The 233368-nt window shown below is 46.2% G+C and overlaps 5 protein-coding genes across 7 annotated transcripts; 4 read left to right on the top strand and 1 right to left on the bottom strand.

Annotated features, from left to right (window-relative positions):
• Window positions 1–7768: 7768 nt before the first annotated feature.
• On the top strand, window positions 7769–101985 carry ZSWIM5 (zinc finger SWIM-type containing 5). The gene is made up of 14 exons (XM_079314412.1): window positions 7769–8464; window positions 72854–73210; window positions 80956–81104; window positions 81736–81886; window positions 87181–87360; window positions 89531–89707; window positions 91961–92107; window positions 93265–93402; window positions 93866–94126; window positions 94492–94627; window positions 96362–96519; window positions 98621–98784; window positions 99047–99128; window positions 99539–101985. The coding sequence occupies exons 1-14, from the start codon at window positions 7786–7788 to the stop codon at window positions 100399–100401; spliced, it is 3642 nt and encodes a 1213-aa protein (XP_079170538.1). The 5' UTR covers window positions 7769–7785; the 3' UTR covers window positions 100402–101985.
• On the bottom strand, window positions 101008–106661 carry UROD (uroporphyrinogen decarboxylase). Of its 3 annotated transcripts, none has more exons than XM_079314415.1 (10): window positions 106537–106661; window positions 105448–105560; window positions 105290–105369; window positions 105034–105096; window positions 104736–104933; window positions 104339–104500; window positions 103917–104054; window positions 103701–103801; window positions 103385–103451; window positions 101008–103199 (listed from the first exon to the last, which is right to left on the bottom strand). In XM_079314415.1, the coding sequence occupies exons 1-10, from the start codon at window positions 106587–106589 to the stop codon at window positions 103035–103037; spliced, it is 1140 nt and encodes a 379-aa protein (XP_079170541.1). In that variant the 5' UTR covers window positions 106590–106661; the 3' UTR covers window positions 101008–103034. The 3 variants fall into 3 exon arrangements, with proteins under 3 accessions (XP_079170541.1, XP_079170542.1, XP_079170543.1); XM_079314416.1 differs by lacking the exon at window positions 106537–106661 and adding an exon at window positions 106348–106432; XM_079314417.1 differs by having other exon boundaries at window positions 102689–103199; window positions 104736–104801.
• Window positions 106662–106688: 27 nt separating this feature from the next.
• On the top strand, window positions 106689–116162 carry LOC306806033 (E3 ubiquitin-protein ligase HECTD3-like; the record flags this gene model as incomplete). The annotated part of the gene is made up of 21 exons (XM_079314414.1): window positions 106689–107015; window positions 107084–107244; window positions 107598–107690; window positions 107880–108015; window positions 108454–108569; window positions 108833–108946; window positions 109315–109397; window positions 109777–109942; window positions 110411–110492; window positions 111197–111379; window positions 111906–111958; window positions 112254–112318; window positions 112748–112851; window positions 113173–113292; window positions 113626–113715; window positions 114053–114259; window positions 114648–114777; window positions 115170–115244; window positions 115447–115528; window positions 115645–115716; window positions 115968–116162. The coding sequence occupies 21 exons, from the start codon at window positions 106689–106691 to the stop codon at window positions 116050–116052; spliced, it is 2544 nt and encodes an 847-aa protein (XP_079170540.1). The 3' UTR covers window positions 116053–116162.
• Window positions 116163–119962: 3800 nt separating this feature from the next.
• LOC306806032 (E3 ubiquitin-protein ligase HECTD3-like) lies at window positions 119963–128885 on the top strand. Its single transcript, XM_079314413.1, has 21 exons — window positions 119963–120404; window positions 120483–120643; window positions 121104–121196; window positions 121622–121757; window positions 122117–122232; window positions 122497–122610; window positions 124315–124397; window positions 124630–124795; window positions 125135–125216; window positions 125474–125656; window positions 125749–125798; window positions 125919–125983; window positions 126214–126317; window positions 126565–126684; window positions 126813–126902; window positions 126994–127200; window positions 127473–127602; window positions 127992–128066; window positions 128291–128372; window positions 128477–128548; window positions 128717–128885. Exons 1-21 carry the CDS (start codon window positions 120078–120080, stop codon window positions 128799–128801), a joined length of 2541 nt encoding a protein of 846 aa, XP_079170539.1. The 5' UTR covers window positions 119963–120077; the 3' UTR covers window positions 128802–128885.
• Window positions 128886–129268: 383 nt separating this feature from the next.
• On the top strand, window positions 129269–228411 carry EIF2B3 (eukaryotic translation initiation factor 2B subunit gamma). The gene is made up of 11 exons (XM_079313309.1): window positions 129269–129610; window positions 133536–133675; window positions 149736–149895; window positions 155384–155495; window positions 179394–179483; window positions 198280–198410; window positions 199072–199265; window positions 203216–203293; window positions 203988–204136; window positions 217696–217799; window positions 228195–228411. The coding sequence occupies exons 1-11, from the start codon at window positions 129463–129465 to the stop codon at window positions 228245–228247; spliced, it is 1359 nt and encodes a 452-aa protein (XP_079169435.1). The 5' UTR covers window positions 129269–129462; the 3' UTR covers window positions 228248–228411.
• The last annotated feature ends 4957 nt before the right edge of the window (window positions 228412–233368 follow it).

Raw genomic sequence — 233368 nt, 5'->3', positions numbered from 1 at the left:
AGACCAGTCCCCATTGTAAGCACATCGTGGGGCTCCCCAGTTCCCAGGCAAGTAGGTGCTGTGCCCCTGGCACTCAGTCACTGCTGCCTGCAGCTTAGGGTGCCCCAGTCCTGTCTCTGCCTTTTACTCCAGCTCCATCCATCATCCCACACAGCCCAATACCTGCCCAGCCCCACAGCCTGAGTGGGGAGCAAAGAGGTGTTTTTCTGCTCAGTGTTTTCACGGTGCTGTGTCCTGGTCCTGTGTCCTGTCTCTGATGGAGATGCTCCGCACAGTGATGGGGACAAGAACCAGGGTGAAGAGGAGCTCACAGGGATGAGAGCAGTGGGATCAGATATGTCTTTCAAACCAGCCAGGCTCTCCCACGGGGTGCTGGCTGAGACCCTGCTCCCCCTCCTCCATCTCTCCTCCCCCTTCCTCCTCTACCTGTTCCCAGTAGCCTGCAAGGGCACCTCTGTCTGCTGCTCCTGCCATCAATATTGAGGTTATCTTTTTCCTCTGGCAGCTGCTGTAATTGAAACAAAGCAGGCCGGGCCTCACGGGCTCGGCTCCTCTCGCTCATTTTGCCGGTGCTGCTGAGACAACTAATTCATCTTATCGATGCATGCTTGGCCTCTTTTCCACCAGATCCAGGCAGAGCAGTCTCCCTGCCACAGCTGGTAGGAGCAGACTGTGTTCCTGTAGCGTCTGCTGGGTGCTGCTCTTATCCAGCCTCTGGTCCTTGGCTTGCCTCAGCTGGGTGCTGGCCACCAGCAGAAGATGCCAGAGGACCCAGTCAGGGGAAGAGGTGCAGATTGGAAGGATGGTGATGACTTTTGTCTCTTTCTTTTGCCTTCTGATGCATTATCAGCACTTGTATTAAATTCCACATCCCTTCCTTGTGCAGCTCCTGAAGGTGTCCCTGCCGAGTAAGTGACAGATGATGAGTGGGGCATACATGGGTTTGCATTCCCTCACTGATGACCAGTGCTGCAATTAGCCATGGCAGAGAGAGGGATCTCATCTGATGCTGGGTGTGTAGTCCAGTGCAACAGCTACCATTTGGTTACCTCCCAGGAGACTAATTTCTGGCCCTAAAGCTTGGGTGGGCATTTTGCTTTGTGTAGAGACATTGAGGTGTGGGAAAGAGCTGTGACATTGTTTGGGTCCTACATGACTGAACAGGGGCAAGGCTTCAGAGTGAAACTGCCCTTATGACAGGATTTACCCCTGAAAGATGCCAGGAACCTGGAGCTCTACAAATCCTGTGCCAGTGTCTACTCCTGCGATGCTGAGGGAGAGCTTTGCTCTGGGTGGGGTGGAGAGGTGTTTTGGGGGAGGAAGCAGGCTCTCTACATCACCAATGTCTTGGAGACTGATGGTGTAAATAGAGTCAGAGAGCTCCAAGGAATGCTCAGCTCTTGGGGGGCTGGCTCAGCTGAAGGGTCAAGGGCCAAAAAACAAGGGATGACTTCAGGTTCTGGCAGTGCTGCTCCTGTTATCTGTGGCACCCTGTGGTACCCTGTATCTCCAGGGCACCACCATGGGGGAGGGGGCACCATGGTACCTTGGTACCCATATCTGTGCTACCACCCTGGAGGAGGACAAATGTCAGCTTCACATCACATGAAGACTTGGCCCTGTGTGCTGCTCCTGCCGAGGGCCAGGCAGATCCTCTCAGGAAAGGAGGAACAGCCAGTCCTAATGTCAACAGAGGCCTCTTGTGCAGCGATGCTGTGTCAAGAAGAGGAATGGGTCCCTCCTCCTCCGCCCATTCATCTGGCAGCCGGGGTTGGCGTGCTGCCAAGCCAGGCTGCTTTGGAAACATTTCATTGAGGAGGCAGCTGAGCCTAGGAAAACAGAATGAAAATATACAGAGGGATCACTGTTGTTAGGCAAAATAAATGCAGGCGGCTGCATTTCTGTCCCCCAAATCCAGCCCTGCCGGGCCCCTCTGGCTTCTATGGGGTCAGGGTGGCTGCTGCTGCCTGGGGATGGCATCTCCATTGTGGGTTAGGAGCTGGGGAATGAGGCCTGGAGAGATCATCTGTGGCTTTGGCCAACTTGCTGATGGCCCTGGTGAAGAGGCCCAGATTCATTTTGGCGTAGTGCTGGCCAAGAAGATGAGGCAGAGCAGAGAAACAGCAGCAGGGAAGAGCCAGCAGCAGTGACTTGTGGTCCCTGCATGGCCACCAGAGCAGGGGGATTGATGGGAGTGATACAGAGGCTGCAGAAGTCAGATTTTGGCCACGTTCACTCCCATCTCCCTCTTCAGCATCAACCATGGGACCAGGCTGGGCAGGAGGCCCCCAGCAGGACAGAGTCCAATCCCGGGGTTTTCAAAGCCCAGTTGCTTGGCATGCCCCATCTTCTGTTCTGGCAGAGGGAGAGCAGAGTCATCCCCAGGCAGTCCTCAGAGACAGAGGGTGGAGGTGCCTCTGACTTCTGGGCAGAGCTGCTTACAACAGGTTTGCCTTTTCTGTTGTTTCCTCCTATAAACCTCTCTCCTTCCTCCAAAGGCCTTCAAACCATTCCATGGCCACTTGATGACCTATGAAAGATGCATCCCAAATCTTTCCTTCCCTCCTGGGGGTCTGGAGTGATTTGAGGGAGGCAGAGCTGGAGCCAGCCCCATGGAATACCAAGGCTCTCACCCCTGCATAGCTTTCTGTGGCTTCACCTCCCCTCTTTGTCCACCCAGCACAGTCTGGTTCTGTTATTTACAGCTTAGATCAGGGGGGTGAAAGAGCCCAGTGTGAGCAGAAAAAGCCCAACCCACTCTGGGAGAGATAGATTTCACCAGCCCAGCTCATGCATGGATTTGCAGCACAGGGCAGGTGCCCAGGGCCGAGACTAGATCTTGCCCTGGTCCTTGTGTTTGTAGGAGCTTTGCTAAGATTCAGGCTCCCCTCCTGCCCTCCTGCCAGGAAAACAGATAGCAAGATATTCCTTTTCTGCCATGGAGTGATTTGCCTTGTGTCTCTCTACCCAACTCTCCTGGAGACAGGTGGGTGTGATGCTGGGTTCCCAAATCCCACTGCTGGGAGCAGCCTGGGATGATGGCAGATGTGACAGTGATGGCCCTCATGGCATCTGGGGAGCCACAGTTTGGTAGAGCTACCAAAATGCCTGACTCCAACTTTCCATCCAGCTGGACCCTGTGATCTACTCATGTTCCAAAGCCAGGCAAGACCTCATACTAAAGGCTAACAGAAGCATTGCTTACCCTTTGCTTTGCCATAATTTTTTCATACTCCTGTAGCCTGAAAAAAAAAGATTCCATGTTTATTTTAGCATCCCTAATTAAGGGGAAGGAACTTCAGTGGCTGAAAGGGGGAGGTGGTGGCCCAAGAGGGTCGGTTTCTGCTGAGCTCAACCCTGGTACAGTCAGCCTGGTCAGCATGGACATCTCTCCAGTGGAGGACTGAGTAACTTTCTGGAGCACTCTGCGCTTTTAGACTCTGTTCTGGAGAGGTGGCTGTTCCTCCTGGAAGCCAAGGGTCTTCACCCAGTGGCTGGTCTGTGCTTAATTGCTGCCTGCACAGCAAATGCATTTGCTGGAAGGGTGCTGCAATATCTGTGGCAAGACAGAGGCTCAGCACTTTGCTAATCTAACAGGGGCTGGGGGTAGGCAGCCCTGGCAAGCCAGAGATGTAATGTCATGTGTGGGGGAAAGAGGGAATAACAGCTTCTGACAGCCAGAACTCTGTGCCTGGGTACAAGGGGGTGTCTGGGTCTGCATCATCCCAGCCTGAGCAACCACAGGGACACAAAGGCAAGTAGAGCTGTTCCTGGATCGACATGAGGGTGAGAACAGCCATTCACACTTGATCTTGGAATTCAGCCTGAGCTTGGAGAGAGGAGATGGTACTTTCAGTCCTTGCATTTCTCTTTTGAGTACACAGACAATTGCAGTCACACCTGAAGGAGGTCTTTGAGCTTGTCAGTTCTGGAAAGTTTAATAAAATAACTGGCTGGCTAGCAAAAAGCCACTTTATTAGAGTCCCTGCTGGAAGAGGAGAACAGCAATAACTCAGCGCTAATGAATCAGTGGAGAATCCACAGGGGATTTGAACAGTTTGACAGCAAAAAGTTCCAACTCCAGTCTGTGCTTTGTTGGAGACCTTACTAGGCACTGGAAAATCTAAAAATGGTCCTAAACTCCACAGGCAACCAAATCAAGGTGTTCCCCTCTTGCTTGCAAGGCCAAATATTTCATAAGTCAATGCTCTCTATCTCTTCCTGGACACTGGATCTATGGGGGTACTAAGGAATAATTATCCTGGCCAATAGATTCCTCTGCTCCCAAATTAAGGCAGGGGAGCTACAGTTACTCCCTGTGTGCTTGCCCTTCTGCCTCTGCTCTGACCAGCATCAGCAACACAGAGAAGGCAGAAACAGCCACAGTTCCAATGAGTACTGTACAATGGAGGCTGTAGCAGGGAGCTTGGCTGCTGATAAGCCTGTCTTTGACTGCTTTGGAGAAGCAAATCCTCTGGATGGCTGGAGCAGGAGCTTGGTGTCTGCCTGAACTCTACTACCCTGTTCCTTTCCCATCATTAATTGGCCATAAAGCTTCTTCTGCCCTTGTGTATCCTCATCTGCCACCACAGGACTTCCCTGGTGCTCCCTGGGCCTTGCAAAGCTCTGCTGTCATCTCTAAAGGCTCTAAAGGCAGTGTCACTTGTGTTACATGGCCACAGCATTGACTGTTGGGAGTCAAAGCAATGTCAAAGCAGCATGGGAGCATCCAAGAGAGGGGAAGATGCCCAGAGAATGGCAGTCTTTCTGCTGAGGATAGGGTTTGGGCATGGTGGGGAGAGAGGAGAGCAGCTACATGGTGTGCAGCTGGGAGCAGCCAAGGAGGTGACATCCCTTTGGGTTGAGATGTGGCACCAGCCATCACTTACCTTGGCTGCCATAAAACAAAGCACAGGTGTCAGGAAGCCCACAGAGGTGTCTTATCAGCAGCCTTGTCCTTTCTTCTTTTTATAGTCCTTGAATTTAATTTCTAGAAGGATGAAAGCAGTTTTCTTACTCCACAGCACCTGCACCTTAAAGCTGGATTTCTGTTTGAGCTGGCACCCAAAGAATTTTTGAGGATATTGCATTGCATTGCTGCCTGACTGTGGTCTAGAGCCCCTGAGACTCCAGCCTCTTTGGTCACTCAATTTTCTAGACAGGGATTCAAAATAAAATATTTCCTGGAGCTAGTAGGACAAATCAGCATTTGGTAGATAACACCAGTGATCAGGCCAGAAGAACTGGAATTGGTGGGTTGCAGCACAGGCAGACCCTGACCAAACAGTATTGAAAGCAGGAGGGGAACCAGGGCTGCCAGTGGTAGAGGCTCAGCAAATGGCTGGGCTCAGGAAAGCGTGCAGTGAATTATTGATGTACCTGGTTCCAGGCTCTGAATGAGCAGCATCAGGGCTGGGCAGGAGGCTGACATTTTGCATCTTTCCCTGGGGAGAAGAGATCTGCCCACGTTCCCTGGGAGGAGAAGAGCTCTCCCCTTGCAAAATTCATGGCAGTGATGAAAGGCAGAGGGAAAGATGGGGAAGAATGGCGAGCAACAAATGCTCCGAATGAAGAGAGAGAGGAAAAATAAATTGGTTTGTCTTTGAAATAACATGCTAACCCCCCAGAGACAGGTTGGCCAGCCACTGCACCAACCTTGCTTTGATTTGAGTCTGGATTATATGTTTTATGCAATGAAAAGTCAGCTCATTGGGAATGAATAACATCCCTGCTTGGTCTGAAGTCTAAAATCCTCTTTATTGGCACTGTCTGGGGACGACGTAAGTAAGGACACTCAAGGTTGTCACTAGGTGAGCTCTGCAGTCACTGGTGACAGAGAGACCAGTCGAGCTGGGGTGCTGTGTCCCAGCTCTCTTCCTGAGCAGCCCTGGCAGCTGCAGGGAGACATGGGTGCCAGCAGAAATTCTGTGACACCAGAGCCCATGGCTTCCATCATCAGAAGAGCCTGAGATTGCTGGACTGCTCTGCCAGGAAGGTGTGCTCCACCTTGGGGCAGGAGAATGCTTTGGGATGGCCCTGTGAGCTCCCTCAGTGCAGCCAGGGAGGGGCAGAGGCAGACAAAGCCCTTTGTCACCCCAGGACCTGTCACCACAACAGCAAGCAGAAGTGATGGGCAAAAATGCCCGGCTCCCGTGGCAAGTGCTTCCTGTTGCAACAAACTCTCAAAGAGAGCAAAATGGCCTTCAGGATCAAAGAACTGGGGATGTGATTCCTGGAGAAAATCTGTGCATAAACAAATCTGTGTGCAGCTGCTGCCCCAGGCCAGTCCCTGCCACTGCTAGTACTCATTACTTTGAACAAGACCAACGGCAGCAAGGAACACCTCAGCCTTCAAGGAAAACCTCTTCCTGACCTTCATTGATTAGCTTGTGGCTTACTGTCTAAAATGGAGATCTCTCATTGCAGTAGCTCTGTCTGCTCTCACCACCTGCCTGATTCCTGATTCCTTCCCTCCATGTCCTGCAGAGGAGACCTTGGGCTTGGAGGTATCTTGTGGCAGAGCAAAGGCACATAATTATTTCCTGTTCCCTAATTGCATCGCCCTGTTATTCCAGGAAATGTACTCTTGCTCTGTCAGTAAGAATAAATAGGAGATCTCTGCAACAAGGGAGTAACCGGTAATGGTTTAGATGTGACTGAACTGCAGATAGGAAGGAATCAGTCTTGGATTCTCAAAGCACTGAGAATAATAGCAAGAAAAGTGAACTCAGAGACCTGTGAGCTCTGCTTTTCCTCAGAGGTTTGTCACTTAAATTTAGACAGGACACAAAACCAGGAATGTATTTCCAGGGAAAATCTTGGAACGGTGTCCTGCTGGACACAGCAGCAAAGCAATGGCAGGATGCAGGGGCCCAGAAAAGTGGACTTCAGTTGCCACAGCCCTCCCTCCATCAGCCCCACTCTGTGCTGGTCTCAGGGGTGCTGCCATCACCCTCGGCTGAAAGCAGAGGCTGGTGAGAAGTCGGCTCCCTGGATTTTGGGGTGCCAACTCAGGCAGTATGTGCTGAATATATTCATATGTCCCTTTAATGTAATTCCACCTGAGAGCACAAGAGAGCTCCTGGAAGCCAGCAGTACCTGTGTTTTTCATCTCCTCCCGAAAAAGCCGTGTGTACTAAAGGACTTGGCGGTTCCTGTACACGAAGGCCCTGCTATGACGCCTGCGATGAGCACCTTCGCTGCAGGGCTTTAAAAGAAAAAGCAAACCCCGATGCCCATAGAAGGGCAGGGCACTGCTGTCTGCTCTGCTGCTCGATGTAAAGACGTAGATGAATTATGGGTGAGGCTGGGTGTTGATTTGGGTCAGAGTGGCCGCCTGGACCGGGCACCGCCGGGCACGCACAGGATCAGCGCCGGTCCCGCCGGTACCCGGGGGCAGCGCTGTCCCTCCAGCGCCGCCGTGCCCCTTTGTCCCGCTGGCTCCTGGCGCTCGGACGGCCTCGCCAGCCCCCCTCCCACCAGCGCCGTGAGTCTTTCCTCTGCGGCACGGGGGACACGGCGTCCCTCGCGTGTCCCCTCCCGCCTGGGGGCACGGCCAGGAGGACACCGGTCGGTGCCAGGGCCGTGCTCTCCCCACGGCGGCGGCCGGGCAGGTGCCACAGGCGGCGGTGCCCCGACGGGCGGCGGGGGCGGGCGGGGGGCTGCGGAGCGTCCCGCCCCGGCGGGGCCGGCTCCCGGCCGGCGGGACCAGCCCCCCGGTCCCCGCCCTCTCCTCCTCCTCCTCGGCGTCTCTCCTCCCCTCGCCCGGCTCAGTCGGTCGCAGCCATGGCGGAGGGAGGAGAGGGAGAGGAGCTGCTCCGCCCGCCGCTGCCCGCCGGCGCCCCGGGCCCCAAGCGCTTGTGCTCCCGGGCCTGCCCGGCGGGGGGCACCGGGACCGTGCACCCCCGTCCCGGGGCGGCGGGGGCCGGCTCGGCGGGGCCGGGCGCGGGGGCCAGCGGGGCCCCTCCGGCGCTGCCCGGCTGCTGCCCCGCGGCGGCGGCGGGGCCGGCGGGGGCGGCGGGGCCGGCGGCGGCGGCGGCGGGGCCGGGGGGCGGCGGCGGGGGCGGCGGGACCGGCAGCCTGCTGCAGCCCGAGTCGCTGCTGGACGCGGCGGCCAAGCGGGTGGCGGGGAGCTGGGCCTTCGAGCGGGTGGAGGGCCGCTTCCAGCGCATCCCCGAACCCGTCCAGCGCCGCATCGTCTACTGGAGCTTCCCCCGCAGCGAGCGGCAGATCTGCATGTACTCCAGCTTCCAGCCCGGCCGCGCCGCCGCCGCCGCCTCCCCCGCCAGCGCCGCCGCGGGGGGACCCTCGGCCGCCGCCGCCCCCGCCCCGGCCGGCGAGGAGAGCCCCGCCGCCGGCCCCCCACCGCCCGCCGCCCCCGCTACGCCGCAGGGCGAGGGGCTGCCCTTCCGCCGCGGCATCCGCCTGCTGGAGACCGGCGCGGTGGACAACGTGCTGCAAGTCGGTGAGTGCCGGGACGGGGCCCCCGGGGGCTCGTCTGTGTCCGTCCGACCCCCCCCCCATCCCCTCCTGCACTTAAGCCTTTTGTCTGGCGCGGTTGTGGTTTGACAGGAAAATCCTGCCCCGGGGGCAGGGACTGCCGTGCGCTCCTCCGGGGAGATGCCGGCTTGGGTTTTGGGCAGGGAGGGCGAGGGTGACCTCCCCCCGCCTCGGGGGGCGCGTCTGCCCGGGGGTCACTGGCAGCTGCCCGCAGCTTGGACGCCGTCCGTCCATTCCGAGGGGGGAAATAAAGACCACCCCTCTTTACCGCCGCCGCCCCCCCCAAAGCGCCCGTCGGTGGTTCTATGGAGGGCACACAGCCCTGCCGCCCTCCCCGACCCCTCCGCTGCGGTCCCTCTCACCCCTGAGCACCCCCACCCGCGCTCCTACGGGGGTCCTGTTCTTTCCACCGGGAGCTGGGCTTATAAACATAATGCATCTCTCCAACAGCTCCGAGCGTTCCTCTTTGTCCTCTCCATCAGGGGCTTTCCCTGCTTGGAACATCTCTAGGGGTGGCATCCAGCCCCCGCTTTCCTCTTCCCAGCCGCTGCACGGTCACGTCCAGCGGGGCCGGCTCGGGGGGAGCGCTGGAGCGGCGGGGGTGACAAGTTGGGTGGACCCGCGGGTCCCACCGGTGACCTGGCGTGATGCGCGTGTCGGGGACGGATGCGCACCGCCTTCTCACGCTCGTTCGGTGTCGAAGGGGCCGTGGGAATGATGGTGGGAATAATGGCATCGTGTTTTCTCTCCATGGGCAGGTGGCTTTTGTGTGCGCTGGCGGAGGGGGATTGCCGGAGAGGAAATGTTCCTCTTCCCCTGTCCTTCTAGTCGTTGTCCCCATCTGAAATCCGCATATATTTAAAGAGAAACAAATTGGGGTGTTTTACATAGAATAAGCCGCTCCTCCGTTGTTATTGGAAGGGATTGAAATGCGCGTTCCCATTAAAATGACATTAGGCGAGAATTTGTTTTGCAAATGCGAAATGTAAATTCATTTTGTGCCAGGGTATGGCGTGAATGAGTGAAGGGAGGGTGGTTTTTGTTGTAAGGAACGGCTAGTTCGCTCTGTTTATTTAAAGAGCGATTCTTCCTTTTGGGGGAAAAAAAAGCTGCTTAAAAAAATAATAAAAATCCCATTCGGTACAGTTTACATTCAGAAGAGCATTATCAAAACATTTTCCATTTGAGATGTGAGAATAGGAGGCAGCAGAAGAATTCTCCTCCCACCTCTGAGGACATGCAGTGAAAATTCCTGAAGCACAAAAGGTTTTTCTCTGAGGATATGATTATAGCCTCTTTTTTTGGCGTGAATTAATATTTTGTAAGGGCTGTGTTAAGATGATTAATTATTCTGTTTAAAATGCTGTGCAACTCAAAACTAAATTATTTTTTTAGAAAGAGAGGAGTAGTTCTTCAGGAACTTTAAGATTAGGGGGGAAGGAAGATAATGGCTTGCTGAGGGTAATGCTTTAATGACCTGCCCACCAAGGTGGATGCAGTTAGCTGGTGTGGGAGTGGGATACAGAGGTGACGGTTTCCTAACCCCAGGACTGGTTCAGTACAAAGGAATTTTCTTTTAATATGAGTTTTAATTTTTTTTTGTCTTTGAAACATAGCTTTGGTGAGCCTTTATCTAATTCTGTGAAGGATCTGGGTGGGTGCTGGGCTCAGGTGCATGCAGGACAGGAAGCAGAACAGTCCCATCCCAAAGCAATGTCCAGTGCTGGTATCCAGCATCCCATCTGCCCCATCTCTCTGCACTTCCTGCTGCTGCTCTGGCCGAGCCAGAAAGCAGAGAGGATGGTCCTGGCTCTGGTGTTTCATGTCCCCCCCCCCCAAGTCTAACCATCTCCCCAGCTTTGAAACCAGAGCTCACTCTCATTGTCCTCCGAGCCGTCGGCTTTTTAGATGAAGCAGCACGTTCTGGAAGCGCTCGCCGCAAAGTCGGTGGGTGATTTATCTCCCGTGTTCACAGCCCGAGAGGGGCGCAGGATGCTCGTTGTGGGAGTCTGCCTTTGGAGCTGGGGGTGGCAGGGGGAGGTTTGGCTCTTGGCTGTAGTGTGGCTGCTCTTCACACGGCAGTGGGTGGGTGATGTGGGGTCAGACACCTTTGTTTTTGTCCCAGGAGCAGCCACGTCACAGCAGTGCCTTGCAGCCCTGAGCTGGAGGAGGAAAATTTACATCAAACAAAAGGCTGTGAAGGGCTGTGTGTTTATAGACAGGAGGCAAAGCTGAGATGTCCTCTGCCAACTTTCCACATCCATCCTGTGGATGCCTCTGGAAGGTGAGGTGGAAGAGCTCCAGCCGCTAGAGACACAAACACTTTGTGGCTGCGTGTGTGTGTTTGCAATTAAGATAGAACTTGGGAACCATTATGTCTTGGGAAAAAATAAAACTCCAACCCTGGCTTCCTTGATGCTCTCCAGCACTAAATCAAAACTACTGTTCCCCTCTAAGGATCCCTTTAACGGACACCACTGGCTCCCAGCGCCATGACCTGAGGTTTGCACAGTTGAGATTTGCTGTTAATAAAGATCAGATGTTTATACAGTTGTGTTTCTGACTCAGACCTGTGAAAAAATAGGGGTAGTACAGATGTGAAATTCCTTCTCTGTGTGGTTGGAAAAAATCCTTTTGAAAAATTGAAAGACAAAATCCAGGAGGAATGACCTTCTGGCAGTGGAGGATGGTGCGGAGGGGTGAGGGTTGTGCTCATGGGCACAAAGTGCTTCAGGCTCTGGCTCCCTCGAGCTTACAAAGCTGGCAGGTCTGAAAAAAACATATATGCCACATTATCAACCAATAATTCCTTCATGCTTAGTAAAACTTAAACGAGGCTTAAACCCTGATCTCACTGGAGTCATTAAATTGATTTTTTTTTTTTCCCTGCTCAAAGAAAGATCTTGGATGTTGAACACAGGCATCTTTGTCTTCTTAAAAACTGCTTTATTATTATGTGTACAGATCCCGTCTTTGTGTGTGTGTGGTGTGTGGGTTTTTTTCTTTTAATTTTTAGACAAATGACAAAAGCATGCAGGAAAGGAATGCAGAAATGCCAGGCTTAATATAAAGCATGCAACTGCACTGCATGCCGGGAATCCTAAAGGATACAAAACCTTTAACGACAGCGGTTAATTTTTAACAAGTTCACTTGCATAAATATTTATGAACAAAAGTTTTTACACTATTATCTCTTGGGTTTTTGGAGAGAGAAAAGACCTTTGGTGGATTTTGACAGTAAGCTGTGATCTGGCAGAACAAATTCATGTTTCTCGCCTGCACTTCCCAGTGTGGTGTAATATGGTTTGCCCTCGAGTCATCTCGGATGCTGATGGGTGGGCAAGTGTCCTGGGTAATTTTAGGGGGGAATTCTCCTTTTTCATTGGTTTTACAACTACTTAGGAGAGGAAGCATCGAGCTTTGTGTTGTTCTTTGGATTGTAACCAGCCGCTTAGGAACCTACACGGTATGTGCTCCTTACCCACAGATAAGCCTTGGTGCCCCAATGGGAAGGTATGCGGTCCAGCCATAAGTACATAGGCAGAATTTACTTTTGCTGTTAGAATAACAATGAAGCAGGGCTTTAAAATGCCCTGGCTTTGTAAACACTTGGAGGGAGCCTGTTTCTTTCAAACCTGCAATTAATTCTGGATATTTTATCTGATGCTTTGCAGGTCAGTCATGAGTTTCTTAGTCTGGTATCTGTGCTGGACATGTAGGTGCCTGGGGATTTTTCTAACCTTGCTTCAATAGCCTTCTGACTGGGCAGAGGTTAAGCAAGACCTGATACCTGTAAATGATATCTGTAAATGCATTTTAATTGGAGGAGTTCAGATTTGGAAGCTTTTTATTACACTTCTGTTTTCAGCTTGTGTTGCTCTATGTTTGTAATGATGCCTGTTGAAATGTAGCTTCAGAGGTAAAAATACCGATGAGTTCCAGTGTGGTTGAAACCACTTCTAGCTTTTTTTCAAAGCTATTTTTAGGTTTTAAGCTTCTTTTTTTCTTCTCCCCTAAAAATGCTCACTTTTAGGCAAGTGTTTGGTTTCCTGCCCCTGTGACGTGCTATGGAGCAGAGTCTAAATTTATATCCAGTGGTGTATTGCTTTATAGGGCTGTTTATTTTGGGGAAAACACTTTGATGGGGCTCTCTAGGGTGAATTGTGGTTGCTTTTGTTTTGTGTAAAGATTGGTCTCCTCCTGGGTCTGGTTTTAAAGCTGTATCCGGCAGGAGCAGGTTTGGAAGGAAAGCCATAGGATGTGAAAGGTTTTTTCAGGTTAATTCCCGGTGTCCTGTGTCTGAGTGCTGCTAAGGGAGTTTAATTTTTCTGTATCCTTTTAGTTTTTGTGTGGGATGCTTGTTGTACAACATGTATCCAATTTGCTAATTAATTTTTACTTTGTTTTTCTGTATGGGTAGATTACTGGATCCTACCCTATGTATTAAAATGCTTTAAACCACATAAAAGGAGCTGGCAGAGGTTCATTAGCCCTATCATGATGGAAACTCTTGTACATTTTAAATATACATTAAGTTCTTTAGGTTTCTAATTATCTTTTTCTTAACATATATAATTAAAACATTACTAGACATTGGAACTTATGATCTGTTTATTGCTGCTCTCTCATAGGTAAGATATTTTTTGAGCCTATTCTGGACTGTATTACAGAAACTGAAAAAGAAGATGATGAAAACCACCAGAGTTTGTTGCTGGTAGTGCAGGGAGAGCTAGGATGACAACTGGAATTTTAACCTTTTATTTTAAGCAGATTTATTTATTGGCTTTTTGAGTCTTTTTCAAAGAGTATAAACAGATCCTCTGAGGCTGGGATGTCTTTTGAACTAGGTAGTTAATTAAATGATACTAACTTAGAGGCCAGAGACCTGAAAAATAAAGCACAAGAAATAAAATATTTAGTATTAGCTTAAGAATAAGTAGGTTTGAAACGTTTTTCAGAGTATGAGTCCTAGTTTCTGGCTTGACCTGGCAAATAGGAGTTTGTTCTCAGCTCACCTGTGCTTTATAAAGCTTAATCTTTAGCTTCCAAGTTGCGTGTCATTCACAGCAGATTTTAATTTTGCTCACATCTAGAGAGAATATTTTAGGAAATATTTAACTGTGCTAAAACTGCAATAACATAAACCACATGTGCCTGCTTGCTTTGTTTTTGAAGCTTTGTGTGAGGGAATGTGCTTTGCTGTTATTTGACGCTCGCTTTGATGTTAGATGTTTTATGATTAGTCCCTCAAACCTCAGATAGGACTTTTGGAAAACTTAAATGAGCTTGTCTATCTGATAGCTCTGTAAAGTCACATTCGGCTGTGAATTGTCTTGTGGTGTGTCAGCTTTAAATTTTCTTTGAAAATAAAAAAGTTTTTAAAAGATAGTCATGATAATATTAGGATGGAGGAATTTGTGGGCTTATGTATTTCCTTGGCATATATTGGAACCTCACCCAGGAGGAGGACCTGGTCCATGGGGGAGATGGAGTCCTTGGTGGTTCTGGGGTTATGTTCTGCTCCCCTTTCCCCATGAGAGACCTGCTCCTCTCTGGGATTAGCTCAGATGAACGGCATGGCCAACCTCGTGCTTGCATTGATTTTTCAGGGGTTTTGCATTTAGGTGACATGGACAGCTTTGTGTCTAGTAGTGATGTTGGTTTTCCCCTGCTGCTCTTGAGGCTGGAGTAGCTCATGTGGGTGAGGAACTGGGCATGGTTTTTGGGGGAGCAGCAGCATCTCTTCAACCTCTCAAGGTGGCCAGGCCTGGGAATTTTCAGTGTGAGGCCAAGGCTTCTTGCTGCATGATGCTACTTTGTGATTGAAATTAGTGAATTTTCTTCTGGGGCTGAGGGGGTTGTGCTGTTTCTCCCAGGGGTGTGAGGCTTTGACTTTGTTCCTCTGGCTGCTCTCTGAGGCACTGAACTCGTGTAGTATCCTGAGTGAGGTGGTGGGGAAGGAGCCTCTTCTCTTCAGGGTTTGTTTCTGCTGGTGGGGCAGTGGAGCACACCTGGACAGGTGGGCTCTGGGATGGCCTCCTGGCATTGCTCAGCAGGAGTCAGGTGATGGTTGAACCTGTGCTTCTCCATCAATCTCTCCATCTGTGATTGGTGCCAGTGACTTTATTTTGCAAGGAGGTGGAAGTGTGAAATATCTTGAGGGTGTTAAAAATGAGCTTGTGGTATGTCCTACTGTATGTTTGATCTGTCTTGAATAGGTTGTGTCATGGAATTGTTATAGTCCTGGTCATTTGGGAATGAGAGGTGGGGTGGCAAATGACTTCTCTGGGTGCTGGTTCCTGCCTCTGCTGAGCCTTCACTTTCTCTGGCATCAGCATCAATAGAAATTGATCTGTTTTCCAATGAAAAGAAAAACTCAAAGACACTAAACCTTGGCTGTGCTAATACGTGCAATAGGACAAATCTAGATTCTGGAGCCAGGATGTGGGATGGTGGTGGGGAGCTCTTACTGTCTGCCCACAGAGCTGCTACAGCCCTGGAGATGTTCTCCATGCTCAGCAGAGAAGTGCTGAGCCCATTTCATTTTTCACCTGTATTCACAAGGGTTTGATATATGGGCTTGACCCCCAAGTTCTTTTGTGCCTTTGCAACAGGAGTTGGGAAAGGTCCTGATAACATCTCACAGGTCCTTCAAAACCCCTTTGTGGGGGATGTGGGGAGGAAAGCATCTTCACGGTTTTACAAGAAAATGTCCCAGAAATTAAATTTGATTTTTCAAAGGCTTTTTTCTTTTAATCCTGATGTTTAAATATGAATAGATTCCACTTGGTTGGTGTGGTGGGTGTTGTTTTATTAAAAGCTGAGGATTCACCTGTGCATGACACCACCACATTTCTCTCAAAATGGATTTTCTAGCGCTGCGTTTTAAGAGCATTTCCTTTTTTGTCTCAAGCTTATGGCTTAGGATTTTGTGCAGGATTGGGGTTAGTCCTTGTAAAATGGTGCATTTAAAGTAATGCAAAATTAATAAAACCCTGGGCTTTTACTTGTCGCATTGTAGGTGCGTGTTGCCAGGGATTTTTCTCTTCTTTTTTTTTTTTTTTTTTTTCTCATTAAAAACAAAGACATGAATGTGCTTAGGAAGCAGATCTGCTGGGATGCCAGCTTGGAAGGGTTGCATGTGGATATATTGGTCCAGCTTGTTGTCTGCTGATGTCCTGCTGCTGTTGCCCTGGGTTAAAATGGGACAGGGGGGTCTGTCTCCCCTTGGCCATGCCCTGCTTGTCGCTGATGCCCATAATGAGCTGCCTGCACCTTCACCACCCAGCTCGTTTGACCGAGGCTGCTAATCATTATTGAGCTTGGCTCAGCAGGATGCAGCGTGGTATCTGCCTGGCTGCTGTCCTTGCACCTGGAGACAGTGCCCGTGTCCCGCAGCTGCTGGAGCGGGGCCATTCCCCGTGGGAACGCCAGGGGCTTGGTGTCTGGGACCTTGGCAAGGTCAGGGCAGGCTGTGCCCCTGTTCTGGATGCTGACAAGTAGCCCTGGCCTCTGTCCTTTGGCTGATACCAGCATGTGAGTGACTGCTTTGGGACACCAGTGGCAGGCATTCCTTGTTACTGGTGCTGTGTAGTGTTTAAAGGCTGGGTGGCAGGAGATACTTCATGCTGTGCCTTGTGTGGTTGCCTTGATGAAGATGAGTGCCCTGTCAAAGGAGTGGCAAAGCAACAAATGGTTCCTGAGATAAATAAAATTTCCATTAATGAACTACAATGGCTTTGGATGCCAAATTAAAAGAAGTCTATCTGGAGGATGAAAAATACATGTATTTTCTGTCTCACTCACTAATTCTCATCTCTTTTGATTTTCTTTATCATCAGAAAGACATTTTTAATTTTTTTTTTACAGCCAGTTGTGTTTATTTTGGTAACAGTTCATTGGCTGCTCTGTGTACAGAAGCTTTCTCTTGAAAGTACTGAAACTATATTAAAAGTGCTTTTGGCTGTCATCTTTTATTTTGCTTCTCCTTCGTTCTTTTCCCAAAGCTGGGTCGTTGCTATATCAAATGCTCTGAAACTGTCTGGTAGCGTTTTCCCTGCGGTGCTCCGTATAAACTGGAAATAAAAAGGGAAGAAATTGCAGGATTTGGATTTCTGCAGCTTTTTCCCCCCTCTGTGTATGTATGTGTGTGTGTGTGTGTGTGTCCCATTGAAGTCTGAGCAGCTGTCCCCATCCGCACAGCCCGCTGATGGCATGCACAGATCTGTTTCTTGTGATTAAAAGGAGAAGTAATACCCCAGTGTTCAGAGAGGGGCTGGGGGGTGAGTGAGCACCCAGGGAGCAGCGAGTCTTTCCTCCTGCTTGGGCCAGTGACAAGGGAGCTGGAACCCCTGTGCTGTCCCTGCAGCTATATCCCAGTGAAAGAATCATCCTGGTGTCCTACTGCAGCATCTCCACTCTGGGGTGGGCTCCTGCATCCTGCACTGGGGACCTTCAGAGGCCCCGTGGTTTTTATTCTATTGGGAGGGTGTTGAAGCATTTCAGCAGTGCTGCAGCCGCTCACTACCAGCGTGCTTTGAAAAATACCCAGCAAGTGTCAAGCATCTGTCTGTGAAGGGGGAGGAAATCCCCCCCCGTTATTATTTTCTCCCGATTGTCCTCGCTTGGTGTGGCTTTGGCTATTATGGGTTTGTAAAATAGAACTATATATGACCTTTTATCTTACAAGAAATAGGTTAAGCCATTTTTAAAGAAAGTGTTGGAGTCAGCAGTGCTGCTAAGGAGCTGCTTTCGCATGGTTGATAGGCTGTGAAGCCGCTCAATGGACTTTGGTTTCAGAGACAATATCTGTTTAAATTAATCTTTGTCAGATACATGCCACTGCAGACAATTCAAATTCCATTTGCTTTCTGATCTCATAACAAAAAAGCACCTTACACTGGTTCTTTTATCGGAAAATTAACTTTTGTCTGTGTGTCCTGGAAACAGGGGTGGCATAAAATCTAGTTAAAAGGCTCTGTTATAGGAGGATTCTGTTTCTTTGTACAAGGCAGACTTTTTTTCCCCCTTCTTTCCCCTGTGTGCATTTAAAAAGAAGACGAGTGTTTGAGATAGATTAAGGAGAATGCCAGCAGATGGACCGATTCTGTTGTTGCTGCTGGCAACCATCTAAGCAGCCATTTTGAACAATGCTGATACCGGGGTACTGATAACACAAAGATGAGGATGGGATAAATATCCAGCTAGTCCCTTTCTCCCCGCCTGCTCCTCCTCCCTCCCTTTCACGCCGCCGCTGCAGCCCTGTTATTAGAGAACCCGATTGTTTCCAGAGAAATGCTTCATCCTCTTAGCTCGGCTGGTGCATGTCTGGCATTGCTTATCTCTTTGATTTTCCTCATGGTTGGTGGAGATGCTGGCAGATCACCTTCTCCCAGGAGTGCCCACAGCATTGGTCCTAAGTGGAATGGGATGTATATTTGGGTATTTTGCAGTAGCAATGCTTTTTTCCCTGCTCCAGTAAAGCATGAGGTGGTGGGTCCTTCCCTTACAAGTGGAGACAGTTTCCTGCCATCCTTGTGCACATTTTATGTGCTTAATTACAAAGTGGGGACCATGAGGTTGAGATGTCCTTCATGCCAAAGCAATTAGCATGGGCAATGGTTGCAAATTGAGAGCATCCCCACTGCCTTGTCTCCCTATCCCTTTCTCCCACTCATGGTGTTGTCTGGTTCTTGGGTATCTGGCTCATATTATTTTCCTGGACCTGCTGCTCTTGGCATTTCTTAAGGTCAGTACCAGTGTCTCTTTGGCCTGCTGTATTTTTGACACTGGAATTGGTGGCCTTTTATCTCTCTGTCTGGTTTCCCAGCTCCAAGGAAATAACACTTTAACTGACAAAGAAAACCCAACCAAGCTTCATTTTTTTCCTAGTAAAACAGCAGAAAGGCTGATCTGTGTTTTGCAGTTGGGCCAGGATGAGCACAGGGCTGTTTCAGGAAACCTACTGGGCTTTGCCCTGAGCTTAGTGTGGTGTAACATGGTCTGAATGTGGCATCTGGAGAGTAGTCAGGGGATGCTGTGTAGCCTTTAAATGTTCTGGAGCTTAAGGTAGACAGCAATAAACTGGTGTGTTCCTCTTGACTTGCACAAGTCTGCAGACCATGTGCTGAAACTTTGATCTGTTGTTGTCACCAATACCTCTGAGAACCTTGAGTGAGGTAATGGCCTAACTGCAGCTTTTGGTCCAGTTAAAACTTCTTTGGGGTTAAAAAATGTACAGATAAGTCTCAAGTCTGTATAGAATAGAATCATGGAACATGTATCTAATTATACACAGTAGATGGAACTTCACTGTAAAGCAGCAGATGTAAGGATTAAAAAAAGGAGCTGGGCAAGCATTTTATGGTTTCCCTTTTTAATTTGTCCCTTGTGTCTGGTATGTTTGAGGCAAAAGTTACTTCATTTTTCCTGTTGGAAAGTATCTTTTCTGTATTGAGTCTCCCCTCTTTTAAGCATGCCTTATTTGATCCATAAGATGTGGACTTAGCATATTTGAGGTACTTGATAAAACAAGGGGCATCTAACCAAAAAGTAGAAAAATCAGGCTGTAAATTCCACTTGGAAATGTCATGGTGTGTTGGGAAGTTGTTGAGGTCAGCTGAGCTCACTAAAGACTTGGACTGAGAAACTGAGGGTCTCACTAGTTACCTGTCTTTGAGGCTAACTGGCACTGCTGACAGATAATTTTAGTGCACTCACAAGGGTCCAGCCCCTGTGTTGTTCCCAGCCACCTCCCTTTGTGGCTTCTGCCATGTTCCTTCACCTTGATTACATTAGGAGATGACTTCTGGAGACTGGAAAATGGGTGAGGAAAGAAGTGCAGACACCTTCTAGGAAAGGTGTTGAGTGGGACAATGGAGTGTGCTCTTCTGTCCCTTTGGCTCGTGATGAGGTCAGACCTCATAAGCTCTGGCAGTTTTGGTGGAGAGGAGCTGCAACCAGTGTGTGACAAAGCATGATGGTGGACTTGGTGGCTTGTGATATGCTGCTCATGCTCACTTGCTGCCTCTGTGGAAAATACTAACTCACCAACAACAGGCACAAAGCAAGTGCTTGTGAGGATGACCAAGAATGAGTAGTGGGGTTTAGAGTATTTTTAAGCTATGCCTTCTGAAATGGAGCAGAGTGGAGCTTAGCCCTGTTCTTTCCCTGAACCCCTGGATGACATGGAAAAGAATATTGCCTCCCCTTTGTAGAGCTCTCCTCATCTCCTAGTTCTCTTGAGTTTGACTCAGCCTGTTTTAGCTTCAAGGGACCCATCCCACTATATAACATTCAGGAGTGCTCGATAGCAGCCAGCTTTTTTGAGATTCAGGAGTATGTTCAGTGGTTTATGAGGCTGCTGGTTTTGTTCTGACCACGCTGGGGGCATTTGGAAAGAGTGAATATCTTCAGCTGCATCACTGTTCACTTTGAGTCACAGTTCTCATACAGCTCAAGCTTCCATTATCTCTAAAATTCATTGCAGTGACATGGTTTGAAGGGTTCCCATGTGCTGTGCTGGAAGTTATTTGCCAGTGGCTCACAGTGGACTTGCTTCCCTGTGGGGTATCTCAGAGGCAGAAGGAGATGTTTTACAACTGGTGCTGTACTTGCTAGGAAAGGGTGCAGAGTGAAATTTTGCTCTGTTACCTTTCTGTTTGTGTTGTGATAAAAATTTGATATGACTTAGGCTCTTAAAAAACATAAAAACTTAGTAAAACTAGACAGGATAAAGATGAATGGTTAGCTGCTTCTAGTCATAGCTCATTTTCTCAACTTTCCCTATAGAAAGGAGGGATGTAGAAGGATGACTTAATGGGGATTGATGCTTTCCATAAATGATGCATTCCCTGTATCTGAAGGAGGCACAGGGCACTGGTGATGTTTTCCCTTGCCTGCCTGGTTTTTGGCTTGTTTCTGGTGGCTCCCAGCTCAGCCCAGAGCCTGTGGTGCAAACACTGTGGGAAGGCCTAGTGCCCAAGAGGGTTTTTTCCCCTACATGTTCCCACAGCCATACAGAGGTAGGCCACACCAAGGTTTCCTGAACTGTGAGGTTTGATGAACCATTAACCTAAAAATGCCCTGAGTAGGAAGAAAATGTTTCCAAGGCCTGAAAATCTTGCAATGCTTCTGAAGTGGGAATGGGAGCTGTGGTTTGCCTAAGCAAATTTTTATGCTCCTGGCTCTGCTGTGAGCTGGCTCTGCTTTGTGGGTGCAAGGGTATGTTTGGGATCTTGCTGAGATGGGAAGGCAGCCCTCCAGGGCTGGGTCAGCCAGAGGGGCTGCCTTCCAAGCAGATGTCGTTTTGGCGTGAGGCTCAGCAGGTTTGAGACAGGATGTCCCTATACTCCAGAGAGCTGAAAGTATTGAAATAAGTAACAGGCTGGGAATGTCTGAACCCAGTTTATGAATTCCTGGGGAAGAGGATTTGGCAATGGCAGGATGTCTTGTGGACTGGCTCTGCATTGTGCATTGGGGGACACACCTCGCAGTCCCCTGGGCTCTGCTGGGAGCCAGGCTTGGCTGCACGAGCCCCTTCCTCTTCAGTACACTGCCAGGTCCAGCTGCCATGCTGGAGGAGACCCCTGCCCTCCTTGTCCATTGCTTCTTCTGTTGTTGAGTGGGGAGAGAAGCACCTCGCTGTAAAGGTGGGGCTGTGGTGTCATCCAGACGTGGCTGTGTGGGGCTGGGGCTGTTCAGCCGTGGCTGTGGTGGGGTGGCACAGTGAAGGAGGGGTGGGGAGGCCCTGGGGTGGCCCACAGGATGACCTGGTGGCTGTGGTGTGTGTGAAACTGGAAGATGGGGCTGCCCAGAGAGGTGAGCACAGGCACAGCCAGGTGGGAGAAGGTTGCTTTTACTCCAGAGCTGTGTCAGTGGCTGGGACACGGAGCCTGTCTGTCACTGAGTCCCGGTGGTCACATTCCTGAGGGCTTTCCTAGAGCTGCCTCAACAGCACGGGTGACGCTGCAGCTCAGGAGGAGCTGTGACAGCAGGATCCTGACCCTGTTTTCAGAAATAGTAACAGCATCTCTAAAGGCTTCGAGGGCTTGGTTGGGAGCAGAACGGCTGGGTTCCCCTGTGTCTGGCAGTGGTCAGCAGCAGATGCTTGGGGAGGAGATTAAGAAGCAGGGCTGGAGCAGAGGGATACTTCCCTGGTATGAGCAGTCTCTCCAGCCAGAGGGCTGCCCTGGCCCTTGGCTGTGATGTGGATGCAGAAGAAGATGGTTTGTGACAGCAGCCCTGGCCCCACATCTCCTGAAGCACTGGGATTATCCCTGAGTCTCCTCAGGGTGTAGCATCCCTGCTGGGGGTGTCAGGATGGCCGTGCCTGGCAGGGACTCTGGCACTGCTCTGGGAGGCAGCAGTGATGCAACACTGGTGGGGCTAAAGAGGCTTTTGGAGAGACCAGCACTTCTTCACCCCACTTCAATGCCATCCCAGATCTGCAGGCTGAGATTTGGGAGAGAAAGCAAAGCGTTTAATAAGAGCTGTGCATTTAACAGGGTGTGAGGAATGTGCAGTAAAAAAAGAGCTGTGCAGTAGCACCAGTCTCTATTCTTTTCCTTTCTCATCTTACAATCTTTTTGCTTGACTTTGCTAAATATTTTAGTGCTTCTCTAATTGTAGGACAAGTTAAATTCCCTGTGCTAATATTTGAACAGGGTTAGTTGGTCTGGAGGCAGCTGCAGCTCTCTGAAGGGCTGTCTCATCTCCAGGTGTCTGTTGTGTGTCTGGCCCTCTCTGAGACACCCAAGGTTATCCATTGAGGAATAGCCCCTAGTGTAGGCATATTTGCTGGAAAGAAACAGAACCTTTCAGTCTTCTGATTGCAACTTTTTAAGGTGTGGCTTGTTTGCTGTGGGCTGCAGTGGAATTTGTAGCCTACTGTGGAAGATGCATCCAAAGGATGTCCCATGGACCACTTTGGGTGGAAGAGCTGCTGCTCAGTAGCTGCTGATGCCAAGTCTGTGAGATCTCTTTGTCTCGTGGGTTTTGGGCAGCATTACTGTATTTGGAACATGCAGCTGCTGTCAGGAGGTTGGGTGAAAGGTTTTCCTTGGAGCTCAGGAGAAAGTGTTTATTCTTTAAAAGGGTAACTTGGGGTGAGACAGAAAGAAAGAGAAGCAGCCTAATCTTGCAATTTAAATATATTTAAAGATTCCTTCTGTTTAAGTTTGCTTCCTAGCCTTGATCAGAAGGAAATGCTGTTAGCTACAGAGTGGAATAAATCGAGGGCACCCTTATCTGTGCAAGATAAATTACTATTGTTTAGGAAAGACACTCCAGGGATTGAAGAATTTAATTAAATACACAGGGATTATGAATATGCATGTAAATTAGACAATCTAGATATGACATGGCTACAACTGCAGGGAATTGTTCGAACTTAAAAGTGTAATCATTCTTTTTATCGGGATGTGGGGATGGGTAACAAATGAGAAGATTCCCTCTCCCATTTGCCTGTGCCTGGGCTGGTCTCAGGTCATTAAGCAGTGGGAATTACCCGTCTCAGATCAGCCCTCCACCAGCCCGCAGAGAGGATGCACTGGAGCCTTTCTCCACCCTAATGAGCCTCTGCAGGAGCTGACGGAGAAATGGGGGTTGTGGTGAGGGGCTGCCACTGCCATGACCCAGATGAGGGGTTTGGAGGGTGGGGGATGTGGTTTGCTTTCTGCTGAGACAGGGGAGGAATGCTGTGGGCAGGATGCTGCTGGCTGTCCTGGTACCTTCCCTGGTAGGAAGGATCCTCTCTAAAGGCATGGGAATATATGTACTGTGATTTCAGTGTCTTGCTAAAAATCATGGGGCTAGGGAGTGCAAATATTCATTGGTCAGCTTTTCTGCCTTTTTCTGGTGGTTTTACAGGGATGCCCCCCTCAGCATGATCACTGCTGTCTAGAAAGCAGTATGGAAATCACAAAATTGTTTTTCAGAGACTAAGATCGGTGTGAACAGTAGAGGCAAGATTGAAATATTTCTTGAAAGTCAAGACACCTGAAGAATTTACAATGAAATGTGGGAATGTGCTTCTGCTGTCCTCCCTGCCAGGCCTGGGCTCTTTGTAGCATCCTGCTGATGTGCTGAGCCAAGGCAGGTTCTTCAAAGGACATTAACTGCAGTATATAGTGCTGCCTTGAATGTGTTTAATTTGCAACTCTTAGAGGTGACATCTAATAACAATGCAGGGAAATATTTTTCTTTTTTTCCCCTGTGTCTCCTTTGTTTGACTTTACCTCCATCCATTCGGTTTCATTGTTCTGCTAAAATCAGATTTTTCTCTAGTTTGAGTCCAGGACCTGCAGGTGAAGAAATAAATTACTACAAGACCCCCAACCTGTGAATTATTTGTTATTTTTAAAATAGGCAGCAAAACGTGGTCATGATCTGACTTTGAACTTGACTTGTCTTTAAAAAGAAATAATAAAGGAGAGGCTGTATCTTTACTAGCTGCTTTCCCTCACCTTTCAGATTTTTGCTTTTCAGTTGGGCAGAGCTGGATGAGATGGATCTGTTCTGATGGCAGGTCCCCATTGGGACCCCCACGAGCCAAGGGCAGGACAGAGCTGAGCCCCTGGATGGCTTCCCTGGGGAGCTGGGGGAGATCTGTAGGGCCAGACCCAGGTCTGCTCTGGGTCACCCCTCGGGTGGAGCATCAGTTTCTCTCACCTCCTCCACCCCCATGGAATCGAGGGCTTATGGTAATCAGGAGCTCAGTCCTGTCCTGTTTGAGCCACGTGGGAACAATTCCTATTTATCACTTTGAAAAGTGGTTGATTTTCCTACCCTTGGCTCATGGGTTCTGATTAAAAAACAACAAGGAAAGAAACCCCCCGCATCTGACAATGTGAAATATTTAAAGCCTCCACACTGCACATTTTTTCAAAAACCTTAGAAGACCTGCTTTTTATTTTTGTCAAGGAAAAATATAATAGGAGAATATTTGTATGAGTGCACAAGTGCACAGAGAGAGATTTGAACCTTTGTAGTAAAGTATTTCTAATAAAAATTTAATGTCCTCAAGACAGTGTTATGGCAGCTCATTACTACTAAAGGTCATTTGAAGAGTATTGATCCTAAATGTTACAGCCGAATGTAAACTTTGACTGTTACAGTTATTAATGTGTATTTATGATCTATGGGATATGTGTAAAGGGAAAATGAGAATCTAAATGGTATGGTGAGCTCATTTGCTTCAGGATTGCCAAAGGCTGAGTTCATGCAATTCACCTCGGTTTTAAGCATGTCTGTCATCTTTGTGTTACATGGATTCAACCTTATTTATTTCTATTTTTTTTTAGCTGGAAAAATCCTTTAGTCCTGCCCTAGAAAAGGAATGTGTTCTTGAATTTTTGGTCATGCCCATGACACAGCCTGAGCTTTCTGTCTGTGCCTAAATGTATATTGGGGAGCAGTGTTTTGCATTCAGCTTCCATTCTGACACAGAAATACCAGGGGCTGAACTTTGTGTGTGACTGAATTGCAAGCGTAAGTAGGAGCTCCGAGGAGCATGAATCTACTCTGAGTGTAATTAGAAGGCTATGCCACTGAAAAGCAATAATGGTTTTTAAAAATTGAATTAATTAAAAATGTTAATCTTTACTGAGAGAACAGGTGGTACTATATTTATATTTTTGCTATACTGTAATGTACCTATGTTTGCATTGGAGGCAGAAAGGGTGTATTCACAGGGAATTTTAAGGCTCTTTGTATTAAAAAAGAGAGAAAAATAGACAAGAAACCTGTGGTGGTAGGAGGAAGATAAACGGTGCTTGTGATATTTCAAAGTCACATTAATCTTTTTTTCTTCCCTTTTTTTTTTCTTTCTTCTTTTAATGTATGACTTTCTCCAGGGAAATTGTCTCCTCATGACTGCAGCGGATTAATGTGCACAGATCAGCTCCTGCATTATTTTTCTGTTTTGACAGAGAGGTGATTTTTATACGCACGTCCCTCTCTGCCGAGATTCCAGCTCATGTTCTTGGAGTTTGGAAGAGTTCCCTGCCAAGAAGTGACAAGGAGCAGGGAGCAGCTGTTTGGATGCACAGTGTTAGAGAGGAGCTCTCCGTGGATGTGGGGGCTGTGGCGAGCATGGGAGCCTGGTGGAGGCTGGTGGGGGTGAGTGCCCACAGCCAGATCCTGCTCTGCATGCTGGAATTTGTGCCACAGGGAGCTCTGCCTGCTGCCCTGAGGATGCTGGTGTGGTTTGATGCAAGGTGTGGGCATCCAGTAGTAAGAGGAGCCACTTTTAGATGGGTTTGTGTCTGCCCTGGGAGTCCTTCAGAAGATCCTACTGCTCTCCAGGCTTGTTGATGCCAGCTTATTTATTTTAAACTGCAGTTAAATATATGTTTTTCTGGTTATCTCCGAAGTTTTGCTTAAACCAAAAAGTGACAGCTGAGCCAACTTTGGCAAAGCTATGGGAATGGGACAGGTTTGGCCTTTCTTCTCTCCCTGTGGCTCCCACACAATCTCTGGGCACAAACTTGACATTGCATTTCTGATGATCATTGCATCCTGTTTTTAATGGTTTGTCTAGACAGTGCTGACATAACTATGAAAATACTTTGGTGACCTAGTCTAGAATTAGTGCACATGAAGAAATCAACCCTCGTTTCTGATGTTTGCAATCAGTTTGAATGACTATACTGTAGCACAACTTAAGAGGGAGGCAGATTTGGAGTTGTTCCAAAGAGCAAGTCGTGAGCAAAACACAGCCAAACCAGCCCGTGTGGTAAATATGCATTGTGCAGAGAGAATGCCAAAATACAGGTTAGCCACAGCTTGCCTTGGAGCTGTGTGACAGGTTTATGGAGTCTGGTGTAAGGCTGGAGTTCCCCCTTGGTTGGCCCAGAGTTTTTCTGGGAAGCTCATAACCCGAACTCTGAACTTGGTCTATGTGATGTTGTGCCCTGTATTTGGAAAAACTTCGTCAGCATAAAAACAATGTGTTCCTTCCAAACATCAGCTGTATTGTTGACAATGCCTTGGATTAGGAGTTTGTAAACCTTGGGACCAGCTGTGTGTCCAGTCAGTTAGCTCAGAAATACCTGGCACATCAGTGCTGGTGACTCTCAGCAGTTTAATGGCACTGAACCACTGGGTGTGGATTTGAGGCCAGTTTGTGTAGCACTACCCCCTCCAGACCGTGTGACCTGCCTTTAGATTACTAATCCGAGGTGTTTTAAGGTAACATAAGCTTCCTGAGCTGCAGGGACTGTGTAGATATTTCTACATGTCTGGTCATTTGCTGATGTGGTGAAGATTTGGACACCCTGGAATAAGGGTGTAACTGGAGATGAGGTCCTTGGTTGTAACATAGCAACAAAGATGTGGGAAAAACTTGGTTTTGGTGGAGATATGTAGTGCCATCTTCACTGGGTTTGGTAGCCTTTGAAAGCTGGATTGCTGCCTCAGAGGGGACAACAGCACATTCCCCATTCCTGTAGTGTAATCAGGAAAAATGGGGGCAAAATATGAAATGTTGAGTTCATTTGCAGGGAGATAAATGACATGTGAGAGGGAGACTGGCAGAACAGTACAATGGTTCTGTTCTTCATGCACAGCTAGGTAGCTCATGGAGGCACTTCCCAGATGTTGGAACACTAGCCAGACCTCCCTCTCTTTGTGGGAACGGGAAGAGGTTTCCGGGCAGCATGAACAGAGAAGGAAGAAGAGGACAGGCAGGGTGTGAACAGGGGCTTTGCTTTCTTTAGGGTTGAAGGAGAGGAATGGCAGTGCAGGTGGAGCCAGGAGCAGCACCTTGTGCCAAGGTTCTTTGGGGCCCTACTGCTTTGTGGGCATTTAGGACAGAGAAGTCCCTTTGGGTGGCAATGGAGTCCATCCTGTCAGCATGGAGTGTTGCTTTGTTTGCCCAGCAGCTGTTTTTGTTCTTGGATTGTCTTGTGGGAAACGTTGGAGCTGCAAGTGTCTTGGAGAGGGGCAAGAGCAGGAGCCCATGAGCTGAGCAATGGGCATAGGGTGAGGGCTGGGGTATCTATCTGGTGTGCACTGGAAGGTGTCCCCTCTGGTGTGCTGTAGGATTTATTGGTGTAAATGCCTAAAAATTCTCCTTTTACTCTTCTTCTGTCTGGAGAAACCCTAGGGCAAGCAAGAATGAAGAAGGATGGCCAGTGAAATTTGTGGATATGACTCAGTCTGGTGCTGAGGAAAGCTGGAAACATCTCTCAGGTTGATACCTGTAGGAAAGAAGTGTGTGGACTTTACTGAGGAGGGCAATTAGGGAGTTGAACAGCTTCCTGAAAGTGCGAGACCCTCCTGCTGTGTATGGTTGGGGGTTGTGTGCATGGGGCAGCACCGACCCTGCACTGTGGAATGTGGTGGACCCAGGTCCATCACCCTGCTGCCCTCCCTGTCTGCACTGGCATCTCCCTGTGTGGGGATAGCAGCAGGATAGAGGTGATGTGCAGACAGTGCAATACCCAGTGTGCAGTGATGCCTGATGATGGTGCAGTGACTTTCTGTGCCCTTGAGCCTTTGCAGAAGCACCATTGCAATAACCCAAGGCAGCCGGTCATGACATTTCAAGGCTGGTGGGGAGCCCAGCCCGCCTGCCTGCTGCTGTTGGAGGAGGTGTTTCATGACTACCATTAGTTACGTGCTTGAAGAGGGAGGAAACAAGCCATTACTGAATTGGAAACCTTGTGAAAAGGTCACACTTCTGAAAAGCTGTGCATTTTAAGACTGCTCAGCTCTGCAAAGCTGCCTTTGAACTGGAAGAGTGGGAGTTTGACACCCTTTCGACAGCTCTGGGTGCATTAAACCCACAAAGCAGGAACTGGAACCAGCCCTGGAGTTTAACTCTTACCAGGTGCATGGCCTCAGGAGGGGAAGGAAGCCTGGCCCTGGTAGGTCTCCAAGGGGAAGCAGCATCACTGTGAACCCAGACCTTCTACCACACCTCAGAGCATCCACTCTGGAGGGAAATGGTGCAATTGGGGAAAACTGTTGTTACTCAAGATTAGTGGACATGTGAGGATATGGCTCCCCAAGAAGTGTGCTTCTCTGGTACCAGTGGAAATACTCAGGCTTTTGAATTAGAAGGTAGAGTAAATGGGTTAGGGTTGCTATATTGTGTTTGGCCCCTTTTGTCTTGGAGACTCCCATGTCAGTAATTTACTTATATGTAATAAAAATGCCTTTTTCCTTGCTCTTCTTCTTGGTCTCTTTGGGTACGTGTTTCTTTCTTGTTCCTCTAAATAGCCAGCTTTCAAGAGTGCCACCACCACCTCTTTCTGTATCTTCTTTTCTGTGGCAAGAAGGTTTGCTCACTCTGATGAACAATCAGAGAGATTGAAAGAGAGAGATAGAGAAATCAGTGTTTATCATTCACCCAGCTATTAACATAGGTAAAATGTTCATTACTGGCTATTAGTTTGAGACTGTAGGTGCTAATGGCCTCATTCCAGAGAGCAGCAGACACTTGCAGAATCCTGTGAGCAGAAATTGATTGCTATTGATCGATCAGTCTGGGAGTACCAGCCGGATGTTTTGAAGAGGATTTAATAGTGCTTATAGGGTAGCTGGTCTCTCCTTATCTTTTGGACTCTCAGAGCTTACAGATAAGGAGCCCAGGTCGTGTCCCTGCCAAGTCAGGGCCTGGTCAGCTGTGCTGGGCATGGGTGCCCTTGCCCTCTCAGCTGGAAGTTGCCCTCCATGCCTGCACTGTGAAGCACAGAAGGTACCTTAGCCCATGGTCAGGGTCTCCTCACCTCATACAGGGGTGTGAGCATGTCAGCAGATGCATTCTGCATCCTAGTGAAGTGAGTGGAACCTTCCTTAGCCACTGAATTCCTCGAATTGCTGTTCTTTGCATCCCTAGTGCAAAGTGAACTGGAGAACAGCAAGGAGAACATTTGCTGCTGTGGATCTGGGCCATGGTGTTTCTGGAGAACTTGTTCTTTTGTGGTTGTGCTCTAGCTGAAGCTGGTCACCTACTCTTCACTGCTCTGCATAGATGCTTTGAGAATGTGATGTGTTCTCCTGACAGATGTTTTTGTGCAGCTACAATTCCATAACTGAGCTAAGGCAGCAGTGAGCCTGCAGATGGTACAGGTTTTCATAGCAGTGTCTGTAGGCAGCAGGAGAACCTGCAAATGCTCACCTGGCCATCTGAAAAAACAGTGTCCTTTTGTCTGTGGTCTGCTCAGGCTCAGAGGCTGAGTGATCTTGCAAATGCACCTCCACTCTGTAGTTTTTTCCTATGGCTGTTCCAGGGAAGACTTTGTTGACATTCCCAGTGGGTGTAAAGTATCCCCTGCTGCTTAGCCCTCTCCATTCCTTCTCAGCTGAGACATACCTCACAGTCCTGAAAGAGTAGGACAGGATTGAGAGGAACAGGAGATGATGCAAACAGAATATGCTGCTCACAGTGTAGCCTGGTGGCTTATGGTCTTGGTGAGAACTGAGGGCATTGGGAAGAGTACAAGGAAGGGTGTCTAAAGTGAAGACCTGCTTAAAACCAAGAGAACAGTATGAATGGATGCAGTCCAAGCAAGTTTGACCTCTGCTTGTCTCTGCTCAATATCTGAACCACTGGGCACCATGTCCAGCAGGACCTCTGACTCCTGTGTGTGAGCTGACGTCATTTTAATTAAATTGTGCCTACCTGGCTTGGATCCTGCTGGCATAAAGGATTATTTTGAAGAGTTATCTGTGCTGCATAGGCTCTGGTCTCACTGCTGCTTGTATCCAAGGTTTTCCCTTGCTACATTTTCAGTTCCCCCCACCATTGGCAGTTGCCCTATCTTTTCCTACATCCCAGCAAATGAGGCGGGAAGCAGTTCTGGGAACAGGTAGGGTGAAATGCCTGGCTTTGGGTACCCCAATAAATACTGCATGTGTCTGTGTGAAGCTGGGACTGTTGCTCGAGGGTCAAGCCACGGCAGGTGAACACTTCTTGCAAGTTAATAAATCAGTGGTGTGCCTTTCCAGGCTGCGTGGCGCGGGCCAGGGAAGAATTCTTCACGGCAGTGAGTCACCTGTTTGTGGCCCTCTGGCAGAGGGACTGCTGTGCTGCCTCCAGTCTGCAGCCCTCCCTGTTCAGACACCATCGGCTGGAGAAAGTGCTGATGCAGCCTGCAGTGTCTGAAACACGCCGTTGCCATCTGCCTCCCTGATGGAGTTGGAGCGGCTTCTTTTTTTAACCTGAGTTTGCTGAGTCTTGACTAATTAGCTGCCTTTGGAATTTGTAACATAGAAAAATGCCTGCTAAGTTTGGGATGGAGTGGGGGTGCTAGGGCACTGTACAGTCACAGGTTTGTTTTTTTTAAAGGAAAGAAGTCTAATTTGAGCAAAACTAGATATGCAGTAGTCTGATTGGCTTGATTTCTAAATTTGAACTCCAATGGCTTTGCTGTTTCCAAACTCAGTGAAAGTGGTCATTTCTCTAAACCATGGCCTTACCTGGTCCAACAGTTCATTGTGTTTCCCTAGGGGAGGGAGGTCGTGTCCTCTTGCTGGTTTGTGGGGTGGTGATGAACTGGAGGAGTCCCCTCAGTGTGCCAGTTTGGATGTCAGTATGATGGGAATGGGTGCGAGATGTATGGGAATGTCCATGGCAGGCTCAGGCTGTTCCAGCTGAGGCCTGGTTGGAGACTGTGTGTGATGGGTTCCCTTTGCTGAGGATAAAGACAGGCACTTTAGGGGTGATCTAACTGGAGAGGAAGGTCCATGAGCAGTTAGGACAGAGGGTTTTGTTGCTTTAGTCCAGGTGGGACAAGACCTCCTGACTGAGGTGGCTCAGGGTGGTTGATCTTTCAAGACTTCTTTTGTCTGTATGACCCACAAGGGTTCAAAGACCCATCTCTGCTCCATCTTGTGATCCCTCAGCAGGAGTGATTTGGAGAGTGGTAGGGATGTTTCTAGGTAGGAGAGGAAGTCCACTTGATGTGGGAAGGAAACACCATTCACCCTGGTGTTGGCCCCAGACTCACATAAACAGTGTGCTGAAGCATCCTTTACTGCTTTGGGAGGAGATCAGCGTGTGAGGTCCATTTGGCACTTTAAACAAGTATGTTTATTTCAAAGTGAGCAGGCTTTTTTGATATTTGGGCTTGAATTGCCTGTTTGAACCCTTAACAATACTCACTGCTCTATCCTCTTTCTCTAGATCTGCTGTTGGCAGTGGGCAGAAGGGCACTTCAGACCAGGGAAGGTGATGGAATTAATTTTCCTTCATTCTGGGCCTCCTGTCTGCTTCAGACATGCTGCCAAAAATTCATCCAGTCTTATCTTAACACAGATCTTCAGCTCATAAAGTGGAGTGGCAATTAGATGATGCCTGGGCAGCAAACCTAATAAGAGGCCAAGCAGAGCTGATGTTTCACCCTTGCCAGCAGAATAGCAGACTAGCTAGCTGAGACATCCCTTCTCTAAACAGCTTTGGCATCCAGGCATTTCACAGCAGCTAAAATAGATAAGCTCTTCTCCATTTTGACCATTGTGAGATGTTTTTGCTGTGCTGGGGGAAGCATCCTGCAGCTTGCTTCCCTGGCTGTGAGCTGCTGTTAGGGGCTGATACAGATTGCAGCTCCTTTTCTTGCTGCTGCAGCCTGTGGGCAGAGGGAAGGTGCTCTGCCTCACTGAAGGCTTGAGAAGAAGAGGAACACTCAGTCTTCAGAGAACTGCCCTTCTCTGCCTTTCCTAAGACTTCTCTTTCTCATCTTTTAGATATCCTCCTGGATTTCTATGAGAAACTCATTATTTTTTGGGAACGGACTCTTAATATTTATCCTTGTATCTTTGTCTGTAGGTGTTGGGCTCCCAGCAGAGCTTCCCTCTTTCAATCATGACCCCATGTTGCAGAAGGATCTGTTTTGATAGCCCTGCTTGCCTGGCATCTCAGGAGACTTGAGGAGTGGGAGATCCTGGCCAATTGCTTAGCACTTGCCTGTTTGCTGTGAATCTCTTGCAAGCATCATGATGAAGGATAGATTGGTGGCATCAGTGAAGCTCTGTGCACATCTATGGGGATGTCCCACTTAGTAATGGGGGATACTGCAGCTCAGGGTGCTGTAGAAACTATGCTTTCTGATCTAATGCTTACTTGATGTTCATTATTAGTTGCAGTTGCCCAAGAGTTGAGGGGGTGGATTTGCCCTTCAAATGTTTGTGCTGTGGGATTAGTTTGTGTCCCAGCTGTTTTCTTCCCCACAGATGACTAGGCAGGTTGGAGGACACAGTCCGTTCCCTACAATCTTTAGTGGTGAATTTTGCTCTGGACTTCCACTCTGTGCCATTGGACAAAGAAAGGGAGCCTGTACAAATGCAAAGTGAAAACCTTGTCTCCTGTTATTTTTGAGAACTTTCCTGTAATTATGCATCCCTGCTGTGGCACATTAGCTTAAACAAAACCTACACCTGGCAGGAATATTAGAAGATGAGAAGTTGCAAATGTCTCCAGCATCAACTTTCTGCAGTACCTTTTAGCTTGACCTGTCAGCTGTTGATTGGCAGGAAGTGTCAGAGGAACACAAACATGTTTTGCTGATGCTCTTGTGGCAGGGATTTAGTATTCTTCCTTTATTTGTTTCTATTTTTGTAGTTTAGCTTCTTTTTTCAAATATGTATGTCTTCTCCCCACCTCCTTCCTTTTCCACCTTTGCCATCTCTCAGTTGTCTGTCCTGTCCCAGTGGCTGTAGTCTGAGGGCCTAAAGATTAGAGGATTACCCAAAAGAATCTGCAGAAGTAGTCAGGCTAAGTAATCCCAGCCTGTTTCCAGGTGGCTGATGTCCATGCTGTGGGAGTGCATCTCCACGGGGAAGATCTGCAAACATGAAAGGGTTGAAGATGTTGTGCTCCTGTCTCTTTAGCTTCCTATGGTGACCAATCCAGCTGGGCAGTGCAGGGAATAGCCCTGTTGAGTGATGGGAAGGACATGGGCTCCCTGAAGGAGCACCATGGTTGAGAAGTGCCCATTACATCAAAAATGTAGCAAGGATTTTTTTTTTATTTTCACTGAAATATTTGTGCTTTAACCAAGTACTGGACCAATATGTTCTTTAAGATGGAGAAGCTCAGAAGATGACTAATACTCCAGGACAGTGTGTGGTGGGCCTCTGTGGGTCAGATTGAGGTTCATGATGACAAAGCTGGTGGCAAACCCTGTTAACAGGAACAAAGTGGAAGATACCAGCTCCTCCTTTCCAAGCATACCAGTTCCAGGTGCTTCCAGTTCTCCTCAGGGTGCCATGAGCTTTGCTTTCTGCTTGTGATTGTTAATCCTGCTGTAAAAATCACATTCTTGGTTGCTTGGGAATTGTGATGCAGTGTTGTCTCCAAAATAATAAATGGCTTTGAAACTCAGAATGAAGGAGTGTTACAGATTACACTTCTTCCCCACTTTCTTCTTTTTGTCTAAACCAAATTCATATTGCAGAACTTTAAAAATATACAGTCTAATCTCCCTGAAACCTAAAACCATTGATCTTTCCTGTAGGGCTTCATGAATGTGTTTTATTTTTGCAACATAGCTGTCATCTTGAAGATCAGTGATAAAAGTAAGGCTTTTTTTCCCTAAAACCCCATTTTCATCTGCTGGTGAAGTTGTGGTGAAGTGTTGAATGGGTGCAAGATTCATAGCAATCCTGGAATCAGGAAGCAGAAATTAGTTGTGTTTGTTTGCCACCACATACCTACCTCACCATGAGTGCCCTTGGTAATGTTTATGTTACATGACAGTAATGTTCTGGGAGTGGGGAGAAAGAAAGGCACTTTGGGTTGAAAAAAGACTTAGTTGCATATAATTTTTTTTTGTTTTGTTTTGTTTGAAGCCCATCCAAACAAAACCACTTTTTAAGCTATTTTGGGCTGTGAGAAAGTATGCTCTTCTCCTGTGGAGATGCAGATTGAGTGTTAAAATACTCAGCTGATGTCCTCACAAAGACCAGATCACTGGGAAAGAAGACAAACCAATTAAATGCTGGAATGGAAAACCCTTGGCGGAGAACCTTTGCCTGTGTGTGATGTGAAACTGCTATAAAATACATAGAGGTATATTGGCAAAGAGAGGAGAATGCCAGTTGAGGGTTGAAGAGTGGATCCATGCCATTTTGCACTGCTAGGATGTCATCACACATGCACAAATGTGCTCATGTCATAAATTGGCCTGTTTGATCCTTTTTCTTTCCAGAAAACTAAACAGAAGCGTGTATCCCAGCTGGGAGTGGAGGAAGTGGGTTTTTACAGAGTTCTTGTTCCAAGCAGGAGAAGAGCTTATGTACAATGGACTGCATCTTAAGTTTGCACATTTGACACTAAGCATCTGTCCAGCATGCAGCATGGTTGTGTAAGTGTTCTGATTAATAACCAGGGGAAAATACACAGTGCTAAGACTCATCTTCCCTGTCTCTTGGGGGGGACGTGGGACACTTACCCCAATAACGGGCAAACTCATGTCTGGTGGCTTCAGGGGCTTTCTTCTTGTTGGAGCCTTTGCTTTTAAGAAGAATTTTAATTGATTGTGCCTTCCATTTGTTCCTTAAGCAGATGCCTGAATTCTCTGGGTCTATGAGGATTTTCAGCACAGGGACTAGAGATATGCTAGGCAGGACAGGTAGGACAGTGGTTAAATTGATCGCAGTGATCCGTAAATATCACCTTGCCTTCCAGGTATTTACATAAATAGAAATCAGGGTAAATATTTGTGCTAGGATAGACCCTACCATTATGCCAGCTGATGTTTCTGATGTCTCAGAAAGAGACATGTCGCCTGCCAGTGTCATCTTAGCAACGTTAAGTGGGTGCAAATGTTCCTATTTACCCTCAAGGTCTTAGGGTAGATTACTTTTTTAAACGTTGTTGAATCAGTTGAATGTGGGGTGGTTTATTTTTTTTCCCTTTCAATTCTGAGATCAGAGTTATTTGCCCTCCAGATTAAAACCCAGCTTTGGAAATGAGAGTGAATTTATGGAGTGTGGTGCATTTTAATTAGAACATTTAATTAGGAGAGAATTCATGAGAGTGGGTCTTGTTTTAAAACGATCAAAGATGTTAAATGAAAACAAAAGGGAAAAAATTATAGAGAAGCATAAAAGATTTATTTTGGGTGTCTTCTCTACTCATCAAAGGAGATCACCTTCTGTCCTGTGCTTTTTGTTCCAAAAATAGCTGAGGTGCTGCCTGATTTCTGCAGGTCGATGTTGGTCTCTCTTTGTAATTAACTATGCAAACAAATTGCAGTTGGGAGGGGAGGGAAGTGAGTGTCAGCAGGCTGCTGGAAATCGCTCAGGTGTGTGAAATGGCTCCACTGTCTCACCAGGACTGCCCAGGAAATAACACCGTGCATTTCTGGCTGGTGTTTAAAGTCTGTCTCATCTCCTCAGCTTCGTGCTGACAGTTCCTTTCCAGGTGTGGCAGATTAATCTCCTGAGACTTCGGCCCATCTCCTCTCTGAGCTGCATTAGCATCCCCTTGCTTTTGGTAGCAAACCATGAGCAGCCAGTGTGGGCATCATATTTTTCTGATGGGCAATGAAGAAGGAAGCAAGGAGATGGTTTTCCTCACAAACTGCTTTGATCTTGATGTCTCCCAAGTGGCAAATCATGTTAGGTACTGATGCCAGGGTGAAAGACTGACCTGCAGCTCCATCACAGGGTTTGCTCTCCTGATTCCTGCTCAGGTACGTGCCTTCACGGAGATTTCCAAGGAAGCTTAAAAATCAGCATCCTTTCACAAACCTAAAATACAAATCTCTATTTTTAGCATAGAGCAAGATCTGATGTCCTCAGGAAATGAAGTCACTGACTTCACTGCATCACCCGTTTCTGCCATGGAAACAGTTGGTGAATTAATGCAAGTTTTGCACAGGTTTAACAGCCATCCTCCTCTTCAGAGAGAGGGGTGGGAGGAACATTTTCTATTAAACTCAGAATTGTTGTCTTAAGTTATTAATTCTTTGCATCCTAATATATTTATCTCTGGCTGCAGTGAGGAGTGGAGAGCTTTGAAATATTCTTAGCTCAAAGGATGCTTCCTGCACCTGGGAACAAAGAAGAAGCATCACTTCAGTAGGAACTACATGGATGTAAAGACTACATAGAGTGTGTGATTGTGTAGAAGACTCCATACACACAGCATGGCCAGAACCTTGCTGTGGTTTTGAGGATATGCAGGTCCCTGTGTCCCTCAGCACCATGAGGAGGGTTCTGTGTAAATAGAGCATCCAGCATCCTGAGCTTCATCCAGGTGAGGTCAAGACCACCACTGGCTGTCACCAAGCTGACCTTGCTGCTTGGGACCAAAACAGAAGGATGAGTAGGATGGTGGTAGTGGAGGCTGTAGACCCTCCACATCAACATGCGCTCCTCCTCTCTTTTTCCCAGGTGTTATAGCAGGAAGAACGTTTTGTACTAAAAATCCAGACTTCAGGACCTGCTTTTACAAGGAACAGGATTAGATTTGGGATATTTTTGACTCCTAAGTGGTTTTTGCATTTGGTTTGATTCTCTGCCAGCTCTGCTGTGTATCTCCCTTGATACCCCTTGGCTGATAGGAGCACATTGCAGGGTGCAGCATCTCAGCACAAAGGGAGATGCTCACACCTGTCCAGGAGACATGTGGGTGACCTGCAGTGATGGGGTGTTAGTTTGGCCACGTGGCTGTGAGCAAGGTCCTCTTTGGGACTTTTCAAGGCTGTGTTATGCAGTTGGCCACACTTTCTGAAGTTGTTTCCATCTCCAGTTGCTTGGGTTCACTCTTGGCCAAGAAAACATCAAGTTGCTGAAATTATAAGCCAGGATCATACTATTTATGTTGGAGGAACGGCACAGTTTACATAGACGGGCTCTTTGCAAAATCAGCTTACACTGGTTTTGAGCAGTTGAAGTGAACAGCTGTATCAAGTTAGAGATGCTGACAGGGAGTCCAGCTCGAGAGCAGAGTCCTTGTCCAGCATGACAGCGGGCTCTTGGGCAGGGGGGTTGTTTTTAACTGAGTTTTACTGAGGTTCAAAGCAGGAGTGGTTTGGGATGGGGGTCTGAGTGCCACGTTCCCCAGGAGGAGCCAGGATCCTGGGGGCCTGCTGTTTTGGTGCCTCCATCCCAATGGTGAATAACAGGCAGGGCCCCCCTGTCTCCACTGAGATTGTATTGAACAACATTGTGGTGCTGGCTTGATGTTTCTGGTCTTGCTGGAGAGCAAATGTCCTTGGCATGGGTTTCTGAGCTTTGCTTTTCTACTCTCCTTCATTGTATGTGAGCCTTGGACTCCCTGAATCCCCTGAACTGGGAGCAAAAATGAGTTAAAACTCAAAAAATCTCTGGGAGTGAGTGGCTACTGGGAAGCCAGTTTGGACACGGTGGGAGAGCAGGAGGAGATCAGGCTCCCCTCTGATCTTGATTCTGATGTGAGCAGGTTTTGATACGCTGGTTTTATGGCAGGATCTGGAGGGTGTTTGGGACATCTCAGTCTGTGTGTGGCGTATGGCAATGTGTGGGAAGGTGATGGGGATTTTGGACCATGGGACAGCTGGTAAAAAGGCAACTGTTGGGCAGATGTGTCCTTTTTGAAGTGGTTTGAAGGGTCTGTTGTCCCTTAAAGCAGGGAAGCTCTGTCTAAATGCAGCTGCCTCTGGACATGAATGGTCCCAAAATCTCTGAGTTCTTGCAGTGTGAGCTCAGGTCTCCAGGACCAGGTCTCCAAAGGAGCACTGGCATTTCCAGAGAAGCCAGCTCCCTCCCATGGATGCTTCCCATGGCCCAAGGGTTGGAGAAGGCTCTTGCACTGCTTTCCCTTCCAACCTTGGAGCTACTTTGGACAGGACTGACCCTCTATGTCCTCCTGGTTTCCTGCTGGCACCTTTGCCCAGCATCAGTGGATATGTTGAATAAGGGAATACTTTCTCACACCTGGTGGCATGTTTTTGCCACAGAAGCTGTTTCTCTGATGGGCACCACACTTGTGTTTGTAGGGAGCAGAGTCAGGAAATAAGCATTTTTAAGGCAGTGAAGGAAGGAAGATATTACAAATATGATTAATGGCAGTGGGTGTGCATCTTAAAACTTTTTTTTAGTTGTTATTTGATCTTTCTGCTGCAAACTCAGCAGCTGACTTCTGCAGAAGATAAACACATGGGAGGAGAATGAAGAGGGGCTCTTTGGTCTTCAAAAGCAATTAAGTGTTGAATGTCTGACTAGAGACATCTTGAAGAGGCCCAGACTTCAGCAGGAGGGTGTTCATCCTTTTCTGTAAAGCAGATCTCATTTAAGGGCTCTCAGATGGACAGCAGCAGTTGCAGTCATTTGGGTAAACTGTGATTCCTTATGGTGGGGGGTGCATGGAGCTGTGCTGGTCAAAGGCAGCTCACACCAGGGCTACATTCTGTCATATAATCTATATTTAGGTGGTGTTTTACGTTCACCGCTATTGCTTCAAAATAGTTTAAAATACAGCTGATGTTGATAGAATTTGATGAGTGTGATTGGAAGTTTGGTTCCTGGTGACCCTGAGCAGGTGTTCATGGTGCCACAAGGTCACTGAGAAGGTGGAAGCAGTGACATGTGTCAATGGGTCGTGTAGTTCTGACACGCAGGAAAGCAGATGAGTCTGGCCACCAGCGTTTCTGCAGCACTGAACTGGCAATGTGAGCTCCCAAAGGGCAGGGGCTGCTGCTAGTCAGCTGGAAGTGTTCCTGGAGATGCCCCAGGGTGAAATTTGGCATCCCTTTGAAACATGAGGTGGCTACTACATGCTGAAGTAGCTGACAGGAGGTGAGGGCAGAGCACAGGTCATTAGATCTCTTTTCTTCTTGCATCCAGTTTTCAGTAGCAGGTTTTGGCTGGAGATGTCAACTTGTATGGGCTGCTTGTCCTTTCTGAATCACAGACTCATAGAATGGTTTGGGTTGGAAAGGACCTTAAAGATCATCTTGTTCCAACCTCCCTGCCATGGGCAGGGACACCTTCCACTAGACCAGGCTGCTCAAAGTCCCATCTAGCACTGCCAGGGATGGAGGATCCTCCCATGTCCCATACTGCCTAGCTTTGTGCTGGACCCCTATGGTTTAGCCTGGTTTGAAAAAGGACCTGAAAGGACTTATTAAAGCACTGACTGACTCCTTCAGCTGCATCTCTCTGTGGCTGAAAAATCATGTTAAAGGACATGGAAATAGTTCTTGGAAATAGTCTTCTTCTGGACTGCTTCCCTGTGCAAGGAAGGTGAATGAGGCTGGGTTTCTGTATTCCCAGAGACTTTCTGCCCAGCTGCTCATGCAGCAGAAAAAGTCCTGAATTCAGTCAAAGCTGAGGAGCTGGGCGAAGTTTTGGAAGAGGTTTGGTGCAGACTCTTGCTCCTAATCCAAGGAATATGGTATCTGCTTCTAAAACAGCCAGGGGCAAGTTGTCTAGGCTCCAAGTCGGCAGCAGAGCAGCAGGGCCTCTCACTGGTGCCAGTGAACTTTTGATGTGCTTGCTGGCTGAATCCCACATTTGGAAGGCAAATCCAGGGGGGAAATTGCATCTATTAGCCAGGCATGTGCTGTTTGAGAGGGAGCCCTGCCTGCTGTCTGCTGTCTAAAGGTTGTGTGTCTTTTTCACTCCAGTCTTCCAAGATCTCCAGTAGTCACTGGAGGCACCGGTGCTGCCTGGAGATGATGCCATCCCAGTCCCTTGGGGTGTGTAAATGATTTTCCTGCAGTTGGTGTTAGAGAAGCCTTGTCTGCTGGCTCATGCCCTCAGTGACAGTGCATGAATTCCACCACAACCTGTATGGGAGGGATACCAACTGTCCATTTTGTAATGGTTTTAGCTCAGTTGGCACAACATTCTCATGGATATGAGTCCTTCCTGAGACCAGGGGAGGGTAGGAATGTGCAGGCCAGTTGAATCCATGGGTCCTGACTGAGTGCTGGTCATTCACTCTGTAACACACATGAGGATTAATGTGGGCAAATCTTGAGAGCATAGTCTTCTGTATGAAGAAGCAGATGTATGTGCTGGGAAATCTGGAGGAAGAAATGGGTCATTTGTTCTGCAGGAATATTTTTCATCTCTTCACATCTGTTACTCTTTCTTCTGTCTTTTCTCCTCACCAACCTCCAAATTTGCACTTTGTCATTAAAACCAGGAAAGAAAAATCCCAATATGCATATGACATTTTACAAAAGTGCTCTCTGTGCTCTTAAAATCCAACAGTTTTGCTGTACAGCATTCATCTGTAATCAATTAGAAGGTTTTTTTGATCAACAGAAGCTGGAGGTTCAGTTCCCTGGAGCTTAGCACTCTGCACGAGGAGGTGGGATTGCCTTGGCACTTTGTCTCCTTTCACCTGAAGAAGGAAATTGGAGCTGCAATGAATGAAACTCAGTGAGGCAGAATGAGATGAAAAAGCTCCAAAGATGCTTGTTAACCTTATTCTAGTCCCACTTTTGTGGTGTTAAGCCAGATGGTCCAGATGCAGCTTCCAGCTCAGGAGGTTCTGAATCTGCTCCTTGCTAGAAGCAAGGGAGAAGCTCTCTCTGGGGCTTGTCAGCCCCTGTCAGAGACAAGACAGAGGTGTAAGCTGTGATCCAGTGCACATTGGCTTGTCATTTTGAGGTCCTCTGTGATGTGCTGCCAGTGGTAGGACTGAGACCTCAGGTACCTAATTCCCCACTCCCCCTGACCCATGACCTGCTCACCTCTCTCTCCAGAAACTAGCCCAATATTGTATTGATGTCTGATTATAACCCCACAGGAGCAAAACTTTCTGGGGACAAACCTGTGCTTTCACACTGCTTGGAGCCTGGTCTGGTTCCTTTGCTATACAGGGACTTCATTTCCAGTTGTCCCATGGTGTTTGGAGGAGGCAGTGGTAGGGAGAGGGGGAGGAAGGAAAAGAAAACTTAAGCTTTAAGTTCTAGGAGGAAACTGAATGTCCCCATGTGGGGATAAACAGCCTGAGTATTTGATTTCTTAAAAAGAGGGAGTGAAATCTGAGATGTCAAAAATTAGGTTGGGCCAAAACTGAGACGTAATCAAGGAGAGATTGGTTCTGGATGTTCTTGGCCACCAGAACAGGTCTCTTCCCTCCATCCTCTTAAGAGAGCTGACTCTGTAGGAAGCCTGTCCAAGGCTGGCTTCTTTGGCTTCACACCAATTGAGAGCAGCATCATCCTGTCTGATAGAGCATCAGGATGTTTCTCCCTGTGGATGGAGCAGGGGCATAAAAATTACAAATAAAAGGCAGAAGGGCTTTTGAGAGGGTAATAGAGTGCAAGATGGGGAGTATTAAGCCCATCTCCAGCCATAATTAAACCTGCAGTTGGAGGGTCTGTCACATTGCTTCAGACCCTTGGAAAAAAAAAATTCAGTTGCTAGCTTCATTAGTAATTAAATGTCCAATTACTCTATGTAATGTTTCTGCTTTGCTGAACTCCACAACTGCATTCATAAACAGCCCTAAGGAAGGCCTCTAATCTGTGCCATTGTTCTTCAAGTGGTTTGCACATGCAGAAAAAGAAAAGAAAAATCAGGCAGACATTTATAATATGGAAAGGAAAGGGGGAAGGGGTGGGAAGAGGAGGAAATCAAATCAGCATCTTCCACCTCCCTCCCCCTCCCCGAGGTAGGATCTCTGCCAAGCCCACAGAGAAGCCCTCAGGCCCCTCGAGCATGCAAATGTAATTTTCTATCCAGACAACACAGTATTTTTTTTTTTTTTTTTATAAAATGAAGTCCACCCCCACTCCCCCTGAAAACCTCCTCAAATCCCTGAATGCACAACAGAAGCAAGAAGAAAATTACAATGAAAGGGGAGAGAGAGACATGGGAGGGGGGAGGAAAAATAAAAGCAGCAGCAACCCACAAACAGAAGGAGAGATGGAGGGAGAATTGAGATGAATATAGAGTGTCCAGAGTTTAAATAGACATAAAAGATAATGAAGGTGGGGAGGGGGGGAGGAGGGAGGAGAGATTGTAATCAAACAAAATGATTTTGGTCCTCTTCAATCATCCCTGGTTTGCAGGCTGTCATTTTATACAAATTAGAGCTGGGGTAATTGTATGAATATTCACTGGGATTGAAACCACGTTTATTAGAGGGAAGGCACCTTCTGAGGGCCCACGGCACCGCTCGGCTTTTGTTCGCCCGCAACAACAGGAAAGTCACTGGCACGATGGATGAGCAGGGGATCCACGCCCCTCCCTCCCGCTCAGGGGCTGGCACCTGGGGGGTCCTGGGGGATGCTGGGGGTGGCAGGGCCCTCTTAGGGACGGGTGGCTCTTCCCTTTGCACTGGGAAGCAGAGGACTGTATGGAAGTGCCCATCTTGGGAATAACAGCCATAGCCTGGGAATTGGCTCTTCACCCTGCCTGCAGAGGGGGAATGACAATTGAACCAATAATACCTTGAAACCGTTTGGGATAAAGTAATTGACATATTTGTCAATAATAAGTCTGAATTTGTGTTAATAATGTGATATCATTATTTATTATTATTATTATTATTATTATTATTATTATTATTATTATTATTATTATTATTATTATTATTATTATTTCTCTCCCTTTAAGTGTTGCTGCTGAACAGAATTCTTCTTCCTGCTCAGGAGTCCGACCCAGGTCTGTGTCTCTCATGTCTGGCACCACACTGGGGACGGCTCCTCTCATACATAACCAATCAAAGATGTATTCAGGGCCGTTGTGAGGAAGCCAGGGATGGTTAGAAGTCGAGCTATCCAAGCCTTTTGCTGACTGCTCACCCTCGCATATTATGAAATTTCTCTTAGAAGGGCAGACAAAGCCTTTTGAGCCCGTGTACGGTGATGGCCTCGCTTGGGTGTCTGCCTTTAACCGCCTCACAATGTCAGCCTCTCCTTTCTGAGAAAAGGCAAACGTATCCCATTGTGGCATGTCAAGTACCCAGCGCTGCCATTCAGCAGCCCGGGCAGGGCTGTAACCCATCCTCGGGTTGTCACGGCGATGCAAGGAGATCTCTGCCCGCAGCAGGAGGAAGGCGAGGCTGACCTAAAGCAAAAACCTTCATTTAAATATTTGATTGTGCCTCAGCCTGCTGATGGGATGGGTTGTCCCCTCTCCAGGACAGCTGGGCTGCAAGTGAACTCGAGGTGACTGGGTGTCGTGTTTGGTTATTGTTGGTGAAGCCATCTGTAATAACTTGCAGTGTTGCAGGGGGATAGCCCAGGGAAGGAGATGTGCTGGACTCTGGGGCTTGGAACCATTTTTCTGCTGCTGGTTCTGAACAGGTTCTCCCATCAGGTGCTGTGCATCTGTGTGCCAGACCAGGTGAGAGTAAGAAATCACCTGATGGGAGACCAAAAGAATGTTTTTCTTTTTTTGGACTCTGGTTTTTTTTTCCCTTTCCTTTCTTTGGATCTAAAAAAGATGAACTCATCTGAGGCAGCCAGCCCTCTTAATGCAATGGGTACATGGCTAATCAGTCTAACTTGAACCTTACAGTAAAAACAGCTAACTTAACCTAATTAAGGGGAGTGTTTGAGGTTTGGTGTTTTTTATTTTTTTCCCTCAATGTGGGAACATCACTGGGGCAGGCTGCAGAAAAATGGTTGCACATGTAGCATCAGAAGATTTCTTCTGAAATTGCAGTGACTGTGGCATCTGCCTGCACTGTGGAGGGTCCTGCCTTCTCCAGATGATAAACCAAGCTAAAGGGACAGCAGATTGAACTGGGAGGTGCTGATGGCTGTGCTCAGGGAGCTGGTTGGGATCAGAGGCTCCCTGTGGTATTGAGGACAGAGAGGAGGAGTGGGATGCTGGTTTGAAGACATGGAATGAAGTGATTCCCTATCTGTTGATGGCATCCTTGTTGCTTGAAGTGGTGTATGTGTGCTGGCCAAACCCTGCAGACCCCAACATCCCGATAAACTGAGCCAGTGCTCTCTCCTGGGGGTCCCCAGAGATTGTGGGTGGGTGTGAAGCTGAGGTTATGTTAAGGGGGAAGGATGCAAAGGTCAATCCCATGGGCTGCCAGGCAGCAGCAGCAAGCATCTCAGCATCCAGGCCTTGTTCTCTCTGGGTTGTGTGTTGCCCAGCTCCTCTTCAGTTTTTCCAGCACAGAGTGGACTGATCTTATTTGCATACAGGGACTTAAAATTTCTGAAGTGTATTTGAGCTTGTAGAAAGTGTGGTAAACCTTTTCTGACTGCTGGGATTTATCACTTTATGGTAGATGCATAGGATCTATATTGCTTTAGGGTCATCTAAGTAGCAAGGACTTCTTGAATTGGCATAGAGAAGAGGCTGTTCCTAAAGTCTGTGCTGGGAAGCCTTTTTATGCCTTCACATAGGGAAACAATTTTTTTTCTTTTTTTTTCCCCCCTCTGAGTTCAGTTGTTATTGTCCTAGTTTTTGAGCAAAACTAAGAAGAAAAGCCCTCAAATGGTTCACTATTTTGTTATGATACCAGGAACAAGGAGTCTTTCCAACAGAAAAGATAATCCCTTGTCTCATTAAGTTTATGACTTCAAAAAAAAAAATCTCCTGCTGGCCGTTTTCTGTGGGGACTATTTTCTGAGGCAGCTTCTTCGGTTTTGAATGGTTTCATTCCTCAGCGCTTCTTTTGAGTGGAAAGTTTAAAGATGCGTCATCTTGCTCGAGCAGGGCGATAAACTGTGAAGCAAATGTGAAGAGCCTTAGAAAAGGGCTGCACAAAATGCAGATGTAGGGGATTAGAAAACAGAACTGCTCTACATCCAGTGATAAGTAAGGTTGGACTCAGCAATTTCTGAGCAGTTGCGCCAGGGAGGAGCAGGGAATGATGAATTATTTGCTTTTTGGCTCCTAGCAAGTAAAGCAGAGGCGGGGAAACCTCTGGGGTAGGTTTGTGCCTTGGGTGCTGCAGTAGTGCTGGTCAGCAGTGTTCTCTGGACAGGGCTGGGCTGGCAGGGAAGTGAATTGCACTGCAGTGTCTGTTAGGGCTGTAGTCTCATCACCTGTCAGCCTGACAGGGCACAGGGATAAAAACATCCCACTGCATTTCATGTTTATCAAGTGTAACACGCTCCAGAATGGTTGGTATTTCCATGGATGAAAACCAGCTGCTGGCAACTATTTCTTGCTGCTGTTTGGAAGATGCAAAGTGAGAGGAAGGACTTCCAAGCAATAAAGATGCTTTCAGGTAAAGGAAAACCCAACATGTAGCTGTTGGGGAGTGTATCCCAGCTGTCAGTTTTGGAGTTTGGAGTGCCCCAAACCAGCACTCAGAAGTATGGCTTTGGTGGCTGAGAGAAAATCAACTCCTGCCTGGAGCAGGGGAAACAGGGAGAGAAGCCCTGGACCTTGGTTCTCATCATACTCCTGTTTATCTTATCACATCTCTATTTGCCTAAAAGTTTTTGCAGTTTCCCCAGGGCTCAAGTTGCTCTCATGGCTTGGGGCATCACACACCTTGAGTCTGTTCCTGGGGAGCCTGCCTTGGTTTTGCAGTGCTAATCATCACCTGTATGAGCAGCTTTGCCAGGGGTTTTTGGATTTGCTCAGGAAGTAAGCATGCAAAAGTTCTGATTGAATATTGAGGTCCCACCTCTAGCTCTGGGTTTCCTACACAGCCCTCTCCCTATGAGAGTACTTTTGTGCCTTTTCCTTTGGCTTGTTCATCTTACTGGTGGAGCATAACTGCTGTCAGTCCCTTGGTGCTCTGGGGTAAGATCTGTTGATGTATCTTGAGGCCAGAGTCTCTTTCTGTTTACAAGTAGTTTCCAGGCCACAGATTGCAAGTGCTATGATAAAAATTTTGAGTTGGATATCTTTTTTTCTCCTCTGATCAGGTCTTTCATCACTTGTCTCTTGCTAACCAGAGAAGCTCTGAGACTTGGGCGGATTTCAGAATTACCATCTACCCCAAAAACTGCAGATTTAGTCACTGTTGGCCCAGCCTTACAAGGCTCTGAGCTCTCCAGCTCTCTCAGGGAGAGCTATGCAAGCTCACTTCCTTGGCAGATCTTTTTGATAGACCAGACCCACCTCTTCCTTGTGCTGAGCCTGTATATACTCTGCCTTCATGGACCTCTTCCTTGGGATACCTGTGGTACAAAGACCCCTAAACCTATCCCTGCCAGGTGCATCCCATCAAGATGGGAACCCATGGATGTAGGTCTCTTTTCTATTTCAAGCTTTTTATAGAAAGGCATAGGGGATCCTATAAGTCTGTTCTGCTGGATCCCTTTTGCCATTTCTTTCTCCTATTTCCATTTCTTTCCCTTCTGAAGACTATCCAAAGACATGAATATTATGCGATGGACTGTGAAGGACTTGAGAGAGAAAGCTGTAAAACGCACATCAGCCACTCTATAAATGTCAGGGATGCTGTTCAGAAGCATGGCTACTCGAGTTTAGCCAGTTCTGTATCTCAAGTGATCCCTGCAGATTTATTAGATGTTTCAAAATGGATTTGAAATAACGGGATTTAGTGTTTCTGGCGATTCCTTGAACCATCTTGTTTTTCAGCCAACTTGCATAAATGTGCCAGTCATGGGCTGCGATGTATCAGCCAACTTAGCAAATGGTTTTATTTATAGCTGAAAGAGTGAAGCCAAGGAGTATAAATCCTGAAAAAAGTATAAACTGTATTGTGGAATTAATAAACTTCAAATTCATGGAATTTCTAATGTTCCACTGATGGCTGAAAAATCTGTTTAATGGCCGCTGAGTGATACTTGGCTGCAAAGCAGAAACCCCAAAGTTGTCTTAACTCAACAGCGATATTTTGTAGCTTTTGTGTGCTGGCGCTGGATGTCTCTGCTGAACGATGGAAAGCTGACCCTCTGCGCCGTGTTTCTGCAGTGACCAGATAAGATTTCAGATCACAGCTCGGTGTTTTGTGCTGATGGCCCGTGGCTGTAGCCCAAGAAGCGCTGGGAGATGTCGGGCTGTTTATCGGGAGGATCGCTTGCGTGTCTGGCTCACTCTGGGGGTGTGAGCCGTGGTCAGTGCTGAAAGCAGTGCAGGGGAAGGAGCTGAGGAGCAGAGAGTGGATCCTGTGCTTTCAGAGCGTGGCTGGCCAGCCGGCGAGATCCGGCCACATCTTCAGAAATACCAGTATGTGCTGGACCTTAGAGGTAAGTGGATCTGGGCTGTTGTAGAGGCATCTTTCTCCATCTTTCATCTCCATTGAAACTGCTTGATTTTGGTGTATTTTTAAGCTGGTGACTGTAACATTCTTTTTTCACAGTGATTCATTAAAGTTTCAGGACCTTATTGCACATCCTTTCCTCGTAGGTCAGTGTCAGGGCAAGTGTGTTGCAGAGATCTCCTTGCTACATGGATTATTTATGTGGGAATGTGTAGGACCTGTGTGGGTATTTAACAGCTGCTGATTGGCAAATCTGTGTGTAGGAGCATTGTCCTGGGTGGTGCTGGTCAAGGAATGCTGACAGCCTGGGCTTGGGGTCCCCTTCCTGGTGGGGGCTGTGGAAGGAATGGTGACAGCAGAAACCACTGAGCCTTCATGGTCCCCAAGGCAGGGGGTTACAGAGTGATGGCTTGAGCGTGTGGGTGCTGTTCAGTGACTGCAGTGACCTTGGGGTGCTTGTGGGGCCATTCCTACAGCCTGGCTGAGTGGCACTGATGTGATCCATGGCAGCCACAGTGTGTGTGTGTCTGCTCTGTCTGCAGGTGATGGCCAGGTCTCCTCCCTGATTGTTGTGTCCCTGGTTGGGTGTCCCTGACTCCCAGTGTGTCCAGGGTCATTACTCTCAGTCTCTCATCTGTTACTGTGTCATCTTGGACCAGCCTGGCCTTTTATGCGTGTGACTGCTGCTTCCCATTTGAGAGATGGGCTCTGAAAGCTTAGTTCTATTTTTATTTATTTAATTTATTTTAGGACTGAGTTCAGCTAAGCAAGTTTGCACTTTTCTAGGTTCTAGTGATTGACGTTGTGTTTGAACACCACGTTCAAAGCTAATATTTCTTGCAGATGCTGAGATAAGTATCTGTAAATCTTTGCATTTACCATTATCCCCAATTTTCTTGTGCAGTGCCTGCTGTCACCGTATAAGGGTATTTATCCTGCACATAATCTGATTGGAAAATAAGGCTTTGAAACAGAAAGGAAAATACACATTTCAGGTGGTGTTAGAAATGTCAGTTGTGGATGCTTAAACAGTCCTGATTGTCTGCAGGCTTTGGGGCATTCGGGTTTTCAGCCCCCTATTGTTACATCTAAAGCTGCTTATTGGAGTCAGAATGGGTTAGAAAGACACCTTGTTCTTGAGACCCACAGAAATCTGCCTCTCCCCCACCGTGGAGGATGGCTTCTCACAGCCCAGCCAGTCAAGCCTTAACCCCTGGCTTAGGCAGCGTGGGGCCGAACAAAGAGCTGCAGCTTTCAGATGGAGCAGAATAAAAAGCTATTATTTCATAATAATACTCTACTCTTTCCTTCCAAGGATTTCCTAAGGACTTTACAAATATTAAGGCCTGGGCAATCACCCCCATGACTGAGAGCTGGAGAAGTGGCTGTGTGTGGGCATCTGAAGAGCTGAACATGAGGCATAATCTCTGTCCTGGGGTGGGTTCAAGCCTCAAGTTCCTTGTGCAGTTCATACCTATAAGAGGTCAATGTGTGGGACCATGGGGATGTTTGGGGCCAGGAGAGCCTCCTGATATGCATTGTTCTGTACTAATTTCTTAGCCTTGTTCCAGCTCCTTGACCCTTGCCAGTCCTTGTTGAGTCTTACATAGGCTGGTGGCTGTGAGATCAAGGATGCTCTCTGCACAGTCCAGCTGGACTTCTTCATGCCATTCCCCAAGCAGGGAAGATGGAAAGATTTCAGTGCTCACTTAGACACCACTGTGGGGGTGGTGGAAATCCAGCTGTTTCCTGGACTGGTTATACCCAATCCTCTGCCTGTGCCACCATTACAGCATCAGGTAGGATTAAGGTGCCGTTGTGCAGAGGGATGTGCTTGCAGCCCCTTGTCCCATGGTGGGAGAAGAGATGGGGTATAGGATGTCTTCCCTGTAATATCTAGTCCTGTCATTGAGCACATCAGACCCCTCCTCAAATTAAAGATGGGGGCTTCTTTTACCAGTGAGGCTGAGAATCCTTGCTCTTTCATCCATCTTCTTCTGTCTTTGTGGTCCTCTGGGGCACAAACAGGAGCTGTTTTAGGTTGTGAGGTTTTTTTCTCCCACCTCTTCAATTGCACCTTAAAATTGGTACCTCCAGGAATGTTGTGGACTCTCAGCTTGGCATCTGGAGCTTCTGCCCAGCCTGGGGCCAGCTGTGTCTGTGAGCAGCAGTGAGTGAGCAGTGCTGAGGATCTCCTGTTCCCACGGATGTGGGTATTTCTGTGGAGGGAGCACATGGCACTGCCCTCTTTGTCCTCACATCATCCCTCAAAGACCTCCCTCTGGCCAGCATTGCAGACGGGTGGATAGATCAGCTGCCATTTTCCCTTTCAAGCAGTGACAATAAGTCTTTTTCCTTTGCAGGGACAATTAGTTTCTTTCCTTTGCGAGGTGTTTGGTTGGAATGGGCTGACCCCTCTTCGTGGAAGGAGGGCCTTTGTCCCTTGTGTCCCTGGGAGAAGCCACAGCATGGACCGTTTATGGTTTTTCCTTTTAACACAGTGACGGCGGCTTTGTTTTCTACATTTAGTTTGCATCTAAGACCAGGACATGGCTCATGCTGTGTCCCTGATCCAGTGTTTAAAGCTTTGCTGTGATATAAGTTTGGCCTGGGCCCTGCAGGGTTTAGCTTAATTTTTAAAGCTCTCAATGTGAATAATTCCTTGCTGAATGCAGATCGCAAGAGGGGATATTGATTTAAAGCTTTAAAGCTGGTGGTTATGGATTAAAAAAAAAAAAAAAAAAAAGAGAGGAAAGAAGGAGATTTACTGTAGTCAGAGCTGGTTGCCTAAATGTTAGTCCCTTACAGACAGGCTTTTGCTGAGCTGGGTGTGGGAATGGCAAGGAAGTCTGGTGAATTTTAGCTTTAAATTGTTGGCTGCTGAGAACCAGCCCTGGGATACACTTGGTAGCTGTTTGCTGTGCCAGGGGAGCATTTGCTGCTGCCTGGGCTCTGCCTGGCTACAGACATGGTGTGGGGCTGCAGCAGCTAACCTGGACCCTTCCCTAGGGTAGGGGATCAGGGGAGGATGTGTTGGGCTGGGCTGATGCTGCTGTGCAGCCACTCACAGGACTGCAACTGGGGTGGCAGGTGGGGAGCACCCAGCAGAGCAAGGGTGTAGCAGCTCAGAAAGAACATTGTGGGAAGGGAAGTTTTGGTAGGGAAGATGCAGCGGGAAATAGAATTAAAAGCAGGCTGTACGTCCAGTTAGCAGACAGGGCTCTGAGGTCACTAATGCTGGTTATTTGGATTTCAAAGAGGATCCTATTAGCTTCTGTGGCAGAGAACCATTAATCAGTGGGGCGGGAGCTCGGGCTGGCTGGAGAAATCAGTTTTCAGTGTCCTTGATGTGCTGCCGGGCTGGCGCTGCAGAGCATCCTGCACAATGGTGGGTTTGTCTGGGATGAGGCACTTCCAGCCTGGCACTGTGCAGGATGGGGAACGCCAGGCCCCTCTGCCTGGGATCACTGCAGGGAGGGATGGGTGTTGTGTCTGTGCAGACCCCATGGCAAACTCCCATCTTGATGCTGCTGTCCCAGGGAGTATTGCTGAGCTGCTCTAAAAAAACTGCAAAAACTGAGTTGCATACCTTTGGCAAGCAGCCAGTTAAGTTTTCTAAATGGGATTTGGGGGAAAAACAGTGTTTCCAGGTGTGACTGTTTGTGATCCTTTGGAAATATAATCTCTGGCCTGCCTTTTTGTTCCAATTGGGAACATGTGCCCAGGAGCCATTTCCAAAGGAGCTTTAAGCACAGGACTCAGCATTGGAAATTTGAGTTGGACTTGCACAGCAGCCTTGCCCTCCAAGCCTGGTGCTTTAAAAACCTATGAGAGAAGCCTCTTACTATTTGGAGGAGTAATTTGCTGAAGAAAGATGCCATAAATAATGCAAAAGGAGACCAGAGATGGGGTCAGAGAAGGGTTGCTTAGGAAAAAATCAAGATGTGGATGTGGTGGTAGAATCTGGAACAAAATTTTTTGGTAGTTTTTCCCAAGAAAAGTGTCTGAGACCTTCTTGCTGGAAACATTTAAATTTTTGCCAAAACTTGTTTATCTGGGATTTGATCTAACACTTCATTGGTATTTAAATCCTCCAGATGTCATCAGAGGAAGATATTTATCAACAGTTACTAGATCCAGCATCCATAAAGCTCAGTAATTTCTTCTTTTGCATTTAGATTTAAACCCCCGGTCTGATCCATTGAAACTTTGTAGGGACTGATAAGCAAAGCTTTAAAAAAAAAAGGACAATAAAAATGGTTTTGTGTAGAAATTATGGCCATTGCTTTGAGAAACTTGATTAAGATCAGCAAGTCTCTGGCTGGACTGAGTATATTTAAAATCCCTAATTGTCTGGCTTTTTGTCTGCAGAATGAATTTATAAGAAAAAGGAGAACCCAAGCCTACTATTTCAACATGCCTGGAATTCACGAGTAGAGCTGGGTTTCAGAGACTCCTGCCTTGTTTTGGCTAAGTTCTTAAAATGGAGATCTGGAGATCAGCATGGTGGGCCTGGGGTCATCTCTTTGCAGAATGTGTAGTCTCAGACACACAAGATCTTTTTCTTCAGACGTCCCTTCTGGTTGTGGTGTTTGAGCCTTTGCTTTGCTCCCTGGCTAAGAGCAGCAGTTAATCATAGCACTGGAATTTGTGACTTAACCAAAGAGGCGTTTTAATGCTTTTCCTGTCATCGATCAGTGGCTGAAGCCACTGTCTCAGTAGCGTGTCCACATTGACCTCTGTGCTGGTGCTTGATGGGTTCCCGTCCTGGGGGCCTCCCAGCCCAGGAATGCCTTCCAGCCTGCCTGCCTTTCTCCTTTGGAAAGGGATGCTCTGAACTTGGACCCCTTAGAGACAGAAAAGAGGCTTTTTGTGCACGCTGCAAAGGGCTCTTGTGTCTGCAGCAGGGCACGACAGAGACCTTCCTTCTGAATCTGTACTTGGAGAACAAAAAAAAAAGCCCTTGCATCAGAACTTGCTATTTATATTTCTAGCTCTGAGACTCCTCAGCTGCATTATTAATGAAGCGTTTACCAATTAAGATAGATGAGTCTGCTCTTGAGGGTGTTTGTTAAGGTAAGGAACCTTATTAGCATATCTGATAGATACAGTGCCAGGTGCTGATTAAAACCTTGTTGACTCCCCAGGGGCAGAAGTCTTGAGGAAATAAGGTGGAGAAAGTTGTCCTCTTTCCTGGCTTTGGCCGTGCAGGGAGCAGGAAGAGAAATTCAGCATCCCTCCCCAAAGGCAGAGCCCTGAGTTTGTGAGCAGCTTGAAACGGGCATGGGGAGGAAATTAATCAGCCTGGATCAGAAATTCCAATAGCTGGAGTGATGCAAGTGTGATTAATGCCTCCTGAATGTGAGAGGTGGCAAGATGCTAGTTTTGCTGCTCTTGCAAGGCTAGCAGCCTGTCAGGCAGGGAATTAGTTTCCAGTGTTGACCCTTTGGGTTTCGGAGGTCTGGAATCGATGCTTGCCTATGTAACAGTGTTTCAGCAGCTCACTAAATTAGGTTTGCAGGCAAAATGGTGCTGTGAGGTACAGTCAACCCACATATGAAACCAATTTCCCTTTGAAGCAGCACTAAAGAGGGCGACCAGAAGAGAAACGAGATCATCTTTAGGTCTCTCGTGACCTGCAAGAGTTGAGAAGTGTGTATTCATTTTCCATATTTATTATATTATGGCAAAGAAACTGTATTGTAGGCTTTAATGATCTGCATGTGAAGAGTATCTTAAAATAGACTTCAGATCTCCTTGGAACATACATATGTGTTTATAATTTTACAGCTATAAAAATATATATTTACTGAATACATGTACTTTGTTTCACCATCTGCTAAATATAGTCACGTACGAAAATTATATAGAAAATGTAATTTTCCCCCAAATTATCCTGCTGTCAGTCTGTTTCCATTCCAGCGCCGGCAGAGACGAGGCGGGAGTGGAGATGGGCACTGTTGTGCTGCCAAGCAGGTGGCTGGGAGCAGTTTGCCTCAGGATGGGGATTACTGGGGCTGGGCTTGGTAGTAACAGTTATTATGAAGCTTTGTCCAACAGTTCATGAGATAAGATCCTGTTCTCCAATTTGCTTGTAATTTTCTCAGGGTTTTAAACATCCATGAATTTTCATGCTGGATGTTGACCTCAAATGGTTTGATTTTAAGAGAGAGGGAAAAAAAAGAAAAACTATTATAAAGCAGTCCTGCCATTTTGGACAGTAAGCTTGGAGAAAAATGTCAAAATGTTGTGTTGACCCTATTGAAGAAGTCCACAGAGCATTTCTTAGAGATTGCTGTGAGGCTCAGTGACGGGGATGGGGAGGAGGTGCCCATTTTGTGAGACGTCTTTGCTGTCCCTCTGCAAACGTGGTCAAATCCTAGAAAAGTTGGAATTTGCATGATCTCAGCAGAGACTTTTTTGATTCTGGCAGCTGGTAATTACCCAAAATGCCTTTACAATGGAGAAGGCTCCTTCCCACATGGCTCCCCAGGGAGGCAGGGCTGGATGCTGGCCATCCCCAGCCAGTGGCTCCTGTCACCGGAGTGTCTTGTCCTCTAATAGCTGCTTTGGGCAGCAGGCACGGAGTGGGGAGCGTGTCCCTGATCACAGCAGGGCAGGCAGGAGGGGCTGGGCCTGGCAGGGGACATGGGAATACAGAGGTGTTCTGGGCAAAGGTAGGAAATGGCACAGGGTCTGGAGGAGGGAGACTTCCCAGGGCCAGGGGGAAGCATGGGGATGCCATTGTGCAAGCAGGACAAACCAGGTCAGTTTGTCCGTGGTATTTCCCAGGTGTGCAGCTGGAGTCACAGCCCTTCACTGGGTGCTGTGTCCCCTGTGCACTCCCCTTGCAGAGGGCTGCAGGAATGCTTGCACCACGTTTGGGAGATCAGCAGATGGTTTCTCTAAAGAGAGCCTGAAATGTGACTGTTGCTAAAATCGGTTTCTACAAAAACCACAAGTTCTTTAAAAAAAGGATAATTTCTCTCACAAACTCCAGCTCAAATAGTCTTTAAAATAAATACACTTCTGTGGCGTCTGCAGTTGGGCCTGGCTGGAGAGCCTGGAGTCTGCCTTGTGAGAAGTGTCATGACTCTTGAGTTTGTTTTGGTTCATTTTTGGAATGCTCTGCTGAGAAGGAAGGAGCCAGGCAGTCATCAGAACAGTCCCTGGGTAGGATCTGGAATGGGTGACTCCACCATTCCTGTTTCCAGTCCTCTGAGCTTGGAGCAGGAATTTGAAGAGCCCTGAGAAACCAGAATTCACCAGCAATATGTCTCCAGACAAGAGGCTGCTGAGGAAGATGCTATCTCTTTGTGGTTTATTGCTGTCTGCTCTTTCGGGACCCCATCCCTGATGGGATGTGAGTGTTTCTGGTTGGTTTCTGCAGCAGAGCAAGAAGGTTAACAGAGCTCTTGGGCCTTCAGCTTCCCAAGTTGCTGGTGTGCTGTGATGGCAGCATGGCAAGTCTTGCTGCTGTCTGCTGATGTGCTGGAGCTCCAAAAATGACCACAGGCCTCTGGCACACAAAGGGAGGTTTCAGCTTTGCACCCCTACATGCCCAGGATTGACCTGCTTCTTCCATTTGAGTCAATGTGTGTCCAGCTGCCGGGGTGGGAGTCTGTAGCCCTGAGGAGTGCAAAAGTAGCAATGTATTAAGTTCAAATGGTGTTCCTGGGTTTTTCTTTCAAAGCTACAGTTTGCTCTCAAAGGAGCATCCCAGTAAAGGCAGCCTGCCCATTCCTTTCCATGCCACGTGTGTGCAGTGGTAGAGTTGGATGCTTGTGGGAGTGGGTGGGTCCTGTGTCTGAGAAGTTTCTTTCCTCAAGGATGTGATTTACTGAGAGACAACAGGGAGGATAGTTAGTGGGGTAAAGCCTGAATGAAATGGGACCACATTGTGGTCTTCCAGGCTCTGCCTGTGGGGAGCTGGGTGGTGGCATGTTTGCTGGTGTTTTCAGGGATTCCTTGTAAGCATTTGAGGAACATTTGCTCAAAACTCACAACCAATGTCTTTCTTCCGTTGTACAAAAATGCTACCAATGAAAATAGACAAGCTCTCTGGGTCATTTCCAGATGCCCTTAGTAAGACAGAAGTGTTTATTTTTTATGGGCCAATTTTTGTAGTCTACCAGAACGTCTTGTACTGTTAATGCCGCATGGAGCAATAGCTCTGCAGAGTGTGTTTAATAAGAGCAATGTGCTCTCGGGGATATTCAAATTGGAGGTAGTTTCCTCACATATACGCACTCAATAGCGTGTTATGAAACATCTGGGTCCAGAATTGCACTAAAGAAATCAAATGGCCAAGTCAACCTGAAAGTTGTACCAGGGTTGTACCTGGAGAATCACCATATGCAGCCCTCTTCTCTGCTGCAAGGGCCTTGAGCAGATGGCCTGGCTTTTTTTTTATCCCTTTTCCTCCTCCTCCTCAGGATTTGCAAGTCAGGAGTAAAACTCAGCTTTGAATTTTCTGTCAGCAGAAGGAACTGTGAGTCCAAAAGGCTTTCTGGCTGCAGTTACATGGCTGCGTGGGAGGCGAAGAGCCCTTGGTTCTCCTGTCTCCGTGTCTGCCCTTCTCCTGCTGTGCTTCTTGGCTTTACCTCCGGGTCTGGTCTGCCTGTTGCTGCAGGTGCTGGAGCAGGGTGTGGCTGGTGTAGGAGGATGTTGGTGGCAGCAGCTCTGCCACAGCATCCTGACTGCCTTGGTGCCTCTAGGTTCCTGCATCTCGGAGATGTGCAGCATGATGCAGGTGACTCTGCCTTGTTTTGGGGCTTCTTGTGCCTTCCACCTGCTCTGTGACCTGAGTGTCTCCAAGGGGAGTGGTAGGGGAGAGCACACATGTAAAACGAAAAGCTTACAGAGATGCTGCCCTAGAACCCTCAGTGTGAGCTCTTGCCATTGGACATAATCCTGGCAGGGCTTTTCCATCAGCTTCATGAGGAACGGGGTTGCTTTTCCTCAGAAAGAGCCTTACCTGCTTTTCCTGGGTTCTCTGTGCTTTTACTGTGGGAATGGAGAGGGGTGGAGCAGCGAGTGGCTGGAGGGTTGTGCAGCTCTGTTGGATGCCGTGTCAGTCATGGCACCACAGGCTGGGACGTGGTTGTTTGGCTGAATTTCCTTTTATTGTTTGGCTATAAAACCTATCTTTCCCTTTGGGATGAGTTTCAGGGAGCGATCTTCAAGGTTTAACCTTTCTGATAGGAAATCTGCTCGAGACTGGCTTTTATCATGGCTGCTGTCCTTCAGAAATGTCCCTGGCATCTCCATGTCCCTGTCTGGTGTGACTTGTTTAGAAGATTTTGCTGCAGAGATGGAGGAGGTCTGTATGTCTATCTTGCTGAAGGAGCTGTCAGAAAAAGCAGGAGTTGGGGAGTTGTGATGTTTTTTCTGCCTTTGCTTCATGAGGGAAAGCAAGACCAAGAGCTTGGTTTTAAGGGTGTCTGGAGCTGCTATCTGCAGACTGGGAGAACATCTCCCCCTTGGCTTGGAAAGGCAGTGGGCTGTGTTTTACATGAGGCCTGTTCAGTGTGGCTGGCATTGCACCATGTTCAACAGGGAAACCAGCTAGCTCTCCTTTAGATGAGGATGGGAGATGCAGTGGAATGGGCCCTGGAGCAGACTGCCTGTTCTGGGCGTGGGCAGCCTGCCTGTGAAGTGTGTCAGCGTGGGTGAGGGAGCCAGCAGGGACTGAGATGCTCGTGTCCTGTGCTCATAGAGGGTCCTTCCTCTGGTGCTGCACCAGTAATTGGAATGACATCTGAGTTACCTGCTGGAACCTGCTTACAGATGTTGTAAAGACATGCTAAGCCCTTCCTGATGTGGCTTCCTGAAGGCACCAAGTTCCAAGGATCTGGGACCCTTCTCCCCTTCACGTTCACTCTCCACGTTCTCAGACTGTGCATGTGGGATGAGCTGTGTCTGCAAAGAGCTGGGCTTAAGCCTGAGCTATTCCAGTCAGTGCTGGTGGGCTGGGGCCCCTGAGGGGTGTCTTATGCTCTTGTACATGCTGTGTGTGCTTCTTGAGGGTGCTGAGAGGAGCAAATGGAAAACGATGGGCTGACCAGGAAAAGCATTTCTCCAGGAATGCAACACCTGGTTTCCCCACCTCCGCAGCTGACATTCTGGAAACCAAGAGTCTTTCTGTGTGCTTGTATATCCCAGCTGCACTCTCAGCTGTCAGCAGGAGGAGGAGATAAATCAGGGTCTTGCTGGGGGAAGCCCAGAACAGTACAGTTTTGGTTGAAATAATATATAGGTGTTGTGATGGACCATACAGCTCTGCTCAGCAGCATCGTTGGGTGTGCAGGGTGGAAGTGGGTCTTTTCTTGTCTGTGCAGCTGATAGAGAGGAGTCCTGCTGACTCCTCCAACAATGCAGGTGTAATGGCTGTGCTTGGGAGAGGTGGTTTTTTGTGCAGCTCAGGTGGTGTGCTGAACCTGAACTTAGCAATGTGGACAAAAATCCTATGGGTTGTGGTGAGCCCATTCTTTAACTTACAGTGTAGGTAAAGGGCCTTCAGTCAAGGGCTGTCTTCAAGATCTGGATGGTTGAATAACACTTGAAGGAGAAGGTACTTGTGCTGAGATGGTGCTAGATCTGAACAAGCCTCACAGTTGTCTTTATCTTTTGTATGTCTGTCTGCAGAGCAAAAGCAATAACTGATGCACAGTGGCTCTCCTGGGTGCTGCCAAAGCCAATACTGGCTTTCCAAGCTCTGAAGTACTGAAAGTGCAGTTTTAGGCAGGGCTGTGGTCAGACATTTCTCCATTTGGTTCTTGCTGCTTTGATTGGCAAGCATCACTTGAAGTTGTTCAGTCAGAATTAAAGTGAGAGCATCAGTCTTAAACCCAGGCAGTCCTGGACATCAAAAGATTACATATTACAAAAAATTACCTTAGCTTGACCTTGAACGAGGGGAATGGTCAGCATCACATTTATATACTTTTAATGCAGCTTTTAATTTTTAACTTCTTTCAAACAGTCTTTTTTCCTTCATTGATCTTTTCTTCCACAGCAAATGCACCAGTCATTTCCTAAGCAGCCAAACTTCAGCCTGCTCCTTAAAATACCCCTGTGAGTCCCAGCTTTGCAGACAGGGAAACCAAAGCCCAAAGAGAGTGAGAGTTTGATTTCAAAAATGCCAGGTGGTTGTGATCCATGTTACAAGCAATGGTCACCAGGGATATTTTCAGTAGGGTTTATTCTGTGGCCCCTCTGAGCCAGGTGGAAGACCACATGGTTTTGGAGAACTGGAGCTCGTCTGCTTCAAGTCCTGCTTGCCAGGGGAGCACTCATGTTGAAGAAGCTGCGTTGGGGTTTGGTGGGAGGGTTGTGTCTGGGGCTGATGTGGGCTGGGTGGTTGGTGCCACATCACCTCCCCAAACAGTGCAGAGCCAGGGTGAGAAGGATTCTCAGAGCTTGCCAGCCAGCAGGGCCAGGGAGAGTTGGGTGTTGCAGGAGTGGATGCAGGTTGTTTGACAAGGCTGAGACCACACAGTGGCTGGTGGTTTCACGTGTGTCTCTGAGGGGAATGATGAGATACATACCACTTGCATGCCTCTGCTCTGGCTTGATGTGGTCTCCCCAAGTGAGTCAAAGCTTTTGCTTTGAAGGCAGAGGAGGGGGAAGGGACTGTCTTTGTTCTGCTTTTTGGAGAGTGCTGGAAATCCTTCAGACCAGAAGACTACACCCTTCATTACCCTCTGGGTTATTTGCCCCATATTGGAAGTATGACTCTGTCATGTGAAGTATTTGATTATTTATACAGTTAATGTTTAACAGAGTTGGAGTATTAGAATTAAGCAGGGGACGAGCTTCCAACTTTGCATGGTTAAGGGCTAATAAAACCTCTCTGATCCAGTGTTTTCCTTTCACCAGAGGGGATTTTTTTCATTAGCTTTAGAGTGTTAAAGAGAGATCTCCTGTATTTGAGGCAGATCGATCTGTTGGCTGCAGACAAAGAGAATGTGCAAAGGTGTCAGCTTAACTATCCAGTTGATGCAGATACAGGAAGCCAAAAATGTCAAGGTGAGTTTCATTGGTATCTTCAGTGGTGGTCACTGAATCCAGCATCTGCTTAGGGTAGTAGGCTGCTGGTATCTGTAGCCCATCCTGGCTGTGGAGGAGCTGGAGCAATGGTAGGTGGAGAATAGCAGGAGGCTGGACTGCCCCACGCTGGCTTTGTCACTTGTGCCAGCCTCCACTACACTGTTTCCTCTGTCTGCTTGCTGCAGGACACCTTGGAGATGTCAACAGGTGACCCTCTAGTCATCACATCTCCCAGGGCTGTTGAACTGGAATAGCATTTCCCAAGCATTTGGCTCAAGGATTGCCTGGGTATGACCAGGGCATTACCATGTCTGATGTGGTCCAGGGGTGAGCAGGAGAAGAGAACAACAGTTGGGATTGGCTGAACTTCACAGAGTGGTCACAGGGGATTTGGTTTTCATTTCTTTTTAGTTAGTTCACTCAGACTTATGGGTCTGGGAGTGTCTCACCCTAACACACTTCATACCCATTGCCTGAATCCAGCAAGTGTCTTGGTGGCACAGAGCTCTCAAAGCTGTGGTTCTTACAGTAGTGCGGTTGGAGATGATGAAGATGCTAATGTGAGGTTTTTCATCTTCATTAAAGGGGAGGCTGAGGAGTAAGGGCTTCATTGCATCCTAGGTGTACCAAGATTGTGACTGCCCCAGGGGCATCCTCAGTGCTGTTGCTCTGCATTGATCACTTAAAAAATCAGGTTGATTTTTAGCAAACCACCAGGACTGAAGGCAACCATGACTGCAGACCTACCACTTGTGTTTTAGGTGTCCTGATTTATCTGCTGTGAGCTTTCTTTCTCTTAAATTTACCACGTATTGCTGTCTGCACAAATGCTGGATGTCCAGTGGACATAGTTTCCTTTGGGCTGGTGTACTAATGCAATTGATAACTCATACTGGGCTGGAAACAGCCATTTTTAACTCTCTTCTTGTGACTGGAGAAACAAGGGGGATGTATGAAAGCAAGGCTGTTGGAGCGGCTGTTGCATGGGTGGAAAATCCACAGTTTATGTTTTGCCTTTGCAAACGTACATTGTGAGCATGAAGGAAACTCTGCTCCTCATCATCCTTCCAACCACTTCTCCTCACTGTAGATGACGTAAGAAACTGTACTGAAGAGTTTTATTCTTCCAGTTCCACCCACGAGCATCATCTGCTTGTTGACTGAATGGAGTGAGACTCTGCTTTCAGCTCTCCTGGGAAGTGTTGGTCTCTTCATCCATGCTGAGTTCATCTCTAGGTTTCTTTAAACAAGGAACAGAATTGACTGTAAAAGATTACACCTCCTCTGCAAGATGTCAAGGTCATGATCTGTGAGAGCAGCCTGTAGATAGATACATTCATCACTCAGATGCATTTAGCTTTTATTTAAAAATTTATTTATTTGTAATTTCTCTTCACCTGCTAGGTCCAAAATTTGGTGTTTCCTTCCCTCAAAAATGACAGAACCTTCAACATAACATAAAAGTCTGTGGGGTTTCCATCCTGCACAGTGTGGAAACTGGTTCCTGGGGGAAACAGCAAGTAGAAAGTGTAATTTAGCAGAGAAGTATTTATTTTTTAAAGACAACTGGCAACCTCCTGCCCCTCTGCTGCCTTGTGTGCTCCTGGTCAGGTTCAGACTTTAATAAATTTCTTGTTTATCTTGAGGAAGTAAATTAATAAGTGATGGCAGTTGCTCTTCAGAGAGACAGGCTGCTGAGGGTTGGAATCATTTTAATTTGGAGTGTGTGTTGTTGGAGGACTGCTTGCTGTTGAGGTGAGTGCATCAGTGTCAGAACCCATAAAGGTTGACCATTCCCTGTGCACACAAGTGGTGGGTGTAAGGTTTTGCAAGTAGCTTTTGAGCAAGGGCTCAGGGAAAATTAAATTGGTCTTGCTGGGAGCTTTGAGGCTCTCACCTGCTTTAACTCTGGGTAAATTTGAAACCCAGCACCAATGGACAGATACATCTTCCCTGTGTATCACTGGGCAGTCCTAGTGTCCACAATGTTTTCCCATCTCTTAAGTGGGAGTACTGTGTAATACTTGGGTTAAGTGATTATTAGGGTGACTCCTAAAACCCTTTGCTGAGATTGTGGGTAAAACCACCTTCTCTCAAATTACTGGCTTCCCTTTTCAAAGGGAAGAGAGGAGTCAACTCCTGGTTGCTCATCTGGTTTTGCTTTTTACTTTATTTCTGTCCCATTATGCTGAGCTGACTGCATTTTTGGTTGCTTCCAGTTCCAAATTGTGATGAATGTGCTGATAACCCTTTGGTACATGCTGTGGCTGCTGCCAGGGAGCTGTGCCTGGCTTGTCCCACAGAGGATGGGGGGCTAACCAGGAGCTTCAGGAGGCTGCAGAGGTGGAATTTCACCCACAGATAGTTATCTGGGATATTGCTGCCCTTTCCCTCTCCCTCCCCCTTTCTCTCTCCCTCTCCCTTTCCCTTTCCCTCTTTGTAAGAGAACTTAATTACTGAAATAGATCTGTGTTTAGAGGAGCTGGAGGCTCTCCATCCACTCCAAAAGGGCCTCATGGTGCATAATGGAAGAAAACCACCACTAAATGTTTCACATCACACTTTTCCCTTTTCCCTTCAATCCTTTGTATTTAGCACTAACTTCACATTATAGGTTTCCTTTTGTTTTAATTGTGTTGAATTCTAGGGAGAAGGAAAGGATCGTTCCTTTGTTTTTCTTTCTACTGTAGCCCCAGCCATCCTGATGACAGATCTTGTCATTACATGGTGTCATTTTAGATGTTTGCACTGCATCAAAAGCAAACGGAGGAGCCTGCAGTCTAGGCTGTGGGTTGAATAACAATGTTTTTCCAGGGGAAAAAAAAAAAAAAATCTGTGAAGTTTTAAATGAGAAACATGAGTTTCGCAGAGGCAGCCTGTATGCTGCTCCCGATCCGGCAAGAGTGATGGCTCCCATTTCCCTGGGTATCAGCTTTTGTGGCCCTTTGTGTTTCTGAAGGCTGGGAAGCTGTGGAGCCATCTTGGACTTGAAAAGCAGGAGGGCTCATATTTTCCTGTGAGTGGTGGATCTTCCAGGACAGCTTTCCAGCTGCTCCTTGCTAAAGCAGAGGTTGGTGATGTGCAGCTGGGAGATGATGGGGGCAATGTGTGTCTGGAAGGAGAAAGGGCAATACTGAGGGGCTTAAAATCACTGCACAGGAATCTGCTTTTCCTGAAATGCCTGCATGCTAAAGATGGTGAAAATTGCTGATGCAGGAGAGCAGAGCATCTTTGTCAGGCATCTGTCTCCCAACCACATTCCTTTCAAGCGAGGAGGGCTGCTGGGGAAGTCTCTGCTCTGCAGACCTCCTGCTGCCTTCCTGACTTCTCAGAAAGGTCATGTGAAGACTAATGTGATCAAAAGGGTTTTTAAAGTGTTATTTAAAGTGTGTTGACTGTTCTGCAGAGGGTTTTGGTCATGTAGAATCGGGAAATTTGACTGCTTGTCAGTCATGACCCAGAACTTCGCTGCAGGATCTCACCAGAGAGGACATGCTGGCAACTGAGGGCTTTCATGTGGTTGCCTCACTTGGGTTGGTCTTACCCTCTTTGATTCTTCTTGCAGTGCATGAACACACTGTTTTTCTGTTGCCCTCTGAAGTGTGTTGAGGTTCATGTGTGGTGGTGTTTGTACCAGGGAACCATCTGTGGGACTTGGGGAAATGGTTGTGCTCAGGAAGTGGCAGATGAGTCTGGCTGCTCAGGCACAGCCTCTGGGCTCCATGGAGCTGACTCTGAGTAGTGTTGGATGTGATGCATAATTTGGTGGAACTGGAGGATACCCAAAAAAACCCTGGTCCCTGTGGAAGAGGCGTATAACATCCACCAGCAGGTTGAGTTGGGCTTGGAAATGGCCACAGGACATGTGGATGCTCTGCAAGGGCTCCCCACTGTCAGAGTTGGTGCTTCTCAAGTACCCTCAACACATTTTACTTGCATGATGGATAAAAGCTGTGCCCCCCTCCAGAAGTTACACCTTGTAATGCAAAGTCCTCCAGCCTCTTGCTGGATGGTTCCTCTCACTTTGTGACTTGCAGATTGAAAGAAAACTGGAAAAAACTTTTTTCCCACACAAAATCAAGGTCTGTGCCTTTCCTTCACCTCAGTTTTTTCTGGATGTTGACATACAGCACTCAGTCTTCCCAAACTTGACAACCACCTCTCACCTCCTCTTCTGGGATGTCTCTGGTCAAAGCTCTCACCATGGGCTGGTGACCAACCCAGCCACTGGTAGGCCAGCAGCTATTTGAATAACCTCCTGTCCTGAAATTGAGGTCCCTTTCTTCAGAAATATACTTGCAGAGTTTCCAAAAATTATTCTGGAATAAAATGTCAACAGAGGAGGCTGATCTGGAATAGCAATTGCTGAATAATTTATTCTGCAATGAGTAGATAATTTCCCTATATGGAGCAGCCCAAATAAGCTCCAAAATTTAAGCTTTATTGGTTTGGGGGCCAGAGAGGGGAGGAAACTGCTAAGTTTTTGTGAAGTTACTGAAGTGAGCTAAGCTGTTTCAGTATAATAATATTTCTGCATAAGTATGTAAGTTAAGTATAATAATATAAAGTGTGTGTCTGGGGTCTCCTTAGTGAAATTTTATATACATATAAATACACACATACATACATACATACATATATATATATATATATATATATATATATAAAAGAAAAAAAATTATCATTCTAAATAAGAGCTGTAAAAGTCGGGAGGAGAGGGGAGTTATTTTGGTGCCTTCTCCTGGGGTCTGTGCTCAGCTCCTGAATGGGGAGTGGAGAGCAGAAATGGCAAAAAGGTGTCACCTTAGAGTTTTTCCACTTTGGGGAAGCAGTTTTAATGCAAAGCTGTTTTCTGTGCTAAGAAGTGAGATTCTCGGAAGGAAGTTAATTGACCTTTTCAGCAAATTTGTTACTGAGACCATTACCACAAATGCTGTTGAAATGCTTTGTAAATACAGTGCTCATTTAACACCACTGCCAGTGACTTAGAAAGTCAGACTTTATGCTCTCTTAAAATGAAAGAGCTATTCTTAGTGGAAAAAGTGTCTTTTTGGAGAAGAATTTGGAGCAGATTTTCGTATTGAATCTAGGCTGCCTCATTCCCTTGGAAGGCGTCTGAGGGCCAGGAAAATCATAACTAATAACTTCCCTATAAATTGTAGAGCTGCTATTTTAAGGTCTGATGTCTCAGGGAGGATCAGGGTGGTGTCCTGCTTCCCTCCATTGCTGTGTGATGCCCTGGTTTGATTATGGTCCTCATTAAGCTAGTCTACCCTACACAAAACCAAAATGTGAGAACAAGTCCGGAGGTTCTCAGGCTTGGTTTTACTTTTGTTTTTCGGTATTGGTAAACTGAGTTTGTATTTTGATTTGAAGATGGCTCACTCTGGAGGCAGCTTTAAATGGTAAAATATGCATTGAATGCCATTTATCTTTGCATATTTGGAAGCGAAATCCAAGGCTGCTCCCCAGCCTCAGGCTAAGTCCTGGAAAAATGGCCAATTCAAGAGGGAGGTTGTATCTCCAAAAAGCAAGTTAGCAAGGTGAGAAGATACCTCGAGAGAGAAGGATGTCCATGGCTCTGGACCAACTTTTTCCACAAGCAGAGGACGCTCAGGAAGGAGCCCTTAAGCCAGGAGCAACAGATTTAGGGCTCTGGCGTAGGAGGCACTTTGCTTTAAGGGTTGGGATTAAGTTTTTGTGGAGCTAAGAGCTCTGTGAATCACCACATAAAAAAGGCGATGAAGGGAAGAGCACTGCTGCACTTGCTTTTGACTGTGATGAAGTTCAGTGATCCCATCATGGTGACACTTGCATGAAGGGGTAAGAGGCAGTTTCTAATTAAAACCCTTTTATGTGCTAGAAGCCAGCTTCTCAGCTGTTGGAAATCTGGGTGGCTTCATTGAAGTCAGGAGATGACCCCATCTGAGTCTCGTGTGTGAATTTTGGCGTCTCCCATCGGTTTCCTTGAGGCAGCCGAGGTGGTGACAGCACGGGGCTGGCTTTGCTTTGTGGCAGCTCCAACTGGTGGCACGCATGAGCCCGGAAGCTGCGGCAAAAGTGAATTTCCTCCCTGTGGATATTTTCTTTCATGCTTGAAAACAACCCTGCATCTGTTGAGCAAACACCTGGGCTGTAACAAGGAGCTGTGTGGCTCCTTGTTTGGATGTAGCCACTTGTGAGCACAGAGAGAAGAGGGCTGGGTGTGTTGGGGATGGATGCATTTCACAGGAATGCGTTTCTTTCTCTCCCTCGGCCATAGGGATGCTTCATTCACTGCTTCTGCTAAAAAATGTGCTGTGCATCTTCATTTTTCTCTCATTTCCTATTGTTTTAAGAAGAGTCTCTATGTTCAAGATGTCTATAAGTTATACTGTAGCAGTAAAGAGCAGAGACTTGACGGCATTTTGCCACTAGTTATTGTGTGGACAGCACATGTTAACCAAGATGCAGTGAACTCATCCTCTCTTCAAGCCCTTTCTGTTGGCTTCAGAACCATCATTTAAATTGGTTTGAGTTGGCTCTGACTTGCTAACAGAGGAATTCAGCTTGCAAGGCTGCACCTTAGCAGAGGAAATCTGTCCAAGCTCTAAAACTGCTTGTATTTTTTATTTTTTGCCCAAACCATACGTCTTCAGAGCAAGGGTTGCACATCTGGGTAGATTAAAAACCCCATTTGCTGGCAGGTGTTGGAAGATTGTGGAAGGTGATGCTGGAAAGGGTAGTCTTGGCTTTGGGGCTGGCAACAAAGACCCAAATAACCTGCTTCTTTAGAATTATGTGGGCAACAAAGAGCACTCCAGGCTGGGGAGAAAATGGAGAACATTTTGTAATACTTTTGGGTAAAGTCACAGATTGGGACTGGTTGTCTGGAGCATGGCCTTGGGCCAGCCAAGCCCCTGAACTGGTAGGGGGAGGGGAAAAAACCTCCATTTCAGGCTCCTAGATAAACAAACACCAGAAATCTCGTAAGGGTAATAATGGAAATCACTGAGAAATTGAGTTAATACAAGGGCATCTGTGTAAGTGAATGCTCGGGACAGGGAAACGGCTTTGTCCTTTAACTCTAGTAATGCTGGAGCAGATGGGAAGCGCGGTGTGCTTCACGCATTAGCTGGCTCGGATAAAGAGCAAGGCAGAGGCCAGTCCTCTTGGCTGATTAGAGGTTAACAGGGATAGAAACCAGCGGATTGACTCTTCATTTGCAGGAGGTGTTGTGGGATCAGAGCAGATGGCAGAGAGAGCGTCCCTCCAGCTTACTCAGCTGCTCAGAGAGCTTACGGCTCCCTCCAGCACAAACAGCCCCATTGCATCTCCTCTGTTTACAGCTGCAGCTCTTGCTCTTCCCTGGTCTACCCGGAGAGGTGATAGAAGAGTATTTCTCCTAAACCTGTGGTAGTTGGTGCCTGAGGCCATAGGTATGTGTGGGGATATGGTGCATACTCTCCAACTCATCCATATCCCTTTGTTTCGGCTCCTCCTGCGGCAGCTTTTCTGTGGGCATGGCTCCTTCCCGGGGTGATATTAATGGTCTTTGTTAGCTCTGTGAAAGTAGAGGTGCTTTTCCAGGATGATAATGACTGGGCAAGGACAGGAGCATGGTGGGGGCAGCGAGGAGGGCTGCAGGGGGAAAACCTCTAGCATCCTTCTGGCCAGCCATCGCCTGCCTCCTTCATCCCTGCCAGTCTGCCTCAGCACCTTTGCCTGATCACGAAACAGAATAGCTTTGGGGAGGAGGGAGGATGGAAACTCAGAGCAGCTCTGCTCATTGACTCCCTGGAAGCCTGGATTCCCTATTTTGCAAGGGAGAAATGGCAACTGATTCAGCCTTACCCTCTTTCTTTCTATCTGCCAGTGCTCTGAAAAGGCACATTTTATCTGTGTGTGACAACACCTGCCTAGGGTGCCTCTCATTGAGCCGCTGAATCAAAAGAGCAACAAGAAAAGTGGGTTTAATTGCACACATCTTCAGCAGAGTCTTTCTTGCACTGGCAGCACAAAAGGCCAGCCCTGTGCTGGTTGAATGGAGCCCGGGAGGGCTGGGGCACGCCGTACTCTCGTTACTATCGGAGGCAGATGATTCACTTTGCTGGAGCATTGTCATGTGCAAATGAGTTCATGAGCCCATCTCCTTTCCAACTGCAAGGTCAGGGACTGAGCAATTGTCAGCATCAGCCGGCTGGAGGAATTGATCTAGAAGCCAGAAAGCTTCAGGAGATTTTACTAACCTCCGCTTCCCACCGCCTGAGTACACCGACACCTTCCTCCCGTGGGTGTTGTCTACATTACAAATATTGACCAATTTTAAGTTCATGTTTAGAAAGCTGCTGTTTCGAGGCATGGAAATGTGACTGAGAAAGGCTTATAAATAACACTCGGTGCGGCAATTATTATTCATTGCTAGTTATGGCTTTCACACACTGGAAAAACAAATGGTTTTTCCACTAGGAGCTGGAGCTGCAGTCCGTTTAATCACTAAAGAGCTTGGAATCACTTCAGTTTAAAATAACTTTCCGCTGTGGTTTGGAAATTTTAAAAAAATATATTTGGGTCACGTTAACCTAGTGTATACAACTTGCACCGAGAATTTCAGTTTACATCGTCTACATCTGCTGAGCCCCATAAATACCCATCTATTCATTCCTGTTTGGTTTCACAGAGCTCCTGCCTGCCTGAAGACAGAGCTCCCCAAATGCAGATTCAGAGCTGGGGTTAGTCTGGCTAGAGGTAGAGAATCCTGGGAGCTGAGCACAGAGTACAAGAGCAGTGATCAGCCACGCTGCTGTTTGCCACAGCCACCCCTTTCTGGCTGTGATGCAAGGGGATATGGCTGGTGCCTTCAGGAAGCTGTGTGGATGGACTTTCCATCACATTGCTCCTAACAGAGGCTGCCCAAAATATCAGCCTCAGGTACTAAGAGGTTACTTGAGGTTCTGACAGCCAGGTGTGGCTGTGAGTTGTTTATGTACACTGTCCAGCCACATCCCACCACTGGTCCATGCTCAGGGCATGGATGTGGTGCATGTTTCCCTCTGCTGAGCCATTGCTTGCCCTGATTCAAAGTTTCCACAATGACAGAGAAAAGTCTCTGGAGGAGACAGAAGAGCCATAGTGCCATGAAGAAATGCTCTCAGCATTACCCAAGTGTTATTGACCCCCATCCTCTCACATAGCAGTGCCAGTGCAGCATCCTCAGGGTTAGGTCCTGCAGGTGGCTGCAGCTCTGTGGTGCTTTCCACCCCTGCAGGACTGTGCTGGTGCTCCAGGAAAGGGTTGCCACGCCTGGGAAGAAGGAGCTCATTTTTTCCGAATGGCACAGCTTAGCAAATGACAGCTGTGACTTCTGCCTGGGCTGCAGTGTGAAGTCTGAGGGATGGCTGTGAGCAGCAGCTGCCAGAGGGAGCAGAGCTGAGCACTCAGGTTCCCAGCTACTAGTGTGGTAGGTGTGGAGGAGTCCTCTCTCTTGCAGGTGTTGGTGCCACAGTTAGGAGAAGGGAAGGGACTATGCTTGGGTTATGCTTGTTTTTGGAGTTTAAATTTCCATCTGGGGGTCTTCCTGTCTCCAGAGTCCAGGTATTTCAATGTAACCAGCCTAAATGTTTGATTTATCTTCAGTGATTTGCTGGAGGACACGAAGCAAGGGGTCCTTGCAGCTGGCCTCATGGTGGGTTGGAGCTGCAGGGCAGGCTAGTGATTTCTCCTGATGGTTGGCATGTGGATATCTGGGTTAAAGATGTCCTGTTGAAAGGCTCTCTGCTCCTACAGAACTGGAAGAGTTTGCACAATTCCTTTTGGTCAGATAGGTTTAGAAATCAAAGAATTCACCATCTTGGTTAAAGATGTTTCTGTTGAGGTGTTAATGCTGTTGTCCTAATAGCAAAGTCTCCTGTAGTGGGGCCCCTGCTTAAAGGCTTGATCCTTTGTAGCTGTTTGAGAGCCCAGGATTTTCATTTTTTTTCCCCCAGCCTGCAGGGTTTATCAGCTCCAAAGAGGAGAGTGCTGCCTAACTGACAAGTTTGTAAGTCCCACCAGTGTGGAGCTCACAAACTCCTGGAAAACAATTCTAGGGCGTGTTTTAATTTAAATCAGAGGTGCAATGTCCTGTGGCAGTAAAACAAGTAAGGTTCTTGCGCCAGTGTTTTGTCCCCATTTGATGGGTTGGATAACTGGGATTAAAAAGAGATGAGCTCATCATGCCCTGTGTGCCCATGAACATTCATGGCACCTTTCTGTACTTTTTCTGGGGCAGTTATGAACACTCAGCTCCTTTTACAATCTCGATCAAAGAGACATCCACTGGGAAGCTTCTGTGGTAAAAGTAGGAGAGGGTGTTCTGGGGCAGTGTTGTTCTTGGGACAAAGCTACACTCTGGAGGGGCGTAATGAGTTTGTAGTTACAAAGATGGTATTTAATTATTTCTTTTCCATGGTTTTCAAGCCTTGGCACTGTCACTTTGCTGGCAGCAAATCAAACACCAAGTTAGCTTATGTTAAGAACAGAAGATGAAGTCCTAGATAAGCACTGGGCTGTAGGAATGTCTTACATTGAAATGTTCAAGGAGGACACAGAAGAGAGTGTGTCTTTGCTCTCAGTGCTGTCCAGATCCTGTGTCAGTGATCAGGATGCTTCTTTCTTGTAGGATGCAAGATGAGCAGAGAGGAGGGTACAGTGACAACTGTACTTTTCCAGGGTTACCTATTATTACCTTTACCAGGGTTACCTAGTTTTTTGGTGATAGCATCAGTGTTTTGTGTGGAGCAAGAATGTGTGCTTCAATGGGTAATGAGGTAATACACCTAAACCTACCTTTTAGTCACCACTCTTCTCTGGGACAGGATACCCATCACTGCTGAGCTCGTGTGCTCAGCAGCCATGGGTGCTGGGGTGCAGACCTGGCTGCAATGTGGTAGCTGAAGTCTGACCTCACTTTAATGTAAATATTCACAAACAATGCCTCTGTTCCTGCCAGCTCATCTCTCTTCCACCCCTCCATGTTTAATTTCTGACTCAACTTTTGACAAATGTTTTGTAGAGTTCCTAGTTTATCTTAAATATACCTGCTGTCACCACAGCTAAAATCTAAACCAACACTTGACTTGGGGCTTGAGTGCCAGATGAACTTGGCAGTTGTTGATATAGTGAATGGTCCTGTTTGATGTGCAGACCAGATCTGATGGTGAAGACCAGCTCCTGCAGCAGATGGGAGAGCACAGCTTTTGAGAAGTATCTAGACAAATACTCTGTCTTGAGAGGCTGGATCAGATCACAGTTAATATATTTTCAGACTTATACCTGTCTGAAACAGGTCATTTGGTTAAATGAGTTCATACAGCCTTACACCAGTTAGCCCCACGTGGGGCCTGGCCCACGGTCCTGTTAAAATAAGCATTTCAAGGCAGTGTTTATGGCCAGTAATTTGTCCTAGAGTGTTTTATATTTGTGTGTGCAGGCATACATACAAGGATATACATACATACTTGCTCAGGAACTCAGTTTCCAGTCCCTTTAACTTGTTCAAAAAGTAAACTAGGGAGAAACTGGCAGTGAATCGGAGCCGCCTGCCAAGCATTGCAAACCAGAGAAGTGGTAAAACATAAACACTTTGGAGTTTATCCTCTGGATTTATATAGTTTGGCTGCCGGGGGATGGGCTTGTGTGGAGGGGGAGGCTCGTCAGCCCCTGGCTGAGCCCAGCACCTCCACAGCCTCACTCGGCTCCCGGAGCAGGGAGGGGAAGGAAGTGCAGGGCTGTCCATCCCTCCCCTCCTGCTCTGCTGGCCACATGGGGTGGCTTTTGGGTGATGGCAGCAGAGCAGGTCTGCTTTTCCCCCGCCCCGGCACTAAAGTAAAAGCAGACCTCCTTGATGCTTAATCAGATTTGAATGTGGTTTTTGGCGTGGCTTTAAAGAGACTGGCAGTGAATAGCTGGTTTTGATGCCATTTATTAAAAACCTCTGGTAGAATTTGTCTCCGAAAGCCTTTGTAAGAGCTGGCAAACGCACAAGGGTTTGATGCAGTTAATGTATTTTAATCTTCACCCCCCCACCCCTTCTCCTTTTCTACCGCTAATTGTAGGGCTCTCAGCTGTCTGCTGCCTTCTCCGAGGGGATGGCAGGCTCTGCAGGGACCTATACATACACAGGCTTAATAAGGTTGCAGTGGCATGGAGAAAAGTGAGCATCCTCCTCAGGGAGGATGGCAGGGATGGGCGGTGTGGGGTGCCAGGTCCCACACTGTGCTCTGACATGGGGACACCAGATTGCCCTGGCCATAATTAACCTCTTGGTGCAGCCTCACTCTCTTTGGAGGAACAAGGCAGATGAGTGTGAGAAGCAAAGATACCTCTTTTCCAGGTGGCTGAGCAAGTGCAAAGTGTTGGTGTTGGACCCACTCAGAGCTGGCTTGTGAGAACTCTTTGAGGCTCCCATTCAAAATGAGGTTAATAGGCATCCATCAGTGAGTCTTATCTCACTGACTTAGTCTATCCACATCCAACTTTCTTTGGACCCATGGGACTTTCTGAGCCCATTTAATGTTCCTTATCTGCGTTTGGGCCTTCTGGGGGCTTTTTTTCACAGTTTGTGCCAGAAGGCACTGCACTGCCTTTCTGCATGGTGGGAACTGTCAGGAGCACCATAACATTGGTGTGAACAATTTGTGGGACTCAGGGAACGGTTTTCTCTTAGCTGTGGTTTGAACTGTGCGTAACTCCTGTCCCTGCTCTTTATTTCCACTGGTGGAAGAGCTCAGAGCTGTGACCAAGCCCTGCAGCACTCTACCTGGTTGAGAGACCAAAGTTGGAATTGCTTTGCATTTAGTTTGTGGGTTTTTTTGTCTGCCTCATCAAAGAAAAGCAAGCGTTGTCTTTTTCTACCAGCCCTCACTCATGTGAGTTGCAAATTCAGCGAGAGGGAGGCGTGGATGGAAATGACTCCCAGGAGAGAAACAGTCTGAGATACTTAAACAAATGGGAACCGAGCAGCTTCGCTCTTCCCCTGAGGGTTTGGCTGTTAAATAAACTCGCCGATGTCTGGCTGTGTGTGTATGTTGGTGCAGAAGTGTGTTTGTATACACAGGCTGGGTGTTGCTGGGTGTAAGCCACGGGGATGGGCTGCGCTGGGTGTTGTACTCCTTGGTGTATGAGAGACACACACGAGCAGCCTTGGCTTTCCTTCCTTCCTTCCAGAGCTGGCATGGGTGGTTGTGGTCAGAGGGAAGCCAACCTGACCTTTCCCCTCTTCTTCTTCCCCCTCTCCAGGGTTCCACCTCAGCGGAACAGTAACGGAGCCAGCGACTGCAACAGAACCAGAGATGACCTACAAGGTGGCCATCAGCTTCGACCGCTGCAAAATCACCTCCGTGACGTGCGGCTGTGGGAACAAGGACATTTTTTACTGCGCTCACGTCGTGGCGCTTTCACTGTACAGGATCCGCAAGCCAGACCAGGTCAAACTCCGTCTTCCCATCTCAGAGACCCTTTTCCAGATGAACAGGGACCAGCTCCAGAAGTTTGTTCAGTATTTGATCACAGCACACCACACCGAGGTGCTGCCCACCGCCCAAAAGTTGGCTGATGAGATCCTATCATCCAACTCCGAGATCAACCAAGTGCACGGTAATTCCTCCTCCCTCCTCGCTGTGTGACCCTGACTCTGTGTTTGGGGCTGGGGTGGTGCTTTTGGTGCCCATGGTGATGTCCTTCAGTTTATATTTGTCTTTTGCTGCACAGTGAGAGCTGGCAGTGTCACACTGATGTTAATGCATGGGTGTTGGGGCCACATGACTGGGGTGTCCCCATCCTGCCCTCTGCTTTTCTTTATGTGTTTATCTGTCAAACATGGGCTTCAACAGGCAGGAAGAGGCAGAGCTGACAGGCTGGTGGTGCACAAGGCACAGCTCAGAGTAGAATGGAGAAGCCAGGGAGTGGTGCTGGGACCCTGTGGAGTGGGAGGTGCAGTGGGGATGTGGCTCCTCTAGCATGGTGTCAGCCCGAGCCCTGCACTAAGTCAGATGCAGCTGAGCTGGCAGGAGATAAAGCTTTAATCTCCATGGGCGTTAATTTGCCCATAATAAATGAGCGCCACTGTTCTTACCTACTGCACAAAGGCAATGGAGATGTGTCCTGGGGCTTTATGTTTGGAAGATGCTTTTGACTTCCTCCCCTGGAAATCTGGGGGACAGTGCCCAGCTCAGCCCTGCTCCACTGGCCCAGGATGTGGCCAGGCTCCTGGGGATCTCCTGCTGTGTCTTTTCAAGGAGCCCAGGAGCTGAGGTTGCCCAGGGTCTGCAACAATGAGTTGCTCCCCACCGTGCCAGTCCCACCAGCTGTAGAGCAGAGATAATAAACACTTATCTGCCACGGAAGGGCGTTGCAGGGATTAACACGTGCCTGTTAAGTGTTCTGAAGATGAAAAGCCCCATATGCAGCCTAAAATACCATCTGAACTAGTTGAATCCACATGTAGAGAAGTAAGACCGGAGCCACAGACACCATGGGGGTGATGGCAGCTCTGATCTTAGATGTGTACATCTTTCCCTATCTGGTCATTCCTGTACCTACCTTGGGAGAGGCCTTTGTCTCCTCTGCTGGGCCACATCTGCTGCATGGGTGATTGTGCTTTAAGTAACTGACTTTTGCAGGGGGAGGGCTTCAATTTTTGGCATTGTTAAAGAATGAGGAGTGTGATGCTGCAAGGATCTGGTGAGGGCCATCCCCTCTCTGAACTGAATTACTGGAGCTGAGGCTGGGCAAGATCCCTTCTTGGCCATTGTTTGAGGCTGCTTTCTCCTAAGCAGATTGAAGTAAAGCTTTTAAGGCTCTGAATATTTATTGCTCTAGAGTCAGCAAAAGGCTGGTGATTGAGAGTCTTACAAAGATACAGATGTTGGCTCCAGTTCAATATCTGCTTCTTGTTTTTACAAGTGGTTTAAAACAGAAAACAAAGCAAAAATTCTCACTCCCTTCAGACTTGTGCAAATTCACGCACTCCGGTATGTGATTTTGAACCAACAGAGACATGGTCACTGCAGAGGGACATCCCTCTGGCATCCCTCTGGCTGCCTGGCTGGTCACAAGTGAGTAAACACTGCTGCAAACAGGGGAGCAGAGGAGGAGGGCTTGTCTCACCCTGTGGGAGGATGCAGATCAGCCTTCATATGATGATTTGATCTTAAAGTGATCTATAACTCATAAATGTTGCATCCTGTGAAAAGGCAGGCTCTAAACCCCTCACATTCAAGTTCATAGTGATGATGCCCGGGGCTTTGATTCTTGATCCTGGATAGTGTTGCAAGTTTTGCCCTCCTGATCCTGCCAGAAGCACATCCACAGTGCAAACAACTACACTGCAGACCTGCTTGACCCCAGGGTGAGGAAGGACTGCAGCCATGGGAGTCTGTTTGTGGGAGAGGAGTTCTGGGGTCTCCAGGTGAAGTGGATCCAAATTTGTCCTCCATCTTGCCCTTCCCAGCTGTGGAGCATTCATTTGTAGTGGGTCACTGATCCTGGGATTTGTAATTCTTCAAGATGTGCTCTACACAGAGCTTTACGTGCATTTCTTGGCCATGTGCATTTCAGACCCTTGGGGTCACACCCCAGCCTTAGGGTTGGTGTCAAGGTGGCTTTGGCAGGCCAATGTCTGCAACCCAAACAGGAACCCACTGTGTGCATTGGACACCTGAAGTAATTACACCCTGGAGCAAGAATATTCTCTTTGGAAATCCTTCTTTTTTCCCTGTCCCTCCTTCTTTTGAGGAGAGGTCTGTTGAGCTTTATATCAGCATCAGGTCTTCCTCACTTTTCCTCTGGTCACCCAAAGGATTTCTCTGTCATGGTTTATATGGTGAGCATGTAGGATTGAGGAACTGATTTTGCACCAGGCTGGCTGGGGAATGCCCCTTGTGCAAGGGGGGTCGCCTGATTTTGTAAAATAAGGCTTTCAGGGATGCTCCTTCTCCTCCTGCAGAGGCTGAATGGCAGAGAAAATTACTGTCCATTGTCTGGCGCTGAGCTCCGGGCACTGAGCTTTGTTCCTTGCAGGAGCCTGTAGCCGCGGGCTGTGCACAGCGTGCCGATCTTCCCGGCTGTCTTCCTAGAAGGAAATGCAAACTATCCAGTAATGATGGAGGCTTGGAGCGCAGCCAAGGCGCTTGCGTGTTCCCGAAGGATTCAGTCCAAGCTGAGCCTAGGTGTGCCTGCCGCTCTGCTCCCCACTTGACCTCTGCCTGCTGAAGTGGGTCACGTTTCTGCTGCCGTGGCTTGGCTGCAAAGGGCAGCGTGTGCCAGCGAGAGCAAACTGCTTGTCTGGCACCTCCACGCTTGCGTCTGGAGCGGCAGCTGCAGGGAGGAGACCAGGGTGGGTTTCAGTGCTCCTCCCCAAGGGGACAAAGCCAGCAGTGTGGCTGCCTGGCACAGAGCAAGGCTGTGAAGATGTCACTGCGCCAGCAAAAGTGACTCCTGGCTGCTTGGTCCCTCCTGGTGGGTAGAATGCTGGGGGCAGCCAGAAGCTGCGGCTGGAAAGCTTGGATCCAACAGCTAGGATTCCAGGGGAATGAGGATCATCTGGTGGTGGCCACCTTGTCACCTTGTTGCCTCTGTTCTTCTGAGAGCCTAAAGATGGCACAGTGCCTGTGGCCCCAGAAGATTTGGGGTTTAGAGGTATCCATGCTTCATTGGTGAATTTCCCCCCTTTGTTGCTTGAGGAGCAGGAGATTTTGGCAGACCCCGTGTTTGTAGCTCTGTAACTCACCCAGCTCGAGCAGCATGTGGACATGGCAGAGAGTGCTGCTGCCCTCAGGCCAGGAGTTGTGCCTGGGGCTTCAGAAATGCCAGTGAATGACATTGTATCTCTGGTGCTCAGCTGGTGCCATCAAAGGGCTCGGGATGCTCTTCTCAACCAGAAGTCAGAAAAGCCACAAAATCTCTTCTGTCGCAAGGTGCAGGCACAGCTCCATTTGAGGATAAGCCATGTGGATCACCAAGGGGACTCTATGGTCCTGGAGGGTCTTGGGAGCTTCCTTGGTGGAGAGAACTTTTGGAAAACCCTTAAAGGGATTGGTCTCTCAGGCTTTGGTATGGAAAAAGCAGATCTTCTTATGCAAAAGCCGTAAGAAGCCTGCTGCCTCATCCATTCCCTTCTGTCCCACTTGCATTCTTGACCACCTTGAGCTTTTCTTCCACTCCTGGGCTAATACTGTCCCGTCTCACTCCTTGTACACAGCAAGTTGGCTGCCAGGTCAGTGTGCAGGAAGTCCCTGCCTGTCCTGTCACACTGAGCCAAGGCTGATGTTTGAGGAGTCCTTGGGCGCTCTTTGACTTTCAGGTCATCCCGAGACAGCGTCTGGAGGGCAGCGCCAGTAAATCTATTTGAAATTTTGCCTTCCCACAGGGGACAAGGAGAAGGTCAGATCTCCAGGGCATTCGTGTTCCTGTTTTCTGAGCTGTTGTGGATTTAAGGGAAAAACACACCTGAGTGCTGAAGAGAAAGGCAGCTCTTCCCCTTGTCTTGAAGAATGACTGGGGTTGCCAGATGACTCCAGAGCACGAGTGGTGTTTTACAAGCAACTTCCAGAGTCAGCTGCACCAGATACTGGTACCAGCTTGACCACATTGCCCCTGTCCACCCTGCTGGGAGCCAGTCTGGATTCCCTTGCCCGTTGCTGTCAGGTGTATGTGAATCTTCAGACTGCCCTGGCAGCTCCCTCTGACTTGCCTCCACTTGAAAACGAACCCAGAGTCTTGGCGGAGCTGGATTCCTTGCTTTGCTGCTATTTTTAATCCCTTGTTAGAGTTCATTTCCTTTCTGGTGCCTGGTTATTTTCTCTTCAAGGTTTTCTGCCGTTTGCTTATTTGTCCATGTCTTCCCCACCCCCCGCCCTGGGCTGATCCTTCACATCTGTTTTCTCTCTGGACACCGGAGAGGAGCCCAGAGCATTCAGCAACACCACCATGTGCAGGCATGAGATGGCCCTTGTGAATGGCCCCCACGACAGCCAGCCCTGCTCCAGGCACCACTGACCCCAGGGCTGGCACCGCCGGGCCCCTAACCACTGGTGGGTGCCAGGCACAGCTGGGTGAAGTGACCATAAGGGAGATGCTGGAGCAGCCACCTTTACCATTTTTAGGATCATTTTATCATCTCCAGGTTCTGGTTAAAAATAACAATCCTGCCTTTTTCTTTGTATCACCAATCCTGCTTCAAGTCGGATGTTCTGGGAGTGCTCTCCACACTACTCAGCTGATGTATCTCCCCTTCTTGGGTTCAGGAGCTTGGGTTTGGGATGTGCCAATGCTTTGGCATGACCCACAAGGTGGTACTGCCTCCTCAACCCTGGAAATCTGCAGGAACCCCTTTTGTTTTCTTCATGTTGGGCAGCTAATTTCTGAGCAAGGAGTTGAATTTTTCATGCCTGACTTCACTCTGTTTTCTAATCTGTAGATTTTTCCAGTCCTTTTTTCTCGGTTACTGTATTTGCCAAGTCTCACTTGGCTGTCAAACAGTTAAACCCCCGAGCTCCCAGCTCGGGGGGAGCCCAGCTCGGGGTGTGATGGATTGCATTTTTATCTCAGTTTCTACAGCCAGTGTAAACGGGCTGGTGAAACACTCTTTCCACTCAAGATGTGCAATGGTGTTTCCTTAAATCTGAATCCGGCAGGACCAAGATCCAGCACATCTGAAACAGGGCTCTTTGGAGCACGAATGCTGCTATATGAGAAATGTGTTATGCAGGCGCCGGGCTGTTTTACATGCCGTTCCCAGCTCCTTTGGAGCTGAGACATGGAATCACTCATCAGCTGCGTCACGGCATGCCGCTGCTGAAGCCCCCACGGTGTGAACGTTGGCAAGGGGAAGTGGACAAATCCTGCCATTAATATTTAAACCCAGCACAAATCCCGTTGTTTGCTCTTAAATGTTTATCCAGCTCCCCAGCGTAATTGGGCAGCCCGTTATCTGCAGGGTTGTGCTGCACGTGTGGGAATTTGCTATTACGGCCCTCAATCTGAATCTTTCATAGGAGAGAAAAATACATTTACAAGCAAATTTGGGCTTTATTTGGAGGCGCGGGAGGCGCGTTGCTAATTTGGCTGTGGCCCGAACCCCAACGTGCGAAGTGCTCAATGTGTTGCGTGGGAGGAGAAGGTTTTATTTAGCTGCACGCTCCCTTCCTTGCTGCTCGGGCTTTCCATCGCTACGTGTGAGCAGCAGCACCGAGGGGTAGCCCCGGGAACCCCCAAAAATGCATTGATTTTAGCATTTTGTGACCTCCTCCTCCCTAATCTGTCACAGCAGCCATGGTGAGGGATGAGGGATGAGCTGAGCTCTGGTGGGATGAATCACCCCAGGCATCCATGCTCTCCTGGTCCCTGTAGATGCAGACAGGTGACCCTATAGAGGCAGTCGAGGCTGCTGAGGCTGCTTGGGCTAGCTGCAGCTGGGAGTGGCTGGCAGGATGGTGGGGAGCAGGATATTAGGAGTGCAAGGCGTCTGGGATACCTAGATGGGGCCGGATAAACGCTTGTGGTAGACAGATTAGTCATAGGTTCCTGATAGGGGATAATCACTGGCTTGTCTGCTCTTTATCTGTGAGATAAGGATGAGGCTGGGGGAGGGAAGCAAAAGGCACAGAAAAGCTCAGAGGGCCGGCATGGACTGTCCCTGTGATTGTCCCTCCTGGCTTGTGGCAGGACTCTGAGCTGACTCTGATGGAACACTGAGCAGGACTCTCCCCTTGCTGGGGGCTCAGGGTTTAACTGCTTCTCCAGGGGAGTGAGATCAGGATCAGGGCATTTGTGGCAAAAGTCCTCGTGCTCATCCAGGAACTGTGATTTCCTTTCTGCTGCTTCAGCTCTCGTCCCAATTATGTGGTTGTGTTGACTATAAATTATTCTGCAGAGGGAGCAGCAGCATCCTGTCCCTTTAGCATGCCTAGAGCTTGCTGGAACTTCTCTCAGGCAGTGACTGTTAGCAGAAATTAAAGTAATTTTGTAATGGACATTAAATACAAATAACTATCTTAGCGGGTCAGGATGTTCTCAGCCTTTGCTGGAGGAGCAGACCCCTGAGGTTGATTTTGTCTTGCTTACAAGCCAGGAAGAGACACTTGCCCTGCTGAGCAGGCATCCTGGAGCACAATTTTCATGAATTGTATTTGAGCTCCTAGTTCAGCAACACACAAGGCTGAGGTGTGCACAGCATCCCAAGGTGTCTCTGTAGGAAAGTGACGTCTGCTCCCCAACCAGATCCCAGTTTTGGAAAAGACGTCATGAAGATTTAGTTGGGAATGTGTTAGCTACAGCATCCCATAGCTCCTCATGCAGCACCTTGCTCCTCCTGTGCTTCTCCTCTCTTGAGAGGGAGATAGGAGAAGCAGACCAAAGCAGAGTGGAGCATCCTCCACCTGCAGCAGTCCCTCCTCAGTACTGATTTTCCCTAAGGAGTTTTTGTAGAGCAGGATCCAGAAGCAGACAGCTGAAAATCCAAGTTGCTGTTCCATTTGATGCTCTTGGCTGCTTACTGGAGTTGTGCTGCTGTCTGTTCTGTGAGCCCTGGACCCATGGCTGGCACGTAGGGTAGGAAAATGAGAATTGAAAGGGGCAAGGCAATGGAAATTTGGTCCAACTTGTTTACATCAATTGTGGGTTTTCTGTCTTTCTTTTGTTCTCTGGAAGATGAAATGCAGCCTGTGAATGTGTATGTGTGCTTGCCAAAGGCCTGCTCTGGTCACAGTTTGCTCCTTGAAGGATTATTGATCCTTTGTTCTTTCCCATGGAAAGTCTCTCTCAGGCAGGTACATTGATGCCCAGGGACTTGTCCCCTGTCCTAAAGCAAGTGAGGGGCAGGACCAGGTGTTTAACCCAGGGCTCTGGAGCCCAAGTGGAGTAGTACCTTTGTTAGAGTGTTCCAGACATGGGGAAGGGCTTGCAGGAATTGGAGCTTTACTGATGCTTTAACAATCCGGTGATGTGGAGCAGGAGCAGGAGCACGCTGGGCAATCCCTGGAGCCGCAGAGTGCTCCGGGCTCTGCAGCTGTACTGCCTGCACTCCTGGGGCTTTGGAGGAAGGCAGGTCCCTGGTCTTCCTCAGCCTCATTTCACATGGGGTGCAGAGGGTGAGGGGCCATCCGAGCACTAGCCCTGTGGTCAGGATCCCTCCTGATGGCTGCTGCCACCACTGTGTTGGAACAGCACAGTGCTGCCAGCTGGGCTTACTGCTGGGGAATCAAGTTGGTTTTCTGCCACTTGAACTGATAAAGCAAAGGTGGGTCCCTAATAAAATAGAAGTAGGTCCACTCCTTGCTAATGGGACTGCTGACCCTGCTGTCATAAACATGGTTGTCTCTCTTCTCCCCCCATCCTCTCAGGTGCTCCTGACCCCACTGCTGGGGCCAGCATCGATGATGAGAACTGCTGGCACTTGGATGAGGAGCAGGTCCGAGAGCAGGTGAAGCTGTTCCTATCTCAGGGAGGGTACTACGGCTCGGGGAAGCAGCTCAACTCCATGTTTGCCAAGGTGAGGAGCCGGCTGCTCTCTCCCATCTCTGCTCAGTGTGTCACGTAGCTGGCACTCGCTGGCTGCCCTGGCAGGGTGCCCATCACAGCTGGGAATCTCTGCTCCAGTGCCTTCTCGCCCTGTCGCGGAGCAGGCGGCTGTAATCCAGGCTCTGGGTCAGGCCTGGCTTGTCTCACCTGCTGTCCTGGCAGGTCCCTTCCTCCCATAGTGTCATGATCCCTGTGCAAGGAAGGGCATTCCCCCATCTGCCCTTCAGCACAGCGGGGAAAAAGCCAACCCTGCAGAGCCTACCAAGACCATGGGAGGGTGGGACCATAATCCACAAACCTCACCAATCTATGGGCTTTTCTCTTTGCAGAAGGGCTTTGCTTTCTTGTTCTTAATCTCAGTCTCCTTCACAACTTGGCTGTGACTGATGCTGAATTGGGCTCCAATCAGCCTCATCACAGCCATTGCCATGAGGATTATAATGTGTGACTACACATTATACACACACATACATATAAGTACGTTTGTATTTACAGTCTGGACCCTCAGGTGAGGGAGCTGTGGGTTGCCAGCCAGGTGAATGTGTCTTGAACACCTCTGAGGGATCTTGGCTCACCCCAGACTTTCTCTTTGTCCTTCCCAGGTCCGGGAGATGCTGCGCATGAGGGACTCCAACGGGGCCAGGATGCTAACGCTGATAACAGAGCAGTTCATGGCTGATCCTCGGCTCTCCCTCTGGAGGCAGCAGGGGACAGGCATAACAGAGAAGTGCCGGCAGCTCTGGGATGAGCTGGGTAAGGGTCACTGCCTTGCAGAGAGGAGCAGTTTCCTGGGCTGCTGGGCCAATGGACATCATTGCAGAGGCCCTATGGGGCTCATTTTTGGGAAGAGAGACCCTGAGACATGCTAGGACCTTACTGTATCCCCTGTTGGAGAATCACTGTGGGACAGCTGGATCAGGCCCAAACCACACAGTTGAAAACCTTAAACCTGCCCCTCTCCTGCAAAGGGACCAAGGATGATGGGTGTGCTGTGTGTTGCTGGTCCCATGCTTCCAGCAGGCAGGTGTTTGGTGAGCTGCCCCAAAGCCTTTGTGAGGGAGGACAGGGCTGGTGAGTCCCAGGGGCTGGATGTAGCCTGGATGTGGAAGTGCTGTTCCTGGAGGAACCAGGATCCAAAGAGGGAAAGGCAGGTTCTCAAGTCTCATAACATCTAACAGATTCTGCCTGCTGTGATGCACGTTTCCAGGGTGAGGGGGGCAGGATGGGCAGCAGAGCCTGACTGTGAGGGAAATGCAGTTCTGGGTAATTCTAGCTAAGCATCTTAGACACCAGCTCAGCTGGCTGACACTGTAATATCATTAGAATAAAACATTTAGATGACGTGGGCTTGGGGAGTAGGGTTGTGTGGTGAAGTTAACCCTGCAGTTCTGGGCTCTCCTGGACATAGGGGTTCTTGGGTGAATAGTTTTACTTAAGCCATGAATGAGTTTGAGCTCCTCTGCTGCCTGCTGGTAGGAGATACTGTACAAGAGCAAGGACTGATGGGCTGCCACCAAAGGGATATGGTAGAGCTGGAAGAAGGATTAGGATAGTCTGGGATCTGGAACATTTGAGACTGCAGCTGGGAATCACATACCCACCTACCAAGTGCCCAGCAAATGCAAACAGAAATGAGGCTGGGAACCCTGGCCAAACTATGCAGACAAGATCTGGGCAGGGGTGGGATGTCTTGTTTCTGTATGAAGTTTCCTGGATGGAAATAACCACACCAGCTCTGGAGAGCTCATCTGTGCTTGCTTGCCAAGAAGATATTTCCAGGATTTTGGGATGCTGCAGCTAGACAATTGGATATGCAAGGATCCTGGAGAGGTGGCCAAGTCCACCAAGCCAGAATTTCCACATGGAAGAAAGCAAACACATTGGTGATATATGAATGGATGGGTGTGTGGGCAGGCCTGGACTCAGGAAGCAATTTGCTTAAAATTACAGATTATTTGGCCAGATTTCCAAGCTGCTATCCAAGCCGAGAGCCCTCCCTCCCTTCCTGCAAAGGCGAGGGGAGAGTGGTTGGGTTTCAGTCCTGGCTTAACTGTACAAGGACCAGGTTGGTGCACGCAGGTTTGGTTGGCAGAGTGGGAGGAGGTGGCAGCATGTCCCTGTTGGCAGATGGCAAAGTGGCTGGGGAATGTCAGGGCCCTACCAGTGCTGGATCAACACGACAGCAGGGGAAGTGTGGTGCCAGCCAACACACGTCAGAGCAGCTCGCCTGGCATAGGCACGTCACACGTGAGGCTCTGGGCATCTCCATGCTGAGGAGAGGCTCCTCTAGAGGACACAGTGATGTTCCAAGAAGCAGCTCCAGGATGGGCATGGACTGTACTCAAAGCAGGAATTATGCCCTCATTTTACGGAAGCCTTTTGTTTGGCCTTGGGCAGTGTTTACTGTAGGAGCAGAGCATATCTCTGAAGGAGGTGTGGAGGCACAGAGAGACAAGAGCTGCTCTGAGTTGGGGATAATCACCAGTAACAAACATCAGGAATACAGAGAGGTGTCCTAAACCCTCCCTGGGCAGGTAACAGTAGCCAGGGCTTGTGGGGCAGTGGAATCATCACATCCCACTGCCTGTGGGCTGTGGATGCCAAAGCTGCCAGTGTTACCATTACTGCTGAAGGGAAGGATGAGTGGCCTGTTGCCAGCTGCCATGGGAAGCCCTGGCACAGACCACAATCCACCACTTAGAAGCAAAAAATGGGCCTTTTGGAAATTATTTTGGGCACGTGTTTAATAATTAATCATCGATTTTAGCAAAGGCTGCTTCACAGACTTGCGTGGGATTGGAAGAAGATCAGCCTTAAAGAAGATTGTGGATTTATGCTGGGGAAAATGTAAAGGATTTTACAGGATTTCAGAGTTATAAAAAAAAAAAAAAAAGAGAATGAAAATAAAAACGGGATCATTTGCTTGTGCATGTGCTGCCAATTGAACCTCTATTGCCCCGTCTGCTGGGGAGCCAGAGGAAGGACCTGCTGGATGGAGAGCTCAGCAGCGTGGGAGTATTTGCCCTGGCGCATTAGTACTTACGATTAAAGCCTAATTACAAAAAATAGACGAAAAACCAGCTGAAGTGCAGCCTGACCTTAATCTGCCTGGAGACGGGTTTATTTATCTCGGTCACTTGTTTACAGTGGGGAATTTCAGCAGATTAAGCCGGGGAGCGACCCTGTGGGAAACGGGAGAATTTCTTTGATGGCTGGGAAACTTGGGCGCGGGATTGGAGTGCCTGTCTTCTCTGGGGCCAGCAGCCAGGACCACTGGGCTGGGAAGGCTCTGACCCCCCTGTCCCTGCACCCAGCCCCGTCATCAAAAAGCATTTTTGTTTAGAGGCTTAGCTTAATCATGCTCTGCCACTTTGTTCCCCACTTAACCTCCTGCTATCAGAAAGTTCAGATGAAGGTTTCTGCAGCATGTGAAGAGACACGGAGTCTGACCTGGTGTGGCATTTCGGCTCAGGACGGGAGTCACTTGTGCTGTCAGCTGATGTCACTTGACCACAGGGCTCTGAAAACCACTCTATTATATCTTCCAGATAATTATCATGACCGAGACAGATGCAAATCTCACTTCCCTCCTGGCTCCCACCTCCTCACCACTTTGTTCTTTCTGCAGGAGAGCCCAGGGGCATAATGTTTTGGCATGCAAAGGATGCCTCAGAGGGCTCTCAAAAATAGGCAGCAAAGTCATGAGGCTTCCAAGAACGCATATTAGCAGAGCTGTGGGAGCCAAAAATCCAGCGAGTGCATCCCATTCCTGGGGGCGGTGAAGCTGGAGCACCAAGCCTTGTTACTGCCTGTCAGCCAAGCTCTGTGCACCCTCAGAGGCGTGAGTTGAAATTGCCTTAGGCTGCTTTTCACACAAGCACCCCCAAAGTGGGCGAAGAAGAGCAATGACAACAGGGAGCACTGATGGGAAGGGAATGCCCGACTCTGACACCCGGAGTCGAGTGCAGGTTTTATCTCATGGCCACCCGAGGAGGTGGGAAGTTCTATCCCCTTCCTTAAGGAAGACTCATTTTCTGGAGCTGAGACCTGATTTTTAAAAGGATGCCATGTCTAAGTATCCCCCGTGGAGCCTGCAGGAGTCTGGGAGTGAGTGACATAGACCTGCTCTGGTAAGGATGGGCCCCTAAGGAGGTACCTTCTTTACACATTAATTAATTGCTGATGTTGCAGCTCAAAAAATCTTAATCCCCTCTGTTCATCAGAATGAAGTGAGGTGTTGGTGGGGTTTCCTGGGAGCAGAGATTGAGCTGAACCAGGCAAGGGCTGCTTTGGACATTTGCTGATGCTCATGCCTGCAATTGCTTTTCTGTGCCCATTCCTGGATGTGATGCTGCTGCCACCATCTGCGTTGTGATGCGGTGACGTCTGTCCTGCCGAGCCAGGCGGCTCCAAGGAGCCAGACATGCACAGCCTCCACACCTTACTAATGCTTTGAACCAGACATGTCTACAAGTTCCAACTGGCAGAGGATTGGTCTGGGGACATGCACCCTGAAAGCACCACCAAAGCTCAGCTGTACTGCAGAGGAGCGGAGAGGCACCGGAGTGGAGCCAGGGCCAGGACATCGCTGCTCAGCCTGGGTTTGCCTCGCGTTGTCTGGCAGAGGGACCAGCTGCTCTGGCTCCTGTTGGATCTGCAGCCTCGCTTGGGGCTGTTTGGCTCAGTGGCTGGGCTTTGCAGCTGGGGAGCTGCTCAAAACACAGCCAGCGAGGGAGGTGGTTTGGGCTTGTGGAGGAATCTCCTTGTTGCGCAGTGGAGGCGTGTTGGGCGATGATGTTGTGCCACTGGGCTGTCACTTGGGATAGGAACTTTGGCTCTGGGAGTGATGGAGAGGTGAAGGACAGCAGTAGGCTGGGCAGGGAGAAGAAAGGTACTCCAGGTCTCTGTGCTGAACCCATAGAAGAGAGGCAGTGAGGGTGTTTCTGCAGAAAGCTGAGCTGTCCCACATATGTGACAGCATTTGACATGGGCAGAGAGAGGAGCAGCAGGAACTGCTCAGCCTGAGGGGTTCCCTAGGGATACCTCATGTTGCAGCTGTGGCAGCCCACAGCCATCCCACCCTGCAGGGAAGCACAAGGGAGAGGACATGCTGTGTCCTGGCAGCCTTGCAGGGAAATTTTGGTATAAATGGAATTAACTAAAGAAGACTTCATGGGTTTGCACTTACTTAGGATGCTGTAGCCCTTATTGGAGCAGTGAGTGACCTGGAAGTCTGCAAGGCTCAGTTAGCAGCACCAGCATCAGCCCTGTTTTTATGAAAGGATGAGGTGGATCTTAATGATGACAGATGTCCTTGGTCCTGGTTTTGCCTCACACTGCAGACAGCATCATCAGCATCATGTGAGGTCCCGTGGTTGACCCACAGGGTGTCAGCGTGGGTGTCCTACTGGTGAGCAACTTGGCTTGTGGGATCCAAAGGACTCACATCAACCCAAGCTCCAGGTTCCTCTGCTGGTTCCTCTGCAGGCTGGGGGCTACTAGGAATTGAAAAAGAAAAAAAAAGAGAAAGAAAATACACTAAATCTCCTTTTTAAATAGTTGAATGCAAATGGCCTGAAGAACAATGGCAGATGAAATAGCATTCAGAGCGGGTTTTAAAGCGCTTGGAACGTGGGTAGGATCAAAATCAGGTTACTCTTTGGAGATACAGACTCTGCAGCTTGCCAGGGTGTTTTTAAGCATGCTTTGATGTGTAGTTCAAACACTAGATTTGTCCTGGCAGACAGAAGCACTCACAAATTCATACACAGCCGCTCTCTCCTTCCCTCCTCCCCACTGTCCCCCATCTCATGAGATTATAATTTAGCTTCATTATGGAGGAGTTTTACTTTGTCCTGGTTTCAGCTGGGATAGAGTTAATTTCCTTCTTATTTAGAAGCTGTGTAAATCCCCCTCCCGGGCCCATGCATTATGCTGAAATGAGTTTACAAACCTCGATGGAACCTTGCAGGCTCTCAGGGCGAGTAGGAGAGCTCTGCCCTGCGCGCATGGCGGTGGCACCTCCGTGATTTCTTGGCTTTGTTTAGGGGCCCTGTGGGTGTGCGTGGTGTTAAACCCTCACTGCAAGCTGGAAGAGAAATCCTGCTGGCTGCGGCAGCTGCGCAAGTGGGGCGAGATGGACGTGTGTCCCCTGGAAGATGGCAATTACGGTAACGAGCTTCCCAACATCACTAACGCGCTTACGCAGAGCTCCGGTCACAGCCAAGGTGAGTCTGGGCAGGAGTGGAAATCCAGCTGACAGCCACAGGGGTGGGTCCAGGTCAGAGCTCACCCCAAAGCTGAGAGAACTCGCTTCAGCTGCTGGTGATGTTTCTGCGAGTCATAGGAATATAAAATGTTTGTCTTCACAACCTCTGGTTTTATATGTAAATGTTTGCTTCTTTGCTGCAGGGTAAAGTTGCCTGTGTTTTGAGTTTAGAGACTGTTTTAAAGCCATTTGACTTTGGGGGAGTTTAGACTCCTACAGTCTGTGCAGATTTAGGCGTGGGGTAATACAGGAAAACAGTACTGTTTGCAAAAGAGCAGAGCTGAGCTCAGAAGTCCTGATGTAATGTGAGAGCAAGGAGCTGGAGATGGTGCAGAGCCTGATTCCCAACCCTTAAGCCTCACTTAAAGGCTGTGATTCAGGTGGTAGGGAAGTCATTAGCCAGGAATGTTAACACAGTTCAAGTGCAGAGCACAGACAGAGCAATGCAGTTAAGGGGTTGTTCCTTAGTGCTAAAATAGTTTCTCAGCTGCTGACAAAAATTTGATCCCTTTAAATTTAAGCACTCTTTCTCCTTCCTTTTGCCTGAAGTAGACATTAATTGAAAGTTATTGCTCTTCACATGTCTCTGTCTGCTGCATTGGAATTGCTCTTTGGTGTGTTATGTGTGGTCAGAGTGGGTGGAGGAGAGGGGGACAGCAGCCGAGCCTCAGGGGAAGCTTCATTCTGCTGGGTGGGATTAGTCCCTCAGCAGCAGTTTGGGAGCGTGGCTGTCCTGCCAGCCCCCCCAGCCATGGCCAGGACCACATGCCCGGCCTCCCTTTGCTAGGGGAGCAGCTTAATTTAAACCTGGCCTTGCTCCATGTCCTGCACCAGCCTCAGGATTACCCCTCTGGTGTTCCCCACTCTCCCAGGGATTTGCTCTGGCATTTGGGGAAGGTTGCTAGGGCTGAACAGATCACTTATTTTAGACCTGCAGGGAGTTCCCAAAGCACATGCCAGGGATGTCCCCTTCTCCTTGTGCTCCTGCCTCTCCAAGAAGGGGACTGAAAGCAGCACAGATCCTGGAGGTGTCCTGGGGTTCATGTTTGTGCATATGCAAATACTGCTCCAGATTGTTGACAGCCTCTTTTATTACTGAAGAACAGCTGATTCTTGAAATCCTTCCTGGTAAAGTGAGCAGGCTTGGTTCTCAACATACAAACACCTGTTTAATTTCTCTCCACCTCAGGGTGCCTGCAGCATTCCAGCTAATTGCTTGTTGCCATCGTTTCCGGAGCATGTTTACCCAGCCTCCCTGGATCAGCTTTGAACAGTGCCTTTTGTTTTCCACCCTTGAATGCATTTAACTCGGCCCCTCTTGCGGCTTGCAGGACCTAACACGGAGCACTGCACCCCCTCTGGGGCTTCCTGTTCTGCAGCCTGCCAGCTGTGTTTGGCCTCCATGATCCAGTGTGGCTGGAGTGATATGGGATTGCTCCAGACAGGTTTTCTCCTCATAACAAACCTCCTGTCTTGATAGGTCTGGATGGGGTGAAATGCTAATCCAGCGTTTGGTAGTTTCAGAAATGCCCATGAAGTTACAGAGCAGCTCTGAAGAAGAGCACAGATATCTGGTGCAGGGCAGCAGTGAGGTTTCAGATGATGCTGTCTCCTCTCTTCCAGCCCTCTCACACAGCCCACAGAGGTTGCTGGAGGGTGATGGTTCCAGCCCATCACCCAGAGGCAGATGAGACACACTCGTGTGGTTCCCTTTGTGGCTTCATGTGCTGCTGATCAAAGAAGCTGCAGTTCAGTGAAGCTGAGACTTTGTGTTGGAGCAGAGGAGGAGAGCTCATGGTGCTTGCAGGGCAGTAATGCTGAGGAAGCCCAGTCCTGACCCAGGGGCAGCTGCCTGCATGCTCAGTGTCACAGGAGGGAACGCACTGCCAGGTTTCAAGGCATCAGCTATTCTAGCAAGTTACTTAGCAATGCTGTCTGAGGAGACATTAGTCCCCCCTCAGAAATGGGATGGGCAGCAGAGGTATCCAAAGCCATCTCGGAAATGGCTGGGGTGAGACCAGGTTTTGCTCTCATAGTAAAGGCAGAGCTCTGCCCAGAGAGGTCATGTCTGGGAGGAGGAGCAGGCTGCCCCTGGCCCAGCAGGGCACTGATGGTTTGTCTCTTTGCAGACTCGCTGGCCAGGCCCAGACGAACCGTGTTCACGCGTGCCATCGAGGGCTGTGACCTGCACTGGCAGGACAGCCACCTGCAGCGCATCATCAGCAGCGACTTCTACGTGTCCCCCTCCTACCAGCGCGAGGGCGAGAGCCTCCTCTTCAACTCCCAGGGACAGCCACTGTGGCTGGGTGAGCCCCCTGACCAGCAGCCCCTCTCATGGCCTGGGTGGGGAGGGTTGCTAGTGGACAGGAGTCACCTGAGTGAGGCTACCCTGAGTCCTTGCAAGTTTCTGCATCCTACACTGAAATTGCTACCCTGGCCCTTAGCCTGAGGAATGGGGAGAGCAGAAGAATTCAGTGCCCACCCACACCCCAGCCACAGTCCTTAGAGGAATCTCCACATATTTACAGTCTGGGCTTCTCTTGGGCATTTTGGACTAAGCTCCTGCCCCTTTTCATCCTGCCAGTGTTTGGCTGTCCCCAGAGCAACCTCTCACTGTTTCCAGTACAGGGGCCCTGGACACTTAAAATCCAGAGGATGCAGCTGTGCTTTACAGTCAATTTTCAAGAGAATTTCTCTTTCCTGCTGTCACCTTCTTCTTAGTCTTCCCTTAAAGGCAATTAGCAGTCAGTACTTAATTAAGCCTTGTGGGAGCTTAAGGTATTCTGGACCAGGCAAGCCAAGAGGTCCTCTTGTGTGTAGACTTCTAGCCCAAGTACCTCAAGCTACACAAATTCTCTCCTGCCAAATCATGACCCTGGGCAGATCTGTGGACCCTTGACAGCTCCTTGTCTGGGATAAGAATAAGCAACATGAAGGGCTTGGGTGGAACCCAGTGTGGATGTCAGCCCTAGGCCCCAAAATGTGGGAGACACAAGTCCCAACCCACCTGCAGGAAGGGGGATTACTTATCCCCAGTCCAGGAGTTGAATGTATGAACACACAACAGGTCAAAGCCCACCATTTCACTGTTGTTCACTTCAGAAGCTGCCAGGGCTGCCAAGCTTACTGGGTCTGCCACCAGGAAAGAGAATATTTAAAACTGTCTAGAGATGTAGTTTCTGGAGTAGCAGGCACTAAGTTCCTGTTAATGCCAGGAGATAGGAAGGGCCCATATGTAGGCTGTTGGTACATCTTAGCTGGAACAAGAGAGGATATTTCTGCTCTGGGAAGAGTTCTGGGCAGCTGCAGCAGGAGGTCTCCTTCCCACACAGCCACAGACAGCAATGGTAGGTTAGTGCATCCATGGACTCCATATAGAAGGGATATGGTGGCCACAGTTTCCCTGTCCAGAGCCTAATCTGGGTTCTGGTGATCCCTTTTCTTCAGCTGGTTGGTGCATGTTATTTGTCTGATGCATTTGCCATGATTTTTGGATTTTGCGCTTTTGCTTTCTTGGCACCTCTTCAGGGACTCAGTGCTGGGAGAGAAGGGTGATTTGTCAGCAACTTCCAGTGATAAATTCAGTGAGAAGATGAATATTTCATCCATTTAGCAAATGAATAGAGGGAGCAACAAGAAGCTCTTTTACAGATGTATTTGTTCTGAAATCTCTTCCTCATGTATTTCTTGTGGTGGGTGACCTTTGGGATGTGGATACCCCATTTGTGGAGGTGGTTGTCTGCATTTCCAGAGCTTTCTGAACTCTTCCAGGAATAGAAATTATCCTTCTACGGTAACTTCAGATCGTCTGTGTTTGCCTGGGTTTTTTTTCTCCCCTTGGTAGGACATTTTGAAAGAAAATGGGATTTTTGCTGCTTGTTATGCAGCATGTCATGTCATCTGCTCCTGCTAATTTCTCACTCAGTCATAATCCTCTCCACAGTTGCTTGTGATTTCAGGTGAGCAATAAGCAGCAGGAGCAGATGAATTCCTAAGCAACTGTGAGTCTTGGGAGGGGGTTTTGTGCAACTGTTCCTAATAATAAAACACCAGGTAGGAGAACTGCAGAAGAGACAGGATGTCTGCAGAGCTCTTTCCATGGAAGTGTTAAGGAGTCAGTTCAAAGCATCACCCCAAATCTACCAGTGCCCCCAACACAGTGCTGGATGCCCAGCCTCGCCCTGTGCATCATCCCCAGTGCCATGAGAGCAGTGAGAGAAGTAGGGATAGGCCATGCAGATTTTAGGAGAGATGAGCTGCAGGGTTGTAGCAGCCTGTGTTGGAGCTGTCGTATTGCAGCAATGGTGTGTTGGAAATGCTTCCATTAGATAAGCTTTGCGGAGGTGGGGATTTAGGTATTGACGTGGCTGCTGTGGGTTGAATGTGGCAGGAGTCCCGTTAGTATTCCTGGTAGGCATCCTTTCCAGAAGCAGGGAGAAAGGGATGAATTCAAGACAGGAAGCAGGAATGTGGGAAACATGAGTAGAAGATGCCCCATGAGTACCATCCTACAATGCCTTGCTGCTTTGGTTCAGCCATCCCCTGCTCCTGCCTTGCAGAACACGTCCCCACAGCCTGTGCTCGGGTGGATGCGCTGCGCTCCCACGGTTACCCCAGAGAAGCTCTGCGACTGACTGTGGCCATAATCAACACCCTGCGACTGCAGCAGCAAAGGCAGCTGGAAATATATAAGCATCAGAAGAAAGGTATGAGTAGAGCTATGTGAGTAGTGCCTTGTGATGTCTGGCCGGGGTGTCTCAGTTGCTTGGAAAAGTCTTTTCCACCTTGACAAGGCAAATATCCAGCCTGCATGGGCAATGAGGTTTTTAGAGGAACTTAGAAATAAAAAAAGGATGCATCATCTTTGGAAGGAGGGTCTGGTCTCTCAGGAAGTATTTAAGGGGGTTGCTAGGGCATGTAGGAAAAAAACATAGTAGAGCATGTAGGACTTCTTAATCTTGAAGGTCTCTTCCAACCTAGTGATTCTGTGATTCTGTAAGAGTTGTGCTGCCCCATTCAGAGTGGCAGAGGTGGAAAGTGGGCAGCACTGCAGGGGAGCTGCTCATGTCCTAGGAAGAAAAACTGATTTGCTTGAGTTGATACCCCCGTGCTAAGGACAGAGCTGCCCACATGCTGTTTTCAGGCTGCTCCATAGGGATGTTCCTGTTCCCGCTGTTGCTGTGTCTGGTTGCCTGTAAGGGTTGCCCAGGCGAGTGCTGCCCACATTGAAGAGGAGCTGCCTGACTGCAGAACAGCAGTAACTGGCTGTGTGTGCTACTTCCACCTTGCATTTCCCAAGTAAATGTACCAGGAGACAAGTCCAGTGTTCCTCCTTTTGCTGTTGCAATTGGCAGGGAGCCAGGGTCAGTTACTGCAGTGCTGTTGAAGGTCAGTGACTCCTAGTCCTTGCCAGCTCAGCCAGCTTGAGATCACTAAAAGATGGAATTTCTAAGTCACTGAAAGTCTTTGTCATCTCAGGAGAGATTTCTGCTTGTGTTTCCAAAACATTCAGGCTACCATTGCAGATCAGTCTATGAGCTGCAGGTCTGGCATTATAGACCTTTTCTTTGGGACGCTGCAGACCCTCATGTCCTCTTGGAGCAGAGAATGAGTCACTGCATCTTATGTGGCCTTAGGGGCACCTTTTTTTGCGTGTGTGCCTCCTCCCTCAGTTGTATGTGCAGAGTGGCTGCTCTTTGCTGCTCCTTTCCCTTGTGAACTACCATGCCAGAGTTGGCCCTAGAGGTCCCTGTGACCCAAGTTGTGGGATAAGAAAAGTTCTCTGGTCTCAGAAGCCTCTCTGGGTGCAGAACTTGTCTTTAAATTCTTTACTTTTACCATCATCCTGTTCTATTTTATCTAGAGCTGCTGCAGCGAGGAGCAACAACCATCACCAACCTGGAGGGCTGGGTAGGCCACCCTCTGAACCCCATTGGCTGCCTCTTTCTCACCCTGACCGAAGCTTGTAGATTAGAAGAGGAAAATTGCCTTGAAATTTCAGGTACCAAGTGCTCCTCCTGGATCCCTTCCTGGTGGTTGTGGCTGAGGTGGATGCAGATCTGGGGCTCTGGACACCTGGACTCTGAGTCCCCACTGTCTGCCTTGGCAGAAGCACCAGGGCAGAGCTGCATTGCAGACAAGGAAGGTAGTTAGTAGAGAGAAATGGGTTTTCTCAGCCTCAGGGTTTGTAGCTAGGGCAGAGCAGATCCATGGGAAGGCTCTGGTGTCAGCTGTGCACCCTGTTGCACGTCTTGGGTCTCCTACATCTCCTAGGGAGAGCAGGAAGGGAGGGTGAAGCCCACATCTCCCTCAGGGAGCTTTCATCTGTTGTTTCTGGGTAACCAAAAGCAGGCAGGAAGGGAATCGTGGGTCTTGCTCCTGAAGTGAGAGATTCATGTCTGCAATGATTCTGCTGTCGGGGGAGATTCTTTTAAGCCCACTGCATCTCCTCTCCCTCCTTTCAGACACTGGGGACTCCAAACCGCCAGTGTATCAACACGTGCCCGTCGTGACCGGCAGCCAAGACGGTGATGAGTCCTACCTGTCCCTGGCCTTGGAGGTGGCCCTGATGGGGATGGGTCAGCAGAGAGTGATGCCTGAAGGTCTCTATGCCCAGGACAAGGTGTGCCGCAATGAGGAGCAGATCATTGCCCGGCTGCAGGACCTGGAGCTGGACCCGGTGCTGGTGCAGACCCTGCGGAAGCAGTGCATCCTGCTGCTGGAAGGTGGGCACTTGGCTCATCTAGCTGACTTGAGGTGCCCTTTTCAGAATTTATGTACATCCTGCTTCTTCCTCTCTGGATGTGGTGCAAAGCCTGTAGGATTGCTGCTCTGCCCCTTCACCTGGCAAAGCAAGGGTTTGTTGGCATCCCTAGAAAAAGACCAAGTCAGAGGCAGTGTGGAGAAAGGTGCTAAGCATGTGGCTTCAGTTCCTTATTTTCTTTTAGAAAAGGAAGAAGCATCTCTGGATCCAACTTGAGTAACTCGGCAGGAAACTGAACAGCAGATCCTCACAGCTTTGGGGTGGTGCAAACCCCAGCCACAGATGCTGCTGTGCTAATTATGACTGATGAGCTCTGCTTCTGCCTAGGTGGTCCCTTCAGCGGCTTGGGAGAAGTCATCCACCGGGAGAGCGTCCCCATGCACACCTTTGCCAAATACCTGTTCTCTGCCCTGCTGCCCCACGATGCTGACCTGGCATACAAGCTGGCTTTGCGGGCCATGAGGTTGGTGCATGTTTAATTCTGTCTCTACTCCTCTTTTTGCCTCTCTCCTGTGCTTGTTGGGAAGCTGGGATACTTTGCAACTTTAGGGCGGGGATGGGAATGGAGACAAGCTTGGAGCTTGCCATCCATGGGATCTTTTGCAGTGTGTAGGGTCACTGGGCACCTCAGCAGTGCAGAGAGGCTCCTGCTCTCTATTTGGGTGATTCCTGGTTTATAAACTCCGTCCATATGGGTCCAATAATGTCTGCTGGCCCAGCCCTCCACCCAGCCCCTTGCTCCAGGCTGGACCACCACCTGCCTGTCGCTGTGACAGGCATCCTCTGCCAGAGCAGGTCCAGGCACACACAGAGCTGTCATCTGCCTTCTGTCTGCCAGGCCTCGGGCACCCTGCCGCCCTCCCTGCCTGCAACAAGGGCTGTTATCCTGGCACAGATGGGCGGATGGTTTGCCCCGGGCTCCAGGGTGTCACAGAGCCAGGTGGAAAACACAGTTACCCTCTGTTCTCCATTAAAACCCATCTCTGTCCCTAGTACTGGGGAAACAGCTGATGCTGAGGGCTGCCCTATCTCCTTCCCCAGTCTATGACACACTTCAAACATCAGCCCGTATATTGCACTGACAATAAAGCTGGGATTGGATGGAAGTTCTTGGAAAAGCTGGAATTTCCTAAACAAGTCAATGCTTGGAGGACTGTCAATTCCAGAGCATCCCAGTGCCCTCTCCCTCTACCACCATTAAAATTCCTGGCCCAGAGCATCACCTTTTTTGCAGCATTTCCACAGTGAAATGGGTTATCTCTCCCCAACACTGGGGGAAAATTGAAATCCTTCTATCCTGGGAAGAGCTGCTCAGGAGGCCAACCAGCCCTAATAAGCAGCCAGGGGCCTCTGTGGTGTGCAGAGGCACCATGTCCTGCCAGATCTGAGACCTCTGGCCGTTGAACAGGACTGAGGGCCTCAGGGATGTCATCTGTTAGTGCCCATCCCCTGCTCCCAGCTAGGATTCCCTGTGTTGGGATATCTATGTCCAGGGCTGGAAAAGTTTGGCTTCTGCTGCGCTGTAGTTACCTCAAGCCTGCAAGTGAGGATAGCAGAGAAATTTGGATGTTCTTCATGTTCAGGGTGCAGTTTCCCTCCTGCATAACTGGCTATCAAGTTAGCAACACCAGCACCAACTCAGGGGTTTAGGATTTGTCACCATGGCTGATGACTTGAGACTCCTACTCCCCTTCTTTAGGCTTGCTTCTCCCCCAGGTTTTCCAGGCTTTTGGATGCGCCCACAAAAATAGGCAACCTAACCTGGCTGCAGAGGCCCTGGGGAAATGTGCTGCTGCTTCTGATCACAACCAAGCATTTTAAGAAGAACCAGATGATACAGTCAGGAGTTCTGCTGGGTGCTTTGACATGAAAGGAGGGGAAGGGAGGAGGGATTTTACTATTTTTTCTTCCTTTTTTTTTCTCTGAGGTCTGTGCTTTTCCTTACAAGTTTATAAATCACTCCATGGATCTTTCTCCCCCCTTTCAAGTCAGTCTCAGATTGATCCCTGTGCCCATGTGCTGAGCACGCAGCCTTGGGAGCCCCACACGTGCACAGCAGCAGGATGTGTTCAAAGGCATTGCTGCAGGCAGCAGCCTGCAGGCAGCCCCTGCCTCGCCTTGGCAGCACCTCAGGGAGAGGAGGTGAAGCTGGGGCTGGACTGGGGTCTGATGTTGCCTTCTCCTGCTTTCTCTTCAGGTTGCCTGTCCTGGAGACCACGGCACCATCCGGCGACGTGACCCACCCTCACCACCTGGTGTCAGTGGTGCCCAGCAGGTACCCACGCTGGTTCACCCTGGGGCACCTGGAGTCACAGCAGTGTGAGCTGGCCTCCACCATGCTCACGGCAGCCAAAGGTTGGTGGCAGGGCAGTTCTGGGGCAGGGTTTGGGGGATGATGGTGCACAAGAGCATTGAAGAGTTTTTTGTGGAGAAAGAAGGAAGCTGTTGCTTCTGCTGGCACTGGCAGAGACTGGCTGGGTGGCCCACTGGCAGCCTGCTGTGGGCAGGGCACAATGAGCTGGCTTTGTGAATTTGAGTTTCTGGGATTCTTGTCCCAAAGGGCTCGTGGTCCAGCAGGGCAGGATGGGAATTCCCAATGAGGTGCAGGCAGACCTTGCAGCCATGATGCTGCAGGTCCTGGGTAGTGCCTCCCCCCCATGATGCAGGACCATTCCTGCCCTGCAGACAGCCAGCTGCCAGGCCAGCAGTCCCTGCCAGGCATGTCGTGGGGTCATGCCATGCATGGTTTAATTTGAAGCTGTTTATCCTTTCACTTCTGCTTTGTCTCTTCTGCCCTGTGGTAAAGATCCTTCATGGGCTGTGGGAGGAAGATCTCCACTTTGGTCCCAGCTGCAAGGGGCTCATGAAACACCTCATTGGTTTCTTGGGCCTCTTCAGTTTCTGCCCAGGCACTATTATAAAGGCGAGCACAGGGTTTGCATTAAACATCCCCCTGACCAGAAGCCAACCCCAGCAGGATGGCAAGAGTCTTGTGTCCCATGAGGGTCAGTGAGTCAAGCAGTTATCACTGCTCACTGATGTCCTGGTATTGCCAGCCTGACAGGGAAGGCTTTTCTTTCCCATCTAGAGGGAAGGGAAATGAGCTGTCAGAAAGCTCCAGCGTCACTGCTTTGGCAGCCCATTTTCTCCTTCCAGCCTCCTCCTCTAGGCTGCTTTACCAGGGCTGATGGTGTTCTGCCCACTTTGTAGTGCCTGGATGAAGAGCTGGTACTTGGCTTATCCTTTAAGTCTTTTTCTCCCTTCCAGTACCTAATGGGATGAGGTTTTTATGATGGCGATGTAGGGCTGTTGGATTGCATTTATTTTTCCCACAGTCCCCTTCCTCAGGTGTTCCTCTGCTGCAGCATGTCCCAGTGTGATCCTGCAGCCTCTCTTGCCCACACCCCCACAAGCCATTTTAGGGAGCCTTGGATTTTGGTGGCAGTGCAAGCGGCTGTGGTGGGTGGCAGGTGATATCTTTAGCTATGAGTCACCCGAGATATCTCTATGTGTCCAGGTGCAGCACTGGGTTTTTCACACTGCTGTACATGATTTGGTTGTCTTTGCATGAGGTTCATCTGCTCAGTCTATGACTAGGAGTAGAAATAAAGCTGGAACCTGATGTGGCATGTTGGCACCTCTGGTCTGCACACACCCCAAAGGTTGCACTCCCCACACTGTGTCCCACAGGGACTGATAGGAGGATTTCCCAAGCTAGGTGCAGGATCATGGTATTAATATTCCTTGATGTGTCCCTCTTCCAATATCCTGCCCCATCTCCTGGTGCCATCACATATCCTAGCACCCACAACCTCCTGTAGCAGGAGACCCACAGCACCACTGGGTATTTGTGCCACAAACCCCCTTCTTTGGGGATAGCTCAGCCTGTCTCAGTTGTTAGTGCTGTGTGCCTGACCTGGGACGTTGAGGACCAAGGTACAGCAAGTTTGGATGACCCCAGCTCAACCCTGCAAGAGTGGACTTGCTAGGCAAGACTGTGTGTGTGCAACAAACATCTTTTCCTCTCATTCTTCCTAATGTTCCTGGATCAAGACTGATGTTTTTGCAGTCATTCAATACTAGGCATCTCCCCAAGCCCCTCCTTTTCTGGGAAGAAGCTGCTGTACAGCTGTCAAACTTGAGGCCAGGGTGGAACATGCAGGTGCCTGGAGATATCTGCTAAAGACAGGACGTGTCTGGGATCACTCAGGTTTGTTTGTCCTCTCTGTGAGAGGATGAACTTGAGTGAGGATGCTTGCTGTAGGATGTATTACTTCCTGGGGAGGTTGCTCCATTTTAGATTGTTGGACTGCAGGGCCTGATCCAGCGTTATTGTTTGTCCAGAGTGGCTGCCCGTGGTGAAGGGACTGTTTACCACATGGTGCAGGCTGGAGATGGGCTCCAGGGCAAACTGGGGAGATGCCTGAGCTATCTGACCGTTCTTGCTTGCTCCCAGGGGACATGCTGCGCCTACGCACAGTGCTGGAGGCCATCCAGAAAAACATCCACTCCTCCTCCTTGATCTTCAAGCTGGCTCAGGATGCATTCAAAATTGCCACGCCAGCCGACAGCAACTCTGATACGACACTGCTCAATGTGGCACTGGAACTGGGGCTCCAGGTATGGGATGATGCTGGTGGCCCTTCTGCTCCTCATGTTGGTTATGGTCTTCCACCAAGCAGGGTGTCCCCTGTGGATGGTCTAGAGCTGGGGACCTCAGCCCTGGGAAGCCCCTGTGCTCACTGTGGTTTGGGTGGAGGTGAGGCAGTGCCAGGTAGTTGGTAGCCAGTTGAACCAGAGGGATTTCTGGGGAGCACTGCTCTGTTGGGGGGCCTCACTAGAGCCCTGCAGGGCAGCCAGTCACCCCAAGTTTGCCTCGCAGGTGATGCGTATGACCCTGTCCACGCTCAACTGGCGGCGGCGGGAGATGGTGAGGTGGCTGGTGACGTGCGCTACCGAAGTGGGTGAGTTCTGTGTGCACTGGGAATCTGGCCTGCATACAGTGGGAGCAGGGCTGGGCATGGACATCCTAGGGTCATGCCTAGCCCTGAGCATCTGAGTTCTCCTGAGTCTCTAATTTCCTCCTGGTTAACTGAATTCACCTTAGAGAACTAGCTGACAAGGTTGGGACTGCAGCAGTGGCCAATTGTGGGATTGGGATGGGAGCCCTGTACCTGGCCCAGGCTAGTAGTGGTGTCAGCATGGCAGTGCAGGTTGGCCTCTGCCTGTCCCCCTGTGCCCTGTCCCTCTTGGGGCAGAGGCAGCAGCTCAGCATTGCCGTGGGCTAGTTTTGCCCTGTCTCTGGGTCTCAGAGGAGTCCCATGAACTGAGTCGGGTTCCAGGGCTGTGCTGTGACCTTGGTGTTTTCTTGCAGGAGTGAGGGCCCTGGTGAGCATCCTGCAGAGCTGGTACTCACTGTTCACTCCCACGGAAGCCACCAGCATCGTGGCGGCCACAGTGATGTCCCACAACACCATCCTGCGCCTGAGCCTGGACTACCCACAGCGGGAAGAGCTGGCCAGCTGTGCCCGCACCCTGGCCCTGCAGTGCGCCATGAAGGACCCCCAGAACTGCGCCCTGTCCGCCCTGACCCTCTGCGAGAAGGACCACATTGCCTTCGAGACTGCCTACCAGATCGTCATTGACGCCGCCTCCACCGGCATGACCTACACCCAGCTCTTCACCATCGCCCGCTACATGGAGCACCGGGGCTACCCACTCCGAGCCTTCAAACTGGCCTCCTTGGCCATGACGCATCTCAACCTGGCCTACAACCAGGACACGCACCCGGCCATCAACGATGTGCTCTGGGCCTGCGCCTTGAGCCACTCTCTGGGCAAAAACGAGCTGGCAGCCATCATCCCACTGGTGGTGAAGAGCGTGCACTGTGCCACGGTGCTCTCGGACATCCTTCGCCGCTGCACCATGACGGCGCCGGGGCTGGCTGGCATCCCTGGGCGCAGGAACTCGGGGAAGCTGATGTCCACTGACAAAGCCCCCCTGCGGCAGCTGCTGGACGCGACGATAAGCGCCTACATCAACACCACCCATTCCCGGCTCACCCACATCAGCCCGCGGCACTATGGGGAGTTCATCGAGTTCCTCAGCAAGGCCAGGGAGACCTTCCTCCTGGCGCAGGATGGGCACATACAGTTTGCCCAATTCATTGACAATCTTAAACAAATCTATAAAGGCAAGAAAAAACTGATGCTGCTGGTGCGAGAACGGTTTGGGTGAGCCCCGGCTCCTGCCATGCTCACTGGCAGGGTCTGGCCGCAGCACGGGGACTCGGGAGAGAAGAAGGAAGGAAAGTGGAGATCAGCTTCCCCCCCATTAGCAGAGGCTGCTCTGTTCTGGTCTTCTGGGGTTTTTTTTATTTGTTTTCTTTTTCTTTTTTTTGTTTTTTTTTTTTTTTCCTTTTAGTGTTACTCTTTCTTGGATTTAACCATTTCACATACTGAGAGGATCCAGAGATTCCTTGGGCACAAACCAAAAGGCAACCACGGGGAAAAAGGATAGTTTACCCAGCCCCCTGCCCTCCCTTGCCAATACCAAAAGCTAACCTGGAAATCTAATACCTCTTTCCTGAAGGACGTGGTCGCTGGAGGGATACGAAGGTTGCAAAGTGAAAAATCTTTAAAATTATGTGGGGAATTTAACAAAACAAAACAAAAACAAAAAAAAAAAAAAAAGAAAAAGGAAAAAAAAGCGAGCAAAGAAACCTGCGACACTAGAACCTCACGCGTCACCAAAAGCGATGGCTTTGCAGAGCGCTTCTCCCGCCCGCCCGAGACATGCAAACTCCTCTATTTGTGAAGATACTTCAATAAAAACAAGTAAAAGTAACTGTTCTCAGGGATTGCTTACTAAAAGTAACACAAAAAAAAAGCATTTATGATACTGTAAATACTATAGTATATGTGTCAATTATTAAATTGTAAAGTTATAATTATTTATAATTCTGTCTTTTATTTGGGGGATACTTGAAATTGTTGTGGGCTGGGGCGATTATTTTTATTATTGCTATTATTATTATTATTGTTATTATTATTATAACTATTATTTAAAAAACCCACACAAAACCACAGACAAAAAGAGGAGGAGGCACGCGAACATTTCTCAGGTTCCCATGGCATCATCAGCAGCAAGAAGGGTGTGGGGGGGAGGCGAACATCTACTCAACTCACAGCCCTGGGACAGACGGACGGACGGACAGACGGACGGAGGAGCAGCAGCCCAGCGCTGAAGGACAGTGAAGGAAGGAGCTCGGGGCGTTGCTCGCTCGGACACAGCAGATGCTGGCGGACTCAGCCCATGGCAGGGCGGGTGCAGGGTGCGAGTGCCTGGGCGGGCTCCAGGGCTGCCGGCTCGGGGGAGGGAGGGGCAGCCGCGCCTTCCCGCTCCCTTCCCAGCTCGTGGTGCGGCCAACGCTCGGCCCTTCCCGGCTCGGCCCTCGCTCAGGGCACGCTCCAGCCCCGGGACAGTGGCTTCTGTTTTCGTTTCTTTGCCAGCAGGTTGGGAGGGCTGGGGGGGCCAGAGCCGGTCTGGATGATGACTTGTAGTTAGAGAACGTGCGCTAGTTACCTGCTGTCTGGTTTAATTTTTTTGGCAAGTGACTTGTGTCCGTGCTCTGGCCAGGAACCCATTTGTACTCGGTCTGTGTCGCCACTGAAATAGCAGTCTTCAAGCAGTCTGTTTCTCTCTTTTTTTCCTTCCCTTTTTTTTTTCTTTTTTTTTTTTTTTTTTTTTTTTGCGTGCGTGCGTGTATGTGTGTGTGCGACCTCTTCATCTGATGTTTAATAATAAAAGGGATGAACGTTACTGCCTGTGTCTCTCCTGCCTTTCTCTGAAGTCAGGGGGGCTCACCACACTTGTGCAGAGCAGTGTTGCAGCAGCCCGTGGTAGCCAGCTCCCAAGGAGGGAAACAGAGAAGGGAGAAGGCACCCCCGGCTGCTCCTGGGTGCAATTCCCTGCTGTGTACAGTGTTAGCAGGTCCTTGCCCGTGTTGAAGACACTGCCCTATCCATGCCAGCCAGCTACAGCAGCATTTTGCCTGTCTTGATCCACCCTGCTGTCAACATGGACCACAGTGAGTGTGCTACAGTGTGGGATAGGGTGGCAAAGAGTTCTAGCTCAGCGTTCCTGGGCTGATTTTTGCAGGTTTTGCTGAGCCTCAGGCAAGCTTGGCCCTGAGGATCAGAGGAGATGGGGAGGTGTGCATGGGAGAACACTTTAAGACCAGGGGGATGGTCCTGAAGAGGTTTTGGAAGCTGGAGGAGGAGGGCCATGGTGCCTCTGCTGCCATCCTAGCAAGTGTGGCAGGGTGCTGGTGGTGGTGTGTCAGAGCTTCTCCTGCCACCTTCCCCGTGTCTCCCAGGTGAGCCCTGCTGGGTTTCCCAGCCCTTTGAGACTACCCTGGGTTGAGGATACATTGCCCATTCCAACCCAGTCTTGTCTCACAGGACTGTGAGAGCTGATGCTGAGCCTCTGGCAGTGGTGGGCTGTGACCCTAGCAGGGCTGAGTGCATCCGTCCTCAGATTTTTTGTGCCATGGACTCACATCCTCTGTTGCAAACTCTGTTGCAGCCTGGCAGGGAAAGGCATCCTCCACAATTTGCTGCCATCCCTGTTTCCCCATTTTGACCTGCAGGAGGGAGCTCTTGGGCTCCCCCTCACCACACCTGCTTCTCTAGCAGCCTGCCATGACTTCCCATCTCCTTCAGGGCCATCCAGTTCCCCATACCCCCAGCCAGAGCCACACAGCTGCTGCAGAGAAGGTCCCAGTTTAATGCTGCAGCCCAGCCTAGAGTGAGCCCTGTGACAACAGGTGACCGTGCCCAAACCAGAGTCCTGTCCCCAAGACCTCAGGGTCAGCTGTGCTTGTTGATATGACGGGAATGAGCATGTACGGCTTCCACAAAGGCACCCACGTGTTCAGGGTTCATGTCGGGGTAGATGCCGTGGCCCAGGTTGGCAATATAGCGTTGGGTCCCAAAACTCTCCAGCATCTTCTTCACCAGCTCGCCAATCTTCTCCTGTAGGTATGGTAGGAAACCATGTGTCAGACCAATCCAGCCAGTATTCACCCCCAGCAGTCCCCCCCAGCTAGCCTGGGGGACTGCTGGGAAATGAGCCAATGCTGCAGGAGGGGAAGCTGAGGCAGAAGGCCTTTAACACAGGCTAGAAACAGCCCTAGTTGTTGGCCATGGCCATGGCTCACCTTGGGTGCATAGAGAGCACATGGATCCAGGTTCCCTTGCAGGGTGACATCTTTTCCTACCTGTGCACTACATCAGAGAAGAAGCAGGTGAGTTGCTGCATGTGTGGTACAGAGGCTGAGGGCAGCCAGGTGCCTGCAACCCCACCACAGAACACCCAGGATCCCTCAGCACAATCTTTAGAAGCTGTAGCATGGTGGCCCAACTATCCCCACCTTTGGAGCAGCAATGTCCAGGCGTGGGATGGCTCAGGGCAGAGGAGGATCTGCCTGATCTGGGATCCTACCCAGACACCTGAGCCCCGTGTCAGACTCTTACCGAGCTTCCTGGGGCCGGATGGTCCAGTCGAGACCAACGACCTCGTAACCGGCGTGGGCCAGGTCGCGCAGGGCGTAGTGCGCATCCTTGGCAAAGATGATCTGGGGAGGAGGGAGATGGGCAGCAACTGCTGGACTGAGGGAAGCAGGTACCAGGGGATGCACCCACTCCAGCAGCCCCCAGATGTCAGGGTCAATCCAGGCAGCCCTGACTCACCATGGGCACCAAGGGCAGTGCCTCCTCCTTCAGCTTGCTCTTGACGGCCTGGGCAATGTCTCGGATGTAAGGCAGGGCAAAGTCTTGAAACAGCTGCGGGCCCAGGTGCCCTGCATGGGACTCAAACAGCTGGAGTGCCTGTCAGGGACACAGAATCTTTTAAGCTGGAAAAGACCTTTAAGATTACTGAGTTCGGCCATTAACCCAGCACTGCCAAATCCACCAGTAAAGCATGTCCCCATGTACCCCACCAACTTGTCTATCAAATACCTCCAGGGATGGAGACTCAACCACCTTCCCATGGGACTGGGAGAGCAGTACCTCAATCCTTCGTACTCCTTCCAGATGCTGGACCCTCTCTGCTCCCTGTCCCCAGTCCCTGCCTTCCCTCTTGGCCCTGTCTCCATTGCCCCAGGACACACCTGTGCTCCAGCAGCCACCTGCCCCACCAGGTAGTCAATGATGACATCGGCCAGCAGCCGTAGCAGCCGGTGGCTTGCCTCAGGGTGACGGTAGAGCCAGCTCTTGGCCTTGGCCATTGTAGTAGAGCCACCACCTTCAATCATGTAGGACATGAGCGTCCACTGTGGGGAGGAGTGAAGAGAGTGATGGAGATGAAAGAAGACACAAAGTCTCAGTGGCAGCGCTGAAGGTAAGACCTGTGAGTATCCCAGTACTTGGGGCACAGCAGCTCCTGCACTGAATGCCCCCCCTTACACACCCATGTGTAGCACCTACAGCTGGGAGTGCCATAACTGGTCTCACCCCAAGAGAGCAGAGCTGCCCATCAGGAAACCCAGATGGAGCCACATCACTTACTGGTGCTCCTGAGAAGCCAATGAGGGGCACCTTGCCCTCCAGGCTGTGTCGTGTCAGCGTGATGGCCTGGAAGACATAACCCAGCTCCGCGGTGACATCCACCTTCTGTCGCAGTTTCAGCAGATCCTCCACTTCCTTCAGAGGCTCTGTGAACACGGGTCCTTTGCCAGAGACCATGACAACCTCCATGCCCAGTGCCTGGGGAGAGGGGAGAATAGAAAAGCAGGAATGGGGTAGCCCTGAAATCTGTCCTGTTACCATCTGCTGCTCCACATGGCATTGTGGCCACAGGTCTCACCTGGGGCACCACCAAGATGTCAGAGAAGATGATGGCAGCATCCAGGGGGAATCGTCTTAGTGGCTGCACAGAGGAAGAGGCTATGTTAGTGAGTGCAACTCCCTTTCCATGGCGGACCTGGTCAAGCACATGAGGGAGCAGAGTCCCCAAGACCTGTACAATTTACTGAGGTCACCCAGGATGGCCAGAACCAAGGTTTCTCCCCATCCCATTTGAGCAGGAAGAGGGGATACACAGACTCCTGAGTGATGCTCACCTGCAGTGTCAGCTCACAGCACAGTTTGGGGCTCCGGCAAGTTGTAAAGAAATCCTGTGATCCCCGTATCTCGTGAAACTCTACAAGGAACCACCACAAATGTTACTGGGTGCTTGCTGAGGCCCCCTTGCTACACCCTGCACGCCTCCAGCGCTCACCTGGCAGGAAGCGCCCCGCCTGCCGCATACACCACACCGGGGTGTACTCTGTCTCCTCCCCGCGCGCCGCCCGCAGGAACGTGTCGTTCTTCAGCTTGGGGAAGCCTTTGGGGCTGCGGAGCAAAGAGCAGGTACAGGCTGTCACCCGTGAAGGGTCTGGGTGCCCTGCCAGGCCCCCACGATGGGGCAGAGGGTGCCAGAGTAAGCAGCTCCTTCCCATCCCTGACCACACAAGAGGCTTGCGCCCAGCTGTGACAGATGTGATAAATTCTCCCCACCACAGCCCACGACTTCTTTCTGCTGAGGACCACGGGCCCCCCTGGAGGAGAGGCTGTGCGCTGCCCAGGGCCCGCCAGATTAAGTTATCGGGGCCACCATTTGCTCCTGCCTGGAGAGATTTGGTTCGAGCGGGGCGAGCAGTTCTGCATTGCCCCCGGTCTGTGCCAGGCCACGCGTCCCCAGCTTCCCGCTGTGGGGCTGCTGGAGTCCGGCCTGCGCCGGGGAGAGAGACACCGGCAACCGCGGGATCTTTGGGAACAAAGTCCCCAAAAACTCCATTCGGGACCAGTAACTTAACTGCCACACTAGTGGCTCAGCTGATCCTTCCAAGTGCAGGATCACCTCCCTCCCTCCCGGTCAGAGCCTCTCCAGTGACCCAGTACAGGACTCTTGTGCCAGCACCATAATCCCAGGGCCACTCCAGTGCCTCGGCGGTGTCCCCAGAACCACTCCAGTGTCCGCAGTACCAGACCTCAGCACGAAAGCGCTACGCACAGTGTTCCCACAGTGCCAGATCGCCGTTCCCACAGCCACACCAGTATTCCCCCGTGCAGGCACCAGAACATGGCCCCGTTACCACACCAGGAAGGGACGCAGGCCTGGCCGGTCCCGGTTACTCACATGAGCCGCTCGCCACCCGCCATCCTCCTGCGCCGCTCCCCGGCCTCTCCGTTGCCTCCCGACGCGGCGCGGTCCGCCCCGTCCCGCCCCCGTCCCGCCCCGCCGGCGCCGCCATCTCGATGTAGTCCCGCCTCGCCTCACGCCGCCATCTGTCCCCGCCCCACTGCCCGACTTTCCGCCCCTCCGTACACTGCCATCTTGCCCCCTCCTTGCTCCTCTGTACGTGGCACGGGCGCCGCCATCTTGCTCTACGTCCGCCCCGCCGGGCGCCGCCATCTTGCCTGTCGGCGGGCGTGGTTCGCCGTAAACCGGAGCGGCGCGGAGTCGGTGTCTGGAGCGCGATGAGGACGGACGGGGAGGCACCGCACCAGATCCTGGGCCGGCTGCGGTTCCTGCTGCAGTGCAGCGAGTGCTTCCGCCGCGCCCAGGCGCTGCCCCCCGCGCTCTGCTACGTGCCGCGGGAGGTGCAGTACAAGATCTGCAAGGACCCCGCGGCCGCCGCGGCCGCCGCCGCCCGCAGCCTGCTCAGCGTGTGGGACAGCCCGGGGCCGGCGCGGGGCGGCAAGCGGGCGGCGCGGGCCACCATCGAGGTGCGGAAGGGCGGCTGCCTGCGCGCCACCGGCGAGGAGTACTGCAACGGCGCCGGGCTCTGGGTCAAGCTCAGCAAGGTAACGCGGGTGCAGCGGCCCGCGATGGGCCCGGCCCGGCTTCGCTTGACCGCCGGCTGTCCCCACAGGAGCAGCTGGAGGAGTACCGGAGCGGCTGCGATCTCGAGGAGGGCTGGGTGCTGGTGTGCAAGAATGCCGACGGCGGGGACCGGCTGGTGCCCGTGGAGTCCACGGAGCGGATCCAGCGGCAGCAGCAGCTGTTCGGGGTGGATTACAAACCCGTCATCAGGTGCGGGGCCGCTGCGGTGCCCTTCTGGGTCCCCGGGAGCGCGAGGGTGCTCATCCCTGTCCGGGCTTGGGCTGGGGAACCCCCGAGCTGCTTTGACGGGTTTCATGGAAGTGAGGCAAGAGGGCTGCCGGATGTGGAGTGAACTGGCTTTGGCTCGGGCACTGTGCTTGTCACACGCCAAGCGGGTGTGGAAGGAGTAGACGTGGTCGGAAAGGAAAGGGCAGCAAATGATGCTGGAGGTGATGGAGGATGGAGCACAGTGGGGCTTTAAACCCAGATCTTCCCCTTACAGCTACTTCTTGATCACCAATTTCTTGTTCCTCCTAGGATGCTCTTACTCTGTGTTGTTTCAGATGGGAGCAGGTGGTGGATCTGACATACTCCCTGCGCCTTGGAGCAAAGCCCAGGCCCATGGAGCAGGATGAAGCTGCAGTAGAGAAGCTTCGGTATGAACTGTTTCCTGGCTTCTGCTATTATGGGGGACAAGCTCCTGTCTCTTGTGACTGCCCAGACAGCAATATCCTACTGACCTGGGGGAGAGGGAGCAAGACAAGCAGGATGTGGACCTTCTTTTTTGACCCATTAGCCACACTGCCTCTTGCTTTCCAGACCCAGTAATCCCTTTTTCCTGCTAGGTTTGTGCCCCCAACATGGACTTACGAATGTGATGAAGACCTGGTGCATTTCCTGTATGACCACATTGGGAAGGAGGATGAGAACTTGGGCAACGTTAAGCAGTACGTGGACAGCATCGATGTCTCGTCCTACACGGTGGGTTAAGGGACAAGGCTACATCAGCCCCGCTGTGCCGTGGGGCTGGGGAGCATGGACAGTGTTTGCTGTGCTGCTCTGGCCTGGACTGGACTCTGTGGTAGAAAAGCCTAGGGAGTGTCTGCATGCAGCATATTGTGTAATGTAGCCCCTGGAGGGACAGTGGTTTGAGAAGCCAGTGCTAATATTAGCTGTAAAGCTGATTTTAGGGACGGTTTGATCCACTGTGCTGTGCGTGACCCCAGAGCACCTTGGAGGGTCAATTGGTCAATTCCAATGTCTATGTGCTCTGCACTCCCTGTGTCTACCCACAGTGCAGCAAAGGGAACAGGCCAATGTGATGCCCTCTGACACTAAGATTTATTACAGAAGTAACCGCTAAAGAGAAGTTAATCCTACACCCATCTGATCTTCTTTCATTCACTTGCCTTCTTCCAGGAGGACTTCAATGTGTCGTGCCTGACCGACAGCCATGCTGACACATACTGGGAGAGTGATGGGTCCCAGGGCCAGCACTGGGTGCGGCTCAACATGAAGAAAGGCACCATTGTCAAGTGAGTCATCTCTGCTCTACATGCTAGCTAGTGACTGGGGCAAGCTTTGCCACTCCTTCTCTGCCTGAGTATCATGACCCAAATTTGGCCATGATCCCTGCCCCTCAGTTCTTCCTCCGGCTCTGGGCTTGAAGAAGTTTTAGCATTGTCACATGTACCTGGAAATCCCAGCTTGGTAGCAACATGACCAAGTGATGAGAAGGAGTAGTAACAGGTGTTTAGATGCAGTTGCCTTCTTCTTAATGTCCTGCTTCCCTTTGCAGGAAGCTGCTGCTGACAGTGGATACCACTGATGAGAACTTCATGCCCAAGCGGGTCGCTGTGTATGGGGGCGAGGGGGACAATCTGAAGAAACTGAACGATGTCGGCATTGATGAGTGAGTTGGTAGAGGTGCACAGGGTGTCATGGCTCTTGCAGGGACCCAAGGTGCTGAACACTGGCCTTAAGCAGTCATGTAGCACCAGCCAGGCTCTCTGGGAGGGGGGTTCACTCTGCCTACAATAGCACGGTATGGTCATCAGGACTCTCCTCATCCCATTGTGGGACACATCAGGATCATGGTACCTGGACCTGAGTCACCAGCAGGTTCACGCATTCAGTTGTATTGTAAGCAAGAACTGAGTTCTTGCCATAAGCTCCCATTTCAAAAGATGCAAACCTTCTTCCCTTACAAGTGTCTGACTGGATTTTGGCAGGATGGGTGAGGGAATAGCCCTTCAGTCCTCATCTGTGCTGTGTTTGCAGGAGCTATATTGGGGATGTGTGCATCCTTGAGGACATGACAACACACTTGCCTGTCATCGAGATCCGGATTGTGGAGTGCAGAGGTAGGGCTGGCTGTAGTGGCCACATCCATAATACACCTGTAAAATACTGTACATTAAGAGTTTGTTCTGTGACTTGTATTTCTTCCTGTGGGCTGTTTTAGATGAGATTTAAAAGAACCATGAGAAACTTCTGGGAGATCTGAAGTTTTGCAAGTTCTCACCTTTCATCCTATATTTCTCTGTCTTCAATTATTTAATTCTTTTTCTCCTGTAAATGCTCTACTTCTTCTTCACAGAGGTATTTGAGGCTCTCGGTGCCCAGCCCCAGAGATGGTGGAGCTGGTATATTCCTACTGTTTTTGCTTATAGACCTCCTACACTTTATTTAAGGCTTGCTTCCTTGTAATTTTGGCATATCATCTATGGTCTTCCTTGGCAGATGATGGGATTGATGTTCGTATTCGAGGCATCAAAATCAAGTCCTCCCGACAGAGGGACTTGGGGCTCAGTGCTGACATGTTCCAGTTGCCCAATTTGGTGCGTTACCCTCGCCTAGAAGGGACTGACCCTGACCTGCTGTACCGGCGTGCCGTGCTCATTCAGAGGTACTGTGTGGAGAGGAGCAGACAGGTGCCATTGCCTGCAGGGACTGATGCCATGTCCAGCATGTGCATGGCTGGAAGCTGTAAAACTATCACACTGCTCTTGAGACAGATGTCCTGGACACTGGAGAAAATAGCAATGATTTGAGAACAAAATGGGCTCTCTGGGGTGGCTCTCTTATGCTTTCAGAGGAGTTGTGTAATTCAAGTTTACAGTGTTTTGTGTGTCACAAGCACAACATACCTGTGCAGTGTCAGGGGCAGGTATATGTAGAGTCACTTGTAAGGGATGTAAAATCCCCACGGTTCCTGGGGAGTGGGAATTTAGTACCAAAGGCTCCATGATGTAAAAAACTATGCTGGGTTTGGTAAGATCAGTTATTTTTCTGCTTGTGTTCGGGGTGTGTGGTCTGGAATAGACTTGTGCAGATCCCCATCACTCCTTGTTGCAATACCTTCTTTGGGATTTAGGTTCATCAAGCTCCTGGACAGTGTCCTGCATCACTTGGTGCCAGCCTGGGACCACACTGTTGGCACATTCAGCAAACTTAAGGTGAGCAGTTGGCTCTGTGTGCTGTGGCAAGGGAGGCAGACAGGTTTGTTGCTTTAAAGCAACTGGAGGGAAATACCTTTCTGAGCTCAGGTTACTAACACTGTAAAAGGCGATATTGTTTATTTTCCTGCTAAATTGCTGATGTAGACGCATGTAGCTGTGGGCTAACAAGTAGACTCAAACCAGAACAGTTCACCCTTAAATGGACTTGGATCAGCACTGGGCATGCAAGCTGGATGCACATCCCCTCCAAAATCTCAGCCCAGGACGCTTTGTTCCTGTGCTTCCTGCCAGCAGCTTTGAGCTGGCTTGTCCAAACATCAAGGCTTTTACCAGTAACATTTTTCCTGGCGTTAATAAGCTTTTGCTTTTCATCCTTTGCATAGTGCCAAGTTCATCCCTCCACTTGTCTGTTTTCCTTATATCCTCTCCAAGAATACACATGCTGGACATAACCAGGATAGTCCCATTCTCTGTGTTTCCAGGCCTAGTGTAAAAAAGCACTTTGGGTCCTGTGTGCTAGGTCAACATGTGCTTGTTATCTCTCTTAAGCCAGAATGCAGAATCTCTCAGAGGCAGAGGGAGAGCAAATACTGTCAATGAGAATCGGTCTGTGTGGGAAGGCCCTGGGAAAGGGAGAAACCTGGAGGTACGATAGCTTCAGCAGGAAGTAGGTGACATGTTTTGTGCATCCCTGTTGGCAGCACATCAAGCAGTTCTTGCTGCTGTCCAAGAAGCGCACAGCTCTCATTACCCAGTGTCTGAAGGACTCAGAGACCAGCAAGCCCAACTTCATGCCAAGGCTCTACATTAACCGGCGCCTGGCCATGGAGCACCGCGACAACCCTGCCCTGGACCCCAGCTGCAAGAATGCTGTCTTCACCCAGGTACTGTCCCTCTTGCAAGGGTCCCTGCTGCTCTGGGGAGAGTGGGGGGCATCCCAAAATCAAAATGACCTGTATTGAAATGGGTGGAAGGGACAGCTTGGAGCTTGGAGATAGGCTTCTTCATATTACTCAAAGGCTCTATAATTACATGTGTTGATGGTCCCATATCCAGGAATAACATCTAGGAGGCATTTGGGATCTCTTGAGTTGAAATCCATACTCTATCCTGGATGCTCTCTGTGGCATGTTGTTAATGGAGAGTGTTACAATCCTCTTGCACTAAAAAGGCAGCGAAGAATTTTTGTGTGACAACAGTCAAGTAGCTGCATACAGTTCTGTGTTGTGGTTTTGGAGCAATGCTGATCTTCCTGTGTGCATTCTCTCCCTACCTCCAATAGATCTGCAGCTCTTTGTACAAACACCCCAAATTGATGTGAGACTTGATGTGTTTGATGTGCATGTCTTAATGTGGCACCAGTTCCCCTGGAGCAGGGATGCCAACCTTGATTGTCTCTGCTTGTTACAGGTATATGAAGGCCTGAAACCTTCAGACAAGTTTGAAAAGCCTCTAGATTATAGGTAAGCAGTGTCTCGGGGAGGGAAGGCACTGTGTGGTGCTGGGAGTGTGTCCTGTCACAGCAAGGTGTTTGGGGAGCCCATGTCCTGTACTCTAGAGTGGGTTTGCTGGGACGGGAGCCAGCTCAGCTATGGGATCTGGGCCTGTTCCCCAAGGTGTCACCTCCCTACTGAGGATGCAGCTGTCTCTGGAGATTGAGATCTTGTCCCGTCCTAAACTCACACTGCCCCACCCTAGTCCCCTGATGTCCCTGCTGTGCCTGTCCCAGCACCTCAGGTGATGCCTGGTTCTCCACAGGTGGCCGTTGCGTTACGACCAGTGGTGGGAGTGCAAATTTATCGCAGAGGGCATCATCGACCAAGGTAGGGGCTACAGGAGGCCAGAGCTCCTCAGGAGCAGTCAGGGGTTGATGAGGTGACTGTTGCTGTAGGTGCTTTTGTTTTGGTCCCAGTGTTAACTCCTGTGGAGGAGAGAGGGAAGGTAGGTTGCTTTGTTCTGCCATCCCTGGCTATGTCTCAGATAAAGAGTATTGTTTGCTGAGAGGGAGATCAAACTTCCATTAGTAATTAACAGAAGCTTTACCACTGCCAGTGATCCTTCTGGCTGTTCTCCACATGCCTGGCAGGGATGTTATTTCTCTTGTCTTGCATTCCCCAGTGCCTTAAGGTTGTAACAGGAGCCTTCTGCTCAACCCAGGGCCAGGTTGGACCAGAAATCCTCATCTTTGCTCCATAACTCTGAGGATCACATGGGGAGTTCACATCACTAAAAATGCCCTTTTGGGGTTTCAGGTGGTGGTTTTCGGGACAGCCTAGCAGACATGTCAGAGGAGCTGTGCCCCAGCTCAGCAGACACCCCTGTGCCTCTGCCCTTCTTCGTGCGCACATCCAACCAGGTGCTGTGCATTGGGATGTTTGGGGCAAACCCTTCCATGCTTGGCAATGCAGTGCTGTCCCTATCCCCTTGCATGCCAGGGACATACCTCCTTTAAGCTTTTCTTTGTCAGGGGTTGGGTAGTTTGCTTTGCAGCTTTCCATTTTAGAATATGCTGACAAGTGCCTGGATACCAGTCCTTCATTGGGAATATTGCCAACAGGGGTGGGGAGTTTAGCCCACTTCTGCTGTGATAGGTGCCCAGAGGCATGGCAGGAGTAGTCTGTGGTGTTTCATGCTGTGCTGAAGTGATGACTTGAAGTTTTGCCTCTCACTCCTGCAGGGTAATGGCACTGGAGAAGCCAGGGACATGTATGTCCCCAACCCCTCCTGTAAAGACTTCCCAAAGTATGAGTGGATTGGGCAGATCATGGGAGCAGCTCTGAGGGGCAAGGAGTTTCTGGTAAGTTTTCAACCCCATCCGTCTGATAAGACTTGCTGCAAAGGGAGTTGATAGCCCTCTCCTGCAGCCTGTCTAACAGGACCATGGAAAAGCTCTGTGATCACACACTAGGACAAGAGGTGTTTGGGGCCAAGCAGTTTGGAGAGTTCACAGCCTGAGTTTTGGGGGATGCTGCTGACAGAGCTTGGGAGATAGTTTGGTCTCTACTCAGCTGCGATGAGCTGTGCATGTAGAGGGGAAATAGGGAAACCTCTTCATATCTGCGTTTTTGAGTCCTATCTCCATCTTTAGGGAGGTCTCATTTTGACACAGACTTAATAAAATCTTCATCAGGTCCTGGCTCTTCCTGGCTTTGTATGGAAACAATTGACAGGGGAAGAGGTCAGCTGGAGCAAAGACTTCCCTGCTGTGGATTCCGTGTTGGTGAGTTGTGCCTATCCTAGTCCTTGTGGCACTCAGCAAGGCGCTGATTTCCTGAGATCCCTGTCCTCATGTACTCACTTCCTCCTATGATATGTCAAGTAAACATAACAAAGGGCAACTTTTAGCTATAAGGAGGCACCAAATGTTGTTATAGAGATGCAGCCATTCTGACTGCTGCTTCAACATGCAATGGCCCAAGGTTTGCTAAACAGCTTTAGGGCAGCATATCGCATGTTGTGTCACTCTCACTCATCTGGGAAGAGAGAAGGTGAGGTCTTGGGCATATCACTGCTCTCTGGCCATCTCTCTAACATGTACTTCCTTTGTGCCTGGACAGGTGAAGCTCCTAGAGGTGATGGAAGTCATGGATAAAGACACCTTTGAGTTCAAGTTTGGGAATGAGCTGACCTACACGACAGTGCTGAGTGACCAGCGCATGGTGGAGCTGATCCCCAATGGCAGCAACACCGCTGTGCGCTACGAGGACCGCAGGGAGTTCATCCACCTGGTGCAAAAGGCTCGGCTGGAGGAGAGCAGGGAGCAGGTGACACTGTCCCACCCTGTGGGTGCTCATTAGCTCCCAGAGACCTGCCCTCAGACTGTTTCTGGTAAAATGCACCATGGTTAGTGTCCCTGTGCTCATTAGGGCAATAGTATCCAACCCTTTTGGTGGGGTCCTGGAGCCTGTGGAGTTGTTGAGAAGCCAAGTGGCGTCTAGTAGCATGGGTGATGGGGATTTTATTCACAGCTCTGACACAGGCTTTCTGAATAAACAGGGATGCATCTCTCTGGGATTGTGTCCCATTTCTTCAGGTTTCTTGGAGTATGTGCTGAGCAGTCACATGTCTTGAATCTAGTAGAGTCCCTAAGCTCAACCATGAGTCAGGGAAATGGGCAAGACATGTTGCTTACCTGCCTTGTCTCCTTTTCAGATCATGGCCATGCAGGCTGGGCTGCTGAAGGTGGTGCCTCAAGCTGTTCTTGACCTCCTTACATGGCAGGAACTGGAAAAAAAAGTCTGCGGGGACCCTGAAATCACAGTTGATGCCCTGAAGAGGCTCAGTAAGTAAAGGGCTTTGCTAAAAACTCTCTTCCTGAAAACAAGACTGTCTTTTGTCTATACTGGCACAAGAAGTGTGGGAAGCCAGTATTAGCCTTTCTTACAGTGAGAATATAGTCCTGTGTACTTCTTGCCTTTAGCTGGGTGCTGATGGGGACAGGAGTGTCCTTTGATTCCATCCTGGAACCTCATAGTAGAGGCTGGGGCATCCCTAGGCTGCCAGTATCTGAGCCCTTGTGGAGCTGAGATATGGATCTGGCTGCTGTGCTTCCTCAGAGGGGCCTGACTATATATGTTCTTAGCACCTTGGGTCTATGTGGTCACACCCTGCAGGCACCCAGTGCCAAAGAGAGCAGATCTTTATTAAACTCCATTTCTGTATCCTTTCTGACAGCCCGGTTTGAGGACTTTGAGCCACAGGATACCCGTGTTCAGTACTTCTGGGAAGCACTCAATAACTTCACCAACGGTGAGCCATTTTCTCTGTCCATGCATATCTTGTGCCATGACAGTTCCTGCCTACTGGCAGGGAGCTGGGAGCAAAACCACTCAAGGAAAGGGAGCAGCTAGGCTGGAGGGACTGCTCCTTAGTGCTGGGGATACCTGGAAGGAGCTATACTGCATCTCACATCTCTCTGGGGTTTGCTGATGTCCTTGCTTTTCCTTCACAGAGGATCGCAGCCGCTTCCTCAGATTTGTCACTGGGAGAAGTCGCCTTCCAGCACGGATCTACATCTATCCAGACAAGATGGGGTAAGTCCATTCTTCTGGTGACTGCAAGGCTGACAGATCCCACACCAAAGGGTTGGGTTGTCTGGGCTCCTTGCCTTGCTGGCCTACTGGTTCTAACCAGTTTGTCACCTCCTCAGCTCAGAGACAACAGATGCTTTACCAGAGTCATCCACCTGCTCCAGCACTCTCTTCTTGCCCAACTATGCCACGTAAGTTTTGGTGCTTCCCTGTGTCTGGGGGACTGTGTGTGGGCTCTCTTCTTAACCTTGGTGCTGACCGTTGGGTCCCATCACTTTACTACACTTATATCCCCTGCCTGTCCCATGTGGCTGCTGAGTTTGTCTCGCCCTCAGTGAAACCTATCGTCCATTTCAGAAAACGTATTGTTCTCTCAACTGGCAAATGCAGCAATGGCAGCTCCTCCTTACCTTTATTTTTTTTTCCTTTCTGCTATCCCTAGAGCCAAGGTATGTGAAGAGAAGTTGCGCTATGCTGCCTATAACTGCGTGGCCATTGACACAGATATGAGTCCGTGGGAAGAGTGATGTTGCAGCCTGACGAAGCAGCATGGACAATTGTTCAAGAAAACCATGCAGTGGGAAGCATTCCCTTGTCCCCACGGGATGTTTATATATAATAAATATATAGGTGTGAAGCCTGGCTCCCAGCAGTGAACCTTAAGGGTTGGGTCTTCAACAGGGTGGGAGCTAGCTTGGACTGTAAATGTGATTGCAACGATGGAACCCTGGCTGAGCCCTCATGCATCAGAAAGGTCTGGCAGGCTTTGTACTGAGTTTCTTCTCCACATCTTGTAGCTCCACTATGCTCGGTCCTTTTAGGCTGCGCTTTGTGCAAACAAAAGTGGGGAAAGGAGACAAAGCTGCACAGCAGCTTACAGCACAGGACAGAGAGCTACTGCTGAGACTATAGGGCTGCCAAGATGCTCAATGTGTCCTGACTGCATTCTGTTGCCTTGTTCCTGCTCTCACATGAGGTCAATGGAAATTAGATCATTCATCTAGCATTAAGGAGAATGGGGCAGGCTGGTGGCAGGTGCTGCAGGGGTGCCTTTGGCCACCAGGTGTCACAACAGACCTGTACAGCAGGACTGTGAGTGCTTCCAAAGGGACTCCCATGCTTTTACATCACACAAAATCTGAGTTCCTGTCATTCCTGGCATCTATTGAACAGCAGCGACTGCTGGGGAAGCTGTTCCCTCACAGTGGGTGGTAACTGTCTGCTTCCCTTTTGTTCTTTTAGTTCTGCATTCAGCATGCTGATGGCCTGGCAGCTGTTCTCCCAGGCTCTTTGAGCCTCAGTTTACCCCTGAATGTTAGTATTACAGCTAACCTATTCTAGTTCTCATGGAGATCTGCCATCATGGCCAAGTCCATCTTCCATACTGCAGAGGTTAAAGCAGTAGCAGGCATGGCAGTGCCAGGCTCTGCTCCCCACCTCTCATCCATGGGGAAGGACATGGAGGTTTCAGATGATTAGGAAAAGCATTTGCCCTAGGGCAGTGTAGAAACTGGGTAACAAGAGTTGGAGCTCCTTGAGCAGATGGACACATGCTCTGTGAATGAGTTGTGGGCAATGAAACCTTTACAGCTTCCTGGAAATATCTGTGGATCTTCCCAGCTCTGGGCTGGGATAGTCATTGCCTAGCACTGGTAGCTACTAGATGTTAGTCTACACAAAATCTGAGTTCCTGTCATTCCTGGCACCTCTTGTACAGCAGTGACTGCTGGGGCTACCACCCCAGCAGCATCTTCAGCCTGTGTGGTCTGTTGGACCTCCACTGCTGTGAGTCACAGAGTCATTGAGGCTGCCCTGGAGCGGGGCTGATGCTGTGAGTTAAGATTTATCCTGCGTTAATGTTTCATGGGTTTTTTCTCCTCTGTTGAAGGAGTCTGCTATCCAGAAATCACTTCCAGTTGTAAACAAAGTCCTTCCCAAGTTTCTTGTGAAACGTGTATTCCCAGATCTGCCAAGGAGGGCTTTTGCTAAAAGGGATGTAGGATTAGGAAGGAGCATGTGCTGCCATCTCCTGCATCGTGGTGAGTGGAGAGAGCACAAGGTGAATGGGGAAGCTGTTTATGCAGGCCTTGTCTGCAGCAGAGCATTCCATGCTCAGTTGGGTGGGTGTGAAGTCCTGTCTGCTGGAGGAGGTCTGTAAATCCTAGAGTTGTCTCAGAATTGACCTGTGTGGCTATGTGGCTGATTTCATTCACCAGTGTGGAGGGGAACAGGAGCAGGGCCAGCGCAATACTTTTCCGTGTTGGTGGCTGAGTCACTTCCTAGTCTGTTTTAAATGGGCATGAATCAGCTGGTGAAAGGATTTTGATCTGCTGGCTTGCCCTCAGTCAGGAGCGTTGAAGAAGCCTGCAGCAGCAAGTTGGGATTTGAAATGAGCCATCTGAAAAGGGACTGAGATTGGGATGGAATTGATACAGCTTTTTCCAACCTTGCTCTCTTGTCTCTACCACAGATCAGCAGCCAGGCCACATTATTTACTGAGCAGAGTTAGAAGCAGCAATAAAATAGACTCCTCTCTTTATTGCTGGGCAGGGGTTGGTTGGTAAGTAGTTCAGGGTGGGATGGATAAGATGGCTCTAGTCTTTGGTGGAGGATGAGCAGCAAATTGTGGAAAAGGTCAGCCTGGCTCGACTCTGGCCAACCTCAAGGGCCCAAAATAGGTATTATGTCAGTGCTGGGTCATGTTTCTTCTCTGATCTCTAAAGGTGTGGGTAGGAACTGTCTCCTATCATATTTGACAAGGCACAAATGAAGTGCCCCTGCCCTGGAGTCCTGCTGCATGTGGTCTGGGGTGAGAATGTCCTCCTGAGCATCAGGAACCAGCAGCTGCATGCCTTGCCCCAACAATCAAATCAGTGGAGATGGATTTTCAAGCCACTGCCATTTGAAGGAAGGTGCTGGTGTCTCTGTGCTGCTAAGGAGCATCTCCGTGTGCCAGAGCTGCAGCTCTACAGAGTAGGTAGGGGTGAGCTGGGTGAGGGACTGATACCATCATGGCTCCATGAACCACTTGCTCTCTCCTGCCTTCAGCTTGTTGGATTGTCATAGAATAGTTTCAGGTGATTAATAACGCTCATGTAGTCTAGCTGTTCTTGTTATGCTACTAATACCCTGGAGTATGACAAACTCTTAGTAGTTTGACAGGTTCTGTCTGTCCCTGCCTCATGTAGGATCCAAAATAAAATTAACTAACTGCTCCTGGGCTTCCTGAAGATTTCTCTGGTCTGGCTGGGGCCCCTGTGTCTTTTTGTTTGGTTAAATAGTGGATGTTACACTTGGGGACGTGGTTTAGTGATAAACATGGCAGTACTGGGTTAACACTTGGACTCTATGAAAAGACTCTGTCTTTTCCAGCTTAAATGATTCTGTCATTCTAAACAGCAGTGAAGACTGGTGTTGTGAGAGGCAGCTGGAGGTAAAGCAGAAGTTGGCTCTGCCATGACTTGCACCAAAGTAGTGTCACAGAGGTGACTCAAGAGTATTAACTAGCTCAACCCTTTGCAGCAGCTCTGCAAACCAGTGGTACAGGGTGACATGGCTGCAGAGGGAGGGCCCAGGACCTTCCTGGCTGTGATTACTGCAGGTAAGAGCAGGGCCAAAGTCCACATTTCTTGTTCACTGTGGTTCATGGCAAAGCAGGTGGCCATTGTGAGGCACAGTCACACCTGTTCAATAGATAACACTGCAGGGATGAACAGCTACTGGATCTCTCTGCACTGTGCCTTTGCAGGCAGGGATGGAGCTGGACTCTGACCTGCCAGGAAAGCAGGCAGACACCAGGGGAGTGTGGGGACCTTTGAGCTCTGCCAGCCTGCTTCATGATCCCTCAACTCAGCCATTTGTGCTCAACCTGAAGAAATTAAGGTAGGATGGGGTGGAGCTGAGTTGCTCTCTGCCACCGCCTTGCTGTGGTATGTAACAAGCAGACGTGACACGGTGTGACACACTGCCAGTGTTCCAGACAGGGTTGGGTGCTGCTGGGTGTCATGCCCTCACTCCTGCTGCTAGGATGCCTCTGCTGCCTGGGATAAAGCTGTTCTGGGCAGGGAAGCCTCTCCTTCCCAACAAGTGCTCTTGGAGCATCTCCACCTGCTGCAAGCCTGCGCAGGGCAGGGATACAACAGCCAGAAGCTGGCTCTCTTATACCAGAATTCTCACTCACCTCTTTTCCCTGTCCATGCTGGAGCTGTAGCCCAGTGCCTTGACGCCACAGGAGCGGAGTCCTAAGCCACAGGGCACGGCGATGCCTGTGACCGGGTCAGCTCCTGCCGGTTACTGAAGTGGGCGTTAACAGAGCCGCATCTTGGCAAAGCGGGCTCGGAGCTGGAGAGCGCAGCGCCAGCTGCCCGAGAGCGCTGAAGAAGCGCTGGGGCGTGCCCGGGGCACGGGCGGAGCGGCGCTTGCCCGGCGAGGAGGCGGCAGCCGGGAAGCCAGGGCTGCCCGGGGCGGGGCGGGGCACGGCGGGCACTCCGGGCGGCACGGCCGGGACAGCCGGGGTCGCAGAGCAGCGGCCGGAGCCGGTGTCCCGAGCGCGATGAGGGCGGGCGGGGAGGCACCGCACCAGATCCTGGGCCGGCTGCGGTTCCTGCTGCAGTGCAGCGAGTGCTTCCGCCGCGCCCAGGCGCTGCCCCCCGCGCTCTGCTACGTGCCGCGGGAGGTGCAGTACAAGATCTGCAAGGACCCCGCGGCCGCCGCGGCCGCCGCCGCCCGCAGCCTGCTCAGCGTGTGGGACAGCCCGGGGCCGGCGCGGGGCGGCAAGCGGGCGGCGCGGGCCACCATCGAGGTGCGGAAGGGCGGCTGCCTGCGCGCCACCGGCGAGGAGTACTGCAACGGCGCCGGGCTCTGGGTCAAGCTCAGCAAGGTAACGCGGGACCGGCACCGGGAACCTCCCGGGCACGCCGAGTCCCGACGGCGGTGACAGGACGCGATGTGCCTTCAGGAGCAGCTGGAGGAGTACACGGGCACCCGTGGCCTGGAGGAAGGCTGGGTGCTGGCGCAGAGGTTCGGAGAGAGAGGAGATAAATTAGTCCCGGTTGACTCCGTGCAGAGGATCCAATGTCAGCACCAAACTCTGGGGGTTGATTATAGACCTGCTGTCAGGTATGGCCCCGGGCAGGAACTGGGCTCTGGGCGCTGGAGACGCGTGTGACCGGTCCCACAGAGCGCATGCAACCCAACCATCCCAAATCCCTTGGGCACACCCAGCACATCCCACTCACTCCCTCCCTCCAGTGCAGGTGGGACACATCCTGCACAGTCTGCCGGGCAGGTGCGTGCTCCCTCCTAGACTAATCCTGTTAGCTTGTGGCAGCGCCTGCACAGAATAAAGATGATGCCAGGGGCGTTCATGATGGAAGGTCAGGTGCGGAGCGGGATTCCCCTGCTCTGTCCCAGCCTGTACCCGGGTGCAGGGACATTCATCCTTCCCACAGCTGTTCCACAGATGTCACCTCCAGTGCCCCGCTACTGCTGACAACACTTCAGGCTAAGGCAGTAATGGACACACTGAGCACTGACATGTCTTTTCCATTGTGTGACTCCTCTGCCCCTGCTGCTGCAGCTGGGAGCAAGTGGTGGACCTGACGTACTCCATGCGCCTTGGAGAGATGCCCAGGCTCCTAGAGCAGGATGAGGCCGCGGTGCAGAAGTTTCGGTATGAATGCATCTCCTAGAGCAGGAGTGCAGCATCCTGAGGGGCTGCTGGCCAGGGTCTGGACCTGCCTGCAGTGCCACGACTGGCTTCAGGGTCTGGTGGGCGGAGGATGAGTGCCCTGAGGAGCCTTTTTACATTGGTACCTCAGCACTGCTCAAGCAAAGATGGCCTTTGCTCCACAGACCATTGGAGTGACTGTGTACTGCAATTTGCTCTGGGATGGAGTGGCCATAAATACCTGGTGTGCTGGTGATGAGATAGAGCTGTGCCATCTGTCTGCTGCAGAGACAGTGGCCTGGCACCATGCCAATTTGGTGGCCGTGAGACTGCTGCTACTCTCAGCTAAGGCTCCTGCACACTTCTGGTGGGCAGGTTTGGAGCACAGTGTGGTCTCCTCATCCTGTTAACACAGAGACTCCCTGCAGGTTCGTGCCCCCAGGCTGGACCTATGAACATGACATGGAGCTGGGGCGCTTCCTGTACGATCACAGCGAGAAGAGGCTGCAGCGTGTGGACTGCACCAAGGAGCACATCAGCAGCATCGAGGTCTCCTCACACACGGTGCGTAGTGGGGCTCCTCTGCAGCCTAAAATCAGCATAAGATGTGAATATCACCATAGATGTAGGGAGCGAGTGGCCAGCTGTGGCTGTCCTGTCTGTGAGGAGCAGGGGATGGTGGGGGGGTTTGCTGCTCTAGCAAAGCTGTTGGGAGCAAAACTCCATTGTGTTTCTGGGGCACTAGGGGTCCACAGCCATGTCCAGTTTGCTATGTCAGGGGGCCACCATCCACCCACAGCCTAACAAACTAAGGGATTGGCTTGTTTCTGACCTCCTTTGTACTCACAAAACACATCTCAGAGGAGGCCACGGTGTGTCCAAGGATGCTCACCTCTCTCCCTCTGCTCACTGCTCTCTTGCAGGAGGATTGTGTTGCAGCCCATCTGACAGACAACCTGACATACACCTTCTGGGAGAGCAGCGGGCCCCCGGGGCAGCACTGGGTGCGGCTCAACATGAAGAAAGGCGCCATTGTCAAGTGAGACCTCGGGGTGTTCCCTCCATGCCAACAGCTGTGCCAGGGAAGGGCAGGGTGTGGGGCAAAGCACCATCTTCCTCTTCAACCCAGCTTTTCCTCAGCTGCAGCTGGGGATGTGGGGTTGAGGTGTGGGAGAGTTGCTGCCAAAGGCACCCCAGGAAGACACAGCTTTGCTCCAGGCCTGGGACAACTCTGGAGGCATCTCTGGGCCCAGGCAGCTTATGAGGGAAGGACAACGCTGTTCCTTGCTCTTCTCACCCCCAGGAGACTGTGGCTGATGCTGGATGGGCAGTCCAACTCCTATGTACCCAGGCGAGTGGCTGTGTATGGGGGAACACTAAGCAGGCTGCAGCACCTGAGAACAGTCCTAATTAATGAGTGAGTAATGAGTGAGGAGCAGCCTGTGCCCAGCTTGTGCCAAGCTCCTGAGTTATCTCTGCATCCTGAGCACGTGTTAAGGATGGGGCTGGGGTTGGTTCTGGGTGACTTGCTAGTGGCAGTGGCTCTCCAAGGGTCAGAGCTCCCTGGGTATAGGCTACATCTGTACATCTGGTGTGGTGGTCCCTTGCTTCCATGTGCCAGTCAAGTGCCTTAGTCTCTTCTCCTGCATGCTGTAGCTGGTCTGCAGTGTGCTTCCTTCTGCCTGGTGACTTTGGTGGTCTTTCTGCCTCTTCCTTCTCACTTCTGGGAACACACGCCATTGCTGTCACCTTCCTGAGCATCTCTGCCATGCTGTAGCCAAGAAGTCCTGGGGTGCTTCACCTCTATTTTCACCCTGGCCTTGAGCACCCTTCTCATGGCAGCTAGGGGCTTATACAGGACTGCAAAGGTCTCCTTCACCTTCCCCCAAAACGTGCCTGGTTGATGTTTTCTGGCTGACAAGTGAAATCTGTCTCTGAAGAAGCACCCATGAGACTGCAGAGGTGTCCTCTGCAGTGGCAGGAGCCAGCTCCTCACTGTGGATGAATACTTGCAGTGGTTTTTTCCCCATGGGCTCACAGGACTTTAATGGGACTTTGACAAAGGTGTTGCAAATACACTTAGTAAATTGCTCATTGTGGGAGTCCAGGGTGTTCCCCTGGCTTCCCTGGAGGCCTTGAGACCACCCTGACAAGGCCCTCAAAGATCCTGGAATGGGACCCTGAAGTCTCTGGGGCTGGATTTGTGCCCCTGGAAAAATCCACCAACATTGAGGGAAGAAATACAAACTAGCAAAATAAGTAAAGTATAAATTAGATTATTAGAATATAGCAAAGGTAGATTTTTAGGAATGTTTATATTAGAGGGCTTTAGCTAACATGGAGGATTCGGGGTGTGGTATGCCTTCTTCCTCCTTCTTCTTCATGTCATCAATGTTGGATGGCATGCTGGGACTCTCAGATTGGATGGGGACAAAGCTGGACAATGTTATAAGATTGTAGTGTATTGGAAAATAATTGTAAATAGTAAGTATGTAATTTAGAGTAGAAAAGATAAGACCTGCCTCTGCCAGGTGGATTCCACCCTGGATGTCTGGCTGAACAGATTGCTATTGGCTGGACAAAGAACTTTTGAGATAAGAAACAATAAACAACCTTGAAACCTCTGAGAGCATCCTCCTCCAGTCTCTCCTTGGCGGCCATCAGAAAAACCTGAATCCCAGACCACCTTTATGTCCTCCTGAGGTGATCTCAAGTCTAAGGAGACACCACAGGCTGTGACACTCATTTACACAGATCACTGTTTCTTTCAAAAACACACCCCCCTTGCTTGAAGGATGGTTCTGCCCTTGTAGATGTCCTGGGAACCCCCAAGAACAGTGACATGCTCTCAGTCATCTTGTCTTCTTGTACTGCTTTGAATTTGTGCTCTTTTCTGGCTTTTTGGATGCAGCTTCCACCTTCTCCAGAACATCTCTGTGCCTCTGACAGCCTCTTCTCTCTGCTTGGGCACCTCCTGCCACAGCTCTGGTGAGGTGGGGGGGCTTTTGCATGGGTAGAAGCACATCCTTGGCTGAGGGGCCAGGGTGGCCTGTGCCTTGCTGGCCACCTCACAGTTGTCTGTGCCTCATGGCTCTTCCATCTCCCTCTGTGCTGTGTGCAGGAACAGCTACCAGAACATCTGCATCCTCCGGGACATGAAAACCCACATGCCGGTGCTGGAGATCCGCTTCCTGGAGTGCCGGGGTGAGCCTGTGCATCCAGACTGTGCTGCCAGCCCAGCCTGGCCCTAAAACTGCTAGTTCTGGCACCTGTGGCTCTTTCTACCACACTGGATGGTTTTTGGGATCCACTGGTGGGAAGGTTGAGGAATGAGCTTCATATGAGATGCTGCAGGTGCTGGGGGTACCTCACCCCTGGTAGCAGCATCTGAGCCGTGCTGGCTGCAGCACACACAGCATCACTATTCTCTTGGCAGACCAAGGGTACAATGTCCGTCTGCAGGGCATTAAGATCATGTCCTTCTGGGAGTGGGACCTGATCCTGAACGCTGACATGTTCCAGCCAGCCCGGCTGGTTCGCTACCCTCTGCTGGAAGGGGTGGATGCTGATGTGCTGTACCGGCGAGCTGTGCTCATTCAGAGGTACGGCACAGGGCTGCCACAATTTCTACAGTGATCTCAGTCCCAAAAATCATCATACCCTGACCTGCAGGGGCTGGGGTCAGTACTGGCCCCACAGAGACCCTCTGCAGTGATTCAGCTGCAGTGCAGCAGCATGGGCTGGGCTGCCCTTGTTTGCAGCATTTTCTTGGGGGAAATGAAACAAAGTGCTTGGCCAGAGGGTGCTGGGTGGATGCTCCCCTTGTGTCTGATGTTCCTCCATGGGCTGAAAGGGATCCATTTTCAGGGAGCACAGTGCCTAGGGATTGTGGTGAAATGCTGCTCTCCTGCAGCCTCATACTGCTTCTCTCCTGTCTCCAGGTTTGTCCAGCTCTTGGAAAGTGTCCTCTGTTACCTGATTCCCCTCTCTGAGGACAGCATCGGCACTTTCAATGCACTCAGGGTGAGCATGTGCCAGGCTTCACTGGGAAGATGCCAGCAGGGGCATCTTCTCACAGGTTCAGGTTTTCTGGGAGCTGTGGTGTTTCCTCCTTGATCCAATGGGGACAGACTACCCCAGGGCTGAGAGCTGCTATGTTTGGCATTGCCTGGGAGATGGAGGAGCATCCCCTGTGACACCAGTGCTGACTTACAAAGAGGAAAAGACAGCAGATGGTGGCAGGATCAGACCTCTAACCATCCCTGCTTGTCTCTTGTTAGAGCATGAAGCCATTCCTGCTGCTGTCCAAGCAGAGTGAAGCCCTCATTGCCCACTGTTTGCAGTCCTCAGAGAGCTCTGCTCCTCACACCCTGCCAAAGCTCTACATCAACCGGCTCCTGGCCCGGGAGCACCGTGCCAACCCCGCTCTGGACCCCAGCTGTAGGAACGCCGTCTTCACCCAGGTACAGCAACACCATGCCCTGTGCCAGGTACCTGCCACTGCAGAAGGTATCTTGCCCCCATCTCATCCCCTTTCTGCTCTACTACTTTCCAGCTTTATGATGGCCTCAGATCTTCCAAGAATAATCAGCCCCTGGACTACAGGTAGGTCTTCAGTGTCATATTTGTGGGGTGTCACTTCTCCAGAGCAGGGTGCAAGGGCATTCCAGGTGCTACTGGTATGCTCAGAGGAGGAATGTACATGGGGCTGTCGCTTCCCCACAGGTGGCCCCTGACCTACACCCAGTGGTGGGAATGCGATTTCATCACTGAGGGGATCATTGACAATGGTGAGAGGTCTCCTCTAGTGTCTCCTGTGTTGGAGTGCAGCTCAGTGGGTGCCCATGCTGTCCCAGCTGCTCTGGGAGAAGCAGCCCTGCTCTGCAAACATGAGATCATCCCTGTATCTCCCCACCAGTGCTGCTGCTGCCCCAGGGAGGGGGGCAGCTTGGCCAGATCCTGTGGCTCAGTGTCTGGCCCTGGTGTGTCAGGCACTAACCATCCTCTGCCCCCCCTGCAGGTGGGGGCTTTCGGGACAGCCTGTCAGATGTGTCAGAGGAACTGTGTCCCAGCTCCAGCGATGTCCCGGTGCCCCTGCCATTCTTTGTGCGCACCTCCAATCAGGTTTGGCATCCCACTATCTGCCTGTCCAGGCCAGGGGAGTCAGTCAGCAAAACCTGGGGTATCAGCCCTATCTTAATGCTCACAGGGCTATTGACTGGGGGAGCTGTGCTTGTACCTGGGAGGTGGACATCTCCTGGAGGGATGTAAAGGGCTAGAGATGTAGGTGGAGGGGTGATTGTGGGGGAGACTGCAGGAGAGACCGTGCTGGGCTTGTCAGATCTCTGTGTCCTAAGTGTCTCTCCCACAGGCTAACAGCAGCAGTGACACTAGGGACATGTATGTGCCCAACCCCTCCTGCAAGGACTTCGCCAAGTATGAGTGGATTGGGCAGCTGATGGGAGCAGCCCTGAGGAGCAAGGAGTTTCTGGTGAGCACAGCAGAGCCTTCCTGGCCAGTGAGGGGGCTTGGCAGGGGCCACCCTGTCTTGGGCAGAGGGGCTGCCCTTGGGTGAAGGAGAGGCAGGGGTAGAATGCTTGTGTCCACTCTTTTTGGCAGATCCTGTCTTTGCCGGCGCTGGTGTGGAAGCAGCTGGCAGGGGAGGAGATCAGCTGGAGCAAGGACTTTGCCACTGTGGACGCAGAGCTGGTGAGCAGGGCTGGGTGCTGGCAGGGCAGTGCTGCTGCTCTCATGGCTGCTCTGGCTCCACTGTGGTGGCTATTGCCCATCTGGATTGCAGGTGAAGCTGCTGGAGGTGCTGGAAAAGGTGGACAAGGAAGGATTTGAGTTCAAGTTTGGGAATGAGCTGACCTACACGACAGTGCTGAGTGACCAGCGCATGGTGGAGCTGATCCCCAATGGCAGCAACACCGCTGTGCGCTACGAGGACCGCAGGGAGTTCATCCGCCTGGTGCAAAAGGCTCGGCTGGAGGAGAGCAGGGAGCAGGTGACACTGTCCCCCAGGGCTGACAGGGCTGAAAGGGGGCCCTGCTCCTGTGGCAAAACATCCCAGTACTTGTGGGACTGGTGGTTGCCAAAATGTGTCCCAGCTGTCACCAGCTGCAGCTGGATGGTTTCTTAGTGCATCCTATGCCCAGTATGTCCATGTGCCCTGAGGATCCCTTTTGGGGTCCTGTGGTCACTGTCCCCAGAGCCCTAGTTGGCTGCCCAGGGCTCAGACCCACTGTGGTGGCATGGAGCCCATCCTGTGTCCCACAGATTGCAGCTATACGTGCCGGGCTGCTCCATGTGGTGCCGCAGCCTGTGCTGGACCTGCTCACCTGGCAGCAGATGGAGAAAAGGATCTGTGGGGACCCAGAGATCACAGTGGCTGAACTACAGAAGTTCAGTAAGTCACAGGGCCAGCCCAGAGCTGCTCCCTGCCCTTGTAAAGGGCAGGGGATCCCCTAGATAATGCTTGTCCTGCACATGCATTCTGGTAATGAGGTGCCTGAGAGCCTGGGGGAGGATAAGCCAGAGGGTCCTTGATGCTTCAGGTTTAGCAGCAAACCCCACTGGACCCCACTCTGGTCCATCTGGTCCTTAGCTGCTATGGGCAGAGGTGAGTGGCCACTCTGCAGGCTAGGATCTGTTTCTCCACCCACCATGACACAAGGTGCTGGGTCCCCTCAGGGGTGCCAGGGGCTCTCATGGGCTCACCAAGGAGAAGAGAGTCTCCTCCTTTCCTCTGCTTTGCTGTGAGTTTCTATGTAAGCCATTGCACTCTTTCTGTCACAGTCAAGTTTGATGACTTCACTGCTGATGATACCCGTATCCAGTATTTCTTGGAAGCACTCAACAACTTCACCAGCGGTGAGTGACCCCAAGCCTTTCCCTGCTCTTCACATGCAGTAGGATGGGCCAGAGTATGGGGTACCCAGTGCTCTGGGCCCCTGACTGAGGTCATCCCTCCTTGCCCTTCCTGGGATTCTGAGAGCATCCCTTAGCTTTGCCCCATGCTCCTGGGGTGATTCTGCAAGGCAGATCTTGCTGTGACAGTCCTGTCCCTGAGACTTGAACTCTGGCTTTCCCCTCAGAGGATCTCAGCCATTTCCTCAAGTTCGTCACCGGCCGGAGTCGCCTCCCAGTTGAGATCCACGTCTACCCAGAAAGGTCAAAGTGAGTCCATCCTGCCTGTGCTGGGGTCCCTGTGCCATGCTGGGGTCCTCACATGATGTGAGGTCTTTGAGCTGTGCTGGGGTCTGACTCTCCTTTCTCTCAAGCTTGGATGCGTTGGACCTGATGCCACAGGCCTGCACATGCTCCTGCACCTTCTTCTTGCCCAGCTATTCCTCGTGAGTTGAGCAGGGGATAGGGATGCTCCCCGTTCCCTGGAGCTGATGTTGGGGTTCCCATCAAGACTTCCCAGGCCTTCCCCTGGAAAATGTCCAGACAGGTGTGGGGAGGGAAGCCTGAGGTTTTCTGTGCCCAGCATGGCTGTGACCTAGTGTTCCCCCTGCCAGGGCCAAGGTCTGCGAGGAGCTGCTGCGCTACGCTGTGTACAACTGCATGTCCATCGACACCGACAAGAACCCATGGGATGAGTGAGACCCCCATGTGCCCATGCCATGGGAGCCTTGGGAACACTGGATTCAATAAAACTGCAGGGCCAGATCCTGCTGTGCTGCCCCAGGTTCTGTTTGTGCCTGTGCTTCTCTAGGGCTGGAGAGGAGCGCGTGGCAACTGGAAGGGGCAGCGTGGCACTGGGTGCTGTGCCCGCACTGAGTCGTGTGGGGTGGAGAGCGAGGCAGGCGGGTGCTGTGAGTCCTGTCCCTTCTCTGGACATGGCGTGGGGAGCACACTGCAAACTGCCCCCAGTGTCCCCACACGGAGCCCCCGCTGTCCCCCTTACCCCCTGCAGTCCTGCCCGCTGCCGCCTGGCGCCGCTGTTCTGCCGAGCGCCCCCCGCGTCTCGGCGGGGCTCCGTGACTCGGGGCTCGGCAGCGCTCGGTGCTCCATCGCTCGGTGCTCCTCTCGCCGTCCTGACGGGGTGGAGGCCGCCCGAGCCCACCGGGGACGCGGATCGATTCTATCGGTGCTCGCCCAGCATCGACGCTCTCGGCTGTCCGCGCGCAGGCGCAGCGCGGCCGCGCCGCCATTGCTGCGCTGTCAGTGCTGGGAGCAGTTGCAGGGACCGGCGGCGTGAACTGGCCTTGTCTCCCCTGTCCCGGTGAGGCTCTGCCTTGTCCCTGTGTCACTCCGCCACACGATGGAGTTCCAGGCCGTGGTGATGGCGGCCGGAGGCGGCTCCCGCATGATGGACCTGACCTCCAGCATCCCGAAGCCACTGCTCCCGGTGGGAAATCGGCCCCTGCTCTGGTACCCGCTGAACCTCCTGGAGCGCGCTGGCTTCGAAGGTGAGACACGGCGGGCTGTCCCGGGTCACTGCGGGCTGTCCCTGGTGACTGCAGGATGTCCCGGTCACTGCCGGCTGTCCCCGGTCACTGCGGGCTGTCCCGGGTCACTGCCGGCTGTCCCCGGTCACTGCGGGCTGTCCCTGGTGACTGCAGGATGTCCCGGTCACTGCCGGCTGTCCCCGGTCACTGCGGGCTGTCCCGGTCACTGCCGGCTGCCCCCGGTCACTGCGGGCTGTCCCCGGTCACTGCCGGCTGCCCCCGGTCACTGCGGGCTGTCCCCGGTCACTGCGGGCTGTCCCTGGTCACTGCAGGATGTCCTGGTCACTGCAGGATGTCCCGGTCACTGCGGGGTGTCCCCGGTCACTGCAGGATGTCCCAGTCACTGCAGGATGTCCCAGTCACTGCGGGATGTCCCTGGTCACTGCAGGATGTCCCGGTCACTGCGGGCTGTCCCCGGTCACTGCGGGGTGTCCCCGGTCACTGCAGGGTGTCCCTGGTCACTGCAGGATGTCCCGGTCACTGCGGGATGTCCCGGTCACTGCAGGGTGTCCCAGTCACTGTGGGCTGTCCCAGTCACCACCTCCGCTCCCGTCCATTCCCCTGCCGTTCTAACGCCGTGTCGCAGGTGCCCAGTTGGGCAGGGCAGGTGCTGTAGCTCATCTCTGCGCTGGAGCTGTGGGCCCGTGTCACATCCCTTCCTGCCCTCTCCACTCTGTGCCTGCACCCTCTCCCTCTGTTCTCGCCAAGTGACTGAAAGGAGGTCAGTGTGTCAGTGTTTTCTCGCAGGTAACAAGTGACAGGATATAGTCTCAAGTTGCACCAGGGGATGTTTAGATTGGATATTACGAATTTTTTTTTTCACTGGAGACACTTTAAAGCATAGGAACAAATTGCCCTGAAAATTGGTGAAGTCACCATTCCTGGAAGTGTTGAAAAACCATGAGTGTATTGAGGACATTGTTTAGTGGTGAAAATGGTGCTAGTACTGGTTGGTTGGACTTGATGATCTTAAAGGTCTTTTCCAACATTAGTGATTCTCTGATTTGAGGCTTTTCCCAGCTTTGCCTTTCCCTGGGTTGCTAACCATGAGTCTCTCGTGTTTCTTTCTCAGAGTCGTTAATGGCAGCAGCGTGAGAAGTGTCAGCTCTCTGGGGATGGCTCGTGGTTTGTTGTTTCAGCCTGGCCCCAAGTTCAGGGTTACTGGCGCTGTCTGAGGCGTTCAGTCCGTGTGGCAGCGCAGAACCAGGGCTGGGGTTTGGCCAGAGCAGGGCAGGGGAATGACAGACTCGTGTTGCTCACCTGTGGGTTTTGTTTCACAGTGGGACTAAGGTGGTGTTTAGTACCTGGTGAGTATCTAGTGAGTTTAGGCTTTTCTTCACCTTTTGAGTGCTGGACCTAATCTTTCTATGGCATCTTCCCTAGCTTCTTAGAAAGCTTCTTCCTGACACCTTTCAAGCATTTTTTATGTTTGTGTTTGTATTTTGTGTTTCTGCTTCTCTGTTTTGTCTCTGTGATTATTCTGTGCTTCGTCCTGAATCTGTGGCTTTTTTTCCTGTCTGCTTCTTTCTTCTGTGAAGATGTAAAGATCAGCTCATTATTAACCATGTTAGCCTCTTACTATTTCAGTGTGAAGGAACAAAACTAAGAACCGACTTTACCTTTATTCTGTTTAATTAGAAAGACCTAAGGAACTGTTGTCCTTTGGTTTTGTTTTTGTTTGGTTTTTTTGTTGAAGTCTGCATTCTGAATGTCTGCCTTCTTTGCCTATTCTCCTGCCTTATTTTTTTTTTTTTGGCAATACTTTTATCCTGCAATGGAAATGTAGATAGCTAAAATCTTCTGTGTACTCAGTATTGTGCTTTGTGTGGCTCTTTATTCAGAAATAACCATTTCCACTTGATGCTCTTGACCACTAGTAGCTGCCCTAGTGAGGCTGTATCTGGAGTTCTATGTCCAGTTATGGGCTTTTCAGTACAGGAGAGACATGGAGCTTCTGGAGCAGGTCCTGAGGAGGGCAACAAAGATTATAAAGGGACTGGAGCACCTCCCTTACAAGGAAATGCTGAGGGAGCTGGGCCTGTTCAGCCTCAAGAAGAGAAAACTGAGGAAACATCATCAATATTTATCAGTCTCTGAAGGGGGTGTCAGAGCATGGACCAGGTTCAGCTCAGTGGTGCCAAGCAATGCTTGTAAGAGGAAACAGACAGAAGCTGATTCCCAGGAAGTTCCACCTGAATATGAGAAAAAGCTTCTTTAATGTGCAGGTGACTGAGCACTGGGAGAGGCTGTCCAGAGGGGGTGTGGGATTTCCCTCATTCGGAATATTCCAGAACCATTTGGACACAATCCTGTACAATGTGATTGGAGAATTGGAGATGACTCTGCTTGAGCAGGGAGGTTGAATCAGATGATTCAGTGTGGTTCCTTTGAGCCTGAGCCGTGCTGTGGCTCTGTGATGCTGCTGCAGTCAGCTCTTTCTCCTTTCTCACACGTGCTTCTTCAGCTTGGCTGTCTCCAGTGGAAATGTGGACATGCAGGGTTGTGTTCAGTAAATGTATTTAGCTTCAGTAAGCAAACTGCCACCTTCCTGCTCCTTCCTTGCTTCATGCCCGTGACCAAGCTGTACGTTCCTGCGTTAAATGATGCAGTGGCATGAATTCTCTCCCTGGATGATTTTTATTAAGTACTACAAAAGACTTTAGTACCTCATACTTGCTTATATAAATAAGTGGGTGTTCATGGGCTGACTCACTGTGTCTCTTTTGCCCTAATTGCCAGTGCTTCATCTCTCCTGATATTTAGGACACTTTTGCCCAGCTCACCAGGTTTATGCTGAACTGCATAAGCTTACAACTTGCACCTGACACCTCTTCTTAAGTTAATTCTTTGCCTAATTCGATGTCTGCTTTCAGTCCCTTTCTCTAAGTTCTTCATCCTCTTTGGAATCTATGTTGGCATCCAGTATGGGAGTGGAAGAGCAGCCATGTCTCTGGCACCAAAATGCCACACAATTCCCATGTTTACAGTTCCTTCCTCTTTCCTTTATTTAATAGATTCAAGATGAGTTGAATTTTGATTGATGCAGATTTATTCTTGATGTGTTTTCATCTTGCCTGTACTATTATCATTCCTATTTATTATTTCCCATACTTCTCAGTTATAATCCCATGTGGAATGTAGTGTTATAGTGTTGGGGTGTTTTGAGGGGATATTTTAACTGGAAAATCTGATGGTTGCTTTTCCTTCCTGTTCTTGAGACTGGGGGAAAAGGTTTCTTGTCATGTTGTTTCCTCAGTCTTTTCTTTGCAGAGCTTCTGTTCTCACATTCTTCATTTTGGAAAATATGCTTTCATGCCAGTGTTGATTTCCTTCAAATATGCATTTATCCTTTTTCTTTTGTAGATGGAATGAGTTTGTTGCTCATATATTACTTCATTTTCTTGCCAAGCTGATGCTGAGAAATAGTTTAACCATTGTATTGTAATAGTGTGGTTGGTGGTGGTGTCCACAGAGGATTACACAGGATCAGGGCAGCAAAAGACAGAGCTCTAAAGTGTTGGTGACATGAACACGGGGGCTCATTGGTCTGTTTGAGGACATATGGTTTGAGGTTGCTGGTTAGTGATTAAAGTGTCTGTTCTATCTTGCTAACTCATGCCACACATGCATGTGTCCCTTTCAGTAACAACCTCCACCCAGCAAAGCGGGGGAGATTGCTTTCATATTCATTAGGAGTTTAATTCTTTTCTTGAAAAGTTACTGTTGCCAAAAGAGCTTGGCTGGGTGGAGAGCCCAGTTATGGTTACTCAAGCCTTTTGACAATTCCATCAGCCTTTTTAAATTAATAAGTGGGTGTATCCTATTTGTGATAAGTGTGATTTAGTTTTTTTTCTGCTTCTTCTCATCTCGCTCTCTTTTGTCCTAGAGGTCATTGTGATTACAAGGAAGGAAATCCAAAAGATGCTAAACCTGGACACAAAAATGAAGCTTGATTTTGTGTGCATCAGTGACAACATGGACATGGGTACAGCAGATTCACTGAGGCATATTCACCAGAAAATTAAGGTATTACTGTCTTTTATTGAACTTAACTGGAAGTCATTGGTTTATAATTGTGTTTTGTATTGTAAGGAGTGTCCTGTATAATTATACTGTGCATAACTGAATTTCCTGGTCTTCAAAAGAGCTGAATTTTTTAAAGGTTACCTCACGAGGGGAACTCACACAAAGACTCTGAATGACTGGAATTGAAAGCTGGGAAAGCTGGAGCCTGTTCAGGCTGGACTCTGTGTCCTTCTTGGTCAGTGTTATCTTTCTGGCAGTGTAATTAAAAGGTTGTGTTTGTTTCTAGGATTTTGATACAGTGTTATCCACCTAATGCTTGAGGAAGTAGCTCTACACAAATGTTCTTCTAGGCAATTCAGTGATGCTCAGAAAGTTTGTGTTCATGGTTGGCCCTGACTCAGGCATGCCTGCACTGTTGGGTCAGTGACTTGTGCTGGGCTTCAGTTTTCTGCTTTTCCTCTGCTTTTGCTCACTTGGTCTTGCAGTAAGCTCTTCAATAAACAGTGCCCAGATGTGATAAAAGGCTGCTGTTTGAATAAAACCAACAGTTTATAGACTTTTAATTTCCAGCTGCATAATTAAAACACTCCCATGTAAGGCAGAAAGGCTGCTTGGAGCTCTTGCTGTGATCTGGGATGGAATTTTGTTTTTGTTTTTGTCATAGTCTTAATAATACGATTTGTTCCCTGTCTGTTTAGGCCGTTTTAGCCAAATTGCCTGTTTAAATAAATGTTGCAACAGAACTTCAATGAGTGCTTAAGTCCTGAGGTTTCTTTTTGAAGCTCTTTTTGATGCTAATAAAGTGCAGTGTTACAGGCTATATACTCCCTAGAGAAAGACTTCTCTTGAGACAAGGTGAAACTTCAAGACGAGTATGTGTGCGTAGGTGGCACAAAGAGAGAGATCCAGCAAGGGATTAATGCACAGACTAGACTATTTAAGGGGTGAAGAAAATACATATTAAAGAAAATAAAAATTGATAAAATCAGTTGAACTGAACTGAATGTTTCTGTCATGTAGAGAATCACATTTTGTCATAGGTCAGTTTGGGAGTATTTGTTAAATTCACATATGCAATAAGGAAATATCTGCACTGAAAATGGAATCCTGACCTTACAGTTTTATTTCCTGATCAGTGACGAGTCCATGTGTCAGGGTGTCCCTCTTTTTGGTAATCCAGGCAGGTCTGCTTAGGGGCCCTGAGAGACAACAAGCAGAGCATCTGTTAGAAAATAGAAAATATCTTCACAGGCAGCAGTGTTGATCTTCTGTTTATTTTCCAGAAAATGGCTTAGAGAAGACATGAGGTAGTCCTGAAAACCACACAAGTTTTCCTAAGTCAGATGCTGTGTATGAATGGCAGCAGCTGCTTCTGCCCTTTTTATTCCCTGTCTGCTTGTCTGGGCACAGAGGACAAAGTGGTCTCTTATTTGAAAGAAGCCTATATTAAGTTCTTGAGCAGATTGCTGCACTGTGTATTTTGGAGTCATTCCTCTAGTAAACGCATACCACTGGTGCACGTCCTACAGGGTATGCCCTCTCCTGTGTGATATAGGTGAGAGAGCTCCACAGTAGAGGTAGCTGAAAAGCTGCTGTATGCTGGCTGTGTTTGTGGTGCAGCAGGAGAGTGATCTCGTTGAAGAATGAGTTTCCCTGCTGAAAACAACTGCTTCTTGTGGCCATAGTTTGCTGGCAGGCTTTTTGCAGACCATGCCAAAAGTCTGATGAGAAGTTTAAACTGGTTGCTGAAACTTAGTTGTCACAAATTGAGTTAATTGCCCACAGACAGAAGAACAAGTATGCTCAGTGAAAGCAAGGTAACATGGCACAGTATAGACAACTTGCTTGTGTGCAGTGCATGTGACAGGGAGTAAAGCCAAGATTATAAATGCACAGTAAGAAATATGTCTAAGGGTAGCAGCACTGCTGATCACAAATTCTGAGATGTGCATAAAGCACTCAAAAGCATAACATTTCATGACTTTCTGCCTTGTCTAGCTTTTACTGAAGCACTCTCACTGCTGCTTGCTGCGCCTGCAGTTTTGGGCCATTTTGTTATCTTGCACCTTGGGTAACGAAGGTTGGTACTTTAAAGATTAGATCAAGATTAGATTTACAGAATTGCATTCAGAAGTAGCACTTCTGAATGAAGAGAGGACTTATGTGCAAAACCTGTAAGGACTATGGAAACGTAGTTTCCATTGTGTTCTATGTGGTGCTGGTGTTTTTAGTGGCAAGTAAGCCTGACTGTTCATTCACAGTAACAAGCATCTGACACTGCCAGTCTTACTTTTTGCTGGTTGTTCAGAAGTTCATGAGAGCAGAGGAAACCCATTAAAGTTTTTGTTTGCTGTGTGCCCACTCTGCACACATAATAATGTTTTTGACAACTTTGCTTCAAAAGTTGATGTACTGAATGCAGGTTCTTTGCTCTATTGGAAATCTTCCTGTTATTTTTGGCTGTCTCAGCCTACATCTGATTGACAAGGTAGCACTTCATTAGGGTTTTCGTGTTCATTACAAGTCTGAATGTATCCTTTTCTTGGGTCCTTCATACAATAAAAATATTGTGCTAAACTTCGTTCCTAAAGGCACCTGCTTGAAAAGCAGTGAATACCAGAAAACTTGATCCTGTAAGTTTCACTTTGTGTATTCCTAGGCCTGGGTGCCAGTCTGGCCTGTTCTTTACCAGTAGTTCTCTAATTGACTTGTGTAGTAGGTTAGTTTGTTTGGTTTTATGAAGCATTCAGTTCTGGAGTTTGAATAGCCAACACCATTAATCAGTTTGTCCTCACAATTCTACCACTGAGAACTGAGGCATAATGAGGTGATTTACCTGGAATCATGAAAGAGATTTGTACCACTATTGGCAAGTGGACTTCTGTCTCAAATCTCTTACCATTTCATGCATAAGATAATCGTATGATATTGCATATTCTATTAAATACTCTGTTTCCCCACCTTCAGAAAGCCATCAGGACAAGACATTAAATACAAGTTGAAGCTGTTTTAAGTGAAAACGGTTGAGGAAACCATTAGAGCTGAAGTTCTGTTTCTGAATCTCCAATGTTGTGGTTTATTCAGTGTGTGCTAGACTGTGATTTTAAAAAGGTCCTCAATCTGGAATGTGTCAGTTTTAATATAAGTAACTGAAAATTAATTTTACAGCTTATGGAGTAAAAACTAAGGATTTTTGCGTGTTTATATTACCAAATTAAAAAAATGACACTTCTCAATGTTTTACTCTAAGTGCACCACTTAAAATTATGTTGTCAAAAAGCAAAATTGTGGGTATAGGACCTATTTATTTCTTAAATGCTTTGTTTTATACAAGGATATGAAAACAGTTTGTTAAAGAACATTGTGAAAAAACTGTCGATCAAATCTTAATTGCCTTCCTATGGACCATCCCAGCATTTTCCTGGAATGCAGTTTGTTTCAGGATCCTGCTATAGTCTGTGTTCCTTATGACAACTTTCATGGGTATAATTTCAATATCCAGTCTTAGGGTTTTTATAGAATTTTAATATCATTGTCAGTTTTATTCTTTTGGCCTTTTAAGTTCCTAGTTTTCTGCTCATCTTTTGAAGGACTGCTAATGAATGGCTTTTCAAAATATGAAAATAAAAGTAGACCTCTAAAGACTTAATTATTTTCTAGTTTATATGTAGGACTAGAAGCGGTAGAATCTTGTTAATCTCTTGTTTGCACTAAAGAATATTCTTGACCTGTCAGGAAGTGTTTGAAAAAAATTGGTTAGCAGAGGTATAAAAAAATTGTTTTTGTACAAAAAATAAATCAGACTTCCCTTATGAAATCTCATTTTTCCCATCCAGATTTTTTCCCTGTCACTTTTCTGATTTTACTCTTTTTCAGTATCTTGTATCAATCAGGCTCTTGCTGGTTGCTGTTTCACCCACTACAGGCATGAGAGATGTCACCTTTGCATGCTTTTCAAGCAGCCTGGAGAATCTGTGTGGGGGAAGAAATAATTTTCTTGCTTAAGAATCAGGTCCTCTAAAAATGAAACTTTCATTAGAGACAAAAGGGCAAACAATTTTAATGTAAGGAAGGCTTAATCTGGCTCTGGGCATGAACAACTAATTACCTCATCCACTGATGATAAGAAAACATTAATCTTGCTTTGGATTTGTACTCAAATTTCCAAATGCATACTGCTTCAAGATTAAGGGGTTTTTAAATGCATCAGTGTTTGACATTTTTACTAAAACAGTAAGACTGATTTTGCAGGTGCACACAGCAGGTGTTAAGGTGTAATTGAATAACTTCCATGACCTTGTTTTTATTTATTTTTATTTAGCATCCAAAACTTGCTAATTGCCTGGAGCAATGTGGAAGGAGTTCTGTGTAAGAGATACAGCTTTTCTTTAGAATAATATATAATTGCTTTCTTCTCAATAACTGTTACTAGTCCTTGTTTCTGGTTTTCATTGGTAAGCAGCACTGGCTGGAGCATTCAGATGAGTTGAATCTGAGTAATAGGGAAATCAGTGGTGATACATGATACACTTTATAGTAAGAGAAGAGATTTAGTGCTGTCTGCTGCAGGCTGTGGTAGCAGATGATGCAGTTTTGTTTTGTAGGCAGCTTGTCTTTCAGTGGTAATTTTTTTTTTTTTTTCGTTATTGTGTGGAGAGTTCACTTTTAAAAAGTGAACTTATTTTGATGTTCCTTGTAATTTTATGTAATGAAATCCCATGGCTCACTTAGGTAGGCTTTTCCTCTGTAGCTGGTATTAATGGACATGCTTTTTTCAAGTCATATTGTAAAGTCTTGTGGTGCATCCAGTGTGGTTTTTTGCAGTCCACATATAGATCTTCATTTATTTTACTTCTGCTGCCATTCTTAAAGGCCTTCTCTTGCAATTCAGTTCCTTTGGCTGATTCACAGGACCAGTATGCAAAATGTGTGCCATGACCTGCCACATTATAGCACAGTTATAGCACACAGAGTTTCACTGGTAACACAGAATTTGTGATTTTGGAGAACAGTAACAAGATGTTTGTGGTAGGAGCTAGAAGCCCAAGAGTAAATTACGGTGTCTCAGAATGTACTAGTTGAAGTATTCTTTATGGTAGAGATCAGAAATTAATTCTGTTGCTTAAGGCAATGAGAAGGGGCTGTTTGCCAGGAGTACTGAGCAGGTGTGGAACTTAAATGTATCAAATGTGGGACAAACACTAGTGAAGGAGATAAGATGTTCAGAGTGGAGTATAAATGGGTTTAAATTTGCTGTGAGAAAACATAGGCCGAAAATTACAAAATGGTTTTAATCAGAGCAGAATAGGATTATGAGCAGTTTTCCAGGATTAAACAAGATAAGAATCCACTAATTTCCTCCTAGAATGGGAATCTGTTTTCTTGTTGGTTTTTTTTTGTTTGTTTTTAAATAAACTAAGTAAACCAATAGCTGGAATGGCAGGAGGCAAAACTCTTGATTCAGAAAACCCCTTTGAGAACTGTGTTTCTGTGACCACCTGCTTGTACCATTCATCAGGCTGCTAAAGCCCTTTTTGTGGGTTGCAGATTGCTGTTCATTCAAAAAAATAAATGGCAAGGGGTGTCACTATAGTTTACAAATGAGTTCCTCTGAAACTTAGGCATCTCTAATATTTCACCATTTTGTTTCCTATGCCAAATTTTACCAGACCCACACAGCTGCTGTCTGGCACCACCTCCCAGGCTGAGGCTCTCCAAGCAGCAGGTTGGAAAACCTGGTTAACTCATGAATCTGTGTTTTGGGTGTATTGGGTGTGCCTGGATCAAACATTTGTCTTCACTGAGTCTATATTATTTTCATTTTCTATTAAGCATCTCTCTCCCTTGTGTCACTCAACTATACTCCAGACAGTGATTAAAATGTGGCGTTCCAGCAGAGTAACAGCAGTGGAACAGTTTTGTATTTTCCTCCCTCGATGAGCCCTTAGCTGTGTTAATGGAAGCCCTGAATAATACAGTGTGAATTAATCAGCTTGTCTTCTGCTGCTATCTCTGGTGAGTGCTCATGAGAGAAATGTTTCATCTCAGGTGGTCCACCTGGTTTTCTCAGTTTCAAAAGGTAAGATTACAAAGTAATACAGCTCTTTAAAAGCAAAGCAAAACAAACCCTAAAAAGCTACTAAAAAGAAGAAGAAAAACCAACTTTCTTTGAACAAATAAACAAAAGATTGAAACTCCAGATTCTCTTGGTATGTGCATCTTTGGGATCTGTGTTGTGGAAAGTGTGATGTCACGGTGGTGGTCTGTGTGCTGCTGAGGGTCACTGATCCGTGGAGTCTTGGCCAGCGTGGCGAAGCGCTCTGCTTCCTCTGCTGAAAAATCTCCTTTCCAAACACATGATGTAAGTAAGCTTGCTGGAACGGCTGGAAATGGAATCTGAATCCTTTTGGTACAACTGGGCAGAGTTTGGTGAGCATGGAAAGAAAAACTTAGGTCCCCGTAATAAAGAGTTACGTATTTTTTTGTGCTGTCAGTGGAAATAAAAAACTGAAATTAAATTCATTTGTAAGAGACAAGGTCTCTATATATTAGCAAGACTAAACTCAATATTCTATTAATCTGTTTTGAAGTAGTAAAAATAATTTCATCATTTTCTTCTAGCACAACTGACAGCAAACATTGTTTACTTAAGTGTTTAAAATGCAAATAAAATTGCTGTCTTGGTGGTTTTTCCTGAATCTGCCTTGCACAATGTTGCTAGTAGAGAAAGCAGATGTATCAGATGGCAGCTCGCAGGGTATGTAGAATCTTTTTTCTCTCTCTGCCTGTTACTGAAAGCTGTCCCCACTGAAGGCACTAACCAGCATTTATTACAGCTTGCATGCCCAAGTCTCATTCCCAAAGCACAGCTGATTGTCTTGTAGAAAGCAGCTACCTGGGCAGGTGCTCAGGCTGTGTGGCTGTGGGGAACTATACACCACTGTCTGACTCTGCTTGAAGAATGTGTTCAAGACTTTCAGCTGATCATTATTTTCTCTGGCAGACTAAGAGAGAATTCAGCAATTGTTGGGGGTTTTTGTTTGTTTGCTGTTTTATTTTATTTTTGTAATGTTGCTCAACTTTAGAAGACTCTACCTAGTTAAATGATTTTACTGCCCAGGTTTACTGTGGATAATGGCTTAAACAACAGAAGTTTGAATAACACAATTATCTGTGAAGGTTGGATCAAGAATAATTATTAGGGCATTTGTTCTTCTGCCCATTGCCAGCTAAAGAGGATGCCTTCCATTATACAGGCCAGCAAAACCTTAGGTGTTTTGCAAGAAGAGTCATTGACAGACCTGATGCCTGTCAGTTTTCAATTGTTGCATATCCTTGTCCTTTTCATGCTCCTGGGAACTCCAGGCCTGTGCTCATTATGTTAACCAATGCCTCTTGTTCCCATGTAGAAGTTAATGGTCAGTGCTTTTCCTGTATTACAGTGTGTTTTCATTTAGGCCCTCTGTGGTTTCTGATGAATTGCACAAATTCAGTCTATTCTGCTTGCAGACACAGCAAGCTCTTTGCACATGCATGTAGCTGAAGTAATTTATATGAAAGCATCCTGGAAAAAATATTTTCCTGATTTTGTCAGCCACTACTAGTTTTCATTTTTGAGGAGTAAATAGTAGTGTTCAGTTTGGTAAATCCTCTTTCATTTTCCCTATTTAAAATGCATACAGCTGCCCTATGCAAATAACTTACTGTGCTTTAATCATGACATTGCAACAGCTGTAATGCCCACAATTGCCATGAAAAGCCCAAATATTCTATGAGGGAAGAACTATTAAGATCCAAACATGGGGCAAATACACAAGTAGAAGTCTCACAGGCTAGAAACAAAGTAAAAAAGGCTGCAGGCAGCAAGGAAGGAATGTTCTTACAGAAAAATATCCAAAAAAGGTATCATTGCAGGTGATATTCTTCCCCTGAAAGAGAAAATGGAATTGTTCAGATCAGACACAACTGATCTGTGTGGTGGAGTCGAAGTACCTAGTTCCAGTTTTTGGGGAATGTGGGAGGAAGGAGATGCCAAATGTCAGCCCACAGACTTACTGTGCTGGAGAGGGTTTTCCCCTGTGTCTGGTTTTGCAGCTTGGTGCAGTTGTGTAACTGTGATAATAGGAATGTGGTGCTGTGAACAGCACAGACTATCCCAGAGGCTGTCACTCTTCTCTGCACTGGTTTTCTGTCACTATTTAATTTGGTGAAAGTCAGTGGACTTCAGGATGCCTGGAATTTAACTTTGCATTTTTGTCATGCTGTGCTAAGTGGGAAACCCATACAGGTTATCTTATTTTTCCTCAGTTCTGTGCTGAAAATGGAAAAACAAATGTGCATTCAGATTTTTTTGGAGCAGATTTAGATATTCTTCTCTAGTATAAACTCAGTCATTTTTTTGGGAAGATGGTGAAAATTCTGGATGTAGTGCTGGGAAAAGCAGTGGAGGTCTTGAAGTTTTCATAGCATTTTTCTTACAACATCAGTTGTTGCACACCAAACACCACTGAAAAAATCAGAAAGGTGCTAGAGGAGAAAATGATACTGTGTGGAAGATAGTTCAGGAATCCACAGTTTACAATAGTGCTGTTATTTACCATGGCATGAAAAGTGTTTAGAGAAGAAGAGCCCCAGCATTTGAACAAGGCTAATGGGGTTTCAGGCAGGTATTTGCCACTCCTGTGCAGGTTGGTGCACAGTAGCAATTCCACTCAGCTGGCTCATAGAGCCTCTGCTTTGCAGAGTACATCAGAATTTGGGTTTTCTTTTGAAGCAGTGTTGGAACTGGGTGTTGTGTAATGACTTGTTTTGACCTTGGAAAGAGTTTTTTAATTTAAGATCGTGGATCAGCTGCAGGATGGCAGAATGATTCCTGAGAACACATGCTTGTATGTTTTGGTTTTTATTTACTGTCTACTTTGAGACTGTGAGGAACCATTGTGATCCTCTAGTCTGTATGGGAGTTTGCACCCACTAGTAGGGGCTGTTAGCCCCAAAACTTAGGGATGACTTAGTGAAAGTGTTTCTGAAATATAGCAAGACTTTCTTCATCTACTAGAATGTATGAACTGCCTATTACATACTTCAGTATTTTATACCAGGTTGTACTTATTCTCCCTCTTAAACCACTTTGCATTTTATTCCTATGCTGATCACAGGTTCCTAGCCCCTGAATCCTGTCATTCCTGCTTTTTGTTGTGCTGCTGAGATCTGCAGTTGAGCTGATTGCTGGCTGTGGGCAAAGGCCTTCTTTCCCTTCAATAAGTTGAGCCGGTTGAGCTCCATTAGGACTACTTTTTATTATTATTGTGTGTATGACTGCAGCACCTGACTGCCTAAGGCTCTGCTTACATTAAGTGTTAAGCCTGGGCTTGAGCTCTGGGCTTTGGCAGCAATTCCTGCTGTGCTGCTGCTGTTGAGGTTGGAGCCTGACTGCTGTGTTCTCCTTTCTTTTCATGTGAGGCAGAGTCCAAGATCAGCTGCACAGCAGGTCTGGTAGTGCTGCTGTCCAGGTAGTCCTGGAAACCTGCCTTCCAGGAATAGGAGTGACAAGGAGAGTGCCATTTGTTTCTGGAGTTCTGCCTGTGGAGAGGGACCATGCACTGCATTGAGCCAGGAGAGAATTTACCTTGCCAGGCTTACCCTCCATGAACTGACAAATTCAGGGTCTGGATTCTGGGGTGCTTTCCTGAGGCTTTGCAGGCATGGTGCACACTTCTGGATGCCTTTAGATGGGAAAAACACTCTCCTCTGTGGCATGCTCAGGTTTGGGACATAAACCCAGGATGATGACCCTGATCTCAGACAGATGAGAGAGCTCAGACAGATCACCTGTGTCAGTCCAGTGCCCCATCATACTGATAGCATGACAATTGTCAGTGTAGCTCTGCATGTGTCAGTGTAGCAGATTTCTTTTAAGACCAAAAAAAAAAAAAAAAAAAAAAAAAAAAAAAAAAAAAAAAAGTAGAGTAGATTTGTTAAGTGCATGACAAGTGGATGGGTTAGGCTATTAAAAGGACAGTGAACAGCTTGTGCTTCATGTGATAGAAAACAGAACCAGCAAAGAAGGGTGATGTGGGTAGAGGAATAAGCTGGGAAAATTACTTTTGGAGTGCTGTGTAAGTAGGACAAGATTGATTTAGTTGAAACCAGATGAAAAGGTGGATTGCAAAGCTTATGTTCCAGACCAAAAGTTTTACAGTTCAATAAGTGTCATAATATCAATGTCCTGCTTTGAAAACATCTTTAATACGTTTATGAACTTCTGTTCATCTCTAAACTTCTGGGTTTGATTGCTGAGAAGTGAAATTTCCCTTTTCCACTCCACATGTCAGTTTAAGCATAGGTAACAAGACTTCCTTCTGGGAGGAGACAGGATGCCTTCTAGGCTTGAATATCTTTCCTGTTCCTAGCTTATATGTATGTAAATTAAAAAATATTGATTTTGGATGGTAGCTCATGAGATGCAAAGATAACCTAAAATGGTGTTTTCATTGTATGATCCCATCTGATACAAAACATAGGATGAGCCATATGATGGGACTGGGGTTAAGTCTCCTCCTCAGCTTCTGGCATCTTTCTTACAGCTTTCTTTGAGAAGATAAACAGTGATGCTGACAGGTTACGTATGTGGAGGCATTCACATTGCCCTAAGATATCCTCACCTGATGAATTCAGGGCCATCCAAGAAATTAGAAGAGACTCCCTTGGCTCCCATATTAGAATTTCCTGTTTTCTTTTTGTTTTTTTTTTTTTTTTTAAAGGAAAAAAGAAGCCTCTAAGAAGCTCCTTTCACGTTGCACACGTCTTAAAAAAATAATTATTCCATCTCTTTTAATGAGGAGAGGTTGCTTCTGGATTTCACATTGAGGGACATTCTGTGCTTCCACTGTCCTCTATACTTAAAATAGTTATATAGTTATGAAGGTGCTGGTGTACAGAAAACTTCCTGCTGCAAGGTGAGAGCAGAGTATGTAAATGCTTCATGTCTGCTAGCAAAGTACTAAATCATGATTTTCTTCTGAATCTTGCCATCAAGGGCATTACAAAAGGAGAGTGGGAATTCCCAGCCAAAGGCAGCCATTTCAGTTTGCAGCTAACAAGATCTTACAGACATCAGAAAATAAATGAGGTTCCCTGCTCCAGTTGCAGCAACAGCCATAGAGCTTCAAAGAGGTCCCAGGTGTGGAAATTGGAGGTCTCTTAATAGAGCCTGAGATAAAAAGGGGTTCTCTAAAGCCTTGGATGTAAGTTTCTGATCTGAAGAGTGGTGAGTAATGCAATTGCTGGGAGGTATCTCTGACTTTGCCTGGAGAATGCTAACAAGCAATCAAAATGCTTGCCCACAGCCAAACTGTTTTTTCCCTTTCCACTCTTTAGAATAATAAAAAGCATTACACACAAACCCCACTGTTAATGCAACATGTGGGTGAAGTTCCAGGCTATTGTGTATAAAACTCTGTCCTAATTCCAGCAATAATTATGACTTGTTCCTCTCTCTCTCCCCTGTTGTTTGGTGACACTGCAGGAAGTGATGCAAAGTTCTCTGTTTGTGCATGTATTAACTTAGGTTGAATCTATCTAATCTCTTGATTTTCTTTCTTTTCCTGTCAAAGTCTCAGCTGTAGTACTTTGCAATTGGAAACTTTTAACATTTAGCTTCCATGTTTTGTCTGTTTTCAGTTCTGTTAGAAGCTCATTCTACTGCTTGTGGATGTTTTGCTTCTTTTCTGTTTATAATGCAATCTGACATTTGTTTTCCTCTTTCTCTTGAGGCTGATTTTGTTCATATTACAGTTTCCTTGCAACACATGTTTTCTCATTTTCTTGTCTGCTGTTTTTGAGGCCATCAGCAGTTTAGGCTGTGAGGTCCTGCCCTTGTCTATATTTGATAGAAAAAGCATACTGGATACCACTAAAAATTCATAATTTGCTGCCAGCTATCTGTGGTAACCTTGACATCTCCTGTTTGATCATAAGGGCTCCAGCAATAATTGCTAAATATAAAAGGGTTTTTAGCATTGCCTTTGTATGTGGGGTGTGAGAAAGTCCAAGGCTTTTTATTTATGCTGGTATATTACACCATATAATTGCATCCATCTTTTGATCTGTGGTATGAATTAGTTCCATTGAAAACATGTTTTCTATTTTTAAATCGGCTGTCTTGATCCGAGTTCTTGAAACAATCTGCTTTTTGGTCTTGTTTTTGTGTATATTTTCCATATTGTGCTGGGTTTAACATAATTGTTGACATACTGGTTTTTAGGTTTTTTTCCTTACTGTTTTCTCTATTCTGTATAAATCGCTTCATGTTTTATATTACACTGTTTTATTTATCTGGATCAAGTATTTAACTTACTTCATATCTAATCATTTCACAGTTCATAACATTTGATGGTGAAGTGCTGTTAGCCATTGTTAGAAAGATGGAGATTTGGGGACCTTAATGTCATTTTTTTGTACTTGACTTAACTGAATACTCTGTATTCAAGGATGGTTGGACTGAAAGCCCAGAGCTCCAGTAATTTAGGAAGTCAGTAGGGATGCAGAGGGATCTTGAAACTTGGATCATAGGTGAGATGATCTCTGCAGGATCCCACTTTTCTCCACTGGTCAGTAGCCTAGTCTCAGTTTTTTATTTGAGTGAGAGAATTGCAAATCTGAGGTTAAAATGGTTTGCTAAGGCCCAGGTTAATGCTTCCAAGGAGCATTATATTCTCTGTCTTTTCTGTGGCTCTTGTGATGCTCACAAAAACATGAGCTGTGCTACTGCTGTCCTTGTGAGTAGCAATACAGTGTTTTCCTGTGTTCCTCAACCCAAAACCATTTGCTGTTCTCTTATGCTTGATGGTCTTTACACCTGCTCTGTACAGGAACTTCTGTTATAGAAGAGCTGTATAGAGCTTGGTCTGTGATGAGGGCTTCTCTTTGTTATAAAAATAGTAGAGACAAAATGGCATGTATCAAGTTTGGCAGAGCAGGAAAATATCAGATATTCCAAGTATTTGTTTCATGCTCCATGCATTAGGATGGTCCTTCTTGATTTAAGATCCTTGCCTTGCCCTGCCCGTGGTTGTAATGCATATTGAGAGTGCATTTGTGTGTGCATTTTTTTCCTTTGCAGTCGTTCTGCTTGAGGTGTGTGCTTGCTGGGGTTTTTTTTAATCAGTTCATGTTGATTCTTATCGTCTGTTTGTATAATAGTTTGGGGTTGATGTAATCATTGTTACATGTATTTCATTAAGAGATGTGTGTGTACTTAGGTGTTTGCATAATTCATGAAGTCAAGTATGTTCACATACCCCTTCTTAGCACGTGAGTGCATGTAGTAAAATCATATTTCTCTTCTTTGTATCAGTGGCTCACTGGGAAAGGTGCACTGCATTTATTTGACATGTATATATGTAAAAAACCCACAAGTTCTACCATTTATTTTCTTTCTTCTACACCCACCTCGAAAACGTAAAGAAAAACACACACTTCTGCTAAGGTTCTAGGATAGTTTATTTTTTCATTCAGCCATTAGTTTATTCGTTCAGGAGTTGTACACTGGGAAAAAAAGTGCATCCATTAGACAGTGAGGGCTTTATTTATGAGGGGGGTGGTGTTTCAAAGGGGAGGCTGTCAAGTCCCAAAAGAGCCTTTCATGGTGTATTCTCAGCGTGCTTCTGAGGCCACTGCTCTGCTCATCAGGAGGAGAGGCAGAAATGTGGGCTTTACAGAGCAACTGTGTGTTTCACTGGTCCCTGCGCTCACTGACGTTTATTTACATATTGGGAGAGTAAATGGGTAGAACAGATGGCAACCAGACATTTGGTGGTTCTGTTCTCGTATGCTCCTCAGGGGTCTTGCATTCAGTTTTTGCAAAAAGCTTGTCCTATAGGGAGAAGAAAAAACCCAGGAGCCTGCTCAGAACTATGAAATGCTTGTTGGGTTTTTGCATTAGTGACAGATTAAAGCATTTAATAAAATGTGAAATAATTACAAGGTTTGTTTTAGAAGTCCAGATAGTCATTCCTTAGTATAAGACTATTCTTATAGTATCAGTCTCTCTCATTTTATTTTCTTTTTTTACACCACTGGCGTGAATGCATCTTGATTTGAAGCTGGCAATCTCTTCCTTCTATAAAGTGGGTTTGAAAAGTACAGGTCTATTTATATGGGTCTTGAATAACTTTTGGCCTTTTCTGTAAACGTCGTAATTCATTCATGCTCTTGTAAAAACAGAATATCTGAAAATTTTGTAGGATTTTCCAGGATATTTAATATGTGTTTCTTCACAGTTTACAGTTGTGAAGCGGGAGATTTGTTTCCACACCAAGCTGAATTTTTTTCTTATTTTCTTTGTACGCCCTGGAATGTTGGAGCAGGGCTGCTCCAGAGTGCTGGGTAACTTGTTTTAGTGGTTTGGGTTGTTGGGGTTTTTTCCAATGTGTGCATGTTGGGTTTTTTTAGAGAAGTGCTAATTAAAACACTTTTCTTGGGCAAAACTGTAATACAAAATGCACATTTTGAAAATATGTTAAAAGGAGCAGTGCAAGTCAGGTTTTGAATGTGTAAAGTTCTCAACCTGCAGATTGTTCCTTGCTGTGAAGCAGCCAGGTGTTTCTTGGTAAAATGGGGACAAATCACATGAAAATGGAAGAGCTTGACCTTTTGCATAGCATGCCAAATCAGCAGCTCCAGCAGTTTGTGACAGGATGGATTCCAACGCCTTATTGGTAAACACATGAAACTGCCTAGCAGTTATAGGACAACCTGTCAAATAATGTAAATACCAAACCTCAGCTAATCTCAACTACAATGTGGAATCTTTTAGTGTTAGATAAAGTCTGTAAAGCAAGCTTCTCTCTCATAAACTTTTCTGGAATGAGAGGTCAATCCTGAAATAGTTTGCTTTAAACCGAGATAGTTTTCAAAAGAGTAGAATTACTGATTGATCCTCCAAGGATTAACTCAGGTTTTTGTAAGTATTGTCTAATGCCCTTCTCATAAAATATTGTCTTTTAAAAAGACAAAACTAGGCAGTTGTGTCACACTGCAGGCAGACTTAGAATGGGAAATGGTAGCAGAGAAAGTGAAAATGGTACTGTCAGGAAAGAAACACTATCTTCTGGAGAGGCCCTTAGAAGGTTGATCATTAACAAAAAGTGGAAATTTGCTACTTTTCTGTAGGCCATGCTGCACAAATATTATGTTAGGATTAGTTTAAATGATGTTAATTGCTGAACTCGTAGGTTTTTGGCAGCATATTCTACAATGCATGTGAAATACAGAAATTTTTTTCTAAATAAGAGTTTTTAGCTGGATCATATTGATAGTGTGCACCATCAAGGAAGCTTCTGTGTCTTGCTCAGGATGTGACAATGTTCCTATGATTTGTGCAGCAGTTCTCTTAAAAACTGTATAAGGGATTTTGGAATCCTTTGAGGTCAAAATTAAATACAAGTCTCCTATTAAATAGGACTTAATGTCCTCTTTTTTTTTTTTTTTTTTTTTTTTCCTTGTAATATGGAGCATTGCTGTTTTAGGAAATGTATTTCTAAACTGAGCCCACCATCGCAGTGCAATTACTGAGTAAATCACATCCTAGATAGTCTTTGTTTTTTTTTTGTCCCCCAATAAAATAACATAGTTTAAATATCTTTTTCAGTGGTTTGTAGCCAGATGCACAGTCAGCTAAAAAAGAATTCTTCAGAAAGATTTGTTTTCTACATTATTATATAACTAGAAGTAGCTGTCCTGCAGAAAATACTGCAGAATTTCTTGTTGGTCTTAAAAGCCATGGTTTCTGTGTCCTTAGGAGCAGATGAAGACAATTTAGATGGTCACATTCTTTATGGTCCAAAGCTGGATAAGCATTAACCAAATAACAGTAACAGCAGGACTCAAGAAAAGCACACTGGTAAAACCCAGGAGCTATTTTTGGCAGTGGTAAATTTAGAAAAAAAAAGAAAAGAAGAAAGGAAAAAGTGTGTATTTGTTTTTGGGTCCTCAGATGCTAGTCCATATGTGGCAATTAGTATCTCTGAAAGGTTTGCTGTTTTTTTTCCTTTGACAGACTGATGTCTTGGTGTTGAGCTGTGATCTGATCACAGATGTTGATTTGTATGAAGTTGTGGACCTGTTTCGGACACATGATGCTACTCTCTCCATGTTGATGAAGAAAACTCATGAACCAACAGACGTGGTACCAGGACAGAAAGGGAAAAAAAAGCCAGGTATGTAGGTAGGAATACATATTTATTAATAAATTATAGGGAAACCACTGGTATGTATGATATGTTTAGTTATCAATCCCAGAGCAAAAGAAATGAAAAAGGCACTGATACCCTGTTTTTCCTCAGATTCCCTGGTGAGGGTGTGACTTGGTTTTTTCCAGCTCAGAATTAAGTATTAGACTCATGTAATCTTGCAGGCAGTGATCCAAAGCTCACAAGAGTTAGGGGAAAAGCTCCAGGTGACTTCAGTGAGTTTTGGATGAAACCCTGAATTTTTGTTATATATGAACATTAAAACTGTTAGGTTTTTCAAGAGCACTAAGCATCAGCATCAGCTGGGAATTTTACACTGACAGTAGGGACCAGGAGTAGCTGGGTAACAAACATTTATATAAATTCTCCCCTCCTAATATGTAGTGAATTACTCTTCTGAAATCACATCCAGGAGCTTTTTGCTAGGCAAAACTCCCACTGATTTCAAGGAGTTGATTAGATGCTTATCTTGTCCCTCTTACCATAATATCTTAGTTAGTGCCTTGTAATCTTTAATGTATCTATTCTCATAACACTGCTGTAAGGCAGAACAGGGCTATTATACCCATTTTACTTATATGCTAAAAATACTAAATACCACACAGTTGTTCCCACACCATACCTCTCATTTTCTTTTAATAATATATGTTAAAATGCTGAGCCTTGATTATTGTCAGCTTAGTGGGTCCTAGTCCTTGGTTAAACTCAGAGGAATTACTGGAATACAGATAAGAAAATGTAGCTTGAAATTGTTTGAGAGAGGAGTGAAATGCAAGCTAACAGTTGTCTGAAAGTGGAGGAAATATGTTTTTAAAGGAAAACTTCTTAAAAGCTCTGCATGAAGATTTTTTCTTAAGCAACGTGTAAGGTTAGTAGGGCTGAAAGCATTTAGTACTTGGACTCTCAAACAGCTCTAACTCCCCTGTTTTTAAGAAGGCAGTCTAAGTGTTAATAGCACATAAAACATTGTCAGGAGCACTGCTGCAGCACAGAGTTGAGCATTCAGGAGTTGTAAGCTAATGGATCTATGGTTAAACATCATAGAGCCGCCCAGCATGTGAGCTCTGAGCACACCGAGTAGGGGTGAGGAGGTCTGTGAGGATAAACAAGATTATCTGAACACTCTTTGCAAATATAAATGCATCAGATTGTACATGCATTTTGATTTTGCTTGGGTTTTATGTCTGTGTGCTTGACTTTGTAGCATAACTCTGGCTACATGACTTGTTAAAATTCGTGTATATTTTTTCAGACCTGTAAAAGACCAAACTTGAAAAAACTAAAATTCCATTATGTAGAAGTGTTTTGTCACCCCTGGTGTTTTTCTGTGGGGCCCAATGCTAAGATCTCCCACCCAATGCACCACTTGAGCTGTCATGGACAGCACTAGTGACATGTTTCCTGTGAACTGCCTCAGATAAAACAGGAACCCTACCAGGCCTGTTTCAGTCATTTGTTAAAAGCAGGGGAGTGCCAAGATTGGAATTTTAGGTTCTTCTCCAGGTTCTGGAGGAGGAAAGTACATTTTAGGGAGCACCAGACCCTTCTGGCTTTCATTCCTACTTGACTAAATGCACCCTATTGCTGTCAACATTACCTTAGCTCATCCATCTTTCTTTTCCTGTGCTGGCTTCTTGCTGCCACCAGCCTCCATTCTTGTTCTCTTTTCTCAGTTTCCTTCCTCAAGGATTCTTGCTGAGAGCCTGGCTTTTCTTTAGAGCATGTATTATATATGTATCTTAAAGAGCATATATTGCTCTTTTCTTTCACTGCCCATTTCCTTCTTCTGTTCCATTTCTGACTTCTAGTTTTTATCTGGTTCATTTATCTGTAGTTACCTGTTCTCTTATGATTCCTGTCCTGTCTCGTATTCTTTAACAGACAGTCACAGTTTCCAGTAGTTTTCAGGGGCTGCTTTCTCTCCCTTCCAGCCTGTCTTGCAGAATTCTTGTTTTTATGTTTATTATTTCCCCTCACCCCAGTGAGTTTGTGACTTTTATTTCCTTCTAAGAAACAGACTGCAAAAAGGCAACAGATTAAACTCTTTCCCCTGGAACAGTCATCACAGAATAGCTGTAAAGCCTTGTGGCTCCTGTGCTTTGCTTGCACCACCAGATGGTACAGAAAACCTTAGGTAGCACCTGCTATTTGATCAGTCCCAGGAGCTGAGGAATTGGAATCTATCCTTGAGAATAAAATATGCAGAAACTTTTGCAGCAAAAATAGAAAGCTAGAGAGGGATACAGCACATGAGCCTGCAGTTTTTCAAAGACTGATTAGAGCTTTTCAAGGGAAGGGAGACCAAACCATTCCTGCTTATGCTAAACACTTTGTTTTTCCTTAGCCTTAGAACCAGCTGAATGTGTTTCTCTGAGTACTTCAAATGTTCCTCTTAAGCCAGACACCTGATGAAATTGCATCCCAAACAGTTAAAACTTGGTGAAGATTATAAGCACCCCAAGACAAGATATTAACGTGGAGTATGTTAGGCAGTTTTTCATAGTAGGTGACACTATTTGCTCCTTCTCTAAGTTGTGACTTAGAGAAGGTTTTTCTGTACTTGGACTTGGACTCTTGGACTGTACTGTTCAAGTGTTTGAATTAGAAAATGGATGCCATGACAAGCCACTAGATTTATTTTTTCACTGTTTCTGCAAAGCAATTCATTTTTTGAGAAGGATCAACAACATTTTATTTCGCATAAGTAATGGAATCTGATACAAAGTTGTTGCTTATGGGGTATTATTGAACATTCAAAAACTGTGATATAAAGAACAGTTCTTAAATTAGCATGAATTGCAGTGTGTTAAGTGCTATAAATTCATCCTGATGGTTTCCTGCAATGTTTGACTCAGCTGCAAATTACAGGGTCAAGTTCATTGGGTTTTATATTTAGAGGATCATATATTGACGATAATAATCTCATTGGCTTTTTAAATTGAGCAGTAAGAGCAATGGCAGTGAAAGAACCCACAACATGAAAATGCTAGTAACCCAAATAAACAGAGAGTGTCAGGAATTCAGATACCCTAAATGGAGCTGTGTGCTTAAAGATGATCTGCAAGGGTTTGAATGGAAAATAGGGTCTGAACCTTTCTGTGTATAAAGAAAGGCAGAAAAGATAGGGATGGTGACTCTTTCCTGCTTATTTTTCTTTGCCTTGAAAGTGGCAAGCATGCCATCACTGGTATTCTCTGTGTTTGCCAGAAGACCTCTTGGTGGTCTTGAAGGCTGCTGCCTCATGTGAAATCCTCTCACTTTAATTGAAAGGGTGGGGATACTGAATCTTTAACAAGGATGTCTTTTTCTCAAGTGTCAATGAATTATGATTGATTAAAAAGCATTTTTAAAAATATGACTGAAATTTATTTATTTTTGTCACTAAAATACTTAACATTCCCTTGTGATATAATTTCTTTAGATCATTAAAGCCCTTAAAACTGATGGGGATCTAATTTGTAAGATAATTAATAAATTGCAATATAAGTGTCAAGTCCTTATTTATCTACTGTGAGGGGGCAAAACACATCCTCCTTTTCATTTTTATATTTCAAATGATTTTGTTAAGTTAGTGTCACTTTAACATTTTTCTCATACTTCCTTGCAGGGATTTTGTGAACTAGTTATGTGTCTGCTCTTCCATTTATTTTTCCTTGCTAAGTGATGCCAGTGGAATTCGAAACAGCACTCTTGTACCTCTGGATAATTGATTTTAGTATATAAATTTTGTCTTATTAAAATTATTGAAGTAATGTTGTTTTATTGCCAGTGTACACAGAAATACCTGACCTGGCATCTACTACAAAAAATCCTGCAGTGCACTCTCACTGTTTGTTTCTTATCCACACAAGCAAGAGCAACAGGTTTGGTGTCAGTCGTGTACTTGGTCCTGCTCTCATCAAGTTGTTTTTTTTCCCTTTTTCCTGTTGCATAGAGTTTTGCTGTAGCAGTGTAGTATGTAGGAACAGGCAGGAGATGGACAGGCAGAACCTGAACCTTTAGAGAAGTGTTGGTGCCTCGATGGAGGAAAATCAATCACTGCTGTATTTCCAGCCTGTCAGGAGACCCCAGTTAGGTGGCAGAGGTGAGGGTTCATTTGCCTCTAATCTCAAACTTCACTGCCCTCCACAGAATGAAAATGGGCACTGCTTTCAAGACTTACTGAGTTTTTACAGCAAGTAAGCTTTATCATAATTGTGCTTATTTTGTCATGGTGTTAGATGTTCAGGCCTATTTTTGTATTTCTTTGCTGTGTAATGAATTTCTGAGAAGGGTTGGGAGGTTTTCTGAAGGGAGTATGTTTAGTCTATTACATCAAAGATTGCACAGGAGAACTTCCAACGGCTGAACAGATTTGACTGCTTTAACAGTAGTTATTACTGTGGTAACTCTGAAAGAACAGGTATAAGTAAAATAAGGGGTGAACCTGAACTGGGAGAATTAAGTTAAAAATAGTCTGGAAAAGATCTTAGTGAATTAGCTACTTCTAGGGTATGTTGTTATTCCAGTATGGTTAAAGGCATAGAACTTAGGAGATCAAAAATGTGCCATTTTGGCCCAAAATAATAGTATTTATTGGGAGAAAAAGAAGATTTTTGTTAAAATTGTACTGTGTGCATCCTCTGTCTGTAAAGATCAGTATATGGCTGCCACCAGAGCAGTAACTCAACTACAGTGAGAATTAGAATAAGCTGCCACCACTGTACTCAGATGTTGTGGAAAACTGTTAAAAAATAAATGCTTCACATTCCAGTAGGCCAAAGTCCCTGCTGATTCACAGTCACTGATTGCAGGAGATACAGACTGCCACAATAATGCATGTGAGTGTTAGGTGTTCTCTTGGTGGACAGTTTTATAAAAAGATATTTAAACCAAGTTAACCCTCTCAGAAACATCCATGGTAGAAGTCTTGAATCTGTACTTGTATGTGTGTTTGTGATTTGTATTGATATTTGTTGATGAGTTTCAAAATATGAGTTTCAAAATACTTATGTCTTAACTGAAGTCACAGTCCTCTCAGACGCCCTATGTGGAGTGACATTATGAGAAGAAGCATTTTGATTTGAAGAACTCGCTGCTTACCTTGAGTTTGTTGTTTTAATTCAGGAAGCAAGGGGTTTTATTAAAAAAAAAAAAAAAAAAAAAAAAAAAAAAAAAAAAGAAGAAAAGGAAAGTGCTGCTCAAAATTGAGTGTTAGGTGTTGGGAACCTATAGTTGGCATCTGCATTAAAAGGATGCAAAAACATTTCAGGGCCGATATTTTGAATGCCATGATATATATCAGCTATCCCAACTGACAAGAAGTTGAAAAAGTTATCAATGATATTTATTAAATTCATGGACTTGCTGGGATAGTCAGATTTCGTATTTTGGGGGTGGTTGGTGGTCCCATTTGTCTTTCCAGCCTGCATTAAAATGGAGTTATATAATGATTTTGTTTGATTTTCTACTTCAGTGGAGCAACGTGACTTTATTGGAGTGGATGACACAGGAAAAAGATTGCTCTTCATGGCTAATGAAGCTGACTTGGATGAAGAACTTGTCATTAAAAGATCCATCCTTCAGAAGTAAGCTCATGAGTCCTTGTAACAGAAACTGAACTTGGGATGATATGAAATAGTTGTGTAGTAGGATAAATGGTTAAAGACAGAGTAGGATGAGGGGGGAGGAGGAAAAGCCACTTTTGCAATATTCAGGGAGCAGTATTTTATTATTTGTTACATCATTGGAACCAGTTGATAGGCTTGTCTTATACTTTTTTAGGGAAAAATCCAGGGAAAGAAAAGGAATGCATGAAAAGGCAACTCTTCTTGAAATGAAACCTGCGATAGGTCAGATACAGTTTAGATTCAGAGACTGTGAAGTGTTAGACCTATGTCCAAAAATGAAATGCAAGTCTCATTGGTTGAGTCCCAAATGGATTTGCAGAGTATCCATGAGAGGTTCTCAGGATTTCATGATCCTCTTATGCATTTAAGGCACAAAATCTCAGCTGTCTTTCCAGGCCCCAAAAGATTCATTAGAGAAACCACGCTATATCCACCACTAAACTTCCATGGGGACTTGGATGAGTTTATCAAATATGCCAGACAAGCTGATCTGTCTGCATGGTGTAATTCATATCCATTAGCAGGAGAAGGAAAGATGAGTTGTTCTTTATGCTCTCCAGTGCAGTGATTTTAGTTTTCTCAGGCACGTGTTGTCTGACGTGTTCTGTGCAAAGCTGTGTTGGCTCCTTGAGAGGCCAACCTTTGTAGTCTGTCCCAGGCTGACAGTCAGACTTTCACCTCTCTGAGATGAGACACCTGTGGAACAGCCATTTGAGAGCTGGGAATCCATCCATGTGGACCTTTTAAGTCAAGGATGCAGACATCTGGGGTCTGCTCTCAGATAAATCTCTGCTGTGAAAATGCCTCTGGTGTGTGCTGTAGGCCACAGCTCAGTGTAATCTTTCCTTGAACATCCTGCTACCAGATGTGAGGGAGATGCTCTGTGCCCATGGAAAGATGACACCTCCTCTACCCCAGTTTAAGGATTATCCTGGAAGGAAGGTGATCAAGAGTGGGCCCTGTTAGCTGTTGTGATGGAAGGAGCCTGTCCCAGCATGTTTCCACTGGCTCTCTGCTGGGCTTACCTTGGCCATGGCAGGCACCAAGCTGCAGGCATTACTTGTGTACATACACAGCAGCTGATTTGTATAGAGTAGGAAACTCATCACTGGTGCACTCCGTGGGTTTGTGCACATGAAGCAAATAGATCTATTTTGGGCTAGGGGAGGAATATTTTATCTGCAGTTGGTGACAAGCTTGTCTTTATGGCTTCCTCCTGGCACTAGAGGGTGGCTGTGGTATAATGACTTATAAATTGCTATAACATATGTGATCTTAGTTGACCTCTGATTTTACAGGTTCATCTAAACAGAGGATTCTCATTCCTGTAGCTAAATTAATCAGGCTTTATCCTGCAGGGTAAACTTTGCCCTCAGTAGCACCTGTTCAATTACATTGTCTTCAGCAGATCTTGAGCATAACTGTTTGGGATTTAGTAAATAGAGTGTTGATGATATACAGGTGGGATAAAAAATCTTATCTTTCTCCCTGTCTTGCTTAGATGCACAGCTATGAAAGTTAATGTAAAGTGTTAACCACCCTACAAGCAAAGCCCAAAGACAGTAGGATAGTGTAGAAGAACAAAAAGAGATCTGCTAAGTGTTAAAAAGAATAAAAATAATAAATAAAAAAGATGCTTTGGAGCATCAAGCAGAAGTATTGGGCTAGTACTCACCTGGGTGAGCCTCTGACATCTGAAACAGCCAACTGGTGATGTTGGTGTGCTGTCTCTGTCCTACAGCTGCCATCTTTGGGAAGCTCTGAGAGAGCAAAATATGTATGGAAATCATCAGGTAATTTCATTTGAGGCAAATCCAGGGTAGCAACAACTGTGGGAGTTCTAGGAGGACAAAGTGTTGGCAGCTAATGGTGTTTTAACCATGGAGTTGTCTAGACCTGCTCAACCCTGATTTTCTCATGTGAGAAACAAAAGCGATGCTTGAAACAATCTTTGAAGTCTTTTTTTTTTAATACATCATAGTAAAGAAAGAAAAAAAAAGAAAAAAGGCAAGCCCAATCTCATTTTCTTCATGGATCACTTGATGTGACTGACTTTCAGCTGCCATGTTGGCTGTTTCTTGATCTCTGGACTTTGTTTTGATGAAATAACAGGCTTTGTGGCAAGATGGTGGGAGAATTTCCAGTACACTCATTTGTTCCTCTGTAAAATACAATAGACATCTTGAGGGTGTTGCTTTTGTTTGTTTTGCTTTTAATGGTCCCTTTGAAGGGCTGTAGTGGTCTTGTTACATGAACTCTAGAACTCCTCCAGTGCTTGTTTTGTTCTTCAGATCCTTTTTCTATTTTCTTTTTCCTCTCTCTTTTTAAGGAGGGGAGTGGAAGGAGGGACGGGGAGGGAATGGTGACAGGAATGGGAAGATGAGCTTTTCTTTAAAGCTAGGAATCTTGTTACTTGTTAAAATCTAGACCCCATACAGAAATGGTTCAAAGGCCCTTTGGCTTCCCCTCCTCACAGGAGGGAAGTTATGTTGACAAAACATGCAAAACTGTAGAACGCTAATTTAAATCCTTGAAGAAAAACCTTTTTCCTGACCTTTGCCTTCTTCCTATCATTGGATTTCATGCTCTTCACTTTCCTGCCATAAAAGAGCAGCTGGTGAGGAGGGACAGGGGAAAACACACATTCTCCTGAGTATCTTTTGAGTATTAAATACTTTTTTTTTTTGCTCTTGACTGGGGTGTTTTGTAGTAATGGAAGTGTTACAGAATGAAACATTTAAGGGGAATTTCCAAGCTCATGGTGTAACCTGTTATTCTCTTTCTCAGTTTGGTTAGGATTTCTTTTCCAGATTTGTTGTTTTGATTTGTGTTGTGGTTTTGTAAGTCATGGATAGCCATTTTGGGTTTGGGATTGCATCTCCTAGTTACACCACAGAAAGAAGTCTGGATTTTGCTCCTTTGCTTGCCAGAGCAAATCTGGCAAAGCTTTCAACTTGGCAGGTAAAATTATATTTTATTTTCCCTGTGCTGTTAATCACCCTGATGACAAGTCCCACAGGTAGCATCTTCCCTCAGTAAACAAGTGGAAAACAATATCAAATACATCTATTCAGGCACGTTTTGGAGTGCAACAGGCTGAGCCAAAAGACAAATTTATTGGTGGTGCCTAGAGAGACTAATGCTGCTGGGGAAAGCATTTTCAAGGAAATGGTTCCCTGTTTGGGTAATGAGAGCTTATAAAAAGCCATGAACAGCCTGTGCATGTCATTCACTTTGGCAAATAGCTGCAAGATGAGATACTAGAATGAAAGAAATACAGTTTGGGGACGTTTCAAAACCAGCTTAGGGCCCTTTGAAGAGAAAAAAATAAAGTTATGTGCTCATCCCTGGAGCCTGGTTTTGCCAGTGACATCTCTCTGACTTGGGTCTTGACAGGATGAAGGAGTGAGGAAATGATGAGAATTCCATAGCTGCTGCCTCTGCTTTGGGAGGGGGCAAAGGTATTTGTTTTCAAAGCACGATTACAATGGACAGGGAGCTTTTTGCTCCACCTCTGATATTTATGGTCATGCAAAGTGAAACAGTAAAAGACACCTGTTGGAGCAGGTCTAAATTTGGAGTGTTTCCTTTTAAGATCTTGTGGGCTGTGCAAGGGTGAGTTCAGCCTTCGTGGGTGTTCTGTCTGCACAGATGCAGGTGCAGGGCTTCTCCTAGAGAATATGTTAATAAATCACCATGACAATTCCAGCTACTTATTACCTCATGTGCTGCAGACAGAAAGGAATACCTCATCTATAAATATATTTAGTACTAACATCAGTAACCTTGAAGTAACAATGCAGATCTGTTTTTAAGGTAATTTAATAAGAAGAGGGGGTAAGATTGGGGAGGTTTTTCTTCCTTTTCTACTCGCATCGTGAGAGTAAAAAGGAACGGTGTAGTATAATTTCAAAAGTCAGCATTGCCAAGTGGGTAGGTAATGGGAGCTCAGAAACAGCTTTGATACACTTGATTTCCTTTCTGTTGCCTTGGGATATTGTCCTTTTTTTTTTTTTTTTTTTTTTTTTTTTTTTCCCTGCTGATAATTTGTTTTAAGTAAGTGGATCATATATAAACATACTGCAACTTCCTTAATGTTTCTGCTCTCCAAAACTGTTGTTCTTGGGAAATTGGCATCTCTGAAATACTCTGCAGCTCCTAAGGTGGTTCTTTTTTCCTTTTAAAATCGATTTCCTTTAGAAAAGCTGGGAATGACACTGGTATAGGCAGATGCTCTACAGTGTGAAGCATCCTAAACTGGATCATGGGCAGATGTCCTGTACCAGATCCAGCTGGTGAAAGGGGCCCACCACCCCAAGATAATACCCAGCTGGACACACAGTTGAGTGCTCTATAAGCCACAAGTGTCAAAAAAAGCTCCATGATTTCTGATAGGTTAAACAGCAGGGCTTTGCTAACTTGGTTCTGTTTTCTTTGTGCATTTGGGAGATGTCCCCACAAGCAGTGCCACTGGCAGGGAAGTGGGGGATGCACTAATGCAGCTCAGTAGAAGAATCCTGAGGAGCAATGCAGGATAGACCAGGGAGCAAAAACTCTTTGCTGGTCTCAGCTGTGTACAGAATGAATACATCTCAGCTTTGGTGGTGGTCTTCTCTTTGAAAAATCAGGTGTTTTCACTATTAGCAAAATTTTCTGACTAAGTTTCTTTTGCATTCAAGTGGTATTTTGAATAATACTATAGAAAATGGTTTGACATAACTTCTTTTCTCTAAAATATGACCTCTATAGAGTGATGTCTTTTCTGTTGATCCAAATCTGCTTTTTCAATTAGTCCAGGTCTGCTCTTCTCATAAATAAAAATAAAAATTTCTGACTAGCATCTAGAAAATAAGTGAGATTTTATTCTGGCTCCTCTAACAAAAAATAGAAATTGTATGTGTTGATTTAGGTAATAATCCTTTTACAGATGCACAAGCCAGAAAAGAATCTGGTTCCTCTTCCCAGAATTGAATTGGTTTCACAGTACTAACAGGAATTTAGAAAGCTGTAAAAAGTTATTTTAGCCAGTAAAGCAAGCGGATCTGACTGAATCAAAACAGGGGAACTAAGTCTATTGAATAAAAGGGTGTGATTTTTACACACTAACTTCTCAAACTATAATCACAATTTAAAAATGTTGATGTAGCTTTCATCATATTTCTTTAGAAAAGAGGATTTTGCTGAACATTTCAGAAAAAGATATTGATCCAAGGGTTGTTGTTTGAGACATGAGTTTGGAGAAGATGTTCTCAGGATACCCTGAGTAGGTCCTGCATGCCTGTTTAATTTCTCTGCTCACTAAGAGTAGCTGCTGTACCTAAAAGGCATTAATTTGCTCAGAAAGTTTGCCCTTTTTATTATGCATTTAAACTTTACTCAACTTGTTCTGGGTTTTTCTTTGTAAATTTGTTGGTGATGAGGGTACAGAGAAACAGTCTCTTTAAAATTATTTACTATTTCTAAAATCAATGTAGTCAGATGTAACAAAAACTCTTAATTTGGTGTTTTTATACATTACACTTGTATAATAAATGTGAACATAGTATAAAAGCAGTTAGTGAGACATTGACTTTATATTTTAAAGAACATTGTGCTATTACTGATTTTAATATTGTTGCTTCCACAGGATTTTATTTTTTTTGCTGCTGCCATGTTATTTTATTCATACATTGGCAGGGGTTTGAAAGGAAGATAGAGCATGTTCAGGCCCTATTAATAAAAGAAAGGTCATGCTGTGTCTTGACAGCTTGTACAGGTAAGAGGTCATGAATCTCAGAATCGGGAATATTAGCAGGAGCTTCTGTTGAATGTAGTTATGGAAAGGCTTTCGTTTTACTGCAAGATTCTGGCCAGTGTTCTAGTACACATAAGGCTAAAAGCAGAGAGCTTGAGGCTCAGCATTTGGTTTCTAATCGGCAGTAAATGTATGTTGCATGGGTTGTCATTAGTCATTTGTCTGTCTGTCTGTCTGCTGCGGTCTCAGACCAGCACTTAGCCTGTGATTCGGTTTTACTTTTCAGAGGTTTCAGAGGAGGAAGGGATGACTGTATTGCTTGGACACCCTCGTGTCCATGTGACCTGATAAATGCAGTACTCTGCATGAGTCATTCAGTCTGGACAACACTGAAGTTGAAGCTCATTGTTACTCTTAAGCCAGGCTCAAGTCTTAAAAAGAAGATAAATGTTCTGTTCATTTTAGAAAGACATCTTAATGCTTTAATACAGTTGCCACTGTGTACTTTTTAGCAAGACTGTGAGTTACCTTATTTCACAGAGTTGATGAGGAAGCATAACCATGGTTCTTTTTGTGACATACTTACCCCAGTTGATCCAGATGTAACCTGTATGGTCCAAAGTTCCTCTGGATGGTTTGCTTAGGGCAGAGACACAAAACGATCAATTGCTTGCTTTCAACATACATTTTCAACCCTAATGTGTATTCAGTGTAGCTGCCTGTTGAAATGTTAGGGTTTCAGCTTGTGTCCAGTGATCCCAGAGTGACCAGTAGGCAACAGAGGGGCACAGACTCCTCATTGTGCAGTTGGGATGGTACAGAGAGAAAAAAAGCCAAAGGTCAGAGGAGTTATCCCTGCTTGTGCGAGCGCTGTCAGGCTCTCCCCTTCCACATGTCCGCCATGTGTTCCTCATCAGCGGGATGTGGAACTCCATGACGCAGAGCAGACTGGAATGCAGAGTTAGTTAACACCCGCCGTTGGGGAATTTATCAGCCAATGTGGAATATGGGGGGGAGGAAGCAGCCGAGTTTAGAGCAAAGGAAGGGTGAAATGAGGCATGTGACTGTTCCTCTTCAGTTAAAAGGTCCGATTCTGCTTGGGGATGAGATCCTGGCTCATGAGCCCAGGCAGAGTTTGTGGTTCCCTTACTGTTCTATGTTACTGAAGGCTTTTGCAGTGGCAGGAGTGAAATGCCTCTGGGATTTTTGCAGGGAACCATTCATCTAGTTTATTCTAAGAAGTTGAGATTTCAGAGAGCCTTTTCCTTTATCCTGGTGACAGAGATCCCAAATCACTAACTTGCAAGGACACATAAAAGTGATAGCCTCTCCATTAAAATTAGCTACACTTGGTATCAGTTGAACTGTAGTTGCATAATATTTTTAGTGCTGATTTATTGCATTTAGTTCATGGCTCCTGTGAACTCTAACCCAAGTGATTTACTGTGATGTTTCGCACTGTGAAGAATATTGCGGAAGTCATAATGGAAAGAGTCACAATTTGCAATTAGCTGATTGAAGGTGTATGTGGGCTCACATCCTTACTGGGTTTGCATTCTACTTTAGTTGCAGCAAATATATATCTTTGAGAAAGTTTCCATTCATTCAGAATACAATGCTGAATTCCCTGTTGAATAGCTGTAGTGTGGTTCTCCCCAAACAGCATTGTGCTGGCAGTTTCTGGAATTACACAGGAAATGAAGAGCATAGCAAACTTTCCTTTCTCTTGCTAAGACATGCTCCCCAGGAGTTCTTCCAGTAGATCAAGTAAATAGCAGAGATCTGTTCCTAAGGGCAGCATGTTTCTCTGTGTTTCTGCTTTGAGAAATCCTAATTTTCTCTGGCTTTAAATCCTTCCTTTCTTCATCAAATTTATTACACCGTTTCCCCAGCTAGAGAAGATGAGAGAGAGATTCCTTTTACAAGCACTAAAACTTCTTACCCACTTTTCTTGGAGATTTCTTGTAGAACTCTCCAAGTCACCAAATACTATGTATTCTGTTAAGAAAGACAAGGGGGTAGCAATTAGATCTTGACATGTGAACTGGCAATACAGAATACTGCATCTTGCCTCGTTACTCATTTTAGTATAAGTTGCATGTACCTGCATATTGCCAGCAGCAGCTGTTGGTATTTCTTGGGTTGATCATCTTGGAATTCTTTAACCTTCTTAAAAATGTGTATGTGTGTGTGTATTCATAATCAGGTTGGTGAAAGCTCAAGAGTTTAAAAAATCTGGGTCAGTTAATACAGGAAGATTTTAAAAAGGAATAACTTACGTCCTTCAGAAAAATTTGGCTGATGGACTTTAATTAAACTCCTAGGGTTGGAAGCAAACCAGTAAGAAAGCAGGGAAATTTAAGTTAAAGCTCAACTTCTAGTTTTTTTTCCATATAAATCATCCAACAGCTGGTGATATTTGCAAGAGCACCAGAGACTGTCTTCTTGTATTCCCTTTGATTTTATTTTCCCACCCTTTGCGCTTTATTATTCCCAAGGTGTAGCATTAAATGTAATTTCAGAGGCCATGTATGTCCTTAACTTCTCTGTCCCATCCCTTTGGTGCATGTGTTCATATATGTATACATATATGTGTAATATATAGCTTTGTTCACTGATGTGTTGGTACAGCATTTGTAGAACTTAAGTAATTTTTTTTGGTTCTTTTTTTTTCCCCCCAGATGAGCTACATCCTTTCTGAAAATACCTCTGAAATTCCCACTTCTGTGACTTTGAGCCTTAGCCAGGTAGAATAGTAATAACAGAATCATGGCCAGTGGTGCCATAAATTTCAGCTAAAGTATCGGGCAAGAAGTCTGATTTCTGTTTGTACTGTTGTTAGAGATATTTATGCAGGGCTGGTCTTTCAGCAAGTGTGATTATTTTCAGAGAGGCCCTCTCTCCATTCTTGCTTTAGAATGTGCTGAGGATGTGTGTGGGGAACGGCACCTGACAAACAGCAGCCAGATAAAATCCCTTGGGAATGAGACTTCTTTTTATGGCCATTTTTCTCTTTTAAGGCCACTTGAAAAATATTGTTCTTCAGGTAGATCTTGTTCCTAGATCCCTGGGTTAGCATTTGGGTGCGTGCCATTTTCCCAGACCAAGGAGCTACTGAAGACTTAAGCTTTTCCAGTAGGAAAGTATGCAAGTACATACTTTGCAGCACCAGACACTATTGAAAGAATAATGGACCCTTCCCACATTCAACTCCATTCTTTTTGCACACACTCCCAGACCTCTGGAGCCACTGTGCTAGCAAATGACTACATTCTGTTTTTCTTCCCTAACTCTTCCTAAACAAAATGTTAATTGAGACATTGATTTATACAATTCAGATTCCTGTGTTAAGTCAGCATACTTAAAAGTAGCCTCTGGCTATTGAGGGGATAGATCAGTGAGACAAATTGGTGCTTGCTGGTATGCTTTTCTATATCTTACCCTTTGAGAAAAGAGTATATATTTCAGATTGGAATATGTCTTTTGCATGTGTTTGTTTTAGATGTACCCCATTGTAGTGTAGCTTTAGAACACGGGATTCCTGTGTTCCCTGATTTACACTGTTACATGAAGGAAGCATACTGGGAAAAAAAACAGACTTTAGCCTTTTTTTTTTGTATGTCCTTGATATTTGTTTGAAAAAATATTACAATACTAGGGATATTATGTAGATTCCACACCTTCATATGTGATAGGGGTGTCTGTGTAAGTGGGGATAAAAAATTACATTTCCTGTCCTAGGCAACTGTTGAATTAAAAAATCTGCAGAAAATTGTCTGACCTTACTTCTTCCTAATATGTTCTTCTGTTCAAAAAGAAGTGTTAATTTTTTTGTTGTAGAGAACCATTAAAATGAGCAATCTTTGTGTTTACAGAGGAAGAGTTCTGTGGGAGATCTGATGCTGGAAGGGATAAGCTTCATATGATTTGGTGTGTTACCACCTGTTAGCATTAAGAATGCCTTGTAATTTATACACAAAGAGATCTCACCTCTCTACTTGGCTTTGTGACATTGAGAAATCCACTTAATGTTAGTGTCTGATATTTTCTTTGCTTTTTAAAATGACTGCAGTATTCCTATCCTGTCTCATAGGAGCATAACTTGTGAACATTTATGTCAGTAGTATAAATGTAAAATGCTGCTTTGAGTATAGGGTATTAACTTGGCTTTCCCACACTTTAAGTCAGAACAGTACTTGTTAAAATGACCTGCAGGAAACAGCTGATGTAACACTGCAGCCTGAGCTACAGGTCGTGTTTGAACCCAGATTTTCATTTTCAGCACTTGTATTTTTGTATGTTAGGCACCTCTAGTATTTATTATTGTATCATGTGTTGTGTGTTCAATTGTTGTGCACTGCTGTTGTTACCACTCCATTGACTGTAATTCCCTTTCAATGTACTAATTCTCTTTTTTTTTTCCTACAAAGGCACCGGACATGCAGAGAAAAATTAAATATGTTTTCTTTTGCATTAACAAGCTGCTCCTCTTGGGTGTGCAGGAATTTATATATAGGTGGATGACTCCTTGCATGCATATGAACTGGTTTGACAAATGCTGGCCAAGCAATGTCCCTGAGCTGACAGTGCTGGCTCCACTGCTGGGTGGGCAGAGCAGCCCCCGGGCTTGTGTATCCTGAGGAAATATCAGGAGAACTCCTTGGGAGGCACCAGCCCTGCTGCACAGCTGTTGTGTCATCTGGGCTTTGTCAGGTCCATATTATTCTGCATAAAGGAGATAAAACTATGTTTGTTTCCCCAATTCTTGTATGTTTGCTGCTCTCCACTTCCAGTTTGGCCACCTGATGGCAGCTTTTAAATTCCATGATGTGAGCTGTGGTTTTGTTACCCATATGTATAGCTTTGGTCAGCACTTCCAGGATCCAGCAGAATACACATATCAAACAAGAGTATAATCTTTTAAAATTCTTCAAATAGTTTATTTGTAAAAGTAGAAAAGTAATTCCCTTTAGGTAATCATTCCAAAGACTAATTGCTTTCATTTCTCCTAAACCTTTTAAAAACATGACAGATATTTTGCAAGTAATCTGTTGTAAAACATCTTCCAAGCTGTGTATTATCTATTTCTTCACTTTTTAAAATGACAGTTTTATTCATAAACAGAAAGAGTGAATGTTTTCTGAATGACAGGTTATGGTAATGAAACAAAGTGATACTGCCCTACTAAATAGTGGCCTCATAAAGGTCCTGTGCATAAACAAAATTATAATGAACCAGTAAATCAAGAATACCACTAACAGCAGAAATGCCAGACTCTGGAGCTGAAATAACCTTGTAGTTCAGTAGCCTGCTGCAGAGAAATCTGTCATTTTACCTGCTCCATCATTTCTGTGTTTTGAGGTATTAGCTGATTGATTCACCATCTTGGAGGCAGTGGATGAAAGGATATGAATTTGTCAATATGAGAAAGGTGTCTAGTACTGAGTCTGAGTGATAGAAGGAGCATTGCAAACTGCAGCACAACAATTCAAAAGTTTGTTTTACTTTGATACTCTGTGCTTTGACTTCTTAATTTTTATGCATGAAAACATGCTGTGTTCACAGTGGAAGTGACTCACAAGTTCCAGTCAAGACTTCTGGAAGGCTTCAGTCTGGTACCTGCCATATGCCTGCATATCTACTGCTGCTTTCACTGCTCTTCCAATGGCAATAAAAAAATTGGCCATGAGTGTTAATTCATGTCTCAGTGGAAATATCCAGAGTCTTGGGTATCTGAGGATACAGCTGTTTCCTAAGTACTAGATACACTGACCTGTGAATGTTTTTATCATTGGGCAGTGCCTTAAAAGTTACTGTATGGTGAAGGGGTGAAAGCTGAACCAAATTGTTCAGCATCCAAAAGCTTGAACTGAGCAGGGGTTTTGGGAAGGTGATGTGAGGCCACCACCAGCTGTGTGCTATGCACACAGGAGAGTTAAGGAGAACTGCAGAGTACACAAGGGAAAGATGTGGCTGTGTCTTTGCAAAGGCTGATCTGACTTCTCAGTGTAAGTTTGCTTGTCAGAATTGTTGATCCCTGCTTGCTGGGCCATGCATGCATAGGGAGAATTAGATGAGGTTATAAAGGGCAGAGAAATTAATGAGCTTCGGACGTGTTCCAGGTGGACACTAACTTGAACTTGTGCGTTGTCTCTAAAAGCAAATAATATCTTATTTACACTCACAGTTGAATGTTCATTCCCAAAATTCTGTAATGTTTTGGCTTTTAAATCTACTATGAGGAAGGACAAGCAATGTCTGCGCTCATGGGGATCAAGATGCAGTGGGCAAAAAAAGTGTATGAGAGCCCATTCTTAGTAGTTCTTTAGTTTGTTACTTCAAGCAGAATTGTCACCCTCCCTGCCACTGTTTCTGTCTTGAAGAGAATCCATTGTTCACATCTATGAGGAACTCATGTTGTCATCCTGTTGAATAGTAAGACCCAAAATTGAGATCAAAAGTTACCAAAAGGCAAGAAGCCAGTGTTCTGCTGTTACTTAAACATAGTGGGGTTATTTGCTAATCTAAAATTTTAACCACATAGGGGTTTTTAGGCTTCTGAGTACAGTTCATTAATGTAGTTATTTCATTGCTGGATGTTTTCGTGCACTGCTGTTGGTTCTAGCATTGTTTCAAAATGAGAGGTGTTTCTCATTGCCAGAAGTAGAACTGTAGTATGGTTTGTACTTCCAGAAATTCCTTCATGGATTCAGTCTGTGTTTGATTTTTGGCTGGTCTGCAAAAATACATGATCCAGTCGATCCAGTCATGTTTTTAATTGGAAACATGCATAGTTTGTGTATATTAAAAAAGGATCATTTGCACGTAGGGAAGAGCCCATGAAAGTGCGTTTGGTATAGAAAAAGTTTAGGCAATTACTTTGTGTGTGTCCACTGTGTATTTTTTTTCTTTTGTTATCAATGTACGTCAGAGGTCTGATCACAAATAAAGCATGCTATGCAGACTAATTGAATCAATGCCTCTGTGGAAGCAATTTAGTTTCTGGAATTGTTCTTCTAAATCAGAGTTGTAAACAAAAACCTAGTTATTTTTATATCATTTTCCTTTGCCTCATGTACGTGATTCTGGAAATTGAAGATTTACAAGTTTATGCCTCTTTTTACAGCAGAATATTTGTGGGGCTGAATTTTTATTGAAGCATAATTCCTGGTTTCCTTAAAGCTGAGCAAGACTACAGGGGAAGCACACATTAGTTTCAGTTGCTCTGAAAGACTTTTCATGTTAAAGCTGTCAAGGCAGCAAATTGTCCTCAAGTGTTTTTTCATTAAGGGTTGTTTGCTGCTTTTGTAGAAACAACTGCTTCAGTCACAGAAAGTAAATGGGGAGCTTTTCCTGAAAAAGGTTGTGCAAAGAACAGTGTTTAGGTCGTGGGCTCTTATTGTCCCTCCTTCTTCCTTCTCTACCTACCTAGGGATGATACAGCTACCATTGCAATTTTTTCTCTCCCCAGAGATGCTCCCATTAAATGTGCAATTCCAGCTTCTCTGAATAAAGCTGTTTTTCTAGTGAAGTCCATATAATAATAAAATCTGTTTGTGAAGAGTGCAGCTTCTGTGGTGTGAAGAATCAGACCCACCACTTCTGTTGCACTGCTAAAACTCCCTTTTATTTTTAATAGCAAATTATTTTGAGAGCAGAGCCCAGAAGCATGGAATTTTTAGAAGTAAACTGGTCTTTTAAGGCTTCCTGTTCATTTTTGTTGTGCTTATTGCTTCTTACCTCTCTCTCTTTACTTTTTTTTAACTGTCTTGGAAAAAGCAGCCATTGTAGACTTGGGCCTTTTTTCTATTACTAGCACAGTCTAGAGGGTTAGCACAGGTCATTATAGTTACAGATTGGTTCTAATGCATTTTTTTCTTTATAAACTAAGGGCAGGACTGTACACGAAATCTCTGTTATTGTATTTGTGCTTTGTACTCATGCACTTGTTGACTGTTTTACAAGCCAGTAACGTAGTAGCCACAGGCTAGGAAGCTTGCCCAGAAATCTGGCATATTTAATTAGTGCTAGTAAACAAGCAGAGTTTCAAATTTAATTTTTCCTTCTTTAATTCCTATAAACCTCAAGCCATTTAAAGCTTAATTTTGACACTAGTTTCGTTTATGCAGTTGGATAATACTGAAACAGTCTACAACCACAGACAGAATGGTCCCAGTCTTTTCCAGGCAAGAAGGGAATAGAAGTTGTTTTGTTTTAATAGTATCTGAGGTTGATGTAAAATTGTAAACTATAATCTTCAGGTCATCTACTACCCATTTTCTTTCTTTCTGTTAGGCTAAATGTTTCAAGACAAGGTAATTGTCCTACCATGAGTTTAGCCTTGCAAAGGACAGGGACTGGATTTGTTGCTGCTCTGGTTTTTATACAGACAGCTCTTCTAGGAGCAGGTGATGAACATGTGAGCTCTGGTACTTGCTATGCCAGTTTATTTCTTGTAGGCTGTGGGGTTTTAACTCACTGCCCCACATGGTATAAACAACAGAGGATTTAGTTGTTGTCTTCTCACTTCAATACCAGCTTGTGATGATACCAGCTTTTCTATGCTGAAAATGGTTCTCTACTGCTGCTTTCACTGTGAGGGCCCATTGCAGTCTAGATTAATGACATTTCATGCTGAAGCCCCTCTATCTCCAGACAAGTATTGTGCTGGGTGTCATAGCAATAGAATGTGTGATAATTCTGGCTAAAAACTGGACTTCATACCTGCAGCTAATTTTTTTTTAATTAATATTGAAATTGTGAAAATACACAGTATTTTAATTGCTGTCCTGACAGCGTTTCCTTCAAGAATGTGTTTTGGGCTTTTTTTTGTTTGTTTGTTTGTTTGTTTGGGATTTTTTGCCTACTTATTTATAAAGGCAGCTCCCACTTTAGCATGTGCTGAAGTGAGCAACTTCACTCTCGTGTGTGTGAAGCTTCTCAGTCAGCAATAACTGTTCCAGAGAAGGAAGGAAACCTGCTCAAAGTACCTTCTCACTGCATTGAATTCACCATCATTTTCTTCTGCAATATTCGAATTGGTTTATGATCCTTGTTCCAAAGGAGTAAAATTCTCCTGGCTCAGCTGTAAGCTTTTATTCAGGTGCTGCTAATGGGTGGAAGGTGAGAGAGACTCTTGGAAAACCAGCTCTGTCTTTAGTGCAGTATGTTTTTGTTCATCTGGGCTTAATGCTATAGAACTCCAACTTTAGCATCTTCCTGAAAGCATTTTTGTTGTAAGTTCAGTTTCTTGTAGTAATAAGAAGCAGCAACTTCTGTTATAGCTATTAACAAGTCTGGAAATTTTAAATCATGAGTAATCTGGTCTAACCAGAAACTAATCCAGTGTGGTTGTAACGACTGTAATTACTTGTTTAAAAAAATGCAAATTTGGACTTTGGGTGGATGTTAAGGTCGTCTTGTGGTGATGATATTTTTTTGTGTCTAGTTTTTTTTCCTTTTTTTCACTCTGGTACTTGTATTCATCATTCCATGGTATTTTGTAAAATGCCAGTTAGCTTAAAATAAGTAATCACAAAGTTACTTTGGGTTGAAAAAATGAGTGATGTCTGTCAGTGGCTTCAGTCTGCCTTCAGTTCTCCTTTGGCTTTTAATTCTGCTGTCACTCTGCAGAAAGAACGTTGCACTTGCTAATTTCAAGACATTCTTTTAATGAAATTCTTGTTTGATACTGTCAGCATATTAGTTGCTAAATTGTGTAGCTTCTTTCAAATCGGAAAAGAGCATAAGTATATGTGTATTTGTGTGATGTTCCTATCACCTGGGTTAAGAGCTGGGCTGTACACTAAAGTTGATGTCCCAAGCTCTGATGGCTCTCACTGTCCTGAGATCTCACAGCTCAGTGTTGATGCTGCCTTAAATCTGATCTAGGATGTCTCTGAGGATGTATCTGAATACACAAGCTGAGTCATGACTTCACTATAACCAAGTCAGGAAACCCCTCTGTAGGGAAGCAGGATTCATGAAGTCTGAGTGCTGATTCCTTAGAAGAATTTCCTCTAAAATGTATTTTTCTTTTATGTACCCTTTCAGCACTGCCGAGGTGTGGAGCAGCCTGTGCCCTGGCAGTCACAGCCAGGCTCCCTCTACAGTGGCCACAGAGCCAAGTTCTGTGCTGACTTTAATTTCTGCCTGAGATAAAGCTCTTCTCATTACATAATTAAATATTTGACACTTGCAGTTGTTTGGATCTTGTCAGTATAAAGAGTGGTTACTGTGTCAACTGCTAAAGTGTCAAGGTTCTAGTAGAATTGAGATGTGAGTAGATGCAGTAGTAAAAGCTTATTGTGAATCAAAACTGAGGCAGAAGCAGTAGTTTCCAAAAATCAAGAAAAACCCACAGGTCAAAGCATCAGCTAAGGAAGCTACAGACCATCAAGGAGCAGGAACAAAGTATAATTAGCTTGTAGTAAATGAAGAAAATTAGCGTTGCCAGGTTTATGGCAAAAAGGCTGGGTTTACATGGGTTGGGTTTGAGTAGATTTTAGTAAAATAAACCGTAACACTTTAATTTTTCCCATCTTTGGACTCAAAGCTCATGTCTTCTTGCTTTCTAGACTGTATGTTTTGGTGGGAGCCAGATGCTGTTTGTCTAACCTGTAGTCTCTTCTTCTTCACTTTTCTTCTTCTAACCCTAATGGCCTGCTATCAGGCTCTTGTCAGGTTGTTCTTCAGTCTGGTGAAAAATAACTTTTTTGAATGCAAATATGTTCTACAGGAAGTCTGACAAAGGTGCACCTTCTGTCATGAGCCCGTTTGCTTGTCAGGTGAAGATCCTAGCAAAGGGAAATGAGTGATCAGCCTATGGCCTGTGCATAGTGACAGGTTTAGAGAGATATTTTTAATTTTAATAGTCTGATGGTGGAGAAGTAGGTGATTCTCATGAGGTGCTTGGTCAGCAACTCACAATGGGAAGCCCAAGGATATGTGTGACAGCTTCAATTTGTTCTGCTCCTGGGCCCTGTGAAATGCAAGGGAAACATTTATGCTTATTTCATGCTTTGGAAGGTTTTTTTGCTTATACTTTTGCTTGCAATTTAAGGTTGGGGGAGAAGAATTTCTTTTTGCCTATGTATTTTAGTAGCCCAAAGGTATGCCCTTACCTTAAATTTCCTACTTTTGCAGATTGTATATTCTAAGTAGGACCCACTTCACCTGGAAGGTCTTCAGAACCTTGTCATGCAAGGCTCATGCTGCAAATACAGTTTTATTTGCCTTTAAGTCCAGGCCAGTGGCATGAAAAAATTGTGTCATCCTTGTTATGTTTAAACTATATATTGCTAGTGACCTGTAGCTTTGACCTAGTACTCAGTTTCACTGTTTCCCATGCATTTACTGTAATTATTTGATTTAAAAAAATATATCATATGTCTACTGCTTAGCCCTTTGGGAACTGATGTAGGAGGGATCTGCAGGAGCTGCTGTTATTCAGTAGCCTCTATACAATCCTCCAGCTTCAGTTATTTTCTTAAAACTTATTCCTCTGAAGTGCTGTCATCCTTTCAGCCCTGATGATTTTAGGGAACGGTTATTTACTAAGGTGAATTTCCATGAAGTAGGAAGCAAAGTGAGCTGAAAATTGGAAATGATTAGGGTTGCCAGGTGCAGACTTTTAGTTCTTTCTCCTTCTTCAGCAAAGAAAGCATTTCCCAAAGCTCGATTAAATCTCTTAAATCACAGTTTAGCCCAGCATAAGAAAAATAAGCTCAAACACCAGATCTGAACTAAGTGACTAAGCCATGTCCCGTTGTGTTGGAATTGAATTGGTTATAGCACACAATAATCTACTTTATTGTCATCCTGGCTTTAACTGTAGCATAAGATGATTACATTGAATGTGTATAATAATAAGGCTTACACTTTGTATATAGCCCTTTAAATATTTTGGCAGACCATAGAAAGAACCTTTACGTGCAAGGCTTGATTAATCCTTTTCCTCTGTGTATAGAACAAGTAGCTGCCAGAGCTCAAGGGTAAAACCTATTAATAATGTCTCTGGCAGTCCCCGCCCTCCTTCACAGTGTATTCTCTTCTGTTCACACCAAACTCCAGGCTTATTATCATTTTAGTCTCTCTCTTTTGGTTTCCCAGTTTATACATAGCAATCACGGTATTCTAGCAGAATAGTATCTAGTATAAAAGTGTCTAGTATAAAATATTTGCATGAGCTCTGTTTTTCCAGTGACAGGGAAAGAGAAAAGGGGTGGTAGTGTTGTGGGCAGCCTGGCCCCTGCGTTGTTTCCTACAGCTGTTCACACTCACTGTGGTAGACAAGACCTTAGAACCAGCTTTAGGGAAGTGCTTTCACAGGCAGCTGTGTCTGAGGTGCTCCCAGGGGGACGTGGCTGCACAGCCCCCAGGGAGCACTCCTCTCACTTGGGGTGGGTGAGGAATTACTGTTGTTCTCCTTTTCATATAGGGAAGTTGAAGTAGGATGAAGAAAAACATATTTTATAGGTTCATGTGATAGCTGTGCAACCATTGGCACCCTTGCTCTTCAGCATCGAAGTCAGAAGAGATGTTAACATTAAAACACAGTGTTGTTGCCAAGAAAATTACTTTCTAAAGGGAGGTCACACTGGCTTATTGTAGACCATTACTGACCTTGAGCAAGTATTAATCCTGAGTTCTGACTGCTAACCTATACTCTTTATACTAGAGAAAATGATTTAATCTTTGGCTTTCAATGAAAGTTAGTTCCTTTACCAAAAAGTTTTCAGCATGTTTTTGTCAGAAGTAGGTTCAGAGTCTCATTATAGTCTCATGGGTCTATTAATAATATAATACAACAAAGAAAAATGGCATGTGGTGAAGGTTTTAAGTGAAAAATATTTATTATTCAGAAGGTTTTCAAGCAACTTAGGTCGCTAGATCAATAAAACATTTTCATTTGGAAGTACTTCCCATTTCTGGAGCAGTATCTCTCTAGCAGCAGCAGCTGTGAGGATGGATGGTGGGTAGCTGTTTCCAGAACTGCAGTGTCCTGTCCTCCCTGCCAGATCCTCAATGGAACAAAGCAAATGTTGCCCTCCTGTCTTTTTTAATAAGGTTGTTACAAATCTAGAGGAAGGGGAACAGTGAGGGGATGCCCCTGAACAGGGAAACAGAGGTCAAGGTCATCCGGGGCTCATGCATGTGTTGGGGGACACCTCAGAGTAGCCTATGCTGCCTTGAACTCTTGGGGTCCCATTGTTGAGGTGTTCCTCAGCAGGAACTGAGGCAGTCCCCCCAAAAAGCAGCATTGTCCGATTCCCCTCTGCCCACCCTCCTGTGCAGCCACCGCAGCTCTGCAGCCCAGAGGTGGCAGCATTTCACCGGTGGGCAAAGCAGCCCCAGCATACAGTGGGGACATTCATGTGGCTAAGTGCTTTGGGATCTTTTTGGCCAAAAGCACTGTGTTTAAAAAAAAAAAAAATTAAGGTCATAAGGTGTCTGGGATTTTTGAAGGGCCAATGTAACAGTGGTCTTTTATTATTAGTGAGTTTACAGCCAAGAGCTGTCCCGTAAATGAGCAATGCGATTTAGGGATTATTTTTTTTTCCTTTAAAAACAGGAATGCTTGAGACATTAAAGGTGGTCTGGCAGCTTTTGCTGTGAGACTTCTCTTCATGTTGATCTGTACACTGGCTTTGTATCAACACGAGAGCACCACGTTCTTGCAGACAGGCAGGGGTCAGCACTGTGTTTGAACTGGACCGCACGCTGCTTCATGCAAGAGCACAGTTCATGGTGTGGGGGATAGGAAGAATGTGATGGAGTGTTTGGCTATATGGACTATGTGAGCTACATGCCATTAGTAAAAAAGATGCAAGTGGGGAATGCATAGTTTGCACTTAGCTTGCTGTTATTTATTTACTTTGGAAGGATGGGGAGGAAGATTAACTAATACCCGTGAGCCCATGGTGGATGTAATTCAGGTATAGGTTTAGGAGCCAGGTTAACAGAAGGTATGATTAGATTTTTATTGTGTCATTGCTTGGATTAGTGTTAGAGTACGAACAGCCTGAGGTCCTTGAGCTTATTTAAAGACCTTCATATTTTCCGTCAACAGCTGTATGAAGTTAGGGAAAGGGAGGCCATGGGATTTCTCTTTCTCAGCTAGTTTATTTGTGAGGTGGTGAGGTTAATGTGGCAATATCCCATGCTTAGTAGAGAGGCTTTTTGGCTTTAAGCATTGTGTGTGCTCCCTTCAGATTTATGATTTTGACCCCAGCCTGGCATTATCACACTGTCAGTGGGAGTATGGAGCTGGTTGGAACCTCCAGCTCTTGGTGGTAATCTCTCTTAATTAGTTTACAGTTGAAACAATGGTCCAACTTCTTGCCTTTAAACAAGGGAAGTTTGCTCTATCAGTGGTTGATTTCCCTGAGGGAGGAAATCCTGAGGGGGGTTATCAGGGAAAGAAAAGCTCTGGGCTCCATTTTCAAAGCAATGCCACGTATGAAGCATGCATCAATCCTGTTAGTACTGCTTATTATTTCACAATGGCGTGTCAGGAATTACAGGCACACACTTTTCTAAGGACTCTTGCAGACCTTTATGCACTCTCATCCTGAGTCAGGATTCTGTGGAATTATGTGCTAATAAAAGCTAATTTTACACATTAAATTGCATTCTTTGAAACTGCTCTTTTAATTGCTGATCTTTCCCTGACTTCTCCACAGATTTCTCCTAGCCTTCTAATTGTCAGCTTTCTGCCAGGGAGCCCTCCATGCCTCATCATTAGGACTAAAATCTGCCATCAGTTAACACGCAGAGCTTATAACTGGGAGCAGCCCCCTCCCTTGCATGGGAGCACAGGCAGTAATAGACACTATAGTGGCAGCACCAAAGGGAGTTTTACTGTGTATTTTAATGACTTGTGCTTGATTACATTTGCTAGATTGAACTGAAGTTCATTAAGTAATTGGTATGATTCTTAGAGGGTACACATTTGACATTCCTCCCTCATTAAAGAGCTCCAACAATGGCTGTTGCAACTTTCATCTCAAGGGTGACCCTCTCAGATACATATCCAGTCTTTTCCTTTTGATAAACCACCCAACCCGGCATTCATTAACACTTAACCATCTGCAGCCAGCCCCTCCTAGTACCTTCTCTCTTGCTTTGATGATATAATTAAAAGCCTTCTGTATTATCTCCCTCAAAGCAATAAGTGTAGGTGTGTCAGCTCCTGCATTGTTTGTTACTCGATTCTCTCTGTATCAGCTGTTCTTGTGGCAGGCTCATTTTTCATATGTTGTAAAGATTAACTGATGGAGTGGGAGATCAGAGGCATGAGACAGGAGTGTGGCTCTCGATATTAGTAACCAGATGTTCATTTGAAATGGTGATGGGTTGGGCTGTTATCTGTTAGATTCTTTGGCTCCTTTGCTTTTACCTGAAGATAAACTGGTTTAAGCACTAGTCAATGAAAATGAGCATCATCTTTAGTGACTTGTTATGATAGAGTGCTCTTATCAGTCTGGTTTAGTGTGGCTATTCTCTCCTTGAGCCTGGTTTACAGAAATCACAGCTTTGTTTATGCATGTGCCCAAACTTGCCTGTTTGACCTTTGAAGCTGTGATTATAATATTAATCTATGGGACTATTCTGTTGCAAATCACTTAGGTGGTCTGTATTTCAGAGGATTTCATTGTGGGACCTCCCTCTTGTCCAGCATGATGTTCCATTATTGTTGGTATATTCTACATTGAAAGCTAACTCAGACTGGTGTTTCAGTACATCTTGTCTGGCTGCTTTTTGTTGGGGGGGTTTTGTGTGTGATGGAGGAGCTGGGATAGCACTGTGCTGCTATTTCCACTTGCACTGATTTTGTGTAACTTTATAACAAGTTGCTTAGCTACGGGAAAACTTGGTACAATGCTTGCATGCAGATACAAACTTCAGCCCCCAAATCCTCAGTGTCCTGTGGTGTAGCTAAATAGCATTATTCCAGTTTGCAGGTGGGGAGACTGCATGTGTCAAAGCCACACAGACGCTGGTGACAGAAGCAGCATTTACTGGGGAATTCCTGTTTTACACTGTTGCTTGATGCCTAGCCCCTGCAGCCTTCTTCTGCCTAGTGTTTAAGGGGAGGTATATGAAAGATCTTAAATAGGAAGGGAAAAAAGTAGCATTCTGTCAATAAAGAAATTTTGTTTTGTTTGTCATCTTCAGGTTAAGAATTAGATTTTTTTCCTCCCATTTTTTTCCTCTCCTTCTTATGTTCTGTCAGTTTCTATATTTTTATGTGTTTATTGCCTTGTTCCATTGATTGGTTAATTTCCCCAGCAAACTATTATATTCATTACATAAGTACAAAAGAACCCTTATCAGAGAAGATAGGAAATTTCTCTCTTTCATACATACACAAAATGTGGAAATTGTTCTCAGGATGCAGAGCAAGAGGGAATCTGCTGACTTCCAACTGTAAGATCTCATTAAAATTAGTGGATTCCCTAACCTCTTTGCATAAGGAACATTGCTATTTGGGCTGCCTTCCACAGCAACATCTGGGCCACTGATAACATCAGTACTGGAGCATTGCTAGGTGAGCTCATGTTTTGTTAATGAAGTAATCTACTGAAAGTGCATATATCATTTTCTAGTACCACATATTTCACTGCAAAGTGTTGTACTACTATTATAGGAGCTTTCCTTTGCAAATGGGACTTAAGGAATTTCGTTATAGTCAAAAATATGCGTAGCTTGAATGGCATCCTTGAGAAATGCCACATAAGTCATGAAATGGAAAGACTTAAATACTTTAGTAGTTCAAGGCATTAATTAAGAAATGCACTGAAAAATGGCTTACTAGAACACCTGATGTTCTTGGTAGCTTTGGTGTTACTAAATATTTGGTGTGATAGTATTGGTTTACTATTTATATTTATATGCATGCTAAATTTGTGAGTGATCCTTCTGCTGAGCTAACTAGATAATAAAAGTGATCATGATCATAAACATCTGACTAAAGCATGTTCTGGAATAAGCAAACCAGTTTGGATAGAGTACACTGATAAAATATGTTCATTCGAACTTAATTACAAAATCCAGACATCAAAGGAAGAAGAATGAAAACAGAGACAATTTCAGGTGTGGATTGAAATTTCTCTCCTTAATAGCCTCTGTCCGTGAGTGCAGTTATGGATGTCATGAGCAGCTCAGCATAGTTCCTGACTGTTGTTGTGTTTTGTCTTTTTTAATCTGCAAGCTAAATATTTTTGTGGTTTTTCTGTTCTGAGAACTAGTGGCAAATGTTCACACTGCCAGAATGATCTCAGATGAGGCCACAGACTTGTGGAAGGGAAAGTAATATTGGCCTAAAATATCTAGCTGTTTTGAGATAGGTTCCAAAAAGGGTTTCCATTATCCAAGAATAGAGAAAGCATGAAGAGAAGCAATAGAAGCAGTCAATGAGTCTTTATGATTTAAACTTCATTCTTAGAATTTTGAAGCTACCAGAGATTCCTGAGGTTCTGAAATAATAACCTCCAAAAGTAAAGACTTCCCTGTTTGGCTTATGATGAGTGGGAGTTTTACTGATCTTTCCCACCTTACTGAGCTGGATAGCCAAATGCTTTGTAATTGAGCTGTGGCAATCATTTGTAATGTGTAGGGTGGGAAAGGTGAGCAGACCCCATCTCCTTCCCTTCTTTCCCTCCAGGAAGTGTTGGAGAAAACACAGTAGTGTTGTTGTGTTTGCTAGCAGAACATGCCCAGCCTTGCATATATATTAAGGCAGGCACTTAGCCAGAAGCTTTGAATTATTGTACCCTGACATTACCCACTGTAACTTTTAGCACTCTGGGCCCATTACTTTGGCTTCCTGCCCAGTAATGTGCAATTTCCACTTACATGAGAAGATGTAGCAGGAGTAATGACTCCTTGGAGGAGGTGTTTTCTTTTGCAGCAAATCAGCCCAGGGCCAGCAGGTGTAAGTTTATAGACAAAGCCCAAATAATGGCAGCCTGGGCTCTTCTGTTCCAGCAGTCCAACAGTAGATGGAAAGGAACAGAACTTTGTACACTTGTCACTACCCCCTGACCTCATTGCAAAGTCAAATTATAGTAAGCAGCCATGCAAAAGCTCCATGATTTTCCCTTTTTATTCTTTTCCAGGCACCCCAGAATGCACATCAGAACAGGGCTGATGGATGCCCATCTCTACTGTCTGAAGAAATATGTGGTAGACTTCCTGGTAGAAAACAGGTAAGAAACAAAAAAACATACAAGGTGGTAGTAGGGATTTGCATTGACATGTGATTTACACCAGAGCTTTTAAAGGACTTTTTTTTCATTAATTTAGCTAGCATAAAATAGAAATATAAAAGAAACTAGTTTTCAAAATATTTTAACTGTACGAAAAGGAATGCCAAGCTTTATGTCTGAGTGTCTTACTAGGATCTTTTTGAAAAAACAAAAGAAAAGTCCAGCATAAGTGAGCACTAACATTTTTGTCTCTTTTTATGCATCCCTTCTTTTTCTAATGTATCTGTTCATTTTGACTGCTTATTTTACCAGGGCTTCCCTATTGTTAGGCTTGTGAATACATTTCTGACCTTTGATTTCCCCCACCACAGTCTGTTTTGGTCTTTGCAATCACCTTCCCTCTGCCCCTTCACATCCACCACCACTGCAGGTGGGCTATCTCTGTAGCATCCTATGTTTTTAGCTTGTGATATTCCTCTGTCAAAACTCTGAGACCACCCACTGAGAGTAAGAAAAACATCCATTTATGGCAGTGGAGAAGGATCTTAGCTATAATATTTCATGAAACAGACAAAAAAAACCACCCTGTTTGTCTTTTAAAAACAAACAAATGAACACTCCCCCTCACAGTAAGTAGTTCAGTTTTGGAATGATGTCCTGTTCCTAGACTTTTTATAGCCCTCTCATGCCCATTACATGTACTGAATGCTCACTGAGTTCTCAAGAGTTTTTCTCCCCTTTTAAGTAAGATAAAAGATACAGAGGCTAAGTGTTGTGTTCATAGTACATTTTCTTAGCAGATAAACTGACATGTGAAAAAACATTGAGGCTGGGAGATTTATGTTAGTCTTGACCATATACAAATCTGGTGATACAGCTGGATACATACTTGAAGGAGCTCTTCTAGAATAAGGGTCTGTGAGCAAGTTAAAATTAAGTGGAAAATCTGTGTTAACCCCGAGGGCAATTTCTTACCATGCATAAGAATGAGGCTTATCTGACACTTTGACTAGTACACAGGGCATTGTACAAGTTATTTTAGTTCCCACTTGTGTACAGAAACCTGTGAAGAGTGAGATTTTCAGGAGCAGCAGATGTTTTATACCTGGAATAAACCATTTATTTAGTATTTTAGAAAGCTGGTGAGGGTTTGGAATTCTCGTGTTTCTTGTGGTAGCATGAAGCAGTGTTTACACCTTTCTTTTGTCATAATACAGGATGTAGGACTCATTTCTTGAAATCCTAGCACCTAATTTTGCTGGGATTAGACATTTCTGGAATATTAGACATTTCACACATTCAGTTGCTTTTTCCTGGTAATTCATTTGGTTTTGAATTTAGATCTGTGAGACAAGGATGGTCTTTGTCAGATACGTCACTCAGAGACGTCTCTGAGTGTAAATAGCAGTAACTTCATATTTCAAGGCTTTATGCTATTTCAGTGGAAACTGGTGAGATCTTTGACTTTTTCAGTCAGGATTTTACCTTGTATTAATCAAAGCCAGTAGAGTAAAATTTTTCCAGTTGCCCCCAGGTCCCCATAGAAAAAGTCTACAGATTTTTTGCAAGTGTGATTGACTGGGTTTTTTTGTTGTTGTTTTCTGTAGTGAGGTCATTCTCTGTCTTCACTATTTTTTGAAACGTCCTGCTTTTCTGTGACACTTCCATGACAAATAGATCATTACAGCAGCTAGGCAGCATTTCCTAAGACCTGATAGCAACATCTGGCTTACTAATGGTAGATAGCTGCTTCATTCTCTTTATTACACAAATGCTGCTTATTCAGTCAAATGAGAGAGTCAATTGCAAGTAATGTGCTTAACTAGCAAATCTGGGGAATGGGACTTTTGCCATGAGGAATAACTTCAGCTTTCAGGCTTTTGGCACTGGTGGGCATTTGCAGCTTGTTTTTCTTCTCTGAGGAAGGGGAGGACAGTGCATACCCAAAGATCTTTCCATGTTTGGCAGCAATATGCCAAAAACTTTTGAAAGACTCTGGGGAATTTTTTTTTTGCCTCAGAAGTACTAACATCTACATAATTGTTTGGGTTTAAGGATTCTTTTTAATACTTTGGTTTTTAGTCGAGAGAGAACCTACAGTAAGATTTTGCCTCTCTGCAGTTCTGCACCAGGACTGGAGAAGCTCAGATGCCTTGTTTAAGTTGTGCGTGTTTAAAACTAACAGCAGGGACTGAAGGGAACAGTGAAGCTCTTGTATGGTGCCAGGAAGTACTGACACAGTGTACTTCCTCAATATTACAATATTTACATTGTGTTAATATTTTAACAGCGGGGTTTGATGGCAGACAGAACACCTTTTTTCATTGTTTGTAGCTCAGTGAAGCATTTGCATTTTTTCAAATGTTTTTTTGACGTACTAAAGTTGAAAAGATATTGCCCAGCAGTAAAAAATTCAGATGCTACAACTGGCTTTTGTAGAGGAAAATTATGATTACTTCCAGGTTGAAGCATTATGTGAAAACTGATGTGGTTATCTGTATGGAATCTGTTTCCTCTTCAGTGAGTCCCAGCTTAGCTGAAAAGATATGGGAAGAACAAGCTCTGTCTGGGTGAATCTAGTTTATTTATAGCTGTACCTGTAAGAATAATCAGCATTCAGATTAATCTACGTGTTATAGGTAAAGTACAAAGTCACTAGCAACTAATATGAAAACAGGGAAAAAGGAATATGAAATGGCCAAACCTTGGTTCTGTCTAAGAATACAAATATTGCTTTAGGATTCGAAACAACTTCGTTGTGTGGCAGCTTTGGAAAAAGACTGAATATTCAGCTCCAAGATGAAATCATGATACCAAGGGTTTTTTCATCAGCTTTATCACTGTCTTGCTTTGTGGTACTAGACAGTTCCTTTGATTTTTCTATGCACTTGTTTCCTCTTCTGGGTGGGAGTGTTTGGAAAATAATCAGTGTTTGTTTGGCAGCAGTGAGATTCTATGATGAGGGATGTTAGGAGAGGTCAAAATACTGTTTGGTAGCCTGTAACTCAGTTTGTAGTCTTTTAATACATTTTTATAAACTATTTTAAAAGGTCTGAATTTATGATTATCCTGCCTGAAGTTTTATTGCACTATAGCAAATCAAATTCTTGAATTTTAAAAGGCAGAACTTGCTAGTGCCTTTGAATAAAAGTTAAAGGAAATAATCTGTTTATTAGAACACCCTCAAATATGTATGTCCAGACAAAAATATAAAAAAAAACATGTCGCTAATGTAATTTAAACCTGGAGAATTTATTTTTCAGGAACGAAACTGCTTTTTCTTTCCTGTCTTAGGAGGAAAAAATGCATTTTGGCAGTTAAATCTCCATCTATCACTCATCCATTAGTTCAGCACTGAATCCTAGTGAAATCAAGTGTGCAAGGGTCGTACCCTGTCCAAATCTACCAAACTCAAACCCTAGTGGTTCCATACTGGCTTGGGCAACAGCTGAAGAAATTCTTGCCCATAGCAGTTTATTTCCTACAGCTGTTCCTCTTATTCTTTCCATACTTGTGCTTCACCAGGATAGGTTGGTTAAGGGGTGCTCTTTGATTTGCTGCAGTGCACTGCCAGCCTCTGCCCTCAGATGAGCATCTCCATCCTTGCATCTGCAGTGGGTACCCAGCACTGGTGACTTCTGGATCTGTCCACATGAGGTTCACAAGAGGACACAGACCATGCCCTGCTACCAGCTGGATTTATCCTGTCTGAACAGGAACTATGACCTCAATGTGAAGCAGCTCTTGTTTGGGCTGAATTTTCTGCTCGTGGTACCTGACCCTGGGGTTTATTTCAGCGGAGGCCTTTGATTCTTCACCAGATTCCTTTCTTCATCTGGGAAATTAGAGTTGCTGAGGTTGGTCTTGATAGAGAGCATGTGGTTCTATCGCACCTCCACATGGAGAGAAGTCAGTTAAAAATACAAGCTCTTGGTATTTATGTGAGAGCTTTCCTTTCCTCAGCATTTTCTCTTTCAGAGCAAAGCCAGCCCGGGGATCTCATCGGTGCCGCATTTTGTGGCGTGGGAAGACAGGCAGGCACAGGCCGTGCGTGCTGCTGGGGCTGCTCTGCCAGCACAGGCAGGGATAGTGAAGGTGAACACCTGCACCACATGATGAACTGCACAATATTGCTGTTCTTACAGCGATCGTTGCGTGCTGAGCCAGCAGCGAGACAGAAGCAGAGGCTGGAGCTGGCTGGGGGCACGGCTCCACCCCACAGCTGGCGGGCCTCACACCCCTGGGGCCCTGGAGTGGCAGCCAGCACAGTAGCCAGTCCCTTTTTTGGCACTCTCCTGAGTGCTAGGTTGGAATCCTGCCTCGCTGCTGCATTCGGAGCAGATGGAAGAAGAGAGTCCTTATTCCCTCTCTGCTGTGAAGCTGATGTGTAGCAGAGGGCAGGATCGGCCCGTGCCCCGCGTGCTGCGCAGACACGCCGGTGGTTCTGTGCTGTGTGCTGACAGTCGGCTCCCAACAAGCCCACCAAAGCTGCTACCAGAACTGTGATCAAAGGCAAATTGCATGGTAGCTTGTGTTCTGTTTTTCCTGAAAATTTCTAAAGGTTTGGCCTGCTGATGTAAGATACATAATTCAGAGGAAGGCAGAGGTGAGATAGATATAGAGCAACCCCTTTCCTTGTTAAGTTTTTACATGGAAAATTCAAACTTGCTTTGGAAATTTAAGTCTTGAAGATATGTCTCTGCATATCCTGTTAATGTACTTAAGAACATACATAATATGCATTTATAATATATGTATGCCTGAATGGCATTGTGCCCAAAGTCAGTTATGCAGGTACAGAATGAAACATTTGTTGTATTTTTTAGAATTTTACCATGCTCACAGCTGAAACCTGTAGGCATATGGAGACTGCTGCTTTCACCCTCTTTGAGGCAGGCCAGAAAGCCCTAAGCCAGATCAAGGCTGCCTAAAGCAAAGCAGTACGTGTTCCTAATCAATAAGGTCTCCAAAATATTTTTTCTCAAATTTCATCAGTGCAGATGAATTTGTCAGGAATATCCTAATCAAAACTTAATTACAGGTTGAGCATGCAAAAAGCCACATTTAAAAATACTAACTTTGTAATTTGTAGTACTTGCCAGTTAATAAGCTGAGGCTCCCTATGCAACTTTTTGCTTTTTTTTTCCCCACATATTATGGTACGGCCTCAGTTACAGAACTTTGTATCTTGTTTGGGGTTTCTTTTTTCCTCTGTGACCATTTCATCATTTATTGCCTGAGATGTTTACTGAAGGAGATGCTACTCAGTGTTGTATGTAACTTCTGTCATTCAGGTGAAGGCCACCAATCTTATTCCCTGTTTAAACATGTTCTGAAGATAAGGTAAATAAATATTTTATTTTGGAGTGGTAAAAGTAAATACGTTCCTCTTGGTGCTAATCACTGATTCTGTAAAGTCCATTAACTATCTTTTCAGCACCACTATTAGTGAAACAGTAATTTTCACCCTTCTGAAAGTGGGAAACCAGGGTACACAAGAGCTGAGGTTTGAAGCATCTTTGTCTTAAGTATGCCATTTTTCAATACTTAACATAATAATAATGTTGAAAATACGTTTTCCATTGACTATAGCTGTTGCAGGGTGATAATCAATGTAAGAGTCGGTCTAAAGTTTCTCTGATCTGCCTCCTGACCATGATCAGAGACTGAGACCCCAGGGCCTCAATGCTGACTCTGGACCCGAGTTCTGGCCTGGCAGAGGTGGATTTGCCAAGGGACTGTTTGTAGGTGTGCTTGGAGCTTGCCATGGTGCGCTGCTCTCGAGCAGGGTGCTGGTTATAGCACCCTGTTCCTGCACCTGTTTCTTAGAACAACCATCTCCATGTACAATAGTCCATAAATCTCCCCACCTTTTGGCTGAAGGCCACTCACTTTGGAAAAGGACTATAAAAAGTGACTTTCCTAAGAAGCTTTGAGATCTCCCCAACGGACTGAAGACGCGTCTGTTGTTGGATGACTCAAGGACAACATCCCTTTTGTTGGTAACTGTATCCCCATCCTTTCTCTCTCTCTCCCCTTTTACTTAATTTCCTTTACCTCTCTCTCTCTCTCTCTCTCTCTTCTATTGCAAAACTGAATTGTTGGCATGCAATAAACTGCATTACTGCTTTCTGCTGAATAAAACCTGAGTCTCTTGCTTTTGTCTTTTGCACCTGGGGTCAAATGAACCATCACGACTCCCGCTCGGGTTGAGCGGATTGTGACATTAAATTAAAATGGCAACCTGCAGAAATCAGAATTATGTTCTGCATTCAGCACCATCCATAGAATCCTCTGACAGAAGGGAATTTAAAAAATTTAAATAAAAATCAATTCTTCAGGCATCATTCGTTTGCCTTATATCTTTGCAGTTCTTTTCTCCTCTTGCAGCCCTCTGCCTTGTACATTTAACACACATGTTCTAACAAATGAGGCAGTCATTCTTCTGCCTCATTACACAAAGGTGATTCATCCCCAGGGCATAGTCCATCTTTGCATTGGTTGAAGAAGGGATTGAGACTGGGGAGAGAGGAAAAGTAGGTGTGTTTTTAAGGGTTGTATCATAATGTGAACACACAAGATCGTAATTGAGGTATAAGCAACATGCTTCTAGCTTTTCTTAATTTGAGTGTCCAGACTATTACCATGATATTCTGTAAGTGTGTATATGTATGTATGTATGTGACACTTCTAGAATTAATCAGTGGGTCTACTGTGACTCTTGCTAATGGAGTAGCTGTTATCAGCATAGATTTATCACCTTTCAGGTCAACCACCAGAAGGAGATGGGATGCTCTAAATTTCAAAGAATATCCATCTCAGCATTTATAACCGTGGCCTGGAGCATATTCTGTTTCTTTGTGGAAAAGTGCACAAGTGCTTCACTTACCTTGCAGAAAAGAGAGAATGGAGCATGCTCAAGGTAGAAGTACTTCTACCTTTTCGAAGTTAAAAAAACACAAACCAAACTGGTCTCTTTCAAGCATGTGCAAACTGTTTTTTCAGACTTAGCCTGATGTAGCATGGGCACTTTTCCTGTTTACAAATGTAGTGCCCAGACGAAAAGACAACCCTGTGCTGTGCCAAATTCTAAGCATGGAAGTGCAAGAGCTTTTCAGCAGAGTAGATGAAATATTTTTAACATGGTCAAAACAAAGGGATTTTTTTCCATAATTTTGTTCTTGGAAATAGCTGAGACATTTTTGATGACGCTATCCAAAAAATAATCAGCTTGAGGGAAACACCTGGCATGGGTAATTTCAGCCAAAACAGTTAAACTTTGGCAAAGTTTACAAACAGACGAAGGCAGAAACTTAAAATAGGAAATTCTGGGCAGTTTTTCTTTAGACACCCTAGTTGCACCACTTCTGAATGTTGTTCATTTCAGATTTGGTGGAGGCAGATGCCACTGTGTGTTTGCTCAGATGTTCTGGGTTCTCTGTTCTCCATCTGATGTCACATGCACTGTGTGACATAAGATCTTCAGATTTGATTTCTAAAGACTGTGTAGGCATACATAAAACAAAATTGACCACACACATATTCCTCTTATATATTAGGACATTTCACATACTTTTATAGTGTCCTTCCCCCCTTTTTCCCCCACCCATCTTCCTCATAAAAAAAGGCCAGATTTTATTGTATTAAGTAATATGTTTTGCAAATTACCATTTTGTCCAGAATCTAGTCCTTCTGAAGTTTTGGATGTAGAAAAAGCCACAGTTTCCCAGGTACTGTCACCTGGGAAGTGGGCTGCTCTTCCTGCAGCCAGAAGGATCATGTGTGGTACTGGAAAGGCAAGAATGATAAACAGCAGCACTGTGCTTACTTCAAAAGGTCTGAGTTAGCAATTCCCAGTGCCTTATCCTGGGAATGCTGAGCACTAACATCTTGCCTGCCGCCAGGGAAATCCACTTTCCCCGGGGAGCCCTCCCCTCGGGGTGCACCCCGTGAGAGTCTGAGCTGTAGCTAAGAAAACAAATCAGCTTTCTGCAGTTCTTCCAGCTCTGGAGAACTGCCTGCCAGAATGTGCCAGTAGAGAAACTTTTTTCTGAACTGAGCAAATTTGCAGTAAACTTTATAGCCAAAGTCAGTATTATTTGTTTACAAAGTTAAACACTGGGGTTTGGGTTGGTTTTTGTTGTTTTTTTTTTTTTTTTTTTTAACTGCTGAAATAAATAAGAGCAAATTGTGTGAGGTCATAGTGCTCTGCCTTTCCAAACTGCTTCAGCTGCAATCCCAGATCACACTGCTCAGCTCCCCTCTGCTGTGCTCAGAGAGCCTCTGGACACAGTGCTTGGTGCTGGGCCAGCACCAAGAGGGGATAGGAAGGTTTGCTGTCTCAGTGCTGTGTTGGGAGATCTGTGGCCATGAAAAGAGCTGCAGCAGAACCACCCTCCCTCGATAAAGGGCAGGGCAGTGTGAAATGCTTGGAAACTGGAGGTACGAGTGTCTCTGGAGCTCCTGCTTGGATGGCTGTGTGCTATGCTGTACACAAAGGCCCCTGCAGGTTTATATTAAGGTGCTGCCCAGACTAAACCAGTGCATTTTTTCTTTTTCCCCTCTAAATGCCTTTTTATCATTCAGGCTGTCACCTGTGTTTCCTGGCAAGGGCTGCTGGCTGGGGGAGGTCTGGCAGAGCTGAACACCCAGCTTTGGTGGTCTTTGTGTGGCTGCCTGAAAGATGGCTTAAAACAGAACCTGCTCTGTGAATACCTGCAAGTTAACATGTGTCAGCCGTGTGGCTGGAAGGTTTCTCCTTTGCTGTAAAGAGAGATTTTATAATGAATACTTTCCTTGTGATTAAAACGGATAAATAAACAAATAGCTCCTACAGGAAGTATACTGAGTGAAGTCAGGGCAAATAGATTGTAGCTTTTCAAACAAGGAAGAGAAAAAGGGGGGAAAAACACTCCACAGTCAACCCAACTCAGCCTCCTCCTTAGTGCATTTAATCTATTACAATGTGAAATGGCAATTCATCTTTCCCATTTCCTTTCCTTGTCAAACATATCCAGCTGTTGGAGCTTTCCCTGCTCCTTACTAGAGATGCCAGGATTTAAAATTTGTTGATCTCCTCCTCCTCCAGGGTATCATTACTGTTATCATCTTTCCATGGTACCAATCAAGCTTGCTCCTGAAACCTCAGGGGGAAAAGCCCTAATGATCCGAACTAGATTTAAACACATTATGATTTTCAACAAATGCCTTCTGTAAGAAATACAATTCCTTTTCCTTTTGGCAGACTACCTGAGAGTAAACATATCTTTGGATATGCTAAATTGGAGCTGATCAACTTCATCAATAACTGCAAACCTTTTTGTGGCACCATGAGACTCCATAGTGCCTGACATACCAAACAGTTCGTGGTCACAGCACAGTATTCGGTGCACCTAAGCTGCTCCTAATGCAAATTTTTTCTGAGATAAATGTTAAAATGTGTTAATTTTGTTCTCTTACTGTGACTTACAGCATAATGTTATGACCCTTTGGATTCTGTAAAAAAAGTGAATTTAGGGAGGGCATGAAAGACGTCATTCAATTATAGAATCATAGAAATATTTAGGTTGGGGAGGGATGTCTAGCAGGATCTAGTCCAACCTCCTGCTCAAGACTAACTTTTGTGTTGGTCGGGGGTTTTTTTGCAGTTGAGTTTTGAAAATCTCCAAGGATGGAAACTGGGCCTTGTCCCAGGACTGTACCACTCACTGAAAAATTGTTTTCTTTATGTCCCAACTGGAATTTCCCTTGTTGCAGCTTGCATCTGTTGCCTCTTGCTCTCTCATTGTTCACCTCTTGGAAAATTCTGTCTGCCTTCTCTATCACTTCCCTTGTGGTAGTGGAAAGCCGTAATCAGATTCCCCCGCAGCCCTCTCTTCTCAAGGCTGAACAAACCCAGCTCCCCCAGCTTCTCCTCCTGTGTCATGTGCTCTTGACCCTCTTGGTGGCCTCAGCTGGGCTTGCTCTGATCTGATAATAAACATTAAAAATTGTTAACTATTTTTTCCATCGTTTGATGCAGTTTCAGTTTCCTTGGTTTACCTACAGTCAAGCTGACTTTTGTCTTCACACAAGATGTGAATTTGGAGCCAAGAAGTAATTTATTTACCCATCTTTCTGTGCTTTTTTTTCCCTTTTATTGTTCCTTCTTAAATCATTGCCTCTTGGGCAGTATCACCCTAAGCATTCTTTTATCAGTGCAGTACATTTTCTGTACCCAGCACTACTTGCATGTAAGATAATACTTTGGTTAAAGTTATTGTCTTGCCTTGCTGGGCATCTCCCTGTGAGGATACAATCCTTGTACTAAGATATCATGTATATGTCTCTTGCAATGGAAAACGTAATTCTGTTGTTTTCTCCATTCAGATTATCTGAATGTACAATTTTCAAGATAATGTCTTCCTTTCTGCCCCTCTCTGTTTTGCTCCTAAATCTTTCTTCTTCCACAACACCTCAGTCACTGACACATCCTTCTGAAATGCTGAGTCTCTTTTTACTGACAGGTTGCATTTTGGGTAAAGAGAGAAAACAATTACTGTCTTTCTAGTATTTCACTTTTCCTTGTAGTTGTTTTCTCTAGGTGTTAGTTCAATGTTAAATTCCATTGTACCTTAGCAAGGCAAATGAAACATAAACAATCATAAATATGTCTGTAACACTGTTGCTGACTTTTTTATTGCATTGAATTATTGTGGTGGGAGACTTTTAACTTCTGCATGTAGTTGGGACAGTAAATGCTACCAGTGATGATAGGGCACACATACATGAATAGAGTAGCTAAGAAGTGTCTTCCTTGACTTAGTGAACCATCATTCAATCAGTAATGGTACTCTGGGTTCCATTTGAATGTGATAAGGAGCCTAGAGCATGAGGTAAGGGTTGGTCTTAGAATAATCTTGAATCAAAGAGGAGCAACTATGAATTTCTTTACTTAAAGTGAAAAAACTAAAAAGAAATTGAGTATAACATTTTAAATACTCTATGGGAAATGCTGAATGCTGTCTAGTTAAGCTACTGGTTTTGAAGAAATCCAAGAGCTGAATGGAGAGAAAGAGTGATATTTCCCCTAAGTCAAAGATGCAGAGATGAACTGTAGCTCAAACAGCATTTTACACCAAACTTTTATGGATTAATACCACCTGGAAAAAACATTATGAATAAAAGCTGTCTCATGAAAAAGAGGAGATGGGATTCATTGGCCAAAAAGCTTTCAAAGTTCTTCAAGAAAGGATAAAGCAAAGACCAAAAAAAAGTTTAGTCTTACCACAGACAGAAGATCTTGCAAGAACTATGGTAAAAAGAACAGAAGAGTTGTCCTACAGGAAGAGATGGAGCAAGGATCAGCAATCAGTATAGAGGATAGGAGTTAAGGTAGAGTGATTGCTGGGGAGAAGGGTGTAGAAATGGTACTTGTATAGGTGGAAGCAGGATTGAATTACACACCAGAGCTTCCAGTTTATTTCGCAGACTGCTGAGAGAAATTAGTCAAACTGAGGATAGGTCTGTTTGATTGCAGACCACCAAACATATCTGCATGGAGAAACAGCAAAGTCCTGTGGGCATCTTCAGTGCCTGTAATGCAATACCAGTGGAGTGGGGTGGGAGAGGCTACATGTGAAGCTACAGCCATGTCTGTATTTTGTGATACTTACACGTTTTATACCACTCTGAAGTGTTTAAATCTATTTATCTAAATATGTAATTAAGCACCCAAAGTTTACGTAACTTATCGGTTTATGGATACATGTCAGCCTTATCAAATCCATCGTATATATGTGTTTGTTTAGGCAAATTGTCAGAATTCCTCTGTTTCATTTTCAGAAAAGGAGCCTGATTTCAAAGGCACTTAGAAAAAAGTTGGTAACTCAGACACAGATGGCTGCAAAGGCGGAGGTGGGAGAGAAACGGGAAAGATGAGTTCTGGCAAGGAATCACATTTATTGCAGGTGCGCTTGTTTTAGAAGAATGGGATGCTGTCTGGGAATGAATGAGATCCATTCCTCAGCAGTGTGTACAACCTGCCAAACACCCTGGGTGGCCTCCGACGGCCTCAGAGACTTTTGGTCAGAGAGAAGTTCTAAAAATGTCTAAACTTGCTGGCATTCCTGTGTTAGTTAGGAGCTGTGGGGTGTTGCTGGCTGTTTGGCAAGTGGGCAGAGTTAAGGTTACTTAGATGACCTGAGCTGAGTGTGCACACGCTTTCAAAGGATTTGAGTATGTAATTGAGGAGTTTTAATTTCTGTGGTCAATTTTTCAGAAAGCTGCCTTGTTTCCCAAAGGGCTTTTTGGCAGAAGTGGAAGTTAGATCCCTGCTCCTTTAACTGCATCCAGACTTGGTGGAACTTGAGAACAGCTTTTATGTGGTTTGCATCCATACCATCCCTTTCATACTTTGATCTGGTTCCTCTCCAAGTTATGGTGTTTGTGACTGTCACTTGCGTGTCTTCTGCTTTCCCTCCATCATCTGGAATGTGGGGTTTTGGTGGTGATTCTGCAGTTTTGGGAAGTCATTCATAAACTTGAGCCTGCAAAGCAAAGCTGTGCAGTTTTACTGGCTTGATGTGTAATGGCTTTTGAATGAGTCATGCACGTTCTTTTGAGCATTGGGAGTATGTTGCTGTCAGGCTTGAAGGTTTTAGTTAGAAGATAGTATGGAAAGACAGATGAAACACAAATGCAGTCATGTGGAATTGCATTTTAGTAGACCATTTCTTGAAGTTTCCTTGTCTTCTCCCTAGGCTTTTAACTTCAAAAATAAGAGAAGCTATTAATTAATTAATATGAAATTGTGGCTGGATGTGAGAAATGTATTTACTCTTTTTGTGGTCCGAATTTTGAGAGTAGAACTGGAGAAATAGAACATAGCAAGATGTAACAGATGTCTAATGTTGTGATGAGTGATGCAGGTTATTGAATTAGGCACAATTAATTGCCTGGCAGTTCATTGGCTTACCTGGTTACTTTGGAGTTTTCCTTTATTGTAATTGGTACACCAAACAAAGGCAAAAGGATTAGTGCAAGATGTAAAGGCAGAAATGGCCTTCTGCAGAGATGCGACACACCCTGGAGATTTATCACTTGATTTTTTTTCCTTTTGTATGTAGTCCTTCTCTGTTTTCTCCACATTCTTAGCATGTCTCAGAAATTCCAGCATTTTTAGTAATGAATCAGTGAGAAGAAGGGGAAAACTCCTGTAATTCCTTTTTCCATTGTGCTTGTTAAAACAGCGTTGTGGGAAATGGACCCAAACACTGTCTTTAAAGTGGTGTTGAGTCTGAGGCAGGTGGTATTAACTCAGGACTGCATTAACTCTTTTCAAATCTCTTTCCTGTTTCCTTGAGGAAACATGCCTGGTGTATATATGTGGCATGGGCTGTTTGCCTGCCTCTTGCATTGACATTTTAATTTGGTCCATGATATAAATATCATTTCCCTAATCCCCCTTGCCCTGACCCTGTTTTGTCTGTTTTGTCTTTTCTTCAAAGTGAGTTGACTTTTTTTTTCTTGAAGGAGGGGGGAGGAGATGGGAATGGTGGCTGGCTGCTCTAGTTTGGAGCATTAAATGCTCAGGGAAAAAATCTCAGAGTAACTGTTGTTTCTTTCTTTGTATTCACATGGAAATTTTTAATCTCCATCAAAGGATCTGGAGAAAATAACGTTGAGATTCAACAAGAGAGCTCCCAGCTTACATGGAATTTTTAAATGTTATTTGGCTTTATCCTCTAAACGATGAGAACCATGAACTGTGTACCTACAGGGTTCAGAATTAACTTTTCTCTTTCTTCCAACACACCCTTTTTTTTTCTTCCCTCCCTTTTTCTTACATCTTTATTGTTCTGTATAAACATGTCTTTCTGGCCAAAACTGTAAGTTGCCTTAGGATTTGTTTAGTTGTATTTATGTATACATTTCTAACATTAATTATGAGCACCAGTCTGAAATACAGCCTCATGTTCTTTTGATGTGATCTGAAGAATCTCTGTTGAAGGCCATGGAGCTAAGATCAGAACCCAACCCAGTGTATGCTTGCATAGCTATACAAGAGCTAACATTTGCCTCTTTAAAAAAAATAATATTCAAATAGGTATAAAAGGGTTAATGATCTGCTTGTTTGTAGTGGGGAATCATAAACACCATCTGCAGCAGTAGATGTAGCTGGTAGTGCTGGCAGTGATAGCAAGGGAAGCCCCCTGTAACACCCATGGAGGGTGGCAGCAGATTTCACAGGTGGGTGCTGACAGCAACAGTAGATTTCATGCTTCATCACAGATTAATAAAACAGGGAGGATATTAGAATGCTAATACTCATTAATACTATTTTATGGTGTTTAACATTAAACATGGAAAATGAAAATGAATGACAGCCGGTAAATGGAACTGACATTTGTGTTCAGGGTGTCTGAAGCTGGTGAGAATTAGCTGCAGGAAACAGAAGCTGTGGATGCTCCTATTTCTGCTGTGGATCAAGCTAAACAGCACCTACAGTTACCTAGACTTGTTCAAGGTCACCTAAACTTAGATTCAAATAGACTCTTCTATTATTGCAAAATATTTTATTAGATCCCTTTTCTTACCGTCATTGATCAGAACCATTATTTTCTGTGTCCTGTGACAGAGTTTCCAGCAATACACATATCTAAGAGCAGAAATCACAGCCCATTAAAGCATAATTGTGAAAGAAATTCTTTTTTGTCTTTTTTTAAAGGGACAGTATTAGGGTTTTTTCCCTCCAAAACTTTTCTTGTGTTTTAGCTGGATACATTGTTCTTCATTTCTTGCTGAAGTTTCAATAAGCTTCATCCCAGAGGCAGTTGCATTTCAGCAAGAAGTAAAAGTTGGCCCTCTGTGGGCCATAATGTAATGTAATATAATATAACATACATAGAAACAAACTTAATTCTGCCATGTTGTAGACTGTTTTAAGTTTATTTTTGGTTAAAAATCTCTGAAAATCTCTGCATGGCTGTGTTTAAATATTAAGCTTATTGACCCTAGGGTGTTTTCTCCCAATGTTCTTTCACAAGTAAATTTTTTTAATATAGCATGAACCTTACCTGTGCCTTTACTGAGACACAAAAATGCCTGAAACACTGGGAATGCATAGAGTGCACAGGGACCAGAGATAAAGACATTCTAAAGGTGTAATTATGTTTTTCTGGTAATAACAGTACTTGGTAAAATAACAGTTGTCTGACCAAGTAGCCATTTTTGTGCCTTAATGTTTTAGGTTTTAAATAAAATTAACCTTGAATATTTTAGGTTTATATTGCCTGACTCTGAGTCTGCAATCCACGTAGCTGACTGGAGGTAACTGATATGTGCTCTAAGCTCTTAGGTACATTTAATTTGAATTTTCCAGGAGGTTCTTTTGATTTTTAAATATTTCATCTTCACTGGAATTCCCATTTTTTTCCTTGCACTCACACCATGAACTTAAACTGCCCAGTTGTCTTCATTTCCCCCACTTATGCACCATCTCTTTCCAACATCCCCTGTAGTTGTGACCTGCTGCATGAATGGCAGATTCCATGCCAGAGATACTTCTTTTTGTATGCTTAAAATGTGATCAGTATCAACCCTTCTCAAAATGCTGCCAACTCTTCTTCTCAAGATACTGGAGCCACATAAGGTTTTTCAGGGATTGGTGTGTCCCCCCCTCTTCATTTACAAGCAGACATTTAACAGTGCTCTCCATCTTTGGTGGTTTCATTGAAAACCTGCTACTTTCTGTTGGGGTGAAAACAGACAGATAGAACTTCAAAAATCAAAGTTTAGGGAATGAAAAGTCATGAAGAAAGGCCTGTCACTTGGGCTAGATTTTATGAAAATATATTTATTTTGGCAAATGTTTCTCCAAGGCAGGTTCATGTTTATGCTCTCTACCGTCTGGAGTTTGCTCTGAGGTGTCAAGAGCATGCTTACTCCACATTGGCTTAGAATTGGATTTCTGCCAAAATTCTGTGTGCCCTGCTCTCCTTCCGCTCACCCCTTTAGTTTCTTTCTCCTGCTTGTAGCAGATTTTTCCTTCTGTGGATCTCAGTGCATATTTCATTTTCATTTCTTGGTGCTAATGAAAACAATGAGCTTTAGAAACCAGGGGGCTCCAACTTTTAAAACTTGAAGAGAATAAAAAAAAAGATGCTTTCTTCAGCTTATAAGTTTTATGTTTATTTTTTCTTAATATAGGCATGTGAAGTTTTGATTGTAAGGATTTTAAATACACTAGACCAGAAACCTTTTTTGTTTGTCTTTTTCTGTAAATAAGTTACAGACCAATTGGTTCTTCCAAACTCCTGCTGATTTTTCTTTCTTGATGAAGGGTCTTCAGTACCTCTGCATCTCCTTTAATTTAAATTCCTTTCCTAGTTCCAGCTAGGTGTTTGGCTTCTCCCACCGTTGATGGTCAGATAATATTCTCATGCTATCATTTAGTATATCTTAATTTGCAAGATCTGTTGCAAAAAATTCCCAAATCTTTCTCACAGAGGGCCTTACTGTGCATTTTTACTACTTTCCAAAGGCAAATTCCTTTAAAGTTGCATATAAATTACTTCAACAGCAAGCAGAGGCAAACCTTCCTGGTTTTCCTTTTCCAGTAAGAAGGATGTGTTTCTGAGCCACATCTTATGGATGACCCAGAGATTTGCTCCACCTTTGGCAAAGGAATGTGGCTAGCACTTCAGAGAATTGCAGGAAAGCTTCAGGAGTTTGGCCAAGAAAGATTAAACCATCAAAAACCAAGCAAAACTGCAAAACTTTGTCTTTTCCCCTTTCCACTGCTTTCATTTCCTACCGTGTTGTGTTGTCCTCTGCATCAGACTATTTAAGACTGCCAAATACTTGGGTATTTTATAGGTAATATATCTTATAAATGCCATAGCCAGCCTCTGAGGGAAACAGAGGATTGTCGGTTTTGGATGAAGTATAAAACCCGAGCAGGAAATCACTGCTGAATGGCACAGCTGCAGGCAAACAGTGTGAGCTAGTAAACTGCCCATCTGCAGAGCCACACGTGTGTGGGAGCGCGGCCGCGGCACCGCGCGCCTGCGAGGGGTTAGCAGGCAGAAACTCGGTGATTGAAGAAAGGGTTTGCTTCATCAGTTCCTGAAATACAGCTATCTGAAGGTGATTGTAATCTTATTTTCAAGCTGGAGGAGAGACTAAAGACTAGAGGTTTTTCTTGTCTGTAATAAAACATGAAAGCAAAATTTCAGAGGTGGGCTGCAGAATGGAGGATGTGACACAACCTGCACTGAAGGACTGAAGAAAAGGTTTGTCAAGAAAATGAAACACGCTGTATTTGTTCATAGGGCTGAACTGGCAATCCCATCTGAATGTTCCCTTCAAACCTAGAGACAGGAAAAACTGTTTTGGTCCTTAGGTCTGCTTCACTATCATTGACCTGAACAGGGGCCTTGGTGGGCTTTGAGCTGGTCTTAAAGTTTGAACTGTGTCAGATACCCCTTTGCTAGAGATTTTGCCAACCAAAATAATTTTCACTGTACCCATTCTAGTACTTGCCTTTCGTAATTTAATCTATTAGTTAGTTCCTAGTTTTGCTGTGTTCCATTCTAAACAACTCCTCTTTCTTTGTGGGTTATTATTTGTTGAGTTCCTCTAGCCAAACTCGCTGTGTTAGTTCTCCCAAGCCTTCCTCTGAAGTTTAGCACTTCCTCTTGCACATGCCAAGTTTGAGTTCATTTTCCGCATGATTTTCCCAAGTACTACTTTAAATAATCCACAACTCAGTAACTAAATTGAGATTGTTAAAATAATGAAACAACAACAATAAAGCTCTTTTAAGACTGCACTCCAACTGTAAAAACTGTTGATTTGGGGTTTTTTCCCATATACTTTATATGAAAAATAAAATTTTCTTCTCATAGTCAAAATTAAATCAGCAGGGTTATAATCCCATTGTACAATAGACTTTCTACATTCATATTTGTCTTCTAGGGGAGTTTTTTGTTGATTCATTGCAATGTATAAATCAATGCAAGAGTTGAAATAATCTAATGATTGGGACCCTTTTTTAAGGTATGGGTGGCTTGAGATAAAACCCCTCATGATTTCCCCACCTCCTACTATTGGAGTATCAGAATGGATGTAATAAAAGTTGAAATCTGTACTAGGGGAAGATGGCTGTATTGCCAGCTGAAGCCTCTGGAAGCTTTGTGTTCACTTATGAGTTTTGTATTGGAGCATGAAAGTCTTGGGACCTTAACTGAAATGTCCTAATTTCTCTTGGTTAAAGGATTGAGTCTTTAAAATGTTCTGGATGTATCATTTGAGAAGGAATATCATTAATGTATGTGTCATAAAAATTTCAATTTAAGGATCTGATATTTCATATATCCTATAGTATTTCCATATTTTTATCACAAAGAAAAGGAGTTGCTTTGGTTTTTCCTCTGTGGGCACTTTATTCTCTGTTTTCCTGTCAGTTGATGCCATTTATTAAACCACATAAAGGGACTTCAGTGTTTGTTGTTACAATGTTGGTACTTTGTACATTCCATCTGCACACAAATATGAATTGTAGGATGATGACAAATTATAGTTATCTCTGTTAAAATATAGGGGATGTAGTTCTAAAAATGAAACTTTTTCCTCATTTTGAATATTTCTTTGTATTTTAATGCATTAAGGAAGCAGGTGACATAGGGACATTGTCTTAATATCTTGCCATTCTGATTCATCGTCAGGAAGTGTGCAAAATGTCTGATGATGTTATGCAAAGAAAATGAAGACATAAGTCTTGGCATTCACAGACTTCATGTATCTCTTTCTTCAGGACAATCACATCTCTCCGGAGTGAACTGATTCCACATCTGGTTAGGAAACAGTTTTCTTCTGCTGCATCATTGCAGCAAGGACTAGACAACAAAGAAGAGGACCAAAAGAAAAAAGAGCAAGCTTCCCTAGGTCAGTACAATATCAAACATTTGGGTTTATGGATGTTTTAAAGCCCATATGCTACAGCTGAGTTTTGGAGTAGAGTACAGAACTAGCCTGAACACTGTTTTAGTGATTCAGCTTTTTTTTTCCTCAGCGGAGAAAGCTTTTTTTTCCTAGCAAAGATTCTAGTAGATTTATTTTTCAAACAGTATTGTGTAATATAAATTCTTTTGTTCTCCCTCATTTTGGTGGAAACCATAAGCAAATCAACTAGGGGCTCTTTAGTTGTTTTTTTCCTGGAAAAAAATTTGATTAATTTTTGAAAATGTAGTTTCAGGAGGGACTTCCTAAAATTGGGTAGGACAACAGACTAAGCCTTAACCACCTTGCACAGGGAACTGGACAGGATCTCAGATCCTGGAATTTATTTTTAGCATTTCTGCTGTCTCCTTGTGTGACCTTGGGCAAAACATTGCATCTGTCCTGATTCCTTAATTCACACCTGCAGAATAAAAATAAGCACTTACTCACTACATGTGATAAAATCTGTTAATGATTGCTGAGTATCTAGCCATGGAGATGAGGTGAGGCAAAGATTTCCCTTCACCAACAGTATTTTAATAGTATTCCTCTTCAGAAAGCATTTCATTAAATCCTGTCTAACTTCATGCATGTGTGTGTTCTCCAGACATTTATAGTTTCATAAAGGAAGATAATAGCTTGCTGAAACCTGCTCCAGATAACTCTTGTTGGAATGATCATAGAGGAGATATGAATGAAACTCTCCACGAAGGAAAAGTGCGCTGCTACGTCCATATCATGAAGGAGGGGCTGTGCTACCGAGTGAATACTCTTGGGCTGTACATTGAAGCCAACAGGCAGGTGAGGAAAATACACAAGTGCCACCTGGGAATCCAGCAGTAGCCATTTCACCCTGCAGGAGTGACTCCCTGTGATACAGCTGAGCAGTATGTGGGATTGAGCCAGTGCCACGTTATCCAGGCACATCACCCTACTGCTTGCTGGATCCGGGATGTGAGGCCAGGAAATAGTTCTGCCTCTGATTGACTCTAGATTTGATTTAGCTGAGGAAACTCTCACCCTACACACTCTTGTGGTTTTTTGGGAGCAGCAGGATCTGCAGCCAAAGAGCCATGAAGTGTGGAAAACAAGAATGGAAGTAGCTTTGATAGCTCATTTCATCAATGTCCTCTATGTCCTAAAAGCAAGGTCTGTTCTGACTGGACTCTTCCTTGAAGATGTTTGTTTGTGATAATGACAAAGATTATTAACAATTTGAAGAAGGACTCATACTGCACTTTCATTTAAATTGTCTAATGATTTCTATTATAAAAGAATTCTTTTATGAACAGGTTTTCCTACTCCAGGTATACAGAGAGGTGAACTCTTGAACTGATGCAGCATCTCTTGCAACTTTCTCACTACTGAGAATTCGTAAAATAAAAAAATCACAGATGAGAGCTAGGAAAATCCTGTACTATCTAACATACTGATGATTAAAAGCACTTAATATATTTGTTGGGCAGGGATTTGGGGTTTGGTGGTTTTTTGCTACAGTGGCTGATGCAGTGTACAAGTTCTCTCTACTTTGCTCTGCTAGTGATAAACTTCATTGCTATCAGCAATGGACAGTTTCCTCTAGTTTTGAAAAACCTGTAAGGAGTGCAGTAAGGAAAGACTCAAGATTTCTGGTAGTGGGGTTGGAAAGGTGATAAAGTTGTATTGAAAATTCTGGTTCTAGAAGTGGTCACTGCCTTGCCTTTGCTCTCAGACTGAGCTGATTTCTTTTTGACAACATTAATGGATTAATTAATGCAAACCAGAATTGTAGAATGGCAGCATGAGTTTGCACACTGGAGCACTTTCTCCTTGATGAGTGTAGAGGAACACAGAAATAAAGTGTTTTGCTTTGTGATTAGGGAGATGAGGAAGAGAGGCAGCACTGCTGTGAGAAATAGAAAACTTCCCTAAAAATACAGGAACAAGAGTGCCCAAAGGGTTAAGGGAGAATATCACTTGCTAAGGGAAGTGTGCGTGTACATTTGGCAGCAGCCACTTCAGTAAAAAGTTATTGAGTTAAGCCTGTCAGACTCCATGTGGGTTTTTTTGTGTTGGTTTTTTGTTTTTGGTTGTTTTTTTTTTAACCTAAATATTCTACTTTTTGGTTAGTTCAGGAAATACGTTTGCTCCTGGGTGGTACAAAGAATTAGTGTTTTGAAGTCACATTGGGGCCTTCAAAGTTGGAAAGGATTTTCTTGGAATTTTGAGCTTTTTCAGGATGGTAAAATTTCTAAGGAAGCTATGTGGAGGTAAAACATAAAATGGAGCTTAATGAGGAGTTGTGAGAAAGTAGTTCCTTTTTTCAGTGCCACTGCATTTTGTTTCTCTTGCTAATCCTCATAAAAGATGCACATTTAATTTGATGGGTGGGTGGGGTTACCTGTTTTGTTGGTCTCTAAGGAAGATTTTGGGTGTTCAGTTTTCTGAACCTTCACAGACCAGATTCTGAGCCCCTTGCTGCAATGTCAGGACCTGTAACTTTGAGGTCCCAAAGGACAGACTCACACAGCAGTAGCAATCCAGTCCAGTAGCTGTGGGAAGGAATGGCATCCTAACCCATTGCCCTTCTGGTGAGGAAACACTTTGCTCACATCATTTCACTTCCAGCTGGGTTTTCTGGATGCCTGCAGCCTGTGTGTGGGCAGGTGGGTTCAGGAGGGAGTTATCTTCAATAGCAGGAAATAGTTTCTTTGTAAGATGAATTAAATCCAAACACATCTTAAACCTTCCCTTGACCCAGGCACTCCCTCTGACTCCTGCCCCCAGTCTAACCTTTCTTTTCAGAGCAAAATGCTTGAGCTTGTAGCTTTCGTGGGTTACCCCTCAGGCTGCACTACCACTGACTGATTCTAATAAGGGCCAGTAAAATCCTTTATTTATTTCACCACACCACCTTTCCACTGAGGAGGGCAAGAGCCTTTCTTCATTTTTTTCCCCTCCTGTAGATCAGCACTGGATAGTAGGAATCTTTCCAACCTGTGCTGTAGGTATGCTTTAGTGTGTGTTTCTCTCTTGGGTCTTTGTGTCAGGTGACATGTCAACATCCCTTCACCCAGCCAGCACCATCCAGGCAGATTTGCTTAGTTTATGGTGGTCTGGGAACCTGGTGGTTTTCTGTAGGGCCTGCACCTTGGACTCAAGGATCTAATCTACCCTTGCTTTTTAAAAAATAAACAAAATCCAAGTCTAGTAGGAAGGACCAACTTGAAGATGTAAAGAGCTACAGATATGAAAATGTCTGCTGGGGACAACAGGAAAATTTAAATGATAGCTCAGAAATGTGAGCTCATGTGATCCCATCTTCTTCAGTGAAGATCTGTGGGATTTGCTTTTTGAGGTTCACTTTTTAGCCATCAGCTCTTGTTATCCCAGCTTTCCAAGGAAGTAATTTTACACAATTGTACTGTGTAGCAGTTCCTTAGCAGCAGCTTTGGAAATTGCTGGCAACATTCAGCTAAATTTAACAGAGCAATAGAGATCTCTGAGATAAGCTTTTCTAAGAGTTTTATAAAAATAGGTGCTTGAGTAGAGAAAAGGGAGACTTAATGAGTGCTGCTTCCTCTCTTGAGGCAAACCCAGTTGCACCATCACTGTGCTGAGACTCCAGATGACCTCCCAGATGGACAGTCAGTGCCCACATCCTGGCTGGCCAAGCAGTGTGTGCAGAGCTCCACACCAGCCCCACACATGCTGCCTCTCATTCATGCAGTTTGCTGTGACACAGACCTCTTAGCCACCATACATCCATGTCTCCTGCATTCCTTTGGCTGCCATCTCTGTCCTACCAGGACTCATCATACCTTGCATCACCCCTGCCAGGAACTGTGTAGCACTGTGTCTGTGCATTGCTGCAAGGCTCCCACCTGCCCTGACATCCCCATCCCCATCCATGCTGCCATCACTTCTGTGGTGTGTGACCTTGGCCTCAGCCTGACACCAGGAGATGGAGGATGCCTCAGGCTGCTCTTTCACCCACTAAAGGAGGAATGATGGAGTGATATCCCATCCTCCTATAATGCTGGTTCCCTTTCCTTTCAGGAGCCAGTTCAGAATTGCTCTCCATGGATTTGTTCTTGGCTACCTCATAGGCTGTGTCTCTTTATTACTACTGCTGCTCTATCTGCATGTCTAACACCTGCCTTCTCCCTGTCAAGAGCCTTTTCTTGTGCAGCTTTCTATCATCTGGAATAGCCACTTGATCAACTTTATTTTTGTTCTACTTAAATATCTGAAATACAGTTGTGTTGCCCATGCTTCAGAATACTATCTTATGGAGTGGGCTGGACACTGTCACCTTTTTATACCAGTTTACTGATTTATGTTTGTCATTGCTTGCTTCCCTCCCTTGCTTTGCTGGACAGTATAAAACATGTTGAGCTGCATTAGGAATGGCAGATGCTGGACATTGTGGTAGCATACAGGATGTCACTGTGTTCAGCTGGAGCCAGCCTGCTTGCTGCTGCTGATCCACTGCTTCTCCACAGGTGGGAAGCTGAGTTGAAAGGAGACTTGTAGTGCACTGTGGTAGCAGTGTACCTATCTCCTTTACAATAGTGGGAGATGATAAATCACACACATCTGGTGGACATTTGAAATGCAGTGACCTACCTTTTCCATCAGTTAAAATTCTTATGGCAAATACAGTTTATGGCAAATACAGCAATGGAAACTAAAGCTGTCTTTGAGCTGTTTATGTAACTTGTGGGTACAGCCCTATCATGTTAATTTGTGGTGTGGGTTTTTTCATGCAGGTTCCCAAATTATTGCTTAATCTGGGTCTGGAAGAGCCATTGGTTCATGTTTCTGCACAGATCACTGATAGAGGCATGGTAAGTGTTCCCTTTTCCCTTCTCTGCTCTTTCAGGAGTCTGCAACCATTTTGTTTCAACAGCTGCTTGCTAAAATTCAGTCCCATTGTTGGAAGTGAAGCCAGATTCTGAAGTGTGGAATGGTGGAACATAGGTGATACAGCCCAGAGTCTTCTGAATGCTCACCCATGGCTTCCTGCCTTTCAGTCTCTTTTTAAAATGTTTGGTGAAAAGTCTATCTTACTCCCAAGTCAGACACTGCAGTCTCTAATGGCAGTTCCTGGTCGTTGTGCAGTTTGCCTCCCTAAGGAACACCAAACCCAGAAGGGATCAGTACTTCAGTTTTGTTTCTTGCTAACACATTTTGCTTGAATACCAACTTCAAGCCTTCCTTTGACAAGTCTCACTGGGCAAACCTGAGTGAAACCAATGAGTACCAGCAGGGCTGTGCCTACCATGCTTATCTTTCTGCATGAAGCCTACAGAGCCAGATCCACTAATGGAGTTCTACCAAGCTAGCAGGCCTTGGGAAGACTGTCTACCTATGGGGCAGCCCCTGAATTTTCAGGTCTTTCCTCTGCCAAGGGTCCCTCAGGGTGGAGCAGGGTAAACTTTATTGATGGAAGCTTGAGACAGGCTTTGGGAGAGGTGTGTAGAGAACACATATTGGAGAACTTCAGTTTATTTTTGCTAGTTCTGTTCTTTTCTTCCCTAGGTTGGATCAGACAGTATCATTGGGTCATCCACACAAATCGGGGAGAAGACATCCATCAAACACTCCATCATTGGCAGCATGTGTACCATAAAAGGCAAAGTTAAGATCACAAACTGTATCATCATGAATTCTGTTACAATTGAGGAAGGGTAGGTTACCTTTTTGTACTTTACTTCCCTAGATTTGCATTTTCTTTTTCTAGATAGATCCTGAGTCAGTAATTTTTGTCCTGTAAATAATCGTCAGCCAGAAGAGCTGATACCAAGAGGTGTGTTTCCAAAGACAAGTAACAAATAAGTCTCTATAAACAGTCCAGAAGTGCACAAGTGAAATGAACTAACAAGAGGACTGCAGTCTTGGAAAACAAATTTCTTTCTAAGTAGATCATGTCATCTTCAGAATGTGTAAGTTAGTTAAGTGGATGTCTGTACGAGCTTGTGTATCATTCTTCCAAGCTTTATTTTAGTGGCTGGATCAGTGAGTATACCTAAAATATTTGAGGCACAAAGCATATTTTAAAGTGGTATACTTGCCAGCTAGAAATGTTCTTCTCACATTGGAACATTACAGCTTCACCTAAAATGTCATTTTCTTTGGCCCTTTTTTGTCATCCTGCAGCTTTTACTTTACCATTGCCTATGCTGAGTAATAGAATAAATTAATAAACTTTTCAAAGAGAAAATCTGCCAGCTAGTAGAGGTTTCTCATGCACTAAAGACACTGACTAAATAGTTAGCCTTGAGCTGTACATTTCCAAATGTGGGAAAAGTGGCCTGTCTGTAACTGTTGATGTCTGCATGCCCCCATCTTTCCATACATGCTGGCTTCCTGTGGATGTCAGTGGAAAGGAAACTGCTGATTGACTCTGTGCAGACCTGTATAAATTCTCTGCTCCTTCATGGCTTGAGGTTTGCTTAGGGCCTCAGGAAAAAGGCCAAACTCTTAAAAAATGCCACATTGGCTCTGAAAGTTGCATATCTGAAAAACATAAAACCCCAAAGGATGTGGGGTCTATGGAGGATACTACTGTTACATAACTAAATTACAGGTAAGTATGGTACCTTACCACAAAGTGTTTGTCTTTAATAGAAATCCACAGTAATTTCAAGCACATCATAAATCAGAATTCCATTGAGTATAGAAAATAGCTGCTTTCCAGGTCAATCACAGATGGATCCAGTATGGCTGTATCACAAGCACTACTGTCATAAAAAGTAGAGGAACCTCTCTCATTTGATCATGAGACCCTCTGTCATTTTGATTAATGAATTGATGCCACAATCATAATGGTATGGTTTTGCATATGAGGTCAGCAGCTCTACCATTAAATCTGCAGAGCCAGCTAAGTGTATAAATAGCACTGTTTTTATGAAGAGTCCCAATTCATCTTGTGTTTGTCTGCACTGGCATTTAGTAGTGTTCTAAATCCTAAATCGATCCCAGAGCTGTTATGTTAAGCATTTCACAAAATTCCACAAGCATCGTAAAGTTGGTGATATATTATTTTTAAGAGAGATAAATTGACTTTTGGGGTAACATTTTTGTGAATTCTAGAAAACAATGTGATCCCTAGTCACTCTTGGTGAAAACAATATAGCCACCAAAGAGTGAAAAGCCTCACAGTCCCAGGGGTTTACCCCCTTTAGCTGCTCTATGGTTACTGCATACTGAGGCACTGGAGTCAAATTTGCAATTATTCCTCTCTAGCCAGAACTAAGACTATAGACCCTGGTTCTTTATTGCAAAGCATACTGTAATTAATATTATGTATATCTGCACAGATACTGAGCTGATAAATTATTTGTTATTGCATCATGGTAAGTCTTAAGATGAGGGGGGCATGAAGTCATGCATACACAGGTAGTGAGAAATGCTGCTGAGTTTTGAAAGAAACATTCCTTGCAGTGAAGGATTTCTATGTATTTTTTTTAATGTATTTTGACTCTCTTTCATTACTTTGGTTAAATCTGATGGATTTTTATTAAAATGCTCATCATTCTTACTCGTGCTGATGGATCCATTTGCAACAGGTGGATAAATTATATGTGGTTTTGCTTTAAACTGTCCACAGTGCACAACTCGTTACAATCACCTCTTCTCCCAAGTGTCTCTAAAACAGCTCAAGCTTTATCTAATCACAACTTCTTCATCTCTAATTGGAAAGTCAGTATGTGTTGGCTGATATGGTTCCAAATGAGCACAATAAAGTGCCTGACAGATCTAATTTTTTTTTTTTATTGCACAGCAGATGTCCTACAAATAAGCCAGTTTCACCAACTAAGGTATTATATATTAGAAACTTCTGAAATTGTATTGAGAAGTGGATAAAAACTGTGTCATTGAAAGAATATACATGTTAATGCTGACATGAGCATCTCAACCACACTAATGGCCTACTGTAATATTGCCCAAGTCAAATGTGAGTGGTAACTGAAGGCCATTCCCAGGAGTGTTCATTGCAGTAACACCAACTTGAAGCAGCAGGCTGAGAAGACTGCAGTAGGACACTTATGGAAAAGACAAAGATGTATAGATAACTCAGAAGAAAGATCAGATAAATCTTTTCTTTTAAAGTTTGGATACTGAGAACAACCAAATGCAAAAATTGCTCTGCATTCTAAGTTCATTTATCACAAGCTACATGGCACTGCTTTGGTATTTCCCTTGCCTCTTCCATCACCTCCAGTTTCTCTGGGTTGAATCTTTCTTTTTGTTCCCCTCTCAGCTGCAAAAGTGATCTGAGCAGCTTCAGTTCACTATGTCAATATAGAAAAAACAAAATTAACAAACAAACAAAACCCACCAGAAGTTAAATTTAAAATGTTTATCTCTTGGTAGCTTTCCTATAATGTGATTAAGTATCCTGTGCTGTAATTCCTTCATTGTTAAGATCCACAAATTATATTTCCAAACCAGAAAAAAAAGCTTTTTAATAGCTACACCACATTTAATACCAGCTTCTGAAATGGATAAATTCTTGCTGTGCAGGTGGGAACACCACAGGGTTCTTAGAACAAAACCAGGTATCTCTTGTTAGGCAGTGCTTGCCTCATTATTGGAGGAACAGAGGTCATGGGCTAGGTGATGATAACTTTCCCAACTGAATGGATCAAGTAGCTGGGGTTAGTTTGGACAGTCTATTGCATACTATTTGCAAGTTATGATCTGTTCTCCAGCAATGGCTGGTGCATTTGATACTCTGGGGTACCAGAAGCTGGATTTTTTGTTTGCTTTGGTGTGTAGGGCTTCTATTACATTATATATGTCTCCTGTGAAGTGATTTGAGTAGATATGAATCCCCCCTTAGAAGAGATTACAGGGGATTAAAGAAGTTAGTAGCAGGGTGAAATAATTGGTAGTCCTTTCTTAATGTGTTTCCCACTGTGCAGATAATTCTTCCATCAATGAGACAATAAAATAGCAAAGATTACATATGTGCTGAATGATGGACATACTTGACCAAGCTGGGAGGGATGTAATTTATACAACAGCACAAGTGCTGAGAGATGCTGACTGCCCAGGTGACAGGCTGTAGTGGCAAAATGGTTCTTTTTTTCCCTCTGGATGGCTCCCTAGAGCTCAGTGACAAATGACTGCACTGAGTTACATAGTTGGAGAAAATCTACTAATCGAGCTAAAATCATAGGTCTCTTGAAAACATTGTCTGTGTGGATGTTCCTGCAGTAGCTGTGTGTCCTTAGTCTTTGTAGTGGCTCAGGACTGCCCCTTCTCTTTGCCCTGTTTTATCATGGGTGCAGCAGGGTCCCTGGATTGCTGCATCTTTGGTGCAGGAGTCCCCTCAATGTAGCTCTCCTGCAAAGGGGCAGCTGTGACACCCACAGACTGACTGAAGCTGGTTTGCCCAGGGGAACTGTGCCATTTGCACAGTTGTGCACATGGAAAGTAGTGCCTGGTAGATTTAATCCCCTGATAAGCAGGGCTGGCAGACTGCTCACAATTGATGAGGAGAAGGTTGAGATACTCAATCACTTTTTCGGTCTTGTGCTTCACTGTCAGTCTCTCTTCCCACACGTCTCAGCTTTATGGACCATAATATATGTGATCAGACATAATACTAATCAGAGGGCTGGAGCACTTCTCCTGTGCAGACTGAAAGAGCTGGGGTTAGTCAGGAGAGAAGGCTCCAGGGACACCTCATTGTAGCCTCTCAGAATTTAAAGAGGGCTTATGAAATGGTTACAAACTTTTCAGACTGGCCTGCTGCAACAGGATAAGGGCTAATGGCTTTAAACTAAAAGAATGTAGAGTTAGACTAGATATAAGGAAGAAATTGTTTACTGTGAGGGTTTTGAGGCATTGCCCAGAAGAAGTTGGAACTGGTACATCCCTGGAAATGTTCAAGGCCAGGCTGGGTGGGGCCCTGATCAACCTGGTCTAGCTAAAGATGTCCCTGCTCATTAAGGGGGGCGGGGACTATGTAGTCTTTAAAGGTCCTTTCCAACCCAAATTACTCTATGGTTCTATAACTTTGTTTCATTTTATAAGCTTAGGCATACTTGGCTGTTTTGAGATGACACTTAGATATGGATAGATTAATTTAATTATGGCTTTTGTTTTAGCAGTCAGTGGTTGGTTTGTTGGTTTTTATCAAACATTGGCTTTATTTATAAGACTTGTTGTTTTACTTAGTGTGCTACCTTCCGGCACTAATTGATCTGGTCATACAGGACCTTGTGCTGAAGCACTCTGAGCATTCCAAATAATATTAACAGGAAAAATATGTTGAATCCTTTATTCCATCCCTGCAGATAAATATTTCAAAATCTCTTGTTTGTTAGTAAAACTATCCCAGTGTATACACTTACGGGAAGGAGCTTGGCCATTTTATGTGCACATTATATCCTTTTTTCTTGGTCATGGAAAATGAATGTTTCCCTGGTAAAGATTCAGGGGAAGGGATTGTTTAGTCGTGAAAAAAATGTGGTCTTTGAACTACTTAGAGGTTAGTTGAGAAGGCAAGCATTAAAAGTTCAGAAAAATACTGAGTCTACTGTAAGCCATGCTTTGAAAAGTCTTGTTAACATGGTGGTAGTTAGTACCATAAGGATTCTGTGGTAGAGACAGTCTGAAATAAAGTATTTTTCTGCATTTTTTTTCATGAAAATACAGGAAAGTATTCTGCTTCAAATGATGTTTTCATGGAAATCATAAATAGAGTGCTCTGATTATCAAAGACAGCAAACGATTCACAATTTGCTTCTAGATTTCACCTCCACAGCAAGAAAGTACCAGATCTTAACAGAGCAACCAAGGAAGCTAAACCTTTCTCACCTGTAATTTTTCCAGAAAAACGGTGTCCCAAACTGGGATTAGGAGTGGGAAAAGGAAGGAGTTCCCTCCAGAAAGGAGTTTGCAGCAAACCGTTGCCAGATAGGTAGATGATGTAGTGGGCAGTTGGTTCAGGAACTGTAAGAGTAGGATTGTAGGTGTGATTGAGGTTATTGAGTTTGTGCAGGGGCAGGAATCATTGAACAAAAACCTCATATCTTTGTAAAGTTTACAAACATACTACCCAAAAGAACTGAACTGAACTGAACTGAACTGGACTGAACTGAACTGAACTGAATGACACATGGCTAAGATCACCTTTTGGAAAGGGAAGGGGTTAAAAAGACAAACAGACATGTTTTGGGTCAGGCTGCAGTGTGATGCCAGCAAATTGCAAAGTGTTGCAGCATCGGGAAGCTTGGAATGCAAGGGAGGTGACACCAAAGGCTTCGAGTTACAAACTGCAGTCAGGTGATGTGAATGTTGAGGACAGAGGGAAAGTTAGAAGAGTCCCATGGGAAGATGTGGTAAACCTTGGGGAGTTCTGACCTCTTGGGCAGAAGGAGTAGGCTGAAGTAAAAATTAGTGTGGACTAAAGTACCCAGGTACGTGAAGAAAGAAAATATTCTGTCAGCCAAAACTAGCATGTGAAGACAGTAAGTTGCACACTGGATTTTGTTAAAGGTGTTCTGGGTACCTGTGTGAAAATAGGTGGACAGATGCTGAACTCTACTCAGAGAGGGGACTGGAGAGAGACCACGTGTGACTGGTTAAGGCTACTCTAGTTTACCACATGTCTTCAATTTATTGCTACTTTCTATGAGAAAATGTACAAAGGAAGAAAACAACAAGCAAGGCAAGCTGGATTGACTACTAACTGCAGATTGATTGTGAAGTTTATTGGTTGTTTCCTCAATAGTGCCAAATCAGCACCTGATGTAGAAACAGCCAGCGGTTTGAAGAAAGTTCTAATTAAAACCAGGGTGGAATTGAGTCTTTATAGGGGTACAGTGCATAAGTGGTCTTTTTCCCCTTGGACAATGGCAGTACAAAGGAATGATCCCATTCCCAAGGCAACATATTTAACAGTACATAACCTCATGAAAAGGAATGAGGAGGTGAAAGTTATTTCCAGCACCATAGCTTGCAAAGCTGAAAATAAAAATCTACTTATGCTGAAATTCCCAAACATTTTGTATCTTGAACCATTTTTAAGATGGCTATTGTCTCCTGGACACTTTGGTGCTGCCAATTGGCTCCCTGCCTCCCTAGAAAGAAGAACGAGTTTAGAATAGATATCTCAGAAAGCTCATGAAAAGGGAGAACTTCATTCAGCAAAAGCACATGTTCATCTAAATAAATGGATAAAATATATAATGGATATAAAACAAAATTAGTGAAGAAAAACTATGTGTATTGTAGTCCCTGCCTGTGAAAAGGGGTCTTATTTCTCTTGATTATGTAGCAATTCTGTCCTTGCTGTCACACCTCTTTGATTTTCAGGAATTATAATTTTCATTCTACTATTTAATTCACTGCACATGCTATTGTAAGATACTGAATAGAGAGAACCTCTGGCTAGCAGAATCTGCTTTCAGGAAGATAAATTGAGGAAGAAAGTGCAAAGTAGGAAACTAGTAAGTAGGAAGTGGTGGAGCTACTTGTGGAACTGGTTTTCAATTGCTTTCAACTGCAGTCAAATTCTACTGTATCTAATGTATTGAGGAAATTTCTCATATTATACCTGCTATCTTGTGAGTGTCTGAAACATTATTACTAGCAGCTTCTCAAAGAAAAAAATTCTTTTGGCTAGCTTCCTGGTACATCAATCTGTCTTAAATAAATCACCTGTTCTTTCATCTCAGATGCAGATGTTTCCCTGATAGTGCATGGCTCGTCCCAGTTTTCCAAACATCTTGTACATCAAATGTTGAACTTAAAGCACAGATGAGCCCTGAAAAGTGGGATTTTAAAATATTCCCTCTCATTCTGCTGATCTGCTTCTTCAGGTGGACAGGGTTATGTCTGACTTCAGAGCTATAAATAACCTGTCTCCTGCTAACCACATGGGTCTAATTGAAGAGTATGGAGATTTGTCACAGGCAGCTGATTGCTGTTGGATTTTGGTGGGAATCTGTGTGTGATTGCCCCCAGTACTATTTAAAATCTTCTCCCACCTAGTTATGGAAGAAGAAGGAATTGTCACATTGTGCCTCTTAAGTTCCTGAGGAGACAAGGGTTGGACAAGTTCAGCTGGGATCTAAGAAGCCAGGTTCACTTTTAAAGGTGACATTTACAAAAATCTTTTCCATGTCAATCTAACTCACATGATATGGGAACTGACTTAACCAGTAATGTCTTATGAAGGGCCACAGCTCTCAACCCAGAATTGTGCTTCAAAAACCCCAGAGAAAGTGTTCTTTTACTGTGCCTGTTACCTCACTCAGTCTGGCCATGTAAGCTGGTGGAAAGTGAAGCAAACCCAGAGGAGGTAGTGAACATATAATTTTCCTGCTTTGTTTCCTTCACATAGACATGAGTAGCTTTTTCTGGCCATCAGTGAAATGTCTGTAAAATCATGTGGGACCTGGCCCTCCCACTCTGCAAAAGAAATCCAGAGGGGGTTCCTGGTATAAACTCCTTCCAGCACACTTTTGCTGAGGTGTGCAACCCCGAGCATGCAGCTACACAAAAGGCCACCAATTTGTTTGTTCCAAGATCAGCTAGATGTAACTGAAGTTTCAGAGGTGAGGCGTGACCTTCCTGGTGACCTCCTCTCACACCCTAAGTTTCACTTAACAAAACACATTAAGGTAGGTTTGAGGCAATCCTTTAAGGTCAGTTGAACCTTCACTGGAAAATACGAGTGCTGGCAAGTATATGCAGTATGTAATGCAAAATGTTTAGGGTGTGGGGAAGAAGCGTAAAGGAGCCATACCACAGTGATGAGCTTGGCTAGAAAAGAGACATGAAACAAGTTCCACAGTGAAAACACCCTCAGAGACGGGCGAAGAATTTAGAGGGGTTGGTAGAATGATTTTGTTACCCCCAAGGGGAAAAACAGGAGATCAAAGCCCAAATTCACTTACGAATGCTTGCTTTGAAATGTATCTATAAATTATAGCATGTACTGCTGGCATCTATTGTAGGCTTTGGTATTTACTTGAGTGTATAACGTGAGATTCATAGTGCCCGGAGTTCTTGTGCTTGTGTGCAAAAACGTATTGGTGTGTAAAGCATATTGGCAAAGGCAGCATTTTAGATTCCCAAATTCCCAAATAGTGTTTTTGCCTCTCCCCTGTTTTCCCATGGTTTTTGTCCTCACCCCTGTGATCATGAGTCCCAGCAACCAGCTCACTAGCTCGTAGGGGATTCCTTCAGAGGTTGCTGGTAGGTTTCAGAATTCTCCCTGACTCCTTGCCAGCTCTCAGTGTTGTTAAGGTGCCTGTGGTGGCTGTTATCTTCTTGGTCAGGGCAGAGGGGATGTTGCTCCCAGGGGAATTCACATCTGTTACCCCTCAGTCAACAAAGTAGCTGCTGAGGTATGTCACCCTTTGCTTTTAACTCCCATGTCAGTCTCTGTGTTTGGTAGCTCATCTGGAGGCGCAAGAGACCCGACTTCTTGGCACGGCAGAGCAGTACCAACAGGCTGTCCTAGGCTTTGTGCTCCAGGCTTGCTTTCTTGTGAGTCTACAGTTTTAAGCATTGCATTATAGACACCTCATTTGCTTTGCTGCCCAACAGAGATTATGTCAGGGTTTTGGCACAATTGGATTAAAGTACCAGGCCTGGATAACTTCCATTGGCATTTCAGGAGATTTGCTGTAAGGCAAACCTGTGACATTCATACCTTCCTAAGCTTGCACAACCAGGGCGAGAGCTGCAGTTGAGGTCTTGACCTCAGTTACTTAAGCCCCTTTCTCCCAGGAGCGTTCATCACTTTAATCACAGAGTCCTAAATAATCAGTGGGTAGCCTGTAATTAGGGGGTTGTGTCTTGGATTCCTGCTGCTTGCTCCCGGTGTGCTGAGCACTGCGTATTTTGATTTCCCGTTCCCCCAAAGGATGTTTGATCTCAGATTTACACTTTAGAAAATTAAGAAGGGTACAGCACCTCAGTCCCCTGGCAATCTTCCTGCTTTCAGTGGTAGGTGCCTTGCTTTGCCTGAGTATCACAGTGCTGCAGCAATTGACACACTTGATTTAAGAGTTTGATTTATAGACCGATATTCGGGCTGAAAGTCAGCAGTTCCAGGGCTGCGTAAATCAGCCTGTCTCTGGGATTAATACTTCCTTATTTATAATTTCGACAGGAGATGGAATTCTTTCCCAATTCTTTACATTTCTTTCAGATGTAATCGACCACCCTGTCCTTTGGTTTAAAGCTATGTGACTTCGCCACAAATAGAGGGAGGGGAAAGTAAGCCGAGTCCAGGAATTGCTGTGCTATAAAAGCTCCATATTGTGTGCTCTTGGACTTTGCTTTCTCCCAGTTTCCTTCAAGCCCACACAAGAGATGGACTTGAGGTTTTTTTGGCTTTCTTCCCCTCCCCCCTCCCTCCATACATGCGCTGACCTTTTAGAAAAATAAATAAAAGATAAAGAAGGACCTGGAATGTTGCAGAATGTGTGTACATTTTGCTCTCTGTTGTTTTCTGCTGGGATTAGTTGTTTACAATGGGGGAGAGAGGGAGGGCAGAGGAAGGGAGGTCTGTGGCCTTAACTGAAATTAGTGGCATTTCAGAGTGATCTTGTTAGGTGGTCTGCAGTTTAAAGACCTAAATCCTTGTAATCCCCCCATGCCTCCTTGGCCACTACTCCTTTTGCTCTTGTTCTCTCACTTTCAAAAAAACCCACCCCAAAGTCAGGCTCTGTCTCTCAGATGCAGGCACGTAGCGGACACACAGACGTAGGCTCGCACTCTCTCATATGCTCCCATTTGCACGTTGTACCTGTAGAACAAATTAATGCTTCAGCTACATCTGTTCCCACTACAGGACTGGGCTTGTAAAAATGTTCTCTTTAGAATGCAGACGCACACTGAATATTTTTATTTATTTTCTGAAAAACACCCAGCTGCCAGACTTTCAGTTTGTGATTACACTTAAAACAAATTCAAATTGAAATTTCAGCCGTAAATCAAATGCCCCAAATTAGTTCCTCTTGTGGGTTTGAACATGCTCTTTGGATTTTAAGGTCAAGAGATATCCGTTTTCACCGTGCTGAAAAGTTTAAAAATATACTACATTTTCAGGGGAAAAAATAAATATGGTTTGCATTATAAAGGAGTACATCAATGTGTGCATATGCGCACACACACCAGAGTTGATGAAGCTGGATGCTGTCAGAGCACCTTTGAGGGCTAATAGCACCTAATTGTTATGGAAGGCAGGAACTGTGGTGGCAGTTTAGCTACAGAGAATATAGCAGTGCCCTGAGATCTGATATTTACCCTGTAAGAGAATAAAAGTTTATTCCTTACTCTTCAACTTGAAAAAAATAGTAGAAATTAAATAAACACACAAAATACTTCTCTTGGCAGGCTTTATAACTTTTTTTTTTTTTTTTTTTTTTTTAGTAAAAAGGCATTTACAAGTGGTTTCAAAATGGCTGTGTTACATCTGTCAGCGGGTGAAGGGAACACCCACAAATTGTGTTTTTATCTCTTGAAGTTTTGTTCCACTTGAGCAATAAAAGCCGGATTTGCTGCTGGTTTGTGTGATTGGGGTAATCTGAGCGTTGAGTATAGCTTTAAAACTTCTGCAGTTGGTAGGGTTTATAAGTTTTAAGAAACTCCTGGGGTGGTGGAGTTCTTGGGTTTTGTTTTACCCTGGCACCAGGGAAGGGTTGATTTGCAAGCACCTGGCACAGACAAGTTCATCTTGGTTCCCTGGCCTGTCCCTCCCAAAAAATGGTTTGGCAGGAACTCCCATTATCTTTGATGTTAATGTCATCAGCAGTTTCTTGGTTACAATGCTATTCTTTCTCAGGGAGTTGAAAGCCTGTGCTCAAGCAGGCTCTGAACACACATGCAGTATTCTCCAGCCTGATCTCCAGACCGACAGCTTAAATCCCCACTCTTTTGGGGAATATCCTTCTACATGAGGGTAATGCTGGGAGGTGTAGTGCACTCACAGCTGCTGTCATGCTCAGGAGAAGTGATAGATGGTGGGAACCTGCAAGTTTGCAAGGAAAAGCTTTCATCTGACTGGCTCAAAGCAACAGAGGAGGAGGTATGCTGGAGTGCACATTTTGGATAGGAGCCATTTCAGTGGGAAATGAGCAACTTCTCCTATTCCCTTTGCTAGTCCTGTTGAAATCTAAGTCAGGATGACAGCACTGGGCAGTCCTGCTTCCACTGATCCGTTCTCTAGCCTGGCATAAATGCCAAGTTGCTCTTGCTCTCAGCAGCTGCTGTTGCACAGGACGGTGGCCTGAGCTGCTGTGCGAGGCTATTGGAAAGGAAGCAGATCGTGACAGTGTGAGAGCAAAGACAGGCAGGGGTCTGCTGTGTATCTTTGCCGCTTTTTATCTTATTAACATGTTAGTAAAAACCTTGCCAAAGCAACCTGAGCTGGTTGTTTGTAGAATAATTGCTCATGTTGCCTCCTTATAGGTCAGCAGAGGGGGAGTTTAAGTGAGTTAAAAGAATAATTGTTCAGAAGGGACAGTCTGTTCATGGGGGGTTGTAACTGTGAACCACTGCAACTGAGGTCCAGTTTTATTGCTTTTACTCCTGCAGAATTAATGGTGGTTTTGTGGGGCAGATGGTTTCTGCTCTGACTCACACAGGCAACAGAATTGTAATACGTTTAATGACAAATTCTTTGTTCTAGATAATAGTGTTGTGCGAGCAGGAAAATAATATGAATTAATTTTGGGATCAGCGGTCTGGAGTGAGGATCGGTGTTTCACACTTCTGAGGACCTCAGTTGACTAGAGCTCCATTCAATACAGAATTGAGGCTTAGGTCTTTGACCTGATACCAAAACCCCTCTGTTAGTTCAGACTCCAGGCTAACAGTTCTGTCCAAAAGCCAGCTTGATGGTGCACTGAAGTCGTGCTTCACTAGTGCAGAGAGTAGTGGTGGTGCCTGTAACCAAAGTTGGGAATGGTTGCAGGTCATTAAACTGTGAAACTCACTGTACAGAACATCATTGAAGCCAAAAACTTCTGGTTTTGACAGGGATCAGTTGTTGGACTGATACTATTCACAGTTACTGTTATTAATATGGACAGAAATACTGGGAAGCAGACATGAGATCCTATGGTTCACAGTAGGATTAATATTGGGTTATCTAGGGAGAGCAGATTATCTACATCTCTCCAAGGTTATAGATCTCGCTCATACACTCTTCCCAATCATCTTGTTTTGATGAGTGTTAGTATTTTCAGATACATCTGAGCTTTGTTTTCTGTCCTTCAATGACTGTCTATCTTTGCATATGTAAAAATAAGGAATTTGATTCACAGTTCTTTGCTTCTCTGTAGCTTTGAAATAAATTGCATTTAATGTTATTTAACACAACTCATCATGCTGAGGGAACAGCATTTCAGGACACATCAGATACTGGTGAAGATTGACAAGTTCCAGCTTACTGGAAGAAGGGGCTCAGAGCAATGCAGTAACTCAGAATCTCTCAGCAGAGAAGTTACAAACCCAGCAGTTGGACTCTGAACTCCTTTCCTCTCTGGACAATGGGATTGGCAGATTTGAAAGCTGGTTATATTACAGATTCAAATACATTTTGGAATATGGTGGCTTTTGCTAAAGTTCCATCCTGTGTAGCATTTCAGACTTAGTGGTGTCAAAGGCAACATGAGCGTGAAGATATCCAAGGCAGGTAGTGTAGGTCTAATGTGGGTTTCATTGGTTTAATACTGCAGAATAATCATGTTTGGGTGCTTAAATGTAATGTGAACAAAGCCAACCAGCTGAGCTATTGATCTGCCCTTTCTCTCCACCTTTTCTTAGTGCCTGGCAAGCTAGAATGTATAAAACTGCTCAGAAAAATCTGCAGAGAAAGACTGGGCTGCTGCTCCTGTTTTTAGCTGGGGAGCTGAGCAGAGAAGCCACCCCCACAGTTACCCAAACTGTCTGTGGAAAATACAAGACTTGATCCAGGTCTTTATTTATTCAGTTAAGTATTTATTCTGTTGAGGAGATGTAGAGGAAAGCTGTCCTAGCAGAAGGTAAAACTGCAAACTCTTTTTTGCAAACCCAGTCTGACACCTGGCATTTAAGTTTTTCCAGCAACTGGGTGTGAGGATCAAGAGAAGAATGGAGTTTTTGAGAAAAGAGGTGAACTGAACCTACTTACAGGATCATGTCACAGAGTCATTAGATATTCCAACGTATACCTTTGTTTTGTACCTGTCATTTAAATTATTTTCTTGCTTTGTTTGTATTTACATTGTAGGTGCTGTCTTCAGGGCAGTGTTATTTGTCACAATGCTGTGATAGAGAAGGATGCAGACATCAAGGACTGTTTGATTGGAAGTGATCAGAGGCTGGAAGCCAAAGGTAAGTACAAAAGCTGTATTTACTGTGCATTTGTAATAATTTTCAAACATTTTCTTTGAGATTTTACTCCTGCTTCTTCATGAAGTGTTAGTAAACTGTGGCAGTTCTACAGTGGGGTGTCCTATAATATCAGGATTTGTTTTTCATGGAAAGTACAGCTTCTTGGCATAAGTTCAGGGGCTTGCTCCTCTGAAGTTGGCAGCAAAGCCCTGTTGTTCTTATAAAGAACAAGATTGGGTGCTGAGACAGTGTTTTCCCAGAGACCACAATTAGATCAGCCTGAGGTTGTCCTCAGCAGAAGGAGCCATTATTTTGACTAGTAATCTTTGTCAGTGACAGGGGCAAAGCAGGCAAATTGTTGATCACACAAACATCCTTCTTTGTAGGTGCTCCCAACACACAGTTCCAGTATGCCCCTATTCACTTTGCTCCAAGCAAAAGCCCAAGGTGGAACATCATATTAGGAGCTGCTGTGCTCAGTATGAAATACAAGGGCAGCTACATTCAGATGTGCTTTACTGCCATGAAGTACTATTTTGGAGCTTCAGAAGGGATGCAGCTACGTGGCCCTCATTTATCCAAAGCTGAGCAGTGGTGAGGGCTCGCTGGTAACCGCATGAGTGGAACTGTTGATTTCCTGCCCTAAGAGATAATGGGCAGGAAATGGCTGTTTCAGTGACTGCATCCCAAGCAGAGGCTTTTTAATGAATATTTATGGTTGGGGTTTGGCAGATCCCTCCTCCAGTGTGTGGACTGAGGACAAAAGTGAGTTCCTTTGCAGGCTCCATGTGAAGTTATTTAGTCAGATCAGGATTTATTTGCTTGCTTTGTCTTTGTGGGTGGATTCCCAATTCTAAGTGTCTTGATACGGAGCAGGGTTTGAACTTAATGTAGTACAGCGTAACCTATTGTCAGTTTCACATATGACACATTTTCCTTACACTGAAAGTAAAAGTAAAAAGGACTCATGAAAATAAAGTATTGATCTTGCAGTAGCAAGTCTGATACTGTAGGTAACACAGTGAGTTCACTGTGGTCTTGGTCTCTGTGTGGCTGTGCACAGCTTTGCCCATCACACCAGTCTGAATGGGTGTCCTTTGTGGGGTTCATTGCCCCCTGTTGTAGAATCATTTAGGTTGGAAAAGTCCTTTTCATATCATCAAGTCCAATCATAAACCTAACACTGCCAAGTCTGCCATTAAACCATGTCCCTAAGTGCTGCATCTGAATCACCAGGAGAGATGAATTGGGTCACGTTTGGTTGTTAATCTGCAGTGTGAGCTATGAGGACACAGGGTTTAGATTTAGCTGATATTTTAGGAAATAGGAATAGATTTGATTTCTTTAGTAGATGATACCAAACAGAAATACCAGCCTTTGACCTTGATCAAAACTGCTTTGGAAGTACCTTCCAGGGTGCAGATCCTAGTCTGGTTGATTGTGGAATGAAAGCTGGTCTTTCTTCTTGATTGTCCTTGTCATCCTTGTCTGAATATTTTTCAGAGTCTGTAGATGTATTTGCAGGGAGTGTAACAGAGCTGTACCCATTGATCATTTGCCTATTCTTGAGAGTCTACTGCTCCCCTCCCCAAAGCTTAAACCCACTTCTTGGGTTAACTAGAATCTGGGGACCCTCTACTTAAACCATTTAGAAATGTATGGTTGACATTAGCAAAGATATATTCAGGTAGATTATTAATACTCCATTATGCTGAGCAAGAAAAATAGTAAAGCCTCAGTTCATTTTGCTGCCTCAGTTTCCTAACCATTCTAGAATTTCTTTGGGCTGGGGGTCAGGTTTGCCTTGGTGGTCTGGGATCTGTCTGTGAAGTCCGTGATTTATTTCCTGTCCCATGGAGTCTTTCCAGCCCAGCATGTCTCTTCTGACCTTGACTGGTCCCATAGTAAACTGGGTCTTCTCTTTTTCACTGTGAAAGCATGTCATGACTTCCTTTCCCCTGCCCAAGACTTCCTGTATCTTGTGCCAAGCTTTTGGTGTGGCTCTGTAAGTCTGTTTCCATATTGCCCCCTTCATCAAGACTTTGGCTGTGTTTTTCTGTTTAGTAATTTTTCCTTCTTCAAACTTGAGCTTCCATGGCCAGGTTAAGAAAAAAACCTAGCTCTCTTGGGTAGGAGCCACCTTTTCTTGCAAGCTGATCACCCTTCAGCAGACATAAGCAGTAGCTGCTGGCTGCTGACACTAGTCTGGGAGTTCCACATTCCAGTTTCTGGGAGTAGAAACCTCCTCAGCAAAACTCCGTACACCTTCCCAGAAACATTAAAAAAATAAAAATATAGCAGTCCCTTATTCCAGAACATCAGCCAGGATTCATCAAAGGTAGAAATATCCCTGAATCATCCTACACAGCCCCAAGCAGATCCCACAGTTGACTTTGCTGCAGAACTGTCTGTGTACTCCCTGCTCTACCAGTCGTGGCCACACTGCCCAGGCAGCTTGGGGTACAAGAGCCCTTTGAGCCAGTGGTGCACTGACCTCCTTTCATAAAATGAACTCCAGTCCCATGCAAGGAGGATGGCAGGAGAACAGCTACCACAAATGATAGGCAAACGTAACTTAAAACAGCTCTCATGCTTCTCCTTCTGCAGAATAATATGGGTATATTTAGGGTGGTCCAAATGGTACAGCTGGGAGTAATGGGATTGAATTAAACACAATTTAGGTTGGCTATCTGGAGCATTTTCCTAATGATGTGGTCTGGTAGGCTGTGGGATAATCTCCCTGGGGACATGCTGGGAGACCTCATCACTTAATAATGGGCTTGGCAGTTCTCTGGACACCTAAATAGAGGGAATACTCTGACACTGCTTACAGGGGTAGATCAGAGGCCACCTGGTACTTTCAAACTAAAATGAAAATTGGAGACACAGGAGTGCACATAACTGTCAGCAGTGTCCCAGTCCTGCATTGACTTCAGCCCTGTCACAGCACTGGCCAGAGACAGTATTTTTAAATGTCTCTGCTGAAATTAAGGTATGGCATTTTATTTGACTTCTGGATTTGCAAGCCACGCCTCCTCAGAGCCCTACTGTTCTCCTACTGCTTTTATTACCATGCCTTGGAAGCATCCACTTTCCTTCCTCTTTGATACTTAAAGGAATTTGCTAGCAGAGAATTAACAGATGGGCTTTGTGAAAGCTACCTCACCAGGTAGCATTTGAAAAAACATGTTGATACCTAAGAAAAATGCAGTAATTTTAGAGGAATAGGAAATGGCAGACAGCATTCTGAAAGAACATCATTGCACAGAGCATTCAATCACTGTTTTGAAGACACTTATTAAGATTACACTGCAGCCTTTTTGATAAACCTGGTTTTAAAGAGAACCTCAAAAACAGTATGTGTTCAGTAAAGTAGGACTAGAGAGAAGGGGTGCTGGTGATGGGCCAGTGGAGGAGTCAGATGAGCCTGGAGTCACTAAGTACAACTCCCAAAGGAGTCTCTCAGCCAGGTTCAGCAGGGAGAACATTATACATCTGGTATTGGTTAGCCAGGAACAAGCATATGTGGTAAAGCAGCCTAACCCTTCTTCAAGGTAAAGTGGCCTAGCCTTTCTTCAAAGCAACACCAGGAACAGAGACAGTAAACACTCACAGAAAGTATAAAAGTAGCAAAATTGGCATAAAATTCACTACCTTATCCCTTGCTTTCATCTCTGTTGTCATTGGGGCAGGGATGTTTTATTTGCATATTTATTTCCAGCATCAGACACAGGCTCCAACTAGATCTGTGTCCTACCTGATCCTGACTCCTGCTTCACAGCTCTCTACTATGCTTTTGTCCCAGCACCAGGCTCATCTCAATCCTATCCCTCTCTTTGGTTTTTGTCTTAGTCTTTCTCCTATAGAGAAAGACTATTTTTCTCCTATTGTGTTTTTCTGTCTTACTCGGTTATTCCCAGACACACACCTGACACCTCCTCCTGTCTGACCATAGTTGCAATTTCCAGTCCCCTTGCCTAGCAGCCACATACTCCGTTTTTCATCTGGTACTCATTCCCTGACTGCTTTCAGTTGGATTACATCCCTTTCCATGCTCAGGAAGGCTCATACTGGCACAGGAGGGGAGTGCTCCACTGGTCCATACACCTTGGAGGAAGCCCTGCCTTCCTCCTGCACTTCTATGGTCAAGAGTGCTTGCTGCAGTCTCTGGTCTCTTTTAGCTGCCCTCCTGAGAACATGTACAACCTTCAGATTTTTTTTCAAAGGCTTATCACATAGCCAAAACCCTGTGGTTTCTCACAAGAAGAGCAAAAGGCACATATTCAGTAAGGACTGACTCCCATTTCCAGTCATTTTCCAAATCCTGTTCCAAGCTTGGAGTTCCAGGACTTCTCAGTGAAACAGAATAAGATTGTTTTATTTTAATGAGGGCCAAAGAGCACATTTTTCTCTAATGTCATCCTCTGAAGGCAGGTACATTTTATGAAACCTCCACATGTGAATGGGTCCCTGCTTGTGAGGAGGCTTCACGTGAGCCAAGGTTTAACAGGATAGGGACAGAAAGAAACCAAGAGACTTTCTGATGCTCTCACTGCATTCAAGTAAGGGCAAGCATCTGCTCTTGCAAGATGCTGAGTACCTCCTGGTGCAGTCTTCAGGAACTGAAAACACTTAGCACACACAGGGTTGGGATCAGAAAGCATGCTGCTGTGCAGATGGGAGTTATGAAAGCTCATGAAGAACAGACACAGACTAAACAGTGCACACATGTATATTGTGCACAGGGGTGCAAAATGAGCTGGAGGTGATGCAGGAATGGTGTGAATTTATAGCAAAACTGAGAGATTGGTAAGATTTCTCCCTAAAGTAGTTTAACTACTGAATGTCCATGACAAAGATATTGTTGGCAGTTAAAACAGACATCTCTTAAATAGTTTACATTTTTGTTTCAGTGACTATGCAGTGACTGTATTGCTAACTAATCCTAATAAGCCTCCTTTCCAAGTTGTATAAAAATGGTTTATGAGTTCTGGCCTTAGCAGTGGCATAAAACTTCCCTAGAATATCCATCCAGCAATGCTTTGTCCCTCCTTCTGCTGCTGGGGACTGTCACACTTGTGCATACTGTCATTCCCAGCCAGGGAGGTTGAGGCTTCCTGAGTGAGCAGGTTAAATGTGCTGCCACGTTCGCAGCATGCTGATATTGAAGTCTACCCATAAGGCAGCAGTTCATAACCTTGTGGAAATATTTTTACATGCTCCATGCAGAGAAAATAACCACTTCTGCTCTGCTAGAGCTCAGCCACATGAAAAAGCCAGGAAGAACACTCCAATGGATGCTGAGACAGGAAGAGGACTCGTGTCCAGTGCTATAGGGAAATGTGGCATCTCTGCCATCATATCAGGAAGTTAAGATGTAGACAATCAAACTGCTGTTTTGAGATGCCTGCTTGCATTTGCTGTGAGGGGATGATTGCCCATGGGAGCATGCTGATGGGTATAATCCACTCCCTTTCATACACTTTGCTAGGACTCTGTCCCAGTATAAAGACTTAAAGCATGTCTACCTTCTCAAGGAGTTTGCTATCTCAGGTGCATCCTGAGCTCTGCGTCTCCTTTTGCCTTGACTGACTTTTCTTCTAAGACCCTGAGTGATCACTTTCCCATACATCTCTCTCCTGTTCCTTCACTCCCTCAATCTATCTGCTCCAAGCCACAGTAAAGTCATCTCTCATTGGGCACTGAATCACTGCTCAAGACATTACTATACCCCAGAAGGGTTTAAGAGCAAAGGGATTTATTCTGGTTGAACTATGAAAAAATCCTCAGCTGAACCATGGGGCCACCAGCACTGAGAACTGGTGGTTTTTGGATGTAAGGTAGAAGTAAGACCTCTACTGCCTGTCTGTTCTGTGGGCTGGAGGTCCCAGCTCTGGGCCAAAACTGTTCTGCCTGAAGCTACCATCAGCCCCTGGGTTGAGCTTCACATCCCAGCCTGGGAGCAGCTGGAACACTCAGCTCATGGAGATCATCATTGCTGGGGACCCATGGGCTCAACTGATGCCTGCGCAGTGGGGCAGACCTGGCACTTGGGAGAAGTTGTGAGACACACCTGGCCTTTGGGGCCACAGTGTGGTCACCCCGGTCTCCAGCAATCATGTAAGTAAAGCTTGGCTGAGGAGAGAACAGGCCTTGACTGGAAAGTCCCACTGCTCTGTAAACACAAACAAATCAGCCCCCATCACCTGCTTCCCTTCTTTATCTGTACATGTAATTTAAAACACCCTCCAGCCTCCCAAAGTCAAGCTTCAGCTGCTTCCCATCCCCTTAAGCCCCTTTAGTTCCTTCCCCCCCCCCCAACCTGGCTGCTTTTCCAGAGCCAACCATCACTGCAGAGACAAGTTGCTCTTCTCTCCCACTCTCTGATCCTTTCTGTCCTGGGTGAATGTGGTGGGAACCACCCACAGCGTGTTTTCGTGCATGCGTTTCTGCAGCCACCCCTCCCCCCGCCTAGTTTTTTAAGTTAAACTATCTCTTGCTTTAAAGAGAGCAAATACACAGCAGTGGCTTTCATCACTGCTGTATAATAGAGCAGTAATTCTGTGCCAGGGACTGTTTTCTATTTTATTTTAAAGGGTTTATAAAACAGTGTATGTAATTGAGTGAGTAAACTGAACGTTTTCTGGAGCCCCTGAGGGCTGAAACTTCGTGGTGGTCCTGGGCCTAGGCCCTAACCCTTTTTTTTCCTCTCTTTTTTTTTTTTTTTTTTTTTTTTTCTCCTCCCTTTCCCCTCCTTCCCCTCCTCCTTTACAACCCAGCGTTGCCACCAGCAGCAGCAGCAGCAATCTGTCTGGGGCTAATTGAGCAAACAACAAGGAGATGCTTTCACATGGCTTTTAAAGGAATGCTCCGGCATCCCCTTTCTGTGAGCGCTTGGCAGGAACCTGCCAGGAAGGCTGGGGAGCGCTGGGTCCCCGGCCCCCAGCCTGCTGCTGGGGTTTGTGCTGGGCTGCGCAGTCATTTCCGCCCCTCTGTTTATTTGCATTACAATTTGTTTTTAGCCAAGCACCAAAAGCTGCTCTGCTCTCTAGCTCGCCTTGCGTATGTTTTTAAGGGGCTAGTGTACAGTATGTGTAAACAAATGTCTTCCCAAGCAGGAACACATATATAACGAGTGACAGGTTTTTGATTTACACTCAGTAAAGTCTCCGTGGACGCTCGGTTCAAGCACCCAGGGCTGACTTCAGGCTGGGCTGCGTCAGCAAGTTGAAGCAAAGTGCTAATCAGGAGGTTGAATGTGTTGATCAGCTCTGGATTTGCTTAGCACCAGATGCTCCCAATCTGAGAAGATCTAGTTGAACATGATTTAAGGTTGAAGAGTCCAACTCTTAAGGCTTTCTCAAAGTCCTTTCTCTAATCCGTCTTCTTTCTCTGTGGGCTGAATGCATCTGTAACCCTGCCAGTGTCAGATAAAAGGCAGCCTGGTAAGAAATCCCTAATGGGGAGCTGGGGAAGGAAAAAGGGAGCTGAACAGCAAAGCATGTGAGGTACTTCTCCCTCCTCCCCCAGAGTTTCAGGCAGAGTTTCTGCGGGAACTGAGCTTGCTGGTACCAGCCAGAGCCACTGGCAACTGGCAGCCACGGCTGATAATGAAACACTATCCACAGCTCAGCTCTCTGGCACACACACTGAAATCTGAATTCCCTTCGCTCCGCAAGAAGGGTTTTGGGAATGGAAGAGGGAAGCAGGGTGAATCCTTATCTGCCTATCGCATCCCCCTGGGGTGCGGAACGGGGCTTTGTTTCTAGCAAAACCATTCCCTGTATCGCTTAAAAACTTTCTCGTGGATTTGAGACAGGCACATTCATGTGTTTTCTTTAAGCCTTTACAAGAAGAAATCAGTTTGGTGATTTCATATGAGTCTGAGGTAGCACTGACATACCAAAGTGTGCCCACTTTGGGGAATCTGGGCTACAGGGATCAAGGAGGAGATGAAACAGGGATGAGAGATGAGAGATGAGGGAATGCAGGCTCCAGTTTTCCCACGTGGCTTTGGCTACTTAAGCTCCCTAAACTCACTGCTGCCTCAGTTTCCCTATCTGTAAAAGAGGAATGCTCTTACTCACCCATTCTCAAAAAACATTTTGAACTCAGGTGTAAAATACAAGACAACATAAGGCTGCTGCAAGCATGTCAGTGCAAAATACAAATAGTTGGTACCAGCTCTGCAGCACGGTATGTGACAGGACTCATCCCAGCTCTGCACATTTAGAACCGTGAAGGATGCTGTCTGAAATGAAGCAAGAAGTTCCTTATTAAAAAGTATTGCTACAGATAACCTATATATAGAACCATAAATTGACATGGCTCTCTATAAGCCTAGATGAAGGCATGTTTAATCTGCAGAGGCATAATGTAATTACTCTCACTGGATGGTAGCCAGGGTCTTATTCACATCATAGAAATCAACATGATAGGTAGTCTGCTTGGAGGAGGTTCAGGAATGGAGTCACAGGAGTTGCTACAGGGCCTGTTGAGATATATTGGGAAAGTTGTTGGGGATGAGGAATGTTATAGCAAGAAATGCTGCAGGTTGGATTTGAGGTACCTTGGCAAGGCTGTGTGGGGTCCAGGACGGGAGGAGAGAGGTGCTGAAGGCTGGTCTTGGGGCTATTGGCAAGAACTGTGCTGGAGAAGTTGTGTGGTGCTACCTACATCATGCTTGCACCTGGCACTTGTACAGTCAGCCCCTCATTTTCCTGAGCATTGCATCCACCTCTGCTCATCCTGCCCAAAGTGCTGGAGATTGAGCTCCAGGATGTTACTGGGAGGCTCCAGGACTAATTATCAGTTGACAATAAATACCCTGAGCAAAGTGCTAAATGTCTCGATCTGATGCTGCAGGTGAGAAGCAGCCTCTTGGTCTCCTCATTTTAGCCTTCATTAAGGGTCTCTGAAAGGAGGCAGTGTGGCTCACCCATTCTGTCCCTCAGGCTGAGAAGATTGCATATCATCCATATGATTGTGGGGTTGAGGTGGTAGTGAGAAATTATCTTGCCACAGTGCAAAACTCCTTGAAGTTTATAGAGCAGAATCTGTTCAAACCTTTACTGGAGCAATGTTTTGCATGGTACAAAGGTTTCTTCTTGTATTTTAAACCAAGAGGAGTATGATGTTGGCTTGGCCATTCGGGGGATTGCCAGGAATTTCATCCTTTAGCCAAAGGTGGCATATTTGTTGTTTTGCAGCAGTCTTGCAAGATCCACTCCCCTGAGGGGAGGTGTTTTAGGTGGGTAAATAAAACACAACTCATCATTTTCGTCATCATTTGGTTATCTATCCCCACTGCTGTGTAAGGTGTGGGAGACACCAGAGCCTCCATTGATGTGTCCCATCCCCTTACAGGCTCCACAGCCAATTGTTATTCCTAATTGCAGGAGGTAAGATGAAGAGCCTAGGGGCATGGGACACACCACCTGAGCTCCACCTGAATAGGTGTCCAGCTCCTGAAGAGCAGTTTAGATTCACCACCTCCCCCACAGTACCCTGAGGACACCCACTTTGAGCACACCAGCTTTGTGTCATGCTCTGAGGCCACATGCTTGGCTTTTTTAGGCACTGGGCTTTCAGTTGCGTGTTTTTATTATTTTGGCTTCAGATCCTTTATTTGCAGTCCTTCCCTGACAAGCTGCTTTTGCATTTTAAAGGGAAGGCTCTTTCAGTACAGTGCATTAACAGTGCTGGGGCAGGGACTGGCACATTAATGTGTCCACTGGGGCTATGCAAAGCTCCTGGGAACAGGCAAAGGAGTGACCTTGCAGAAATTGCCCCATAGGAGGGTTAGGTTTAAATAAATCTCAAAAAAAACAAACCAACAAAAAAACCAACCCAACAACAACCCACAAACACACACAAAAAAAAACCCTCTTGTTTTTAAGCTGCCAGGGCTGAGTTGAGATTGCTGAGAGGATCTCACACTGCCTTGGTGATGGCCCCCTGGTGCTGAGCAACCCCTTTCCTCCCCAGCCTTTAAGCAGTTTGGGGCAGACAGTGCTCTTTAGGGTCAGGGTGGATTACTGATCTTTAATTTTATGTCTCATCTCCATGTTGGATGTTGATGGTTCCTTGCCTTGACCTAGGTGTACACCTGTCAGTAGCAGCTGTGACTTCCGTAGGGCCTCTCTTGTTTATTAGTGACACATACATGTGAAAACTCTCATTAGAGAAATCTCCTCATGTTTAGTCAGTTGTTTAGACTTTCACCATGTGTGTGGGATACTGTCGGAGAGACGCTGGAGTCCAGCAAATCTCTGTTTGAGTTCCCTAGAATCTGCTTTTCTCATTTGTTTTAAAGTTGCACATTTGAAAAATGTAAGGTCTGAAGCTCTGTTGCAAAACTCAATTGCTCTTCTTTTCCTCCCTCTCTCTTTTCAGCCAAACATGTTAATGAAGTCATTGTGGGCACCGAACAGCTGATGGAGATATAACCCGAGTAGCTTTTAAAGATGATTTTATGGAAGCCAGCAGCAGAACCAGATGTTCAAGCATCATAAGATCATCCGTACAGATCAGTACTGGCATGGTTCACCCTGTCATTGCTCCTTTCCTGTTCAGCTTTATATTTATGTCTTAATAAAGAAGTATTTGCAGAGCGGAGTGTCCGTCGGCCCCTCCCCCCTCATTGGGATGCGCGGGTTTCTGCCGGGTTATATCGGTTCCTGCACGCCCGGCCAGCGCACTGTACTTTTCCAGCAAAGGGAGAGTGGGGACCACACAGACTGTGCCCACTCCAAAGAATGACTTAGCCGCCCTCCCTGCCGTGTAAACCACGTCCCTGCAGTCCTGCACCACCGTCCCTGAGCCTGGGAGAAACTGCTCAGGATGCTGCTTGTGCATCTCATCAACGCAGCAGGCGGACAGTGAGAACAGCGGCGGTGCCGGCTGCGCTTTGCAGCCCGGCAGCTTCACCAGCCTCCTCCTCCTCCTCCTTACTGTCTCTCATGAGGCTGCCCCACACCACAGAATTGTTTAATCTGTGCCTCTTCTCTGTAATGCAGTCTAAAAGTTTGGCCCCCATTTCCATTGGGGCTGAGTTTGGTCTGATGCTTTGAAATCCTGCCCAAGAACAAGTATGTGAGGGCTGGTGGAGCTTGAAGCAGGCATGAGGTGTAAGTAGTGAGTACTCCCTGCCTTATTTTGATGGTTCTTCTTGTCAGTCCACTGTTCCTAATCCCAAACAAGAGGTCCCTCCCCACACTTGGATGATCTGTGGATGACTGTACCTGTGTCTCTGAGATGAGTCGCTCATGTTAATGTGAAACGCACAGCCTTGTGGTCAGGGCCTGTGCCAGGATTGTAAAGCACCTGGATGGGATTGAAACACAAGCTGTTCTTTAATGTTTATAAATTGGACACAAGTTCCTACCTAAAAGCTGTTTATTAGAATGTAGTAGGATTGAACAGGGCATTTATCTGCCCCTGGCAGTTTGACATGCAGAGGTGCTTACAGCAACTGGCAGGGATGGTATTTCATTAACTGAAGTGATAAATGTTAAACGTTTGCTTCATGGGCATCTGTGACCCCTGAGGAGAGTTACCATTTCCTAGTTAATTTAACAGGAGAGAGATTATAATCCAGACATTCCCAGAGTTTCATAAACAAAATCCTTCTTCTAAAGGATGGGATTGGAATGGAAACTATGGGTAAGGATGAGCTTCAAGGCCTGTGACAAAGCTGCAGAGAAGAAATGCTCTGCAGTTCAGCTCCAGCTTTGTGCTGGAGGTTTTGTCTGGCGTATGTGCGCAAACATGTTCCTAAGGTACGAGCCTTTTTCATCCAAGGATCGCAGAGGCTTTACAAAGGTTAATTAAAGAGAGTTCTTGTCTCTGTGTGCGGCAAGGGAGAGAGGCTCCATTTTGGGTGTGTAGAAACAGAAGCAGAGTGGAGTGTAATTACCTGGCTTTGCATTTTACCAGAAGGCTGGCAAAGCCGTGAGAGGTTTGCAGGGACTTTGACTCACAGGCCTTTTGCTGAAACACAAAGCCTTCTCCCTGTCTGTTTTCAGGATACATCTTAACTTTTGAAAAGTATGCATGGCCTTGTTTAGCAGCTGCAGCTTTACCTTCTTGTGCCTTAATTATATGTTAAAGTCTCGGTACTTTTGTTTAGCTAATTTAAGAAGAGGGTGGGGGTCTCTTTACTGTGTCGGTTAGAATTTAGCATTAATTTAGTGTTCTCTGACACTTGAAAACCTGGCTGGGATTTGAGGCATTTTCTTTTCCTTTTCGCCTTTTACGACCTGCAGGTGTTTGGTGTGAGATAAAAGTAGATCCCAAAGTGAGATTTCACAGCACAAATTATCAAAGTGAAGATTCACTCTTGATGTAGTCTACGTGTGTGGCAGTAATTATGAAAAATAGTTCAGGATAATAGGGCCTTCAGGAATCCCAAGGCAGGCACTGGGAGGTTAACCCTTCCTCATCTAACCTGGCCTCCACACTGCTGTCATCATCAGGTGAGCATGTGATGGGTTGGGTCAGGCAGCTTCACAAACCAAGTGATGTTACAGTCATTGAGAAAATCAGGAAGGTGACTGAGGACATGAGGTTCTGCTCCCAGGTAGTTTTGGATGTGACTGTTTGGTCCCAGGTCACAGAGACATTCTGGAAGGTGTTACTGGTACAGGCTGCTCTTTGAGGAATGGGGCACCTGTAAGACACAAATAAACTGCTCTGTCACACCCAGGCAGCTGAGCATTACAGCTCGTGCCCAGTGTTAGTGGCTTCAAAGTGGTGCTATAATAGGCAACATTTCTCTGAAGGAGATGAAAGTTCTCCAGCTCTGTAGATGCTGGCTCTTTCTGGATAGACTTGTCCTGAACACTTCTTTGTCAGATGTAACACTAGGGTTGCTGTGAAAAGGTACTTGCAGTGGCTTGTCACGTGCTGGATCTGCGTGGAGTAAAGCAGAGGTTTGCCATGATGGCCAGCAGGACCACTGGCTTATGGTTCTCCCTGAGCTGCTTCCAAAAGGCTTTTTCTGTGACCAGGGCAGTAGGGTTGGTATGGCTGCAGAATGTGTGTGTGCACACCTGGCCACACTTCTTCCTATGGGTTCTGCCCCCTGGTACACCATGGTGGGGACACCTGAAGCTCTGCCCCCTCACTCTGGCTCCCATGAGAGCTGGGTGCAATCAGCAGCAGATCTGCAGCCAGGTCCTTGCCAGGATTTTTGCGGCCAAGCCCATTTGTAAGACACAAATTTGGGAAGAGCATTTGTTGGGCAGTTAAGGCCACCCAGAACTGTGGCTCACCTCCCTCAGGAGTGTTTGCTTTTGTAGGTGGCTGTTGGGATCTCTCAGGAAGCAGCAGCTCATCTGATCCCTTCTGCAAGTCCAACCAAAGTGAATGGCTCCCATCTTTCTGGCAGCCCTGGAAGAGAGCCACATAAGGTGAAGACCAACAGCCAGCCATTCCCATGGGGGCTTCCCACTCCCATGGTGTTCAAATGGACACAAAAACTTTGCACCCAGCTCAATCTTGCTTTTAGGACAATTTTTTGGCTTGTGGGCAGGAAGGGGATAGCAGAGCCTGAGCAGTCATATGGTCTCAGGTACACAGGTGTGGCTCCCCCAGTCACCTATCCAGTTGTGTGCAGCCCTAGCAATAGGACTCTTCTGAACCTCTCAGGGTTGGGATCACAAGGACTTGACAGTCATTTACTGCCTTCAGTCTCCAAGGTTGATTGTGCAGAGCCATGCTCCTGCTGGCTTCCTTGCTGGTTTCTGCACCCCAGTGTCCTTCCTCTGGCTGCCTGGGAAGAGTGCTTTCCACCATGCCCCTGCCCGCCCTTTGGACTTGCTGATCCAGAGATGAGAATTTTCCTAATGAAACCCCACAGGTCTGGGGAGCACCATTGTTTTCCAGAGGTGCCTTAGTGCCTTCACTCTAGCCCAAGTCCCCAGTGAGGACCAGTAGTGGCTGCTGTGGTCCCTGCCCAATGTCTTGCGAGGGGCAGAGTGAGATCAAGCCCCACGTGGGGCTCGCAGAGGAGCCGCCTGTGCCGGCAGCAGTTGTGACAGGCGCATGTTGCACAGTGTGTGGTGTAATCCAGCCCCAGGACACCGCAGTGCCGCCCTCCCGTCACACACAGCCACTCCTGTGGCCTTTGGTTATCTGTTTTAAAGGATTGATTCTTGCAGCAGGCACTTGGGGCTGGGGCCTTTGGCATTGCAAGGCTGCCTACTGTGCCCCGACCCAGCCCATCCCAGTGCCCAGGGGAGCACAGAGCCGTTCTCACTGCCCACCTGCAGAGTCAATCTGGGGATGTGGAGATGCCCTCACCAGCACCCAGCACACCACCCCCCTGCCCCAGCACCTCTGCAGCAGCCTGCTCACCGAGGCTCGCTCCCTCTCAGCCAGGAGGCTGATTTCTGGATCCTGTCGGTTTTCACTCCATCTCCCAGGAGCCAAGGTCCACAGCCGCGCCTGTGCCTCCCAGACGGGCCGGCAGACGGGAACTTCCTTCCAGGTCCTATAGACAGACATTTTATATACGTTAAAATACGTGTGTATATAAATATGGAAAGCAAGAGCTTGGGAGAGCTCGAGTCTAAATAAACTTGTATGTTTTAGGCTTTTAAAATGCTAATGTTGAATTTCAGGGGATGGGGGACGGCAAGGGGATTGTTGGACTGAGGACCAAGACAGCTGATGAGCTTGGATCAGTGCCTTTACAATTCAAGGAAAAATGGGATAGTTTGGGAAGGAAAAAGGGATTTTCTTGTTTTTGTTTTTAGTAGAAAATAAAAGAAGCTGCCTTCTTATTTGCCTCCCTCCCCCAGCGCCGGAGCAGCAAGCGACTGGTGTTGTATGCATAAGCTATTCCTTTGTGCAACATCTAAATGGTTAATTGTGTTTGAGGAAGATGTACGGGCGAATGGAGGGACCACCCAGCAAGAGACAGACAAGAAAGAGCGATCTCTGAAATGTTTAACCAGAGAGAGAGCAAAGTTGTTTAAAAATATTTAATTTACAACATTCCACACTGCTGATTATAAATCGGCCGTCCAAAAACACTGCTGCGTGCAGGGAGGGATCCAGGCAGCATGAAACAAATTCTTGTGATTGTTTTTCCTATCTTCCTCCCTCCTTTCCTTGGGGAGTTTAACCCTGTGGCAGGATGCGGGTTGCCCCAGGCAGGGAAGGCAGCACTGTTCCCCAGGACTCTGGTCTCGGGTGCGAACACCTGCGCCTGGGGCCAGGGTGCAGCCGCCTGCTGGCGCTGGGAGAGTTGGAGGGGATGGTGAGGAGCAACCAGCCAGCAGCATTGGCAGCGGTGACAAGTGTGATGGTCAGTGGGTAATGGCCTCGCATCCCCTTCCCTCTGATCTCCCAGCACCAGGGCTCCTCAAGGCATCCAGCTGTGTTCCCAGAAAAGGAAAGCCATGAATCCCCTAGCAATGGGTTGAGAAATTTGAGGAGGCAAAGCTGGCCAGTCTGTGCCACCCATGAGAGTTCCTCACCATGGTGATGGTGGTGCCTGCTCTTTGGCTTGGCAACTCAGCATGTCACCCAGCCATTTCCAGCGGTGCCAGGAAGGACCCAGC

Source organism: Erithacus rubecula (assembly GCF_903797595.1).
Source record: "Erithacus rubecula genome assembly, chromosome: 10".
NCBI classification, from domain to species: domain Eukaryota; kingdom Metazoa; phylum Chordata; class Aves; order Passeriformes; family Muscicapidae; genus Erithacus; species Erithacus rubecula.
The sequence above is the reverse complement of the archived record's forward strand: the minus strand, read 5'-3'. Positions and strand labels throughout refer to the sequence as shown.

Bases quoted from the DNA above. Each gene is read 5' to 3' on its own strand.
- ZSWIM5 (XM_079314412.1), top strand. From the start codon at position 7,786: ATGGCGGAGGGAGGAGAGGGAGAGGAGCTGCTCCGCCCGCCGCTGCCC. The intron at 92,108-93,264 runs GTATGAGTAGAG...TATTTTATCTAG, and splicing joins ATATAAGCATCAGAAGAAAG to AGCTGCTGCAGCGAGGAGCA. The intron at 98,785-99,046 runs GTATGGGATGAT...TTTGCCTCGCAG, and splicing joins CACTGGAACTGGGGCTCCAG to GTGATGCGTATGACCCTGTC.
- UROD (XM_079314415.1), bottom strand. From the start codon at position 106,589: ATGGCGGCGCCCGTGCCACGTACAGAGGAGCAAGGAGGGGGCAAGATG. The intron at 104,501-104,735 runs GTAAGTGATGTG...TCCTCCCCACAG, and splicing joins TTGGCTTCTCAGGAGCACCA to TGGACGCTCATGTCCTACAT. The intron at 103,200-103,384 runs GTGAGCCATGGC...CCATACCTACAG, and splicing joins GTGCTCTCTATGCACCCAAG to GAGAAGATTGGCGAGCTGGT.
- LOC306806032 (XM_079314413.1), top strand. From the start codon at position 120,078: ATGAGGGCGGGCGGGGAGGCACCGCACCAGATCCTGGGCCGGCTGCGG. The intron at 121,758-122,116 runs GTGCGTAGTGGG...GCTCTCTTGCAG, and splicing joins TCGAGGTCTCCTCACACACG to GAGGATTGTGTTGCAGCCCA. The intron at 125,657-125,748 runs GTACAGCAACAC...ACTACTTTCCAG, and splicing joins GGAACGCCGTCTTCACCCAG to CTTTATGATGGCCTCAGATC.
- EIF2B3 (XM_079313309.1), top strand. From the start codon at position 129,463: ATGGAGTTCCAGGCCGTGGTGATGGCGGCCGGAGGCGGCTCCCGCATG. The intron at 149,896-155,383 runs GTATGTAGGTAG...TTTCTACTTCAG, and splicing joins GAAAGGGAAAAAAAAGCCAG to TGGAGCAACGTGACTTTATT. The intron at 198,411-199,071 runs GTCAGTACAATA...TGTGTTCTCCAG, and splicing joins AAAAGAGCAAGCTTCCCTAG to ACATTTATAGTTTCATAAAG.